At 54.3% G+C, this 284,084-nt stretch overlaps 4 protein-coding genes, 3 long non-coding RNA genes and 2 pseudogenes across 12 annotated transcripts; 4 read left to right on the top strand and 5 right to left on the bottom strand.

Annotated features, from left to right (window-relative positions):
- Nucleotides 1-7,253: 7,253 nt before the first annotated feature.
- LOC120363659 (uncharacterized) lies at nucleotides 7,254-11,151 on the bottom strand. The gene is made up of 3 exons (XR_005579124.2): nucleotides 10,705-11,151; nucleotides 9,964-10,043; nucleotides 7,254-9,581 (listed from the first exon to the last, which is right to left on the bottom strand). It is a non-coding gene; the product is annotated as an uncharacterized LOC120363659 (long non-coding RNA).
- A 2,393-nt stretch (nucleotides 11,152-13,544) lies between these two features.
- LOC141583888 (uncharacterized) lies at nucleotides 13,545-15,957 on the bottom strand. Its single transcript, XR_012516726.1, has 3 exons — nucleotides 15,484-15,957; nucleotides 14,725-14,816; nucleotides 13,545-14,617 (listed from the first exon to the last, which is right to left on the bottom strand). It is a non-coding gene; the product is annotated as an uncharacterized LOC141583888 (long non-coding RNA).
- A 168-nt stretch (nucleotides 15,958-16,125) lies between these two features.
- Nucleotides 16,126-34,356, top strand: LRPAP1 (LDL receptor related protein associated protein 1). The gene is made up of 8 exons (XM_003934638.4): nucleotides 16,126-16,365; nucleotides 23,098-23,242; nucleotides 27,451-27,572; nucleotides 28,639-28,759; nucleotides 29,367-29,525; nucleotides 31,210-31,292; nucleotides 32,102-32,278; nucleotides 33,930-34,356. The coding sequence occupies exons 1-8, from the start codon at nucleotides 16,162-16,164 to the stop codon at nucleotides 33,990-33,992; spliced, it is 1,074 nt and encodes a 357-aa protein (XP_003934687.1). The 5' UTR covers nucleotides 16,126-16,161; the 3' UTR covers nucleotides 33,993-34,356.
- A 16,106-nt stretch (nucleotides 34,357-50,462) lies between these two features.
- Nucleotides 50,463-91,839, bottom strand: DOK7 (docking protein 7). Of its 3 annotated transcripts, XM_039468530.2 has the most exons (10): nucleotides 91,716-91,834; nucleotides 91,594-91,639; nucleotides 80,769-80,999; nucleotides 77,743-77,943; nucleotides 66,213-66,332; nucleotides 62,603-62,722; nucleotides 58,598-59,322; nucleotides 55,037-55,079; nucleotides 51,483-51,635; nucleotides 50,463-51,200 (listed from the first exon to the last, which is right to left on the bottom strand). In XM_039468530.2, the coding sequence occupies exons 1-10, from the start codon at nucleotides 91,767-91,769 to the stop codon at nucleotides 51,067-51,069; spliced, it is 1,827 nt and encodes a 608-aa protein (XP_039324464.1). In that variant the 5' UTR covers nucleotides 91,770-91,834; the 3' UTR covers nucleotides 50,463-51,066. The 3 variants fall into 3 exon arrangements, with proteins under 3 accessions (XP_039324464.1, XP_039324463.1, XP_074251915.1); XM_039468529.2 differs by lacking the exons at nucleotides 50,463-51,200; nucleotides 51,483-51,635; nucleotides 55,037-55,079 and having other exon boundaries at nucleotides 57,566-59,322; nucleotides 77,754-77,943; nucleotides 91,716-91,839; XM_074395814.1 differs by lacking the exons at nucleotides 50,463-51,200; nucleotides 51,483-51,635; nucleotides 55,037-55,079; nucleotides 91,594-91,639; nucleotides 91,716-91,834 and having other exon boundaries at nucleotides 57,566-59,322; nucleotides 77,754-77,943; nucleotides 80,769-80,856.
- A 14,088-nt stretch (nucleotides 91,840-105,927) lies between these two features.
- On the bottom strand, nucleotides 105,928-113,965 carry HGFAC (HGF activator). The gene is made up of 14 exons (XM_039468248.2): nucleotides 113,796-113,965; nucleotides 112,940-113,117; nucleotides 112,705-112,801; nucleotides 112,438-112,517; nucleotides 111,713-111,835; nucleotides 111,339-111,470; nucleotides 111,051-111,161; nucleotides 110,793-110,967; nucleotides 110,436-110,521; nucleotides 109,495-109,750; nucleotides 108,042-108,181; nucleotides 107,639-107,779; nucleotides 107,400-107,548; nucleotides 105,928-106,203 (listed from the first exon to the last, which is right to left on the bottom strand). The coding sequence occupies exons 1-14, from the start codon at nucleotides 113,901-113,903 to the stop codon at nucleotides 106,021-106,023; spliced, it is 1,959 nt and encodes a 652-aa protein (XP_039324182.1). The 5' UTR covers nucleotides 113,904-113,965; the 3' UTR covers nucleotides 105,928-106,020.
- Nucleotides 113,966-114,903: 938 nt separating this feature from the next.
- On the top strand, nucleotides 114,904-127,934 carry LOC141583968 (uncharacterized). The gene is made up of 4 exons (XR_012516797.1): nucleotides 114,904-115,122; nucleotides 115,877-116,037; nucleotides 127,318-127,418; nucleotides 127,677-127,934. It is a non-coding gene; the product is annotated as an uncharacterized LOC141583968 (long non-coding RNA).
- RGS12 (regulator of G protein signaling 12) lies at nucleotides 115,971-276,741 on the bottom strand. 4 transcript variants are annotated; one of them, XM_039468199.2, is made up of 18 exons: nucleotides 276,642-276,741; nucleotides 246,637-248,597; nucleotides 214,237-214,353; nucleotides 169,444-169,465; nucleotides 140,491-140,660; nucleotides 139,912-140,004; nucleotides 138,980-139,123; nucleotides 138,060-138,239; nucleotides 137,609-137,762; nucleotides 134,449-134,525; nucleotides 132,519-132,713; nucleotides 132,114-132,187; nucleotides 131,475-131,601; nucleotides 129,450-129,546; nucleotides 127,565-127,635; nucleotides 127,036-127,189; nucleotides 124,820-125,356; nucleotides 115,971-116,428 (listed from the first exon to the last, which is right to left on the bottom strand). In XM_039468199.2, exons 2-18 carry the CDS (start codon nucleotides 248,494-248,496, stop codon nucleotides 116,199-116,201), a joined length of 4,302 nt encoding a protein of 1,433 aa, XP_039324133.1. In that variant the 5' UTR covers nucleotides 248,497-248,597; nucleotides 276,642-276,741; the 3' UTR covers nucleotides 115,971-116,198. The 4 variants fall into 4 exon arrangements, with proteins under 4 accessions (XP_039324133.1, XP_074251916.1, XP_010343533.2 ...); XM_074395815.1 differs by lacking the exon at nucleotides 214,237-214,353; XM_010345231.3 differs by lacking the exons at nucleotides 214,237-214,353; nucleotides 246,637-248,597; nucleotides 276,642-276,741 and adding an exon at nucleotides 185,333-186,147.
- On the top strand, nucleotides 236,818-237,934 carry LOC101051628 (COMM domain-containing protein 2 pseudogene; annotated as a pseudogene).
- LOC120363626 (large ribosomal subunit protein eL27-like) lies at nucleotides 237,477-244,039 on the top strand (annotated as a pseudogene).
- Nucleotides 276,742-284,084: the final 7,343 nt, after the last annotated feature.

Raw genomic sequence — 284,084 nt, 5'->3', positions numbered from 1 at the left:
CACACACCACACACATACACCCATACACACCCACGCCCCCCCACACACACCACACACACACCACACACACACGCCCCCACACACACCCCACACACACACACACCCCTACACACGCACACACACCACAAACACACACGCCTCACACACACACCACACACACACCACATACACACACCCCACACACACACCACACACACACCACACACCACACACACACCTACACACACACCACACACACACACCACACACACACACACCACACACACACACACACCCACACACACACCACACACACGCCCCACACACACACCTACACACACACACCACACACACACGCCCCCACACACACCCCACACACACACACACCCCTACACACGCACACACATACCACAAACACACATGCCTCACACACACACCACACACACACCACACACATATGCATACACACACATATGCACACACACACACACCACACACACACGCCCCACACACACACCCAGTCACACACACACCACACACACACCCGCCCCCCACACACACACACCATACACACCACACACACACCACACACACTCACGCCCCCCCCACACACACCCAAACACACACACCTACACACACACCCGCCCCCACACACACCACACACCACACACACACACACCACACACACACACCACAAACACACCACACACACCACACACACACACCCGCCCCCACACACACACCACACCCGCCCCCACACACACACCACACACGCCCCCCACACACACACCACACACACACACCACAAACACACCACACACACCACACACACACACGCACCACACACACACACACCACAAACACACCACACACACCACACACACACACCCGCCCCCACACACACACCACACACACACCACACACACACACCACACACACACCACACAGACACATACCCACACACACACACACACACACACACACCCCTGCCCCAAGCACAGAGGGGGTGAACTTGAGGCCCTCCCCAACAACAGGGAAGGAGATGACCGCCTAGAGGACTAGCAGGCCCAGCACAGCTGTGGGCATTGATTCTGAAACGCCCCTTCAAAGCCAGCGCGAGGCCCCAGCTGCAGCGGGGAGCCCTCCCTCCCTGTGTTAGTGCAGTGCTTTCCGCGGCTGTAGCAGGACATCACAGACTGGATCATGTTAACAGAGACGGTGATTCTGCGCATGGTTCTGGAGGCGGGGAAGTCCAAGCGGGCGGGGCTGCATCTGCCCAGGGTCCTCCTGCTGTGTCGTGGCTCGTGAAGGCATCACACAGCAAGAGAGTGTGAGAGAGTGGGTCATGCCTGGATCACCCCAAACACCTCCCCGCAGGCCCCACCTCCCAGCACTGCTGCACTGAGGACTGAGTTTCCACCATGTGTTTTTAGAGGGGCACGTTCAAATCACAGCTTCCCCCCATTTTAACCCTGGGCTCTGCCTGGCTCCACATCCTGTCTTACGCAAAGCAACGGCTGAGACACGCAGCCTTGGGGGACCTATGAGAACTGAAGGGGCGGGGCGTCCCTCACACAGAGCTCCAAAGCCCTCCCAGGCCTCCAGGACCCCAGCAGGGAAGAGCCCCACCAAACCAAGGGCCAGACCAGAGGCAGCGCCAAGGCTCATCCCTGCCCTCAGGCTGGTTCTCCAGGCCAGGGGCTGACAGCCCTGAGCAGCCAGCGCGTCCGCCGTGGGATGTGACTGGTGGGGACAGTGAGGGGACCCAGCAGCCCCCGCTGGCCAAGCTCCATCCCCCCCCCGCCCCCCGCCAGAGCACACAGGGCCTGCCTTCCCCCCACGCTGCTTCCAACTGACACGTGGGCGTGGCCAGGGCGAGGCCGGGTCCCCACCCACAGGGAAGGCTCCCTGGGTGCTGCCCTGGCCAGAGGCGTGCTTTCTTGTCACTAGTCACTCCCTGACCCCAGTGTCTCTGGCTGGGCCTCCACCCCTGCCCAGACCCACCCTACCACACATGACCCCGACACACCATTCACTCTTTTTTTTTTTTTTTTTTTTTTTTTTTTTTTTTTGAGGCGGAGTTTTTGCTCTTGTTACCCAGGCTGGAGTGCAATGGCGCGGTCTCGGCTCACCGCAACCTCCGCCTCCTGGGTTCAGGCAATTCTCCTGCCTCAGCCTCCTGAGTAGCTGGGATTACAGGCACGTGCCACCATGCCCAGCTAATTTTTTTGTATTTTTAGTAGAGACGGGGTTTCACCATGTTGACCAGGATGGTCTCGATCTCTCGACCTCGTGATCCACCCGCCTCAGCTTCCCAAAGTGCTGGGATTACAGGCTTGAGCCACCGCGCCCGGCTCATTCACTCTTTTTTAAATATTTTGGGTTTTTTTTTTTTTTCAGAGACAGGGTCTCCCTGTGTTTCTCAGGCTGAAATACAGTGGCTGTTCACAGGTGTAGTCACAGCTCCCAGCAGCCTGGAATTTCCGGCCTAAGGCAATCCTCCTGACTCAGCCTCCCGAGCAGCTACACAGCCCAAGGCCGCCACCCCCAGCTTGCAGCATTCCCTCGTTGTCTTTTGTGTTTTTTTTTCTTGAGAAGGAATTTCATTCTTGTCACCCAGGCTGGAGTGTAGTGGCATGATCTTGTCTTGCTGCAACCTCCACCTCCTGGTTTCAAGTGATTCTCCTGCCTCAGCCTCCCCAGTAGCTGGGGATACAGGTGCCCCCTAACTTTTGTACTTTTTTTTTTTAAATAAAGATGGGGTTTTGCCCTGTAGGCCAGGCTGGTTTCAAACTCCTGAATACAAGTGAGCCACCCACTTCAGCCTCCCAAAGTGCTGGGATTCCAGGCGTGAGCCACCGCAGCTGGCCAGTGTTCCCTCTTGAGCACATGCATGTAGGCAGGAATCCCAGCCCCCTTTGCCGATGAGTAAACTGAGGCACAGAGAGATTCGGCCACCTGCGACGGTTGCACAGCCAGGATCTGGTGGCTTCTCACAGCATCCACCCTCTGCCCAAAGAGTGCCCAGTTCAGCAAGGCAGGTGACAGCAATCTCAACTGGGCAGCCAGGTTTTATGAGGCCAGGACACAGGGTACTGATTTGAAGCCTTGTGGAGGGGTTCAGATCCCAGGCCCTGCCAACGGGCTGACCTCAGGGTCCTGGGGGAGCTGTAGCCCCTCTTTCCACCCAAGGGGCCTGGGAGCACCAGCCTTAGAATGTGCTGTGAGCCTGGGAGGTTGCAGGTGGGCATCGAATGATTCCTGCTATGCCCCCCCACAAATACCAGTTTGTCCCTCCCACAAGGGCAGCCCCTCACGGCCTCCCTGGGCAGCCTGGAAGGTACACTCAATTGCATCACCCTAGGAAGAGGGAGAGAGGCCCCCACGAGCTCATTAGGGTGGTTTTCTGCATAACGAGGTGCCTTGGATATTCCTAGAGGTCCCAGCCGAGGCCCCCGTCCGTGCACTGGCGAATGGAGCCCTGCCTGACAAGCTCAGGAGGACGCCAGGATCCCGAGTGACAGATTCCACATCCACGCAGGCACACCACGGTCCGTAGTTCCGGGTGGGAGGTCCCAAGGTCCAGGCAGGCCCTCCCGCGTGTTCCCAGGAGAATGCCAGGCTGGAGCGAGGTGGGCAGCACTTCCGGGCTTTGCTCCTGCCCAGGCCCCATTTCTCCCTCTGAAAAATGGGGGAAATATTTTCCCTTCCTAACCACATTGGAAAGATAAGATAAGCAGCCGCCTGGGGAAGGTGGAACTTCCCGCACACGCAATTATTGGGCAAAATAAGCAGGTTCAGAGCCTGAGCTGTGGTGCTGCTCCAGCCACTGTGTGGACACAACACGTCCCAGCACTCAGCCCATGGAAACCGTGCCCGCCGCTGCACTGATGCCCCCTCCCTCTCACAGAGCCCTGATCCGGGCCATCCCGATGGCTGCAGCCCCTCTAGGCCTCCACGGCCCTGGTGCAAGGGGACCCTGCGCCCTACACCGGGCTTCCCCACTGGGATACCCTGTGCTGCCCTTGAGGCTGGCACTGTCCCTGGCAGGGGCCGTCCCATACCCAGTAGGATGCTGAGTGACACCCTGGACCTCCACCCACTAGACATTGGTAGCACTCAGTGTGACAACCACTTTACACCCAAACATGGCCAAAACCGCCCCCGATGACGACTAGTCTAGACTGTCCTTGTCACCCTTAGTCCTTCCCCAGACTGGGACATCTCACGACCAAGTCGTCGTCCCGCCCCACTCTCTACATCCAGCACCCAGCACCACACCTGCTGAGAGCTCAGGCAATGTTTCCTGATGGAATGGGAGCACGGGCCACACGCCTCATGGTGGCGGGGTGGGGGTTTCTCGAGAGTAGAGGGCCCCCGCATGCCAGGGCTATGCTGAGCAGGTACTGGGAGTCACTTGAGGCGGGATTGTAGGAGCCTCCGTCACACCGGCAGTGCACAAGTCCTTATCCCAGGAGGATTCAGCGACAGGCGATCCCAAGACCTCCCGGCTCACGGGTCACTGGCTCCTGGGTCCTCCCACCACCCTCTACACAGCACCACTGCCACCCACGTCCCCGGTGGGGAGCACGGAGGGTTGGGGGGACAGACACAGGGCAGTGGGCGAGTTCCATCCGGGTTTTGTGGGGCCTCCCTATAAAGAAAAGAATACAAACTTTATAACAACAATATTAGGTATGAGAGTGAATATTTTTTAGGATGAGGGGAAAAAAAGCTGCAAACATACAAAATCCAGAAAAGCAGCATTCTGTTTTTCTGAGGGGCCTGGCCCATCTCCACAATGCCTCCTCCTGCCTGCTCTGGCTGCTTGCTTTTCAGCCGTCTCATGGCGTGAGAACTTTACATCACCTGCTGTAGAAGGAACAGAAACATATTCGTTCTTCCCCCAGCACGGCCGATTGAAGTTTGTCCTTTCTCTCCTTTATGATCAGAACGCACAGAGCATGTGACTTAACACACGTGCCCACAGCTCTGCAGCACGGCAAAAAGTCTGCACAGGTCAAACAACGCGAGTTCTGACCAGGTCTATTACAAGATTCCTACTTGAAAAAGGTAACAGGAGCCGGGCGCGGTGGCTCAAGCCTGTAATCCCAGCACTTTGGGAGGCTGAGGCGGGTGGATCACGAGGTTGAGAGATCGAGACCATCCTAGTCAACATGGTGAAACCCCGTCTCTACTAAAAATACAAAAAAATTAGCTGGGCATGGTGGCACGTGCCTGTAATCCCAGCTACTCAGGAGGCTGAGGCAGGAGAATTGCCTGAACCCAGGAGGCGGAGGTTGTTGTGAGCCGAGATCACGCCATTGCACTCCAGCCTGGCTAACAAGAGCGAAACTCCGTCTCAAAAAAAAAAAAAAAAAAAAAAAAAAAAAAGAAAAAGGTAACAGGCCGGGCACGGTGGCGCACACCTGTCACTTTGGGAGGCCAAGGTGGGCGGATCCCTTGAGCCCAGGAGTTCAAGACCAGCCTGGCCAACATGGTGAGATCCTGTCTCTTCAAAAAAAAATTAGCTGGGTTTGTCATCCCAGCTACTCAGGAGGCTGAGGTGGGAGGATGGCTTGAGCCTGGCAGGTGGAGGCTGCAGTGAGCTGTGACTGCCCTACTGCACTGCAGCGTGGGCAACAGAGCAAGACACTTTATCCAGAAAGGAGGCAGCGATGCGGGTGCACATTTATGACCATACACGATGCATTATCAACAGGTCATTTCTGCTCCAGCAAGGCCGATGAGAGCCACATGCTCTGCTCACAATGGCACGCACCGGAGCACCATCGGAGGGTCTCCCGGGCGCCTGGGCTCCGTGTGTTTCAGACCTTGCTTCGCGTCCACCACACCCAGGCAGCACAGGGCACTGCAGGTGAGTTCGCAGCCCCACCATCTCCCCAGCACCCTCAGGCTGTGATGCCAAAGAAACCGTCTATGCCCAGGTCTTAATCCACAAAGGTGCCCGAGAGGGGTCCATGCTATTGAAAGGGAAGTCTAACAACACTCTTGAAACATTCGCTAGAAATGAGAGATGTGGCCGGACGGCAGGGGGAAGCCCCAGACGGACCAGGAGGCAGAAAAGAGTGAGGGGAAGGCCCAGGCCACAGCCTCCGCCGGTTTCCCTGGGAAAGCTGGGCAGAGCAGGGGAGACGGTTTGGGTCGGGCTGATTTGTCTGATTCTGGTGGGCTCTGGGCTGTTTCTTGTCGTCCAGTTCCCGGCCCAGGTTGACATCGGGCAGGGACATACCGGCTGGCAGGAGAGAAAATGAAGGAAGTGGTTGGGAGCACGGGCTCCGGGTGGCAGGGGGGTGTGAAGCAGCCCTGGCCGGCTCTGGACATCCCAGCAGCCAGCACCAGCCCCACCAAACAGCTTGGCCATCATCACGTCCGCAAGCAGTCAGACGCAGCGTCTAAGAAGGCACACACCAGGGACGAGGCCAGCAGGAAGGCCGGCGGGAGGAGGGGGAGCTGCGGTCTTTCTGCCTCTGCCTCCCTCCCCGCCCCGCACCCGAGAGTAAATTGTGTTGTTTTGCCAAAGCCACAAGAACGCTCAGGCGCCCAGAGAAAAGTTCACATACGAACACAGGAAAAAACGTGAGTCGTGTGACCACCTCCACAGAAGGGGTCACGTGGTCGGTAACGCCCACTTTCTGCTCTTAAGGAAAAGCTCAGCCCGCTGGGAAGAAAAGGCCCGTTGTGAAGCTGATGAAGGCCACCTACCAAAAAAGTCAGAGCGGCCAACAGAGCTAATAGGAAAATGTTGAAAGCTTTCTTCAGAGATTGGCAAGGGGCAAAGGCACCTGTTAGTGCCACTGCTGTTCAGTATCAGCCTGGATGTGGCAGAGTGCTTAGTGAGTTGGGTCAAGTTTATGAAGAAAATAAAACTGCCTTTATTCCCAGATGATATGGCTGTGTATGCAGAAGAGTCTAAATAATCCGCAGGGAAATTCTGAGGACTCAGAGGAGTTCAGCAAAGTTGTTAGGTTCAAAATGCATAGGCAAGATCCCACTTTACTGCTATATATTAGCAACACGGTTGGAAAAGTAAAATTTATAGAAAGGTTATAAGAGCATAAAATATCCAGAACTGAGAATAGTGTACAAGATCACCACACAGAAATGTTATTGGTAGGCACTGAAGATGGTCTAAATAAATGGAGATTTTCGGGGGCACGTCTGCCAGGAACTCTTGTCCAGCAAGAGGGTTCCAACCTGGATAGGGGTGTGCGGGGAAGACAAAGAATGATAGAAAGACGGGGTCTGGCGTACTGAGAAGACTATGCTTCACCAGCGAGTTTATTGTGCTCAGGGTCGACTTATATACACTTTTTTTGGTTACTTGCTTACATCAGCTAAATGCATAGTTTCGTGAGATAAGGGGAACAGAAAGTCTTAAAGTAGAAAAATAAGTTACAACATCATCAAAGGGGCACAATGGAAAGATCAGATATACAGTGGAACCGAGTAGGTGGGTCTCATTATTTTATACAATGAAAAGGTCAACTAGACAATCAAACTAAGCAGGTGACTCCGTATCTTAACAAGAAGTTAGTCATTACTTTCTTAGGAGATTAGTAAAAGTAATCACGTTTACTGAGAAGGAACTAAGTTAAAAGGCACAATGCGTCTTATGACCGCATGACCATCTGGCGATGGTCAGCTCGGATCCTCCTTCTGTTCCTGCTTTCCCATAGCTCGACTCCCCTCAACGGGAGACTCCATGTCGGGGCTCAAGCCCACTGTATCGTGTAGCCCAGTTTACGAGGGGCTTCACACGGGAGCGTTCCCCACAGGAGATACCATGTTCATGGATTAGAAGTCTCAAAAGGGACTCTTCCCAAATAATTAACTTGGGAATTAATTAATTTTTTCCATATTGATTTGTAGAACCAAAGAAATTGCTAACCAAATCCTAACCAGGTTTATGTGGAACTTAAAATACTTACTCTAAAATGTGTGTGTGTGTGTGTGTGTGTGTGTGTGTTTTACTTATTTGTATTTTGTTGTTGTTGTTGTTCTTATATTGAGACAGGGTCTCTCTATGTTGCCCAGGCTGGCCTCAAAGTCCTGGGTTCAAGCCATCTGCCCACCTCAGCCTCTCAAGGTGCTTGGATTATAGGCATGAGTCACCTCATCCAGCCTCAAATTTGTATGGAAATACAAATTCAATTGACAAATATTTGTTGCCTCTGCCTGGTCTAGGACCCGCATTCAGGGGAAGCCGCGTCACTGGGGTCCTGAGACGCTGTGATTTTTCAGACCCACAGAGGAGGCTGAGCAGAATCATTTCATTTCCCCTGCACGCGCCAAGGGCAGGGACTTTGCTGCTTGTCCCTGCCGGATATGCAGTTCGAGCTCAGATCTACTTAACAGCACATCAACGAACCTATGGCTTTATGGCAAATACCACAGAAACCACCTTAGGAATGGGCTGAGGGAGCCGTCAGCCCCCGAACAAATGAACTCATCTCTCTGAATCCTGATTTCCTCATCAGGAAAGTGGCAGGGCAGCCCCTCCTCACAGGACGCTCCCTGCAGGGCGCAGACACAGGCCACACTCCGCCCAGCAGCCCTGGGACCGCTCCCCGTGATGGACAGGACGCTCCCTGCAGGGCGCAGACACAGGCCACACTCCGCCCTGCAGCCCTGGGACCTCTTCCCCGTGATGGGAGGCCCCTGTTGAACTGCTCCCACCCACAGATGCCAGCGAAGTCGGGAAACAATGTGACCTTCCTGGAGCCCTGCAATGGCACTGTCGTCATCAGGAAAGGGGCCGGAGGCACGCACCTGGCCACTCGTGTCCTAAGTGAGAAAGGCGCTCTTCCCCGGCTTCGGTGGCTCACTGAGAGGAACACCTGAGGATGTGGCTGCTTAGCAGAGCAACTGAGCATGCAGGTGGGAGCCCCCGCCGGACCTGGCGACATTTCAGGAGACCTGCCAGGGACCTGAGCTTCTTCCACTGCACCAGGCCCTGACAGGGGACTGGGCTCAGAGCCCTGATTTTTTCTTTCTTATTTTTAGAGACAGGGTATTGCTCTGTCTCCCAGGCCAGAGCGTGGCGGTGAAACCGTACCTTGCTGCAGCCTCAATCTCCCAGGCTCAAATGATTCTCCTGCCTCAGCCTCCCAAGTAGCTGGAACCACAGGCATACGCCACCCTGCCAGCCTTATTTTTAAATATTTTTGATAGAGATGCCACCTCCCTGTGTTGCTCAGGCTGGTCTTGAACGCCTGGGCTCAAGCGTTCCTCACACCTCGGCCTCCTGAGTAGCTGGGACCACAAGCGTGCACCACCACACCGGGCCCCAGGGTCCCTTTTCAACTGCAACTCACAGTCTCCAAGTTAGACTCGCACAGAGAAGACCTAAATATGTGTGTCCTTGAGGGAGGCTGAGGAGCGGAGGACGAACTCTTATAAAACGTCAACCTTTTCCAAAATGTGTTTTCAGTAATTGCTGTTCTGCGCCAAGTTTGAGCCTGGTGGGAGTTTCATGTCGGAATTTCTAAGTAGGAGTTCTTAACAGACAAGTTAATCACCCTTGTGTAGGGTGAGGCGCTGAGCGATGATCTCTGTACCCAGGTAGGTGCTTCCTGGATCTGCAACCACAGAAGGGAAGTGGGGAGTGGGTGGGGGCTCATGAAGGACACTGCGGAGGAGCAGGGGGCAGGGGGAAGCAAGATCTCTGACGGTAGAAGGGAGTGGTCAGTACATCCCGACACACCCCCCTCATGGCCCCGCTATAAACACACACTACAGGGGAAAGGCGCCGGGCCAGCCACCATTCCCTCAGGACCACGATGCTGGCATCTGCAGAAACAGGGGTAGGGCTGTCTAGCCCGAGAGCCCTAGAGCCTTAGGAGGTGGTTTAGAGCTGACCTCCTCCTCCACCCTCTGCCCCAGCCCGCTTCCACAGCAGCAGGTCCCACCGGAGTCCCTCCCAGGCCTGCTCTGGATCCGAAGTGGGCGTGAGACACTCACCACCTATTCCTTTGCCTGACTGTCATCAGGGGCTTTGCGGTGCCTTATTTTAAGAAGAGGCAACATATTGTAGGACCAGGCTGGGAACAAGGGAGACATTCATCATGTATCCCTCCATTCATTTATCCATCCATCCATTCATTCATCATCTGTCCATTAGCATCCATTCTCCCACCTACCCACTCATCCACCCATTCATCCATCCACCTATACATCCATCCATCCATTCATCCATCACCTATTCATCCATCCATCCATTCATCCATCCATCCACCAGTCATTATCTATCCACCTACTCACCCATCCATCCACCTACCATTCATTATCCATTCATCCCTGTCCATCCATGTATCCACCCATCAATCCATTCATTACCCATCCACCCACCACTCATCCATCCATCCACCCCATCCATCTATTCACCTACCAATTATTGCGTTACCCATCCATCCCCATCCATTCACCCACCTACCCATCCACCTCTCCATTCATCATGAATCCCTTCCCATCCATCTACCCACCCACCCATCCATTCATCATCCATCTATCCCCATTCATCCACCCACCCACGCACCCAACCATCCACCCATCCACCCACCCCATCCACCCACCCATCCTACCAATTCATTCATTACCTATCCATCCCTATCCATCTATCCACCCACCATTCATCATCCGTCTCCATCCATGTATACCTACCCATCCATCTATCCGCCCCCACCCATCCGCCCATCCACGTACCCATCAACCATCTGCCTTCCCATCCAGCCACCCATCCATTCTTCATCCAGATGGACAAATCTTCATTGAGCACCAAGTCTGTGCTGGGCAACAGGAGATGAGATGCAGGAATCACAGTCTCTGCTCTGAGAGAACATGCTTTCCAGGGACAAGAAGGCGTGGACAGAAGCACCAGATGCAGATGGCAGGAAATGCTGGATCTGTGGTTCACATCCTGTCGGGGAAACAGGGCCTGGGGACACGGGTCTGATGACGAGAAGACCTGGGGGAACTGGCATATGCTGCTGAGAATGTTGGGTGCCAGCATACTAGCTGGGAGAGAAGAGGGAGCGGAGAGGACAGAACAGTGACATCAGTGAAAACGGGGAGGGATCAGTGGACTGTAAGCCCAGCCATTGAAAGAAAGTTTACGTGAGACTGGAGAAGTCAGCTGGAATCAGTCAGGAGTGTAAGAGTTAAAGAAAGAGGAAAGAAACACGAAAAGCAGCCTTGGGGCTGCATCTCTCCAGCGGAGGGGAAGTTATCTCAGGGCTGGCAGGCCCCTGGTTGGGGAGGGGGTTGGAGTGTTTCTGGTCCGAGATGTTATTTGTGGTTTATGGTCATGCTGACCTTAGCCATTAGGCTGATGCCCTTTGGATTTAGGCGGGTTTTGATCAAGGTGAACTTAAAATGACAGTGCTTGTCCAAGATGGTGATACTCCTGCTCTGTCCAGGAGGTCACAGCTGCTGAGTGGCCACCTGGACCTGTGCTCACAGAGGGAGAAGACTTTACGGTTATGGGCTACAACATCTTGGGTGTGGCCATGGGAGAGGAGGAGTGGGGTAGGTTTGAGGTCAAGACCATCAAAGGAGAGCAGGCCAGGGTTTTGGGGGGCTCACCCACCTGGAGATGGAAATAGAAATCACCAAGAACAGGAGTGCTGGAGAGAGTGCTGCAGTCCTTCAGGGACTGTGGGGGGCATTTCCAGTCACAGCAAAGGCAAGTGGATGCTCAGAGAGCCCACAGAAAAGAGTCAAACTCTGCAAAGTATTTGAAGAGATTTGTTCGGAAGCAAACATGAGTGGCATGGCCGGACGCAGCCCTCAGGAGGTCCTGAGAACGTGCGTGCAAGGTGGTCAGGGAGCAGCTTCGTTTTACACATTTTAGGGAGACATGAGCCGTCACTCTCACACATTTAAGAAATACATTGCCTCCGAAAAGCAGGACAGCTAGAAAGCCGGGGGTTGGGTGGGGGCGGTTTCTAGGCTGTAGGTAGATTTAAATATTTTCTGAGTAGAGTTGATTTAAAAACCTGCAATCAGCCAGGTGCGGTGGCTGTAATCCAAGCACTTTGGAGGCCAAGGCAGGCGGATCACCTGAGGTCCGAAGTTCAAGACCAGCCTGACCAACAGGGTGAGACCCCATGTTAAAAAATAAATAAAGAAATAAAAATAAAAACCTGGGATCAATAGAAAGAAAATGTTTGGGTTAAGATAAAGGATTGTGGAGACCAAAGTGCAGAAGAAGTCTTCAGGTAGCAAGCTTCCCACTTGTCTCCAGGCGATGGTGGCTTGCGGAGGCTCATCGCCCTAGGCCAAGTGCGACCTTCCCCACCCAGGAGGTCACGCCCTCCGCCACAACCCAGTGCCTGATTGCCGCCAGCAGCGAGAGGAGACACAAAATGGTCCTGGCCTCAAGGCAGAGACAACCGTGAGGTACGATGCTCCTGAGCTCCCCTCGCCCAACCAGGCGGACGCAGTCACAGCCTGGCTCAGCTCTCCGCCCCTGCTCTCTACCCCCACTCTCCTTTCCTAGGAGTAATTGCCCTACAATCACTTCCACAGGAATTCCATCTTGGCTCTGCTTCCAGGAAACCTGACCCAAGACAGAGGTTGCTGCAAGGGCAGAGGCCACAGGCATCCACACCAGCCTCCAGTCCTTCAGTCTGCGAAGGCCCCACACCCCGCTCCCAGCACTCCTCCAAGCCTCCTGGACCCTGGAGTCTGCAGGCCAGCACCTCGCTGGTGTCTTCCCTCGCCCTGGCCGCTGCCTGCTTCCTCTGCAAGTTTCCTCTCGCACCCTCATGCTAGCTGCCTCCAGAGCGCTCCATCCCCTTCTCACGTGCCCTCATGGAGGCCCCCAGACCTCCGTCTCCTCTCCCCTGGACCCCTCTGCCTCTGATTGCCACGTCTATGGAGTTAATGCCCCAGGAAGGCTCCACATCCATCCCACAGGGACCTGGACTCTCATCTCTCTCCCGAACGTGCTCTCCCTGGAGACCTGGCAGTGGAATTGGCCCTGCCCACCTTCTGGTCTCCCCGAGTGGAAACCTGGGCATCAGTCTGGACTCTGGTCTCCAAATTCTGTCCCTTCCACCTTCACATGGCCTCTCCATCTTCACCGCCTCGGTGTCTCTATCTCGTCCAGGTCACCTCTCCTCCGGCAGAGAGCACCAGCATTCCCACTGGTGTCTGTGCTTTTCCTCAAACGCCTCTGTGTAAATCTCACCTCAGGACCACTCTGTGGTCCCCACCGCTCCGGGTGGAATCGTCTTTCCAGTGGCGCTGCGGTCCCGTGGGGCTGCCCCCTCCCCACCACCGCCTCGTTTCTGCACCGAGCTCCAGCCAGACCACCTGCCTGCAGCCACCTGGCACTACCTGTTCCTGTGCTTCCTGCCTTTGCCTGCAAAGAACAAGTTTATTCAGTCCACACTCAAGGTCAGAAACAAACTGCTCTTTGGCTGTAGTGGCATGAAAGCCCCAAACAGTCAACGACAAGGCTGCATGCTTCTGAAGGCCAGCCAGTCAGGGACGGCCCCCCACTACAGTCAGGCCCAGGCAGCAAGGTGCTCCCACGCCTGAAGTCAGGCTAAACACTCCTGCTTCTGAAAGCTGGCCGGTCCTCGGTGCCAGGCTTCCCAAGAGACTTGATTTGTTTTGCTCTGAGAGATGGTCCTATAGCACAGCTCCCTTCGCTGCAGTAAGCAAGACGCTCCGCTTCAGCGCCGGCCAGCCTCACAATCCATCCCCACCAAGGCTGAGGGTCCTGCCTCTGAGCTCCTCTAGGACCACGTCTGTCTCTGTTCACACACCTTCCCCTCACCACTTACAGACATGGGCTGGCATGGGGGGTGCTGGGTGCAGGGGTGAATAATGAACATTCAGCCCTAGAGGAGCCCAAGAGCACTCCTCAGCTGGAGTCCCTGCCGCGCGCCTGGCACCTGCACTGCCTACATTAACCACTGTGATATTTTCAAAGAGACGAGTCTGAAATGTATAATGCCCGCACGGGAGTGTATGAAACATGGACAATGCAAAGATGAGGAAAAATGCAGGCCTGTGTGCCCACCACCTAGTGAGGAAAACCGCCTGGACAGCACTCTAGAAACCCTTGCATCCTTCCTCCTCCCCCAGCCCAGACGTCTCCGCCTTCGCCCGGCCCCTGCCTTTCTTTAGTTTCATGGCCTGTGTACGAGCCTCGCGTACAATACTGTTTAGTTATCTGGGAAACTGGGCTGTGTAAGAAAAAGGCTCCTAGGACCCCACACCACTGTAAGATGCAGGATCCCAGAAGACTCTCCTCCTCCCAGTCCGGCTTCCGTTTCCTGTGGGTTTATAATGGCCCTTTCTGGAGACACTGGGGGCAGGCTTCACAGAGCCAGAACATTTGCAGTGAGGACCACGTTCATTCCAGATGACCAACAGGAACATGCTTACAGGGGGATGGGCCGGTTTGGACTGTCTCCTTCTAAGCCCACCAAGACCCACCTGTAGCTCTCAGGAGTGGGGTCGGAGCAAAACATGTATGTGGGGTAGAACGGGTACCCTCTGACTTTAGGCCCCAGGAGATGGAGAGAAGAGCAGGAGCCAGAGAACGCACGGGGAAGACAGTCACAGGTGAGCGTCTAGGCCAGGTTCACCTGGGCAGTCGGTCCTGAGGTGTGAAAACAAGGGATGAGAGCCACGACTGCATTTGCTCTGTCTCTGGAGTCACGTTGCGAGGTCATTCTCCCTCTGCCACCCTCCTGGGGGTTCCTTTACCTCCTCTCCCCCATACATCCCATTTGGGGAACGTGTGCTTCCAGCTAAGATGCAGTAACAGGCTGAATTTGCCCTCTTGCCTGAAGCAACAGCTGGAAAAAATAAATGAAAAGATGGCTCTGAAAATCCTAGAAAAGCAGCAAAGGACAGCAGCAGATCACCTTGATTCCAGGCCCCTGAAATCTTCTCTGGAACAACGTAAGATACAATTTAAAAGTAAATTAGGGTAGGCCCAGTGGCCTGCAACTGTAATCCCAGCATTTTGGGGGGCCAAGACAGGAGGGTTGCTTGAGCCCAGGAGTTCGAGAACAGACTGGGCAACACAGGGAGACCTAATTTCTACGAAAAATTTAAAGAATTAGCTGGGCGTGGTGGCTGTAACCTGTAGTCCCTACGCAGGAGGCTGAGGCGGGAGGATCGCTTTAGCCCGGGAGGTCGAGGCTGCATCGAACCATGATCGTGCCACTGCACTCCAGCCTAGATGACAGAGACCCTGTTCCCACTCCCTCGAAGGCAATGAATCAACATTAATTTCTCCCAAGATGCCCAGGCTCTCTTCGCCCACTTCGTCATCGCTCCTCCATTTGGAAAGTTCTCCCTCTCCAGGCAAAATCCCGCCCGTCCTCGGAGGCCTTTTCAGATCGTTCTTGCCAGAAGAGCCCCCTTGTCCCTTTTCTGAGCCCGAAGCGGCCCAGCTGCCGTCTGTCTCCCTCCTTTCCCTTGATTCCCGCGCTACCTCCAGGGCACTGCCCAACTCACTGGCCAAGCCCCCAACGAGCGGACTAGGCTGACTTTGGCTCTGGGGTTTCCCAGGGTGTCGCGGGCTGGGGGACAGCGCGCGAACTCCGGCAGTGTAGCAGGCGCGAGAGGTGGCGCGTCGCACGCGCGCGAGGCAAGGGGCTCCGGGACGCGGATGTCCCTGGGACCACCCGGCCTGCGCCCACCCGCGACCGGGCGCTCCTCGGCGTCAGGCCGGGGCCGCCGTCCTAACCCCGCGACGGCCAGGAGCGCGCAAGGCCCGGCGTCAGCGCGCGCGAAGCCCGAGCGTGATCAGGCTCAGCCAGACGCGGCGTGGTTCCTGGGCTTTCCGCTCTTTCTGCGGGGCAGAGGGGGCAACAGGCCTAGAGTCGTGCGGGTTCCGGGCTCCGGGCTCCGGGCTCTGAGCGAGGCCTGGTACTTGCTCCCGCCTGGTCACCCACATTCTCCAGTGTATCCCCAGCCCGACTCTGCAGCCTCGGGCCGCGCCGTGGTTGCCCGGGAAACGCACGCGCCTGCGCAGGGATTCCTGGGCGCTGGAGTCCGCTGGCGGCCTCACCGCGGCCGGCCGCTCACGGGAGAACTACAATTCCCGGGAGGCCGCGCGGCGAACGGGGCGGGGAGGTGGGCGGGGCCTTTGCCTGCATGGGTCTCTGAGCGGAGCGCCAGCCGCAGAGGAAGATGGCGTCGCGGAGAGTCGGATCGTTTCCCCGCGGGCTCGCGGCGCTGCTGCTGCTGCTGTTCCTGCTCGGGCTCCGGCCCGCGGCGAGCCACGGCGGCAAGTACTCGCGGGAGAAGAACCAGCCCCAGCCGCCTCCGAAGCGCGAGTCCCAGGAGGAGTTCCGCATGGAGAAGCTGAACCAGCTGTGGGAGAAGGCCCGGCGGGTGAGCGCGGCCCCGGGGCGGCAGGGCGGGGCTCGGGGGGCTGTGGAGAGGGGCCCGGGGGCGGGGGCCCTGGTTGTTGGGCCCGGTGGAGCGGGTCCCGGGGGTCACAGGCGGGCGGGGCGCAGCCGGGGCACCTGCGCCCCACGCACCCTGTTCTTGGCAGAGCCTCCTTCAAGTGCCAGGTGGGGCGCCGCGACCCCTCCTGCAGCAGGACAGGGACCCGTGCCGGCGACCACGCCTTGTGGAGCCGTGGCGGCCGGCACCGCGAGAGTCAGTGTGGCGTTCCCCAGCCTGGCCGGCCTGCTGACCCGAACGTAGGGGCAGACCCAGGCTAGATCACAGGTCTCTTGCCTCCCAGGCCTTTGCCTCTTTCTTCACCTCATCTCCTTATGTGGGGAAACAAAAACACGATGTTGGGTGGAAAGACGTGTCCAGGGACAGCAGGAAACCCAGGAGCAGGCCCGTTCTTGTTCATTTGAGGGAGAAATGGGGAGAGAGCATCGATTTAGAGCACATAAAACGCGACCTTGGGAATGCTTAAAGTCCGTCTTAGCAGCGCGCTTAGCTGGCCCCGAGGGGAAAGGGCACCCGCAAGGTCGCTCAGCCAGTGGTGCCCCGGGACTACAGCTTCCTCATTGGTGCGTGACCCTGAGCCAGCTGCTCTCTTCTTTGAGATACCGTTACTTCACTCGTTAGGTGTGGTTTGCGTTCCTGAGATGGGTTTTTACAAACTGTGCCCACCCTTTGGGCGTCAGTCAGTATCTCATCTAAAATGCAGAAGTCCGATTAGATCTGTGTCTTAGTATTCCAGGTTTAAGCTTGAAATGCAGAAGTCAGATTAGATCTGTGTCTTAGTATTCCAGGTTTAAGCATTCCTGAGTCTTTTGAAACGGAGAGTAAATGATTTGCGGAATAAGAAGGAACTTTGGAACAAAAAGGCAGAGGAGAAACAGGTTGGGGGGGGGGGGGGTTGTAAGACTGCGTGGGTCTGGGGAGGGGCTGGGGATTGACGCCTGGCGTCAGCTCCGCAGGCCCTTCCTGAGCTGCTCTGGGGTCCTACAGTCAAGCCCCAGCGTGACCTTCAGCCTACAGAGGTGGGCGAACACTCGGCTGGAGCAGCAGGGTAGCTTCCCGGAGGAAGGGACTCTGAAGGGGGTAGGGACACTGCTGGGTTTGGATGTGGTGACTGCCTCCCTGTGCCCGCTGCGCTGGGCATCTGTTGAGTGGGTAGAGTTCCTCCACAGGATGAGGAATGGGGAGCCAGGAAGAGACTCCCTGACGATTGGAGGTGGTGCTGAGGAAGCACACTCGGGCCCAGGAACCCCAGCGGCTCCCTTTGCTTTTGGGTCCTGGCCCCGGTCCTCCACCTGCCCTGCCGGCCGGCCTGCTGCACCCAGCCTTACCTGCAGCCACCTCCAGCTGGTCCTCTGCCTGTGTCAGCCCAGGACCCCTGTGGCGATATGCCTGCCCTCAGGCTGCCCCTGCACAGTCCTGGGTACTGGGTGCTTACCTGACCGGCTTCAGTCCAGGGTCGCGTCATGTTTCCTGAACCTCCCCTGAGGTCCACTGGACACCGTGCTAGGGCGAGCTACCCACCTCAGCTTTGGACTAAGCCTTGGGCTAGATGGTCTTTCTGGTCCCCCTAAGTCCTGAGCTGCTCGCTGGGGGCAAGTCTTTTCTGCTGACCACAATGTGAAGTTCTTTGTGATGAGGGTGTTTGGGAATTTTCTGTGTCTTTGTCTTCGCCCCTTCCGGAGAGCCTGGTACTCTGGCAGGCAGGCCCACGGAGCCCATTTGTCTTGGTTTTCCTTCCAGATAACGGAAGCTTAGAGAGCGGCCACGCTGGGAGGGTGTTCTAGCCCCCAGCCAGGGGTGCAGGCGTCAGACCTGGACTGGCTAATGGAGACAGGTCTGCAGAGCGGGGCCCTCAGAGCCCCACCCCATCTCTCAGGCCGCCTCCCCTGCTTGAGAAGGGCCTCTGAGGACAGGCCAGGGCAGCCTCCACAGGCACCTAGGACCCACCAGGCCAACCTGCCACCTCACAGCAGCTCAGCAAGGTTGTGCCCTTGTCCAGGAGCTCAGGTGGAAGGAGCTGGGCGCAGTGGCTGGGCTGGAAGGGAAAGTGCACCCACCGTGATGAGACAGGCGCAGCGTGCCAGGGGCCGGGGTCACCGCCACAGCCTGCTCCTCAGGGTCGGTGCCTCGTGGTCTGGTGCGGGCACATGGGTGAGCACTAGCAGGACGCCACGTGCCCTCTGAAGAGGCAGCCGCCCATCGGCTATCCTGGCGGTGTTGAAACCTGCGTAGCCTGAACTGTGCTCTGTGTGCGGGTTGACATCCCTGACTTAGCTGTGGACCCAGGCCAGGGTTCCCAGAGCGTTGAGAAGCAGCAGCAGGTTGTTGGAAAGTTCCAGAGCACTCTGCTGGCATGCAGGTGCTCCTGTGTGGGGAAGGACCGCTGCTGAGGTCCCAAGCAGTGCTGGGCCCCGGGTCTGGTCACCAGCTCCGCTGGTGTCTGAGGACACAGGCAGGTGTGAAGCTCCAGGCCCCACGTCGTCCGTGGGGCTGAGCCGGCTTTCCTCCCTGCGTGTGACCCCTGGCTGGTGATGATTTGCCCCACTGCTTCACGTTTGACGGGTTCTTTTCTGCATTTGGTTTCCACAGCGCAGTTCTAACTTGATGCGTTAACATTTAACTTGACGGAGGTGAAAGAATCCAGAAGTAGGGTCCAGGGCCCTGCACGTGGCCCACTGGTCTTCCCCTGCGTGGAGCCAGGGCTGCTGTCCGTGACCATGCAGCCAGGCGGGCCCCTTCCGCGCCGAGCACAGCAGCCTCGTATCGAGGAACGGGGGCTGGTTTTTGTGAGACGCAGCGTGCAATTTAAACCCTCTGGCGCCTGAGAGGGGGAATCAGAGGGAGAAAATGACTTTCCCCTGTGGATTGTAGATTTTACAGCCCACCGAGCATCTCCCCTTGACCCTTGATTCTGCCAGTGCCCTGGGGAAGCAGACAGGAGGAAGCCAGTGAGTGAGGGCCACAGGTTACAGGGCATGGAGCCTGCTAGGATGGGCCCAGGGTTCCAGCAGCCCAGGGTCTTCCGCTTTGCTTTCCAGCGAGCAGCCACGGCAGTCACAGGACACCTGTGTCCTCTCCCCTGCAGCCCAGGAGGGCAGACCCGGGGCCCTCAGTGCAAGCCCACACTCCAGAGTGTGGGCCAGTATTGCCTGCCCCAGGGTGCTGCTTCTGGCTCAGAGCGTCACTGTGGGCCTCATGTCTCGGGCCCTCCCGGGCAGTGCAGCACAGTAGGTGAGACGCCTGCCGGGTAGCAGCAGTCACGGGGAAGTAGAGATGGAAGCATCTCTAAGAGTTTTGGTCACAAACAAGATAAGCAGGTGTGGGCTCCCGGGCACAGACTGCTCCTCCTGAGAGCTCAGCATCACTCAGGTGCCCTGTTCTGGGTCCTCCTGCTGGCAACGTGCAGATCAGATCTCGGTCCTCCTAGGGCCTCTCAGTGACCACCACAGACAAGTGTCCAGGGCACAGAGGGCCACAGGGAAGCGCTCTCAGGAGAGGGGGCCAGTGGATGGAGCCGGCTGGGTGAGGGGTGTGTCGGAGGCGCCAGGGAAAGGGTTTTCAGGTGGAGGCACAGAGCGTCTACCAGGAGGACCCTGAACGGAAGACTGCCCCCAGGACCGCCGACCAAGGATTGGAGAACCTTCTAGAGAATCAGAGGCATTCCTCTGCCCTGGGCCCTGCCATTCATTTGTGCCTACCATTTACCTTCTTTTTACTATTGGGGGACTTGCCTCAGTGGTCTGAATTTGTCCCCAACTAAATTTTAAGCTCCTGGATGATGGCGCCTGTGTGTCTAGGGCAGCCACAGAGTCAGGCTGGGCTCCTGAGGCGGCAGAGGCTGGAGCTGATAGCCCAGCGCGGAGCTGGAGACGGGGCCTGTGGCCAGGGGTCTCCTTCCTCCCAGGCCCAGCACAGACTGAGCTGCAGGGAGCAGAGGGGCTCAATCTAGATATGGGCAGACTGAGGCCAGGAGGTTCTGGAGTGTGGGGTGCTCCAGACAGGATTGGCTTTGGGTGAGTCTTGACAGAAGTACGTGCCACTGCGAAGTAGGGACCTGAGGGCCGGCTCCTGAGGTCTCAGCTGCAAGGGAGCGTGGGCTGCAGGACACTAGAAAGCAGCTGGCTATCTACTGGGCACTTCCTGGGGATGCTCGCTGTTTACATACCCTTGAAGTATAATACACGTACTTTGGGTACTAGCTTGTGTTGTATTTATATTAGAAAATAGCTGATGAGCCGGGCGCGGTGGCTCAAGCCTGTAATCCCAGCACTTTGGGAGGCCGAGGCGGGTGGATCACGAGGTCGAGAGATCAAGACCATCCTGGTCAACATGTGAAACCCCGTCTCTACTAAAAATACAAAAAAACTAGCTGGGCGTGGTGGCGCGTGCCTGTAATCCCAGCTACTTAGGAGGCTGAGGCAGGAGAATCGCCTGAGCCCAGGAGGCGGAGGTTGCGGTGAGCCGAGATCGCGCCATTGCACTCCAGCCTGGGTAACAAGAGCGAAACTCCGTCTCAAAAAAAAAAAAAAAAAAATAGCTGATGAAATATAGATTAAAGGTTAACATTTCAAACCTCTAAGGGAAAACAGACTCCATATTGAAACAAGCATGATGAAAAACAGGCATGAAGTGACCGGCACCTGGAGCTCAGCGGTGCAGGAGCTACAGTTCCCGCCCAGAGCCACGGGCAGCTCTCCAGGACCAGACCCAGGGGAATGAGAAGGCAGGTGCTCCAGGAAGGGAGCGGCCTGAGATCCCAGAGACTGGAGCATCTGCAGCCTGCAGCGCGGAACGGGTCCTTTGCTGCAGGACTCCGCAGAGCCTTTCCCGTGCGCTGCCATGACACAGACGTGGCTGCAGCTCCTCAGTGAGCCAGGGACGGCACCCTGTTCTCTGCTCACCCTGGTCCCACCTCATGACACGTTCTGGTTCACACAGCTCGGCCACCTGCCCTGCGCAGAGGAGTTCTTTGCTTCCCTGAAGGGCTCGCCTGCCCCGTCACACACTTGTTAGACCGGGTCAGACCAGAGGCCAGCATTCCTGATGGTGGCCGTGGCCCATCGCACGCCTGTTAGTGGCCGGGTCGGATCAGAGGCCAGCGTTCCTGATGGTGGCCGTGGCCCATCGCACGCCTATTAGTAGCCGGGTCGGATCAGAGGCCAGCGTTCCTGATGGTGGCCGTGGCCCATCGCACGCCTGTTAGTGGCCGGGTCGGATCAGAGGCCAGCGTTCCTGATGGTGGCCGTGGCCCATCGCACGCCTGTTAGTGGCCGGGTCGGATCAGAGGCCAGCGTTCCTGATGGTGGCCGTGGCCCATTGCACGCCTGTTAGTGGCCGGGTCGGACCAGAGGCCAGCGTTCCTGATGGTGGCCGTGGCCCATCGCACGCCTGTTAGTAGCCGGGTCGGATCAGAGGCCAGCGTTCCTGATGGTGGCCGTGGCCCATCGCACGCCTGTTAGTGGCCGGGTCGGATCAGAGGCCAGCGTTCCTGATGGTGGCCGTGGCCCATTGCACGCCTGTTAGTGGCCGGGTCGGACCAGAGGCCAGCGTTCCTGATGGTGGCGGTGGCCAGTGGTTTTCCTTCTGCAGCTTGCCTCGGCCATGTGGCATTCTGGCCCAGTCATTCTAACATGAGACACTCTTGGCCTAAATCCTGTCTAAAACCAAAAAGCGGTGTGCCAGCGGTCACCTCATCTCCTTCCTTCGCTCACCCGGGGTCTCAGAGCTGGGTGGGCAGGGTGGGATGAAGGAAGCGTGGGCTGCGCTGTGGAGGGTGCGGGTGGGGTGGGAAGTCCCTCAGCCCCAGCGCAGCGGCTTGTTCTGGGCCCTGCCAGGGTGCTTTACTCCAGCAGGTAAATGAGAGGGTGACAGATTCCTGCTCCAGAAGGATCTGGGGCTGTGTAAGCACCGTCCCAGCAGGACAGGACCGTAGTGCCCTTGAGTGGCGGTGACCAAGGGTCCTTGGGAAATGAAGATGTGGCAGATCTGAGATGACTGGTTTTTCAAAAAAAAGAACTTCTGGGTGTCTGTGTCCTTTATCTGCCCTTCGCCCAGGACCGGGTGCAAGTGCAGGCGTCCAGCAGGCAGGCCGTTGACACCCACGTGGAGGGCGAGCGCCTGGGTCCCCGCTCCACATGTCCTGTTCGCTCCACAGCCGCCGGTGCCCCAGGGAGGCCTGGATGCGCTTGATTTGGGTTTCAGTGTTTAAGATGGCAGGTGGAAGTTTTCTATAAACTTCAACTTTTATTCTCCGTAGTTGAGTTGCTTTTTTTATAGTTACACAGTGTAAGGGAAATGCAGTGGGTATCTTCTTCCCGCCCTGTTTACCCAAGTGCCTGATGCCTGGCCCCAAGTGCTGGGGTGGGAAAGTCGGGGCATCCTGTTATGGCCAGACAGGAGTGGGCAGCTGCTGGCAGTGGGGAGCCCCCTGATGGACTAGGGGTTTCCAGACTGTGTATACAGATGGACCTAGGGACTGGTGTCCATGCAGCATTCTTGTCTGACCGAGAGGGTTTGAATCCAGCTGACCCTGACCCTGACTCCCCCTTTTCCTGGTGTCCCGGAAGCTCCTGGTCGCAGCCTCCTCTGAGGTCAGTTTCCCACTGCGTCCTGGTCCGTTCTGCTGGTGGCTCACAGGCCCCTCCGCTCTCGTTGCAGCTCCATCTCCCTGCCGTGAGGCTGGCCGAGCTCCACGCCGACCTGAAGATGCAGGAGAGGGACGAACTGGCCTGGAAGAAGCTGAAGCTCGAGGGCCTGGACGCAGACGGGGAGAAGGAGGCGAGACTCGCACGCAGCCTCAGTGGTACGCTTTGCTTTTTCATGCAGGTGGAGCGTCTCTTACCCTAAATGCTTGAGACCAGCAGTGTTGTGGATTTCGGATTTTGTTTTGGCTTTGGGAATATTTGCATTATGCTTCATCTGGATATCCAAAGTGAGCCTTTTCCTGAGCATCCTGTCAGTGCCCAGAAGGTTTAGGGTTTGGGGTGGGGGCTTCCAGTCGTGAGGGAGGTGGCCTCAGTGCTGCGGGCCACGCCTCTGACTCCTTGGCCCTTGGCCGAGGGGCCTGTTGGGTGCAGCCTGCGAGGGCTCTCCTCCATGCACAGGGGCGCCTTTGCCCATGGTGTTGGCTTCTTTGCTGTCACAAGTGCCATTGGCACACTGGAGGGAGGGCCAGGACTGGGGTGCTGGGCACAGGAAGGGGCCAGAGGACAGGCAGCAGGAGGCTCTGTCACCCCGAGGAGGAAGCAGGCCCACCCCAGCATCTTGAAGTTTTGGGAACATATTCTGGATGTTGGAATAGCTTCCTAAGCGCCAGAATGGACACCACTGTGATGTAGTTAGCGAGCCTCTTGTCACTGTGGGTATTCAAGACAAGGCAGGACAGTCACCTGCTTGGTACCAGCATACAGAAGCCAGGAGGTTTTAAATGACAGCGTTGTGACTGTTCCTTTTGGGCCCCTCTCCTCCACCGTCTTCCTCGCCACTGGCCCGTTGTCAGGGCACAGGCGGCATGAGGGCACGCACCAGGGCGGCCTGTGGGACTGGGGTTGGGGCTGCTCCGGGGAGTCACGTGCCAAGCCGCCTGCTGTCATCTACGTGCGGCAACCACAGGGGCCGTTGTGCCTCCACCAACTGCTCCCCCCGGGCCTGACCCCAGGCACTCCTTCCCCAACCCCCTGTCCTCCCCTGCTGCCCCCTGTGTGACCTGGGCCCCGGCGGTCCCCCCAGCCCCCCACCTCTGTTTCCTCCTCCTGTCTCACAGGACGGTGGCTGTGAACCAAGTGGGACACTCCGCACCGGGGGTGGGGTAGCTGCCACCACATTGTCGCTGTCTCGAGGGTGGCCCAAGAGCCCTGGCCATGCCTGGAGTCTGCTGTAGCCCTGCTTCTGACTGGTGGCCAACGCTGGTGGCCCTAGGCATTGCAGCACCCAGGTTGCCTCTGTGGAGTCCCTTCGTGAGGCCTGATGCTGTAACGCCTACTCCTCGAAACTGTCGGTCGTCCCATTTGACAGGCTCAGAGAGGGAGTCGCACAGCCCAGGAGTGCAGCAAAGTTCGGAGCCAGGGTTTCCTGACACCTGCGTGGGTGTTCTCTTCCCAGCAACCCGTCTTCTCGCATCGCAGGCATCACCAGACTTGGCACGTGGCTGTGCCCAGGTTAAAGGCTGAGGGCCGACTTCTCTTTTGCTAGTTTATGTGGCCACATTCAAGAGTCTGGGTGGGATATAAGCCAAGACATGGCAGCGGGGAAAGGAGACACACTGAAATAATTCCCCACCGGCGTGTCTAGAGGGCTATTCCAAAGAGCCAGGGCAAAGCCTGTCCTGGAGGTGCCCCCCTAGCAAGAAGGGACTGGCTGTGCAGCAGGGTAGCCCTCCGGGCCTGGAGGAGACGGAGGAGCTTGCGGGGGGCACAGAAGTGGGCTCAGGACCAGCTCCCTCCTGCAGGCCAGGCAGTGTCTTTGCAGGAGGCGGCTTCTGGCCCGGACCCAGCCCAGGTCTGTGGCCGAAGTGGAGCCATCTTGTTTTGTGCCATTGCTGAGTGTCCTGGCAGAAGACTTGGTGGGACTCGGGAGCAGGCGTCCAGAGGCAGACCCTGCCCGCGTTCAGGAGACAGGCCTGTCCTGGCCTGCTGCCCATCATCTTCTGGGGGTGGCCCCCGTACCCCCAAGGTCCCCTGCATTATCAAGGTTGATACCATGCCTGGGGGACCAGCCGTAGCTAGGTGTGCCTGGGCAGCTCACTAGTGGGCCAGCCCTTGGCATCCCCTATGCTGAGGTCCACCCTGAGATGGGCCGCACTCTGCTCTGCTCTGCCCTGGGGTTTGCTGCCATCCTCACTCCCACCGCACACCTAGGACGCCTTCACTCCCCAGGCAGGGAGTGTGGGGCGGGGTCCGTCCTCCGCAAGAGCTCTGAGGGCTCAGCGCTCCTGAGGCCACCTCCAGCTTCAGTGCTCTTTGACCATTCCTTGCAGAACCCTGCACCTCTAAAATCCAGAACCTTCCATAGTCTCTGCTGCTGATTGCAGCCTTCGGCACTCTGCTTTTGATGGGGTCTGACCAGCCACTTTGGGATCTGTATCAGAGCCCAAGGACACGGCCCACCCTCCCTGTCTCCCATCTCCCCTCAGGCTCAGGAGTGTACAGCCCAGGGGTGTGGCCTCAGTGCTGCTGAGCAGTGGCTGGACGCGGGCCAGGCAGGACAGCCTTCATATGCAGGCAGCACCAGTTCTGAGGCCACAAGGCATCCAGGCCACCTTTTTAAACAGCGCGTGTTTTTATGTATTTATTTAGTTATTTTCTCCTCCCCACCGCCAGTTCTATTTGTTTATTTATTTATTTTTAAAGGCAGGGTCTCACTGTGCTGCTCAGGCTGGTCTTGAACTCCTGGGTTCAGACAGCCCGGCCTGAACTAGTTATTTCTGGTATAAATTCCTTGCCATGAAGACCGACCCAGCAGCGGATTGAGTTTTGAAGCGTGCATCTGCGGGACGCGTGCCCAGCGCCAGCAGCTCTTGACGGCTGTCAGGAGAGGCAGCTTTCTGCAGTAGGAAGAAGACCACAGGCTGGTTTTCAGACTTAGGAAGATCACGAGTGCTTCCAGCTGGAGTGTGAGGAGCCCACGCTGCCCAGCCCTGAGACCCCCGTGGCCCAGGCTTCTGGATGGAATGAGACAGGAGGAATCTGAGGCCAGGCCAGCGTCAATGAGAAAGGAGGCCTGAGGCTTCTGGGGTGTCCCTGGGGCAGGGACACTCCCCAGGGCTGGCAGTGACCCAGGATGGACCCTTGGGAGAGGCGCAGGGGTGGGGCCTGCTGAGCCCGGAGCATGTGGAGGCCCCACTGGGAGTAGTTCTGTCCAGTAGGGTCACGGGTGAAGGCCCAGAGTAGGCACTGGGGTCCTGGAGTCACCGCCTGTGTGAAGAGGTCCTCGGAGTCTGGGGGGGGGCAGTGTGAGGTGAAGGAAGGCTCCACGCCCAGCGTCTGGGGAAGGTGGGATTAGGAGCTTGGGAGGGGCCCTCTCAGCCTGGAGGGGGAGGCAGGCCCCAGTTCTACAAGAGGGGGACCCTGGGAGAATTCCACCAGCTAAGGAGGCAGGTGGGGCTGCACAGGCTGCAGACCCAGGGGACCTCACGGAGGGCCTGTCGCACAGAGCCACAGCGAGGGCCTAGGAGGTGGGATCTGGGCCTCAGGAGAGCAGCTTTCCCTTGCGGGGGAGGCCGGCCCTCAGGCTCTGCCCTCCTGTCCCAAGCACCAGACCTGTCCACAGCCGGGCACTGCCAGCACCAGGGCCCATGTCGAGCGCCTGCTTTCATGCCGTGTTGGTGGCAGCGTGTGGTGACAGACGGCCCCCAGATGCCGGGGCCCCTGGGGAAGTGGGGCTGGGGAGCACCACGTGGGCAGATCCTAGAGGCCTCCCCGCCGCATGCCACAGACGATTATCGTCCTGGCTGCTGCCAGTAACTTTGTTAGGAGCTGCTGACATGGAAGTTTCTCTAGAGACTTTTTCCTCCCGATAAAAATGAGACGTGGCTATCAGAAAGCCCGTCACCCCACACGCTCCGCAGGTGGCCTCTGCCCTGTGGTCGTTAGAGTTTGCCCCATGGCAACAGGTGAGGCCACAGATTTTGTTCTTGAAAATCTGGGCCACCGTTCTGCAAAGACAGGCCAGTGGGTAACCACTTCCACAGCGCCCCAGCCCCCCAGCCGCATCCGGAGGGACACAGCTTGGCGGAGGAGTCCAGCAGGGGCATCCCTGGTGGGAAGAGGGAAGTCCTAGGGGCGTCCCATGAGCCACCAGACCTGTTCCTAAGCGCTGGGAGACCGCAGTCCCCATGCTTGTTTACGTTCTTGTTCCTGCCAGATCTCCAGTGGTCACCCAGGAAATGGGTGAAAGGAAAGTTCTGACAAAGGAGACGCACACCTGTCTCAGCACCGGGGCAGCCCAGATGTGCTGGCCGTGGACCGTTTTTCGCAGGAAACCAGATCAAATAGAACCTCCCCTCTCTCCTAGTCATCCTGGCCAAGTATGGTCTGGACGGGAAGAAGGACACTCGGCAGGTGACCAGCAACTCTCTCAGTGGCACGCAGGAAGACGGGCTGGATGACCCCAGGCTGGAAAAGTTGTGGCACAAGGTACTTCTCGATTGTCTCCATACCTTGCAGAATCTGTGCTGTTGTGTCAAGTGTTAAGGCGGGGGGCTGTGAGGAGGCGGTCTCTGCTCTGCCTGGGAGCCAGGGCTTGGGGGAGTCTCAGGAAGACAGTGGTTTCCTCAGGAAGCCGTTCTGCCATCTTTCTGTGAACGTCTTCAGCTTTCCTGTGCAGAAAATCCCTTGCTCTTTCAGTAAGGAGTTCTGGTTGGCCTGCAGCTGTCAGACCTTCGGCTCGGATCACGTGTAGTTACGGGGTCATGGCACAGCATGGGCTGAGCTGTCGACTCGTGTCTAGTTTTCAAGGTAGTGAGTGGTGCTGTGGACTTGCCTCTGTGATTAGTAAGGTGCCCTCGGCCAGGGGATGGTGTGTAGGGCTGGGCTTTCACCCTGTGCCCACGAAGGGTGTGGGGTGCTGGTGTGGGGCCAGGCGCTGGAACCTGGTGGGCCACAGCAGGGCGTTTACCTGCTTCAGCTCCCCCACTTGCAGCAGCTTCTGCTCCAGAACAGCGTGTCTGGATCACATTGATTCAGGGCCAAGAGTGGGACTTCTCATCCCAGCCCAGCCGCAGCTCACTGTCCTTGGCCAGGAAAGATGGAGTCGGTGCAGGCGGGCAGAGAGGGAAAGCGGGTCCTATTAGGCCTCCCTGGCCGTGTGTGATCCACGTCACCCCACCACCGGAGGCAGGTGGGATGACGATGAGGGGCTGTAAGCGGTCTCCCTAGGAAGAGGGAGAGCCGGGCGAGCCTGGGGGCTACCGGGCTGCCGCCCTGTCCCCTCCTTGGGATCTGTTCCCCACCCAGCCAGCTCCGTAGCCATCCCCCGTTGAGCCTGGACTGGTCCTAGAAGAGGCAGTTGCCTGCCAGCAGCCCTTCCCCGGATTGTTTTTTGTTTTCCTGCCCTACCCAGCCTAATAGCAGCCCAGGAGGGTTGTGAGGGCAAGAACCGGGCCTGGCACTCACACGTGGGCCAGGGCGTGCCTGGCCCCGGGGAGTAGTCGGCTGATGAGCCGCCGCAGCAGGTTCCATCTAGGCCTTGGTTCCCTCCTAGGCAAAGACCTCTGGGAAATTCTCCAGCGAAGAACTGGACAAGCTCTGGCGGGAGTTCCTGCATCACAAAGAGAAAGTTCACGAGTACAACGTCCTGCTGGACACCCTGAGCAGGACCGAAGGTGCTCCCTCCCCGGCCCTCCTACACGCTCTGGGCAGCCCCGGCTCCCCCCAGGACACGGCTGGGGTGGGGAGGACGCATTAGACGCCGTCTCCCGGGGCTCCCACCAGACTTCTGAGTGGGAGGCTGCGGTACGTGCGGGGCCGGTTCTGAGCGTCACCTGCCTGCATTTGATTTGGTTGGATAAACCGAGTCTTTCCAGTGCCTGTCCCCACCATGGGCACAACTGCCACCTTTGCAGACCTGAGCTTCGCTGAGGGGTCCTTCATTCTGGACTCTGGACCCTCCCCAGATAGTGACTTTCCCACCCTACAATGTTGGAGTAAAATGGAGGAGGTGACCCAGCAGAGGGGGCGGGGGCCGGGATCCAGAATCAGCCCCCAGGGGACCTGATGCCCTGGCCGTCACTGCCAGGCACCACTTGGCATGCGTTGCAGCATGGAAAGGAAGCGGTCGCGATGGTCGTTTCTGTGGTGCTGCTGGACTGCACGTTGTCAGTGAGAAATGAGAGCGAGTTTGCGCTCCCCCGCAGTGGGCATTCTAGGTGGTGCTCTGGGCGGGCAGGGCGAGGGCTCCCAGTCTCATGCGTCCTGCCTTGGGTTTTACAGAAATCCACGAGAACGTCATCAGCCCCTCAGACCTGAGCGACATCAAGGGCGACGTCCTGCACAGCAGGCACATGGAGCTGAAGGAGAGGCTGCTCAGCATCAACCAGGGCCTGGACCGTCTGCGCAGGCTCAGCCACCAGGGCTACGACACCAAGGCCGGTGAGTGCCCGCCGGGACTGTCGCTTCCTGAGGCCGGGGCTGTCTCTGGTTGTGTTTTGGCGAGTGCTTGGAGCGACGGGCACCTGGACCTGTGGACGCAGCGGGGGCCCTTGGTGTGCTGTCTGCCCAGGAGTGGTCACGGGGCTCGCTCCCAGCAGCTGCTCTGTGAAGGTCACTCACTGTCCCGGGCCCTGTTCCTGGAGACTGGTGGAGAGCAGCCCCTCCCAGAGCCTCTCCAGCCCCAGCAGCGAGGCTCCTGCCATTCTGTTGTTGGCTGAGAACAGAGACCAGTTGTCGAGCACAGCTCTGTCTCCGTCTCATGCCACCCACGCTGTCCGTTAGTCCCCTCAGCCCTGCAGGGGCAGGACGCCCGATCAGGCCACAGAGCAACGTGGCTCCATCTCAGCAGCTTGGTCAGCCTCCACCGCAGGCTCTTGGTGGCCAGGCCCTGTGCCACTGCTTCTTGCCCAGGACCCAGGCTCGAGCCTTGCGCAGGGTTTACCAGGAGCCTGCCGGCCGCACTCACGCAGCTTCCGGTTCTGCTCCACATCCTCCAAGTGAGCACTGAGCACTGCCCGTGTACCAGGCCCTGCTCTAGGCTGGAGGAGGCAGCCGCCACCGAGACATGCATTTATGCCCTTGTGGTGGTAAGACAGCGGGGCTGGTGTCAGCGTCCCTGGTGCCAGCCAGAGCCACCACCTCCTCTCCAGGATGGTGCCTGCAAGGCCTGGCCAGAGGCAGCCGCCACCCAGCACAGCAGTCAGATGTGTCACCTGCGTGCTCTTGGGCAGGACCCCTCACCACCCACCCCCAAACCCCGGGCTCTCTCAGCCCAGTCTGGTGCTGGTGATGGTGTCAGTCAGCCTTGGCCGTGGTAGGGGGGCTGTACCACCCCAGAGGCCGCTGTGCAGTTCACCGAGTGCCTGTGCTCGAGAGACCCGCGTGAGCCTGGCTACAGTCCATGCGATAAGGGTGACTCGGCCCCACACACTCCTCTCCCACCTCGGGCTGTCCCCAAGGCAGCTGTGCCCAGTGGCTCCTGCAGTTCTCTTTCGGGTCTGCCTGGGCCTTCCAACAAGCCCTGCCAGCCCTGAGCCCTTGGTTCTGAGTAGGAAGGGTCACCAGAGGAAGGAATGGGGCCACTCTTGCGGGGCTCCCTGGGCAGGCGGCTCTGGGCCACTCGCTTCTAAATGGAGGGGGTGACAGCCCCGGCGTCTCCCACCGCATCCCCTCGTGAGCACAGGGTCCTGGACTGACTTAGTTTGCCTGGCTCTGCCCAGGAGCTGGAGGAAAACGGCCTGTGCCCCCCTCCGGACCTGGGTGAACCTGTGGCCCCGCCCAAGGTCCTGAACTGCCTCTCCAGCAGGCCGCCTTCCACCCTCCGCCACCTGCTTCGGAGGCAGCCAGGCAGGCTGTGGCGCTTCTCAGGCTCTGGTGCAGACAGGTGTTTCTGGACACAAAGGAGAAGTGGTTGCTTGTCCGAGGGACAGGGAAGCCACATTTCAGCGAGGTCACATGAGCTACAGAGCAGACGCCCTGTGTGCCCCGTAACGACTCTTCAGTGCACGTGCGCCCGCCTCACGCGCAGGCCTGCACACCCTCACGGGCTCCACGCACTTCCCACGGGGCTGGCTGGGGCGTGCACCCGGGCGCTGCTGAGGCCGCTCTCGCTCCTCCCCTGCAGAGTTCGAGGAGCCCAGGGTGATTGACCTGTGGGACCTGGCGCAGTCCGCCAACCTCACCGAGAAGGAGCTGGAGGCGCTCCGGGTAAGGAGACGCAGCGCTCTTGTCGGCTTCTCCTGTGGCGACGATGCCCTTGCAGTTTCTTCCTTAACCGCTCGGTGAACCTGTTCTGCTTCTTATCTGCACGGGACCTCATGTTTCAGGGGCGGGGAGGGGCCGCGGCCTGGAGGGAGGGCCTTGGTTCCGCGTGGGCTGGGTGTGGGTCCTGTGGATGGTCAAGGATTGGTCGGAACGCCACCACGGCATGGGGGGAGGGGACCAAGGACAACTGCGATCCTTTGGGGGGTATCACGGCTTCCTGAGACGGGCACCCAGGGAGGGAAGGAGACCACCTCAGGGGGCAGGGGCTCCTGGGGCGTATGGAGTGCCAGATCCTTCTGAGGGTGGAGCTGGGGACCCTGGGTCAGGTGTGGGGGTCAAGGCAGGGCAGGGTGCCTGCAGAGCTGCAGTCTGGCCAAGGCGTTGCCCAGGCAAGCTGAGGGCAGGTGCAGCGGCAGCCACAGCAGAAGCACAGGTATGCACAGGGTCCACCGCCTGTGCAGCGGAGGCACAGCCCCTGGACGTGGGGTCAGGCCAGGAACGAGCTGGAGGCCCCCAGACGGGCAGTGGGTCAGCTTAGGGCTGCCGAGGAGGCGCAGGCTGGGACCCATTGCTGGGGTGATGGTCTCCCAGCTGTCACCCCCTCATTGTCCATGTCACCGCAAGGCCTGGCCTGCCCTGGGAACGGCACCATGCCTTGGGATCCGTTGGCATCCCTTGTTTACCTGGGACCGCAAGATGGCGTGGCGAGCACGGGGAGGGAAGACTCACCTGTGGGAACCTTCTTCCCGCAGGAGGAGCTCAAGCACTTCGAAGCCAAAATCGAGAAGCACAACCACTACCAGAAGCAGCTGGAGATAGCACACGAGAAACTGAGGCACGCGGAGAGCGTGGGCGACGGCGAGCGTGTGAGCCGCAGCCGCGAGAAGCACGCCCTGCTGGAGGGGCGGGCCAAGGAGCTGGGCTACACGGTGCGCGCGGGTTCCGGGGCCGCGGAAGAAGACAGGGCTTCCCCTAGGCAGGGTGTGGGCTCCACGCCGTGGGTTCCCTGTCCGGGTTGAACCCCGGGGCCGCAGGTGTGTGGGGCGCTGAAGCCTACTGCAGCCTCGCAGGGGCGCTCCGAGGGCATCGAGTGCAGCCCCCCAACCCCAGGTGTGAGCGCAGGCCTGGGCAGGCCACTGCCTCGTCCTTTGCTGTGACCAGCATGGGGCGCGACCTGGATGCCCACAGCCAGCCACGAGTCAGGGTACTTTCCAGCCCTTGAGACTGGTGAGACCCTTCCCCACAGCCCCGGGTTAGATGTGAGGAGAGGGGGAGCAGAGCTCCCCACAGAGGCCAGAACCCGGAAGCTCATGCCAGTGGGTGGCTGGGGGTCAAGGCACATGGGAGCCCCATCTGGACCTTTTAAACTTTGAACTGCAGGCGTGTAACCAGTTCAGAGATGGGAAAAGCCTGAAAATTAAAGGCAGAGGTTCCGATAGGAGAGGGTGGCATGGGTCTGCCAGGGAACGTGCCAGAAAGCAGCCTGTGGCCCAGCACCCATCCGTGGGCAGGAGCTCAGGTCCAGGGTGAGCACCACCATGTAGGGGTTTGCAGGGCGCCCCTGAGATGCAAGGATGGGAGGTGAGCGTGCGCCTGGCTTCACTTGGACCACAGCAGAGCGCAGTGTTGGTTAGCAGAGCTGTGTGGCACTGCCTCCAAGACCCCACACCGGTGGGGCAGAGGTCAGAGGGTGGCTGAGAGGAGGGACCTTGGTGAGTTACTCGCCCGGAGCTTCGGGCTCCTGTGGAGAGGGAGGAGGCACCCATGAGCAGGGTTTGTGAGAATCTGGGGAGCCACAGTGAGCCTGGCCCAGGCTGGGCTGACACGGCACCCACCGCCCCTGGGATGGTGTCTGGGGATGCTCTGTGCCGTTGCGGTGCAAGGAGCCTAGAGGTCCCTCTCCATCCCTCCCAGGCCCCGAGGAGGAAGGCACCTTTCCCAGAACCCTGAGTCATCGTTTCGGCTCATGACAGGTTCACACCTGTAATCCCAGCACTTTGGGAGGCTGAGGCGGGTGGACCATCTGAGCTCAGGAGTTCAAGACCAGCCCAGGCAACGTGGTAGAACCTGTCTCTACCAAAAATTCAAAAACTTAGCTGGGCGTAGTGCTGTGCCCCTGTGGTCCCAGCTGCATGGGAGGCTGAGCCAAGCGTGGCGCTGTGCACCTGTGGTCCCAGCTACATGGGAGGCTGAAGTGGGAGGATCACTTGAGCCTGGGAGGTGGAGGTTGCAGTGACCCGACATCATGCCCCTGCACTCCAGCCTGGGTGACAGAGCGAGACCCTGTCTCAAAAATAAATAATCACGGGCTGATCACAGACACCCTGGGCTTTGCTCTTCAGCATGAACTGCTGCTGGCTGGTGGTTCTTAAGCATTCTTGGGTGGGGGTTTCCTAGTTGGCACTGGGCTGCTTCTGTGAGTTATCTGTGAGCCTTTCTGGATGGGCGTTTCATTGGAAGATCAGATGCCCGGCACTGGTGCCTTTTCCTTTCGGATCACACATCTCCTGGCGTGACTGAGCTCACAGAGCCGGCCTCGAGGCGCGCTGTCCCCAGCTCATGAGGCGTTTCCATCCCTAGGTGAAGAAGCATCTCCAGGACCTGGCCAGCAGGATCTCCAGAGCTCGGCACAACGAACTGTGAAGGTGTCAGGAGCCCAGCCTGGCAGGGAGGAGGCCGGTATGAGGGACCTGGGCTCCCGGCCGTGGCATTCCCGGGGACAGCCCACCACGAGGGTGGCTTGTTTCCTGGTGACTGCAGCCGCTGCCATCCCAACACAGGACTTGGTGGTGGTCGCATCTGGGTCTGAGATTGGCCTAGCTCTGACCGAGGGGCCTTGGCTTCCGCTCAGCGTCAGCGTGGCGGTCACCGCCCCGATGTCCACCCGTGGTGGGTCTGCCAGTCCTCTGCTAAAACAACACAGTTACAGAAAAAAGTCTTACACGTCTGCCACTGGAAGTTCTATGTACAGAGTCCTTAAAAATTACAGTGCAGTATTTAAACCACCCATCGTTGGCTGGTCACTGAGTGTCCTGGCGGCTCGGGCTGGAGCCAGTGCTCGTGAGGGGATCACACCACAGCCAGCTTCCCCTCTGCGCCCCATGGGTCTTTGCAGCCAACCGCCTTTTCCCGTGAGACAGCCCAGCCTGATTTAAAGCCAAGAGCGCTTGAGGCTGAGGGGCAGATGGCAGAGAAGAGTGCATGGTCCCATGGAGGGTCAGAGACTGGCCTGGGGCAACGTCTTTCACCTCTCCTCACCTCTGCAGCTCAGGGAACTTGGGAGACCTCAGTGAACCCACAGGACCTCCGTGCTCTTAAGTGTGCTGTGTAAATGCTGCATCTCACAGGGATAGGGACGAAGGCCTTCCCCTGACCGTCCCATGTTTATCTCACAGGGGTAGGGACAGCCACGAACGCCTTCCCCCAACCACAGCTGATGGATCGGGCATTGGCCAAGACCAGTCGGAATGTGGTTCCCACATTTATCTCACAGGGGTAGGGACAGCCACGAACACCCCCCGACCACAGCTAATGGGCAGGGCGTTGCCCAAATCAGTCGGAGTGTGGTTCCCACATTTATCTCATGTGGCTAGGGACAGCCACCAAGGCCTTCCCCCAACCACAGCTGATGGGTCGGGCACTGCCCAGGTCCGGTCAGAGCGTGGCTCCCACTTCTGAACCTGGAAGAGGCCCCACCGGGCGTGTTGGGTTTGGCTGCAGGGGGATCTGGACTTGACTGTTGAGATCTTCCGAACGCGAGCATCCGCTCAGCTGGCGTTTCCAAGAAAGGTCGAGGCTAAAGGCAGCATGCTGGGAGTTGGCGCATCTAGGGTGGAGGGCCCGGGGTTATGGCATGTGGGTGCCTGTTTCTACATGGACTCCATCCGGGCGGGTGGCCTTCTGCCTGGCCTAGTGCGCCAGCCCTACAGTGCCCCTGTGTCCCTTCAGCACAGGAGCCTCACCAGGCCTCCCCATAGCATCCACCACACTGTCCCTCTCGGGCAGGGCTGGGGTGGTCACTCAGACGCCCAGAGAAGCACTGTCTGTCAGGATCGCCATGCAGGAGCCCACATGCAGGGCACAGCCCTGGGGCTTTCACAGTCTTGGGGGCAGGGGTGACAGGCCTGGGGGACTGGGCCCAGGTTGTAGGTGTGAGGCATGACACCCGGCCACCACATCATGGCTACGGTTGGGTTTATGGTAAACCCTGAATCCAGGCAGTGTGCATTTTCCAGCTTTTTTTTTTTTTTTTTTTTTTTTTAAGATTCTTATGGCTGTTTATGTCCTTGGTGTTTCTGTATACATTTACAATCAGCTTTTTTTTTTTTTTTTTTTTTTTTTTTTGAGACGGAGTTTCGCTCTTGTTACCCAGGCTGGAGTGCAATGGCGCGATCTCGGCTCACCGCAACCTCCGCCTCCTGGGTTCAGGCAATTCTCCTGCCTCAGCCTCCTGAGTAGCTGGGATTACAGGCACGTGCCACCATGCCCAGCTAATTTTTTGTCTTTTTAGTAGAGACGGGGTTTCACCATGTTGACCGGGATGGTCTTGATCTCTTGACCTCGTGATCCACCCGCCTCGGCCTCCCAAAGTGCTGGGATTACAGGCTTGAGCCACCGCGCCCGGCCCTACAATCAGCTTCTTGATTTCTACCAAGAAAAAGAAGCCTTCTGGGATTTCAGTAGCCGGTCCCTTGGGCGCATTTTTGAATACCTTTTTTGAATATCTTAAATACATGCTGGGAAGAGGCAGCATCTGGATGACCTCCAGCCTTCCGAGTGTTGACTGTGTGTGGCTCCAGCATTTAGCTCGCCTAACTTCCCAGCAGTGGGCTGGAGTTCTCTGTGCATGCGTCTAGCCGCTTTCCATTCGATGTATTCCTAGGTGTTCCATATGCTATTGAGGACTGTGTATTTCTGTTTCATTTCCCACTTGTGCGTGGTGCTTTAGTCCTGTGCCCTAAAGTCCTGTATTGGTCATGGCGGTATTTCTGTGGACTTGAGGGTTTCCGTGTGCGCACATGTGTCCTCTGTCTGGTGGCTTTGATTCCCCTTGCAGTCTGTGCCTTAGCTTCTCACTGCACGGATGAGGTGAGCTGGCGCTTCCCTATGTTATTCCCAGTCTCAGTGAAAATGGGCTCTCTCGCTCTCTCGCTCGCTCGCTCTCTCTCTCTGTCTCTCACACACACACACACGTGTTCACCACAGCCGTTTCCAACTGGGTGTTACAACCCCAGAAAGGAAGCAACTCAAATATCACCCACAGTAAAGGGCATTAAAAACAGAGCGCGGGACAGGCGCACAATGGAGTACAGCACCGAAAAGGAACACACTTCCGCCGCGCTCACGGGGGTTTTCCCGGTTCCGCGTTGGGTTCTCACTGCACTCACGGGTGGGAGAGGCTCCTCACTTGCTGAGGACTTTCCCCGAATCGGTGTTGACTGTGGTCGGCTGCCTCTCGTGCACCTGGTGAGATGCTTAGGAGGTGGCTTGCTCCCCGCATGACTGGTGAACTACGCCGACTTCCGTGTGCCAAGAGGGCCCGGCGTTCCCGGGTAGGTCCCTGTGGCCGTGCTGCGTTGTCCTCCGCGTGGCCGGGTGAGATTTGCTCTTGCCGGGCTGAGGACCTCCTGTGTATGAACGCTCATGAGGGACCCCGACGCTGATCTCCATTGTCTTGTCATGTGAATGTCTGTCAGGGTTCGATGCCGCTTTGAGTTGCCTGAAGCAAGCCTGTCACGGTTGGTGAGGAGCAGCGTTGTTTGCTCCGCAGAGATTTGATGGGCGCAGCCATCTCTGCCTGCCGTTTTCTTTTTGCTTAGGTGTCTCATTAAGAACTTGATTTTTGCCGGGCGCGGTGGCTCACGCCTGTAATCCCAGCACTTTGGGAGGCCGAGGCGGGTGGATCACGAGGTCGAGAGATTGAGACCATCCTGGTCAACATGGTGAAACCCCGTCTCTACTAAAAATACAAAACATTAGCTGGGCATGGCGGCGCGTGCCTGTAATCCCAGCTACTCAGGAGGCTGAGGCAGGAGAATTGCCTGAACCCAGGAGGCGGAGGTTGCAGTGAGCCGAGATCGCGCCATTGCACTCCAGCCTGGGTAACAAGAGCGAAACTCCGTCTCAAAAAAAAAAAAAAGAACTTGATTTTTAGAAATAGACATGAGACCGGGTGCGGTGGCTCACACCTGTAATCCGAGCACTTTGGGAGGCCGAGGTGGGTGGATCACCTGAGGTCAGGAGTTTGAGACCAGCCTGGCCAACGTGGTGAAACCCTATCTCCATTAAAAATACAAAAATTAGGCAAGTGTAATGGTGCATGCCTATAATCCCAGCTACTCAGGAGAATCACTTGAACCCGAGAGGTGGAGGTTGCAGTGAGCCAAGATCGCGCCACTGCACTCAGCCTGGGCAACAGACAAGGCTCCATCTCAAAAAGAAAAAAAATAGACATGAGACATGTAGATTTTCTGTTTCTTCCTTTGTCATTTTTTTAATGATAGGTTTGTCATAGAATTTTATCTAAGTTATCAAAACAATTTACATCAATTGTTCACCGTATCTTCTGTATACTGTGCAATGGTGTTCATTTTCTTTTTATCTTCTTTTTTTGAGACAGAGTTTCACTCTTCCTGCCCAGGCTGGAGTGCAACTGCGATCTCGTCTCACCGCAACCTCTGCCTCAGCTGCCCGATCACTCTGATTACAGGCACGTGCCACCACACCTGGCTCATTTTTTTTTTTTTTTTTTTTTTTTTTTTTTTGTATTTTTAGTAGAGACGGCGTTTCTTCATGTTGGTCAGGCTACTCTCGAACTCCTGACCTCAGGTGATCTGCCTGCCTCGGCCTCCCAAGGTGCTGGGATTCCCGGCGTGAGCCGCCGCGCCCGGCCGGGATGTTCCCCCGTTCCTGCTGTTGGTGATTTGTGTTTTCTTTCCCCCAATGAGACTAGCTAAAGAATTTATCATTTTTACAGACATTTGCCACAAAAAAAACCCTACTTTGGGGTTCATTGATTTTTTTTTTTTTCCAGTTGTTTTTCACTGACTGTTGCTCCTTTTATTCATATAAATTTCCTTTCTTCTACCTGTTTTGTGTTCAATTTGCTCTCCTTATTTCAGGTTCTTATGATAGAGGCTTAGATAACTGATGAAGACTAGGAAAGACTGGACAGCAAAGTTAAAAACTTGCCCCACTCACGCCCGTTGGAGAAAACTTTCTGAAGCACACATGGAATGTTTTCACAGTTGACTGTGTACTAGGACCCCAACCGTGTCAACCGTTTGCGGAAGATGACATATAGATAAATACACACTCTGTAGTTAAGTAATGTAAATCACATTCTTTGGCCAGAGTGCAACTGAGGCAATCAGTAACAAAAAGACAACTAACTGCATGTGATTTTTTGTTTTGTTTTACAGTAACGTCCACCTCCCTGGTGACATGCCCAGTGCCTTTGGTTTGCTCTTGGCCATGCGGGTATCTTCCTTAGGGAAGGGCCTGCTTAATTCTTTTGCCAGTTTAAAAAACTGGGTCTTGGAAGCCTTGCCTTTTTTGTGAATCAGGACCTTCCTCTCTTGCCCGGGCTGGAGTGCAGTGATCATAGCTCACTGCAGCCTCAAACTCCTGGGCTCAAGCAGCCTCCCACCTCAGTCTCCTGAGTAGCTGGGACTATAGGCATGCCACCACTATGCTCTGCTAATTTAAAAAAAAAAAAATTGTGAAGATTGGGTCTTGCTCTGTTGCCCAGGCTGGTCTCGAACTCCTGGTCTCAAGTAATCCACCTGTCTCTACCTCCCAGAGTGCCAGGGTTACAGGTGGCTGAGCCACTATGCCCAGCCTGTTCTACGTCTGGGTATGAGTCCTTTCTCAGATATGTTGTGAATAATTTCTCAGTCTCTTGCTTGCTATTTTACTTTTTTTTTTTTTTTCTGAGACGGAGTCTCACTCTCACCCAGGCTGGAGTGCAGTGGCACAATGCCAGTTCACTGCAACCTCTGCTTCCCGGGTTCAAGCAGTTCTACCTCAGCCTCCCAGGTAGCTGGAATTACAGGCCTGGGCCATAATGCCTAGCTGATTTTTTTTGTATTGTTAGTAGAGATGGGGTTTCACCATATTGGCCAGGCTGGTCTCGAACTCTTGACCTCGTGATCCACCTCCCCCTCAGCCTCCCAAAGCACTGGGATTACAGGTGTGAGCCACCATGCCTGGTTGCTATTTTACTTTTAATGGTTATCTTTTGAAAGCAGAGGTTTCTAGTTTTGATGAAATCCATTTTTTTTTTTTTTTTTTTTTTTTTTTTTCCTGTTCTAGTGGTCTTATTTTCTCATCAGATTGAGGCTGGGGAAACTACACAGCAGCAAGCCAGGGTACATCCTCCTTTTAAAAACAGCTAGTGCCAAGCACGAGTGGCTCCCGCTGGGAATCCCAGCACTTCGGGAGGCGGAGGCGGGCATATCACATGAGGCCAGGAGTTTGAGACCAGCCTGGCCAACATCAAGAAATTCCATCTCTACTAAAAATACAAAAATTGACCATGTGCAGTGGTAGCGTCTGCCTGTAATCCTAGCTGCTCAGGAGGCTGAGGCCCGAGAATCACTTGAATCTGGGAGGCAGAGGTTGCAGTGAGCCAAGATCATGCCACTGGACTCCAGCATGGATGACAGAGCAAGACTGTCTTAAAAAAAAAAAAAAAAAGGCCGGGCGCGGTGGCTCAAGCCTGTAATCCCAGCACTTTGGGAGGCCGAGGCGGGTGGATCACGAGGTCTAGAGTTCGAGACCATCCTGGTCGACATGGTGAAACCCCGTCTCTACTAAAAATACAAAAAATTAGCTGGGCATGGTGGCGCGTGCCTGTAATCCCAGCTACTCAGGAGCTGAGGCAGGAGAATTGCCTGAACCCGGGAGGCGGAAGTTGCGGTGAGCCGAGATCGCGCCATCGCGCTCCAGCCTGGGTAACAGGAGCGAAACTCCGTCTCAAAAAAAAAAAAAAAAAAAAAAAAAAGTTTGAAAATTAAAAACCATCTCAATAATGATGAGATGCAGTGATTTTTTTCCTTCCCTAAGCTGGGCCTAGAGATTTCTCTAGGTTCAACTCCTCTGGGGCTGGAAGACAGGAAGGGTGGCATTGCCCACCTTGACCAGGGCAGGCCCGGCACAGAGCAGTTTAAGAGCTGGGCCCAGCCCAGCCCAGCCTGTGGAGTTGGCATCCGTCTGAGAGGTCTCCTCTGCCCAGGAACTCGGTGGCTTCCAGCTCCACCCCAACAGAAACCTCCCCAGCACCTTGCAGAGCTGTAGTACAGGGTGGTGGTGTAGACGGTCTTGGGGTAGCCAATGGTGGTGCTGAGGCGGCATGTGAGTTGGTGGGGCAGCTGGAAGTACACCTCAGCCGTGGTGTCGAACCAGGTGCCGTTGAGGATGCAGGGATGTTCTGGCCGCAGGAGGCCCCTGCCTGGCCCAGGTGGCTACGCGTGTGGACGAAGCGCCGCTCTGAGTTGTGCTTGGTGAGGACGTGCACCCTGCTCCTCTCAATGGTCACGGGTCAAACCACTTCTTCCCAAGGACAGGCAGAAGCCTGGCGAAGGGCCTCGGCACCAGGGAGAGGGGCTGGACTTGCAGTTGGGTCAGGTGGAGTCGCCCTGCATGGGGCTCCAGTGCTCTGGCTGCCATGCCTGCTCCCACACCACGGCACCACAGCCGCCATGGGACCCCAGGGGCTGGGGCTGAAGGGCCTGGAGCCAGGCTGTCCAGGACACACCCACCTTCTTCCTCACATCCTTGAGCTCAGGCACAGCCTGCAGCTTAGCCGGCCCACCACGGCTGTGCGCGTGACAGCTCGTGATGGCCTCTGCTATCACTAGCGATCCCAGTGTCTGAAGTCTCCACTGGTCTGTTCCTGTCTTTCCATCTGGGTCACGTGTGGGTCACTTTGTCTTCCATGCTTGGTTTGTTTGGTTTTTTTCTAGAGATGGAGTCTTGCTCTGTCGCCCAGGCTGGAGTGTGTTGGCATGATGTCAGCTCACTGCAACCTCCATCTCCCAACTTTAAGTGATTCTCCCGCCTCAGCCTCCTGAGTAACTGGGACTACAGGCTTGTGCCACCACACCAGTCTAATTTTTGTGTTTTGTTGTTTTGTTTTGTTTGCGAAAGAGTCTCACTGTCACCCAGGCTGGAGTGCAATGGGGCAATCTCAGCTCACTGCAACCTCTGCCTCCTGGGTTCAAGCAATTTTTCTGCCCCAGCCTCCTGAGTAGCTGGGATTACAGGTGTCCACTACCACACCTGGCTAATTTGTGTATTTTTAGTAGAGACAAGGTTTTACCATGTTGGCCAGGCTGGTTTCGAACTCCTGACCTCAGGCAATCTGCCTACCTCAGCCTCCCAAGTGCTGAGATTACAGGCATGTGCCACCATGCCTGGCCTAATTTTTGTATTTTTAGTAGAGACAAGGCTTCACCATGTTGGCCAGGCTGGTCTCGAACTCCCAACCTCAAGTGATCTGCCCACCTCAGCTGCACAAAGTGCTGGGATTACAGGCATACACTTCTGTGCCCTGCCTGCACTGTTGAGTGTTTATGAAGTTATTTGGGGGTTTGAGAGCTGCTATATGGATCACCCTCCCAGAGAGGGCTCTTAGCCTCTGAGAGCAGGTTTGGGGCTGAAGCTTTCTGACCCACACGAGTATGCTGACCCCTAAAGGGCCAGGCCCGATCTTGCCAGGTTAGGACTTTCCCCACTCACACTCAGGAGAGGGCGAGGAGGGGGCCTGGATTCAGGGGCTTCGGCTTGCCGCAGATGGGCGCAACCTTCAGACTCACCTGAGGCTGGCCTAGAGCCTGGTGTTCACCCCTCCCCTCCACCAGTCCCCCAGGCCCTAAGCCCCTGAATCCTGGATTGGCCAAGCCCTGGGGCAGCGTTACTCGGTGCTCACAGCCTTCCTGGGTCCCTGGGTCCCTCACTTCTCTCGTTTGTACCTTGCTGGCTCTTCAGATTCCCGCTGCTCTTGAGGAAAAGTTCAGGATTGGCTGCAGCACGTCCGCGCTCTGTGTGGCGGCTCGTCCAGGTCCCCTAGCCCGTCGTTACTGGACGTGGAAAGCTCTTTCGTCCGTTGTTTTATGAAACAAGCCTCTGACGTTAGCAGTTTCCCTCCACCTCCCACTCTAACCACCTTTTCCCAAGTTTTGATGTGTAGTATTTTCACAGCCATTCAGTTCAAATTATTTCCTCATTTCAAATGTGATTCCTTCTTTGATCCACGTGTATTTTTAAGTTTCTAAGTTTGCTTACTGTGGTTGGGCGTGTGGCTCACACCTGTAATCCCAACGCTTTGAGAAGCTACGGGGGAAGGATCGCTTGCACCAGGAGGTTGAGGCTGCTGTGAGCTCACCCTGCACTCCAGTCTGGACAACACAGAGAGACCCTGACTCAAAGAAAAAGAATTCCAAGAGCCAGTTTTTAAAATGGGCAAAAGAGCTCAGCAGGCCCTTAATTCTCTAAAGATATTCCCAGACGTGCCGCGGCATGTGAGCAGGTGCTTGGCCGTCAGTCTTCAGGGAAATTCAAGTTGCCACGAGAGCCACGGCACACCGACTGGTGTGACTGACGATAAAAAGGCCCCCTCGCGAGGGTCAGGAGGACGTGGGCCTGCTCAAACTCTTACGGCGCTGGCACACACACGAAGCGGTACACCTGCTTTGGAAAACTATTTGGCAGTTTCTTTTAAAAATTAAACATTTCGAAGCCAGGCATGGTGGCTCACACCTGTAATCCCGGCACATTGGGAGGCCAAGGTGGACAGATCACCTGAGGTCAGGAGTTCGAGACCAGCCTGACCAACATGGAGAAACTCCATCTCTACTGAAAATACAAAATTAGCTGGGCATGGTGGCGCATGCCTGTAATTGCAGCTACTCAGGAGCCTGAGGCAGGAGAATTGCTTGAACCTGGGAGGCGGAGGTTGCAGTGAGCCAAGATCACACCACTGCAATCCAGCCTGGGCAACAAAAGCAAAACTCTGACTCAAAAAGAAAACAAAGATTTCCCTATGCTAAAATTTCACTACCACACATATACGAAGAGAAGTGTGTCTGTCCGCAGAAATGTTCACTTAACAACTTTGTGATAGCCTAAAACTGGAAACAGCCTGTCCATCAACGGGCCTAGATGACAAGTTCTGGTTTCTTTGCATAATGGAACAGGCGCAGTGTTTGAGTAGTGAACTGTGAATCCCACAGCGTGGATCTGAACAGGAGGATGAGCAGAGCAAACTGAACGTGGACAGAAGGATTCCCTAGTGATAGCTTTCAGTAGGGATGGGAGTCAGTAGTGATGGAGTCAGTGGAGATGGAGTCAGTGGTGGAGTCAGGGGTGATGGAGTGAGGGGTGATGGAGTCTGTAGTAAAGGGAGTCAGTAGTCATGGAGTCAGTAGTGATGGGGTCTACAGTGTTGGAGTCAGTAGTGATGGAGTCTGTAGTGATGGGAGTCAGTGGTGTTGGAGTCAGTAGTGATGGAGTCTGTAGTGATGGAATCAGTGGTGATGGAGTCAGTGGTGATGGAGTCAGTGGTGATGAGAGTCAGGGGTGATGGGAGTCAGCGGTGATGGAGTCAGCGGTGATGAAGTCAGCGGTGTTGGAGTCAGTGGTGATGGGAGTCAGTGGTGATAGAGTCAGTGGTAATGGAGTCAGTGGTGATGGAGTCTATAGTGTTGGAGTCAGTAGTGATGGAGTCTCTAGTAATGGGAGTCGGTGATGGAGTCAGTAGTGATGAAGTCAGTGGTGATGGAGTCTGTAGTGATGGGAGTCAGTGGTGATCCGAGTCAGTGGTGATGGAGTCAGCGGTGATGGAGGAGTCAGTGGTGACGGAGTCTGTGGTGACGGAGTCAGTGGTGATGGGAGTCAGTGGTGATGGAGTCAGTGGTGATGGAGTCTATAGTGTTGGAGTCAGTAGTGATGGAGTCTGTAGTGATAGGAGTCAGTGGTGATGGAGTCTGTAGTGATGGAGTCAGTAGTGATAGAGTCAGTGGTGATGGAGTCAGTGGTGATGGAGTCAGTGGTGGAGTCAGGGGTGATGGAGTCTGTAGTGATGGGAGTCAGTAGTGATGGAGTCAGTGGTGATGGAGTCAGTGGTGGAGTCAGTCAGGGGTGATGGAGTCTGTAGTGATGGGAGTCAGTAGTGATAGAGTCAGTAGTGATGAAGTCTATAGTATTGGAGTCAGTAGTGATAGAGTCTGTAGTGATGGGAGTCAGTGGTGTTGGAGTCAGTAGTGATGGAGTCTGTAGTGATGGAATCAGTGGTGATGGAGTCAGTGGTGATGGGAGTCAGCGGTGATGGGAGTCAGCGGTGATGGAGTAAGCGGTGATGGGAGTCAGTGGTGATGGGAGTCAGTGGTGATGGAGTCAGTGGTGATGGAGTCTATAGTGTTGGAGTCAGTACTGATGGAGTCTGTAGTAATGGGAGTCGGTGATGGAGTCAGTGGTGATGAAGTCTCTAGTGATGGGAGTCAGTGGTGATCAAGTCAGTGGTGATCGAGTCAGTGGAGATAGAGAAGTCAGTGGTGACGGAGTCTGTGGTGACAGAGTCAGTGGTGATGGGAGTCAGTGATGGAGTCAGTGGTGATGGAGTCTATAGTGTTGGAGTCAGTGATGGAGTCTGTGGTGATGGAGTCCAGTGATGGGAGCCAGTGGTGATGGAGTCAGTGGTGATGGGAGTCAGTGGTGATGCAGTCAGTGGTGATGGAGTCCGTGGTGTTGGAGTCACTGGTGATGGAGTTTGTAGTGATGGAATCAGTGGTGACGGAGTCTGTGGTGATGGGAGTCAGTGGAGATGGAGTCAGTGGTGATAGGAGTCAGTGGAGATGGAGGCAGTGGTGATGGAGTCAGAGGTGATGGAGTCTTTGGTGATGGAGTCTGTGGTGATGGGAGTCAGTGGAGATGGAGTCACTGGTGATGGAGTCTGTGGTGATGGGAGTCAGTGGTGATGGAGTCAGTGGTGATGGAGTCTGTAGTGATAGGAGTCTGTGGTGATGGAGGCAGTGGTGATGGAGTCTGTAGTGTTGGAGTCACTAGTGATGGAGTCTGTAGTGATGGAATCAGTGGTGACGGAGTCAGTGGTGATGGAGTCTGTAGTGATGGGAGTCAGTGGTGATGAAGCCAGTGGTGATGGAGTCTGTGGTGATGGGAGTCAGTGGTGATGGAGTCAGTGGTGATGGGAGTCAGTCAGTGGTGATGGATTCAGTGGTGATGGAGTCTGTAGTGATGACAGTCAGTGGTGATGGCGTCTGTAGTGATGGGAGTCTGTAGTGTTGGGAGTCTGTAGTGTTGGAGTCGGTGATGGAGTCTGTAGTGATAGGAGTCAGTGGTGTTGGAGTCAGTGGTGATGGAGTCAGTGGTGATGGAGTCTGTAGTGATGGGAGTCAATGGTGATGGGAGTCAGTGGTGATGGAGTCAGTGGTGATGGGAGTCAGTGGTGATGGAGTCAGCGGTGAGGGATTCAGCGATGATGGGAGTCAGAGGTGATGGAGTCCATAGTGTTGGAGTCAGTGGTGATGGAGTCTGTGGTGATGGGAGTCAGTGGTGATGGAGTCAGTGGTGTTGGAGTCAGTGGTGATGGAGTCAGTGGTGATGGAGTCAGCAGTGATGGAGTCAGTAGTGCTGGAGTCAGTGATGATGGATTCTGTAGTGATGCGAGTCTCGTGGAGTCAGTGGTGATCGAGTCAGTGGTGATGGAATCAGTGGTGTTGGAGTCAGTGGTGATGGAGTCTGTAGTGATGGGTGTCAGTGGTGATAGAGTCAGTGGTGATGGAGTCAGTGGTGATGGGAATCAGTGGTGATGGAGTCACTGGTGATGGAGTCTATAGCGTTGGAGTCAGTAGTGACAGAGTCTGTAGTAATGGGAGTCAGTGGTGATGGAGTCAGTGGTGATGGAGTCTGTAGCGTTGGAGTCAGTAGTGACAGAGTCTGTAGTAATGGGAGTCAGTGGTGATGGAGTCAGTGGTGATGGAGTCAGTGGTGATGGAGTCTGTGGTGATGGAGTTTGTAGTGATAGGAGTCAGTGGTGATGGAGTCAGTGGTGATGGAGTCTAGTGATGGGAGTCAGTGGTGATGGACTCAGTGGTGATGGAGTCCATAGTGTTGGAGTCACTAGTGATGGAGTCTGTAGTGATAGATTCAGTGGTGATGGAGTCAGTGGTGATGGGGTCTGTAGTGATGGGAGTCAGTACTGATGGAGTCAGTGGTGATGGAGTCTGTAGTGATGGGAGTCAGTGGTGATGGAGTCAGTGGTGATGAAGTCAGTGGTAATGGGAGTCAGTGGTGATGGAGTCTGTAGTGATGGGAATCAGTAGTGATGGAGTCAGTGGTGATGGAGTCTGTAGTGATGGAGTCAGTGTTGATGGGAGTCAGTGGTGATGGAGTCTAGTGATGGGAGTCAGTGGTGATGGAGTCAGTGGTGTTGGAGTCAGTGGTGATGGAGTCTGTAGTGATGGCAGCCAGTGGTGATGGAGTCATTGGTGATGGAGTCAGTGGTGATGGAGTCTGTAGTGATAGGAGTCAGTGGTGATGGGAGTCAGCAGTGATGGAATCAGTGGTGATGGAGTCAGTGGTGTTGGAGTCAGTGGTGATAGAGTCAGTGTTGATGGAGTCAGTGGTGACAGAGTCTGTAGTGATAGGAGTCAATTGTGTTGGAGTCAGTGGTGTTGGAATCCCTGGTGATGGAGTCAGTCGTGATGGAGTCTGTAGTGATGGGAGTCAGTGGTGAGGGAGTCAGTGGTGATGGGAGTGGTGATGGACTCAGTGGTGATGGAGTCAGTGGTGATGGGAGTCAGTGGTGATCGAGTCAGTGGTGATGGAGTCAGTGGCATTGGAGTCAGTGTTGATGGAGTCAGTGGTGTTGGAGTCTGTAGTGATGAGAGTCAGTAGTGATGGAGTCAGTGGTGTCGAAGTCAGTGGTGATGGAGTCGAGTCAGTGGTGTTGGAGTCAGTGGTGATGGAGTCAGTGGTGGTGGAGTCAGTGGTGATGGAGTCAGTGCTGATGGATTCTGTAGTGGCCACCTCTGGAAAGACAGGAGGGAGTTTTGGGTCATGATGGGGAAAGTTCTAGATGTTCGTCTGGGTGTTGGTTAGATGGTTTGTACATGTGCAAAGGTTTATCAAGCTGTACCTTTAAAAGTTGTATATTTTTGTCTTTGTAATGGTAACTAAGGAATTCCTCAGAGAAGAGTGTGTCTGTGTAACAAGAACAGGGTGCTGTAAAACACACTCAGAACAGAACTGCAAATCAGGGGCCTGGCAGCAGAAATAAAGCCCTCAAAGACTAGAAAATAAAAGTGTAATCCCCGCTACTTAGGAGGCTAAAGTGGGAGGATCACCTGAGCCCAGGAGGCCGTGGCTGCAGCTGGCTGAGTTAGCACCACTGAACTCCAGCCTAGGCGACAGTGAGACCCTGCCTCAAAAAAAAAATCACCCTGAGTACACAAGAAAAAATCAAGAATAAACTGTAAAGGGTGACCCAGGATGCCTAACAAGCTGAATAACAGGACTCCTAAGAGGCCAGAGAAAATGGAAGTGGGGAAATCATCAAATAATTGAACACGATTTTCTGTAACTGAAGAGCAAGTTTCCAGAATGCAAGGCCCTCGGGTAAGAGCTGAACATTATAATTGTGAAATTGAAAAGCGGCGGAGGCCTAGAAATGAATCAGATACAGCGAGGAGGGGAGACGGGATCTCACCGGAAGAACTGAGTATCAGACTTTGCAGCAGTGGCGGGAGCTGCATGTGTGCAGAGCAGACACGTTTCAGAGGAAAGTCCCTCCCTCCCTAAATCTCTGTCCCCAGCCATTAAGTACAGAAGTAGAACACAGGTTTTTTTGAAGAGTGTAAGACCTCGCATTCACCCCTTGCCCGTGTCTTCAGTTGCTCCTGGAGGAGGGCGCCTTAAAATGGAAAAATAGATCAAGACGCAGGACCTGTGGAAAGGGACCCACCCCAGCAGGGACCTGCGATTTCAAGGATTTCGGTGTGGCAGATGGGGGGTGGCAGCTGCATTCGGCAGGGCAGAGGCTTCCTCAGCAAAATAAAGTGGATTGGCAGCCTGGCACGCCGTGGTACTTGAGAGGCGATGTATACATCCATGGGAGAGCTGACCATGTGTTAACAATGAGCACCTAGAAAACTCCATTCTAGGGACGTCTGAAGTTGGGCTGAGAAGGAAAGAGCCACGCTAGCTGTCCACCTGTCAGAGGACCTTCCTCGTGACCTGGGGCGGCACAATGCTGGCCCACCCACGTTGTTCGAGATAACAGGCCTGCCTGGCACCGGTGTTCCCAGAGTCACAGATGCTCAACCGTGCCAGCACTGACTCGTCGGGACGGCGGGGTCCCCATGCCCCACATGTGAGCTGCTGGTAGCTGGGCTGAGCCCAGATCCTGTCCACGTGCGGGGCGTGAGTGATGCCATCGCGTCTGCATGCGTCCTGCCTGGTCCTGGGCGCTCCAGGCTTCCTGCAGCACGTGTGTCGGGAGGGACAGGCCTGGGCCTGCAGATCCAGGGGTGGTCTTGGGCAGAGGCTCCTGCCCTGACAGAGGGGAAGGAGAAGGGCAGGAAGGCCAGCAGAGGCAGCAGGAGCAGTGGTGGCCACATGGGTGGTGCAGCACCAGGGCAGTGGCAGAGGCCGGGGCAGGCTCCGGCCCAGGGTCAGCAGCTGCATGCAGCCAGAAGCCGGAATCCAGGGCGCCCCAAGGTGCCTAAGGCCTCCATGGCCACACGATGGCCCATGTGCTCTCCCTCACGGCTACAATAGCCCTGCAGAAATGACTCTGTCGGGCTTTGGCTGCCAGTCACAACTCCAGGGGAAGCTCAGGCGTTTGTCCAGTTGTGGCTGCGGCCTTGAGTGGCTGTCCTGGGCTGAGGGCGGCTGCCCTGAGATCAGAGCGACCCCGCCATGGCCAGCATTCCTCCTTCCCACGGCCCCTGCACCGCAAGCTGGGACCCACGGTGCCGTCACAGCCTCCCCCGGCGCTCTGCTGGAGGCCTGGGAGTACCCGAGCCCCATACCACGCCCACCCGTGGTGCCCTGGCCGGGTCTGGCTGTGACCCCTGCTTCCGGGCCTCACACAGCCATGGGACCGGCTCCAGCCCCACAGTCACGCTCTTCATATGGCTGTTTCCCCAGGACATAGCCCAGCCACCCCATCGTGCAGAGGGGATGTGGCCCAAGGCACACGCAGACACACCTGGTCCAGACCCTGCCCCACAGTGCCACGTCCTGTCAGCAGCACAGGATGGACCATTTCTCCCACTATGTAAATGGGAAGCCCGAGCTCCAGCCAGCCGGGGTCATGGGGAGGGGTGGGGCTGTGCGCCCAGGTTGCATGTCTGAGCTGGTACATGCGGTGGCCCGGAGGTGGGCATCTCAACTCTGCCACCTGGAGGGCCCGACACGGCTGCAGCCCTGGACCAGGGTTCAGGCCAAGCCTTGCCCCAACTTACAGCTTAAAATCTCGCCCAGGGATCTCCAGGCTGAGAGCCCAGCGCTGCCCTGTCTGGCAGAATGCTCCCCAGGGCCTGGGCGTCTAAGCAGGAGATCTCTGTCCTGACCCAGCTGGCTCCGGGTTGACCCTGCATTCCCAGAAGTCACAGGTGGCGTGGGGGTGCCAGGAGGGCCAGTGCCCTGAGCCTGCCCACTCGAGGGACCCACTGAGCAGCAGTGGCAGCCACCTGCAGTCCCGGGCAGGCCGATCCCAGACCCCCTGGGTCCTTGATGAGCTCCTGGGGGAGGGGCAGGGGAAGGGGGGGAAGATGAAAGACAGGGATGAATACAGGTGGAGCCCCGACATGCAGGCAAGAGCTTCATCTGTAGGAGCAAGGCAGGGGCCCGGCCCGGGCTTCCTCATGCCACAGGGGTTGAGGGCACGCATGATGCCCACCACTTATGCACATGGCCCCATCAGCCCACCAACCCCCAAGCCCCAACACCCACGCAGAAGGAAACCCCCACTCCGTGCCACCAAGGAAGGCAGCTCTGCTCGCCCCAACCCTGAGCACCCCAACATGAAGACACCAGATCCATGTCCAGGAGCAGAAACCAGGAGAGAGAAAGACTAGGCATCGTCAGAAACAGAACAGTCACAACGTGAAGCTCTTTACAGGCCTGACTGTAATGGGTCCCGGGCGCAGGGCTGCGGTGGCCCAGGCAGGGCTGCTGGGAGGCAGGGGAGGGGGTACCAGGACTGCAGAGACTCCAGTCTCCGGGGTGCGGTGCTGAAGTGGGAGCGGGCGCTGGCTCCTGGCGCTGCAGGGCGCAACGCCAAGGTAAAGAATGAGCATTTTGCCAGGACACGGCTGTCATCCGGGCAGTCACCTCCAGGGTGAGAGGACAGTTTGCATCTCAGGCACCGCAAACCATGTTCCCAAACACTCCTGGGCAGCGACCAGAGCTACCTGACTCCTGGAAGCGGGGCCTCAGGCAGCCTGGGATCCAGGGCGACTCATTCAGGCCAAAGGAAGGGTCAGCCCGGGGCGCCTGCCAGGCGGGAGGCCTGGCCGTGGGCCCTGGATACTTCTTCCTGCTTGCACCAGCGCCCGGAGACTGGCCATGCCCTCTCTTGCGACTGGGGGTCCCTGGGGTCAGGCCACGGCCAGCAGAAGGGGCAGGCCTGCCGGGGGCTGTGGTGGCACGGCACAGCGCAGCAGGTGTGTGGTCAGCTCCGGGCGCTGCGGCCTCACGGCTGGGCCGCCCTCCTCTGCTCCAGCTCCGACAGCTGCTCCTCCCGGGCCCGGGCGTGTCGGGCCCCCACTCTGTGCGCTGTCTCCGTGGCAGCAATGTCGATCTGGGCATAGAGGGAGGCGCCAGCCCCTGAAAGAAGCCCGTGGTCAGCGGCAGCCTGCGCCGCCCCGCTGCCCAGGCCCGTGACCCTGCCCTCCACACCAGTCCCCAGCCAGGCCTGCGGGAGAGGACATCCCCTCCTGCAGTGGGGACACCCTCAGGGGGTGTGGCCCAGCCAGGGATGGCGTTGGGGAAGTTTGCCTCCTGGGGGGAGGCTGGTAGGCAGAGCTCCCTGGCGAGGGCTGCTGGGTGGGGCTGGGGGACAGGGCCCTGAGGCTGTGGTCAGGGCCTCCACGCAGGGCAGGGACCCACCTCGGACGCCCTCGCCGGCCTCCTGGAGCTCCAAGCCCATGTAGTGCAGCTGCCTTCTGGAGAAGGGGCTGACGGGGATGTTCACGTAAGTGGGCGCCTCGCCTCGAGGCCTCTCTGGTCCTGGGCTGTCCACAGCCATGGGTCCTGGGGATCCTGCGGAGGGAGCGGCTGCGAGCCCCGTAGGGGCCGAGAGCTGCACTGATCCCAAAGATTGTGCAGTGAAGAGCTGCCCGCCCCGCCAGCCCCTCCTCCCCCCGCCGCCTCTCCTGCGCCTGGGAGGTTCCCGCTCCATCTTCCCCGACTGTCCGTCTTTGACCCAGCACTGCCCCATCCTGAAACCACCCCCCACTGTCCACTCCTGGTCCAGGTCCCCACAGAGCCGAAGGAAGGGCCACCCCTCCCTGTGCCGCCTCTCCTGCAGTCCTTGCCGACCCCCAGTGGACCCCTCGAGGCCTGCTCTTCTGTCCCTGGACCACTCACCCGCACCTTCCTGGCAGTCTCCCTGCCAGCCACCCCTCCCCAGCTGTCCCAGCACCGTCCCTCTTCTCTCCCTGTCCCTCCCAGGCCAGCTTTATTCTGGCCTCCAGCACCTGCCCCTCACTGTCCTCCTGGGTCACCCCACCTGCTGCAGGCTCCAGGGTGCCCCCTCTCCTGTGCACAGGCCCAGGCTCCCTCTGCGTCCCCTCCGGGGCACCCATGCGCCCCACACCCTCTCCCCCTTTGTGGGAGTTACTCCCTGGCCCCACCCACTTCCTAACAGCTGATGGTTCTGTCTGCAAACCCCACTGGTGCTGGGGTGGGCAGAGCAGGTGCTTGGAGGGAGCCCCACGGGCCCGGCTGGGTCGAACTTGAGGCAGGCTCCCACCTTGTGGGGCTGGACACACGCTGACCCCTCCTCTGCAGCCCTGAGGGCTCCGCACCGCAGGCACGGAGGTCCTGCAGAAGGATCCCATTCTCCAGCGCCTCCTCCATGTGGGGGCAGTGAGAGCAAGTCCCCCTTCCTCATTCCCTGACCCAGCGACTGGGAGGCTCAGCCAAGCCCTACCCGGGTTGAGCTCCCTGTCCCTGGCACACTCCGAGCCCTCAGAATTCAGGTGGGAGCTGGGATGGGGGCGGGTGACTGGCCTGCGGGTCGGCCTCCCTGAAGCACCTGCCTGTCGGTGGCAGGGCCTGGCTCAAGGCTGGGCCTCCCTGCCCCAGGGATGCGTCTGCAGCAGACCCAGGCTCTCCTGTGGCCACCCACTGCCTGACACCTGCAGCAGGCGTCCACTCTGCCTGGCTGCTCACACCCTGGTCCCCGTCACTCCCTGCCACATGTCTGGTGGGGGGAACTTTCACCCAGAGAGACCTGACTTGCTGATTCTGCAGGCAGCAGCCAGGACAGAGTGAGAGGGAGCCCAGGTCCATGCAGGTTCGCTCACCTGATTCCATGAGCTAAAGCAGCCAGCACCGTTCTGCCCCCACCCTGCCGGGGCCTGGGGCCCTGGGGAGACCCCCTCCTGCAGTGCATGGTCCTAGAGGGCCGGCCCCCTCTCAGGATGCCAGGACCCCTTCATCAAGATGAGCCACAGAACACTGCAGCCAAGTTCCAGTGCCCAGGCCGCCACCTGGGCCAGCAGGGACAGGGGAGTCAGGGTCAGCTGCCTGGAGGAGGGGGCATGGCTGAGGGATAGAGGCCGAGAAGGCAAGGTGGGAGAGGCAGGTGTGGGGAGAGCTGGGGGGGTGCCGGGGCCTGGAGTCTGGAAAGGGGCCAGGCTGCCGTGCACAGGTCCCTGAAGCCAAGGGGCGGGACTGGGGCTCACCCATGACGGGCTAGACACGCCCCTGCAGCCCGGCACCTTGTTTTAGGATTGGATTTCTTTTTCCAAGGTTTCCCCCAGGGTGGTGGGTTGGAGGGGCGAGGGTGGAAGCTGGAAGGACGGGAGTCCTGACTGCAGGGAGAAGGGACCAAGCTTCCCAGCACCATCCGGAGTCCACTAGGCTGTAAGCGGCACTGGGCCCGGGGGCCACATCTGCAGCTCCTCCACCGCCACCAGCGCCCAGGCCCCCAGTGCTCCGCCTGCCATCCCCTCCATGGGACTTGGCTTTTGTTTCGGCTTCTGTAAGCATCGCTCCCAGTGCCTCAGACACTTTCGGTGAAGCAGGAACTGGGAATCAGACCTTCTGTGCCCTCCTCCCGCACCCCGCCCTGGGCTGGCAGCCCGACACTGCCACACCGGCCCGGCCCACCTCTGTCCCAGGACAGACCCGGGGTGCCCCTCCCGAAACCCCTGCCAGCCTCTGTGGAAAAGATTCGCGTCCTCCTGTAGATCCTATGGGCCTGTCCCCTTGACCCCTGCACCTGTGTCCCAGGGCACCCCATCTGAGTAAAAGACACCTAAGGGTATGGGTGGCCTCGAGGAGGCAATGGCAGGTCCCCGGGAGGACCCTTGGGGGAGGGCTGGGCCCACCTCCTCTGGCCTGGTGGCCGCCCCAGCACTCTGGACTGCAAGGATCGGTGTCCAGCCCAGGTCCAAGGCCGGCTAGCGGGGGCTTTCCGAGTGGCCCTTGCCTGCCTGCGGCCCCGCCCCCACCCCAGCTATCCCCCCCAGGCCTGCCTGAGCTCTGCCCCAACCCCAGGTATCCCCTCCAGGCCTGCCTGGACCCCACGCCCCCTGTAGGTGCGACCTGCCTGGAAGAAGGGATTGAGGAATCCAAGACTCAGTCCATAGAGGCTCCTGCCCACAGGGAAACTGAGACACAGAACTACGCCACCCATCCACCCCAGGCCAGCCACCCTCACCTCCAGCCTCTCTTAGCCCTGCCCAGCCTTCAGCAGGGCTCTGTCCCCGATGACAGCTGGGCTTCCCCAGGGAGACCCTGGGGACCTGTGCCTTCCTGCTCGTTCTCTGCCTGGCCCTCCCTCCTGGCCCGGCCCTGGAATTGCACCTGCCAGGGCCCCAATGCCTGCTCCTTACCAAGTCGCTTGCCACCAGCCCCGCCTCCACAGGCCCCCTGCACTCTCTGAGGACACAGCCCCTCCTCCCGAGCTGGGGCTCCTGGACCCCAGCTCTGACTGCCTTCCTGCCATGCCCCTCCCAGGAACAGGTCCGTGCTCACAGCTTGGAGACCCACAGATCCAAGTCTGTGTCTCCCAACCCTCAATCCATCATCCAGCTGCCCACTGGGCACTCTCAGCATGTGCTCCTGAGACAGGCCACACTGGTCCAGGCCACGCGGAGCCAGCAGCCTGCCTTCTACCCACTGCCCTGCTGTCCATAGCTGGGCTGGGACTCACCCCCACTGCCTGTGGCCACCCAGCACCCACTGCCGCCCAATGCCCACTGCCGCCCAACGCCCACTGCTGCCCAGCGCCAAATGCCACCCCAATGCCTACTGCCACCCAGCATACACTGTCACCCCAACACCCACTTTCACCCCATTCCCCACAGTCCCTGCTAGCAGTGGGCCCACCGCCCTCCCCATCTAGCCAGACTCTGGCTGTCATTTCTGTGCCCACCCAGACTCCCGTCTCCCTGTCCCTGAGCTCTGAGGGACTGGCTCCAGGTGCCTACCTGAATGTGCTGTCGTGGGTCCAGGGGGTAAGGCAGCCGCTCCCTAGACCAAAGAGAACCCAGGTCAGCGCACCCTTCAGGCTTCCCTTCATCCTGTGCCCAGGGCCTCTGAGAACAAGGACGATACCCCCGAGAGCGACACAGGCCGAGGGACCTGGGCCACCTCCTGCAGGGAGTCCACCCGCCATCCCTGATGCCTTCTCTCCAGGGCCCTTTGCCCCGCAGGCCCCAGATACCCGGGCCGCCCACGCACCCTGACCTCTTAGTCTGGTGGCAGCCCCGAAAACCCGCACAGAAGAGCTGGAGGCCTCGCCACCTGGCGTTGGGGTGGTTCCCAGCCCCTGGCCCCGTCGAGCTCCGCCTGTTTTGCTGCTAGAGCTTCGTTGGAGGAGGACCACACCCACGAGAGACAGTGTGGGCGCCCGCCTCAGAGCTGAGCGGCTGCTCCGAGCGTGGCCTCCATTCCGCTCCCGCCCTTCAGGGTGTGGGCCCTGCTCTCAGCAGCTGGCGGGGAGGGCTCCGCGGGGGTGCCCCTGGAAAGCGCCCCATTGAGAGGCCCCAGGTGAGATGACACTACAGGCGACCTGTCTGCTCCCGGGCCTCTGAAGTGGGCCGTGCCTAACTGGAGGAGCCTGGGGTGGGGTCTGAAGGCCACTTGGAGGGACGGCGGCCCGCGGCTGAGCAGAGGTTTCCTGCAGCCCTCCAGCCTGGACAAGCAGGAGCGGGGCCAGCCCAAGAGAAGGCCCCACGTGGGCCCCAGCAGCGGGCGGCCAGAAAGAGGCCACGGCACCCTCCTGTAGTAAGGGCCCTGTGTGGGTGGGGGCTGGGAGGCTGGAAGCGGGGGCTTGGTGCTGAGTTCTGCTCCAGGCCAGACTTGAGGGTAGACAGTCGCAGGACTGGCACCCTCACACGGGGCGTCCAGAGCAAACTGGGCTGATCCAGACTCAGAGCCTTTGACAAAGGCCAGCACCCCCGAGCTCATCACACGCAGGCCTGAAGGCGCCAGTCCCCAGATGCCCGGGGAGGGCCAGGCCTGCAGGGGCAGGTGTCGCAGAGGCCGAAGCAGCCAAGGTGCGCCCTGTCCCTACCTGGCCAGGCCCACAGGCTCCCGGGTGGCGAGAGAACAGAGCCAGTGTCTGCCCCATCTGGTTGCCCCTGGGCTGAGGAGAAGCCCCCACTCCACTGGCCACCCACTTGGGGAGAGGTACGGAGGCTGGAGACCCCAGGCCGCGCACTGCAGCAGGCTGTGGGCAGAACCTTCAGACGCCCGGAGCGGGGCCTGCGCTCCAGCACGGTGGGGAGAGGCAGACGCCCCGGCCATGTCCCCATAAGGAAGGGCCGTCCAGGGGCCTGGTCCCGCCAGGCAAGAGGCCCCCATGACCCCACACCACCCCCCAGGCCACCGTGGGGTGCCTCAGTCGGCTCTTGTCAGACGGACCCTGTCCCCTGAGCCTTGGGCAGGGGACCTGTGGGAACGCAGAGGGCTGAGCTCAGGTGATGAGGACTCTGGCAGGAGGGCCTGGCTCCCCAGCATGGAAGCCACAGCCTCTCGTCCTGCAACGAGGCTGGCACGGCCACCGCCGGAGGTGACAGCAGCTGGGGTGATGGTGACAGCAGCTATCGAGCCCCTGCTATGTGACCTCATCAGACCCTCATGCAGCCCAGTGAGGCAGGGTCTGTCACCCCGTTTGCAAGATGAAACTGAGGCTCAGAGAGGCGCAGGGCTGGCTAGGGGCACCCAGCCAGTGGACGTGGCCCAAACTCAGTCCCCAAAGCCCACACTTGCCACCAGGCATCACTGCAGAAGCTCATCCAGGACTCCCCACGCAGAGTCACCTCCAAACAGGGTGGCAGGCAAGGGGGCAGACAGGTGCCCCCACAGGATGTGCAGGGGTGACTGAGACTAGCCTGGAACTTGGCCCCATATGGGGAGACAGGCAGGGCAGGGGCCCCAGGCTCAGAGCCAGTCCCCTCCTGGCCTCAGGTTGGAGGGTCTGCTCTCACCTGGACCTGAAGAGCCGGTGCCTGAGCTCGAAGGACTACTCAGACCCCATTGTGGTCTCCAGGACACACCCAGGAATGTGCCACACATGCGTGTGCACACACACGTGCACGCATACACACAGGCACACACATGCGCGCACATACACAGGCACACACGTGCGGGCACACAGAGACACACATGCAGGCATATGCACGCACACGCGCACGAACACACGCACACATGCACGGGCGCACACACACACGCGCACGCATATGCACGCACACGCGCACGAACACACGCACACATGCACGGGCGCACACACACACGTGCACGCATATGCACACCCCAGCCCAAGGGCCGCCCGGCACCGCCTCTCTGCACGCCGCAGCATTCAGGCCCAAGGCTGACGAGACAGACGAGGCTGCTGCAGCTCCTGAGATGATGGCCGAGGAGGCCGGGCTTGGGGACTTCGGATCCAGGCAGACACCCGGCGTGGAGGCCAGGTGAGGAGGCAGAGGGCCGGGCAACGGACGAGGACAAGGTGGTAGGAAAAGAACACTTTATTTCCAGTCTGAGAATGTCTTATAAAAAGTGTCGGAGTGAGAAATGGCTGACAGCAAGGGATGGAGCCAGATGTTCCCAGGGCGCGGCTGGGCAGTGGTCAGGGCTGGCTCCGGGCTGGGTGGGACGAAGCCACCCAGGGTGTGCACAGCGGGCCAGATGCCGCCCTGCCTCCGACACAGGGTAGCCGAGCTGCTGACACCAAGGGGCACTGAGCCCTGGGCCAGGGCAAGCGCAGGCAGAGCCCGGGGCCTCCCGACGCCAAGCCTGCCTTGGGCCCCACGAGGAGGCTCCCACCAGAGGCCTGGGGCACACGGCCCCTCCCAGCAGGGTCAGCGGGTGAGGCTGCTCTGAGGACACTGCCTGCCCCCTGGGGCCTTCCTGCAAGGGCTTCGTCGGGGAGCGGCGGGGCCCAGACCCCAGAGACCTCACGAGTCACGCAGCCTCCTGAGCTTCAGTTTCCTCCCATAGACGGGGATGAGGCCCGGCGCACAGAGCGGGGGCTGGGCTCGTAGAGCCTGGGTGTCCAGAGCCGCTGTGGGTGGCTCGGTGCTCAGCGGGTGGTGTGACTGCATCAGACAGGTGAGGGGGAGAGCCGGCCACCCACGAGCGTGAGGCCCGAGGAAGACAAGGCAAGGCCAGCGGTGGGGCCTCCAGCCCTTGGCACCGCAGCGCCAGCACAAGCCGCAGAGACGCGGCACCGGCCGGAGCCCAATCCTCAGGACTGGGAGACACGGAGGGAAGCAGCTGGGCCTTGGGGCTCTGCTGACCCCGACCTGCCCGACCCAGAGCCCCTGCCTTCCAGAACTCACCTCCCCAAGTCAGCCCCTTCCTCCATGGGCAGCCACAGGGTGCTCCCTCCAGTCCCCTCTCTGGGAGACCTTGTCCCTCCCACAGAATGTAGAGCGCCTGTCCTGGGCAAGGAGGCCAGCGCCGCCCCCTCTCCCGTCTGGGGTCAAATTCAGCCCCTGTGCAGCCGCGGACCGGGTCTGCGGCTCTCAGGGAGGGGGGTTTACCTTGAGTCCTCCACAGACTGGACATGCCGAAAAGAAAGCCCGGGCTGGCCCCGCATGGGGGCCGCCTGCTTCCCAGGGCTCGCCGGGGGCCGGGCCAGGCAGTGTGGCCTCGCTGCCCTGGGGGGCCTCCGTCGCCAGGCCCCGACGTCTCGTGCCCAGCCAGCCAGAGGGACACCCGGCGGACATCTGGCCGGCCAAGTCCCCGGCCGCACCGTCGCCGGGGCTGCCCTGCGAGGCGGGGCTGTGGTCCCTGGGAGCCAGGCGCAGGCTGCGTGGTATGTCGTAGTGGGGCCGCAGCGAGGTGGGCACCTGGTACTCGATGGCCCCAGGTGGGCAGGTACACAGGCTGGGCTCAGGGGCCCCGGCCGCCGGCAGGCTGAGCAGTGAGCCCAGTTCGTCCGCAGCCCGCCACACGTCCAGGCTGCTGCCCGCGTAGGAAGACAGGCTGCCGGAGTAGGAGGAGTGGCTGCCTGTGGCGATGCCGCTGTCCGAGGAGCTCTGGCGGCCCACCTCCTGCAGCTGCCGTGGCCGCAGCAGCTTGGGGGGCGGCCTGGAGGCGCCCAGCATGGCTTCCCCGGGGCCCTGGGCAGCTGCTGGCCTAGGCCCCTCCTGTGACGTGCTGGCTGACGACAGGGACTGCTCTGGCCACGAGGTGAGCCGGCTGCTGGCGCTGACGTCCGAGTGGCTGGCCTCCGAGGAAGAGCTGGACAGGCTGCGGTCATCCCCTGGGACAGAGCAGGAGGCCAAGACAGCTGGGGGTGGCAGGGGGCTGGGGAGGGCTCAGGGTGGGGCTGACACCTGGTGGATCCCCACAGGCTGGCACCTGATCTCACCCCCCTCTTCTAGCCCCCAACCCCCTGTGGGGTGTTGCAGAAACCTGGCTTTACCAACAGCAGGGCACCCTCTGCCCTCCCTGTTCCTTGTCCACTCCTGTCCTTTGTCTACTCCTGTCCTTCTGCCACCCACTCTCCTAGGCCCTGGGCCCCTCCATCTCAGTGCCCCTGCCAATACCTGGGTCCCAGCCTCCTCCTCTCCCCCAGAGTCCCCACCCTCCCTGCCAGAGACCCACGCTCTGTGCCCAGCCATCCTGACTGCCTTCCAGGGCCACCTGGGCAGCTTGCCCTCTGCACTGTCACGGTGCCAAGGCTGGCCTGTACTTCCCTTCCCCGAGAACTTCTCAGACCCTGCCAGCCTGGACCCCTTGACTCACCCCCTGCCCTCACACACTGGGTCCCTTTCCTAGGGTATGAGAACCACACCCACAGCAGGTCTCAGGCTGCCTCCCTGCCAGGCCTGGCCTCATCTGCCCATGGGAAAGCCGCTCTCATCTCTGCTGCCTGCTCTGCCTTCCAGGGTTCCCAGGTGGAAGCAGTTGTGAACCACCCCCAGGAAGCCCAAAGCTCACTGCAAATCTGAGGCCCCTTCTCCCGGGGCGGGGGCAGGGCAGAAGGGGAGCAGGCCGCTGTCCGATGGGTGCACTCCAGGGTCAGGCAGTGATCAGAGGGCACCGGCCGGACCAGCCCACACATGGCCCTGGGAACAGGTTGCCCATGCAGCCACCCTCCTGAGAGCACAGCAGCCCCTCACTGCGCTGCTAGCCCCTTGCACCACCTCCTCTCCCCACGATGGCAACAGAGCCAGAGCCACCAGCAGCCGAGGAGGCGCCTCTGCTCCTGGGCAGCCAGCTCACCTGCCTTAGAGCCTTCTGTCTGGGCACAGAAGGTAAAACCAACACTTGGTCTCCCCCAGGCACAAGATGGTGGGCAGGAAAGGATTCAAAGGCTCTCAGAGCAGAACCACCGTTCCTGTCAGCACCTCAGACCAGAGTTTAGCAAATGTGGAATCATGAGTGCAGGAAGGAATGAATGAGCAGAGGGAGAAGGAAGGAATGAATGAGCAGAGGGAGAAGGAAGGAATGAATGATGGGGAGAAGGAAGAAATGAATGATCAGAGGGAGATGGAATGAATGAGCAGGAGGGAGAAGGAAGGAATGAATGAATGAGCAGGAGGAACAAGAAAGGAAAGAATGATCAGGGGCAGAAGGAATGAATAAGAGGGGAGAAGGAAGAAATGAATGAGAAAGCAAGGAGGAAGGATGAATGAGCAAGAGAGAAGGAAGGAACGAATGATCAGAGGGAGAAGGAAGTAATGAATGATGGGGGAGAAAGAAGGAATGAATGAACAAGAGAGAAGGAAGAAATGAATGAGTAGGGGGAGAGGAAAGGAATAAAAGCAGGAGGAGAAGGAAGGAATGAATGAGCAGGAGGGTGAAGGAAGAAATGAATGAGCAAGTGAGGAGGAAGGAAGGAATGAGTCGGAGGAGAGGAAAAGAATAAAAGCAGGAGGAGAAGGAAGGAAGGAATGATGGGAGAGAAAAAAGGAATGAATGATGGGGGAGAAGGAATGAATGAGCAGGAGGGAGAAGGAAGGAATAAATGATCAGAAGGAGAAGGAAGGAATGAATGATGGGGAGAACGAATGAATGAACAAGCAGGAGGGAGAAGGAAGAAATGAATGATTGGAGAAGGAAGGAAGGAATGAGCAGGAGAGAGAAGGAAGGAATGATCAGAGGGAGAAGGAAGGAATAAATGATGGGAGAGAGGAAGGAATGAATGAGCAGAGGGAAAAGGAAGGAATGAATGAGTCGGGGGAGAAGGAAGGAAGGAATGAGCAGAGGGAGCCCGCAGCGCCCCTGCGCCTATGGAAGCCTCCGGCGCTCTCCCGCTAGAGCTTAGCCGAGGCCCCACAGCCCAGGCCCCGCCCCGGCCCCACCTCCCCTGCCCGGCCCCGGCCCCACCTCCCCTGCCCACCCCGGCCCCACCTCCCCTGCCCACCCCCGGCCCCACCTCCCCTGCCCGGCCCGGCCCCACCTCCCCTGCCCCTCCCCGACCCCACCTCCCCTGCCCGGCCCAGCCCCACCTCCCCTGCCCGGCCCGGCCCCACCTCCCCTGCCCCTCCCCGACCCCACCTCCCCTGCCCGGCCCCGGCCCCACCTCCCCTGCCCGGCCCCGGCCCCACCTCCCCTGCCCGGCCCAGCCCCACCTCCCCTGCCCACCCCCGGCCCCACCTCCCCTGCCCGGCCCAGCCCCACCTCCCCTGCCCGGCCCCGGCCCCACCTCCCCTGCCCGGCCCCGGCCCCACCTCCCCTGCCCACCACGGCCCCACCTCCCCTGCCTGGCCCCGGCCCCACCTCCCCTGCCCGGCCCTGGCCCCACCTCCCCTGCCCCTCCCCGACCCCACCTCCCCTGCCCGGCCCAGCCCCACCTCCCCTGCCCGGCCCGGCCCCACCTCCCCTGCCCCTCCCCGACCCCACCTCCCCTGCCCGGCCCCGGCCCCACCTCCCCTGCCCGGCCCCGGCCCCACCTCCCCTGCCCGGCCCAGCCCCACCTCCCCTGCCCACCCCCGGCCCCACCTCCCCTGCCCGGCCCAGCCCCACCTCCCCTGCCCGGCCCCGGCCCCACCTCCCCTGCCCGGCCCCGGCCCCACCTCCCCTGCCCACCCCGGCCCCACCTCCCCTGCCTGGCCCCGGCCCCACCTCCCCTGCCCGGCCCCGGCCCCACCTCCCCTGCCCACCCCGGCCCCACCTCCCCTGCCCGGCCCCGGCCCCACCTCCCCTGCCCGGCCCCGGCCCCACCTCCCCTGCCCGGCCCCGGCCCCACCTCCCCTGCCCACCCCGGCCCCACCTCCCCTGCCCGGCCCCGGCCCCACCTCCCCTGCCCGGCCCCGGCCCCACCTCCCCTGCCCGGCCCCGGCCCCACCTCCCCTGCCCGGCCCCGGCCCCACCTCCCCTGCCCACCCCGGCCCCACCTCCCCTGCCCGGCCCCGGCCCCACCTCCCCTGCCCGGCCCCGGCCCCACCTCCCCTGCCCGGCCCCGGCCCCACCTCCCCTGCCCGGCCCCGGCCCCACCTCCCCTGCCCCTCCCCGGCCCCACCTCCCCTGCCCTGCCCCGAACCCACCTCCCCTGCCCGGCCCAGCCCACCTCCCCTGCCAGGCCCCCGCCCTACCTCCACTGCCTGGCCGGCCCACAGGGGACAGGAGACTCAGCCGCTTCTCCAGCTGCAGGGCTTCCAGGGCTTCCTGGGCCACGCGCTCCTCCACGGTTGAGGGTCCCGTGGGACTTGGGTCTGCAGCAGAGAGAAGAGTCTGTGGAGGAGGCGGCCCCACCTCCCACCCTCACATGCGGGCACCGGCCCAGCCTGATGCTGGGTTCCCCTCAGTGGAGTGGCAGTCCCCTGGGAGCCCCACGCCTCCCCACACCTCAGCCCAGATGCTGGGCCTCACATGCAGACGCCCACGCCGCCCCCATCCAGGCCGCCAGCTGGTCCCTTTGCCTGTGGATGGCCCTGCCACCTGTCCACTCACCAGGGCCTCACGCCAGCCAGACCCGTCTTCCTCACCACCACCGAGTCTTTCAATTTACTGTTCCATAAACGCCCAGCCCCTAGTGCCCGCCTCACTGCAAAAGGTGCTGCCTGCCCCCATCATGGTGCCTACTTCTCACAGGCTCCCCTCCCCCTGGGGTAAACGCACCCCCCACCTTGTGGCAGCCCCACTGCTCCCTGGGGCTGCACAGGATGGAGCCTCACACGGTGCCTAAGGCTCAGAGCTCGGTGGTCTGCGGACCCTCAGCCTCACCCAGCCCCTCCCCTCAGGGCTGCACAGGATGACCGATGACCTCCCTCTCTGGTCATTGTCCCTGTGTCCTGTGGGACCGGGTGGCCAGAACCCTCCCCTTCCTGCCCACGCAGGGCGGGACCGTCGCTGGCCCCGCCACCCCATGGCCCCAAACCTCAGCGTCACTGCCCGGGTCAAGGCGCCGCCTGTGCGGGGATGTCCCAGGCACTCAGTGAGGAGCGTGCTGGGCTGAGGCTCCCGTGCCCAAACCGCGGGGCTCAGGACCCTGCCCCCCCCACATCCACTGCACCCATGGCCACAGTTCTTTAAAGAGGCCTCCAGCAGGGAAGCCACAGCCACACCCACAAGAGCAAACCGACCCTGTAGCGCTCCAAGGGGCCTCCTCTGGGCCTCCAGGACACACCTCCTGCCACCCACCTCGGGCACACCTGCAGGACTGAGCCAAGACAGGCTCAGAGCCTACTCGCCCCAGAATTCAGGAGCAGAGGCAGCATGAAGTTTCACCCAATCCCGCAGTGCGCAGCGCGCGGGAAGGTACAGCCCACGGCTTGGGACACGGAATCAGAGCCTGGGCAGGCAGACCCGAGCCTGGCAGAGGCTGGCCGTCAGTCTCACCACCCCACAGTCAGGCTTCCAGGGAAACAGAGGCAGCAATGGTGCCCCTGTCCCGGTTCACGTCTAGGCTGAAGAGGCCCTGTCCCTGATAGGACACTGTCCTCTGCTGACACCTTCAGGCCACACAGGTGCCCATCTGGGGCCTTGAGCACAACCGGTCGCCCTGTCGGGACCTCAGAACCGGACTCTCCCCACGGGCAGGTGAGAACTCACTGCACCGAGCCCAGGAACCAAGAAGAGGCTGGAGGAGCCTCCCCCAGCCTATGGGTATGGCTGCCCCAAGGCACTGCTCCGGTCAGCCTGGGTACAGCTGGCCCACAACCCTGTGGCCGTCTGTAGCACTGCCAGGGACAGGGATGGAGGCACGAGCCTCTCTCCTGTCTCCTCCCTGCCTGTGCCTGGGAGGGTGGAAGGCGATGGTAGCCAAGGCGGTGCCAGCTCAGGCCCCACTCCCTCCTGACACAGCCTCCTGGAGGCCACCCGGCTTGGCGGCTCCTGGCGCTGTCACAGACACATTCTGCCATGTGGGTAGGACAGCAGGCACCAGTCCTGGCTCCTTGGCACACTGAGGGTTCAGGCTGAAGACAAGCACAGTGACAGGACAGTTCCACTGCCCCCGGCCCTGGGACCTTCCCATTAGGGCTGCCCCCATAGCCACTGCCCTGCGGTTGGGACGAAGAGCAGCCTCTCGGTGACGCGAGGGTCAGGACACAGGACATGACTTCCTTCATTTCCCACCCACTAGCTGGTGGGGCACAGGATGCGGACTGACTCCCAGCCCCATCACGTGCCCCCTGAGCCTCTCACCCTCATCTGCAAAACGGGGGTGCAGCAACAGGGCACCCCTGCGGAGGCCGGGCGAAGCAGGCAGCACGGCAGACCCCGAGTCTCAGAGCCCTCCCCTCCTGCTCCTGGCAGGCCTGGCCGCCTCTGGGCCTCAGTGTCCCCGTGCGGAAGACCAAGGGGCTGGACTTCCCGCTTCTCCAGTGGGTCTGGCCTCGGCAGGCTCAGCACAGGGGCACCGCAGAAGCCCGGAGCGTGAGGGTGCCGGGGGCTCCGCAGTGCGGCATAGCTGCAGGCCGTCGCCCTGATGGCACAGCTTTCTGAGAGCCCCCAGCTGACTCTGGCTCACAAGGACGTCCTGTGGAGTGAGGTCTGGGACTTCTGGGCAGCCCAACCCCTCCAGCCGCCAGCAATGGCCCTGCCAGGGATGGTGGCGCCTGTCCCGTCTAGCGGCTGTCCCAGGCCGAGCCTCCCTGGCATCCTCTGCCCAGTGCTGCTTCCCAGCACAGCCCCGGCCCCCGGGAACGGCCTGCAGGGAGCAGGAGGGAGTGGGGAGGCCTCCTCAGTCTCCTGCTGCCCCTGCCTGGCCCTGTGCCCGCCCCACACCCTGCACAGCTGAACACGCTGACCACATCATCCACGGATGCTGGCAGCAACCACGCAGGAAGATGCCGGCAGGAGTGCGGCTGCTCCACGCAGCGTGGCGGGGTGGCGGGGAACGCCTGGCCCGGGGGCCGCCTCCCCCCTCCCGGGCTGCCCCCCCACGTCCTTGAGCTGGTGTGGGTAGCAGGCATTGGGGGCTGCGGCCAGAAGGGAGGCCGGGGTGCCCGTATGCTGCTCACCTCTGTCCTCCCAGTGACCCCTTTACCACGCCCCGGCTGGGGTGCCAATGCCAGAAGGCGCCACCTGTGAGCTTGCTGGTCCCCCGCCACATGGCCTGGGCCTGGGCCTCACTTGGCGGTTGTGACAAGCACTGCCCTCATGGAGCTAGAGGCGCGCTGGAGAGAGGAGGCCCTGCCCCGCCCCCGCCCCGACATGGGGAGTCCCGCCGTGCCCAGGCACCAGCACCCCTCTGGGGTCCAACAGCCACATTCTGTGAAGCCGACACCTCGCCTGGCTGCAGCCACAGCCGAGGAAGTGCAGGTGGGACAAGGCCAGGCTCCTCAGTCCCACGCGCCCTGAGACCCCACAGCCGGGCGACCTCCCGAGGTGGCCCGGGGCCTAAACGAGGGGATCAGGTGGAGCCGTCCCCATCCCAGCAGCAGAGGGAGACCGGCCCACTGTCGGGCGAGGCCCTCCGCAGCCCGGGCCTGGGAGATGGTGGGGGTGTCGGACAGCAGCGGCCGCTGACTGTCCCAGCCAGAAAGCTTTAGGCCCCAGCGTCCCAACCGCTCAGCCCCCCGAGCGAGAGCGCCTGCAGGGGCAAGCCCCGGACGGTCTGTGGAAGCCCAGCCTGCGGCCCCGGGGGCGCTGGCTCCTCCGCGGAGGGTGGGGAGGTGACGAGTCGGCGTGGCCCCCGGCCCCGGGACACCGCCCAGCCCACCGAGCACGTGCTCCCGGCCGGCCAGGCTCCACACTCACCTGGGAGAACCGGCCGCAGCCCAAAGGGGCCCTTGGTAGGGGAGATGCCTCGGACGATGCAGTCGAACAGGAAGCTGATCTGCTCCCCCTCGGCCGAGGACAGGAAGAAGACACCGGCCCCTGCAGAGCGGGGACAGAGACACAGTCAGCCTGGCCGGAGCGCGGCTGGGGACCCCGCGGCGGGGACGCAGGAAACTGGAGCAACTCCACCACAAGCCGCCCATGACCCCCTGCCTGGCACTGTGAGGCCGGGTCCCCAGAGCCTCTGCCTCCCCAAGGACCCCGAGGCACGCTTCAAACTCGGGCAGCTTCTCGAACAGCTTGGGCTGCTGGGCGCCAGGGTGAGTGCTGCCCCTCCCGTCCCAAGTCCTGTGTCCGGAGGACACGGCCCAGAGGGAGGTGGGAGGGATTGTCCTGCCTTGGACAGAGATGGCGCCCCGGCCCACACACCTGCCTTCTGAGCTAGCTTGCGGGGCGGGGAGGTGGGAATGGGGGGATGGGAGTCGTGGCTGCTCTGCCACCGGGCAGTTCCTCTGCCCCCAGGGCCCAGCGACCACCCGCCACACACACAGCCATCTTGAGGGTGAATGAAGCTGCCAGGAGACCCCAGAGACATCAAGCAGGGTCCCCTCAGGGCTCCACGGCCCTGGCGGAAGGAAGCTGTGCCACCTGGAGCTGGGGTCACACCCCAGGACGGCCCCACGTGACCACACTTCCTCCCCCAGGGCTGTCGTGAGGGCTGCAGTCGGCTGTAAAAAACGTGGCACAGCACCCGCCCACACATGCCACCACCGTCACGCTGGCCAGCGCTGTGGCCTCCCCATCTTGGGTGGCTTTGCTGCCTCCTCAGTCATCTTTCAGGGGGAAGCTAGAGCTCCCAGTGTGGGGTGCAGCACCCTGGGCCAGCACCCACCCCTGCACCCCCACAGCAGCAGGAGGGGGGGTCCCAGGTGGGACCTGGGCCAGCCTGGGGTCACCGGCAGAGTGACGGAACCCCCACCTGTGGAGAAGCCCCAACCGCGAGTCACGGGGCGCTGCCCTCCCAGCCGAACGGCGCCCTGGCGGCCCCGTGAATGGGTGCCTAGGCAGGCCGCGCCCGCCGGACACTCTGCCTGCCGTCACCTCACAGGAATCCCGCCCACTCTGGGGCCTCTGCCCATTGCCCAAAGAGAGGCACGCCGGAGGCAAGGCGCCGGGGCGAGTGGGAGGGGTGGGGACGGGAAATCTCGGCATTATAACCCCTCTGCCCGCCACCCAGTCACGCTCCGCCTGCACAGGACCCAGGCTGCAGATTCCAGGGATGCAGAAGTCGGGCCAGCCCTGACACGTGGCAACACAGCCGGCCCCTTGGCAGCCACCCCAGGCACGCGAGGGTGAGCGGCACCTCGCGCTGTGGACGCTTCCTTCCACGTAATGTCCCCAGACCAGGTCACCGGACAGCCCCATTCCTGCTTTAGCGACGAGGACACTGAGGCCCAGAGAGGGCACACCACCCGTCCACTGTCACACAGCCACGAGGTAGACTCCGGCTCCAGTCCCCTGACCCCCCCGACACCTCCTGCCCCACACAGCTTCCCGTCCCGCTGTGGGTGAGGCGTGCTCCTGACCAGAAGCAGAGGTGGGGCGTGGAGAGGAGGCCAACGCCCACTGTGATACCATCCAGGAGGTTGCCCCGAGAGGCTCAGAAGGGCAGGGATGGGGTGGGGGCCCCAAGCCAGGGAGCGCGGGTAGAGGAGAGCTGGCGCCAGGCCCTGGGGGCAGGCGAGGAGAAGGCGGCACGCTGTCTGCTGGCTGGCTCACTCACCGGGCCAGGCTGTCGCTCGCTGCCCGGCAGTCTGGCCCCCACCTCCCCGTGAAGGGCTCAGCCGGCCTGGCCCCGGCTCTCTCTAATCCTGAGCTTACAGACAGCTGGCAGTGGCCGCGGGACAATGTGTCCCCTGACTATAAAAGCCACATTCTGAAGGCGTGGAGCCGGCCCGCATTCCATGGGCTTCTTCAGAGCTTCACTCGCCCTGGAGACGCCGTTGGCGGGCAAAGCCTGGAGCACAACCACTGCCGGCCTCGCCCCCCACGTGCCCACCACCCACGCCAGCACAGCTGACATCAGGGGCCCTGGAGGAAGACGCCCAGCTCCAGGGCCGGTCTGCCAGGTCTCGGGCCATGGCCTCCCAGGGCGTGGCACGGCTGGGCTCTGGCTGGACCCGCCGGGTTCACGCTGCACCCCTGCCCACAGGCTCCCCGCTCCCACCCAGCACCCCCTGGTCTTGGGAATGCTCAGAGCTCTGTCTGCACACCAGATCCGCCGACATCTCCACTCAGGAGGCCGCTGTCCCCACTGCTCCACACCCCTGGCCACCTAGAAAGCTCCCTGCCCTGTGGAGACTCAGGCCACGTCACGTCGCCTTTCATGATGCTTTTCTTGGTTCCTGGCTCCCTTCAGTCCCCTTCAGTCCCCAGGCCCCGACAGCCCCACTGCGATGGTGTCCCAGGCGCCTCCTTTGGGGCAGAGCCCCGTGTGCTGTTGTCCCAGCCAGCAGCCTAAGCACCTGGCAGGCAGGGCACCCGCGCCGTCTGAACCCCCAGTGCTGGCCTTGGGTGGGAAGCCATAGGCCACCCCGGCCCCTTCCCCAGGACAGCATGGGTGTCTCCTGTTTGCCTGTGTGTTTGGGGAAAGGGAGGAAGAACAGGGACTGTCCCCTGCCGTATCACACAGGTGTGGCGGCAGCAAAGCCATCCACTCTGCTTCTGGGACCCCTGCCCTTGGAAGCCACCCCTTCTCAGGAGGCCAGTCCACCCCCTCCCCGGAATCGGGGCCAGCCAGTGATGGCTCTGGCTATAAAGTAGCGCGAGGGATGCTGTCCCAGCCCCACCCCAAGGCCATCAGAGGCCTGGCAGCTTCCGCCTCTGCCTTCTTGGAACCTATTGAGAAGTCCAGACTGTCCTGCTGAAGGGTGAGACTCCTGCAGGGAAACTGAGGCAACCCAGCCAGCAGCCGGCCCGGCGCTTTCCTGGGCCTTCGGGCCCCACCACCGCCAAATGCCACTGCCCAAGGGACCCCCAGCAGCACCTCAGGGGGCAGAGATGGGCTGTCCCCACTGCGCCCCGTCCGGATCCCTGACCCATGGGACCGCCAGCCACGGAGCAGCCACCAGGTTCTGGAGTGTTTGTCACATCACAGGAAATGGCTGGGAGACACAGAGACGCAGCCCCCACTCCGGACAGAGGCAGGCAGGGCCTGTGAGGCTCAGGGCAGCCCCCACTCCGGACAGAGGCTGGGGTTGCTGAGCTGCAGGAGAGCCTCACCCACGTTACAGACGCACCTGCTTCCTAAGAAACACACCTCCAGTGAAAAAGCTGTTGCACTCAAGCCCAGGACTCACCAGCTCGAGAAAGAAAACGCTCCTCCATGCAGACACCCAGCGAGCCAATTCGATCTAAGGCGATTTCTGTTGCAATAATCTTGGGTACCCTAACAGGTGCCCCTGGATGTCATTAAGAAGAATCCCAGCTCCTCAGAGAGCAAACATCAATGTGCCACCCCTTGTTGACAAAGATCGTGCACTGGAAGCATCTGAGAAGATTCTAGAAAGCTGTGCAGGCAGCACTGACCTGCCTGGCTTACGCTTTGAATCAGAAAGTTGGCCCAGCTCACCAAGCCCCTCGGGAGGTTATTCTGCGCAGGGTTTCCTAGCAGGGTAAAATGTCCACTAATTAGAATTTCACTTTTCTATGCCCTGATTTTGTTAGAAACAAAGTTCAGTGAAACAAGTTCATATTCAAAATTGAGTTTTAAATTTTATCTAGCCATTTCATGCCCACTGGGATGACTATTATCAAAACAATCAGGAAAAAAAAAAAACAAAGACAAAGACAAAAAAAAAAAAAAAAAAAAAAAAAAAAAAACAGAAAATGCCAAGTGTCAGGAAGAATGTGGAGAGGCGGGAGCCCTTGCCCATGGCTGGTGAGAAAGTGACGGGGCAGTTGCTCAAAACGTCAAACAGAATTCCCGTGTGACCTGGCAATCCGCTTCTAGACGTCCTTCCGAAGGACTGAGCGCAGCTCCCACACAGACACGTGAGAGCCCGATTCTCGGCAGCTGAAAGGCAGCAAGGCAGGGGCCACGTGTCCCTCCACGGAAGAACGCGCAGGCACGTGGCTGCCCCTCAGTGTATCTGGGTGCCGCCTGGAGAAGGACGCAGTTCTGACGTGGGCCACAAGCTTGAGGAACCTCAAGGACCCTGTGCTACTAAAATGAGCCTGTCACAGAGGAGCAGACCCTGTGTGACCCCACTCACATGAGGTTATCCAACTCACAAGAGACAGGAATTCGAGTGGGGGTGCCAGGGGCTGGGGAGGGGGCTGGGTGAGTGTTCAATGGGGACGGAGCCTCAGCCTGGGAGGATGAGAAAGTTCTGTGGAGGGATGGCGGTGAGGGCTGCCTGGCAGCACAAATGCATGGGGCAGCCACGCCTCCCTCACCCTCTCCAGCCTGTGCCTCTCACGGGCCACCATCGGGGCAGGACGGAGCTGCACAAGGCAGAGCATCAGTGTCCCTGCAGCCGCCTCTCTGCAGGTCAAGCGCATCCCACAGTCACTGTGACAAGGAATCCTGCACACATACATGCACAAACACACACATGCACAGGCACACACACACACACACATGCATGCACGCACACACACATGCACACGCATGCAGGCACATGCACACATGCAGATGCACACACATACATACATGCACAAGCATGCAGGCATACGCACACACACATGCAGGTGCACACACATGCATACACACATGCACACACACACAGATGCACACATGCACACACATGCACACACATGCAGGCAAATGCACACACATGGAGACACACACACATGTACACACATGCAGGCACACACACGTGCAGATGCACACACATGCACGCACACGTGCACACACAAGGGCACACATGTACATACAGGCGCACATGCATGCTCACATACACATGCACACATGCACACACATGCACACACATGCACACAGGCATGCACACATGCAGGCATGGACACACACATGCATGCAGGCACACACACAAACACGCACGAGCACACACATACACATGCACACACACGCACAAGCACATCCGCACACACATACTTCAAAATGCCTTAGGGGTGCAGCAGCCCCAGCACTGACCCCAAAGCTTACAGAGCAGAGTGTGGCAGTGTCAGCTAAAGACAGGGTCACCACGTCCCTGGGCTCCACCCGGAGCAGCGGGCTGGTTACACCTTCCCCAGAGAGAACACGTTGCTCCACCTGAAAGGCCCCGCAGAGACCGCTCCACCATGACCTGCCTTCCTCCCTCTGCCACCAGCCCGGGCACAGCCTGCACAGGCCTGGGCTGTACTTTTCTCTGCATCTCCCGAAGGGCCTGTCAAGGGTCCTGCTGCCAGCCTGTCCAGGGTGTCCTGAATGTCTCAGCCCCCAACAGGGAGGCATGGGGCCCCCTCCGCGTCCCCACAGGCACACAGTGCTGCTTCAGGAGGGCAGAGGAGGGGTGAGAGCTGACCCCCACTCCCAGGCTCCAGGCCCCCCTCGGCCCAAGACCCACCAGGTGGGGCCACTCCCAAGTGCACAAGAGGCTGCCAAGCTGCTCCGGAGCAGGGACAGCTGGGGGGCAAGAGGGGGCTCCCTGGGGGGCAGGAAGGGGGTTCCTAGGGGGCAGGGGTGCCGGGGGTGGGAGGCGGGGCCCTGGGGGCAGGAGGGCTGAGGGTCTTGTTATCGAGACTTGTCAGTCCTGCCCAGGGAGGCTTGTGGGGACAGTGGGGACGAGGCCGGGAGCCTGGCCGCATTTGACACACACAGCAGGTTCCCTCAGCGTCCTGTAGAAGGGACTCAGGGTCCCCACGATGCAGATGAAGAAGCAGAGCTCAGGGAGATACGAGCCCCAGCCGGGGACTGCGAAAGGCGCAGGTCAGCCCTGCGGTACCCCGGAAATCCTGGCGCTCAGACTCAGGTCCAGGAACTCACATCCTTGTGTCTGGAGGCGTGGGATGAGGCTCCCTGTGTGACTGGTCCCCCGTTTCTGAGGCCACGCAGCCCTGGGCTGCTTTTCTGCCCAGGAGACAGACTGGAGTGAATGTGCCCCGGGAGGAGGTGTGGTGGGGCTGCCCGCGGCCGGCCAGCGTGGAGCATCGCAGCTGCTCCTGCCCCTGGACACCGCCTTGCTGCTTGCCCTGCCAAGAGCGGTGGGGGGGAGGGGGCGCGGGCAGAAGGCCTGGCATCTGGAGCCACGAGGGAGGAAAGGAAGGGGGCAGCATCTGGGACCCCCTCCCTCAGACCCCAGGTTCAGCCTCGGGCAGTGTGTAGTGCAGGAGCAGCCATGGCTGGGCCATGTCACAGCCACAGAGCACTGGCCTCAGGAACAGCAGGGCAGGCAGATGGCTTCCTGCCTCCGTTTCCTCCCCTGTAAAATGGGGATGGCAGGACACCTCATGGCAGGGGCCAGGCAATGCACTAAGACAGCTGAGCGCTGAGACTCATGAGGGATCCCCGAAAGGCCGGCTCCCAGGAGCTGCCACGGCCAGCCTGGGCCCCCACGAAGTAGGCCACAGAGGAACTCGGCCCAGTGGAAACTTCCAGGCAGGGGAAAGAAAGAAACGACAGACGTCTCGGAAGTGTGATAGGTGGCCCTAGACCCAGAGGAGACTTGAGTCCGCAGAGCGGATGAAACGTGGGGTCCACTTGTGGAGGCCAGCAGGGTCAGGACCCCAGTTCCTGGATGCCCCTCCCCTCGTCACCAAGAAGGGGCCTTTGTGCTGGATGCTGCCGCCTGGACGCTGGCCACAGCCACCGCACCCCCAGGGGCACAGCTCTAGAAGGCACTCCTCCTGGGCCGCCCCTCCTCCCCTTGTCAATCACCACCTGGTTAACATTCCTGGAATCCACAGGGTCGTCCCCCCCCACCCACCAACCAGGCAGCTGCCGCCTGGGTCAGCCTCACCCTCTGCCATCTGGACCACAACCAGAACCTTCTCTGGCCCCTGTCAGCCTATTCCTCCACGCCAGACTGCACCGTGGGGTCGACATTAGCATATGAAACACTCCCCTGCTCAAACACCTTCAATGGCTCTCTGCTACTTCAAAACAGTGGCGGTCCAATGAGCCAGCTCTTTGCAACCCAGCCGTGCCTCCTCTTCCTCCTCCACCCTCATGCCTCCCATCCCCACCCAACGGGGTTCCTACACATGCCTTTCGGGCAACCCATTCGTGCTCAAAGATGTCTTCTGACAGCTCAGCTAACTCCTATTCACCCTGCAGAAGCCGCAGGAAGCTCACTCCTCTAGAGGGCTTCCCTCAATGCTCCAGCCTGGGGTCTGTGCCCCTCCTGGTTCCCCCACACCCTCTAAGGACTGAAAATGCCTCATTCCGACTCATGCGGGCTCTGAGGCCTGGCCATCTGATCCCTAGGCCCAGCGCCAGGCCAGGAGAACCCACGGAAGGCACGCCCTGCTGTCCCAGCTCAGGGACCAGCTCCGGGGCTGCCACCCGCACGGTCCAGGGTGCAGTGGCCAACGGCGGCTGGCAGGGGGCGCTCCAGAGCTGGGCAGACGCAGCGAGAGCCTCCTGTTGGGGTTTTCATTCTTTACTTTTTTTTTTTTTTTTTTTTTGAGTTGGAGTCTGGCTCCGTTGCCCTGGCTGGAGTGCAGTGACGGGATCTCGGCTCACTGCCACCTCTGACTCCCAGGTTCAAGCGATTCTCCCACCTCAGCCTCTGGAGTTGCTGGGATTACAGGCACCTGCCACCACACCAGGCTAATTTTTGTACTTTTAACAGAGACGGGATTTCACCTTGTTGGCCAAGCTGCTCTTGAACTCCTGACCTCAGGTGACCCGCCCGCCTCAGCCTCCCTAAGTGCTGGGATTACAGGAGTGAGCCGCCACACCCAGACACATCATTTACTCATTTTTAAAAGTCAAAATGGTTTTAAAACGCTCCCTGTGGCCCCCAGAGCCTGGGTGAAGAGGCAGATGTGGTCCCTGGACTGGAAGCAGCTGGAGAGAACGGGTAAGGGGGGAAAGGGGCACCTCCAGAAGCTTCCATTCGCCCTCCAGGCCCAGCTCAAGCATCCCCTACCCCTCCAAAGCCTTCCCTTCCCGGACTCCAAGTGGGCTCAGCCCCTCCGGGGCTCACCCTCTGTGCTGCAGGCTGAGCCTGTCCAGGGTGAGTGCCCCTCTCTCCTTCGCCCTCCACCACGCACCGTCAGTCCCTGTGGGCGGGGCCCAGTCACTCGCCAGTGTGTGAGGCTGGAGCCCACAGCCCCGAGCTGTCCACAGACTGTTGCCTGCCAATGTGCCAAATGCACTCAGGCCAAGCTCCCATAGTCCACACTACAGGCCCATGACCAACAGAGACCCAGGGAACTGGGCCACACTGGGGACCCAGGTCACTGTCACCAAGCCACCTACTGTCCCATTCTGAACAGGCAGCTGTCCACAGAGAGACCCCCTGCCCTCAGGGCCACGCCCAGCCAGGCCTTTCTCCACTCAACCCCCACCAGGGCACCGGGGATGTGCAGCCATGCCCAGCATCTCAGGATGAGTGAAGCATCGCCTTGGGCCAGGGTGACCCTCTCTGCTATCTGCAGAGCTGGCTGTGGTGGGGCCAACTGAGATGGTTCTGGGGACCGGGGGCCAGGCTGGGACCTATCCTTGGGGAGGGAGGGAGTGTAAATTTCCTACACTCAGGACCTTCCAGGCCCACAACTCCAGCCCCGCTGCAACCTCCAGACGGAAAGTGACGAGGCCCACAGACTCATTGGGATCCAGATTCTGGATCTTTCTCCATCCTGGTGTCCCCAGTTGTGGGCCAAATGGTGGCCTAGAAAATGTGTTTCCATTCCAGGACCTGTGAACGGGGGTCTCTGTGATGGAACTGAGGCTCTCGGGATGAGGTCATCTCGGGTCATCCAGGTGGCCCTAAGTCCAGGGACTGCAAGAGACGGAAGAGGAGGCACAGGCTGAAGCCAGCAGGCATAGAGCCGAGCAGCACAGCCAAGCCCCGAGGCCACCGGGGCCACCAGTGGCTGGAAGGGGAGGGAAGGACCCTCCCCTGGGCCCTCCCCGAGAGCCTGTGGAGGAAGGCGATCCTGCAGACCCCAGCCTCCAGGCTGCAGAAGGAATCCACTCTGGACGCTCAGCCCTCTCCTGGGGGTCATCTGCTACAGAAGCCCCAGGAAGCTGATGCCGCCGCCCCTGGACCACAGAGCTGCCGCTCCCTCCCGCGGGAGGCCCAGGCTGCCCACACGTGCCACAGACGCCTGGACCCTCCCGCCACACAGCCCGCACTCAGGTCTGCATCGAGAACTAAGATCCAGCTTAAACCAGCCAGGGTTGGGGCCACGCCTGTCTCCAGGAGGACGGAGCCCAGCAGGGCCTGCCGGGGGGAAGGGAGGGGCGGCTGGGTCAAGCCTTCCAGCCTGGCCTCCAGAACCCACCTGCCCTACGGGGTGTGTGGCCGTCGGTAACAAAATTCCCAGAGCCCTTCCTCTCTCAGCCCAGGGTCCCACAGGGGACGAGAACATTCAGCACTGAGCTGCAGAGGCGGGTTCCTCAGGGCTAGCCCCCGTTTTCGGGTTCTGTGGGGACAATCCAGTTTGTGGGTTTGTTCGGTAAGCCCCCGTTTTCCGGTTCTGCGGGGCCAGCCCGGTTTGTGGGTTTGTGGACGGGGCTGCTCTAGCACCTTGCCCTGGAGAGGCAGCAGACGCCCTACGAGAGCCCACCCTGGCTTTCGGGCAGCCCAGGAAGACGTCACAGCAGCCTCGCCCTGGAGAGAAGCACGGTGGCCAAGGGGCCACCCACAGTCCGGCAGACATGTGCACCTCCAAGGCCTCCGTGGAAAAACACCCCCTAACTCCATTCCATGATGGCCCAGACAAAATAAACAGGTCTCCAAGGAAACGGGTCCTCCTGCCCTGCCCCGGCTTAGAGGGTAAGCGCAAGGTGCCATCCCAGCCAGCTACCTGCCCACGCCAAGGAGTTCCACAGACAGAGAGGAGGGTACGGGTCCCCATCCTGCAGGGACCCCCAAACCTAGCACACCACAGACGAGACAGGTTGCCTGTGCCAGGACTAGAGACTGCAGCTCCTGCTTCCCACGAGACAGAGGACAGCCACCCTAGGCTTCACTCCTGAAGCCCCCGTGCTGAACCTCCGCCGGGCGGCCCGTCCAGCAGATGGGACCTTGACAGGTGTCCTCGCTCTCCTGGGAACCACCCTCTCTGAACCAGCCCACAGCTGTCATGGGCAGCGGCCCTGCCCATCCACAGTGGCTCACAAACCCCGGAGCAGTCTATGCCCTTTGGATTCTGGCTGTGGCCCTGCCAGCCCCAGGGGCCGAGTCTCCAGGCCAGCTCCACCCTGAGAGCCCCCTGCAGCTGGCTGCACACCGCCTGCCTCGGTGGAGCCTGAGCCTTGCGCCCTGCCCCCCTTCAGAGTCAGATGTCACCTCCTCAAAGGCCCGAGGAGGGCTGGCTCCTGCAGCAAGCCCTGCTGGATTTGTTCCCAGCGCCCAGCGCAGAAGGTGGCAGCAGGCAGCTCCCAGGTGGGTTTGTGCCTGCTCCCCAGATGGCCTTTGCAGGACAAGGGCACAGGTGGCCAGCATGGCCGTATCCTTGCCTGCGTTTGCTCTAGCCAGACACATCCCGGAGCCCCCGGAGCCCCGGCCAGCGTGAGCCTCGTGCAGTTCCCCGGCCCTCTCAGCCCCACGCCAGGCCTCTAGGAGGCCCCTCTGCCCCCCTCCAGCCCAGCAGATGAACAGCTGCCCCTCCAGAGAGAAGAGAGGAGGCGTCACGCCCTCCAAGGGACCGCAAGTCCACAGGCCGGCCTGGCGTGTCTGCACCCAACACGGGAGAAAGTGGGCGGGGTCGCTGGAGCACCCCAACTCCTGCGGCACTCTGGAGATGGCCAGGCGCCTTCCTGCTCCCATTCCCCTCGCCCCCCTGGCCGTGGTGGGCTGCCGGCCGGGCGCTGTCAGGCCGTCCCTCACGCAGAGCATTCAGGTCACCCCCACCCATGGCCTGGCCACCTCACTGGGGACATGGGGGCAGCTCTGGGCCGCCCGCAGGCCGGGTGGCTGGCAGGTCCACAAGGAATTCTTGGTCCAGGGACACATCTCCGTGGGCGCTCACGCAGGAGCTCACTCTGCGCTGAATGCATTTCTTCTTTGTTTTTTGCTCTTCGTGAGATCTGGCCACGCGCGGCCCTGAGGCTCTGTGACCCCGGGCTCCCCCTGCTCCCGCAGCCCTCCCCCTCCAGTGAGCAAGAGCAGAGGCAGCCGAGGCCCAGCCTCAACGCTCTACGCTGAGGTTCCTGCGGCAGAGGACCTCAGACAGCGAGTGTGGGAAGACGCTGTCCCCGCGCCGGGGCGTTCTGAAAATGCCGGCAGGCCAGCCTGCACCTGGGGTCTGCCAGCCGGATGCCAGCAGCTCTCAGGGGAAGTGGGGCGTGCCCGAGCCGCCGCTGCCCAGGGCCCCACGCACCCGTACTTACAGTACCCACACCTGGTCCCGCCTTCAAAGATGAATCCATTTGGCACGGCCCCGTAGCGCCGGAGGTCAGACAGCTTCCACTGTCCCGTGACAGCCGGCGGGATGTCCCTGGCCAAGGCGAGGACGTCATTGCAGAGGTGCAGGGTGGCTGGGCCGCTCTCCAGCTTGGTGCCCGGAGCCACCGTCACATGGAACCTGTGCACTGTGGGTGGGCGGGGCAAGAGGGCATCACGGAGGAGGCAGCAGGAGCAGCAGCCAGGCTGGGGGGCGGGGGTAGGGGCCAGGGGCCAGGCGGGGGTGGGGCAGGGCCCAGACCGCGGTGGGCAGGAGCAGGGACCAAATGGGGGTAGGCGGGGGACCAGGGTCGGGCAGGGGCAGCCGCCCAGGGGTCAACCAGGAGCCAGCGACGGCAGAAGGAGCAAATGGCAGTCCTCACAGCTGCACTGGCCTCCTCCCCATCCCATCCTGCCAGGAACTATCTTTGCTCAGGGGCAAGCAAGTCCCAGAGAGGCCTGCAGAGGGGCCTGACCCTGGACTCTACCTCCCTCCCCCAAAACAACCTGGGAGGTGCAGGCGAGGGTAGGGCTGGTGAGTGCCCTGGCTGGGTTCCTGCTCATGGCACCTCCTCCCCAGGAAGCTTCCCTCTGCCTGGGGCAGCTGCATGGCCCCGTCACAGAAGGGGAAACCAAGGCTCAGGGAGCCCCAGCCTCCAGCTAGGATATGGAGAGTCTGGGTCTGCATCACAACCACAGCCTGGCCACGGGACCCTCAGGACACCGCGGTCCTCTCTCCATCCAGGCGGCCGTTGGCCCAGTCCCTGGACACCCCCATGGTCCTGCCCACTGCCTCTGCCCAGCCCCTGAAAGCCCCGGAGAGGACAGTGTCCTGAGCGGCGACCCCCTCCCCTCTCTCCCAGGTCAGCACCCAGACGGACAGCAGCCTCCCCAGCAGGGGCCCCACAGGCTCCATGTCAACCTCCAGAGCAAAAGGGACCCCGTTCCCATCCCAGCCCCCCTCCTCTGCCTCCGCTGCAGCCGTGGGCACCTCCTTGTCAGGCCGTGTTCCGTGGAGATGAAGCTGTGCCATGGCCCTGCCCCAGCAGAGGAAGGAAGCAGAGCCATGCCGCTCAGTCGGGCTGGACTGAAGGACCTCCCAGCGGGAGACCTTTCTGGAAAGCCGCAGGTCTTCCCTCCTAATGTCTCCTGCCCCTGTACCCTCCTGCAGAGCCCGCCGGCTGCACCTTCTCCCACTAAGCCCCCCGCTTCTCTTCCCTCAGTGGGGCAGGAGGGGCTGCTGCCCTGGGGCCGAGGCTGGGGGAGGGGCACTCACCTCCAAGGCCGGAGACCTCAGCTGTTGAGGGCCCCGGGTTTTAATCAATAGTTTACAAAGTAGAGTCATGCAGAGACCACACTGATCAAACAGCAAGCTTTTTTGTTTGCTTTTTTTGAGACAGGGTCTCACCCTGTCGCCCAGGCTGGAGGGCAGTGGCGCAACCTCAGGTCACTGCAACCTCCACCTCTCAGCTCTTTCTGACTTTTTTCTTTTGAGATGGCGTCTCGCTCTGTCACCCAGGCTGGAGTGTAATGACATCGTGATCTCGGCTCACTGCAACCTCCACTTCCCAGGTTCAAGCGATTCTCCTGCCTCAGCCTCCCAAGTAGCTGGGATTACAGGCCCCTGCCACCATGCCCAGCTAATTTTTTTTTTTTTTTTTTTTTTTTGAGACGGAGTTTCGCTCTTGTTACCCAGGCTGGAGTGCAATGGCACGATCTCGGCTCACCGCAACCTCCGCCTCCTGGGTTCAGGCAATTCTCCTGCCTCAGCCTCCTGAGTAGCTGGGATTACAGGCACGCGCCACCATGCCCAGATGATTTTTTGTATTTTTAGTAGAGACGGGGTTTCACTATGTTGACCAGGATGGTCTCGATCTCTTGACCTCGTGATCCACCCACCTCGGCCTCCCAAAGTGCTGGGATTACAGGCGTGAGCCACCATGCCCGGCCCAGCTAATGTTTGTGTTTTTAGTAGAGACGGGTTTCACCATGTTGGTCAGGCTGGTCTTGAACTCCTGACCTCAGATGATTTGCCCGCCTTGACCTCCCGAAGCGCTGAGGTTGCAGGCGTCAGCCACCATGCCCAGCCATCATTTTTGTATTTTTAGTAGAGACGGGGTTTCACCATGTTGCCCAGGCTGGTCTGTATCTGCTGGACTCAGGGGATCCACCCACCTCAGCCTCCCAAAGTGCCAGGATTACACGTGCGAGCCACAGCACCTGGCCTAAAATGGCGAGCATTTAAAGCGAGGCAGTGTCGGTGCTGGGATTATGGGGCGGACGCCTCAGTGCAGGGTCAGGACTCCACTTGGTTGACATTTTACTGTTTTGCTCACTACGGGTGTTTGGCATTGATTTTGGTCTCTCAGGAGACGCAGGGTTATGCTTGCTCTGCCACTGAATGCCCAGGGGCCCAGCACCACCCACCTCTGCTCACAGCGCCAGGGCAGCTCAGCCCAGAGGCCCCCACGCACCTATCTGAAGCCCTTGCAGGGCTGGGACTAAGGTTTCAGCTCTTCCAGGGCCAGCTCCCCCCGACAGCACTCCCTGCCCCGCTCCCTCCCTCCGTCCAGCCCCTCCCCTGCCTCTGCTCTTAACATGGGGAAGCTGGGGTGGGATGGCCCAGCCTGGGGCTCTCCTTCCTACCCAGGCTCTGGGCTCCACCGTCCAGTGTGGGAAGCAAAGGGCAGGGCTTTGGGAGGCCACACCCCTCCAGAGGCCACCATCCAGTGGTAACTAATGGTCAGGCCAGGGAACTCTAAAGACACCACAGCCCAGCAGACTCCCGTCCCAAACCCTCTTGGGCACCCCCAGGCTAGAGCTCAGTCTACTCTAAGGCGTCCACGAATGTCCCATCATCCTGCAGCGGTCCCTGGAGCCGCTTCCACTTCTGTGGCCCACGTTGGTGAGGGGCCCCAGGATAGAGCAGGGAGCCCTCCTTCCCCCGCCACCTGGCCCAGGCCCCATCACTCACCCTCGCCGAGCGCATAGCGGATCCGGGCGTCCCAGGCACACATGGCCTCGTGGCTGTCGAAGCCCAGCATGACGGCCTGGGACAGGCAGACGATGGCCAGCGTGTGGGCCAGGCCCTCGTAGGGCAGGCCGGGCTCCAGCCCGCAGATGTCCTCCAGCGTCAGGCTGCTCCGCTCCCGCAGGCCCTTGGCGCGTTCTGACTTGTCCTTGTAGGCCAGCATCAGCAGGCAGTCTGCAGGGAGCGTGGCTGTCAGGGATGCCAGCCAGCACTGCCCGCCCGAGTCCTCGGCATCCCCAGGGAGGCCGTGACAGTGCAGGGACCTGGGCTGGGGGCATGACCCTAAGCAAGCCACTCAGCCATGCCCAGGCCTCATCTGGCATACAAAACAGGACGATGCCCTCCCCCAGCCATGCCCAGGCCTTATCTCCTGGCATACAAAACAGGGCAATACCCTTCCCCAGCCATGCCCACGCCTCGTCTCTTGGCATACAAAATGGGGCGATCCTTTCCCCCCAGCCATGCCCAGGCTTTGTCTCCTGGCATAGAAAATGGGATGATCCCCTCCCACTTTGAGACCCACAGGCCACCAGGGCAGATATGGCCCCAGAACATTCATGGCTGTGCCCGGTCCCCTACGCTGGCTCCCTTGACTGGGTTCTGGACCCTCACCAGCAGATACGCCCTGCCTCAGGTCCTAGAGCCCCCGGGCCACAGTGAGGGCTGAGGAGCTGTGGCCAGAGGCTCGGGGGCCCAGCGTGGGACCTGCCCCATGGCTGTGGCCTCCTGCCCTGTCCCTGCCACCCTGCCAGCCACACGTGTGCCAGCTCCCTGCCACCTCTGGACCCTCTGCCCCTCCTGCTTCCTTTAGTTCCAGGGTGTGGCTGAGCTACAATCCCAGAAAATGGGGTGGTTGAGGGGCCTTGGGTCCCATCCCCATTCACCCGCCACTGCCCCGCACGGCAGGCCCTGGCGTCTTCCTCAGCTGCTGGGGACCTGCCTGCATTCTGCCTCCTGGGCCCTCCAGGGTCACTCAGTTCCCCGTCCCCACCCCCACGTTCCCATTTTCAAATGTCACTGTCACTACAAGCAACCAGTGGATACCATCCACTCTGCCGGGTGCAGCTCAAACCCATCACAGCACAGCCCCCGTGTGGCCTTGGGAGAAGCACCTGGGCCTGGGACACACCTGTGAATGGCAGGCCCTGCAGGGCTGCCCGAGAGCAGGGGACGGCGCAGGAAGACTCCCCGCCCTCCCGGCACCAGTCCAGGCTTGACGGCCAGGCCGCCTCCCACCTAGGCCCCCGCAGCTGGGGACCCGGCTTCAGTGAGGAGTAGGTTCTGGGACTTCATGCAAACACTCCAAATCCCTGTGCACGCACAGGAGGGGCTGGGGGAGAATGTCCCCAAAGAGGATTGCAGAATGACGTGTCCATCTGACGCTCTGAAAAACCCATGTGAGAACCAAAACCCCAGATGAACTTGACTCAGGCACTCATTTTTGCAGTGGAGTCCAGAGCAGACACGGTGCTTAGCTTCCCTCCCGTGCCATGTCCACGCCAGGGTGGCAACCCGCGGAGCCGGGGGGCCTGTGTGACCTCGGGGCCAGCGACCAGCAAGCTCCCTCTGCAAGGGGCCAGAGGGCAGGCGGTGCAGCTTTGGGGACCACGCGGGCTCCGTGGCCACCACTCGGTGTCGCCACCCTGGCTGTGTGAAGGCAGCCTCAGACCCCGTGAGCACCATGGAGCTCACAAAAGCCAGGCGCGGTGTGGGCTCGGGGCCGGGGAATTCATTTCCCATCAGAGAATCTGTTGGCAGGGCCTGACACATTTACAGCTAGGAAAAAGCTGGGCATTCCCAATTCGAGAAAGAAGCCCCTCGCCCCGCTCCCACAGGGCTCCGCCTGCCCAGCCGAGGCTTTCCAGACCCTGTCCTGGTCCCCTCTGGAAATTCCGATGCAGGAAGCGAGACGCCTGGCCCAGAAAGGGAACTCGGACACAGCGGCGTAGCCGGAACTCGCCGTAGCAGCTCTGCGGCTGCTCCTCCACCTGGTGGCACCCAGTCCCTGCCATGCCCCCGCCTGCAGCTCCTTTGTCCAACAAGCTACATACCCAGTAATCCGGTCAGGACTCGGGGCACAGGCTTGCCTGTGAAGAGTCCGGCATCACCTTTTCGGCTTTGCGGGGCTTCGTCTCCGTCTGATACTTAGCTGAAAGCAGCCGCAGACGGCGTGTGCGGGAATGGCCCGGAGCCAGTCACACTGTATTTACGAAAGCAGGTGCCGGCAGGGTTTGGCCCAGAGACCACAGTGGGTGACTCCTGGCCGACGGCTGAATTTGCCACGACAGCTTCTCACACGGTCCTCATGCCAGTGACACAAGCCAGCCAGGCCCACCCGGGACATCCTGCAGGTGGCAGGACCCATGCTGACCCCACACTCAACCCTCAGACCTTTCTCTGATTCACAGAAGTCCCCCCTGGGCCTGTCTGATTTTTCTGGAGACACACCCTGCATCTTGAGAACACCTGAGAATCCAGGAGCGCTTACATGCAGGGGGCTGAGTCTCTGCACACGTAATCAGGGTCAGGATCCTGGACTATCTGGTGGGCCCTGAACCCAGCAGCAAGTGTCCGTGTGAGAGACAGAACAGGAGGAGCAGACACAGGCAAGACGGTCACCTGAATGGGATGGAGGCAGGGAATGGAGCTCTGCGGCCACAGCCAAGGGACACCTGTGACCGGCAGGAGCTGGAGAGGCAGGAAGGAGCCTCTCTGGGAACCTCGGAGGGAGCGTGGTCCTCCTCAGTGCTTAGCAAGGGTCACACACTGTCCCTTGCTGAGGAAGCGCCATCGGCCCCGCCCACCCACCTCCAGCTGCTTTGCACCCTGGGCCTTGGAAGGCTTTTGCAGGACCTGGAGGGACCTGGGGGCTCTGGCAGGCAGCACAGGGCTGGGTGGAGGACACCGGGTCATGATGGTGAAAGGAGACAAACGAGGAGGCACCAGGAGAGGCCAACCAAGGCATGGAGACCCACAGGGAGCAAGCAGGCACACATGCACCCTCATACATGCACACACACACACACACAGGCACATGCACCCTCATACATGCACACACAGTCACACACACCCTCACACATGCACACACACACAGGCACATGCACCCTCATACATGCACACACACATAGGCACATATACATGCACACACACAGGCAAACACTCATACATGCACACACACAGTAACACACACCCTCATACATGCACACACAGGCACACACACCCTCATACCTGCACACACACACAGAGGAACATGCATCCTCATACATGCACACACAGGCACACACACACCCTCATACATGCACACACAGGCACATGCACCCTCATACATGCACACACACAGGCACACACACCCTCATACATGCACACATGGGCACACACACCCTCATACATGCACACACATGCACAGGCACATGCACACTCATATATGCATGCACACAGGCAAGCACACCCTCATACATGCACACACACAGGCACACACTCATACATGCACACACACAGCCACACATACCCTCATACATGCATACAGAGGCACATGCACACTCATACATGCACACGCACAGACACACCCTCATATATGCACACGCACCCTCATACATACACACAGGCACATGCACACATACATGCACACACAGGCACACGCACACCCTCATACATGCACACTCACAGGCACATGCACACTACCTGCACACATGCACCCTCATATGTGCACACACAGACACATGCACGCTCATACATGCACACACAGGCACACCCCCCATGCATGCACACTCACACATACAGGCACACACCCTCATACATGCACACTCACACACAGGCACATGCACACTCATACACAGAGGCACATGCACCCCTCATACATGCACACACAGACACACACATCCTTATACATGCACACTTACACAGGCACACATACATTCACACAGGCACACGCACCCTCATACATGAACACACAGGCACACACACCCTCATACATGCACACTCACACACAGGCACACACATGCAAACACACAGGCACACACATGCACATTCACACAGGCACACACATGCACACACACAGGCACATATACATGCACACACACTCAGACACGCACACACTCATGCACACTCAGGCACACACATGCAATGCACACATATATGCACACACAGGCACACACACAGGCGCACACACTCATACATGCACACCCACACTTACACAAAGACACACATACATACATGCACACAGGCACACATTCACACATGCACACTCATTCACAGACATGCACACTCATGCACACACAGGCGCACACACTCATACATGCACACCCACACTTACACAAAGACACACATACATACATGCACACAGGCACACATTCACACATGCACACTCATTCACAGACATGCACACTCATGCACACATACATGCACACACAGACACGCACACTCATACAGACAGGCACACACACTCAGGCACACTCAGGCACACATCCATCCACACACAGACATGCACACACATACATGCACACACAGGCACACATCCACACACACACACACACACTTAGAGGCACATATACATGCACACATATATACACAGACATGTGCACACATACATACGCATACACTCACATGCACAATCAGGCACACACATCCATGCACACTCACAGGCACACATGCACAGTCAGGCACACATACACACACATGCACACATACATGCGCACATACACAGGCACTCATACATGCACACACACAGGCATACACTGGCAGACACAGATGCACACATACACACAGATACACACATCCATGCACACTCACACAGGCACACATACATCCATGCACACACACACAGGCACACATACATGCAGACTCACAGTCATACATCCACACAGACATGCACACATACTCATACATGCACACACACAGGCACACAAACATCTACACTCACACACAGACATGCACAGAGACATGTATACACATACATGCACACTCACACAGGCATACAACATCCATACTCACAGACATGCACACATGCACACGGACAACCACACGTAAATGCACACACAGGCACACACATTCATACATGCACACAAACTCATACATGCACACATAGGAACATACTCATACATGCACAGACACGCACACACACAGACATGCATACTCACACAGACACATACATCCACACTCACAGGCACACACACAGGCACACACACACACATATCCACACTCACACTGGCACACACATCCACACTCTCACACAGGCACACACATACATGCACACACACATGCACACACAGACATGCACACAGAGGCACACATACATGCACACACACAGGCACACACATATACATGCACATACTCAGACACACAATCATGCATCACACACAGACACACACACTCATACATGCACATACACAGGCACATGCACATTCACACACACAGGCACACACTCATACACGCACACACAGAGAGGTGCAGACACACACTTATACAAGCACACACTGAGAAAGGCACACACTGATGTACCCCCATGCAGACACAGGTACTCATAACACTTGCGCAGAGAGACACATGCACACAGGCATTCAAGCTCACACAGACACATGCACTCACACACACGTGCACACACAGACACACTCCCACACACAGCCCCCGGCTCAGCCCACACCTGCTCTCTAGCAGCTCCTGCCCTACTTGGAGCAGCAAGTAGGGCCGGTGGTTCCCAGAACTGGGGCACAGCTGTTTGCAGGGGATGCAGGTGTGGGGCAGATGCATCAGGCAGGTGGCAGCCGTGGCAGAGTCCTGCTGGCCCTTTCAGGGTGCCGAGAGACCCCGGCTGGGCCCCGGGAGCCCCCTCACACTCTCTTTCTTCCCAGCCTCACCTGGTCCTTGAAGGCCCTCTACTCAGCTCATTCTGCAAATGCCAACTGCACTTGAACTCTATGAGCAGCTCAAAACCCAGGAAACAAAGCCCGGCTCTGGTGGAGCTAACTCCAAGATAGGAAGATGGTCAGGCACACAAAAGACCCGCAAGCAGGCACACACACAGACACACACACAGACACACACAGGCACACACACAGACACACACACAGGCACACACACACACACACACACACACACCCCAATGGGCAAGGAAAATGCTCCATAGACAACCCGAACAGGTGACCCAAGGACAGTGGGCAGGGGACTCCCTGCACATGGGGGGCTCTCCCCGGAGGGAGCTGACTGACTCCTGAGTGAGAGAAGGACCTGATCCAGCATCCCCACAGGGAAAAGCATTGTGTTAGAGGGAACAGCCAGTGCAAAGGCCCAGAGACAGGGCAGCTTGGACTCTTCAGAGACTGAAGGGCCAGGTCACGCAAGAAGGATGGGACAGTAGTCCAAGGTATAGGCAGGTTGGGACCCGTGGGCCTGGGGATCAGAAGAAAGAGCTTTGTTCCAAGGCCCCAGGGGCACTAAAGAGCTTGGAGCACAGGGGGCCTGGCCTGGCTTGGATGTCACAGCCCACCTTGGCTACTGTGTGATGGGATGCAGGGCGGCAGCAGAAGCCACAGCGGCTCCTGCATCTGTCCAGGAGGCTCCCTGCAGGCTGGGGCGGGGCTGCAGCAAAGGGCACCGGGAGGCCGGGGCAGCCACGGTGCCGACCTGGACGTCAAGCCCCGGCCCCCCACAGTGCATGATCACCTGCCATGCCCAGCCCCCCAGGCTAGAGGGGATGTCTGGGGGGTGGGTGTGGGATGAGGGCAACCAGAAATCCGGGATGAGCCCTGGGTATGGGTGCTGGAGGGATGCCTGGGGACCCTTCTGGGGTGGGGGCTGGGGTCGGGGGTCTTTCCTGGACTCGAGAGGCTGCGAAGCCACCAGACCCCGGGCGGCAATGCACACAGGCAGCTGGAGGCAGGCGTCTGGAGATGTAAAAATAACCGTGGAGTCATGAGCACACGGAAGGCCTCACAGCCAGGGGAGAGCCGGGGAGGGCGGCGGGGAGGGGGAGGAGGGGAGGCACAGGGAAGACGGAGCCAGCAGGCCAGCAGGCGAGGTGGCCCAGGGAAGGCGGGGGCGCCTGCGGGCAGGGGGCGCAGTGGGGGGTCCACGCCCACACGGACCATGATGGGAATCCACAGAATCAGCTGTGGGACAGCGCCCGTGGAGGTCACAGTGACCTTGTGGCAGTGCCCTTAGCCGGGCAGGCAGCAGCAGCCTGAGGGGACCCTGCTGGGGGTGCAGCAGCCTGGAGCCACCCCCGAAGCTGGGCAGGGGCGAGGTCGGGGGCCACCGACCAGGCCGGCCTGCTGGAGCCTCCTTGGCCAGGCCACAGCCAGGACACAGGGGACCAGGGTCCAGTGCCTAGCCCCAGCAAGGAAGCACGTGAGGGCGAGTCTGCCCAGCACAGGTGTCGGGGCTGTTGTCTGTGCCCCCAGAGCACAGACATCAACAGGGCAGCCCAGGACGACGCTCCAGATGCCAGGGCTGGGCCCTCATGCCCACCTCTCCATCGCCCTCACAAGACCCCTGTCGGTGGCTGGGGACGAGGGCAGGGGCCGCTCAGGTCACCACGCCCACATGTGGAGCTGAGAGCCGAACCCCTACCATTCCCTGTCCTGATTCAGCGCTGTGGGAAGCTCGCTCTGTTCTCAACGTTTCCATGGGGAGAGAAGAACCAGGCCAGTGCCCACGCCCGGTCCTCCGTCCGGAGCTGGGATGTCAGCCCCAGCCCCTTAGGGAAGGAGGCAGAGACAGGAAATCCACCACCAGGAGGCCCGCTCAGGAAGGACCGGCCCACGTTCCATCCCAGCCCCTCGTTAGCAGAGCTGCCCACTGCGGAGGGCAGTGCCCCAGCACAGCACCAGCCTTGGGGCAGCTCCCAGGTTCACGGGCACCTGCCAGGCGGCACCTGGCACTGCACTGTCTCCGTGACCATATGATGGGGTCCCTCCTGCAGGCCGGGCTCTGTCCCTCCAAGCCACCTTTGAGGGCAATGCAGTCATGGGGGACCCCTGCCCTCCAGAAACTCAGCTTTCGAACCAAGAGCAGGGACGGGGGAGACTAAGCAGACGCCAGCAGTCAGGGTGGGAGCAGGCGTGGAACTTCTGGCCAGCTGTGGGGGCAAGGCTCGGACTGGCGGAGGAAGAGGGCTGTGCCCAGCAGACCGCGTCTTGGGCCGGATCCCTTAGGTTTCAGCGCCTGGGCTTCCCCGCCCATGACAACTCCAAGAGCCTGCCAGCTCCAGGACTCGGGCCTCTCCTGTGACTCATCTGAGCTGGATGAAGCCCCCAGGGCAGCCCAGGTGGGAAGCAGATCCCTCCAAGTGTCTGGCGGATGAACGCTCCCCCCGCCACCCCAGCCGCCGCACCAGGGAGGAAGCAGAGAGGGGCTGGGCCAGGCGCCGGTGTGCGGGTCCCCAGCAGCGAGCCCTGGCCACCACCGGACAGACTGCCCTCGTCTCCCGGGGCCCTGCCTGGAGCGGGCATGCAGAGATGCCTTCCACAGCCAGGACGAGGTGGAGACCCGGAGGAACACTTCCCACTGCAGGGCACCCTACCGCCCCACCCGAGGCCGACGGCCCCACTCCACTGGCTACACCGGGCACTGGGGCCGGGCGCACTTTCATAAAAGGTGTTTCCTTTAATGCAGAGGCTCCTGCTCAAGGATCTTCAGTGGCTCCCATTTACCCATAGGACAAGGTCCCTGACACAATGATGATGGAACCATGATCCCACCAGCGCAGTTCCCGAATCACAGGTGGAAAAAAAAAAGGGTGTTTCCTTTCATTCCTAACCACACTTTGCCACGAGAGAAGGATGTGCTCATCATGGAGGAAAGCGCACAGAGGTGCGGGTGCCAGTGGAAAAGCTTCCTTCCCTTCCCGGAAGGAAGTCACCAGGGCTAACCAGAAGAATCCTGCGTTTCTGACAAGGAAGCAGAGGGACCCTTCCTCTCTCCCTCACACTGGGGGCACGGGGCTCTGCTGTTCGTCCAGGGCTGGAGCTGCTCCCCCCACGCCAGGCCCATCCACGAGGGAGGTGGTCTCCAGCGCTGAGGGGAACGTGGCCAGGTGAAGGCAAAGGGGGCGGCGTCCAGGGAGGCTCGTGGTGGGCCAGGGCGAAGAGCCTAGAGGAGGTGCCAGGCTGGCCTGGTCGAGGTGGGGAGGTGGGCGTGAGAACTCTGCCCTGTCCGGTCGCCTCATCTCACTGACCTCCCGGCCACCCCACAGGATGTCACTTTCAGCCCCGGCTGCTGGAGTGACCAACAGAAAGCAGGTGTCCAAAGCGATGGGTCCCAAGACAGGGAGCCGGTGGGTGCTGGGGACACCTGGCTGCAAGGCTGGGACGGGACATCCACCCAGAGGGGACAGGGCACCTTCCACCTTCCACGTCACCCCCCATGGCAGCCCACACCCAGCTCCAGCCTCCCCAGCCTGCAGATCTCAACTGCGCAAGGGGACGGGGTAACCCAGCTGACACTCGGGAGCCTCCACGTTCACCTGCAGACTCACAGTGTCCTGCCCGGGACACAGGCAGACTCCCTTCCCTCCACTCACACTCACCAGGCCCCAGGAACACACCCTCTTGAGGCTGGCCAGCCCTGCCTCCTGGGACACTCTGATCCAGAAAGAAAAGCCTCCAAGAGGGATAAAGACCTCTCCCTCTCTGTTCCTCTTGGGGGCAGCTGTCCCAGGTGCCTTCCTGGGCTGGGGCCTCTCTGGAGGGTCTGCACCGGCCCCAGCCCAGCACCACCCACCAAGCCTCACCCGCGCCCCCCCAGCCCCAGCCCAGCCACGGCTGACCAAAGCCTCTGGTCCACCCCTGCCTGGCCGCTCACTCTGCCCGGACCCCAACCCTTCCTATACCAGGTCCCCCGCAGCCCCAGGGGACAGACACCTTCCCAAGCTCTGACGGTGCCCCCACAGCTCCAGACAAGAGGTCTGGGCACAGAGAGCTGAGTGGAGAAGTGACTGGGGTGCGGCACAGACCCTGCGAGGGGAGGCGGAGGCCAGGCAGGAAGCTGTTTCCCCAGAGCCTGCAGAGGGGACCCAGGAGGCCCCGCCCCACACCCTCCCTGGAAGCCACGACATGCGTGCTGGAGGACGCCCTGGCAGCCCCGTGGCGTGCAGCCCCCCACACCCGCAGGCCAGCATCCCACCCAGACCGGGGCCTGGCTGGCTCCGTCGCACCTGTCCCCTGGAGCAGCTGCAGGCCCAGCTCAGCCCTCCCTGCAGGCCCAGCGCTGCAGGCGGCCAGGACTGCCAAACCTGGGGGCTCCTCACTGGCCCTCACCAAGCTGGGGTGCTGGCTCAGGGTGAGGAATGCGGGGGACCCATGTCTCCTCCCGGAGGGCTCTTCCCCCAGCAATGGGGAAGTCACCGAGCCCCTACCCAGCGGCAGCCCAGCCTCTGCTCTGCCTGGGATGGACTCGAGGTCAGCAGCCACCCACACAGCACCCCTGGAGGCTGGCTCTGGGGCCCTGCTCCGAGCGTCCCCACAAGCACAGCTCAACCCTCAGGCACGTGGGGCTTCGCTTCTGGGGTGCCCCTTGCTGCTCTGCTGGGGAGCTCAGAGTGGGTCCCCTCCGCCTCCAGGGCTGCCAGGCAGCCCCTCGGGCCTCAGTCTGCCCTTCTGGAAGGAGGGTTCTCTGGGGCCCCCACCTGCGCTCCCAGGGGTACCGGGTCTGGTCCGCGCGGGGCTCTGGTTTCCCGGCGGGGTGACGGCAGCCGCTATTTCGGGTGAGCTGGCATCACCGCCCCGGGTCACCAGGCCCCCACGCCCCTCGTCCCCCACCCGCCCGCCCGGCTCACCTGCCACGGGCGACGGCTTGCGCAGCACCAGCCACCTACTCTTCCACTGCGGGGACAGGGGGGAGCGTGAGCCGCCGCCCGCGCCCGCGCCCCCCACCCCCGCGCCCCCGACGCGCCCCGACCTTCTTGCCGTCCCGCAGCTTGACCTGGCCCTCCACCAGCGCCGCCTCGGTCATCTTCTGTCATGGTTCCGCGCCGCTGCGCTCACCCCGGCGCCCCAGCCCAGGGTCACTTTCAAAATAGCTCCGGGGCCCTGGGCTGGGCCAGGAGGGCGGGCCCGCGGGCGGGGCGGCGACACCGGCGGCTCCAGGGCCGGCGCGGGCGGGTGGGGCTCCTTCTCCTCGGATCGCGGGCAGCTCCCCCACCCCCACGGGCCCCCTGGCCCCACTGTCCCGCTGGGGCCACCTGAGCCGCCCCCCTCTGCAGCAAACGCACCATCTGGGCTCACTCAGACAGCGCCTGGGCGTGGGGCGGGGGGAGGGTGAGGCAGGGGCTTCTTTTTCAAAAAGCAAAGAAAACGAAATCGGCCGGCTCTGGGTAGTGCTCCCAACTTTGAAGTTGGTCTTCAAGCAGTCTGGCTTCCCAGACGGGCATCTGCCCTCCACCCACTACCCCAGGGGTCACCAGACACCCTGACAACAGACTGGCCACAGGCAGCCTAGGCCTAGGACGCCCCACTTCCCCAGGCTTCCCCCACACGGAGGTGACCCATCCAGGGGCAGGTGGTAGGGGTGGGGTGCCCCTGGCAGCCTCTGCCTCTTCCTCCATTCCTGTCCCCACTGAAAGGCGAGACCTTTGCCGCAGGGACCCCAGTGCAGGTGGGCGGGTACAGGACCCACTGTGCCATCTCGGTCGGTGCCCCAGGTCTGCACGTCTTCTGCCCCACATCCAGGCAAGAGCGGGACCTGCTGAGGCCAGCCTGGCTCCGACAGGCAGAGGAGCTGCCCGCTTTGTAAAGGACCCGCCGCAGCCCTCCCAGCCCGGGGGTCTCTGCGTTTTCGGACTCCCCTCCATGACCCTGTGGCTCCAGTCCAGATGTCCAGAAGCTCTGGCCTGGGCATTAGATGCCACACTCAGGTTCTTCTGGGGAGAGGCCATGTGCTTTGGGGGACCTGGCAGGTCCTCGCCTTGGGTGTCAGCCCCATCTGAGGGACGGTCTCCAACACCCTGGGGTCAGGGACACCCAGCAGATACAGGAACAGCATCGGGGAGGGGTGATGGCACCCCAGAAAATAAGCTCCTGGACAGGCAGGGCAAGTCCACATGCCCTGCCCCAGACCCCATCCTCACAGGGCTGCTGGTTCTGGGGGGAGAAGAGGGAGAGGGTGGACAGTGTCCCGTGAGGGAACACCCATCTTCCTTGCTTTCATCTCATCCAGACCCGAGGCTGGGCTCCGTCTGCCCCGTACTGAGGAGGAGACGGAATCAGGGCAGCGTGAGGCCTCACAGCCAGCACTGAGCCACATCGGCTGACCTTAGGGCAGAGGCGGCAGGAGCCCTGGGCACCTCTCGCCACTGCCCCTGGGATCGGAGAGGCAGGTTTCAGGTGGGCCACAGGGGTTGGCTTTGATGCTGCGGAGATGTCTTCCCTGGGCCTCATGCAAGGCTGGGGACACCAGGCCCAGAAAACAGCTTTTGCACCCCCTACCCACCCCCACAGTCACCTGCATGGCCCCCAGCCGCCTTCCGCAGAACAGTTGCTGAGCCACAGTGCCCCATTCATGCTCCCCACACATCCCAGGCCCCTGAGGGGCTGGCCAGGACAGCCGGCGCGGAGGCGGGGGCGGTTGAGGCTGTAGCCACAGACACATCCGCTGCCCTGGGCGCCTGGCACTTGTCCATCCCTGCAGGGAGGGGCAGAGCCCCGCTGCATTCCCGAGTGCTGGCCCCGGCCCAGGCTCCTGCCACGCCTGGCAGCTGCACCTGCTCCCACATGGCCTGGAGCACGCAGACAACTCCGTTCCCTGCTCCACGCCACCCCAGGGCTGCCAAAAGGTGCGGAAAGCTTCCTGCAGGAGGAGAAGGTAGCCTGGCTACCACTCCCAGACTGGCCCAGAGCTCTGTGACCCTGGGCAAGCTCCTGCCCCGCTCTGTGCCTCAGACAGTTCCCCCAGAAGTCACAGCCAGGGTGACTGGTTACAAATGGACAAGTAGGCTAGCCGCCGAGCAGGAAGGGGCTGATTGGAAGCACGTCAGGCCTCCAAGAACCAAGGGAGAGCTGGTGGGCAGAGAAAGCAGAGTCACATCCTGAGGCAGGAGGATACTGCAGCCCAGCCCCCCAGCACAGCTGGGCTCCATGCAAGGGGCAGGGCCACCACCTTCAAAGGAGGCCACCATCTCAGGTCACAGCTGCACCCCTGGCTGACCAGAACCCCCCCTGCGGCTGCCATGCTGCCGCTGGCCGGGGACGCGGCCACCTCTGCCTGACCCCATGGTCATGGCGCATTGCCACATGCCAGTGGCTCTGCAGACAAGGGACCTGCCCCTCAACAGCCACACCAACTTTGGCCACCATGGGATCCTACTGGTCTCAGCTTCCTCTTTTGCCCTGACATTGTGATGAGCCCCCGAATGAGATGATGTCCATGAGCATCTTTCAAAATGATCCCGGGTTTTCCAAGCAAAAAGGGATGATGGGGACCAGAAGTGGGCTGCTATGTCTCACGTCTCCAAGTGGCCCAGTGTGCGGGAGAGAAACACATCAGCTGACTGTGGCAGTGCTGTACCCTGTGGTCACCACATCTGTTCACACATCCACCCCCTCCACCCCCCCACACACACATATCATGTGCCACCCCCTCCCCCCCACACACACACACAAACATATCAGGTAAGGCTGTATGAGTGAGTTCTGGCCAGGAGGGCATGGGCGAAAGGGGTGACCAACACTTCTAGCCAGCCCATAGGATGCCTAACATAGTTTGGCTGTGTCCCCACCCAAATCCCATCTTGAATTGTATCAATACTAATAGCTCCCATAATCCCCAAGTGGTGGGAGGTAATGGAATCATGGGGATGGGGTTTTCCTGTGCTATTCTCATGATTGTGAATCAGTCTCATGAATCTGATGGCTTTATGAAGGGCAGCTCCCCTGCACACGCTCTCTTGCCTGCCGCCATGTAAGATGTGCCTTTTCTCCTCCTTCACCACCGCCATTTCCCTTTGCCTTTAGCTATCACCTCTGAAGGTCATTCTTTTTCCCAGTGGAGCCACCCAAACCTTCATTCCTGGGGGGTCTGGTCATCTACAGTCCTGCCTGGATTGGGCTGCCGTAGGTCCCACTGCCTTAATCACAGAGCACGGTAATGCTGAGGCGCCCTAAGGGATCTCCTGTCTTCCATGCATACTCTTCCCCACCTCCCTTGTGGGGTAGTAGACTGATTTCATCTTAATAGTCTGGGTCAATCACCCCGGCCAACACTGTAACCCCCTACTTAGCCTGTTGACTTAAAGGTAGGAGGAGCCCAAAGTGTCCATGTGGAAATCTTAACTTCCAGCTTAATGCAATCATTGTGTCTCCTGGTGGCAGCGTTCCTCCCTCTGGAACGAAGACCTCTAGGCCAACAGAACGTAATGTCATGAGAACAGGAAGCAAAAGTTTTGCCAGTGGATCACTAGGGGTGATGGTGAGTGGTGCCACTTCCACTTCCACCCTTTGATTCCTGGACCCATGAATCCAGGGTATGGGAGAAACAGTAGCATATATTGGATGCTGATTCAGAGTATACATGGTCTTCTGGAGAACTCTGCTCCAGCCCTGAAAAGTACTATCACCTAGTTGTCATTGTAATTGTGACTTCTAAAGGCCATTCCACCATTCTATCCAGCTGCTTCAGGATGCTGGGGAACATGGTAAGCGCAGTGAATTCCAGGAGCGTGAGCCTACTGCCGCACTCCTCTAGCTGTGAAATGAGCACCTTGGTCAGAGGCAATGCTGTGTGGAACACCATGACGGTGGATGAGGCGTTCCGTGAGTCCACGGATGGTAGTCTTTGCAGAAGCACTGGGTGCAGGATAGGCAAACCCATAACCAGAGTAAGTGTCTAGTCCAGTGAGGACAAACCTCTGCCCTGTCCATGATGGAAGAGGTCCAGTATAATCCACCTGCCACCAGGTCGCTGGCTGATCACCCTGAGGAACAGTGCCATACTGAGGGCTCAGCGCTGGTCTCTGCTGCTGGCAAATCGGGCACTCAGCGGTGGCCGTAGTCAGGTCAGCCTTGGTGAGTGAAGTCCATGTTGCTGAGCCCATGTGTAACCTCCATCCCTGCCATCATGGCCACTTTGTTTATGGGCCCACTGGGCAATGACAGAGGAGGCTGGGGAGAGAGGCTGAGTGGTGTCCACAGAACAGATCATCCTACCCACTTGATTATTAAAATCCTCCTCTGCTGAGGTCACCCATTGGTGAGCACCCACATAAGATACAAACACCTTCACAGTTTTTACCACTCAGAAAGGTCCATCTGCACATCTCTGCCCCAGATTTCTTTGTCACCAATTTTCCAATCAGGCTTCTTCCAAGTCCCTGACCATCCAGCCAAATCATTGTCTACAGCCCATGAGTCAGTGTGTAATCGCACATCTGGCCATTTCTCCTTCCATGCAAAGTGCACAGCCAGGTGCACTGCTCCAAGGCCTGCCCACCAGGAAGATTTCCCTTCACCGCTGTCCCTCAGGGCTGTCCTAGAAAGGGGCTGTGGTGCTGCAGCTGTCCACTTTCGGGTGATGCCTGCGTATCGTGCAGAACCATCTGTGAACCAGGCCCTAGTCTTCTCTTCCTCTGTCAACTGATCACAGGGACCTCCTCATGAGGCTGTCAGTGCAGGCTGGGGGAGAGAAGGCAGGTGGCAGAAGTGGAGACTATGGGCCTTTGAGCCACTTCCTCATGTGACTTACTTGTGCCTTCAGGACCGGCTGGAGCCTGATCACGTATAGACCACTTCCATCTGATGACGGAACGCTGCTGTGCACAACCCACTTTATGGCTGGATGGGTCAGAAAGCACTCAGTTCGTGACATGCAGTTCAGGTCGCATGGTGACTTGATGACCTAGAGTCAGACGTTCAGTTTCCACCAGAGCCCAGTAACAGGCCAAGAGAGTACTTATCTGCAGAAGACGGTAGGGCCTTGCTCCAAAACCCTAGAGGCCTCTGCTGTGATTCTCCTGTGGGGGCTGCCAAAGGGCTCCACACAGCATCCCTGTCTGCACTGACACCTCAGGCACCATTGGATCTGTTGGGTCACGGGGCCCGAGTGGCAGGGCAGCCTGCACAGCAGCCGGGGTCTGGTGCAGAATCTTCTCCTGTGCTGGACCCCACTCAAAACTGGCAGCCCTTCCAGTCACTCGATAAATGTGCCAGAGTAACACAAATGAGGAACGCGTTGCCTCCAAAATCTGAACAGGTCCACTAGGCATAGTGCTTCCTTCTTGGTTGTGGGAGGGGGGCGAAATGCAGCAACTTCCTTCACCTTAGAAGGAGTATCTTAAGAGGCTCCACAACACTGGACCCCTAGAAATTTTACTGAGGTAGAAGGTCCCTGAATTTTAATCGGATTCATTTCCCATCCTCTGGCACACCAGTGTCTCACCAATAAGTCCAGTGTGTTTCCCATAGTGTCATCAATGTACTAGACCAGTGTGATATCTTGTGGAAGAGAAAATCAATCAAGATTTCTCTGAACAAGATTCTGACACAAAACCAGAGAGTTTATATACTGTCCCTGAGGTAGGGCAGTAAATGTATATTGCTGGCCTTGCCAGCCTCTGCTGGGCCCTCTGGACATGCATGGAGAAAAAGGCATTTGCCAAGTCAATGGCTGCATACCAGGTACCAGGAGATGTGTTCATTTGCTCAACCAATGAAAGCACACCTGGTACAGCAGCTGCAACTGGAGTTACTACTTGGTTAAGCTTACGATAATCTACTGTCAATCCAAGACCCATCTGTCTTCTGCACAGGCCAAATAGGAGAGTTGAGTGGGGATGTGGTGGGAATCACCACTCCTTCGTCTTTCAAGTCACAGGGAGAGGATGTTGCCACTACTGGGGATGGGGAAGCTGTTTCTTCTGGCAGAAAAGTTTCATCAGTTTACAAGCTCCCTATCCCCAGCTTCATCAGCATCCTCCCACATGTCCCCATTTCAAGTTGCAGAGCCCATCCTGTTCCAATCAATGCTCTCACTTTAACAGTAGACACCTGCAGGCTGTGCATGCACCTTTCAGTGCAGGTCAGCCACCTGCATGATAAGAGCTTGTGTCTATTTTCCCCCAATTTCAGCTCTTTCTCTACTGGAGATAAGACTCTCACTCAGGGCAGTCTTAGCAGATTTGAGGCTCAGAATCTGCTTCTGAAGCCAGGAGTCAGAATCTCTGAGTTAATCATTTATTTTCACCACTTTGCCCACTGAACTTAGGAGAAACCACCAGCTTCATTATGCTCCTTGGTTTTCCACGTGTGGTCAAAGGTGTTATGTAGAGTCACTGAACTCCTTGCCTCTCGAGAGCGGTGAATCAGGAGTGTCAAACACATTTTTTTGCGTAACTCTCCTAACAGTTTCTCCCAAGGACCATCAGTGTTCTCCATACTATTAAAAGTAGAGTCCTTAGCACTTTGGGGCCTAATCACATTAAGCAGCCAACTCCAGAAACCTGAAACTGACAAAAGAACTCCCTCCCTAATATTCTGTTCCTCTAGAACCGCTCCTGGAACCGACATCTGTGTTAGTCAGGGTTCTCTGGAGGGACAGAACTAATGGGATATATACATATATGGGAGTTTACTAAGAACCAACTCACAATCACAAGGTCCCACAATAGGCCGTCTGCAAGCTGAGGAGCAAAGAAAGCCAGTCTAAATCCCAGAACTGAAGCACTTGGGAGTCCAACATGAGAGGCAGGAAGTATCCAGCACGGGAGGAGGACAGAGGCTGGGAGGCCAGGCCAGTGTCTCTTCTCACGATTTTCTGCCTACTTATATTCTAGCCACACTGGCAGCTAATGAGATGGCGCCCACCCAGATTGAGGGTGGGTCTGCCTCTCCCAGCCCACTGACTCAAACGCTAATCTCCTTGGCAGCACTCTCACTGACACACCCGGGATCAATACTTTGTATCCTTCCACCCAATCAAGTTGACACTCAGGATTAACCATCACAGTGGGTCTTCCTGAGAGCAGGTCTGCCTCTCCCGGTCCACTGACTCAAATGTCAATCTCTTCTGGCAACACCCAGAAACATCCAGATACACCCAGAAACAATCCTGTACATCCTTCAGTCCCATCAAGGTGACACTTAGAATTAACCATCACAACCAGAAACAACCTTATGTCAATAAAGATTAAAAAGTAGACAGATATATTTATAAAAGGATAACTTCCTGTAACTGGCTCAACAAGAAATAAAACTACTCTCATAACTATTAAGACACTGGATCAGTAGTTAAATATAATCCTGGAAAGCAAACACTAAGACAGATAATTTCATGGGTAAATTCCACCAGACTTTCAAAGGATAGATCCTTCCAACCATATACAGAATTTTTCAGTGAATTTTGATAAAAGAGGGGATACTCTTGAACTTATTTTATGAGTCTGGGACAGTCTTGATAACAGTCATTCAGAGAAGATAGGAAAGGAAAATCACGGGCCAATCTCACGAACATACATGCAAAATCCTAAATAAAATATAAATTTTAAAAGGGTTTAAAAAAACAATAATATATAAATTATATATAATATAAAATATATATATATAATATATAATTTATATATATATTTTATATTTATATACACAGTGTCTGTTTTCCCCAATTTCAGCTCTTTCTCTACAGGTGGTAAGACTCTCACTCAGGGCAATCCTAGCAGATTTGAGGCTCAGTATCTGTATATATATTTTATGTATATATAATATATATTATATATACAAATACATATGTAAAATATATTTTATATATAAATTTTATTTTATTTTTTATTTTTTATATGTAAATTTTAAATATAAACGATATTTTATTTATTGGTTAAGCAAATAAAATATAATTTTTATTATTTAAATAAAATATAATAAAAATAAATAAATAAAAGACAAATTTTTAAAGGTTTAAAAAAACCAGTAGAGCATGTATCAGTCAGGGTCCCACCAGGCGGGCAGCCACGGTGGGACAGTTCAAGGAGGGCTTTTATTTACGAAGCTGTGGCCAATCACGGTGGGGAACGTGGGGCTGGCAATGGCAGGAGTGGACCCCCGAGCAGCTCGAGATCAGCTCCGGCCTTCAGTCCAGGACGCAGCCAACCTGAGGGTATTTGTTTGCTATGGGCACCGTCATAACTACCACAGATTGGGTGTCTGAGACAACAGAAGTTTATCACCTCGAAGTTCTGGAGGCTAGGATTCCAAAGCCCAGGTGGGGCAGGCTTGGCTGCATCGGAGGCCAGGAAGGGACACCTGCTCCCGGACTCTGGTCCTGGTTTGTGGACCAGGGGCTCCTCCCGTCGCCTTCCCACTGCACGTGTCTGCGTCCTGTAGAAAGAAACCCTTCAAAACCGAAGCTGTTGCAACTTTAAATTACTTCGCATCGTCAAGGAACACGATGACGAAACCTGAGTTGCGTATGACAGGCAGCCGTAACTTCAGCAGCTGTAACCTTCGTTCCTCTGATTATAGATTAGGCTTTTCTTTACCTACTTTGTTTTGTGAAATGTTGTAAAAGGCTATGGGACACCAGGGAAGACCCCTTCCCGCTTCACATTGATCGTCACGATGGATTTGCTGCCCTCTGCCTCCTCTACACAGAGACCTCTCTGGCCTCCACTTTGTCTAAGACAGAACGTTCCATATACTCTTTCAAATTGGAAAAGGAAAAGAAAACAGGATGTGATTAATCAAACTGCCGTGACCCATAAAGCAGCCTTGTATGGGAAACACTGTAGTCCTGTTCAGTTTCGTTATTTTCTGCCTGTATAAGCAGGACCTTAACTTTCTGTCTTCGTGGCTCTTGCCCTTACCCTCTGGAGTCTGTGTCCCAAGTGGGTATTTTCAGCTTCGTGTCTGCACACACTCTTTTAAACTGGATTCTGATCCTTTTTTTATTTTTTGAGACGGAGTCTTGCTCTGTCACCAGGCTGGAGTGCAGTGGCGTGACCCCGGCTCACCGCAACCTCCACTTCCTGGGTTGAAGCAATTCTCCTGCCTCGGCCTCCCGAGTAGCTGGGATTACAGGCGCATGCCACCACGCCAGGGTAATTTTCATATTTTTAGTAGAGATGGGGTTTCACCATGTTGGCCAGAATGGTCTCGATCTCTTGACCTCGTGATCCACCTGCCTCAGCCTCCTGAAGTGCTGGGGTTGCAGACGTGAGCCACCATGCCCGGCCTGGATTCTGCCCCTTTTGACAATTTCACGTGGACGGTCCAGATCGCCTATTCTTAGGAAACCGGTGGTATTAAAGTAAGTGTCCACCCTAATGACCTCATTTGAACTTGATTGACTTTTCGAACAATCTGTCTCCAAATACACTCACATTCTGGGCTACTAGGGGTTAGGACTTCAACATATGAATCTATTTATTTATTTATTAAAACAGCATCCTGCCCTGTACCCAGGCTGGAGTGCAGTGGCGTGATCACGGCTTACTGCAACCTCCACCTCCAGGGTTCCGGTGATCCTTCCCCTTCAGCCTCCTGAGTAGCCAAGACTACAGGTGCGTCCCACCACGCTTGGCTAATTTTTTGCAGAGACTGGGTTTTGCCATGTTGCCCAGGCTGGTCTTAAACTTCCACCTGGGCTTTCCAAAGTGCTAGGATTACAGATGCGAGCCACTGCACCCAGCCACCATAGGAATTTTAGAAGGACATAATTCCACCTAAAACACTGAGGTGACCCCAAAGAAAGGGAGCCAGGAAAATATAAGCTCAGTCCCTCTGTCCTGTCTCTGACTTTGTGCCCAATAAGAAACAAGAGAGAGAGATCCAAGATGGCTGATCACTAGCAGCTCGGGATTGTAGCTCCCAGTAAAAGCACAAAGAACGAGAGGACGCCATACCTTCACATGAATTCTTGTTGCTCACACACCAGGAGATTCCTAGCGGAGGAGCCCCACGGGTCGCCAGCGCGATTCTTGTGACCGGCGAGGCGGTTTTGCTGGCGCCTTAGAGCGATGGTTCTTGGCGCAGAGTCAGAAAAGCACCATCAATCTTAAGGCCGCTGATTGAGTCGGCGCAGTGGGTTGCTCAGATTTCGGCGCTGAGAATCAGTAAGTTGGACGTCCACTCAGAAACCCAATTACAAAGACGGTGAATACAAAGACCACAGATGGATAAATTTATAACGAAGGGAAGAAAACAGCCAAAAAAGGCTGAGAATACCCAAGATCAGAACGCCTCTCCATCAACGGGGATCCCAGTTCCTCATCAGCAACGGAACAAGGCTTGATGGAGAACAAGTGTGTTCCAATTACAGAAGCAGGCTTCAAAATGTGGATAATGAGAAACTTCTGTGAATTAAAAGAACTTGTTCTAAACCAATCTAAAGTAACTAAGAACTTTGAAAAAAGATTTGACAAAATGTTAACAAGAACACACCATTTAGAGAGGAAAATAAGTGAATTGATGGAGCTGAAAAACACAATACGAGAACTTCGTGAAGTATGCACAAGTTTTAACAGCCAAATTGATCAAGCAGAAGAAAGGATATCAGAGGTCGAAGACCAACTCAATGAAATAAAACAAGAAGACAAGATTAGAGAAAAAAGGATAAAAAGGAACGAGCAAAGTCTCCAAGAAATATGGGACTATGTGAAAAGACCTAATCTACGCTTGATAGGTGTACCTGAAAGTGAGGAAGAGAATGAATCCAAGCTGGAAAATACGCTTCAGGACATTATTCAGGAAAATTTTCCCAACCTAGTAAGGCAGGATAATATTCAACTCCAGGTAATACAGAGAACACCACAGAGATATTCCTCAAGAAGAGCAACTCCAAGGCACATAATCGTCAGATTCACCAGGGTTGAAATGAAGGAGAAAATACTAAGGGCAGCCAGAGAGAAAGGTCAGGTTACCCACAAAGGGAAGCCTATCAGACTTACAGCAGATCTCTCAGCAGAAACCCTACAAGCCAGAAGAGAGTGGGGACCAATATTCAATATCCTTAAAGAAAAGAACTTTCAACCCAGAATTTCACATCCAGCCAAACTAAGCTTCACAAGTGAAGGAAAAATAAAGTTTTTTGTGAACAAGCAAGCACTCAGAGAATTCATCACCACCAGGCCTGCTTTACAAGAGCTTCTGAAAGAACCACTACACATAGAAAGGAACAACCAGTATCAGCCTTTCTAAAAAAATTATCAAAAAGAGCATCAATATAATGAAGAATTTACATCAACTAATGGGCAAAATAGACAGGTAATATTAAATGGCAGTATTAAACTCACATATATTATTATTAATTCTAAATTTAAATTGACTAAATTCCCCAATTCAAAGACAGACAGGCAATTTGGACACAAAACTAAAACCCATCGGTATGCTGCATCCAGACCCATCTCACATTCGAGGATACACAAAGACTCCAAACAAGGGATGGAGAAGGATTTACCAACCAAACAGAGAGCAAAAATAAATAAATAAAAAGCAGAAGTTACAATTAAGCAACAAAGATTAAAAGAAGCAAAGAAGGACATTATACAATGATAAAAGGATCAATGCAACAAGAAGAGCTAAAGATCCTAAATATATACGCACCCAATACAGGAATACACAGACATACAAGACTTATAAAGAGACTTAGACTCCCACATAATAATAGTGGGAGACTTCAACATTAATATTAGACAGATCAGTGAGACAGAAAATTAACAACTATATCCAGGACTTGAACTCAGATCTGGAACAAGTAAACGTAATTAACATTTATAGAACTCTCCACTTTAAATATACAAAATATACACTCTCATCAGTACCACATCATATCAACTTAGAAGTTTAAACGAAATGTTGGTTGGCTCCTTGTTTGTTATCCTCTTCCCTCATTTTCTTTCATGTCTCCATTATTAAGGACAATTATAGGCATACCCATATTTAGACTGCATTCTAGCCCGGGCAACAAAGCAACACCCCCATCCTCTCTCCCTCTTCCTCTTTCTCTTTCTTCCTCTTCTTTATTCTTTTTCTTATTAAAAAAAAAAAAAAAAAGAAAAGAAAAATTTGTGTTAGAAAATAATAGTTTGTTTTAAACACTTTCTTTAAAACCCATCTCGCTTTTTGTTGGAAGCCCTATCCTATTAAAAAAAAAAAAAAGAAAAGAAACCCCGCCTCTAAAAAAAAAAAATTAAGTACTATTCACACATACATATTTTTCTTCCAAACCATAAAAAAAAACAAAACAAAACAAAACAAAACAAAACAAGAGAGCGCTTGCCCACTGCAGACCGCAGAGGCCAGCCCCCCAGCCAGAGCACAAGGGGAGCAGGCCGGGCACGGTGGGAGGGGCAAAGGGAAGACCCCAGCTCGCACTCCAGCTCAATACTGTCCACTCCACAAATGCAAGGCCAATCTGAATTAGAAAACCTATCACGGGCTGGGCGCAGTGGCTCACGCCTATAATCCTAGCACTTTGGGAGGCCACGATAGGTGGATCATTTGAAGTCAGGAGTTCGAGACCAGCCTGGGCAACATGGTGAAACTCCGTCTCTACTAAAAATACAATAATCAGCCAGGCGTGGTGGTATGCTCCTGTAATCCCAGCTACTCTGGAGGCTGAGGCAGGAGAATCACTGGAGCCTGGGAGGTGGAGGTTGTGGTGAGCCAAGATGCCACTGCACTCCAGACTGGGAGGCAGAGTGACACCCTGTCTCAAAAACAAAAAGAAAAAGAAAAAAGAAGACCTGTCATGGAAGTCATCACATTAACGGAGCCAAGGAGAAAATGTGTACTCACAGGGGAAGGGTCAGGGACGCCAGCATCGGATGTGGGGGGGAGCCATGCGGTTCAGAGCCCCAGAACCAGCTGCTGGATGCCCCACGCTCAAGAGGAGAAGAGGCTCCTTCTCAGGATCCTGGGGCACGGGCGCCAGCCTCAGTGCCCAGGCTGCCATTAACACTGCGGCAGGGGCAGGGTCTCCAGTGGCGGGGTGGTTCTGAGCTTGAGGGCTCTGAGGCCCGCGCAGGGCAGAGCTCCTCCCTCTTCACTCAGAACCCGGCTTTGCGTCGGGCAGTGACTGCAGCCCCGACGCCCCGTGTCCCGCCCTCCCGGCCTCCTGTGCAGCCTGCGGTGGCACCAACCTGCTGGGGAAGGGGCTCCTGATGAAAGGGAGCAGCTGTAACTGTGAACCACGGCCTTCCCCGGACCAGGACCCCAGGAAGGAGATGGGGCGCTGGAGAGAAAGTCCTGGGTGTCTCGGGGCAGGGAGGAGGCCTGCCCTTTACCCGCCACACTCCCACCCTCTCCGCCCTCGGGCCCTGCCCCCTCCTGTGTCCCGTCCTGCCTGGCTGGAGGGAGCGTACAGCCTCTGCCAGCCCAGCAGTGACCCTCTAACTGGGTCCACCTGGCACGTGGGCCCCTCGCTCCCCCAGCCCCTCCAGAGGCAGCCTCCCCGCTCCTCCCTCCTAGGAAGGGCAGCAGAGGCACGGCCAGCGGGTGCTCCCGTGGGGCCTGTCTTCTTAGGGTCTCAATACTCCCTGCACCACGTGGATTGGACCCCTCCACGGCCTGGGGCCCTGGACTCGGTTTCTACTTCCTGCCCCGGGAAAACCCAGATGCTAGGCCCGGCCGGGGCTGGCCTGGGAGGGGGCTGGCCTGGGAGGCGCTGGCCTGGGTAGGGCTGGCCTGGGGAGGGCTGCGTGGGAGGGGGCTGGCCTGGGGGTGTGTGGCTGGCCTGGGAGGGGCTGGCCTGGGAGGGGCTGGCCTGGGAAGGGTCTGGCCTGGGTGGGGGGCTGGCCTAGGGGAGGCTGGTGTGGGAGGGGCTGGCCTGAGAGGGGCTGGCCTGGGAGGGGGCTGGTCTGGGGGAGGGGCTGGCCTGGGAGGGGCTGGCGTGGGAGGGGGCTGGCGTGGGAGGGGCTGGCGTGGGAGGGGGCTGGTCTGGGGGAGGGGCTGGCCTGGGGGAGGGGCTGGCGTGGGAGGAGCTGGCGTGGGAGGGGCTGGCGTGGGAGGGGGCTGGCGTGGGAGGGGGCTGGCCTCTGCTGGAACTTGATGTCTGATAACACTCTGGGGCCAGACCCCGCTGTGGGGCCACAGGCTCCATCTCCCCTGAGGACTGTGCAGGCTCCGGGATCGCAGGCTGAGCCCCGCCGCCCGCAGACCTGGGCCTGAGTCATGGTGTGGAGGGGAAGGCAGGGCTGCAGGCAGGGGCCAGGCAGCGCGGGGCGGGTTCTTAGTATCTTTATTGTCAGCAAGGCAGGGAACGGTGGGACCCACGGCGTCACGCAGCCGCCTCAGGAGGGAGCCGAGGGCCGCCTGGGAGGCCGGATCCGGTCGTTGATCCAGTCCACGTAGTTGGCCACGCGGGTGTAGACCCCCGGCTTGTGCAGCCGCCCGCAGCCGTCGCCCCAGCTGATGATGCCGTGGAGGTAGGCCACGCCGTTCTTCTCGCAGACCAGGGGCCCTCCCGAGTCGCCCTGGTCGGAGACGCTGGTCAGAGCCACCCTCCTGCAGCCGGGGGCCTGGCTCAGTGGCAGCTCGGGGACAGAGGATGGAGGCATTTCTTTTTTTTTTTTTTTTTTTTTGAGACGGAGTTTCGCTCTTGTTACCCAGGCTGGAGTGCAATGGCGCAATCTCGGCTCACCGCAACCTCCGCCTCCTGGGTTCAGGCAATTCTCCTGCCTCAGCCTCCTGAGTAGCTGGGATTACAGGCACGCGCCACCATGCCCAGCTAATTTTTTGTATTTTTAGTAGAGACGGGGTTTCACCATGTTCACCAGGATGGTCTCGATCTCTTGACCTCGTGATCCACCCGCCTCGGCCTCCCAAAGTGCTGGGATTACAGGCTTGAGCCACCGCGCCCGGCCTGGATGGAGGCATTTTTGAGCAAGGGAGCCGATGCACTGTCTTGAACCTCGTGAAAGGGCGTCTCCTTCCCGGGGGACAGCACTGGCCAGCCAGGGCATCCAACCACGTTATACCCCTTCCTGAGGCCAGGCCCCCTCTCCTCACCAGTACACACCCTGTGTGGGCCAAACAGCCACCCTGTGTCCAAGCACCTCCCGCGATGACTTCTTTGCTACCTGACAAACTCCTACGCATCCCTCAGTACCGGTGCAAACACCCTCTCCTCCAGGAAGTCACCCTGACTTCACCTAGCGAGGTCCGGTGACAAGCCCCACCCACTCCACCACCTGTGGGCTGTGTGGCCTTGGAAGAGTGAATTGGCTGCCTGGGGCTTGGTCTCCCCAGCTGTGAAGTGGGGCATAAAAGAGCTGCTGCATGCCAGGTCGCCGTGCCGCCTGCGTGCGCCAGCCTGCGGAGCCCGGGACGTGCTTGGGCCGTTGGGCTCATTGATGGCTGGAGAGAACCAGGGGCAAAGGGGCCTTTAGCGTCTGGTGTCACAAGGACAGCACCACCTCGGGCTGGATGGCTGGGATGTGTCCGGGCTCTGTGGGACCCCAGGCCCCTCTCAGAGCCTCGGTCTCCCCATCTGTGTGAGGAGGTAGCCCTGGCGGGCTGGCGCTGACAGCAAGTCTGCTCCCTGCCCAGGGGTCCCGGGCTGGCCCTGCCAGGGTGGGGCGCTGTTGGGCTCCCCAGGGGTGAGCATCTCCGAGACTCAGGACCAGCGGAGCACCCCCCAGTCCGGTCCTGAGGGCGGACAGGAGCTCACCTGGCAGGCGTCAGACTTGCAGTCGAAGTAGCCGGCGCAGAGCATGTTGGGGCTGATGTCGGCACCGTAGACCTCGGGGCTGCTGCACTTGTGGTCGGCGACCAGGGGGACCAGGGCCTCCCGCAGGGAGCTGGAGTAGCCGCTCACGTCTGTGGGACACGGTGCCCTCAGCCCGACACGCACGCTGCGGCTAGCCACTGTCCACCCCGGTGGGCGCCGGGCACACCCTCCCAGCTCACCCTCGCCCAAGTGGCCCCAGCCCGCGATCTGGCACTTGTGCCCGGCAGGGAAGGAGCTGCCAGGCTCTGGCAGGCAGATGGGCTGCACGAACTGTGAGCGTGTGGCACAGCGGTCCCCTTTCTTCTTCAGCCGGATCAGGACTGATCAGGAGAGAGCCCAGGGTCAGCCTGCAGCGTGTGGGCTGAAGGGGAGGCTGTCGGGGCCGTGAGGGAGGGAGGGACGGTGGCCGCTGGGTCCCCCCAGGCAGCCTGGGAGATCCGGAAGGGATCGGTGCCCTGGCCTCCCTGCCCTACCCCCAACTTCCCCGCACCACGTCTGCCCAGCTCCTGCCCATGTCCAGGCCTGGCCTGGGGGGCACAGGGCCCACCTGCCCACCGTGCGGCCCGATACGCTGGAGCTCACCAAGGTCGTGCTCGCTGGGGTTGAACACGGAGTACAGGGTGTAGGGGATGTACTTCTCAATGCCGAAGGTCTGTGTCACGTCCGTCGTGCGGTTGAAGAAGTGCTGGCCCAGCACCACAGAGACGCTGTCCCTGGGGGGGCTGTGGAGTGGGGAATCCCTGGGGGGGGGCTGTGCAGGGGGGGGTCCCTGGGGGGCTGTGCAGGGGGGGTCCCTGAGGGGAACTGTGGAGGGGAAGTCCCTGGAGGGGCTGTGGGGGGGTCCCTGGGGGGCTGTGGGGAAGTCCCTGTGGGGCCTGTGAGGGGGTCCCTGGGGGGGCCTGTGCAGGGGTCGCTGGCGGCTACACGGACCCACCCTCTGCTGGCCACCGGGGTCACCTCTCCCTTCTTCTTCCCCCACCCACTGCCCAAGGAGGCCAACGGTGTGGGACCCTGGTCCAGGGGAAAGGTCTGAGCAAGTGCCTGAGTGTGGCCTGTTGATAATGGGGAGACAGGGGTCACCAAGGAAGGGTTATGGCCAGTCACCCCCAGATCCAGGCACGGGAGCTGCAGTGCGATGCCATCCCTCCTGACAACACCAGTCCCAAGCCTTGGGCGGAGTCTCAGGCCAGGCCCAGGCAGGGTCGGCTCCAAGGCTGGACCTGAGTAGGCGGAGACCCGGCCCTGCCTGGGGCCTGTCTTAGCTCCCGTCCACAATGTGGGGTCCCCAGACACAGCCTTCACTCCCACTGGGCACAGAGCCCTGGGTCAGCCTGGCTCCCAGCTGCTGTCTGAAGGTCACTCCCCCTGCCTTGACCTCCTGCCCTGGCTCCACGTGGGGAACCCCATGTCTCCACACCGAGGAGGGCTCTGGCCCCATTTGCAGGCCCAGGAGCTGCCTGCCGCGGCCTCCACCCTGGGCACTGTGGTCTTTAAAAAGCCACGAGACCCTCGGCTGGCCAGCCCCCTGCCCCTAATTACTGGGGTGCCCATTGAAGGTGGGAGGGCAGGGAAGGGCGTTGGACCTCAGGGTCTCCCCACTCGAGCCCCGCCTCCCAGAGGGTGTGCCTGGTGGCTGTGCGCCCCCACTGCGGGGAGTCCACTGAGTGGGCTGGGCCTCGGTTTCCCTGGCTGTGCTGGGCTCTTAGGGCTCTGAGGCGTTGTCACTGCGCTCCCTGGCTCCCTACTGAGAGCCAGGATTCTGGGAGGGGCGGGGCCTGCAGGGAGGACGGGGCCTTGTCCACTGTGCCCTCTGCAGGTGCCCGGTTCTCTGCGGAAACGCCCCCGACCCCTGGGCTCCCTAAATAAGGACAGGGTTTATGGAATCTCTGTGCGTGCCCAGCTCAGGGTTGAGCCCCAAGTCCCAGAGGGGTCAGAGGGGGTAACCGGGGACCCCAGGAAGGGGTCCGCGGAGGCAAGCGGGTGGGGATGGGCACATGGTGGCACTGGAGGGCAGCGGGGCCTAGAGGAGGCAAACCTGTAGGAGAAGCAGTGGGCGGCCGACACCACCCAGCAGGTGTGGACCAGGCTGCCGGCGCAGAAGCTGTCCCCAATGTAGATGGCGGCCAGCCAGGGGTGCGAGCCGGGCAGCGAGGAGGAGCCACCGATGATGCGTGGCCGCAGGAATGTCCTTTTCTTGTGCCGCCTGCCGCAGGCCTGGCGTCCGGCGGAGGCTGGCTCGGGCAGGGTCGCCAGGAGATCCGGGTGTGGGGGCTGGGCCCTGGTGAGGGATTCTAGGACCAAATGTCGCCCAGTCACACCCCTGGGGTCTGAAGGGCCAGCCCCTTTCTCATACCAGCCCCACCCAGCAGCAGGTGCCACAGCGGGCCTTGGCAAGACCCCCTGTCCACACTGCTCAGGCCCTGGCACCTGTCCACCTCTGCCCTGTTTCCAGATCTGTAGAAGGGGGTTTGATGCCCCATCCCGAGGCTCTGTGAGGGCCGGAGTGGCTGGACACACGGAGGGCTTTGGGACCCCCTCAGCAGCCTGGAACCCCACAGCCAGCCCCAGCACCATCAGAGACCCTGCACGAGAGCCCTGGACGTGGGGCAGGAAGCCGGCGGCCTCTGGGGGGCTGCCCGTGCAGAGTCTGATGCCAGGGGCACCTGTGGGGAGCCTGCATGCTGTCTTCCCATCTCCTCCCTAGGAGGCCTCTGGGGCCCTACTGGGCATAGTGCAGGCTGGTCAGGTGCTACCAGAGGCAGTCACCTGGTGACCAGCCCCCTGCAGCAGGCTGCTCCCCCACTGTGACCCCAGTAGTGACCCACTGCGTGACCTTGGACCAGCCTGATTCTGTGAACTTGTTTCCCCATCTGTCAGAGGTGCAGTAGCCAGGTGTGGGGAGGGGGTAGGAGGACCACAAGGAAAACTGCTGCGACCTTGGCGATGCCGACGCCGCGCCCTCCCCCAGCTGCGCACCGCAGGCCGCCAGGCGGCAGTATTCCCAGGAGAGCGCGCTGTCCTTCACCACGTAGCACCAGGGCCTCTCGTCACCGTCCGGATTCCTGCGGTGCACGAGGTGGGGCCAGCGGGAGTCACACTGCCCCTCGGAGAGGGCATGGGGAGGGGACATCGGACACCCCCGCAAGGTGGCATCCCACACCTGGAGCGGTGGGAAGAGTGCGGCCCTCCCTTGGGCAGGGTCCCAGGCAGAGGTGCCGGGGCCTGTCTGGATGGAGCCCGCCCCACCTGGGTTCTAGGGAGCCGAGGTGCCTCTCCCCGGGACAAAACCCGCCTGCCCCACGTGCGGCGGCCGGGAGCAGCCGCGGTGCTGACCGGCAGTAGGCGTGGGGGCCCAGGCCCAGCAGGGCCGCGGTGCCCACCGAGTCCACGTGCAGCTCCTGGTAGAGCAGGTCAGAGTTCCAGGCCAGGCAGCTGAGGCCCGAGGCTGAGGTGTTGGCCACGCCACGGTACCCCGTGCCGTTCCCCAAGAAGCAGCGCTCGCCAGGCACTGTGGGCAGAGGGCAGTGAGGCCAGTCCATGGCAGGGCCCCCCCACGCCGCCACAGGGCACCTGGCTGGCCAACCCACTCACCAATGTTGCACAGCCGTCCAGCGTAGCCCGGAGGGCAGGCACACACGGCGGTCCCGGTGGCCACGACCAGGTGGCAGGTGCCCCCATTCAGGCACGGGCTGCTCAGACAAGCTGGAGGCAGGGCCGAGGAGCTGGGGGCAGGGCCTCACAGAGCCCCACGATGGCGGGGTGGGGGCCAGGGTCCACCCTCATCCCTCATGGCTGGGCGACCTCAGGCGATTCCCCCGCTCGGGTGGGGACAGGGCCACCCGCCGGGGTCAGTGGCACGGCCCACACGCCATGGCGCACCTGTGTGTCGGGTGCCTTCACACCAGGCCCGACCCTCCAGGCACTCACACCCTTCCACGCGGCCCTGGTGCACACGGGCCCAGCGGTCACCCTGCTCCAGGTACTCGTAGCGGGTCTCGTCGAAGCATTTCTCTGAGGGTGGCACAGTAAGCCCCCACTCCCTGGCCACCCACCGTCCCTGAGCAAGTCCCCCGATCCACACTCGGGTAGCCCCCCTGTTCCTGCATCCTCCCGGTACCCGCTCCGGCCTCTGGCTCTGTGGCCCTCTGAGGCCCCGCTCACCACCCCCCACACTCAGGCAGCACCCCCCCTCCCCCATCCTCCCGGAACCCGCTCCAGCCCCTGGACCCCTGTGGGCCTCTGAGGCCACTCACCCGTGCCACAGTCCTTGCCGGTGAAGGCCGGGGGACAGCTGCAGTGGTGGGATGGGGGGTCCTGGGTGTTGGAGCAGGAGCCCCCATTGAGGCAGGGGCTGGAGGCACAGGGTTCTGGGGCAGCTGGGGACGTGCAGGAGGGGCCGTGATGGGTGGGCTGGGAGCCTCAGGGTCCCTCTGTGATACCTCTGCTCACCAAGCCTCCATCAGGCCCCAGTAAGGGACTGTGGGAGCAAAGGGGCCCTATCCATGTTCCTCGGGGGTGCGAGGCCCCCGGGAGGAACACAGACCTCCCCTCCCTCCGTATCCCTTACTCAGCACCTGGCCGCTGGCCCAGTTGTGTGCGTGGCTCCCTGGAAGCCCGACACCCACACCGTCAGGCAGCAGCCCCTCCCATGTGCCTCTCCCATGTGTGAGCTGGGTGGCCGCACTGCCAGAGGCCTGCCTGTCCCCTGCCCGGGGCTCGCCTGTGTGGCTGAAGGGCTTGGCCTCACCACCAGGTGGCACCTTGCACCCGGCGATGGCTGTGCAGACACCGAGAGACGCAGGTCCCGCCTGGGGGAGGCTCCCGCCCTGGGTGGCACCCACCAGGGTTAACCCCGGAGCCCCTGTTCTGCTCCGCTCCAGGCAGGACCCCTGCCTGGGTCAAACCCATTACCCCCTTGGCCCCTCCGGCCAGACGCAGCACCCCCTGCAGGACCCAGGCTCCCCGACCCAGCACCCACCTGGGCCCCCCGGAGGCGGGGTGGCCTCCACGCAGTAGCCCCAGGCCCTGTCCCGGTCGTAGTTGTGAGTTGTGGCACACCTGGGGGGCGACACCTGCTTGCATGAGGGTCCCAGGCAGAGGTTCCCCGACCCCACGACCCTGGAGGGTCTGGGTTCACCGGGTTCGCCTGCTGGGTGGTGAGCCCCGCTGTGTGCCCAGCCCCCAGAGCAGCAGGCAGTGCGGGGTGGCGGACCCCAGCTTGAGTGGCCCAGCCGCCCGGACCCACCACTTCCTGTGAGCGCCGCCCTCCGAGGTGCAGGCGTGGAGCATGCGGCCCCCATAGCGGAAGGGGAAGCTGCAGGAGCGCCCGTCCTCCGTGAGTACTGTGGGGAGGGGTGGCGGGGTCAGCGCTCCACCCAGGGGCACCCGACCCCCTCAGGGCACCCCAGCCACAGCCATGCTCCTCCCACCCAGCCCTGAGGGGAAGCCCGATCCCTCCTCCCAGAGCCCACCTGACCCACCTTGGGCCTGGGGGCTGCTCGAGGGAACTGCCCTGTGCTGGGGCAGGAACGCCCCCCCTTGGGGTCCCTCTGCCTCTGGAGCACTCGTTGCTGGGATCTCAGGGGTTACAGAGGTCACCAGGATAGTGGGGATCTCAGGGGTCGCTGTGGCATTAGGTTCTGGGGAGTCCGTCTGGTTCTAGGAGGAGCAGGGAGGGTGTCAGTGAGGGACGGACCCTCACACTCAGGTCCTGCTGGGCAGGAGGCCACAGCCCCGAGCCTGTTCCCCTACTGGGGCCCTCAGATCTTGGAGCAGGTTTCAGGAGGACACATGACATTCCTGAGGCCTCAGCCGGGCCCTGACCCTTCCCCACCCTGGGCCCCCAGTTAGCACCTGCTCAGGGTCACTGCCCAGGCTGAGGCACTGCCACCCACCAGGCTTATACCCCGAGGTCAGGTCTGGGTGGATGAGCGCAGCTGGGAGGCTCTCGGAGGTTTCTCCAGCCTCATGCATCCAGACCCGACAGAGGCCCAGAGAGGAGCAGCCCCCAGACCCACAGGGGCCCAGGCCAGGACACACAGGATGACAATCCCCAGACCCACAGAGGCCCAGGCCAGGACACACAGGAGAGTCCCCAGACCCACAGGGGCCCAGGCCAGGACACACAGGGACGACAGCCCTCAGCCACGAGCCCAGCCCCCAGGCCAGCCCAGCATCTACCTGCCCCGTGAGGTCAGCTTGCAACCTGAGCCCCTACTGGGCCCCTTGGCCCCCCCAAGCCCCCGCTCTGCAGTGACCTTCCCTCTGGTTTCCTCCCAAGGACCCCGAGTAGCCACAGGGAACCTCTGGTCGCACTATGACAGGGTCAGTGCTCACCCCGCCAGGCTGGAGCTGGAACCCCCTCGGCAGCAGCAGCAGGAGGAGGAGGAAGGGGCCCAACCCCAGTGGGGGGCAGGGGCTGGGGACCCAGGCCCGGTGCCCCATGGCTCCTGAGCAGGCCTGAGGGGTAGCGGGAGGCAGGAGCAGAGTGGCCAGGGCAGGTGGGGTCAAGGCCTTATGGAAATGATTAACTCTGGCAGCCTCCCATGTCGGGCAGGTCCAGCCAGGGAGGAAATCCCTGAGTTCTCTGACCCCCACACCTGCTGCACACCTCACTCTGCCGCTCCCTGGAGACCCAGCTGTCCCACTCTGGCCTTGGCCTCCACTGGTCCTGGTCCTAGACCTGACATGATCCTTGGGCCTCAGCTTAGAAGCCTCCTCCAGGAAGTCTTCCAGGATAACGCAGAGAGATTGGGGCTTAGACAGTCGGGCACCACTGCCAGTCCCTGTGGGCCGCAGAGCTGGCCGTCGTCTGCCTGTGAATTGTCCACGATGAGAGCCACTATGGGTGCTGAGCCTGAGGGGTCCGGTCTTGTGCCCAGCATGGCAGACGGTAGCGGTGGGGACAGCATTGTCCCCGTCCCACAAATGGCAGCAGCACCGGGGGCTCCCAGAGGGTTTGGCGCTGCCTCCTCTCAGTGGCCCCAGGGCTGACCAAAAGGCCAGGCACAGGGAGGTGAGGGGCCACAGGATGGCCGAGGGTGGCCCGTGATGACCCAAGGGCCTGCCCCACCCACTCATCCTGACTCTGGGGGTGGCCAGGGCCCCCCAGCAGCCCCTGGCGATGTTCAGAGTGTCCCTTCCTCCTCGTCTCCCAGACAGACCCAGGAACCTCCTCCAGGAAGCCTTTCCAACCCGTTCCCCGCCGCCGCCTGGATGGTCCAGGCCAAGTCCGCCTCCCTGACCCTGTAGCCTGAGCCCGGGGGGCGCCCAGCACAACACTGGGCCGGGTACCCTGGGGCCTGGGATGGGGATGCCACCGCCGCCTGGATGGAGCTGGCGTCACGGAATTCGTGACTTGGGGCTGTGGGCAGAGCTGCCCGGGGAACCTCTTCTGCAATATTGGAGCAGCCACCACGGCGTCTCGGGTTCCCCGTGAGTCAGCAGCTGCTTTCCAAGGTGGGAGGAGGGGCCGGCGAACCACCGCGGCCCGGAGGCCAGCGAGGGCCCTGTGTACCCTAAACCCCTCTCTGCGCCCCCATTTGCCTATCTGCGCAGAGGGAGAAAGGATGGACACCCACTGAGCACCCGGCTTGACACCATGTGCTCAGGGGCACAGTGGACATGAAGGCGTGGTGGGTCCCGGGGCAGAGTAAATTTGGAGGTACAGTGGGTCCCAGGGGTACTATGGGTGAGGGGGCGAGGTGGGTCCTGGGGGCACAGTGGGTGAGGGGCATGGTGGGTGCCAGTCATGGTGGGTGAGGGGCAAGGTGGTGGGTGTGGGGGCAAGGTGGGTCCCGGGGGCACGGTGGGTCCTGAGGGCACAATGGGCACCATGATGGGTGGTGCACACAGCTGGTACCAAGCTCCATCTTCCCTTCCAACCCCTCCCCTAACCCCCTCCCTAGAGCACCACTAACTGGGGTCCATCCACTCCCTGGAAGCTTCTAGAACAGACCCAGGGGACTTGCTGTGCTCTCAGGCCTCTGGGATGCTCTGAGGAGCTCACTGATCACCCTGTCCCGAGGCTCCTCGGCATTAGGGGTTCCATCGAGGGAACCTGGGGCATGGCCCTGCCTCTTCTGACAGCCCAGCGCCGTGGCCCCAGGCTCCCTCTCAGCGACACCGGCCTGCTTCCTGTACTCAGACCCTCTTTAGCCTCAAGGCCTTGGCACAGGCCAGGGCTCTTTCTAGACTTCCTCCAAGTCGTAGTTTACATGGTCCCTCCCCAGAAAGGCTCTCAGACCAGCCCAATCAACCAGGCCGGGGCAGGAGGCTCAGGACAGCAGCAGCAGGGTCCCCATGTGACTCGACAGGCACAGTCTCTGCCATCTGGTCCTGGCCTCAGGCCTTGAGAGCCAAGCTGCCCTCTCCTCAAAGTCCCCTTGACCTTACCCTGGGGCACTTCTCCTCCTCAGGCCCCTCTGTCTCCTGCACGACCTCCCGGGGATGCGCTCGGAGTCCCCAAGAATGAGGGGTCTGTGTCCCCAGCACCCAGCACCAGGCCAACGCTTGGGTCCTCAGAAACGCTTTATTGGGCAGCCTCGGGCCCGGGCCTGGGAGCCTCACAGCCAGCATGGTAAGTGTCCGGGGCCAGTCCCTCCGGCGAGATCACCCCTTGCCCTCCTGGCTCGGCTCCTGAGGGTTTGGTGGCCAGGTGGCCCTTCTGAGGCTCAGAGAATCCACTTGTGCTGCCCCCGACCCGACGTGTCCACAGGAGAGTCGGCTAGGCCGGGCAGCTCAGACGAAGGTGGCGTGGTGCATGCTGGCCTTGGGCTTGGCAGGCTCACCTGGGACGGGGCTCAGGCTGGGGAGGTCGGATGTGGGAGACCCACCGCTGACCTGCGACCTCCCAGGGCCAGCCCAAGCCCCCACGGTGCAGCCACCCCGCCCAGGCGCTGAGCCAGTGACAAGATCCACGTCGATGATTCTGTTAACTGGGAGGCCTCGGCTGCTGTGGGCCCTGTTTCCTGTCACAGAGAGAAGAGAAGGTATCACTTGCCTGGCCCAGCACTGGGCTCCTGGGACCCACCCCCCACCCCGAAGGCCCCTGCACAATGGCTTTGGGAGGGGTCCCTGAAACACCCCAAACACATCCCACAGGCAGCTGGCCTCCCACTGTGAGCCTCCAGGTTGGGGCAGCAGCATCCAGGGGAGATGGACTATTCCCAGAGCCCAGAGCAGAACATCTGCCACCAAGTGGGGGAGCCCCCGACTCAGAAACCCTGCCACCCCTCCCACAGCCTCAGAAACCCCGCTACCCCTCCCCCACACCCTCAGAAACCCCGCCACCCCTTCCCAACACACTCAGAAACCCCACCACTCCCCCATACTCTCAGAAACCCCACCACCCCTCCCCACCCCCTCACCAACCCCAACACCCCCCTCCCCACCCACTCACAAACCCCACCACACCCATCCCCACCCACTCACAAACCCCACCACTCCCATCCCCACCCACTCACAAACCCCAACACCCCCTCCCCAGTGCAGCTCAGAAACAGACCTGGGCCCCCAGGGGAGCCCCAGCCCTAACTACACGTCTCAGGCTGTCGTGGCCCCTAATTCTTCCTGGGGGCTGTCCTCAGGGGCCACCTCCAGGGGGCCCAGCACTAGGGTGGGGACAGTTCCAGAAAGCCTGGACCCTCACAGCCTGGCAGAGCAGGCCCTGAGCCCTGTGTCACTGGCCTGCCCCATCCTACCAGGCTAGCCACCTGCTTGCCCACCTAGCCGGCTGCCTGGGCCCCGTCACACACCCTGCCCCGGGCCTGCCTGTCATGCCCCTCCCCCTCCATCCCTGACCCCCCCCTGCTAAGGCCCCTCTTCTGGGCTGTTCAGTGACTCTGGCCCCACTTCCGGCTCCAGTGCCCACTCCACCCTCAGGAGTTCCTGGCTGCCTAAGTAGGCCTTGGAAGCTTCTAGACCCAACGTGGCAGGCCGCCTCCTTGCCAGCATCCCTGGGAGGTCTTCCTACCGAGGGTGTCACTGCCGGTCACGTCTGGTGGTGTCCACGTGGACCCTGGAGGACAGAGTCATGCCCATGCCAGGGTGGAGTCATGCCCACCCAGGGGCCAACGCAGGGTGGGGCTGAGAGGAGTGAAGGGTGTGAGGATGGGTGGGTTCCAGGGCCTAGGCAGGGCAGGGCAGTCCCCGTGCTGAGAGCGCCCGGAAGCCCTTCCCCAATCAGCGACTCCACCTCCCCATCTGCACAGTGGGGGTGTCTTATCAACTCAGAGGAGCAGCTTCGGGGGCAGGTTCCTGTGTGCCCGGCATATGTCCACACAGGGGCTCCCTTCCTCACTGAGCCTGGGGCCGAGGCCCTGAGACAGTCATGCCTATGACAGGATGGGGACCTTGAGGCGCCCATGGGGTGGCAGGAGCAGCAGGCCTGGGCCCCCAGAAGACTGGCTGCAGGAGGACCCGGCCCCTAGCCGATGAGAACCAGGGACAAAGGGTCCCTGCTACGAACAGCTGCCCTCCCTGGGCCTCGGTCTCCCCCGGTGAACCAAAGGCCTTGCCAGGGAAGGTGAAGACCCTCCTCCATCCACAGTTCTGAGGTCCCTGAGATGGCCGCAGGGTCCTTGGTGCTCCAGCCGCTCCACGGCCACCAAAGTCCTCCAGCCAGCGCGCCTCACCTCTCCGTCAGTCCCAGCTTCCGGAAGCAGCCTCCATGAGGCGCCCGTGAGTAGGTCTGGGCTACGGGCAGAAGGCGTGGCTCCCCTCTTGAGCGTGCCCCGCCTGTTCGCTTGAACAAGTCCTGGCAGTGGCCCTAGAGGCCCTTATCCTGGCCCTGACACGCAGCACCAGAGCGCCCAGCCCGTGTGTGTCTTGGGCAGGCCAGGTGGAGATGTCCTCTGGAGGCCCAGGGTCCATGTGGAGCAGCCGAGAGCCTCTGCTCATTCAACAAGTGTCCTGCTAGGTTTTGCCAGGGTAGGAGCCAGCCCTGCCCCCAGGGGACAAGGGGACAGCTCTGCCCATCTCCTTCTTGTCACCAGGTCCCCACGGCTCCAAACACCCGGCTGCAGGGCTGGGAGATGATCAGGTGTGGGGAGACGCAGGGGTTTGCCCCCCCTCGCCGGTCAACACTGTGGGCATTTGGGCATTTGCCTGGAGCGTTCATCAGGCTCTGAAGGGGCCTGCGACCCCACACATATCCAGGACCCAGGCTCAGCCCCGCCGGTCCCACAAGGGCAGATGGGAGGACAGGTCCCTACGAGCCCTGGGCAGCTAGTGTGCTCAGGATGGGGAGAAACACTTGTTTCGGGAGACAGGAGAGAGAGGCCAGCTCGTACTGGCGACAACGCCCACTTCACAAGGAGGGGGCTACAGCCAGGCCCCTCCTGCCTATGCGGCCCAGCCTCGCCCCAGGCCTGACTCAGCCGCTGGGCCCAGCCCTGAGCAGCGGGCAACCTCACGACCTGCGTGCCAGGGCCTGCCTGGCAAGCACTTCCTGCCCAGCATTTCCCTGGCAGGGATGGCGACACAGAGACCCAGCAGGGCTACAGGCCCCAGGCAGAGCCCGTGCCACCTCCAGAGGGGCCTGGCCTCCTGGTCTCAATCCCGGTGCTGGTTCGTTCTGACCCGTCCCACATCTCCTAACATCCAGACGTGAGGCCACACTGGGATCTCATTCCCTGCCCCTTTGGCCACCTGTGAACCCCTCCCGTCCCGTGGGCCCCACGGCTCCCGCCCTCGGCTGGCCACTCTAACTGCGATGTCCAGCCCTCCTGGAAGGGGGCTGTGATGGAGGCCCCAGAAGACGCAGCAGGAAGGCCTCTCCTTCCACATGGGTGGGTCCCTCGCCAGCTGCCAGTCGCTCCCAGGCCTCCCCCACGCTTGTCCAGGAATGTCTGGACAGGAAGGGCCTGGGACAGCAAAGGTCCGGCCTCCACTCCACCCTGGTCCTCAAGGCTGAGTCAGGACCCCCGGCCTCCTGGCAGGCACAGCGGGAGCAGGGGCTCTCAGCTGCCTCCCAGGCTCTCCTTTGAGACCCAGGCCTGCCACCTGTCCTACTGCCCTTCCTGCCCCAGAGGGACCCTGTCCCCAGGCACTTGGCTCAGCCTCTGCCCCCATGCTCCAAATCATCCATGCTGCCAACTGCAGCCACCTCCTCTGTTAAGCCTCCCTAGTGCCCCTTGGAAGCTCGCAGGATACCAGGACACCCAGGCATGGCTGAGCCAGCTCACACTGAGAACACAGGAAGAAGGGAGAGGTGAGGGGGACACAGGCGAGGACCCCACAATCCACCCTGGCTCCCAAGGCCCCTTCCCTTCCCAGCCTTCCCACGGCAGCATGCTCCACGAGCTCCCACGGAGGCCTGCGAACTCCTGCTGATGGGCCTTCGTGGGAAAGAGAGCCACCCTTGAACCTTGGTTCCAGAGTGTGACCCTCAGGTCCCCCTGTCCCTGTGGGTCCCCAGCCAGAATCTTGACTGTGCCTGTGATGGGCTGGGGCTGAGAAAGAGCTCCTCAAATCCTTCCGGGCATTGGTGAGGGGGTGGACAGTGCCCAGCAGGTGCACAGCATGGTGCACGGAGAGCAGGAGTGGGAATGACTCAGGGCACAGCTGTGCATGTGGCGGGCCCCAGGGAGGGGCTGCAGGCTGGAGCTCCAGCAGTACTGGCTGAAGTGGGAACATGGGCGTGGGCCAGGCCATGGTCACTTGCAGCCCTCAGACTTCCGCTCTGCAAGACCTGGCTGGAACTTCAGGCAGAGGGCAGACACTTCAGAGGAGGAGGGGAGCAAGCTAGGGTGTCTTGTGGTGAGATCTGGGAGGACCACGTGTCACAGACAGGCTGCAGGCTATTGAGGGGGGCCCAGGCCAGCTGGTCAGCTCAGGAAGCCCCTGGGGAGCCACGAGGCTGGGCAGGTGCCAGGAGGTGTTCTGGGGAGAGGCAGTTCTGGAGCAGCACCTAGCAGGTGCCCCAGCAGCCTTACAAGCCTGAGACCAGTGGCTGGCTCTGGTGGCAGTGGCCCGGAGAAAGCCAGCACTTCTCAATCCACATCACAGTGAGGGCATCTAAGCTACATCTGTTCCTGAAGAGGGCTGGGTATGGGACCTGCCAAGGAGGCCTCTCTCACGGGAGTGGCTCTGGACAGAGCAGGAGCCAGGCAGGGCTCCATCCTCACCCGTGCTTCAGCAGCTATGACACAGTGGCAGTGCCATAGGGGGTACTCTCACCCCCAGGGTGAGGGGTGTGCCCTCACTTCCAGGACACAGGCATCCCAGCAGGCAAGCATCTGTGGAGAGCTGGAGACCAGTGTGCACCTGGCAGGTAGCTGAGCTCCAGGCGCCTGAGAGCCACTGGGCCCAAATGTGTCCCTTGGGGACACTGGCAGCTGTGACACTAGGGCCTCCAGGTTGAGTGACCCCTGCCCCCACCCAGTGAGCTGCCCCGGGGGACCCCAGCCCCAGGACAGCTGTACGGGGACCCTCCTGAGGAGATGCCTGGCACCTCCCTACCAGCATGTGGCATCTGCATCCTCTTGGGATCTCTGCAGCAGGAGCCCAGCCTGGCCACGGTGCTGGGCACTCAGCCTTCCCAAAGGGGCTGGGAGGAGCCACTGGCCTCCAGCTGCCAGCCAGGACTCCTGACTGTGGCCTTGCAGCCAGCTGGCCAGCAGTGAGACCACCCAGCTTCCGAGTTTTTTGTTGTAAACTAAACAGATCTGGTTAAGATCTGGGACTTACCCGGAATTAATACCAACACAATCCTAAGAACATGTTTTAAGACTGCGCGTACCGAAGAAGCGCTGTGCATTGGAAACTGGGGTGTGGGTGCACGCGACTGTTTGAACACCCCTCTCCTTTGTGAAAACACAAAGCATGTCTGCTTCAGCGTAGGATGGAAGATGACTTCTAAAGGCGGGACGCAATGGTGCTGGAGGGACAGCTCCCTCCCCACGAGAACGGGCATGCACAAAACGTGTGCCATGCAGACACAGGGCACACGCACACACACCAGGTGTGCACGCACATGGGCATATCTGCCTGACACACGGGTGTGGTTTGGCTCTGTGTCCCCATCCAAATCCCCAGATGCCAAGGGCGGGACCAGGTGGAGGTAGATGGATCATGGGTTGGGGTGTTTCCCCCATGCTGTTCTCTTGATATTGAGTGAGTCTGATGGTTTTAGAAGAGCCTGGCATTTCCCCTGCTGGCACTCATTCTCTCCTCTGCCCTGTGAAAAGGTGCCTTCCACCCGGACTGTAAGTTTCCTAAGGCCTCCCAAGCCATGCAGAACTGTGAGTCAATTAAGCGTCTTTTCTTCATAAATTACCCAGTCTCGGGTAGTTCTTCATGGCAGCATGAAAACAGACTAATACACACAGTACTGTGTGGACACATGCACCCCCCTCAGAGTGCCCTGGAGCCTGGTGAGGGGTCTGGCACTTCTCCCGCCTGGAGCCTCTGTTGTATGTGTCAAAGAGCTAAGGCTCAGGGGCATTAGACAGGGTGGCCTGGTGGCAAGTGGCCAAAAGATGAGAATCACCCACATTCCTCTGGGACCAGACACACATGGGGGGTACTGGCCAGCCTGCAGGGCCTGACGGGTCTCGGGGCATGGTGCTGGGGCTAGACGGATGGAATGGAGTGCCGTGTGGCATGTAGCACTGGGGCTAGGAGGACGGGATGGCATGGTGGGTGATGCTGAGGCTAGAAGGGTGGGGTGAGCACCATGTGGTGTGTGGTGCTGGGGCTAGGAGTGGCACAGTGCGTGGTGACAAGGCTGGAAGGGCAGGGTGGCATGGGGCAGCTCTGTGGAGACTCCCCCTACCTCAGGGCTGTTGCTGGCAGCCCCCATGCATAGCTGGCATGCCACCCACTGTGACCATGGAGTGGGCAGGAGCCTGTGCTGTATATCTCACCCCAGATACTGGGTCCAGGGTGGCTGCCACATTGTGAGGAGGCATCAACTGTCAATGTCATAAAGTGTGACCCAGGATGACTCCCAAGCTCCTAAACCCTGACAATGATGGGTGAGCGCTCAGTCCAGGCTCACCCCGGCCCACGGTTGTGAGAGGCTCCATCGCACCACTATGGCACTCACAGCCTGTTTCCTTCGCTGCCACGGGCAGGTGACTGACTCGAGGCCCATACAAGGACCTCTCCAATACAGAGAATCTCTTTAGAGTGAGGGCTCCAGAAAGAAAGCTGCACAGAGCAGTTTCTGTCCCAAAGTCTCCCCCAAGCAACCTGCAGCCAGGAGGACTGGGCAGGTCCTTGGTAGTTGTCTGGTGTTGCCGGGGACAGGCACGTGGTGGACACAGACCTATGACCTATGGCCAAAGCCACTCCCACCCCTTTCTCCTTCTGGGTCTCCTCCTAGGAGACAGCCCAAGAGCCAAGGGCCCGGGGTGCCCAGCTGCCCAGGGGCTGGGGAGCCAGTGGGGTGGAGAGCTGGTTCTGGCCAGTGGCAGTTGGGTGTAGCCACCAGAGCAGGGGGACTTGCTCCTCTCAAGGCCAGCATCTCCCGCCCTCCTGCCACCAACATGTCAGGTACACTAGCCGTGGGTGCTCGGCTGGGCCCTGCACTGTAAACCACCTTCATGCCAATGGCCCCTGGCAGGAGAGAACATGCAGCCTGATACACCCCACACCCCAGACCTGTGCACAGAGCCAGCCCCAGCCCCAGGGCCACATGGCCGGGGTGTGGGCAAGGGACTGCAGCCTGAGGGCCAGAGGAACAGCTCATCTCAGCACCCACCCACCGGGCCACCAGCCCTTCTGCTGTCCCACCGCGTAACTGCCGCTGGCAGCACACCAGGCACTCAGAGTTTTGTTCAGTGAATGGCATGTATGCATATATATACATATATACATATATATATATATATATATATATATATATATATATATATATACATACACACACACATGTATGTATATTTGAGGCTAAGCCTCACTCTGTCGCCCAGGCTGGAGTGCAGTGGTGCGATCTCAGCCCACTGCAACCTCTGCCTCCTGAGTTCAAGCGATTTTCCTGCCTCAGCCTCCAGAGTATATGGGATTATAGGTACACAAAAGCCGGTAGATTAAGGTAAATCCATTTAATCTCCTAAAAATGTGTAATATTTCCTGTAGATTAAAACATTTTTATTATTTTCTAAAGTGGAAACAAAGCTTCAGAGAAAGGAAAGTTGGAAGCCAGTCAGTCCAGTAATGATGTCCAGAGTTTATTACTCCTGGAAGAACAGACTCGAAATGCAGGTGACAGCCACACAGGTGTCTGGAGACGGGACGAGGGGGACTTGGGCCAGGGGCAGAGGCTGCGGAGTGGCACCAGTGGGAACGCCAGGCACCTGAGGCTTTCTCATCCAGGCATGTCCTGGCTGGGAAAGGGACCAGGGAGCCCTTCCCACACCACACGTGGCCCCCAAAGCCCAGATATGTACAGATCTACAGATGTACACTCCCTGGTCCCCCAGCAAGGTCCAGGCTACAGGTCTGATCAGACCAGACCCGGTGGCAGGGGTCCCGCTGCCATCAGCATCTTGGACCAGGGTGCGGGACCGAGAGGCGCTCCCATCGCCCCCAGTAGTAGACCACCACAGAGGTGTCCACACACCCCAAGCACGCTCCATGACATATGCCCTGAGTGGCTCCTCTCTCCAGGGGACGGCCACGCAGGCCACAGCCCTCGGACCCCGGGAAACAGCTTCCCCTGCTGGGAGCCTCGCCTCAGTTTCTGATATTTGTGGCTCGTGGAAATATCCCTGCTACCAGACCATCCTGTTCACCTTCACACCCACTGACTCCCCGACTCCTTTGAGAAACGCCTGGGACACCCACAGTCAAGGAGCCCGGCTGACGTCACTCGACTCCCGAGCACCCACAGCACCTGCTATGGGGGCTGCTGGTGGTCCCAGCTGTACTCTCAAGGCTTTCCCTGAGGATGGGCCTGTGTCTCAGAGCCCTCTCCTGCTATAAGTACAGGGGCTTCACTCCCTCACTCAAGACAAACGCTATTGTTTTTCAGTCTTGAGACATGAACACCAAGAATGGGTGCTGTCCAAGTTTGGAAAGGAAGGCCTCCATTTTCGGAACCCCCAGGCCTCGCCCAGGGGTTCCCAGACCTGGATGCAGGCACTGCCACGCGCCATTCCTGCCAAGAGCCTCTCGGAACACCAGGACGCCTGCCCGGAGCGCCTCAGGAAACCATCCTAATAGACACTGGCCCGGGGCCACACAAGCCCCTCCTTTCCGAGAGGGCCAAGGAAGCCCCCAAACAGCAGGTGAGGAGAGGCCGCGGAGACGGCCAGCAAACAGTGGCGGCTGGGGGCCCGCTGTCCCTTCTGACCGGAAGCTGAGCAGACCGCGCTGACGGGGCCAAGGTGGAGGGAATCAGAACCTGGAGGTACCTGGTCTTGAAGGTTCCAGCGCATCCTGGGGGGCCGAGGGCGGCGGCAGCAAGGTGCTGTTGGGGCTGCTGATGTCCCCCTCCCCCACCAGGGTCAGCTCAGCCACGTGCTCATCCTCCACCGTCTGGATGTCCCCGGCCTCCACTTCCTGAGACTGCCTCTTCCAGATCTGTGCGGTGCCCTCCTGCTCGAGGGAGCCGGGGGACTGGGGGGTACAGAAGGCCCCGCTGGAAGACTTCTGCCCAGGGGAAGTCGTCCCAGGGGGGCTGGGGGAGCCGGGGCTGGTGGACGGGCTGTCGCTGCTCTCCTGGGCGGGTTCCCACTGCTCGCTGGGCTGGGAGGCACTCTCCTGGCTACTGCCTGCTGCGTCTCTCTTGCTGAAGCCCTTGGCCATGGCAGCCGCAGTGGGGAGGGTGAGTTCTGTGGAACCAGGCGGTAAACGAAGGAACTCTGGCAACACCAGGTCTTCCTTCCTTAGCAGCCCACGTTGGTCATCTGCTCTGTTGCTCTGAGCTTTGGAAATAAGCTCAAAAAACTCTATTGGAAGAAAACCCAGAGTGACTGTTTTAGAGAGTTTCACATTAATGCCCGTCACAGCAGAACATTCTAGAAAGCTCTCATCCTGGGCTGTCCTAACACCCTATCGGCTGTGGGTCAAGAAGAGCCCTTTTCTGTCCACACTGTCTTCCTGCACAGAGAGGAAGGGAAAGCCCTGTGGCTTCCAGCACACTCTGTCTTCAGGAGTCTGAAAAAGCTGTGACTCCCTGAAAACCAAGCTGCGTGAGGTCCAGACTTGAATAAACAAGAGCCCTGACACCACATGGTTATGCGCTGATGCTGTCTGAGTAGGATACTGTGGGGCTCAATGGCCTGGGCTGAGGACTTGGGGCCCTCTGAGGACTGGCCCCGTCTCCGGTTGGTCAGCGTCTGAGGCACCACTGGGTCCTGGCTACAGCTGCCGTCCTCAAAGTCGGGAGCAGGATGAACCCAAGGAGGGAGCAGAGGAAGGCCCTGAGATGGGTGGTCTGGGAAGGGCACCTTCCAATTCATGCCTGCCTGTCATGGGTCAATGCCTCTGGGCAGAGGGTGGCCCTTCTAGGCCTAGGCCAGAGGGGGCAACACGTGCCCGCCCTCTCTCTCTGCTGGAGCTCCACAGCCCCGAGGGGCGAGGACGGGTGCCCCTGGGCCTCCCACTGCCCAACAACTCCAGGGCCTGCAGGCACCTCCAGCTTCTTCCCTGGCTCCCCCAGAGCTCTTTTCTTAACTGGGCTGGATTTTCTAGTGTAGCAGGCCCCAAGGCCACCATTCGAGATAGATGGTGTCTAAACTGGGATTTCTCTAGCAGTGAAATCACACTCTGACTTTTTAACAACCACAAGGAATCTAAAATCTCTGATTTCACTGGTTCTCAGAAATATACGAGCCTCAAAGAGGGCATGTGATTTACTTGTGCTTGGTGGCCAACAAAGGCTGGAGGTATGTTTTATGGTTTTACTGTGAGCTCGAACTCCACAGCCAGCTGTGACAAAGCCGTGACAAGCCAAGTGCGCTGGCAAATACGCCCTGGATGAAAATTCAGGTCACAGTGACAGCTGCTGATTTTGACTCTGTTTTCAATGCTTCTCGTTGTTACAAGCTTCTGGAGGAAAAAGCAGCTGCAAGAAAGGACTCATCTCTCCACCTCAGTCTTCCAGGTATACCTGCCAATTCTCCTGGAGGTCGGGGGTGTGCAGGCTGACCTGCCTCGCTGACCCCATGGCCAAGAGAGGTCAGCAAGCCCATGGCCCTTCCTTCCAGGCTGGGGTGCTCCGCCTGCCCTCTCCTGGGCACCCAGCTCTGCCTAGAGTGGACTTTCTAATGCTAACTGTGCCTCCATCCACGCTGGGGACCCTGGCACAAGCCAGAGGTGGGGTCATGGGGAGGAGCCTGGGTGAGACAGAGGCAGAGCCTGGCGGAGCCTGTGGCATCTCAGGGCAGACAGTGCTGCTCACATTGGCTGCCCCTGACACCCTAGAAGCCTGGCACTCGGTCTGAAAACTGGGGTTTCGGTGAAGTGATCCCAACAGCCCCCAGACTGCCCCCAGGAGGCATGTATCCTCCAGGCCACAGAGAAGAACCGCAGTCACCCAGATGCTGACAGCTCAGAGCAGCTCTACTGACTATACTGGAAACTGTGCATTTACTAAAAACGTGGAAGTTTTAAAAAGTTCACATACCCTCTGCTTCGTCCAAATTAATTTTCTGATATTTTTTTTTCCCAATCTTTGCAATAGATTCTTCTCTCTTTGAAAGCCGGGGATCCCTAGCATTTTTTCCATTTTCTCCTTTTATTTTAATAGAATTAGACTTGCCTAGTGTTCTTTCCTCTCCCTGCATTAGAAGGAAAGTCAAAGTTCTACTTTCATTTCAATACACGACAATGTATCATTCATTAGTTATAGATTAGAAGGTTCTATGAAATACAGATTGCACTGACACAGAATTTGCATGCATTGCAGAAAAACCAATTGCACTGATAAAGATTACAAACAAGAATAGCATTTAAGGCACAACCACCCCACGTCAGAAGAAAAGAAAGCCAGCAGCTGGTCCTTCACAGGTAAGAGGGAGCTGGGCGTCAGCAGGGGACAGGACAGACCCCACCAAGGAGTGTGCGGGAGACACACAGTGACGAGCAGGCGCTGTGCAGAGCAGGCGGCCCGCACAGGGAAGCAGGGCACAGGGCGGGCCAGGACGGGGAATTACCGTAGCCGAGTGGTTTCTGGAGCTGGAATTTACAGCTGTGTTCTGTTTGACTGGAGCGCCTTTCTGTTTATCTGTGGATGTTGAACATAATCAGAAAGCTTTATGATTTCAGGGACTTGCAAATCCATCTCAACGTTTTATAGACAACCACTCCTACTGCCTCTGACAGCAAAGCTGCAGAGAAGCCACAAGGTATCTGCTGCCCTTATGCACCACGCACAGCCCGCAGGGGAGACCCCGTGGGGCAGGAGAGAAGGCCCCGTCCTCCACGCGCACAGCAGGGCTCTGTACATCTAACTGGGAACTTTCTGGAAGAGAGATGTTGAAATCGAAAAGCTCGTTTCATATACTATTTGGCATAAATATTCTTTAGAACGTCACAGTCTTGTATTTACTTTTTTTTTTTGAGACAGAGTCTCGCTCTGTCACCAGGCTGGAGTGCAGTGGCATGATCTCGGCTCACTGCAACCTCCTTCTCTCCGATTCAAGTGATTCTCCTGCCTCAGCCTCCTGAGTAGCTGGGATTACAGGTGCCCGCCACCACACCTGGCTAATTTTTGTATTTTTAGTAGAGACGAGGTTTCACCATGTCGGCCAGGCTGGTTTCGAACTCCTGACCTCAGATGATCCACTTGCCTCAGCCTCCCAAAGTGCTGGCACTACAGGTGTGAGCCACCGCGCCAGGCCAGCACACATTTTGAAACGTGGCCCAGGTCAAGACCACAGGCTGGCCCTTGCTGGCACTAACAGTCTCAAGCCCGTTGCTCTGGCCCAGATGTCACTAGAGGACTCGAGGTCCTGCCCCACACACAGCCCAACAAAAATGCTGCATGCCTCACTCCAGCCCCCACAGGACTTGCCTATGCACAAACAGGCCCTGAACCCCAGTGGACCCCGGGCACTGAAGGCCAGCCGGGGCAAAGCTGGAGGCCACCCTGCTGGGTTACACAACCCTGCCTGGGGGTCAGGGTCTGGGGTGAGGCTTTCCTTAAAGCAAAGGGCGGCCTGGGGGAAGGGTCTCAGCTCCATGAGGAGCTGGGGAGGGGAGCAAGGGTTGGAGCTCCAAGCCTGACCGGCCTCAGCATTTGCTTCTGCCTGGGACCCACGGCCCAGGTCTCCCTGCGTGGGAACAAGTGAGCCACATGTGCCCTGCATGATATCGTCGGGGCCCACATCCTGAAAAACAGAGGGGCAACCCAATGTCACCTGAAGTGTCTCTTGACAAAGTGAGCTCTCTATCCAGAGCGTCGGCAGGTGGGTGTCCAGAAAGCTCTCTCCAAGAGACACACCTCCCTACAGCACCTGCACCTGCAGGCCCCAAGGCCACGCCTCTGCCTGTCCCTGGGGACAGCTACAAACAGGACCCACCCGCCTGGCTCTGAGTAACCTTCCTCATGCAAGGCTCTCAACCAGGGCTCTGAGGAGGACGGGCTCCTGTGTGTCAGCACCAGGTGGGGGCTGGGCGGTGAGCCCATCTCTGAAGGCTGCTGGCCGGACCCCAGCTTCCCCAGGGCAGGACCGTCATGACCAAGGCAGGCTCCCACTTTGCCCGGCAGGGTACAGCTGTCTACTGTCCTGGCTTCCTGTTTTGTGCCCGGAGGCAAGGGTGCCAGATCAGGGCACCGAGGAGGGACCAGGGGGCCTGGACCATTTCCCTTTTGTGTTCAGACTCCAAAGCCTCCCCCTTCCCTGGGCCTGCCCTCTCCCCGATACCGGTCCCACTCCCCCTCCCCCCTGCACCAGCCCTCCAGCCCCCTCCCCTGTGCCAGCCCTCCAGCCCCCTCCCCTGTGCCAGCCCTCCAGCCCCCTCCCCTGTGCTGGCCTCACTCCCCCTCCCCCCTGTGCCAGCCCCGCCCGCCCCCTCCCCTGTGCCGGCCTTACTCACCCTTTCCTCTGGAAGGCTCCTTCTCTTCCAAGACAACCCGCTGTCCGTCCAGACTTGATATAGGGGCACCGAGGTCCAGGGGCTCCTTCTCTCCACTCTAGGGCAGAGATAGGCACTGAATAATTTACCCGAATTGGAACTTCAGGGAACAGGTGTGTGTGATCCCACCCGACCGCACAACCATCCTCGGCTCAATGGAGTCACGAAGGAGACGGCCCCGAGGTGAGGCCCGCCTGACTCATGCACACGGGCTGGGGCTGGGCCAGGCTCCTGACATGGGTAACTAACGCTGATCACCGTGGCTGGCCCCGGGGAGCAGTGCCCTGAGGAATTGCATGGGCAGCACCTTCTGCACCAGCCCCCTCCAAGGCCCAGCGGCAGCGCAACACGTGTGAACCCCAGAAGCACCTTCACCCACACATTTAATGCTTTCAAATGCATGAAAATACTCTGAAATAGGAACTGAAGCTCGTAAAAGTCTCACATTGCTCACAACCTGGATGGTAGCCTCCCTAAAAACCCGCTCACCAATCCTTGAACACTGCTAGGAGGGGATACTGAGAGCAGATATTCTCCTTTGTAAACAAGGAAGCAGACAGACAACTGCAGGAGCAGGTCTGAGGCTGGAGTGCAGGGGCAGCAGCTGCAGAGCTGGAGCTCTTGTCTGGGCTGGAGCTCTCCTCTGGCAGAGTCTGACTCTTTGCCTGCCATAATCACAAATCAACTTGTTTGGCATTCACAATCTGTCAGTCAGGGGAACAGCAGCCATCCAATGCCAGGCGGGAGAGGCTCTGAGCTCCTGAAGGGGCTGGTTCACCGGGTGGGTGTGGTGGGCCCTGGGGGCGAAGCAGAGGAGCTGCCCCAGGTCCCGCTTCCTCCACCACATTCGTGGGCATAGGGGGCCCAGGAATTCACTGGAGAGGTCAGGAGAAAGCATCCAAGAAAAAGCCACATCCCAAACAACCCATTCCACACGAATCCTTCACAGCCCCCACAGCCTAACCCTGCCTGGCCTGGAGACCTTGGCAGCCGAGGGCTGCAGCTCACAGGAACGAGCCTGACCGCAGCCAGCCGTCCGCCCTGGCGCCTCCTAACAACGCCACGAGCGTGCTGCCATGACCAATATTACAGACAGGGACACTGTGACCTCCGGGGCTAAGCACTTGCTTAGGGTCTCCAGAGCCGGCCACAGGGACACACTGGAAGCCAGGCCCAGTCTGTCTCCGACCCGCAGATTTCCAGACTCCAGGATGGACCCCACAGTGCAGGGAAGAGGCTTCAGGTCACCCTTGGAGCTGGTGTCTGTAAATAATTTAATAGGCTCTTCTTGTTCACTTCAAAGTGAACACATTGAATACTTCTGAGTGCAGTTTCAGGGAAAATTAAAATCCTGAAAATACTTGAAATCATTGCTCTAATAAAGTTGACAAGGAAAGAAGGCAAGGCAGACACTGTGCCCTAAACCCCCAGGCTCCAGAGCACACCCAGTGAGGCCCAGCTCTCCCTGTCTCTCGTGGCCCACCCAGTGCCTGCTGTCACCACCCCCAGCGGGGTTTTGTTTCCTAACCCCATCCACAACATAATGGCGTAGGCTGTAAACGTCAGCTGCGTTCTGAAATCTAAAGTGCAGGTGAGAATCGGGACACGCACATGTGACCGTGCACTTGGGCCACCAGCACAATGCCCATGTCCAGCAGGTGCAGTGGGGGCGGGGCCATCTGCACTCCGTTATCTGATCACATTTGCCAGTGGTCGGGGATATTCCAGGGTTGGTTGGTTTCCCAGTTTGGCCTTCCTGGAGCAAAACCACATCTCAAATATCAATTATTTTTGGAAAGAAACCATGATGGCTTCCACTGCACAGAACCAGAACCGTGGATGGCAGAGGCTGTGTCCTCTCCTCCAGGGGAACAACCAGATAGGGGGAAGAGACCACTTGCAGGTGTGTCCTCTTCAGCGAACAACACAGAGGCTGCCAAAGGGAACAGATAGTTCCCGTGGTGCCGACGCCCATGCAGTACTCACCAGCCTCACCAGCAGGCCACCGAGGTCCAGCCCGTATTTGGCCACCACGGGCCGCAGCACCTCCGTGACGGGCTTGGTGGGCTTGGCCTTGAGTCCCACTGACCGGTTAATCGGTACAAGATCCAGCCTGGTGGGGGATGGAAAAATTAACTACAAACTCATGTCAGCCCTCATTAGGAGCTCAGCCTCACGAGCACAACGACAGCACAGTCCCAGGCCGCCCTCAACCCCCAGCTGGTCAGCAAGTGCCTTCCTCCACATGGGAAATGCCAGGCCAAGCCAGGGCTGTGGCCTCCTCCTTCCGTGACAGCAGCGTCCTGCAGAGCAGCCTGGCTACCTGTGGGGCATCCGCCCTGAGAGAGCACTCCGCCCCTCCCTCTCCGCATCTTAGGGGGCTGTGCTCACCAGGCCAGGGCAGCCCTGTTCACGCGGCTGGAGGGAGAGGGCCCCTCTCACCCCTGGGCTTGCAGGAGGCTGCCTCATGTGGACCTCCACCACCCCCACCGACACCCCATCGTAGCCCAGCATGGAGCACCCACTGAGGTAGCACAGGCTACCCGCTAAGCGCAGAGACCAGCAGGTAGTGGGCACCCGGGCGGGCTCCGGGAATCTCAGGTGACAACAGCATCTTCCTCTCACCGGAACAAGGTGCGCTTTTCTAGACGCAGGTCCCTTGACTCCAGGATGCTACTGTCTTGGTGCAGCACCAGAGGCTGGAGAACAAAGGACCAGAATCAACGTGGGCACAGCAGGCAGCCCCCAAAAGGCAGAACGTTGTGCCCCAGGTGCACAGCTGTGCAGAGCAAAAGAGCAGCTTCAAAAATAGCCATCCAAAGAAAGCGATCACTTTTTCCACACCAACCTAGCACCCACATGCAAAATGCTCCCAGCAGAGAGCTCAGTTCAGATCACCCAGCCTCCACCCCAGGCACTGCTGAAATGAGGAGCAGAGGCGGGGCAGCCGGAGGACTCTGGCAAAGCTGAGGGACAAGCAGTGGGCAGGCCATGGCCTAGGGGCAGCATGAAGGACAGGCGGGTCAGTACCTTGTCCCCGCCCACCAGGAAGAGGTCTGCGGCTGCCCCGTTGATGCCATGCCGCTCACAGAGTCCGGACAGAATCTCCTTGATGGAGAAGCCCGCCTTGACAGCTACCTCACAGGATGTCCCATCTGGGAGGTGAATGCAGCAGTGCTTGGTGGCCTTGTCCTTCTCGGGCGCCAGGGTCCTGCAGGCCTCCGACTGGGGAGCAGGGAGACAAACAGCTGTGCAGGCGCCAGCGTCACCGGGGTGCGGGGTGCCTCCCAGGGCAGCCCAGGCCCAAGCTGCTGGTACTGGGAAGGCTGGCGCCCTCACCTGCAGCTCCCAGGGCACCTTTTGGGGCAGCCCAGGCTCAGGCTGCTTGTGCTGGGGAGCTGGCGCCCTGCCACCGCCCCACCTGCAGCTCCACAGGTGCACACCTCTCAGGCTCAGTCCACACTGCCTAAGGTGTTGGGTGTTGTGGATTAACATGGGAGCACAGTCATCGTCCTCTCAGCTCTGGGCCTCACTGGCCATCATGCTCAAGACAGCACGGGCCCTTATGTGGCTCTGCTCAGTGGGCACGTCCAGAAGCAGAGCCGTCCTGTGGGGCCCACTGAAGCTGCCTGTGTGGATCACTCCCTCCTGGGGCTCTGGGTTCCAGCCCCATCCTCTGTCTACACAGCTCCCCGTGCACACCACCGTTCTGATGTCAACCTCACCTGGCCTGTTACTTAGTTATCACTGCCTTCTGGTAGTCTAGGGCTCTTCTCCTGAGCATGATTTCAGGAAACTAGTTTGTGCAGTGGCAGGCTGGCTGCACAAATGGTCCCAACCATCTCCTTCCCTTTGTCCGTACCCCTCACAATATACCTTTGTGGCTCCTCCCATGAAGAGGTGGAGTCAGCCCAGACCCGGGTGGGCAGAATGAGCAGCTCTGAGCCTGGGCCTCCAGAGGCCATCCTGCTCTGCTCACTGTCAGGGTCCCTGAGACGGCTGTGGGATGGGGTGAACTGGCCCGCTGAGTGAGGCAAATGAGGGGTCCTGTCGGTGCTCCTGCCCCAGCCAAGGGCCAACAAGGGCCAGCTATGCAACTAAGGGCCTCTGGGTCCAGCCAGCTGGCTCATGTGCCAGGTAAGCAGAAACACACAGCAAGACTGGCCAGAATGGGCAGAACCACCAAGCTGACCCAGAGACACAGCACAATAGTAATCATTTTAAGCCTCTGAGTTTGGGGGTAGGAGGTATTAGGCAGCAGAGCTGAAACTTGGTAAATCCTATAGCTTCCAGTGTTATTTGGAACGACTGAAGAGAAATTATATTCTACATTAATTACTGCCAGAAAATTTCAAATGACTAGGATGCTGGCAACCAGTGAGGTTTTCCAAAATTCCTATCCAACAAAACCTAGCTAGCTCATGAGTCCCGGCTGTACCCACTCATCTCCCTCATCTGCTGGAAACTGGGGCCAGGACAAGCACCAGCCAAGCAGTGAGCAGGCGTGAGAGAGAGTGCAGGCCAGACAAGTGGCCGGCAGACAGAGGCGCAAAGCCTGCAGCGCGAGAGTGGATGGGATCTCCCGCGGTGAGATAGGAGCGCCTGCTCTCAAAGCCTCTGCTTATTCCTCGTGGGAGTTCAAGATATCTTCATTAAATCACAACAGAAGGATTTAGGAAATAAACCCAAAGATACTTTTAGTTCCCTCCCTTGTGTAAATCATAGTTTTTGTGCCATCTCAGGAACCCTAGGTTGGAGAACCGCAAGGCTGGGGCCTGATGAGGCCCTGGGCCAGCCTGCACTTTGCCATTGCTCCTGGGCCGGCGCCTGAGCCTCATAGCCCAGCTTTACAGAATGAATGCTGGGTTTTGTAAACACGGGTTTCCATGGGAGGGAGGTCAGCAGTCAGCTGGTGGGGGCAGCCCTGAGGCCTGAGGGACAAGACGAGACAGTGACTCACCAGGTCCAGGCTCCCCGCAGAGGACACAGAGCCCTGGGACTCTCGGCGACACAGTCCTCCATTGGCATGCAGGGGCTCTTAATGGGGAAAACACAGTGATTCATGTCAATCAGAGCCCCATCTATTTGGTCACGTCTCCCAACCCTCTGCCCCCTTAAAGCTAAACAGATGGAGAGACGCCAGGAAGTCCCTCCCAAGCACCGCCTCGCCTTGCCTGGCAGAGATGAGTCATGTGTGTCTTCCTAACCCTGGAAGCCAGTCAGGGGCCAACGCGGCTCTTCCCACCATGCAAGAGCCACCCTCTGCCCTGTCCACTGCCACATCCTGGCTCCAAAACGTGCTGGGCTCATGGCAGGTGCCCAACCAGTCACATCAGTCCATGCAGCTACACAGCACGCATGCAGGTGCATGTCCTGGCTGGGCCTCTCCTCCATTTGATCTGGAGTTTTCATCCCCAGGTGTAGTCTCTGGGCCTAACTGCAAACCCCTCACTGTGGCAGTGGCCAGCGCTCTCAGTCGCATGCGGCCTCGGACCCACTCAGTCCACGTCCTTGTCCTCTGACATCCTGACGTGAACCATAATCAAGTGTCAATTATCACCAACCTCAACTAAATATATTCTTAGGCTAAGCTACAAATCATGAACATTCTGACAGAAAGGACTGTTAAACAGAACCTGCTGTCAAACCATGCTGCGGCACATGGCCTCTGGGGCCTGAGCGGGGAAGAGAAGGCAGCTCCCAGATCTGCTGGCCTCCAGCCTGCAGCCACCTTCCGTAACAACAGATTCCTAGGCCAAATCCTGGGCCAAGATCAGAATGTGCTGGTTCTGGGGAGTGCCTGCAGTCAGGGTTTTATTTTTGGTGCTTTGTGTATTTTAGGGACAAGGCTCTGCTGTGTCCCTCAGGCCAGAGTGCAGTGGCACAATCATAGCTCACTGCAGACTCCAACTCCTGGGCCCAAGCACTCTTCCTACCTCAGCCTCCCCAATAGCTAGGACTACTGGTGCGCCACCACACTAAGCCGACTTTTAAAATTTTGTAGAGATAAGTGTCTTGTTATGTTGCCTAGACTGGTGTTGAACTCCTAGACTCAGCTCATCTCCACATCTAGGCCTCCCAAAGCACTGGAATTTAAAGGCATGAGCCACCATGCCCCACTGCTATCAAGGTTTCAGTTTTTGGTTTGTTTTTTTTTTTTTTTTTTTTTTTTGAGACAGTCTTGCTCTGTTGCCCAAACTGGACTGTAGTTCTCAGCTAACTGCAACCTCTGCCTCCCAGGTTCAAGTGATTCTCATGCTTCAGCCTTCTAAGTAGCTGGGACTATAGGTGCCCACCACCACACCCAGCTAATTTTTTCTTTTTCTTTTTTTTTTTTTTTTGAGATGGAGTCTCAGTCTGTTGCCCAGCCTGGAGTGCAGTGGCACAATCTTGGCTCCCGCAATCCTGACCTCCACCTCCAGGGTTCAAGTGATTCTCCTGCCTCAACCTCCCAAGTGCTGGGGTTACAGGCACGCACCATCACATCTGGCTAATTTTGTTATTTTTGGTAGAGAAAGGGTTTTGTCACGTTGGCCAGGGTAGTTTTGAACTTCTGACCTCAGGTGATCTTCCCACCTCAGCCTCCCAAAGTGCTGGGATTACAGGTGTGAGCCACCGCACCTGGCCCCTCTTATTTATTTATTTTTTGTATTTTTAGTAGAGCCTTACCATGTTGCCCAGGCTGGTCTCTAACTCTGGAGCTCAGGCAATCCGCCTGCCTCAGCCTCCCAAAGTGCTGGGATTACAGGTGTGAGCCACCACACCCAGCCCTATCAGGGTTATAAAAGCCCTTTTCAGATCCACCAGGTGTGGGGACAGGGGCAAGTGTCTGGAGCGAACACTCCCCCATCTCCCAGGTACTCGGGAGGCCTGGCCCATCTAATAAGACGGTGTCTGTCTCCCAGGTGGCGTCCCACAAAGATGAACTCTACTACTCCCAGCTGCCTTTGCTTGGAGAAGGGCACCTCGCAGCATGGCCTGGAGCTCAGGGCTGCCCACACCAAGCCCATGCCCTCGCCAGTGTCTCCCTCCACACCCCGGGCACAATGCTGCCCCATGCAGGCGGGGAGCAGCCATGCACCAAGGGCTTGGCGAGGACAGCAGGCACAGAGAGCTGCAGCAGGGGAGCGCAGAGCACCCCGCTCACCTGCCTCCGCCAGAGCTGTACCGGCTATGCTAGCACAATCACGTCACTGACAGATTTAAACTTGGAGACCCCCGGCTTAGCACCAGCCCCCTACGTTCAGGCAGGACACTCATTCCCTTCCTCAAAAATCTCTAGAGAAGAAAATCTTCCCAGCTTTCCCCTGTGTGCTTTTCAGCACCTGGTACAGAACGGCCTCATCTCTGCCAGCCTTCAGCATGGGCAACTCCATGACCTCTGCCGTGCCACCCACCAACACCAGCAGGCTAGCATCTAGAGCTCAGGCGGGAGCCACCAAGGGCCCTGCAGCCCCGCCCCTGGTGCCCTGGGAGCCATCTCTCTGCCTAACTTTTGTTGCAGGGAGTCTTAGACACGCGCAAGAGAAAAAAGGGACACAGCATCTAGAACGGGCAGCCCCGATATCCAATACCAAACAATCTTAACTTGAAAAGTGCTCGCTACACCAGCTACACTACTACACTCACGAAGAGCACACATGTGTAAAAGGCACATCGGCACTGACAGCTACCCAGGAAAAAGCCCCGGACAGAAGCAAGCTGCCGTCAGGGTAGACGCCCAAAAGTACATTTGTGTGTTCCTGTTTTCACTCGATTGTATTCTCCACGTTTTCGACCAGAAGCACCTGTTCCTTTTACAGTGAAAAGCAGGAGAGGACACAGATGTTCATCCGCCACTGTGGGCGGAAAGGCCTGAGGTGGGAATAGGCTGGAGCGTACGGAGCCCTTTTCTCTGGAAGACTCTGGCACGGCCCTGCTGCCCTCCTCTGGCTGGCTGACAGGTCGTGTCCCTAGACACAGCGGCATTCCGCATTTGCTCAGACAAGCTTCCTCGACCTGCCGGCCCGGCCTCTCACTGCACACATGGCCCAAGGTCATCACCAACCCCAGAGCAGCAGCCTGGGTGGGGACACAGCTGGCTGGCCTGGACATCGCAGCCCAAGGGCCACCCCACAAACCGTCTGCGTGGTCCCCGTGCTCTCTCTTCTTCTGGGACCTCCCAGTGCTCCTGGTCCGCGACCACAAGAAAAACGCGCCTTTCCGCTTCTTCTCGCTGTCCTCATCTCCCAGCTCTTCGTTCAGGGATCGCCCGGATTTTGATTTTCCATTTAACTGTCATCAAATGGAAACCTTGGTTAAAACGCTGTGAAGTTATTTTACTATCACATAAATGCAAAGGAGGCGATACTGAGCTGTAACCAAGCACTCTATGGGATGGCATCGATGCTTCCGTGGGTCATAGTGTGGTCCTGACAGGACTCCAGAAACAGCAGCTGGAACTTTCCAGCATGGAGCGTCACCTGCCACTGGTGAAGAAGCCGACAGGGCCTCTCTTTACCTCCCACAGAACAGCTCTCAGCGGATGACACACAGCCCACAGGGGTGTGAGGCCAGCCTCGGGGAGGTCACCTTTTTTGGCGTGGACACACTGGAGTGGTCTGAACCGAGGCTGTGCTTTGAGACCGGGCTGCTGGGGACCTGCTGCGAGTCTGGGAGTGCTCGGCCCTCCACTTCTGCCAGGATGCACTCCTGGTACAGCGGGGACTTCAGAAAGCGAGTATAGCTATCAAACTTCATGAGATTGAAGATCTGGGGAGGAGACGTAAGGCAGGACAATCACAGGGGGACCCGGACCCGCGGCTGCAGGTTCAGAGCTGCGTGGCAACCTGCAGGCCACCACTGGCCCAGTTCCAAAAAACATCATTGCAGCCCACTTTCCCTGCCAGCCCTGAGGGTACTACAGAGTTATTTCCAGTGTGCCTTCATATCTGAGCCTTCTATCTCATCAAAAACCAGCCTTTATCACTCTTAAAATTAGTGAATTCTGACAACTTACAGAAGCTAAGCAGCATGAGCGGACTCCAGAGAAATTTTATTTTGTTAAATGAGATTAAAACCAAAAGCAACTGGGATCTAACAGCAGACTGCCTTGAAAATGCCACCCTACGCTTCTGCGAACATCACCCACGTGCCGCAGCGACATGCAGAGGCACGGCTCGAACATCATGGGGTCTCGTGCACATCACCACAGTGAACTCCCCAACTGTAAAACCGCACATGCGATACGCCATCACCATGAAGGTGTCATTTCACACAGATGCACACGCACAGTGTGAACAGCCGGGTCACTTCGGACAGGCACAGCGTGGTTCAAGACGTCTTTCCTCATGGCTCTGCTGAGACCACCACTTCCTGTCTGCGTTTCTCCACCCACATCTGTGATGCTCTCAAAACACTGACCCGCCTGGTGGCATGTGTTCTTTGAAGGTGGACCATATACGCCGAGCCTTAGTCTGGGCTCTCCACAAGCTCCCGCGGCCTGGGGTTACCTGGAGCTGCTGCTCCTTGAACATGTCCGGGTGAGGTGCACGGAGGACATCGTCTGCTAGCTGGGCCTGGCTGTCGATGTTGACTGGGGTGGTGGCTTTGCTGCACAGAAACTTACTGAAAATTTCCCGGGCCCTGTAGGAAAGCTGACAGGAAAGACGCCTGAGCAGCCCTGGACAGCTTCCTCTCCCCGCGCTAGCGCTGCAGGCCCAGGCCCGACACCCCCAGGCACGACAGATGTGTTCTCATGGCCCCACGAAATACCTCTTGCTTGAATAAATAACAGTGCAGCCAGAATGCAGCAGCACTGAATGGGCTCCCTGACGATTGTTTAAACGGATACTCAAAGTGTCCCAAAGGCCTGGGCTAGCCCAGCAGCAGCTGTGCAGAGGCAATACTGCTGTGTGTCGATACGCACACGTGGTCTTAGCGAGGTGACAGCGCAGGAGAACGGCCCGCTCGGAGCATCGCGAGCAGATGAAAGTAGCCCCAGAGCCTGGAAGCTGTGCCACAGGCCGACTGCAAAAACAGCAGCCAGATGAGGCTGAGGCATCCTCCCAGGCTTCTCCTGCACCTCCCACCAGGCGCAGGAGGAGAAGCTATGAAACCCATGGCCTGGGATGCTCTCCTGCCTCAGATTTTCTTTCAAATTCCTCTAAATACACATTCCTTCCTCTGAATTCCACCACACTGAAAGATAGCCCATCTGCCAGTGAGAGCTGTGGCCGAGGGCGTTTATACAAACCATGTTTAGGCAAAATTAAATATCACGTATATTTAAATTTATTCTGAAAAAGAAATGATTTTTTTTCAAGCCATGTGGAAATAGTTAACACCCATTTTCCAACGCTCTGGCTACTCAGTGCGCGCTAAGCCAGCCCCGAATGAGACCACGCTGCTCTCCCACAGCCCCTACTTCCCAGTGGGGACTTACCTCTTTTTTGTCATGTGCAGGAACATGATTAAAATATTCACAGGCCTGCCAGAATAAAATGTTTTCTTCACTGAATTCTTTCCTTAGAAAATCCTAAGAAAAACACCATCCATTAACATTGACACAGAGTCCTGCTTTCTTCCTACTTCCCTTCTACAGAAACCATGGGGTCACAGGCTGCTTGGGGAGCTGCCCAAGGACCTCATTGCTGCCCAGCACTTTACAGAACCGCACTGCTGCTTCCAGCTGTTTCTCCAAAAGTAAAACATCTCTTTGAAGAGCTGGCAGCAGGCACCTGGCTCCTGAATGCACACAGGAAGCTCCAGTGTTGCGGGCTGCAGAGACCCCTGCAGAGATCAAGAAGGCAGGGGACTCTCTGTGGGGCAGAACCAGGGGCAGGACTCAACCCACCCTCCTCTGGGCTCTTGAGAGGGCAGCGGTCCAGGGAGGGGAGACCTGTGCCTCAGGGCTGCTCGGGGCCCGCAGGGTGCCGCTGTCTCTAGGGCGGGCCGCAGATCCTGCTCCATTGTCTCTGCAGACCACAGACTGTCCCGCTGGCCCAGGATCTTCCCTACTCACAGAGAAGTAGCGGACACCAACAGGGTCCTGTAGCAGGCGCTCAAAGGACACAGCCCAGCTGGCGACCCTCCTCTCACGCAGGCGCCGGCAGCTCTGCACGCTGGGGAGGCTGGCATTGCTGCTCAGGCTGTTGTTGCTCACGCAGTCCTTCAGGTCAGCGCCTGTCAGCTCTGCGGGACCAGCACAGACAGCACGTGCACCCCGGCCCTCCGCCCAGCCCAGCGAGCGCTCTGCCCACCCGTGGGAGGCCCCGGGACACAAAGCAAGCTCTGCTCCCTCGAATACCTGTTCAGTTCAAACAGGCAGGAAACGAAACACAGACCCCAACCTGCATGTCTCCACATGTGTGCATGTGAGCACACACACACATTCACATGTGCATGCTCACACAACACCCTTGCACGCACACTCATAGACTCACACGTGCACACTTGCCCAAACAACACAGTCACAGAGTTGAACAGGAAAAGCAACTAACCTTACACAAAAACATGAGCACATATGGGGCACTAAGACCATGCCCAGCAGGGAGGCACTGCCCAAATGGACTGGGAGCAAAAGCAGCCGGGCGCCGTGGACCCCACGTGTGTTACATCCCGACCCGGGGTGCCCTCGGGGGAGAGTACACAGAGTCCAAGGGGGCACAAGGATCACCCTCCAATGTGGAGCCCACAGAGCCGTGACTGCACACTGCTCTGCATGTGGGCTCCTTCTCAACACAAAATGCTCAGGCACAGTGTCCAGAGCTGGACCCTCAGCCATGCATGTCCGCCTAGCAACTTATCTACAGGGGACCCGATGTGAGATATGGCACAGCACGCACCCTAGGGTGCTGGCTCCTGCCTGACGTGTCTGCAAAATGGCCCTCAATGGACTTTGGTTCCCAGCATCTCCTAAGCTCTTGAATAAAGAGAAGGGACGTGCCCAGGAAGTCCCCATTCATCACCCTTGTCCACCTGATACGAGCAGTGTGGTGTGCAGCCTGGCCTGAGCCCAAGAGGGAGGGATACTGCCCATTGTGAGCCCAGCCTCAGGGACCGCCACCCACTCTGCCAGAGCACATGTGTCTCCTCCATGAGCACAGTGTGTCCCACAGGTGCTGTCCTTAGCCTCCAGCTGAGCCACGCCCTGCTGACCACCGACGACGTGTGAGAGGGTGGCTGGCCACTAAACCTGTACTGTTAGGATGCCCTGGGCTTTGGGCTTAGTTTTCTGCCGCAGCTTTATGGAACGCAGCTGAGTGACAGAGCAGCCTCACAGAAACCTCTCAGCAGCATCATAAAATATGCTGTTTCCCTCCTGCTCCTTCACCAGCCTCCTGCAGCACAGTATGCAGAATAAGCTGCCCAGGCTGGCACTGTCTCAAAGTCACGCCACAGGACTGATCCCAGTGGACGAGTTAACTGGCTCCAGCTGGAAGCCAACAATTAAAATACATCTTGGTGGCTCATGCCTATAGTCCCAGCACTTTGGGAGGCTGAGGCAGGTGGATCACCTGAGGTTGGGAGTTCGAGACCAGCCTGGCCAACATGGTGAAACCCCGTCTCTACTAAAAAAATACAAAATTAGCCAGGCATGGTGGCGCGTGCCTGTAATCCCAGCTTCTCGGGAGGCTGAGGCAGGAGAATTGTTTGAACCTGGGAGGTGGAGATTGTGGTGAGCCGAGATTGCGCCATTACACTCCAGCCTGGGTAACAGGGGTGAAACCCCATCTCGAAAATAAATAAGTAAATAAAACACATCTTACTAGCAGCAACCAGGAAGGGGGTCAGTGAGGCGGCGTTGACTCCTCTCTGGCAGAAACAACACTAAACCTTGTAGATTATGCCCAATCTGCAGACGTGCACTCGGCAACAGGCAGAGGCCTGGCCAGAGGGCTTCCAAGGAGGCCACGGTGTGAGCCCTGCTAATCTAGAGAAAAGTGGACCCCTAGGGACCAGGAGAGCAAACCAGGGATTTGATCCAACAGCATCCGTAATGGTCAGCAAGGCAGCCAGAGGCCATGCTTGGCAGGAGTCATCCAAAGCGCAAAGAGCATTTAGATTAAAAAAGAAAAAGTCAAAGAGTAATCAAATAAGTTAAACTACTATAGAAAAAAATTAAAATAAGACTGAAAGGAAGTTCTAGGATAGGATAGAAACACACAGTGTGACTGTTTCCTTGAATCCACCATGCTGTAGATCTATGAGATAAAATGTGTGACCGCAGAGGCCGCCAGCAGGCACTGAAGACTCAAAGGCCTGCCCTGGGGCTGGTGCGGAAGCCCTGACTCCGCACTGCGGTGGGAGGTGCAGCATGCACTGTGAGAGGACACACACTGGCGCTCACACTCAGGACAGGGCGGCCAAGCCAGGAGTGCTGGGACCAAGGACAGAAGGACGGGGGCTATGTGAGGCTCCCTCTGTACCCAGCATCCTGCCACCATGTCTACAGAACCATCTGGAAATGCTTTGCTTAAAGAATCCCAACATCCAAAACTTCCCACATGGCAAGCACCCCGTTCTGCATGTAAGTCAGGTGTGAAACTCTCACGCATACACTCACTTGCACACCCACTCTCTCTGGGGCAGCGGTCCTGGGAGGAGGCCCACCCTCTGTGCTTGCCTAGTATCCTGTCACCAGGGGACGGGGGGCAGGCAAAACATCACAGGCAGGAATTCTCTCTAAACGGACATATCACACCGATACTTGCCTATGGGTGTCTTGTTAGCACTACACAGTGGAGCGTGAAGCCCCTGTGGAAAGCTACACGGGAAACGAGGGGAACAAATGAGACCAGCAACAGGGCCAGGCCGAGCCAACCTAACACGTGAGCACACACGGACCCCAATCCCAAACACACAGGGCCAGGCCAACCTAACACATGAGCACACACGGACCCCAATCCCAAACACACAGGGCCAGGCCACGCCAACCTAACAAGTGAGCACACACGGACCCCAATCCCAAACACACAGGGCCAGGCCAACCTAACACGTGAGCACACACGGACCCCAATCCCAAACACACAGGGCCAGGCCAACCTAACACGTGAGCACACACGGACCCCAATCCCAAACACACAGGGCCAGGCCGACCTAACAGGTGAGCACACACGGACCCCAATCCCAAACACGCATGGGACAAAATCAGTGTCACCCGCAGGACACAGCAGAGTACAGAAACAGACCCTGAGTGTCTCCATCCTAATCAGGGTAGTGGGTGGGCCACGCGGGGAAGATGACCTCTGAAACCAGTCTAGTTGGGTCTCTTCCTTCCAGCACACACTGAAGCAAATCCCAATGAACCAAAGATTTCAATGGAAATTAGAGAAATACCAGAAGAAAATGTGGGATAATTTTTAAAACACTGGACTGAGGAAAGCCTCCAGAAGGAAGACATGAATCCTGAGCCACGAAGACAACATTGATACGGTGCATGGCGCAGAGGCGCAAATCTCGATAGGGAGAAGCACCATGAGCCAAGTCCCCAGACAGGAAACTGTGGGGCACAGGTGGCGGGCAGGCTCCCTTTCTACATCAGAGCACCCAGACTCCAAGAAGTAAACCGTCAACAAACCAAAAGGAAAAGAGAGGTCCAGGCGGCCACCAAGTAGGAGCAGGCACCTGGACACTCACAGGCGGTTTCCAGCCATCCTCCCGGCCAAGATCATGGTGTCAGCGACGTCTGAGCCAAGAAGCACCCCCTGACCTGCTGGGAGGAGCAAACGCGGACCGTCCCCTCTGATGACGCTGACCAAAATATAAAGCATAAATGCCTAGAGCCAGCTCCTGTTGCTGGGGTGTACTTGTTCATCAGCCACAGGGAGGGTGCAGGACGTCCAGCCCGGTGCTGGGAGATGGAAGGCCAGAGATGGCTGGACATCCGCCGGCACAGGACACGAAATGGCATGCCCTGCCTCAAAAACGGGCTCGGGTGCCGGTCCTGCTCCATGTCCACTCCAGCACACGGGCACACACTACCTATCTAAAAATATGATCAGGCAGGCTGGACGCCGCGGCTCATGCCTATAATCCCACCTCTTTGGGAAGCCAAGGCGGGAGGATCACTCGAGGCCAAGAGTTTGAGACCAGCCTGGGCAACATAGCAAGACCCCGTCTCTACAGAAAATGAAAATAAGTTAAAAATTAGCTGGACATGGTGGTGCACACCGGTGGTCCCAGCTACTCCAGAGGATGGCGTGAGCCCAGATTTCCAGGCAGCCGTGTCACTAACCTTGCTACATTTTATGCTGACAAATGAGGCAATCCTCATGAATGAAGTATCTGCATCACATGACGTTTTTCCAGGTTTTTTTCCCTGAGACAATAGAGGCTGGCTTAGAACTGAGAGGGAAATAGAAGTTAACTGGCCTCCAGGTAGCAAGGGAGAGCTTCCATACCCGGACAAGCCATGCTGAGCTGGGTAGAGCAGTAGGGGGCCTGCACCGAGCAGCACGCAGCTTACCCTGGGGGGCAGTGATGCACAAGGGACGGCAGGGTCCCTCTGGCGGCCTGGAGGGTGGCCTGGGGCTGCCTAGGGGAGGCCCAGCTGAGGGGCCGTGGGGGCGAGGACGGGAAGACAGGGGAGGCAGAGAGGAAGCCCACTGCACGCTGCGGCCAGCACAGCTCAACCGTCCGTGGGTGCCGACGCTTTTGCTCCTCGACAAAAAGGTGTTTCAATTCCAACACACAAGCACAGTGACGCCTGCCTCCCTTGCTGCCAGTGGAGGGGAGATGGGCCTCTCCCTGGTACCACGCGGACGTCCCACACCAGCCCCCAGGCCCACCTCCGCTGTTCCCTGGCCGCCCCCTAGGCCTTGCCGCCTCCCTCTACTCACCGATCTGGGCTCAAGCCCACCTCCCTCAGCAGTGGGGCCAGCCACCCACAGGGCTGTTCCCAGTTCAAGCGCCAGTGCATTGTGGTATTAATGAATACATGAATGTTGACTGAATATAAATTTTGAGAGAAAGATAACTGGTACACCGACTAACCTCATTTTCAAAAGCTTTGGCAGATACTAATTATTTTCTAAGACTCACAAATCAATAGCTGACTCTTTAAAAGTCTAATCAAGAAAGAAATGTTAATGTATTTTAAATAGCAAATGATGACCCAGCTGGTGTGCTAGGCTCCACTGTGCCAGCTGTGCCCGCCCAGTGAATCTGCATTGCCTCCCAGGTATGCCCCCGCTCCTGCCCTTCAGGTCCTGCAGAGGGTTTCCTATACAGAAACCCACACGGCAGACCCTCCTGAGAGGGCGCAGCCTCGAATATAGAGGAGCATGGTAGAGAGCAGACGCAGGCACAGCTTGGGGGCCGTGTGCGCGTCGAACCCTCTCCTGGGCCTGCCCAAGCGCCAGGACCCACTCCAGTGAGAGTTGCTTTAGCTGCAAATAAACCATTTCCAAGAAAGGGACAGAGGTTTCAGTCCAGTCCGTGCTCTCGTCTGGTATTACAAAGACATGAGGTGTGGCCCTGCCAGCTGCTCCCGGCACTGCTGGGGATGAGAGCCGCGCCCCCTTCACAGTCTCATTTAGTAGCTTTGTGCTGACACAGTTGACTGCTCCAGCAATTCCTCTGCCGGTGTGAGGCCACAGCAAGGGGGGCCTCCACTCAAGCAAGGGAGCCTGGAGAGTGGAGGCAGCAGGCACATTCCCTGGAGGAACCAGAAACAGAAGGCTCTAGGCCACAGCCCTGGCTGCCCACACACCACCCCCGCCTAAGGATCAGGGCACAAAACTCATGACCCAGCTCCTCAGCTTCCCAAAGGCACGCACGGACGGGACCTGCCGGACACACGGACCTTCCTGTGTCCACTCACTGAGTCCAGCCATTCGTGAAAGATGTTGGAATCTCCAGCAACACATAACTTTCAACACACACCACATAGGTGGGCTATGGGAAAACATCCACCCAGAGTTCTTATAATCGTAAGCTCTCCTGGTGAACTTTTATGATTCCATTCGGACAAAATGCATGCAGATGACTTTCAGAGAAACACAGCCAAGCCAAGTGTGACTGCAGAGCCCCCGAACACCATTTTTCTTTGCAATGTGGCTCAACACACGACAGAAGTCGTCTCCTCTCTGACATCCACTTTCAATTCTGGAGTTCACAATTCATAGCACTTTACTGCGCTCTGGAAAATAGTGCACAGTCACAGAAGGCCTGACCTGGAACACTGAGCAGCACTCGCCTGAAATACAATTCCTTGCAAAAGCCACCATTCCAACCCCAGCTCCCAGGCCAGAACATGAGAGGGACAGACCAGCATGTCTGTAATTCAAGGGCCTGCTTGCAGGGGCCTGCCTGATTCTCAGGTGCTGAGCATGTGAGTAAAACCCACACTTGTGTTCTAAGCCAAAGAAGAAAAGACATCCACAAAACACACCCCGCATCCCAACACCACCTTAGAGAACGTGCTCCGGTTTACGGTATCGTTGCAGGGTTTCCTCTTTCAACTGACCCATCTGAGTCAAAGAAATGCTTTCGTGGTGAAAAAGTTTAGAACAGACTTGCTGCAAACTGGAAACGCTGCTACGTTTACATTGGTGGGTCAAACGTGCAGGTTACATGTTACAAATTTTAATCCCCTAAGATTAAAAGTCTGCAGTTAGTGCTGCAGCACATGGCCTGGGCCCATTATTATCTCATCCAAACCAGAATCTCAAACACACTGACCGTTTACGTCACAACTCCAGTCAGATCACGGAATGCGTCACTGCATAGGCTCCCCTCTGGGCCCCTCGCCCCCGACACAATCCCCCTGCGGCAAACATACCTGAAGACCACACAAGTCAGTGTGCCCCAGACAACGCGACAAGGTGCGAAGATGGGGACGAGGGACTTTACCTGGGTAGAGCTGATAAGAGCCACTGTGATGCCACTTAACCAAATACTTCCAACCATGCACCGCAAACCACCCCTCTGAGTCCATACCAGGGTCAGCCGGCACAGCCCGGGCGGCCCCGAGCAAAGGCTTGGGCCCCACACAGGGACATTGTTCCTGAGCTCACTCTCCCAGGAGGGCAAATTATTGCAGTTTCTCCGGCGATCCCAGCACACAGCTGACAAAGACGGTTCTGCCCTGCCCGCGCTCCGGCTCACGGATGGGAAGCCAACAGGAGATGTCGCACGCAGCCTTGCGGAGAGGCATGCATTATTCACAGCAGCCCTCCAGCCGCTGCCGCCGCAGAGCCTGAATTATTGAAGCCGGGCAGAGCACAGCTAGGTAACCACGCACGCGGCAAAACGCTGCAGATGGAACCCGGCCTCCCAACATGCTACTACCTTCAGCAATTTGTACTTTATTAAACCAGCGGTGACAAAGGAAAAAAAAAGCACTTGTAAGCTTTTTGTATAGTTATGAAGTCCTTTAACTCTTATTTCCATATGCATCTTAAATTTAAAATTTTTTAGTCCCATAAATACAAAACTTTTTTTTTTTTTTTTTGAGAGTCTCGCTCTGTCACTCAGCCTGGAGCGCGGTGGTGCAATCTCAGCTAACTGCAACCTCTGCCTCCTGGGTTCAAGTGATTCTGTCTCAGCTTCCTGAGTAGCTGGGACTACAGGTGCCCACCGCCACACCCGGCTAAAAACCTATCTTTTTAATAAGGAGGTAATCACTCAAACAGCATGCTATCAGGAATATGTATTTAGTTAGGAAATAAGCAACTATGCCAAACTGGACCACCTGTGAACTATAAGGAACATGTCTACATCAAAGCAAAGAATGCCAACCTGCAGACATTTCTGACATGCCCGGAGGAGACCTGCCCACCGCATGGGTGGCCCCTTTCTGTTCCTCCTGCCCACAGGCCAAGGAGGGCCTGATCCCTGAGAGGATCTCCTGGGTCCCCTGGAGGAAACATCCACGACCCCGCGGGTGAGGCGCGGCAACATTCCCCAGGGAGGGTGGGTGACACAGCCTCTGTTTTTCTAGGACGTTGTGGTCTCTGCAGTTAGGGCACAAGCAGCCTCTGACAGCAGCCGCAGAAATGGGCATGGCCATCCCACCGACACTGACACACAAAGCTGGTGCTGGCCGGGGCTTGGCTGGAGGTGTCATTTGCTGGCCCCATCTACCGACGCCTGGATGGACACTGCCACATGAGCAGCTCTAACTTGATGGCAGTTCCACTAAAAAGGCATCAAATCGATCTCAACATTTTCCAAGAAAAAAGTCCTGAAAAGGCTGCAGAAGACGGAGCCTGGCCTCGTCCGGCCCACCCTTCCTTCATGTACTTCTTGGCCTCCAGCTTCTGAGGTGCAGGAAGCCCTTCCCCACAGCTCAGAGGGCGGCCCAGGCAGGAGGTGGGGGTGCAGGCTCTGAGCCCGCCTGGCCTGAGCTCTGCGAGTGAGTTCTGTGCTCCTTTCTGGCTGGTCCCTTTGGTGGGGCCCTACAGTCCTGCGGGCCTCTGTCCCCGTGTCCAGGCACAGCTGGCAGGGACTTGCAGGGCTGCTGTGAGGACCAGGAGAGTGAAGACAGGCAAGAGGCCAGAGCCCAGACGTGAGAGCTATCAATGCAGCTCAATGTGCTTTTGGGGAGCCAGGACACACATCACCGAGATGCCACAGGAACCCCTTGTTCACACCAAAATCACCCCTTTCCTAGGCAATGTGCACCATTTTTTGAGGGGCAACTTTTTATTTTGAAACAATTTCAAATTTGCAGAGAAACTACAAGGATAATGAAAGGGACCCCATATCCGTTACCTGGGTTCGCCAAATGTCCGCAACCTGCCAGCTTGCGGCGTCATTCTCGCGCTGCCGCCCATTCTCCCTTCCTCCAAACACACTCGCACCCACACACACGCAACCTTCTTCCAGACTCTCTGAGACCACGGTGGAGACAGTGTGCCTCTTTGCCCCTACACACGTCAGCGTACAGTTCCTAAGAATGTGGACGTTCTCTTTCATAACCAAGTAGTCAGGAAATTTAACAAGCCATCTTCCAATTTCATTGATCGTGTCCTTTCCAGCTCTTTTCCCCAGGGCAGGGTGGAACTCAGGGTGGCTGCTGCCGTGTGTCTGAGGTCTCCTTCCATCTGGAACATTCCCCAGCCTCTCTGTGGTTCTAACCCTGATGGAGGCCAGTTATTTTTAGGACTGCCCCCTCAGTTTGGGCTCGGCTGATGTTTCTTTGTGACTGGCTGGAATGCCCCAGAAGCCATGAGGTGTCCCTCCAGGACCTCCTCTGAGGGGGTGCATAGTGTCAGTTTACTGCAGGGTGGGTGACGCTGGCTCTCATTACGTGGCTGGAGCACGAGGTTTCCCTACTGTCGTTTCTAGGGTTCCCTGGTGATAATAAGCTTTGTGAAGAACTCCTCTGAGGCTCTGTAAGTGTCTTGCTCCACATCAGCCTGGGTCCCCTTCAGCCCCTCTGACGGTTTCCTAGTGCATTGTTCAGCCACATTCTGCTCTAGGAGCCCCCCTCCCATTACTACAAAGCCATTCATCTGTGTTTGTGTGGACTTGCTGGGTCTTTCTTTTAGCCCACAGCTCATACTCCATGAAAACCTTTCTTTTTTGGAAGCTCAGTCCCTCCTTCAGGCTGGCACCTGTATCCTGCTCATATGTCTTCATCATGCCTTGAGCACTGCCTTATTTTCTGGTGAAAAAAAAAAAAAAGCAAAGCTCCAGCTTCATCCTGCATTTTCCCCATTCTAGCCAAGGAATTAGTCTTTGTTCATGGAACCTGACTCCCCCTACAGAAAAGATGTATTAGACACCAAAATCTGGACATGCGGGTGCTCACTGCTACTGGGGTTTCCCTGCCTCTAGCCCTACCCCAGGGGACAGAGCTGGGAAACGTAGATGTGCGCACGCGCACACACACACACACACACACACACACACACACACACCCCACTATGTCTATTTCTTCATCCACACATCTTGCTATCAAAAGCCATCAGTTCATACTGATGCCTCCAACCCCAACCCAACACACTGAGCACATCCTGGCTTCCTCTTCTGTCTCTGTAGCTCCCTGCTGGCAGTGGAGAACTGGCCCCAGGAGCTCTGACGTGTCTGTCCTTGTGCTCAAGCCTGGCACACACAGAAAGCAGCTTAAGAACAAGTGACCCACACTCCTGCACAGACAGACCTACTTACTCGCCCAGCTTAAAACGGTACCATCTATTATTTAAAGCCCGCACGTGCTCACCAAAGTGAATTTGTTTTCCCTTTAAAACCGCCAGGCCTCGTGAACACCTGCCATGAGGTTGCTACAGTGGCAAAATCCAGTTCTAGGAAAAATCCCCACGTGAACACTTATGCCCCAGGACAATCCTTCTGTCTCTGGCTGCCATGATGTGATCGATCACATGGTCTTGAGTATGCCTGTGCCTTGCTTTTCTTGAGGAAGATAACTAATCTTTGCAGGCTCAGGGCAAGTATAGACCATATATCTAAATGCTGGAAAATTACAACAAAGGCTAACACATTGTTAAGTAAGCTATATTCCATCTTGCTACCCTCGAACAACCTGGAATGCCAGGTTTAACTCACAGTTCTGGAGCCTGCCTAAGTTCTGCACAGAAGCATGGCTGTGCAGGAAGGGCTGCCACAGCCCACGGCACCTGCCCCACCCCCCCACCACTTCCTTAACTTTACACCCCAGCTACATACTCTTCAGTTTTATGTCTAAATTTTGTCACATTACCCCACATCAATAGCCTTCTTTGGGCCTAAGAATATCAATTTCATTCCCTGGTTATCAACCAGGAGATGCTTTTCAAATTTAAAGCAATGAGGCCTTTCTTCCCAGAGAAATCCTATGGGAATCCCCATGAGGGGCTGGCTGGCAGAGGAAGGAGGAGGTGTGGGGCAAGAACAGGTAGGGCAGGCTCAGGCCCCTGCTCTGCTTCAGGCAGCACAGGCTGCAGAGGCTGGCCCAGCTCTGGATCTCAACACAAGCCTGCCACAACTGCAGAGCCTGCTGAGGGTTAGAAAGCAGGGATTTGGCCGGGCGCGGTGGCTCAAGCCTGTAATCCCAGCACTTTGGGAGGCTGAGGCGGGTGGATCACAAGGTCAAGAGATCGAGACCATCTTGGTCAACACGGTGAAACCCCGTCTCTACTAAAAATACTAAAAATTAGTTGGGCATGGTGGCGTGTGCCTGTAATCCCAGCTACTCAGGAGGCTGAGGCAGGAGAATCGCCTGAACCCAGGAGGCGGAGGTTGCGGTGAGCCGAGATCGCGCAATAATTGCACTCCAGACTGGGCAACAAGAGTGAAACTCTGTCTCAAAAAAAAAAAAAAAAGAAAGCAGGGATTTGGAATAGCAGCTCCTCAGAACAGACTTTAGATGCTATCCATCTCAGTCAATCAGCCCATTTTACAGATGAAGCTGCTGAGTCCAGAGACATCCATGACCTGCCTGGGCTGACGGCAGTGACTGTGCTGTGCCCAGACTCCGCATTCTTCATAGTGAGGTCCTGGTGTCCCCAGCAGCACTTCCTGTGCTCACTGTGAGTCTGGCCCCCACAGCCAGACCTCACAGCCCTGCAGAGGAGCTGCCATGCCTGGCAGGTATCATGGACCCCTTGAGGTATTGTGTACTTCCCGCTACCTCAGAGGGCCAGAAGAAATGTGGGCCCAGACAGGAGAAATCTGAATTCTGGGTCTTTCCTGGAGTCAGTACTAGAAATGTGTGATTTATAACTCTTCTGGCAGAGCCCAGCAAAACAAACTCTCCACGTCTGAAGTGACACCAAGTCCTTCTGGAGAGTGAAATGCCAGCAGGCGGAGGTGAAATGCTGCCAGAGCCCGCAAGGCCGTGGGAGTGGGCAGAGTGGCTCCTGCAAAGAAGGTCAGTGTGGGAAGTGTTAGGCGATGTGCAAAGACCAGTGAATTGTGTCACTTGTCACTCTGAATTTTTAGGATTCTAGGCTTAGAGCTACCAACTACGACCATAAGTAGTTGGTGGACTAGAGGTCATATCTGACCACAGGGAGCCCTCGGGACTCACGAAGAAAAGATACAGAAGGTTTTTCAAAGATCAACCCTAACTGACTTCATTTATTACACTTATTTGAGCTGAAAAATACTTACATTACTCATTTAGTGGTTAATTCCTTTGTGAAACTGATTTACTTTATTTTTATGAATAAAATATTTATACTTTGTAAAGACATTCTTCTTTTATTCTTGTGCCAGTAGCCACACATGAAGTTCAGACTTTCAGCCATGGCTTGGCCCCACCAGAGGACACAACCCAATGCAGAAGCCCAAGGACCCCAAATGCCGACCTCATGAGGAAGACTCAAAAGTGGTCCTAAACCCTTCCCCCAAGCTGAGGTGGGGCCACCCACACAGACAACTGAAGACAGTCCTGGGCCCTGTGCTTCAACTAACGGAGTCCAGGGATGGAGAGGAGGACAGGGTGTCCTCCCCCACAGGACTGAGGCCAGAGGACCAGGCTGCAGGGAAGGAGGAGGAGTTTAAGTGTGTAAAATCATAAAGGATTCATGACATTGAGGGGCCACCCCTGTAAGCCAAAAAGAAGTAACACGAGGCAAAGAAAAAGGCCTGTTCTACACATCACGGGCAGACAGTGGACACTTTGCTTTCAGCCTCGGCAGCCATATCGATGGAATCTGCTGGGACTTTGATGACTTCACAGAATTTTAATAATAAATATAATATGTTAGATGTAAAACTAAACACAATGCAATGCTTATACCTTTTATATGACTTCCAACATAAGACAATCAAACTTAAAAAGTCATTCGTCCTAAACTGGGGTTCCAAAAATCTGGTCTCCATGCTGGTCCTGTGTCACCTGGCCCAGAGAGGTGGGCAGCACTCACAGACTCCAGGGCCTGCTGCCTGTGGTCTGGCCCCTTCCCAGAGGTGGAGCTGGGGCTCGGGGGGCCACCTCTGGAGACTGGTACTACTTGCCGACTGTAGAAAGGCTCTGCAAAGCCCTGGACTTGTACACAGCAGGAGATGAGGCTGAGGCGGGGCTCCACTCCACGGGGGACCCAGCCATTCCCCCAGTTCTCTTCCTAAAACAGGATGGGCAAGTTTAAGGTGAGCACGTGGTAAATGAGGCCACTGCCTCCTTCTCAAGGATTCACAGATGCTGACTGGATGTCTGCTGTATGGCAAGCTGTGTTCTAGCAGCTGGATCCCAGGCCTGGTTTTACCTAGCCCAGTGTGGTGGTTCACGGCGTGGTTCCAGAACTACACTGCCTGGATCTGAGTCAGAGCTCTGCTCCTTCCTTGCTGGGCAAGACACTCCACCCCTCTGTAAAACCACAGTAAACAGTGCCCTGACTTCACAGGGATAGCATGAGAACTCCCCTCCTTAGCAAGTAACTTAGGAGTTACTTAACTTTCCTATAAAACTGGGATAATAACTATGAATAGATGCTGACATGACAGGAGTATGGTGACAAACAGTGCCAGCCACGTCGCAGGCATCCAATAACATTGTCTGACTAAGTGGATCGCTTGTCCAAGTAACAGCTAGCAAGAGACCACAGGCTGAAAGGTATATAAACTGACATTATAACGCATAATTCATCAAATATATTCTTCCTTGAAAAATGGAAATATAACTCTATAATCCCTACTGAGCTTGTCATCTAAAATTCTGGTCCTATACTCTCTCTCAAAGAAAATCCTTCCTATTAATTTGATATTGGTCCTTCCAGTATTTTTTATACTTTTACCAACATCCATATGCTCACATAGAAATCCTGTTTTGTTTAGGAAAGCCACTCATGTTAGCTCACTGAACTCTTGTCAGTTTTCAAAGCTGGGCCTGGCCATGAGATATGCTTTCAGTTTTGTATAATAGTTAATCATATTATTTGCACATGGTGATTATTTATCTTTCTTCTTCCCAAGTTTTAATACTTTTTTTCTTGTCATGTAGTGCTGGCCAGAATCTACAATACAATGTTAAACAGTCACTGAGACAAAGAACAACCTTGCCTATTCCTGGCTCTAATGGGATTCTTCTAATATATATGCTGTTATTGATAGTTTAATACTATCATTAATAGTATGTATGCTATAATTAATGTATTCTATTAATGTAGAATTATATTATACTTAATGTATTCCATTAAGTATAACTTTAAAAAAAATGAGCGCTTTTTATCAGTAATTCTGTTAGATGCTCCTTTGGCCTCTAGTGTGGTAATAAATAATATGATTTTCCTCCTTTAATCTATTAATTTAACACAATCTGTTATTTTATTCACCAATGTATCCCCAGTTTCTAGAAGAGTTGTTTGAAGTGAGAGCCCCCCAAAAATCACTGTTGAATGAACAGTGGCATGAATGGAAAATTCCCTAATGGTGAACTATCTTTGCATTTCTTGTGTAAACCAAACTTCTCAAGGATGCATTTAAAAATGCTACTGGATTTGATTTGCTAATATTTTATTTAGGAACTTCTATTTTTACTCATAAGTGAAACTGGCCAATAACTTAAGTTTTCTGTGCCATCTTTCTCCAGTGTTGGTATTAGGAATATACCAGCCTTGTAAATTGAGTTGAGAAGCTTCTCATCTTCGATGTCCTGTGAGGAGATAATATGAAGTTGGAAATGTTTGTTGCCCTCCTTGTGGAAGATCATTCAGGCCCTGCATACTGACGTCAGGCTGGGCCATGTGTTGTGCTTTGGCCAATGAATGTGAAACAGTATGGCTAGGTGCCATGACCTGTTTCTCCCTGCTGTCTTTTCCCTCTGCCACAAGGCCTGCAGTGCCCCATTTAGCAACCGTTCCAACAGCCTGGCTCCTGGAGGAAAACGCTTAGAAGAAAAACAAAGCCAAACTGCAGTGGGCGTGTCATGTAGTGTAAGAAATCAGCTTTTGCCTTGTTAAATCCATCAGGATTTTTGGTGTTGTTATTGCAACATTACTTAGCCTAAGCTGACCGACTAATATACTCACCTGTATATTGGTTTGGGCATGGTGCCTTATGGGGGGGTGGGTTAGATCTTTGAATTCCAAATCATTTTTGCCTATGTTGATATATCCAATCAGTTTCTACTTCTTAGGCCAACTTTAATCACTTTATTTTCCTAAAGGTTGTCTGGTTAATCTGGGTATGTACAGTATAAAGTGGCTAATGAAATTGTCCTATAGTGTTACTTCTTAGTCTCTAACTGTACTGAGGACCTGTTTGTCATTCTTCAGTGTTATCTTTGTCCTCTTCCTCTTTTTCTTATTTTGTAGAGACAGCATTTTGCCATGTTACCCAGGCTGGTCTCAAGTTCCTGGGTTCAAGCAATCCTCCTGCGTCAGCTTCCCAAAGTGCTGAGACTACAGGCATAAGCCACTGTGCCTGACTTCCCTCTTTTTCTTGATTATACGTTTGATCATACTTTTAGTTATATACTGTTTGTTTTCTATTTTGATAATTTCTACTTTTATCTTCATTTCCTTAGTCTTAATTTGCATTTCTTTCTTTTCTTCTCTATTTTCTTATGTTGAAAATTTATTTCCTATATTTTCAAACATTTTTTCTAATATATACATTCAATGCTAAAATTTTTTCGCTAAAAATCACTTTGGCTATATTCTACTGGTGTTGATGTGTAGTACTAGAATTGCAAATGGTTATGGTTCTAAATTATATGAGAATTTCCATTTTAATTTCTTCCTTGACCCATGGATTGTTTAGAAGTATGGTTTTAAACTTTCAAATGTATTAATTCTTTTTTGTTATCATCTTATGATTGACTTCTATTCAATTACACTGCTGTCAGGAGATATTCTCTTATGCTATCATTTTTTTTAATTTGTAGCAACTGCATGTGCAGCATACAGCATGCCACAACTTTAGTAAATGTTCCATGTACTTTTGAAAAAAAGTGTATTTTCTGTTGGGTACAAAGCGCTCTGTGTGTCTGTTAGATTTCATTTGTTCATTTTTCCCTTCACATACTTTGTCATTTTACTATTTTATTATCAGCCTGATCTCTCAGTTTCTGAAAAAGGCGTGTTACAATCCCCCCTCGGAGTACGTACCCACACTGACACAATGCCGTTTGCTTCTGCTCTGCAAATGGAATGCTACTTTTGGTGCGCCCTGTCTTTCCTGCTCTTTGTCTGATGTGAACATTGTTACGCCAGTCCTCCTTTGTCTTAATACTGCCCGTGACACCTTCTCACCGAGCCGTTTTCAGTCTTCTTTTGTTGCTTATTGTTGTCTGTCTGTTTTGAGAAGGGGTCAAACTATATTGACCAGGCTGGTCTCGAACTTTTGGCCTGAAGTGAAGTGAGTCTCCTGCCTCAGCTTCCCAAGCATTCCCTATAATCCACAGCTAGGATCACAGGTGTGCACCACCATGCCCAGTTCAACCTTGCTTATTTTAAAACTGTGTTTTCAACAATCGAAGTGGAGAGTTTTTCTCCCCTGATGCTCTTTCTCTTCTGTTGATCTTGTAACCTTCTTCAGGACCTCTTGGGTTCTTTTCTCTACCCAGTCCCTCTAAACAATTTTGTTCATTTCCAGGGGTCAGTTATATTGGAAATGCAATTAAAACAACATTAGTAATACTACGAGTAATGGCGGCTATCATTTATATAACTCCTTATTAAGTACCAGGTATTGTCCTATGTATTTCACATATATTAAATCATGTAATATCCTAAGAACTTTGTAAGATGGGCCCTACTATTATTCCCATTTTACAGATGAGAGAAATGAGACCCACAGCTAAGAAGCAGCAGAATTGGGATGTAAACCTAAATAATTTGGCTCCAGAGGCCATGCTCTGAATTGTTCTATGTCTCACTGCTTCTCAAACCACTTCTCCAGCATCATCTGGTTTCCCACATATCTTATGGGTTTGAGACTCGCCTTTTCTGCACGATCTCTGATGACTCAAGTTTACCAAGGCACTGAATTTCACTGAATCGCTGATGACTCCCAAATTTCTACTTCCAGGCCCAATCACTTTTCTACATTCTGTACTCATTTATCCAACTGTCTACACAATATCTCCACTGGGTTTTGAATAAACATCTCAAAACTCACATAGCCAAAGCAGAACTCTTGGCAATCGCCCCACCGTCTGCTCCTCCCCCCCTTAGTCTTCCCCACCTCTGCAAACGCCGTCATCCTCCGAGCTACCTGAGGCAAAACCCCAATGTTAGCCTTGGGACCCCTCTCGTCTCGTTCCATTGTTCCCCCAACAGACGTGTATACACAGCCACTCTCTCGTGTGTTCCTCACAACCCCCTGGCTTGCATCTCAGCTTTTTCCTGATTCTTCCCATCTTCCCAAACTCATATGAGGGTTAATTCTGACCCATCTTTCAGGTCTCAGCTCTGCTCAGCCACCCTAACCACAGGGTGGGCTCTGACCTGACCACGCACTTGCACGGTTCCTTCTTCTTCTATCGCAGCCAGTGCGGCATCCCACCACAGCCCTCCTCGGCACAGAGGCACACGGGGCCTTCCCACTGGCTTCTCTGATGCAACCAGCTCCTTTTATCAAGTCCTCACAAGGCCTGGTGTGTCCCAGGTGTTCCTTCACCTTCTTTTGAACAGGAGTCTTTCTGAGGGTGACGCATTAGCCTGAAATCATCTCCACTAATGCTGGTGTTAGATACTTATAGAGGTCATTCACCCAGAAGAGATGGTTTTTAAAAAGCAAACCAACCCAGATTTAGTATTTATTCCTGGGGGGAATGACTTCAAGGCTTTGAGAGCAAGAGCGAGTGACTACATAATGAAGATCACATATGTATAATTATAGCAATTAAAAAAAAAAAAACCCAATAGTCAAAATGTCAATGGATGCTTATGGCTTGTGATAACATTTCCAGGAAAAGCATCAACACAGATTCCAGAAGTGCTATGTCTCAACTAGCTTGGACGGAAGTGAAGATGACTCTGGAAAGCTGCCAGTGACTTGAAAATTGCCTCCAAAATATATAAGGAAATTCAAGGGCCAGGAATAACCAAGGCAATCTTAAAGACAAGCAAAGTGAAGACTATAGCACTAGAAAGCCAAGTGCCAGGGATGATAATTATGACATTAAGTCTTGATCCAATGATAGACAAACAGACCAATGGAACAGAATACAGAGGCCATAAACAGACCCACAAATATGTGATTACCTGATACAGATGCTGCTTCAAGTTAGAGGGAAGGATCATCTTTTCATTACATGGAGCTGGGACAACTGAATACCACATAGAAAAAAATGAATCTTACCCCTACCTCACACCATACACAAAACATCAATTCCACATGAATCAGAGATTTAAATGTTGAAGATAAAACAAACTAGATTTATCTTCACGGTCTTTGGAAGGGCAAAGCCTGCTCTAAAAGGACATAAGCTTACTCTAAAGGGTAAATTATAAACTGGATTATATTAAGAACTTTCAGTCAGCAAAAGACACCACTAAGAGGATGAACAGGTAAGCTATAGAAGAGGTTAACTGCATACGTAAATCCAGCATAAACATATAAATCCAAAACACGAGGTATATCTAATACAGCCAGCCCTCCACACCCACAGTGCTGCATCCACAGATTCAACCGTGTAGGGAAAATATCTGGAAAAAAAATTAAAAATAACAATACAACAAAAATACAAATAATACAGTATAACAACTATTTACACAGCATTTACATGGTATTAGCTGTTATCAGTAATCTAGAAAAGATTTAAAGTATGCAGGAGGGTGTGCGTAGGTTATATGCAAACACTGCACTGTTTTATATCAGGGACTCAAGCATTTGCAGATTTTGGTATCCTCAGGGGGTCTTGGAATCAATTCCCTGCAGATACTAAGGGAAAACTATACATAAATTCACCATAAAATCATTTCCAGAAGATATTTTTAAAATGCTCTATACATCAATAAGAAAAGGCAGATAACCTAACAGAAAAATAAGCAAAAGTCTTGAACAAGCACTTCACAAAATAAGACAGTCAAATGACCAAAAATACATGAAAAGGTGATCAATTCATAGTCATCAGGGGACCAGGAACTAAAACTATTAATACAATCAACATCCCAGGTGTGTGGCTACAGGGAAAGTGTTGAGAGGATGCCGAACACCTAGAATTCCGGTCAATGCGGACACTGTAAAACTGTTTGGAGACTGGCAGTATTTACTATCAGAGCAGAAATGTATGGAGATGTCTACGTAAAAGACCTATACAAGTGTGTTATATGGCACAGTCTGTAATGGCCGAAAGTCGGAACCAATCGATGACATCGAGAGAAGAATGGAGGAACAATGCTGTATTTGCAGCATTGACAGTCCACAGCAAGGAGAGTAAACAGCTCCTGATACACACACAGGTGCAAAACGCACCATCCTATGATAAATAAAGGAAGCTAGATGCTAAAGAGCATACACTGCATCTTTTTTTTCGAGACAAAGTCTCACTCTGTTACCCAGGCTGGAGCTCACTGGCGCGATCTCACTGCATTCTCCGCCTACTGCAACCATCGCCTACCAGGTTCAAGAGATTCTCCTGCCTCAGCTACCCTAGTAGCTGGGATTACAGGTGTGCGCCACCACATCTGGCTAATTTTTTTTTTGTATTTTTGGTAGAGATGGAGTTTTGCTGTGTTGTCCAGGCTGGTCTTGAACTCCTGGCCTCAGGGGATCCACCTGTCTCAGTCTCCCAAAGTGCTGGGATTACAGGTGTGAACCAACGCACCCTGTCAGTCTTTTTTTTTTTTTTTTTTTTTTTTTTTTAAGTTTGAAAACAGGCAACAGCAGTCAGGTGAGTGGTCCCTTCTGGGGCTGGTGACTGAGGACCTGCAGGGGTGCCTGGGATGCTGGTGATGTTTTGTCTCTCAGTCTGAGTGCTGATAACACAGATGTGTTCATTCTGTGAAAATCTCTCCAACTGTGCATTTGATGCACTTTTCAGTAAGTAATTTTTCATTAAAGTTTTCATTACTTGAAAAATGATTGCAACAAAAATGCATCTGAAGGGTTTAAATAAAATAATGTCATGAAATGTGAGCAGAATAGAGTCACCTTTCTACATCAGTATCATTGAATATAAAATGAAATTTTGCATAATGAAATAAATTGCGTATTCTCATTAGATATTTGTTATCTACATTCCTTTCTAGATTTGTTATTTACATTTCATATATTCAGCCTAGCATGGTAGCTCATGCCTGTAATCCCAGCACTTTGGAAGGCCAAGATGAGCCTATCCCCTGAGGTCAGGAGTTCAAGACCAGCCTGGCCAACATGGTGAAACGCTGCCTGTACTAAAAATACAAAAATTAGCCAGGTGTGGTTGTGTACACCTGCAATTCCAGCTACTTGAGAGACTGAGGCACAAGAATCACTTAAACCCAAGAGGCAGAGGTTGTAGTGAGTTGAGATTGTGCCACTGCATTCCCGCCTGGGCAACAGAGCGAGACTCCATCTCAAAAAAAAAAAAAAAGATGCACTGAAGGAGCAGAAAGATGAAATGCCACGGAAGGGCACCAAGTTCAGAGTGATGCCGGCAGGAAGGGTCAGTCGCAGGTGCTCTGGGGGCCAGGCAGAGGCTTGGTCTCTGCACCTCACACGGGGAGCCAGCCAGGCCGAGTCCAACCTGGGCTAGGCACCTTCCTCCCCAAATTCCAGCCATTTCCCCACAGTGCATCCTTATTCTTAAAGATACATCATCACTGGCATCAGCGACTTGAGCTTGATTAATATGAACTGACTCAAATGAATGTCATTTTAAAGCTGAGAAAACAGTAAATTCTGCCAGGATTCTCAGATCTGGCACTTTTGACACTTTAAAACATTTGTGTAAAGGCTTATCATCATCACAGACCCATGACAATGACCAGAGATTTGCGGTTAGTAGAACACTACAAGGAGGATTATGGCCAGCTCTCAGAGCACGCTCATTCACCTGAGGACCCAATTCCTTCCTGACCAATGAGTAAGCTATTCAAAGCCCCAGGGGGTGAGCCCCACAGACAAGGAACAAACACACAGACGCAGCCGACCTAAATCACACACACAGGCAGCGAGATGGACCTGGCCAATCCCTGTGCTCCTGGCCACATCCCTGTCCAGGTCCCTGAGTTTCCAGGAACAGACAGCAGTGGCAACAGCCCCGCACTGGGTGGCGGGCAAGGGCAAGGGTGGTACCCACTACGAGGGTCAGAACCTGGCCCCTACTCAGGGACCAAACTCAAAGCCTTGCAGGCAGCCTTCCCTCCCAGGATCCCAGCTATCACTGTTGACAGGAGCCACATGGCACCCACCTGACGGGGCTGCAGCAGGGATCAGACGAATTAAAAGATGTGGTGCGCCTGGCCACGCACTGCTCAGAAAATGCCGCCACCACCACCAATCCCGGGAGAGCCACTGAATCAGATGCACTCAGGCCCCTGGTGCCTCTCTGCAGACTAGGAGTCCCTCCAAGGAGGCAAGCTAACCCAAATTTTCTCCTATCAACCAAGGGACCCTTGTCGGGGCCCTGCTCTGTTTCCTGGAGGTGGTTGAGTGGGGCTGGTGGAGCTGCTGAAGATGAGCAGGGCTGAGCATCCGAAGCTCCAGAAGGCAGAGCTCGGCTGTGACCCCTGACAGCCACAAAAGATTGACACCTGCCTTACACAGGGCAACACTCCATGATTTCATCTCACAACCTAATTCCGACGCTCTGACTTTTTAGAGCTGAACACTTGATGAAGTCCGCCAGAATCTTACAGAAACGAGAAGGTGATTGACGCTTACTGGGACCAGGCTGAGGCGTTTGCTCCTTCACTGGTTGTTTCCCATGCCCAGTACAGTGCTGGCCTCAGATGCTCCAGGGACGGGCCTGGGGAAAGGAGGCCCTGCTCTTTCTGGGTTGTGAGGCAACTTCTGAGAAATCAGTGAAGCTCTCTGTGCAAGGTGCCGCCATAACCTGAGTTTTGTTCTGAACTTTCTAGACTACATCCGCAAGTAAGGTGGCTGGAACTGCCGGTGCAGGAGAGAGCTAGCAGGGAGAGCGTCCAGAGACCTCACAGGAGCCTCCGTCTGTGGCTGAGTCCTAAGCTGTGCATGCGCAGCGAGACCCCATGAGGTAGGCAAAGATTAGCCGGGGGCTGCAGCCGGAACAGCTGCCAGAACTCACACAGGGTCGGGAGGTTTCCGAGTTCCAGCCGGTTCTGGGTGAATCCCCAGCTTTCAGAGGCGTCCCCACATGTAGCTTAACAAACCTCTGTATTTTTTAAAGGAAGACAACAAAACACAGCGCTCAGTCAAGAACTGCCAGACAAATGAATACTCAGAAAAATGTGCTCCATAACCAGGAGAAAAGTCAGTCAATAAAGGGACCCTGAAAGACAGAGATGATAGCATTGGCATCTAAGGGCTTTACAGGTCTTACAAATACACCAACATTTTTGGGGTTTTTGTTTTGTTTTGTTTTTGAGACAGAGTCTCACTCTGTCCCCCAGGCTAGAGCGCAGTGGCACAATCTCAGCTCACTGCAACCTCTGCCTCCTAAATTCAAATTATTCTCCTGCCTCAGCCTCCAGAGTAGCTGGGATTACAGGTGCCCACCACCATGCCCAGCTGATTTTTGTATTTTCAGTAGAGTCGGGGTTTCACTATGTTGGCCAGGGTGGTCTCAAACTCCTGATCTCAGATGATCTGCCTGCCTCGATCTCCCAAGTGCTGGGATTACAGGTGTGAGCCACTGCGCCTGGCCAACATGTTTGGGGTTTTAAAGGAAAGAGTAAAGAGAATCAGCAGAGAGAAATGGAAAAAGCGGAAGGAACTGCTAAAGATGAAAACGAGGTCTCTAAAGTGATGGGCTCACTGGCAGGAATTCCATCACTGCGCGGCGTGGGGGAGGCGAGCGGGGTGGGGGAGGGCGGGGGCAGGAATGAGCGGCATATTTGACACTGCAGAGTGCAGATCAGTGATCTTAAGGAAGCAGCGAAAGACACCATGAAACGACAAGCATGCAGGGGCCACAAACCTGAAAATGAAAGGGCCTCCATGACCTGAAGGAACAATCAGGTGGCCTAACATGCTTAGAGTCTCAAAAGCGGGAAGCATGAAAAAATATCTGAACTCCAACAAATCCCAAACACAACAGACACAGAAAAACCAACCCAAGACTCATCAAAATCAAATTGCTGAAAACCAACAACAAGGAGAAACTCTTAAAAGCTTTCTTTGAGGTAGTATCCCAGAGGGGATCGCTTCCCACAGTTTATCTAGCCTGGGAAAGGGGAAGGCTCTTCTAACTCCACAAAACTACACAGGTCCTGTCCCTGAGAAAAGCCCTTGAGCTCTCCCCATGTTCAGAATCTACTTCTAGACATTTTTCTTAAATTATTTTGGCCAATTCGATTTTCAAACCAATCTACATTATGCCTTCTTTCTGCAACTTTATACATAGTCTCCTGAGAGCAAATCTATTAAAGTTTTCAGACGATTTTGAAAGTCCTTAGGCTAAAAGTTTCAGAAGTTTAAAATAATATTAATATAGTAAACTATTAAGATTTACAGAAAAGTGCACAGATCTTGAGAATATGGCTTTGTGGAGTTTCGCAGGCGAATGTGCCCCAGACTGAGAAGCTGAGCAGAGGCAGCCCCCTGGAGCACCCAGGCAGCCCTCTCTGATCCGGCCCCCAAAGCACCCCAGGCAGCCCTGTGTGAAGTGGGCTCCAGACTGCCAAACAGTGCGGACACCACCTCTCACACGTAGGGTTGTATGAGAGGAGTTCTCAAGTTTTGTCTTTTCCCCATAATCTAACTAATAAACTCCCTTGGAGTGGGAAGGGGTCGCACCTGCTCCCAGGTATGGCCTCTGGGGAGGGGATGCAGCCGTCAAGGGCTTCTGTGGTCACCCTAGCCCTGAGTCAGTTCTCAGGCAGAGGCCACCAGGCTCACACACAGTCACTCTGGAAGCTAGGTATAGGGCCACTGGCTTTACTACCGTTCAATTTGTTTGCTTGAAAAAAGAATTTCACAATAATAAAAATTAGTAACAAAAACTCTCTCCAAAATAACGTATAGAATTGGAAAGGAGTAAGTACATCGGAAGGCATCCTGGCAAAAATCAAGTCTCCATGCTTCCAAAACTGAAAATCCAGTCTGACTCCTGTTTACAAATACTAATACAGTGTTCCACACCCTATAAATACACTGTGTTATTCTGAGGATCATTTTTAAGTCCAAAAGCAAACCAAAAGAATGTGACATATTAAAACAAGTAAAAGATTCTGGTTAAAACAACCGCTGCCACAATAGCACACTACATATTAACATTCTGTTTCTGCTATTTAGCAAACATTTTTGGAAAATGTGCAATTAGGCTGTACTGTTTTTCTGATGAGGAAAATGTACATTTATCAACTAATTCGACATTAAGTACCAAGCTACTACTCTGAAGCTTTTTACATTTCCCTTTCTTTTTCAAAATCGTATAGAATACAAATGCATTTGCCGAAAATATTAACAATTATACTTTATACTTTAAAGAGGAATGCAGCTTAAAGTCCCCCAGGTTAATCGAGCAATTACAGTCACCCTCCACCATCAAGCAGCTATTTGTGGCAGCTCCCCAAGCCTGGAACACTCAGTGCATGTTCCCTAACAAAGACAGGCTCAGAAGACTCTCTAAGGCCTGGAGTGGAGCTGAAGACACTATACTAGGAGAGAGAAAGTGACTTGCCCCAGGAGGTCGGCCTGTCGGCTGTGGAGCTGCGGGTGGAGCCGGAATCTTCAGCCATGGCCAGGTCTGCGCTCCGAGGGCCCGCGCAGCCGGTGAGGCACTGGAAGAGCCTGGCGGGTGCGCAGAGCAGCCCAGGAGGGGGCGGCAGCGGGTCCACCCCCCCCCACACCAGTCACCAGGAGTTTCTGCTTTTGTGCTGTTTCTACTCAGTTTGTTTATGTGCTTTTTGAGAAGGTTTCGAGACTAAAAGGAAAATCACTGAAGGCCACTGTCCCCACTCAAGCCTCACCCCTATGCTCTGGCTGATGTCTGCTGAATACCCGATCATTCACTCAACAGACAATTCTTGTGCCAGCCGCTGCGTCGAGCACTGGGACAACCCCAACCTGCCATGTGGAGTCCCACTGGCCAGGGGGACAAAAACACCAACAGAGATGAATAATTAAGATGACGGAAGCTGCCCCCAGCACGGGCAGGAAGTTGACTGTGGCCATCGCTCAGGACAGGGCAGGTGGTCAGGATGGGAAGAGCAAAACTGTGTGGGCCTGAAGCGCCACTGGAGACCAGGGTGGGGTGCAGGATGAGTAGGGGGACAGGGGCTCTGAGCTGGCAGAGGGGCCCAGTGCAGGGGTCAGGCAGATCACTGCTGCTGTAGGGGCAACCGCCAGCATTCAAGAGAAGGGAGCGGGAGGATGGCTGCAGAGACAGGGCCAAGACTCAGATCTGCGTGGAGAACACGCAGCCGAGTGGACAGAGTGGGGTCGGGGCAAAGCTGAGGCACGGGACTTGAGGAAGACATGGGGATGGAGGACAAGGACCGGTGCCTGAGGGAGGACCCCCAGGTGAGGCTGGCGAGAACGGAGTGTTCGTGAAGCAGCTGGAGCACTGGTGTCCCATGGACCTGCCACCGTCCCCAAAGGCAGAGCCATGCGGTTCCCTGGCCTTCCCGCTGGCACAGACGCTGTGAGCAGGAGGAGGTGGGCTCTATGGGAGCCCCCTGAGAGTCTCCACACCCCAACTCCAGAAGGTGCAGTGGTCATAGAAGGAACGTCCAGATCTGAGGCTGCAACAGGTGGAGGGATTCTGGCAGGCCTCTTGGCACAGAGCTTGACCAATGAAGGAAGGCACGAAAACCGGCTTCTGTGAGGTCGTGGCTCCATGCGAAGCCAGACCTGGGGCGTGAGACGTTCCTTTTTCCAGAAGCAACCAGGCATCTTCCTTTCCTCATTTCTTCACAGTGCCCCATCTCCCTCCAGCTCAATATCACCCTTCTTTTGAATAACTTCCCACAGGCATACCATTCCCGGCTAAGGCTCTCTATAATGCTAGAATGTTCTTCCTCCTCTCCAGCCAGAACCCACTCCCTGCCCCCACCCATGGCCCTGCAGTGCCCCCCACGGAGATCGGCCCTAACTCTTCTTTCTGAAGGCACTCTGGCTATCAACGGGCGGCCACTATCAGCCCCTTTCTTCTGAAAAAGTGAAAGATGGCAAAAATAGCATTATCCAACTTCCTTAAAACCAAGCCACAAGACTAAAACTCTACAGTGAGAACCTCAGCTATAAAAGCATGATACATACCACAGAATAAAACCGTGGCACGAACCCAAACTCTTTCACTGGCACAGCTCACTGAACACAAAATATTTCTAAGTGAGTGATTTATTAATCACCCAAACTAGACAGGATGACCAGGTAGAGGCAGCCCAGCTGAGCAGGCTGCTCTCCAAGCCAACTCCTCAGTCCCTCCTCGGAACTTGGGGCACATTCTCCCACAGAAACACTGGGCTGCTGGCCTCCCAGGCCTGCCTCACTGCGCTGAGTCTCCCACTGACCACAGCCTATAAAAAGATCTCTGTGCCAGGTGCAATGGCTCACACCTGTGATCCCAGCACTTTGGGAGGCTGAGGCGGGCGGATCACGAGGTCAAGGGATTGAGACCATCCTGGCCAACACAGTAAAACCCTGTCTCTACTAAAAATACAAAAATTACCTGGGCATGGTGGTGCGTGCCTATATCCCAGCTACCCAGGAGGCAGAGGCTGAAGAATCACCAGAACCCAGGAGGCCGAGGTTTTGGTGAGCCAAGAGAATGCGTCACTGTACTCCAGCCTGGGCAACAGAGGAAGACTCCGTCTCAAAAAAAAAAAAAAAAAAAAGGTCTGTGTATGGAAACACAGCCCAGGCTTTGCTGGGACCCCCAGGCTCCTATCTGCCGTGGAGGAGGCGGATGGTGGTCGGCCCCTCTTTCTGCCTGAGATACCAGAAGGGACGGGAGGGCCTGCAGGCGCTAGAGGTTCCAGGGCTAGAGCAGGGCCTCTCCAGGACCATGGGGTTGGGCGTATGGAGGCCCAGAGCCTGGGGGTGGGTGGGACCCGGGGCCCAGGGGGCCTCTCGGCCAGGGTTTCCCCCTCCCCTGGCCTGAGCCTGGCCACCTCACCTGCAATCTACTGTGACCTGATCGATCTCCTCACTCTGCCGCGGTGCCCTGCGTGTAACAACGGCAGAACGTGACACCTAGAGTTCATGTGCACGTTAAACAAGGTAACTGGTTCTTTTACAAGCAGAAAAGAAACCGAAGATGGAAAAATAATAAAAACACAATCGGTAACTAAATAAACACATCCAGCCTGCCCTGTGCCATTCCTGAGATTCGGGGTGTGCTGATAACAGTGTCTTCTCCCTCCCGTCCCCTCCTCTGTGACTGGTGCACTCCTCGGAGGGACAGGCCGGTCCCAGCGGACCCGGGGCCTGCTGTGGGAAAGAGAAGAGGAGCAGGGGTGAAAAGCCCTTGTGCAGGGGATCTCCACGCAGCCAGGACACACTTCCTCAGAACACACAGAGCCTGCGCGGTGAGGAGCCAGGGGCTCCCCACACCTGGGAAGTGCAGGTTTTTAAACAACTGAAAACAGACACATAATACAACTCTCAGAGGTGCCTGCATCTACTGCTGACAGAAGAAAACTTTTGAAGGCAAATAAAACTTATTATATACGAGGAAACGAAACATATTAAGTAAATCTTTCATTTATAAATCGCCTGCAGAAATGAATGTCTTCTGCAGAAAAGAGAAGTGAGAACACAGCAGAAAGAGAAAGCGTGAAGAGAACATTCAGAACACTGTTCACTTTTTCCTGGATTTGGTTCCAGTCCTATTTTTTTTCATTAAGGAATTTTATCCTCCTCCAGCTTAAGACTAATTAAATGACACGATTTTCATTGTACATAAACTAGGAAATACAATTCCTTTTATCCTACAAAATCCATCTCAACCACACGAGCGTCAGGATCCCTCTGGCCTCGGCTTAGGTGACGGTGAGTGCCGTAACCCAAGACAGGCTCCTCCTCACCTGCCCACGGGGCGGCTGGCCCGCGAGGACTCTGAGCTCTGCCTGCCCGCCTGGGGACAGTAGCCCTTTCTGAGGCCGAGGACTGAGGCCAGCAGCTTCAGGACCACAGAAAGTTGAGAGAAACGACCCTTGGTTTCTCTTTAATGCACAAATACGGTGGCCTCAAACCCACCGTCCCCTGGGCAGCTTCTGCGGCACGGCCCATTCCTGGCCCACAGCAACGCCTTGCGCACCTAATCCAGCTCTCAGGGACAGAAGCGAGGTCAAAAGCATGAGGTGACCACAAAACCAACCCGGGCGCCCGCAGACTGTCGTGAGTGTCAGAAGAAAAGGGGAACATGTGGGAGGAACTCTCCTTACTTTGGAGAGTGTTTTAAATCACTGAACTAAAATGGTAAGGATTACATCAGAGAAACCTTCAGTGAAAGAAGACATTCCTGGTTACTTCCTTTTTCAATCAGTCCCATGAAAAGAATTCCTGTGCACAAAATTCTTTAAACCCAGAAAGAAAGTTTTTTATTTCTCTTCTTCCCATACTCTCAATTCATCTGTTATACTTTTCCTGAGAAAATCGTGGGTCTCACCCAAATTTCCTGAATTGCTCAAATTCAGAAAGCACTTTGAAATCTTAACTTGCTGGTTTAAAAGCCGGTTATACAGCAAGGGAAGAGCAAAACCCGTTTGAACTTGTCAGACACAGGGAGGCGGGTGGGTGCACTCCTCACACACACAGTGCTCTGACACACGGCACTCTGGCACACGAGTGTTCAGGGCCACGGCAGTTCGCCTAACAAACAGCTTCCAAAACACATGCCGGGGCACCACAGAAAGCACCCCCCAAGTTAACCCACTAGAACCCTCCCACAAGCAGACAGGGAAAGGCAAACAACTTGTCCTTTCTGAGCACATCAAACGGCAAATGCACTTTCACAAATTGAAAACTTCATGAAAAATAAAAAATATATACATCAGAAATCGTGACTTACCTCCATCAGACACAGTTGCAGACTGAAAGAAAAGAGAGAGAGACATGAGTTAATTAAGCCTCATGACAAAACTCCGGGAACCAAAATGTCCATCTGAGGAACACAACGGGCAGACTCTGGGAGTTTCTGAGGCACTCCTCAGGTGGAGGTGTCCCGGGAAAGCCAGACGGCCCAGTGAGTCAAGAGTCATGGCTCCCACTCCGCCCAGACTGGGTGACACCCAACAAGAGGAAGTCATCCTTTTCATTTGAAAGGAACAGATCCCAGCATGTCTGACAGTACAGTCTCAGTAACAGCATCAATGAAAACAGCTTCACAAACTTCAGTAGCACCATGCCCTGGAAGTGACACACACATCAGGGCAGCCACCAACAGCCCACTCAGTGCCTGTGAGCCGGGATGCCACCCAGTGCCACACTTGCCACTCCTCATGCTCTCCAGCATGACCGCCCTCCCATGGGGTGGAACCAGGGCCTAGAGAGGTGCAATGACCACTGGGGGTAGTGGCAGAGGAGTCAAGCCCAGAGCCAAGCCCCAGACCTGGTGCCCACCTAGCCCAGGCAGGACAGCACGAGAGCGGCCACCAGCAGGTGGGTTGGAGAGAAGCTTCTGAGGAAGGGGCTTGGAAGAGTGGAAGGGGTTGGAGGAGAGCAAGGTAGCTGACTCAAAGATGCCAGGGACAAGAACAAACAAGTCAAGTCGTGCAGGAGGGGTGGCAGGCGGTACCGGAAGGCCAGTGTGACCAGGAGGAGGTCGAGAGCTTGAGGCAGTTGGCTGAGCCAGGAGGAAGCCGCAAAGAACAGGAAGTCACAGTGGCCCTGACGGAAGCCCTGAGCAGGACGACCTGGCACTGCACTGGCAGGAGGGGCCCAGGGCAGAGAGCCATCAGGCAGGTATGGGACAAGCCTGGGACTGAGCCCAGGAGGGAGAGGAATCAGAAGCGGTGGGCTCGCTGGGGACACAGATGCCAGGAAGCGAGAGAATCTGAGCAGAATGGAGCAGCTCTGCCCCTCCAACCCCAGAGGCTGGACAAACCCATGCTTGATCCAATCCCTGGAGCAGACACTCTGCTGTCACTAAGCAGGAACCCCCTCCCTTGGGGGCCTCTTGGACGGCCTAGCAAGGACCCACTCCTGTCCTGCTGTCTGCCAAGGTGAGGACTGCTGGGGTCAGGGAGCAAACAAGAAGGCCCTACTGTGATGGGCAACCTGGTTCCTCCTGGCTACCCCCAAGAAGTGGAGGTCACTGGGGCTTCGAGACCCCCAGGCCAAAATCCAAACAAATGAGGCCCAGAGGAACCTCCCAAGTGGGAAGGGACCAAGGAAAAGAGCCAGGGCTTCCAGCTGCTGCCCCTGACACGGCCCTCCACAAGCACTGTGTGAGTTTTAACACGAGTGGCATGCCCACTGGAATTCTGCACTTCCTGTCTGACCACCCCATGCTCGGTGCAAGGCCCCAGCCCTGCCTCCCGGCCTGCCACCGAGAGCAACTCTGCCCCCACACAGCCTGGGCATCCAGGGTCCACTGCCAGCCCTGGCCTGGCAACCTATACCAGCTATGCATCCTTCTCCCCGCAGAGTCTGTCCCCTGGCACCCAAAGGATGCCCCTTGACAGGCACTGTGTGAAACCAGCAGGGCCAGCTTCAGAGGGTCTTGCCACCCCGACCCACTTCCCAGTAGTGAAGACACACGGTGGCCTGCATCCACTTCTTCACTTTCCTCTCACCGGCCAGGAAGGGGAAAGAGCATACATCCTTCAAGCCAGCATGTGGCCCTCTGCCCTCAGCCACAGGGACTGGTTTTTAACGGAGGCTGTGGGGCAGCCACGTCACAGGTGCTGACACGCACACTTTGGAAAGCTGTCATTCCTTCCATGCCCACAATAAATCATCCACAGTCATGTTGCAATGTAAATAATATCACAGGCAGGCTGAGTGCAGTGGCCCATGCCTGTAATCCCAGCACTTTGGGAGGCCGAGGTAAGTGGATCACCTGAGGTCAGGAGTTCAAGACCAGCCTGGCCAACAAGATGACACCCCATCTCTACTAAAAATATAAAAATTAGCCAGGTGTGGGGGCAGGTGCCTATAATCCCAGCTACTCAGGAGGCTGAGGCAGGAGAATCGCTTCAACCCGGGAGGCAGAGGTTGCAGTGAGCCGAGATCATGCCACTGCACTCTAGCCTGGGTGACAGAGTGAGACTCTGTCTCAAAATAAATAAATAGTATCACAGGCAAACTATACCCTTGAGATTATGAGAAGAAAATCCACAAGGCGTACACAAAATCAGAAATGTTGCCAATAATATCTGAAAGCTAAATCATAAAACGTAAACTTCATAAATATGAAGGAGGTGATTCACTTCAAGTCACACTCATGATTAAAACTCAATTCTCAGATCTGGCAGGCTGAACAACCGCGCTAGAAAACCTCTACATACACAGCATTGACGCCTCCCAAATCAGCAGCCACTCGAAAACCAGAAGAGAGGGTGTCCCAGAGGTCAAACAGACTGAAGGATAAGGTGTCCGGGGGGCGTGTGATGCCCACTGAGAGGCCAAGGAAGGGGGGTACAGGCCAGCGCTGCTCCTGTGATGGGTGCAGGCTGGGGGCACGCAGGGCTGGCCCAGAGCCTCTGGGAGGCTCCAAGACAGTGCCACCAGTACAGGCAGAGTGTCGAGCTCTTTTAAAAGTAAACTTTATCTTTTCAAACACTTTTAAATTTATACAAAAATTTGCTTTAAAGACAGTACAAAGATAAACATGCTTTTTTTTCACGGTCTCACTCTGCCAACCAGGATGGAGTACAGTAGCAAAATCACGGCTCTCTGCAGCCTCAACTTCCTGGGTTTGAGCAATCCTCCATGTCAGCCTCCTAAGTAGCTGGGCTCCAGGCATTTGCCAACGTGCTTGGCTAATTCGTGTATTTTTTGTAGAGATGGGGTCTCACTATGTTGCCCAGGCTGGTCTTGAATTCCTGGGCTCATGTAATCCTCCCACCTTGGCCTCCCAAAGTACTAAGATGACAGGTATGAGCCTCCATGCCCTAGCAAACATGCCTTCTAATATACTGCTACTCTGGAAAGAGGAAAGGGGAATCCCTGAAATGAGAAGAGGAAGAAATAGAAGGAGGGCAGTTAGAAAATGTCAATGCCACCAGAGACCCTCCATCCAGCTCAGCCATAGCCCTCAGGGAGTAGTGTTGTCCTGGGTGCCACACTCCTGGAAGCCACACATATTAATGCAAATCCTTCCAGGAAGAAAACAGGGTCCCTCAGGAGTTGCAAAAAGTGAGCCCACTCAAATATGAGGGCACTATAAAAACCAGGGAGAAGCCCAGCAAGAGTGGGTGTCAGCACAGACAACAAGGGACAGAGTCTCACACCGGAACGATCTAGTGGAGAGTGCTGAATCCCTCTCTGTGAGGCTGTGGAGAAACAAAGGCTGCAGCAGAACACGAGCATGGTGCAAATTGGAGAAAGAACCACATGAAACGTCTGGCAGTAAAACACAACAGGTGCAGTTAAAGATTCAATAGGAAACCACACAGAGATTAGGCAGTTGAAGAGAGAATCTGGGAACTGGAAGATGGAACCAAAAACAATCACATTGACCACAGCACAGAGGGATGGGCAGAGAAGAAAAGGAGGAGTAAGAGAGAGCAGCAGAGAACTCAACGGCGGTCTCCCTCAGGATCGGAGGTTCAGAAACGACCGTAGCGAACTCCTGAAGAGTCACCTACAAATGGTGCCGGGAGCAGGACTAATGCAAGCCGGGAGACTTTTCAGCAGATCCTGTGATGTCGATCTCCCAAGGTGGTCACAGGACTCGAGACACCCGCCACAGTGGCTCAGCACAGCATCTAGCTGGCACTCGCTGGAGATTTAATTTACTAATCATCCCTGCCACTTCCGCCTGTGCTCAGGGAGGGCGCTGAGGAGAAAGCAGAGTGACCGCGGGCTTGTCTCAGCATCAGGAAGGGGAGGGAAGCAGAGGGCACCCTGCAGCTCCTTTCTTCATTTCGAAGAGGGACAGTATATCTCTGACAAGAACTTTTAGAAGTTATGTCATCAACGTATGTGGAAGAAATGCAAAATGAATTCATAGTATAATCACAAATATGTAAATTTTTCTTTAAAACATAAGATCTGTGAAAACATATTCTCAAATACTAAAAAAACATTATTAGCCACAAAGAAACAGCATCCAAAGCTAATGGCAGTCAACTGCCCTTGAATGGTGAGGTTATGACTCTTTTTTGACAGATAAAACTTTGTGGTGTACAACGGGCGAAGGTGCCGGTGCTGGCAGGGAAGCCTCTGGCTGTCACATGCAGGTGGCTGGACCTCAGTTTACACAGTGCACAGATCTCTCGCTCCCAGGTATATTCATTAACAAAAGCAGTAAAATGTATGGTAATTATAAATGATCTCTTTGCAAATTACATAATCTTGTCAGGAAAAGTCAAAACCAATTTCTCTGAAAGTATGAAAACTTGAAGAGGACAGGAGTTGGATGCCCCGGTGATATGACTTGGCTGTGTCCCTACCCATATCTCATCTTGTAGTTTCCATAATCCCATGTCGTGGAAGGGTCCTGGTGGGAGGTAACCGAATCATAGAGGTGGTTACCCTCATGCTGTTCTTGTGACAGTGAGTGAGTTCTCGAAAGATCTGATGGTTTTGTAAGGGGCTTTTCCCTCTTTTGCTTGGCACTTCTGTCTCTTGCCACCATGTGAAGAAGGACGTGTTTGCTTCCCTTTTTGCCATGATTGTAAGTTCCCTGAGGCCTCCCCAGATATGCGGAACCAAGTCAATTAAACCCCTTTCCTTTAAAAATTACCCAGTCTCAGGTATTTCTTCATAGCAGTGTGAGAACACACTAATACAGTACCAGAAGTGGGGTGCTGCTGTAAAGATAACAGAAAATGTGGAAGTGACTTTGGAACTGGGTAACAGGCAGAAGTGGGAACCGTCTAGAGGGCTCAGAAGAAGACGGGAAAATATGGGAAACTTTTGAACTTTCTAGAGACTTGGAGCGTTCAGAAGACAGAAATATGTGTGAAAGTGTGGAACGTCCTGGAGACCTGTTAAATGGCTTTGACCAAAATGCCGATAGCGACACGGGTAACGAAGTCCAGGCTGAGGTGGTCTTAGATGGAGATGAGGAACTTGTTGGGAACTGAAGGAAAGAGCACTCTTGCTATGCTTTAGCAAAGAGACGGCTGGCACTTTGCCCCTGGCCTGGAGATCTGTGCAACTTTGAACTTGAGAGAGATGATTTAGGGTATCTGGTGGAAGAAACTTCTAAGCAGCAACGCGTTCAAGAGGAAGCAGAGCATAAAAATTTGGAAAATTTGCAGGCTGACAATGTGATAGAAAAGAAAAAAAATTCTGGGGAGAAACTCAAGCTGGCTGCAGAAATTTGTATAAGTAACAAGGAACCAAATGTTAATCACCAAGACCATGGTGAAAATGTCTCCAGGGCATGTCACAGACCTTTGGGGCAGCCCCTGCCATCATAGGTCTGGAGGTCTAGGAGGGAAAAATGGATTCCTGGGTGGGGACCAGGGCCACCCTACTCTATGCAGCCCCAGGACCTGGTGCCCTGAACCCCAGCTGCTTCAGCTCCAGCCATGGCTAAAAGGGGCTAAGTTATAGCTCAGGCCATTGCTTCAGAAGATGAAAGTCTCAAGTTTTGGCAGCTTACATGTGGTACTGGGCACAAAAGTCAAGAACTGAGGTTTGGGAACCTCTGCCTAGATTTCCAAGGATGCGCTGAAGAGCCTGGATGTCCAGGCAAATGTTTGCTACAGGACTGGGGGCCTCGTGGAGAACCTCTGCTTGGGCAGTGTGAAAGGGAGACGAGGGTCGGAGTCCCCCAGAGTCCCCCCAGAGTCCCCCCAGAGTCCCCACTGGGACACTGTCCAGTGGAGCTGCGAGGAGAGGGCCATCCTCCTCCAGACTCCGGAATGGGAGATCCACCGAGAGGTTGCGCCATGCATCTGGAAAAGCCACAGACACTCAATACCAGCCCATGAAAACAGCTGGGAGGGGAGGTGGACCCGGCAAAGCCACAGGGGCAGAACTGCCCGCGGCTGTTGGAGCCCACCTCTTGCATCAGCATGCCCTGGATGTGGGACATGGAGTCAAAGGAGATCATTTTGGTATGATGACTGCCCTACTGGATTTTGGACTTGCATGGAGCCTGCAGCTCCTCTGTTATGGTCAGTTTCTCCCATTTGGCATGGGAGTATTTACCCAATGCCTGTCCTCCCATTATATCTTGGAAGTAATTAACATGCTTTTGGTTTTACAGGCACCAGGCAGAAGGGACTTGCCTTGTCTCAGATGAGACTTTGAGACTTGAACTTTTGAGTTAATGCTAGAATGAGTTAAGACTTTGGGTGGACAGTTGGAAGGGCATGACTGTTTTGAAATGTGAGGGCATGAGATCTGGGAGGGGCCGGGGTGGAGTGATACAGTTTGGCTATATCGCCACCCAAATCTCATCTTGAATTGTAGTTCCCATAATCCCCACATGTCATAGGAGGGACTCAGTGGGAGGTAACTGAATAATGGGAGCAGTTGCCCCCTTGTGATAGTGAGTTCTCACAAGATCTGATGGTTTTATAAGGGCCTTTCTCACTTTTGCTGAGTACTTCTTTCTCCTGCTGCCATGTGAAGAAGGACATGCTTGCTTCCCTTTCTGTCATGACTGTAAGTTCCCTGAGGCCTCCACAGCCATGTGGAACTGTGAGTCAATTAAACCCTTTTCCTTTATAAATTACCCAGTCTTGGATATTTTGTCATAGCAGCATGAGAACAGACTAATATATTAGGTAATATTAAATTTTTAAGGTGTGCAATGTGGTATTTTAATATATGTATACACTGTAATATGATTCCCACAATCAAGCAAATTAACATGTACCTCCATCACCTTACTTAGTTACCTTTTCTGTGTGTGGTGAGAATCTATTCTCTCAGTAAATTAAGATTTACTCTCTTAGCAAATATCAAGCATACAATAAATGTAGCCACCAAGCTATACATTAGATCTCTACAACTTACTCATCTTATAAATAGAATTTGTACCCTGTGTCCAACAGCTCTCCACCGCTACCCCCAGGCACTGGTGAGCATCAGTCTACTCTCTGCATCCATGAATTCAATGTTTTCAGAGTCTACATATAAGTGAAGCCATACATGTTTGGCTTCATCCATGTTGTTCCAAATGGCAGGATTTCCTTTAAGGCAGAATATGCTATTTTCATTCTCTTTCTCTCTCTCTTCTCTACACACACACACACACACACACACACACACACACACACACACTTCCTTTATCCCTTAGGTTTTCGTATCTTAGCTATTGTGAAGAATGCTTCCATGAACTATGAGAGACTGATTTTATTTCCTCTGGAGATATACCCAGTATTGGACCACATGGTAGTTCCATGTGTAATTTTTCAAGGAACCTCCATGCTATTTTGCACAATAGCTGAACAATTTACATCCCACCAATGGTGCAAGGGTTCCCTCTCCTCCTATCCTCACCCACACTTGTTATCTTTCACCTTTCTGCTAACAGCCATTCTGCAGGCATCTGGTGACAGCTCACTGTGTGACTGCCTTTCCCTGACAGTGGGTGATGCTGAGACCTCTGCATATACCTGTTGGCCATCTGTAGATCTTCTTTGGAAAAATGTCTCCTATGGCCCTTTGCCATTTTTTAATTGGGTTATTTGGCTTTTGACACTGAGATCCTTATGTATTTGGATATTAACCCCTTACTGGATATATGGTTTGCAAATATTTTCTCCCATTCACAGGTTCCTTTTTCATTTTGTTGGTTATATCCTTTGTTGTGCAGCAACTTTTTACTTCAATGTAATTCCACTTGTTTACTTTTAGTTTTGTTACCTGTTCTTTTAGTGTCATGTCCAAAAAGAATCATTGCCAAGACTGATGCCATGGAAATTTCCCATGTTTTCTTCCAGAAGTTTTTTTGGTTTCGGGTGTTTTTAATCCATTTGTGAGCTGACGTTTGTGTATGTGTGATGAGGACCCCATTTCTCCACATGACTTCTGGGTTAGGCATTCCCACATCTGCTGGCACACGTGGACCCATGTAAACATGTTTATAAGTTAAATCACAGCATTCCTGATGTGTATTCTCATGTGTAGTACCATTTGTACTAATAAATTGTTTTCATTGGCCTATACTTCTTGGATTCTTCCCAAATTTCCGTATTTACATATTATACTTACCAAAAAAAGTCCAGCCACAAAAACAAAGCCACTCGTGGGAAAAGACCCCAGTAAGTCAGCATTTTTCAGTGCTTACAATTTAAACATACACCATGAGTAATCGCTCTAAAAATTTCTATAACATGCCTCCAGAATTGGAATTTACACTACAGTAAATATAATTCTTTTTGAAAGAAACTGACACAGTATTTTAAAATGTAACTGAAGTCCGCACAATCTCTGCTCCTCGGCAGGTCTCTTGGACTCAATTGCTCCTCTGCAGGAAGTCTGTCTGGAACACACACATCCATGGATATTTTATTTTGAATTTATGTTTTGAAAGTTTTAAATGATTTATATGAAGGGTGTTGCATGAGGAATCTAACCTTTATTAAGGTTTATTCTGTTAGTAACACTAGACAAAAGGAATTATTAGAACATATAATTCCTAAATTACACTGGTTTATAGCAATACACTGTAATATAAATTTTCCATTTTGAGCCACTGACAAAATCTTCTACTTTGGACATAAGAACTATTCAATAACCACATGATGTACTTAAAAAAGGGGGCCTGCAAGTTGCTCAAATGCATTAAATGTTTTCAATACAAACAGAAGAAATATAAATAAATTAATTATGAATTCAATAATCAGCTGGGCACAGTTGTCTCATGTCTGCAATCCCAGCACTTTGGGAGGCCGAGAAAGGAGAATCACTTGAGCTCAGGAGTTTGAGACCAGCCTGGGCAACATAGAAAGACCCTGCCGCTACAAAAAAATACAAAAGTTAGCTGGGTGTGGTGGCGTGTGCCTGGAGTCCCAGCTACTTGGGGCGCGGGAGGATCACTTGAGCCCCCCCAAGTAGCTGGGACTACAATGGCTTCTGCACAAGGGGACCCTTTCCATTCCTGATGGAAGGAAGTTAAGGCTTCAGTGAGGCATGACCACACCACTACACTCCAGCCTGGGTGACAGAGTGAGACTTCCTCAAAAAAAATAAAAGAATTTAACAATCCAATTTGCACCTAGTATATCCTTTACCTTTTAAAACTTCATTCTTCACATTTCAAGGCAATGTCTCACTGGACCAAATGCAGAAGAGCGCAGCATCCACACTGCGGGTTGAGGCCTCGGAAAGGCGGGTCTGGGAGGGTCTCTGAGGCAGGCAGGGCTGAGTGCATCACAGAGCAAATGTTCAGGAGAGGGGACCCTGGCGTGCTGGACTGCTCTCTGCTCCACTAGCACAGGGGTCTTCAGACCCAGCCATGACCCTCCAAGGAGCTGGCAAATCAACTCACGGAGTGTGGGCAAGCCTTCCTCGCTACCCTCTGGCCTGGCCTGAACACCTGGGAGAGGCCCTGCCACAGGATAAGGACTTCCTTGCAGTACAGGCCAGGGTTCCCTGGCTGTGGGCCACAGGGAGGGGCCCCTCCACAGACCTGAAGGAGCTAAGGGGCGGGGTCGCACAAACACTGTCAGCACGCACAGGCACACACTTTACTTCCTTTTTAAACAAACAAGCAGGTTCAACCAAAAAGACAGCAAGAGATGAGATCCCTGTGGAGGCGAAGCAGAGGCCCACAGTTCTAGGTCCAGATGACAGTTTACAGTAAGGAACTTCTGTGACCAAGGAACATCAAGGACAAGGGGAGGAAGGTAATGCGGGGGGCTCAGGACCAGCAGAGACAGGCAGGCCAGCAGGAAGTGGGGGGTGTGGAGACAGGAGCGTGGAGCCAGCGCAGCACGGCTGCCACGGCCTGTGGGGAGGGCAACACACCTGGTGAACACATGGACCTGTGCTTCTCTCTCTAGTGTGTGTGTGCTTCTCTGTCTCGTTTGTGTGTGTGTGCGCTTCTCTCTCTAGTGTGTGCATGTGTGTGTGCTTCTCTCTAGTGTGTGCGTGTACTTCTCTCTCTAGTGTTTGTGTGTGTCCTTCTCTCTCTAGTGTGTATGTGCATGTGTGTCCTTCTCTCTCTAGTGTGTGTGTGTGCTTCTCTCTCTAGTGTGTGTGTGTGTGCTTCTGTCTAGTGTGTGTCCTTCTCTCTCTAGTGTGTGTGTGCATGTGTGTCCTTCTCTGTCTAGTGTGTGTGTCCTTCTCTCTCTAGTGTGTGTGTGCATGTGTGTGCTTCTCTCTCTAGTGTGTGTGCATATGTGTGTGTGTGTGTGTCTGCTTCTCTCTCCAGTGTGTGCTTCTCTCTCCAGTGTGTGTGTGTGTGCTTCTCTCTCTAGTATGTGTGTGTGCATGTGTGTGCTGCTCTCTCTAGTGTGCGTGCGTGTGTGCGTGTGTGTATGTGTGTGCGTGTGTGTATGTGTGTGTGCTCCAAAGAACTTTTCCACCTTTAAAAAAATCAGAAGAACCTGAGCCGGAGCCAAGACCACAATGATAGCGTCTTAAGATGCCAGCAGCTAATATTCGTTTCGTATCCTTGGCAGAGCCTTAGATAATACATTCTGACAACTTTCAGGCCCAAAGTAGCACCCTCCTCGGGCCAGCGGTTGGGGCCATCTGGATTTGGGATGCTCCTTCCTGCCACACCATAACCCTCTGCTGGGACAAACACCACACAGGCCTTTGCCCTCCTCCTCCCAGTCTCATAGGCCAAGAGCCCTCTAGCACGCAGACAGCTAGCAGGCTGCCAGGCATCCAGGCCGACGTTCATGACTCAGGTTCCCAATGTGGCAGTGCCAACCCCCACGTGGAAAGGTGAGTATTAAAGTCTACTGTGCTGAGAGGCTCTGGGCAGGGAGTGGCACTAACACAGTGGGCCACCAGGAGCTCATCCCATGCTGGAGACGAGGGCTGGAGCCCACACTCCCACCCAAGGTCCAAGCCCAAGCCTAGGGAAATGTTTGCTCATATGAACTAAGGTTCGGCGACTGTCTCAAAATGACCCCCTATGCAGCTGAGCCCTGGTCTAAGGCAGGACTTGAGAGACAGCGAAGCCTCCTGTCTTCCCCTCGGCTCCCCTCCTGGCAGCCCCCTTGGTGGTGTCCAACATACCCACGGGTTAGTTATGGGGTTATGAACTGCCCTGCCCACAGGGATAGGCGGTGCATGGCAAAACACAAGCTGAGAACGCTCCCACTCACTCAGCAAAGCATCTGCTGAGCCCCCATGACGCAGCGAGCCATCCTGAGATGCTGGATGTACAAAACAAGCATGTGCCACGCAAACCCTGAACCGACAGCCCCGCCCTGCAGAGCCTGGTCTGAGGCAGGAAGCCATGGGACAAGGGGCAAGGGCAGCTAGGATGGCGCTGCGCATTCTGGCAGGTGCACATGCAGGACGGGGCGGGGCAGGGGCAGCTGGAGGCTCCGCAGTGCTCCAGGCAAGAGATGGGGATGGGGGCAGGTTGCAGCAATGGGGGTGAGAAAGTGTAAACTCAGGGAGCCCAGGAGCTTGCTGACATGGAGTATTAGAGGGAGTGGGCTCAAGCAGAGGAGACAGGGCTGTTCCCTCCTGAAATGCAGGAGACAGAGAGGGACACACTGGGGTAAGGGGAGAATCCAAGTCATATTTGGGACTTAAGTCTGAGGGGCCTCCTGGATGTCTGAGGAGAGACGGTGAGAAGATGTGGATCTGTCACTGAGGCTGGGGTTCAGGGCGGAGGTGCCCACTGCAGGGAAGGCTGGGAGGGGAGCATGTGATGGATGAATCGAGCCTATCCTGGAAGGTGGTGTGGGAAGGAAACCGGTCCCTGCCCAGTCCAGGCCTCCCCTGTGAAGACCCGATGGCAGCGAGAAGCTGATGGAGTCAGAGGGGAAGCAAGGAACCCGGAGGCCGCTGCCGCAGAAACCCGAGGAAAGCCGGCCCAGCACTGGAAGCGCAGCAGCTCCTGCTATCTGGGGCAGGCTGAGTTCCTGCCTCACGTGTAGGATGGCAAGCGTTGCAAGGAACCCCAACCGGCCTCCATATCCACCAAACAGACACCGGGACACCTGCACTCACAGAGCTGTGTGGGACGAGATAGAAGAAGGTAGTGGGTGCTTGAGGGCCTCGCCGTGCAAGCTCGCCGCCTTCCTCCTCAGGACGCAGGAGAAAGGGCTGTGGGCTTTTGGCCTGAGAAGGATACAGTGCTAAGTACGTAACATGGAAAGATAGCTGCCAGCGTAAGGTGTCCAATTTCTGAATGAAAATAAGGGGGAAGAGGTGAAAATAGAAATGTATTATAACAGTTTTTCTCAAATATACTTGGAGGTGTCCTACATAGATAACAAGACTCAGAGCATCAGCAAACAAGAGAAGAATCTGCAACCAGCACGTGAAGTGGGATACGCGGATGGTCCCCAGCACAGACTCCGGGCCCTCCTGCCCCAGGCTCAGGGACAACAGAGGCCTGGGGCAAAAGGCAAGCTGACCGACACGGGAGGACTCAGGCGGGCTGGAGGCAGGGCACACAGCCACAGCACACTGTGTGCGTGTGCCCTGCAATCCCAGCGCTGGTCAGCACTGCACTTGAGTGTCCTGAAGGAGTGAGGGCAAGCAAGGGCAATTTGGGAGATGCGGTTAGTGACACTGATGAGAGCACCTGGGTTAATCCAGGCTAGAAAAGAGACACGGTGAAATGCAAACACCTCCCCTGAGGGCCTGCCAAGCTCATCCTACAGAGGCCCGGAAATGACCTAGCAGAGGTGTCCACACAGATGTCATCCCAGGCACGTCAGCCCCAGGCACACCCCTGAACCTTCCCAGCCATGCCCCACTGCTACCAGCCTCAGCCCCTAACACAACCTTGTCCCGCGGGAGCCGGGACTCTCTGCGGGAGGACCCTGGAGGCTGGCCCAGCCTGGCTGCCCATGGCAGACTTGCAAGGAAGGCTGAGGATTCCAGTCAAATGGCATGGGGGCCCAAAGGCTGCAGCCAGAGTCACCCCCCTATCTCCAGCGGCCACTGACTCCTCTCAACCACCCTCCCAGCTTCCTCTTTACTCTTTCATCTCCCCAGGCTCTGACACAGGCCCTGCCCTCTTCCCTGCGCGTCTCACCGTGGCCACAGCCGCACCAGGCCACAGACTGCATCAGCGCCCACGCCCCCTCCCCACTGCCCTTCCTCAGCGACTGTGGACTCCACACTGCCTATAAGAGATTATTCTGCTTTTTTAAACACTGCCACCCTTGTTTGAGATTTTTAAAATATTAAACAGAATGCGAATGCCTGAAGGAGAGAAATCCTTTGGTCTCTGGAAAGTTCTTTGCGTCACACTCTGGCAGCCTGAAGACACCTCCCCACGCTGAGAGAAGGCAGGCAAGTCTACACGGCACCGGACGTGCCTCCAGGTCTCTCAAAGGCTCTGCCTTGAGACAAAGCTTCTGCCAAGTGTCCGACACTGCACAGCTTGTTTTCACGAAGGAAGGAAAGGACACTCTGAGACATCACAAAACCACACCCTGGCGGCCACCGCCACCTCCATGCCGGCCACACAGGGCACACCTGGGAGGCCAGTGTGGACGTGCCCGAGGCGGCGCCAACACGGGGCCTCTGATAGCTGAGGACTGAAGTCGAACCCCTAGCTTGGGCAGAGAAGGAATGCCAGGGAAGCCAACAGCTCAGGCAGCTCCGAGACAACTGTCACGCTCGTCCAGCCATGCACCAGCAGGGCCGTGACCTAGGCACTCATTCACAGTGGGGACTTGTTCCCACAACTCAGAAGAAAGGTGGAACTGCCCCGGAAAGTTCCATCCAGGACCCTGTGACAGCTACAGGCTGACTGAATGGCGCCTGGCAGGGAGGCCTGAGCTGGGCTGCCCAGGGCTGCAGCAGGCCCCCCACCCAGAGCAGCCACCCCACAGCAGGGCACCCTGGGAGGGGTGCACAGGCAGACCTCAAGGGCTCTCTTCCTCCAGGCAATTCCTATTTCTTTGGGGCTGAGGTCTCAGTGCCTCCTCTCTGCACCTAAGTAGCATTAGAGCCTGCAACACCTGACGCAACATGGTCTATGAAACAGGACGAAGCACCCTGATTAGGGACAGGCACAGGCATCTTCCCGGTGTGCCGGAGCCGGGGAGCCAGGGATTGGCTGACCTGGCCAGCCAGAGCCTCCGTTCTCTCCGACTGGAAATCCCGGCAGCTCCCCCACATGCTCTTGGAATGGAGCTGGGCAACAGCTCCTAGAAGGCTGGGATGTCCTCGCCCTCAGGATGAGGGGAGCTAGAAACACATGGGCCTCCGGAAGGGCGCTGCTGCAGACACGGACGGTGGCGCCCTAGCATTCCCTGACCCTCCAATTCTTAAGAACAATGACCTGAGGCTCAGAGGGAGAAGCGATTCTGCCAACTCCGGAGGCTTTCCAGCCCCTCAACTACTGGCCAGAGCGCAGCCAGGCAGAGCTGCAGCCGAGACGCCCACCTACCCGCCGCACCTCTGACTGCAAGAGTGGGAGCCACTCACTTCTGATGCCTGACGGCCACATCAGCCTGATTCCAATATGCTCACGTGAACAACTGATTTGCCAGTGTAAGCATTTGCAAGAGCTTCAAAAAGACGTCCAAGTCATTTATACAGGCACATACAAATGCAGGTTTTTAATGACTTAGAATAAAAAACAAAATTTCCTACAACTTGCCTGGATATACACCGAGATGAAATAGCTAACTGATCGACTTCCCACTAAACCCATGTCAGCTCCAAAGGCACTTTCCAATGCAGGATATGAAGCAGAGGTTACAGAAACACATTCCTCCTGCGCTAAGTCAGCCAGAGGTGGCCCGTAGCAGGCACACCCCAAAGAAAACCAAAGCTGCCCCTCCAGCCTCGCGCAGCTTCCCAGCACTTTCCACATGCACAGAAAGCCGGCTGATTCCATCAGGCTCAGGCTGGCCCTGCACAGCTTCCCACTTAAAAGGAAGGACGCAGCTCATCTTCCTGTTCCCAAGCTCCATGCCCCTCATGTCTGAGCCAGTAGTTTCTCCTTTGGTTCTCTACAGAAGACTTCAATTAGATATTAGAAAAACATGAAGATGATACAACTTCCAGAAAAGAATGAATTCAAACTCAGTGCCCAGTAATTACTAAGACTTCGGTACATAATTTAAATTTATTTTTCTTTACATCACACAGCCATAAAAAGAAAACAGAAATTATATTTCATCTCAAATCTTTTAAAAAAACATTTTACAGTAACTTCAACTTCATAAGCTCATATAGTAATCACTAATATGATCTCTAGTATCCATCTATACACTGGCCAAATCAACTAATTACATTTAGAAATGTAAGCTACAGTCATTTAAAGAGCTTGAGATTTTAATATACTTATGTAGCCTAAAATTAATATTTCAACAAAATCAATTCACTCACATCTTTCAAATCTATGAGAATTACTACGGTAAAGGAAAGAAAAACATCTGACGCTTTCTGTAAGTTCTGACTTAAAATCTGGCAGCCTGGGCTCCCGAGGCATTGACGCCGGACAGCCGGCTGTGTCGGCAGGGGACGCGGCGGTCCCAGAGCCTTGGCTGTGCCTCCTCAGCACTCACTTCGAGCTCTGGGATGCAGACACATGAAAAGCATTTTCAAGCCTTATCCTTAAAAGCATTTGCAAGTCCCACAGCTGCCACTCGCAAAAACAGGATAACCAAAGTGCCTTCGCTTTCTCAGCACTGATGAAATGAAAAGAAACAGCTGGAATAGCTTACCTGCTGGTCATTAGAAACTTGCGTTTCACTTGCCAACTCTTTCCCCAAATTCATTGTAAGGCACCGAGCCACACCAGGACCCGGGTCTAAAACACACCATTTAACACCGCAGCCTGTGCATGTCAGAAAAGTTTAAAGGCATTTCCGATGAAGTTCCCTCTGGCTCCCTTCGTAACCCATGGCAACAGGACACTGCAGGAAGCTGCGGCTTGCCAGGGATTCAGACTATCTCAATTGTCTCATCCAAAGAAAGAAAAGCCGTTTACATAAATCACGCTGTGAGATCATTTTTAAACTATTTCCTCTACCAAACCAGAAGAATAAAACTTCGGCCGATAGGGGTAATTTCTCAGTCAGTAAAACAGCTGCAGAGAATTTGTTTTTTTTAGCATCGTGGTGCAGTTCACAACCTTAATTACAGTTGCCAATGATTCTATTCTAAGCCTCCACATGCACCAGCTTACTGGGTGGCAGCCAGCAGGATCTGGCACACGCCTAAAGCCTTCTCGGTGCTATCTGTATTCCGTGATCTGCTCTGCCCACCCTCAAAATATCTCCAACAACCAGAAACCGAGTGAACCATGATGGATCATGGCTCTAAAAAGGAAGGAGGAAAGAAAAAGAAACCTATTTCTAAAACTTTGGTATCAGTGCAAAATGATCTGTTAACTCGCTAGAGACTGGGGGGAGCTGCTCCCCCAAAGTGCTTCCCTGCCATCAAAATCACGCAGCATGGGCCATGCAGGCTCTCGTCCTGACAGGCTCTAGGAACCCTAACCCTGGAACGTTAGATTAGACCGAGGGAAGCTTCTTGCCCAGGAACTGCAAACTCAATGCCCATAGGGCTACTAGGCTGGGTCCACAGCTCTGGGGTCTGGGGTCAGGCTGCCAGTTGGGAAGGCACTGTGGCCAGCTCTGCTTTTGCCTTTCTGTGGAAGACATGAACATTTCCAACCCGAGGGTTCAGTGAGCAGAACCCACAGCACTGGGCGCATGCCGTGTTTCAGAAATGCACAGTGGCTGTTTGCAGAATGCACGCAGCTCACGATTCCTTAGAAGGCTTTTCTCAGGAGCTGTGCACATAATAGAAGTGTGGGGGAGTCCACAGGAGCAGGGAGGCAGTGCTCAGCCACACCCCCAGAAGCGCAGGAATCACCCCAAGGCAGCCATACCTCCCTCTACACAGCTGCTCCTCTTTGGAAGGGATGCCACCTCTGCTTCTCTCACCAGGGATCAGAAGCCCTGTTCCTTAGCAGGGACTTGCCTCTAACTACCATGGCCCCACCCACTTCCCGTGGGCTCTGGGCCAGAGGGTCTGCTTTAGGTACAACATGCATGGCGGGCAGTGTGACAGAAGGCGGGCATGCACAGACCAGGCCCTTGAGCAGCCAGACCACATCACCATTCCTGGGCTAAGCCACATCTGTCAGGCAAAACCAGCATCCCCGTTCCCTGCCCTATGGTCAGCACCGTGCACCCATCCACCCACCCAGCCCCCAACACGCAGGCACCCATATGTGCACACACACACACGTGCACACACACACAGGCACCCACACACACAGGCACCCATACACACACAGGCACCCACAAGCACACAGGCACCCCTCCATACACACACCACACACACACACACACACACACACACACACACACAGAGGCACCCACAACACAGGCACCCCTCCATACACACCACACACACACACACACACACACACAGACACCCATACACACACAGGCACCCCTCCATACACACACCACACACACACACACACGCACCCCTCCATACACACCACACACACACACAGACACCCATATGTGCACACACAGGCATCCCCCCCATACACACACAGATCCCACACACACAGGCACCCACACACACACAGGCACCCACCCACACACACAGGCACCCCTCCATACACACCACATACACACACACACACACACACAGGCACCCGTATGTGCACACACAGGCACTCCCCCATAAACACACATATCCCCCACACACAGGCACCCATCTGTGCCTACCCACACAGGCACCCCCACACACAGGCACCCACACACACGGGCACCCACACACACGGGCACCCACACACCACACAGCGGCACCTACACACACACAGGTGCACACACACACACACACACATCCACACACATAAGCACCCACACACACAGGTACCCACACACACAGGTACCCACACACAGGCACCCCCACACCCACAAGACACCCCCACAAACAGGCACCCACACACAGGCACACTTTCAGAGAAAGCAATCCGAAGGTCCCAGAACAGCAGCACAGGGTTCTGGGGTGGCCCGGTGAGCCCCTGATGCTGACCTGCCTGTTCCCCTCACTGGCTTCCGAGAGGCCTGCACTACCGACAGTTTACAGAGCTTTGGAGGAGACAGTGGTCTCCAGGCAGGAGCAGAGAACAACATCATCCTGGTCTCCCAGGAGCCCCAGACCCTGGGGACAGCTACCATTGACTGGGAAGCGAACGTAGCCGGGGCGTGTGTGGGGCCTTCTGCTGAGGGGTTATCAGCTAAGTGCCAAACCTCAAGCCTTTCAGACTGAAACACCTTCATCCCAGCGCATTCCATCGAGGGCAGAAAGTAACACGACTTCACGTTGTCTACATGGCTTATTCTGCGTAGCCCACAAAGCAGCCCAGGCCTCCAGGGGTCTGCGTGCTGCTTCCCCGTCACTAGGCTCCCCCATCTCCTCTTTTGTGGGAGCCTGTCCTCTGCAGCTGCTGGCCTCCCCTGCCTAGCCAGTACCTCCCCTCTGCCACTGGGTGAGGAAAGAGACGGGGCAGGGCCAGAACATGCCTGGGAGACCCCCTGTGACCTCCTGAGGGCCCCAGCAGCAAGTGCCCTGGGGAGACAGGGATGAGCCACCTGCCACATGGTCAGAGGCCCAGAAGCTGCTGACAGCCATGCCCCAGAAGGTTCTGGGCACCAGCTTGCCCCTGCCTCATGCTCCACCGCCCTTGTTTGGATGGATGTGTCTACTCAGTGCCTGCTGGGAGTCAGGCTCAGACCCTGGGCCTGGGAAGCCAGCACAGCCCTTTGGAAACACATCCACGGCTGGTCTGGGCACAGGAAGAAAAGCACTGCCAGGCAGGAGCACCGGACTGTGTGCTGCACAGGTGCCGCCTCACCAGGACAGGCATGAAGAGCAAGTGGGCAGAGTGCCAGCTTGGAAAGGGGGAGCCATTCTAAGCCCTCCAAAGCCAGCCCACCAGGCCTCCTGCAGGAGCCACTACAGAGCCTAGGGAAGGTAAAGCCCCGGTGGTGTGATGGGCTCAGCAAGCGGGCATGTAAGCCTGCAGGCAGCTGTGGTGCAGCAGGGGCTTGGCCTACATCTCACCACCCAGCTGGATACAGGACGTGCTTCCCAACTACCTGGAGGGAGCCCCTCACCCCCCAGGGATCTGTTCTGAGCTGGAAACCCAGGGCGAGCAGGCGGGCAGGGCTGGGTTGGATGCATTCACGGATGGGAGCTCTGGGTTCAGCCAGGGCAGTAGGGATGATGTGGGTAGGAGGCTGAGGGTGTTCCAGGTCAATAGGAGCTGAGCTGGGCAGAGGTAAGCACCCACATGGGCTATGTCCTGGGGCCAGGAGAGGCCTGGCTAGCTGGAAAGTTCCGGTGAAGGCAAAGGCGTCTGTGGGTGACACCCATGTCTCCGGCAGGTCTCCAGGACCTGCCAAAGAGCTCCTCCTTGACTCTGGGCCTACCTGTAGGGCCACCTGCCTCCCTGGGCCCCTGTCACTATTACCGCCCCCACCCACACCAGCCTCAGATGGAGGACACACCCCGTGAATGTGGGGCCTGAACGGGGCCCCTGAGCCTTCCAGCCATTCCCGGGGCACAGCTCAACCTGGAGGGAACAGAAGCACTCTCTCGAAGGTTTCTGAATGCAGAAAGGAGATGAGCGCGGAAGGCCCCAGCAACAGGACGGCCCTGGCAGACCCTGGCTGCAAGCCCTGCTGCCTCCTTCATGGGGCTGGACCACCTTGCTCTCAGCTAGGAGGGCTTGGGGGGCAGAGAGGCAGAAATTGGAGGGGCCTCTCTGCTGACTGACCCCAGGAGACACTTGCAGAACAGCCTCACACATGCGAGCACAGACCCGGGTTCTCGCCCTCCTCGTAACCCTGGAAGCCTCTGGTGACCAAGCCAAAGGCCTGGTGTGGCTCCACTCTAGGCAGGGCCCTGGAATCTCCCCCAGCTGGGCTCTCCCATCCCCCTGCCCTCTACCCCTTACCCCACCCGACCAGCTAGACAGCTGGCTGCCATACACCAGTCTGGCCCTTTGCAGTCGGCCTTGGCGCCTGCCCCAGCCCCACACCTGACCACCATGCAGCCTGGGGGTCCTGCCTGCCTGCCTGCCTTCCCCAACGCCCTTCTCGTGGCTCGTGGTGCTGCCTAGATTAGCACCCCCCAGTGAGGTTCCTCCCCACCTGGCCTGCAACTCCTCAGAGCCATCTCCACTTCGAGCAACCAGGCCCCATGCAGCCCATCCAGGGCCAGCTCCGCAAGGCAGGAAGGGGTTAACACCAAGTGTGTTCCCCACTGTGTCCCCTACAGCCAAAATAATGTTGGGCACATAGTGGTGTTCAACAACCATTCAGTCAATGAGAGGGCCCTGAAGCACTGAAGAATCCCATTACATTCCCTGGACTTGACAGGATCTTAAGGACAATTCAGAACATTTCCCTTATAATGGATTTTAAAAGCACACTGGGATGCAAAAGACCAAGATAAGCACAGATTTCTAAGTTAAATTCTGAAAAGAGCAAAGTCACAAACATAAGAGGCAGGGTAAAAGGAGCTTACTCTGAAAGGCCCATGAGGATCTCATTCCTAAACAATGTGATGTATAGTACGTCGTCCCAGAGGTGAGTGGGAGGCCAGGAAGAAGCCAGCATCACCACCCAGCAGCCAAGAAGGCCGTGTCTGCCTCACGCCAAGGCTTAGGTAGGACTCAGGGCTCGGGTGGTTTTTGCTGGGGACTGCAGCTCTGGATGGGCAGGATCACAGCACAGGCCTCAAGACGGAATCGGGCAACTCACTGGGGACAGCGTGAAAGCTCCTGCCTCCTCCCTCCCTCCTTTCACCTGGGGCTCAGCTCAACCTGGAGGGAACAGAAGCACTCTCTCCTGTCTCCCTTCTCCCTCTCTCCTCCCTCCGTCCTCTCCCCTCGCTCCCTCCTCCCGCCATCATCCCTCCTTCCTCTGTCCTCCTCCCTCAAGCCCCGACTTCCCTGCCTGGTACCATCTGAAACAAAGAAGGGAGAGCACAGCCCGGGTGCCCCTTGCTGCCCGGCCCTGCACACAGCACCAGGTGCCCATGGCCACTCACCCTGGGCCCCAGACCCAGCTCAGGCCAGAGGAAGCACATGGGTTCCTCCCAGCATGGCACTGGTACCCAGGAGTGTCAATCAACATAAATCCCTCAGGAAAGACCAAGGCAGACAGAGGGGCCAGGTGTGGTGAAAGGTGAAAGCTTTGAATGCCTCAAGTGTGGGATGCTGGCTTCCGTCAGGCAGGGTGTTCAGGGCACACAGGGCAGGCAGACCTGGTGCCCAAGCAGTCACTGGCCCGAGGGTGGGGTCCCAAGCACAGAGAATGGTGCAGTGCCCAGGCACAGCAAGCAGCCAGGCAGGCCCTTCCCAGCTGCTCTTCCTCTGGGCCCTGCCTCCCACTGGTCCAACCCGTGCCGGGTTCTGACCGGGGCGAGGCCACCTCCCTACAAGAGGCCAAGAGTAGGCAGCCAGCTGTGCAGGTAATACCATGCACTCGACCCCACTCTGCCACTGTCGCGTGAAACAGCAGAGAGCAATTGCGGCCCAGGGAGAACAGGCAGCCTCACAGATGTCAGCACAGACCCGGATTCTCTCCCTCCTCGTAATCCTGGACTTACTAGTCTGGCCAGGGACTGCGGTCTGCCATCCCTGGCCCTGACCATCCCCTCTCTGCCCAGTCCCTGAATCCAGGTCTCTCCCAGGCTCCTGGCTCCTGCAGCTCCCAGGGAACCTGCAAACCGCCATCATCTTATCCTCCTGTCACCCAGGGCACCCCTTCTGCTCCCCTGGAAACGTGCGGGTTCCACCTGGCAGCAGAGGCTCCATCCAGTGGCCACCTGGATTCCGCCTGCCTTGTGTACAGTGTGCCCCTCTGGGTCTCGCACCTCCGCCCAGCCTCCTCTTGTCCAGAGTCCTTCCAAACAGTCTCCGGCAGTAGCCAGGCCCCGGCTCTCCCAGGCAGCGCCTGCCAAGTCAGGTGATGGGAAATCAGCCAAGGCTCCCAAATTCTCCAGGCCACACACAGGGCAGTCGCCCTCTCCTTCAGCTCCCAGCAGGAAATTTACCCAAAGTTCCGGTCACACTTAGAATATCCAAGTCCAGGTGTCAGCCCAGCCCTCCCTCCCTCTGTCCCTGGGACACACCAGCTGTCCTGGGCCCTGGGCTGTGTCCCAACGCCTGCCCTGGCTCCCTCCAAGCGTCAGGCACTCCCCACATCACCTGGCCTCATTTCCAGGGGCTCGTGGACAGTCTCCTGCTGCTGCTGTTTGTTCATCTCTCCCAAGTGGAGAACAAGTTCCCAAGGGCAGGACCTCTCCTGGTCCCGCGCTGCTGAACCGCAGCTCAGTAACAGTGCGGGACGGCCTGGGAGGCGACATCTGCGGAAGCAGGTGGTGAGTATACACCCACCCTGCCAGAGCCCCTGGGGGAGACAAGCCGGCCCCAGGAAGCTCAGCACAGGCTGTAGGGGCTGCCCTCAGACACAGAGGCCCCGAGTCACAGTTTCGGCAGATGGATGTCACAAGCCCAAGAGCCCCGAGGGGCAGCCAGTGATGTGGTGCTAGTGTCGGACGGTGACGTCCCTTGAGGGATGACAAGGCCATCCCCAGGGCTTACACAGCTACGCTTACAAACAGCTACACAATTCATTTAAGATAAATCCTGCATATTTCCCTGGTGAATAGAGAAAAGCACAAACATGAATAAGATACAGTTCCTGGCCATCTCAAGGCACTTGCAGAATCGGGGAGGGAAGCATTCCAAGCCACAGACAATGTGATGGAGCAGAGTCCCCAACTCCCAGGTGCCGGGCCTCTCTGGCAGCATGGGTTCTGCAAACCTAGGGGGCGCGTCCCCTCCCCATCCCAGCCCTGCACTGCCCGTCTCAGGTCCCCCCGCCACTCTCAAGCACCTCCCAGCCCTCCAGGCCACCCTCAGGTTTCTATCACCAAGCTTCCTTCTAGTCCCTGACCCCTGGGTCCCAGGGTTCTGTCTGCCTCCCATCACTCTGGTGACTCCACGCCCTCCCAGCTCTTGGGCAAGCACCCAGCACACGGCCCAGTCCGAGCCACTGTTGGTCTTTGCTCTGTTCCCGCCAAGCCTGTCCCAAACCAGGAGGGCTGGCAGGTCCACACATTGCCGCCTCACTCCTGCACGGAGCCGGGCCATGAGTGCCAGGTGAGCGGGACCCATGTCATCTCCACAGCAGGCAGCGCGGCGGCTTCCCAAGCAGAGTCTCCGCACGCAGGACCACGCACACCCTTGTCTGTCTCGCCTCCTGCCCTCCGCTTCTCACCTGCCAGCAAGCGGCGGTTCAGGCCCGGCAGCTGCTTACCAGGAGTCAACCGACTACTAGACTTGGGGTCTCTCAGGGAGCTGGCACCCAAAATGGAAGTCAATGAAACAACAGAAGCCGAGCTTCAAATGGCTTTTTGAGAATTGTTTCTCTTTAAAATAGCTAAGCTCTTTGATAAGGGAAAGAGTAAACACTTAGAATCACCGGTCACTTTTTCCATTTTAACATAATGCAACTTTGCAGAAGTAATTCCCAAAACACTAGAATTTATGAATGGGGTAAGAAGAGGGAGAGAACTGCGAGTTCCAAACGACCTTGCCACGCACACTCGCACTGATGCGCACACCCTCACACACTCATTCACACACACACACCATCTCTCACACACCCGCACATACCTTCACTCACACACTTACCCTCACTCATCCTCACACTGACACACTGACACACCCTCACGCTCACACCCACATCCTCACACTGACACACCCTCACACCCACACCCACACACACCCTCTCAGATACACACACCCTCACACTGACGCACCCTCACGCTCACACCCACATCCTCACAATGACACATCCTCACACCCACACCCACACACACCCTCTCAGACACACACACCCTCACACTGACGCACACCTTCACTCACACCCTTATACACTCACATACACTCACCCTCACCACACCGTCACCCTCACACTCATATACAGCCTCACACATACCACACCCTCACATCTCCACACGCTCATATACATCCTCACAAACACACTGACACCCTCGCGCGCGCACACACTCCCACACCCTTGCACACACACTCCCTCACACACACTCTGTAGGGGGAAACCCCGCAAGTGCGTGGCAAGGGTCTGAAGCCTCAGCCTGCTCCCATATAAATAATGATTTAGAAAAGAATTAGAAATGTAGGCACATAGTTATTCCTATATATAATCTACAGTTACTTATAATCATAAAGATATGTGTACTCAGCATAACCTTTAATCTTACTAAGGACTATCGGGTCATGAAGCATGGAACTGAGGTGGCATTGTGACATGAATGACACTAAGGCAAGGTGCTCTCAGTTCCGCCACACCCACGTAAGGGCTGCTGGAGGGCGCCTCGGCTGTGCGGCAGCGCCAGCGCTGGGAAAGCCCCACTGTTCAGCCAGCTAGGGAAGGAGGCGTCCAAAATGGCCGAGACGTCTCCTTCCTGAGGAAGTTGGGAGAAAACTCCGCTTCTCCAAGCTCTTGTGGTAAGGCCTGACTGCTGTCAGGGAAGCCCGCAAACATCCGGGGGCTTAACTGTCCCATGTGATGCTGTGTTTCAGTGGTCACATTCCATGTCTACCCTCGCGGCCTGCTTCTGCACCTGGTTTCCCTTTTTCTTAAAAGATAAGAATTAATAATAGTAACATAATCTTAGTGTCCTTGATATTTCTGACAAATACGCGAAGAACGTTGACGCATTAGCCTTTTTCCTCACCTCGGCTACTTCAAAGTCTTGGGCCCCCTATCTCCAAGACACGTGATTTACCTGACCCTATCACCGACCACCAGCACCTCACCCCACCTTCCCTGCCCCCCTGCTTTGTACTCAGTAAAAGTCAGAGCGTCCAGTCACTCGGTGCCACTGCAGGTCTCCGCACTTTGGCTGGCATTGGACCACGAGCCTAAACTCTCTTTTCTCTATCTCTGTCTGTGTCTTTTATTTCTACAGTTTCTCATCTCTGCATCAGCAGGGAGGGGCTCAGAGAACCCTGTAGGGCTGGACCCTACACACTCCCCCACACTCACACCCTCACACACCTTCACACTCATACACACACACACACACACACTGACACACACCCTCACACTCATACCCCCACACACTGACACACCCTCACACTCACCCTCACATGCGCACACACGCTCTCTTCATGATGTGAGGCTACATGAGGGTTAGGACAGCTAAGGAAAAATGTCTCCCTCAACCTGGCGTTCCCAGGAGGTCCTACAGACCCAGTCCTGTCTGGCTTGAGCAGGGCCTGGAATCCCACCCATACCCTGGGTCCCCCACCTCAGTCTCCAGCACCCACCCCTCCTTCACTGCCGCTGCCCTTTGAGACAAGGAACACAGGTGGAGAAACCTGTGAACAAAACCTAAGTGCACCTGCCCAGCTCCATCCACCGCAGATGGCTGCCCTCCATCCCCATGGGGTCCACAGCCCGCTGTGGGTGACAAGGGAGAGCTCTGCAGATGGCCCCTGGCTCCCAACACTGCCTGCCCCGGGCTGATGGGGGCACTGTCCCCTGTACTACGCCTCAGTCCCCAGAACACAGCTCTCCCAGGAGCCTGGCATGTGAGAGGCACTGATGTGTGTGGGCCCGTCTTCTAGGCCTTCAGCGTAGCTCAAAGACATTTCACCAACACTATAGACCATCTCTGTCTGAACCTAACTTAACACCTGGAAGGCAGAGCCGTTCCCTCTGACTGTGTCCTTCTTAATAGGCCTGTCACTGCCTCTCCTGCAGAACAAACAACTCGCCCCTGCAATTCCCAGAACAGCTATGTCATCCTCTGGCCTCCACCTCTTGCCTCGGGAGCTCCTCCAAGTGCTCCCCCCGCCCAAGGGCCTCCTCTCCCTCCTGCTACCTGTGCCAGTTCATACCCTCGGTTTCCATCCCAACCAGCTCCGAGGCCAGCCTGCCCTCACCGTTTCTGCTCATGTGCCCAGGCCCCGGGTCCCATCTTGCTTTCAGGCCCCTGTGCAAACCCTCACCCCAGATGCTGACATTGCTCGGGGCTGATGCCCTAGCCATTCAAAAGGTCTGTGAAAAAAATACACGCACCCAAGCTGCCATTTTTTGTCATAAACTATAACACTAATTCAGAAAAGTACAAGACAGAAACGCAGGGCTCGGTGGTTTATTATCAAGTGAAGCATACGGAGCCCCCACCCAGTTCACAATGAAAAGCATAACAACGTACTAGCTCTTCTTTATGGTTCTACCACTGAAGCACGTAACCTAGAACCATGGTTTTCAACAGCCTTGCCTGTTTTCAGGTTTCTGTAACTGGAACGACACAGGTGCATTCTCTTGCGCCTGTCATCTTTCTGTGACAGTGATCCGTGTTCTCAAGACGGCCACAGTCCATCAGCACTCCACTGCAGGAATAATCCACAGCTAACTCCTTTCCGCTGCTGGTGGGCAGTCAGGCTGCTTCGGTGTAGGGAATAATGCTTATGAATAATGCTATTTTGAATTCTTGGACATGCTCTTGGTACACATGATGAAACTCTAGGAATTTGCCTGCAAACCTTCTCGTAGGTTACTTTGCCATTGGCTAGCACCTGTGGGAAAATGTCTATTCCAATCCCTTGCGCACCGTGCACCGGGGCTGTCATTCTCATGGACGTGCTGGGTTCTCGGCATCCGTGGCCTTTGTGGGTTAGCCACAGTGTCCTCCCCCCGTTCCTTCTAGGAACACTATGTTTTCATGAATGCAGGTTCCTAATATTCATTTAACCAAAGTCATCAGTCTTCGCCTTTACCGTTGAGTGCCTTTTGTGTCTGTCTTTAAAAGCTTTTGCCTCTCCAGTTATCATGGAGATGTACCCTGTAACTTTCTTTTGCCCTTATAAGGAAAATTAGAAAATACCTGAGACAAATTAAAATGAAAACACAATATACCAAAACTTACGGAACACGGCAAAAGCAGTACAAACAGTACTAAGGGGGATATTTATAGCCTTAAATGCTTACAAAAAGATCTCAACTCAACAATTTAATTTCACAACTTAAGAAACTAGGAAAAATAAACTAAACCCAAAGCTAGAAGAAGAAAGGAAATAATAAAGATTAGAGCAGAGATCAATGAAATAGAGAACAGAAAAACAAGAAAAAAAATCAACAAAATCTTTGAAAAGATCAATAAAATTGACAAATCTTTTGCTAAATGAACTAAGGAAAAAAAAGAGAAGACTCCAATTACTAAAATCAGAAATGAAAAAAGCAACATTACTACCAATTCTACAGACATAACAAGAATTACAGTACAAGAGGAATACCATGAACAACTATATACCAATACATTGGCTAATGTAGATGAAATGGATAAATTCCTAGAAAGACAAAACCTACCAAGTCCAAATCATAAAGAATCAGAAAATCTCACCAGGCACAGTGGCTCAAGCCTGTAATCCCAGCACTTTGGGAGGCCAAGGCAGGCAGATCACTTGGGCCCAAGAGTTCAAGACAAGCCTGGGCAACATGGTGAAACCCAGCCCTACAAAAAAATTAAAAATTAGCCGGGTGTGGAGGCACACACCCGTAGTCCCAGCTACTCAGGAGGCTGAGATAGGAGGATCACTTGAACCCAGGAGGTGGAGGCTGCAGTAAACTGAGATTGCACCACTGCACTCCAGCCTATGCAACAGAGTAAGACACTGCCTTTTAAAAAAAAAAAAAAAAAAAAAAAAGGCAGGGCATGGTGGCTCGCACCTGTAATCCCAGCACATTGGGAGGCCAAGGCAGGCAGATCCCGAGGTCAAGAGATGGAGACCATCCTAGCTAACACGGTGAAACCCCACCTATACTAAAAATACAAAAAGTTAGCCAGGCGTAGTGGCGTGTACCTGTAGCCACTCAGGAGGCTGAGGCAGAAGAATCACTTGAACCCAGGAGGCAGAGGTTCCAGTGAGCCGAGTTCCATGTCACCACTTGCACTCCAGCCTGGGTGACAGAGCAAGACTCCATCTCAAAAAAGAAAAAAGAATAGAAAATCTGAACAGATCTGTAACTAGTAAGCAAATTGAATCAGTAATTTAAAACTCTCCTGACAAAGGAAAGCCCTGGACCTGATGGCTTCACAGTGAATTCTACCAAACATTTAAAGAATTAATACCAATCCTTCTCAAACGGTTTCAAGATATTGAAGAAGAAGAAGAAGAAAGGAGGAGGAGGAGGAGGAGGAGGAGGAGGAATACTTCCTGTTCTATAACATTACCCTGACATCAAGCCACACAAAGAAATACAGGAAAACTCAAGACGAATATTAATGTAAAAATCCTCAACCAAATACTAGCAAACTGAATTCAGCAGCATGTTAAAAGGATTATACATCATCACCAAGTGGAATTTATTCCTGGAATGCAAGGATAATTCAACATACGAAAAATCGATCATTGTATTATACCGAATTAACAAAATTAAGAGGGAAAATCACATAATTATCTTAACTGAAGCAAAAAAAATTTCACCATATTCAATATCCTTTCATGGCTTGAAAAAAAAACACCTAGCAAACTAGAAATAGAAGGAAACTACCTCAACATATAAAAGGCATGAGTGAGAAAACAACAACGAACATCATATCCATGAGAGAGTGACTGAAAGCTTTCCCCATAAGATCAGGAACAAGCCATAAATGCCCACTTTGTCCCTCTTTTCAACATACTGTAGTACTATAAGTTCTAGCCAGAGTAATTAGGCAAGAAAATAAATGAAAGGCCCTCAAACTGGAAACAAGTAAAATTACCTCTGTTCACAGATGGTAAAATACTGTATGTAGAAAACCCTAAATATTTCACCAAAAAAAAAAAAAAAAACCTTATTAGAGCTAACAAATGAATTCTGCAAGTAGGAGGACATGAAGTCAACATATAAAACTCCGTTGCATTTCTACACTAACAGTGAATAATCTGCAAAGGAAATTATAAAAACAATTACATTAACACTAGTATAAAAAGAACACTGAGGAATTAACTGAACCAAGGAGGTGACAGACTTGTACAATGAAAACTAGAAAACATTGCTGAAAGGAATAAAGACATAGGTAAATATAAAACAAATCGGATGGACAGGCTTGCTATAGTTAGGATGTCAAGACCACCCAGAGCAATCTGCAGATTCAATTGAATCTGATTTCCCTATTGAAATCCCAACAACTTTTTACAGAAATAGAAAAACCCACTCTGAAATTCATTTGGAATTTCAAGAGACCCTGAATAACCAAAACAATCTTGAAAAAGAAGAACAAAGCTAGAGGATTTGCACTTCCTGATTTCAAAGCTACAGTAATCAAAATAGTGTGGTACTGGCATAAAGACATACATATAAGACCAATGGAACAAAACAGAAAGCACAGAAATAAACTCTTAAATAAACGGTCAAATAATTTTTGACAAGGGTACCAAGACCATTCAATGGGGAAAGGATAAACTCTTCAATAAATGGTGCTGGGAAAAGGATATCCACATGCAAAAGAATAAAAATGGACCTTTACCTAACACCATATACAAAAATTCACTCAAAATGGATCAAAGACCTAAATAACACCTGAAACTATAACACTTAGAAGAAAACAGGGTAAAAGCTTCAAGACACTGGATTTGGCAATGATTTCTTCAATATCAAAGGCACAGGCAACAAAAGAAAAATAGACAAGTTAGAGTTCATGAAAATTTAAGAACTTTGTACACCAAAGATATTATCAATAGAGTAAAAAGGCAACCCACAGAATGAGAAAATATTTACAATCATGTATCTGATATGGGTTAATATCTAGAATACAGAGAACTCCTATAACTCAACAACAAAAACAAATAACCTGATTTAAAAATGGGCAAAGGACTTGAGTAGACATTTCTCCAAAGAAAATACGCAAAAAGCCAACAAACACATGAAAAGATGCTTAAATCACTAAACATTAGGGAAATGCAAATCAAAACAATGAGCTACCACTTCACACTGACTAGGATGACTACTACCAAAAAAACAGAAAATGCTGTTGACAAAGAGAAGCTGGAAACCTGGTGCACTGTCACTAGGAATATCTAACGGTGCAGCCACCGGAAAACAGTATGGTGGTTCCTCAAAAATTAAAAATCAAATTACTGTATGATACAGAAATTCCACTTTTGGGATATGGCCAAAAGAATGGAAAGCAGGAACTCGAACAGTGTTTATACGCCCATATTCACAGCAGTGCCATTCACAATAGCTAAAACACAGAAGCAACACAAGTGTCTATCAACAGGTGAACAGATAAGCAAAATGTGAGTATGCAGTGGAATATTATTCGGCCTTAGAAAGGAAGGAAATTCTGACGCATGCTACAACATGGATGACCCTTAAGAACAGTATGCCAAGTGAAATAAGCCAGTCACAAAAGGACAAATACTGTATGATTTCGCTTAGAGCAGTGAATACGATTCTAGTGATACCTAGAATATTCCAAATCATAGAGACAGAAAGTAGAATGGTGGCAGCCAGGGGCTGGTGGTGGGGGGAATGGGGAATTAGCATTTAATGGGTATAGAGTTTAACAAACTGAAAAACTTCTAGAGATGGATCCACATTATCAATGAGTTTAATAACATTGAACTGCATACCTAAACATGGTTAAAATAATAAATTTTGTTGTATGTATTTTACCACATTAAAATAAATTGAAAGATCAGATGTGGCAGCTCACGCCTGTAATCCTAGCACTTTGGGAGGCCAAGGCAGGTAGATCACTTGAGCTCAGGAGTTTAAGACCATCCTGGACAACATGGTGAAACCTGTCTCTACCAAAAATATCCAGACATGGTAGCTCACTCCTGTCCTCCCAGCTACAAGGTGGGCTGAGGCCGGAGGATTGCTTGAATCCAGGAGGCAGAGGTTGTAGTGAGCCAAGATCACGCCACTTACTCCAGCATGGGTGACAGAAAGAAGCTATCTCAAAAAAAAGAAAGAAACAAACAAAAAGAAAAAGAAAATTATAATCTTGGCTACTTTTGGCCCTTTGTATTTCCATGAAGATTTTAACTTGTTTAATCAAAAACCTCTTGGGACTATGATTTAAACTGCACTGAATCTATAGATCATTTTCTAACTGTATATACAGTTGATTTTTGTATATTAACTATATATCTAGCAACCTTGTTGAATTAATTCATTTTAATAACTGGTTTACAGATACTTTGGGATTTTCTTTTTTTTTTTTTTTTTTTTTGTCCTTTTTTTTTGAGACAGGATCTCACTTTGTCCCCCAGGCTAGAATGGAGTGGCATGAACACAGCTTACTACATCCTCAACCTCCCAGGCTCAGGCCATCCTCCCACCTCAGCCCCACAAGCAGCTGGGCTGCAGGCGCACACCAGCACACCCAGCTAACTTTTGTATTTTTTGTAGAGACGGATTTTAGCTACGCTGCCTAGGCTGGTCTCAAACTCCGAACTCAGATGATCTGCCCGATTCAGCCTCCCAAAGTGCTGGGATTACAGCATGAGTCACTGCTCAACTTTTGGATTTTCTGTTACAATCACATCATCTGAGAACAGTAACATTTTCACTTCTTCTTTGCAAGCTTTATAAACTTTTCTTATTTTTACCTTCTCAGTACACTAACCAGGACTTCTGGTAACAATTTAACTTAAGATGGTGACAGCAGACATTGTTCTCTTGTTCCCGATCTCAAAGGGAAAGCTTAATTATGAAGCCATAATTAATTACGATACCACAGAATTTTTTGATATCCTTATCATATTAAGGAAGTTTCCTTTAATTCTTCTTTTAACTTTGTTTTACCATAAATAGATACTGAATTTTACCAAACACTTTTCCTGCTCCTGTTGAAACAGTATACGATTTTTTTACTTTATTCTGTTAATGTGGTAAGTTAAATTGACTTTCAAATGTTAAAAAATACTGTGTCCTTGGAACAAATGTATATGTTACCCTTTTTATAAGTTGTTGGTATCACCTTGCAGAGGTTTTGTCTGCGTGTCTCACGCCTGTTTACCATCGAGCGTGGCCTGTGATCGCCCTTTCTTATGCCTTTGTCAGATTTTTGATACCAAGGTTACGGTAACCTCATAAAATGAGCTGGGAAATAATCTTTCTTTATTCTTTGTTAGTTTGTTGGTTTTTTGTTTCATTAATTGATGTTTTTACCTTTTATTATTGCCTAGCTTTGACTCCCTGTAATTCTGTTATGCAACTTTTTGTCTAACTTCTTGAGATGACTTTCTATTTTCCTTCATCTCTAATACATGCATTGAAAGCTGTGAACTTTCCTTTACACACAGTTTCAGCTATATCCCACAAGTTTGGATAAGTGGTATTCTCATTGCTGTTTGTTTCAAATGCTTTCTAGTTTCCATTGTGATTACTTCTGTGAACTTTGGATTATTTTGCAATGTACTGCTTACATAGCAAACACAGTTTGCTGTTGGTTTACAGTGTACCTGCACTGTGTCAGGAAACAGTTTCTGCAGGGCAGGCTTGAATATTTCTGAGACTTGCTTTATGGCCCAGCACATTTAATGTCCAGGCTCCTGAGCTTTTGTAATGCTCCAAGGGCTTAGAAAGAATGCACCTCCTGAGTGTGGCATCGCATGAAAGGCCATTCATGAGACAGTCAAAAAACACACCCAGTATGATTAAGCACCAACTAAAGGCAAAATATGAAAGGCAGGTGTCCTTGGCAGAATCTAATAGAGCCCTAATCCCCTACAGCCAGAGGGCAGACACGGCAGAGCCCCACTCAGGACCTGTAAGACTGAGCAGAGCAGAGCTCCAATAAGTGGAATTCTCAGCTCCACCTGGCTTCCCACGTTGCAGGAGAAAAACAAGGTGTTCCTGGGGCGGGCTGGCCAGGCAGCCAACAAGGGTATTGCTTAATTGACACAATTTTAAAGAATCAAGGCCAAGGGCAGCAACCCCAATAAAATCATGATTCTTTGTCGAATTTGAAAAATGTGTGCCATTTCTCAAACCTGAAAGCCACTGATTAAAGGAAAGCCAGAATGTAATTAGGTAGGTCCTTGTAACACCAAGGCAAGTGTTATCAGTCTTCATCTCCCCAGTCTTTCTCCGGAGGGCCGTTGGCCACTTACTTGGGAAATCATGTGTTAGGGAAAGGTGAAGCTCAGATCTCTCTGGTTTTGGTGAACTTAGGGTATGAAGCGACACTACTATCTGGGGACGCAAGGCACTACATGTTCTCCCTATAAAGAGGGGGTGTATGGAAGTCTAGCTCACAACAGATCCACAGACCCATCCACGGTCATTTCCCTAGTTCCCAAATGTACAAGTGAAACGACCAGCAGAACCTGCACATTGGTTCTTTCACTCACTAGGTAAGAGCTAGTAAGTTGGAAAAGTCAAAGAGAAGCCCATGAAACAGTCTCCTTCCCCCAGCCCAAACCAAGACGGTTAGTGAAAAATCACGCCACACCAGGGAAGAAACAGCCCAGATTAGTACAATCCTCAAAGACTTCAAAAAATGTGAAAGTGGTGGGGCCTGTCATACCCAATTTAACTCATTAACAGTCTGGTCCTACAAAGTTCAGATGGATGACGGTGATGACAGTGAGCTACTACAAACGTCACTGAGAAGGAGCGCTAACCACAGCCGCTGTGCCAGGTGTGGCACCTTTGCTAGAGGACAGCAGCACCCCCAGGACGCAGTCTGCACTGATCTAGGAATGCCTTTTTTCCATTCCTATCAGAAGGATGAAACTCAGTCCACTTTCACATAGGCTAGGCAACAGTGTATGTTTGTAGTCTTGCCCCAAGCCTACGTTAACCCTCCCACCCTCCAGCAAGGTACTCTGAAAGGACCTGTATGATCTGGATCAACTCAAAACATCAGAGTGGGTTCATTATGCCTTTCACATCAGGCTAACTGGAGCAGGTGAGCAAGAAGTGGCAAGTACCACTGAAGGCCTCAGTACAGCCACGCACTCCTGAGGGCGCCGCTGAAGGCCTCAGTACAGCCACGCACTCCCGAGGGTGCGAGGCAGAACCTACAGACTCAGCAGCCTGCCCCATTGGCAACATCTGAGGAGTCAAACATCCCTTCCAAAGAAAGAAACAGATTATTTTAACTCACAACTCTTGCCTCTCAAGAAAAAGGCCAATGTCTGGTAGGTCTCTTTGGGTTTGTCAAAGTTGTCAGATTCAAAACAGAGTCACTATGTTAAAAATCCTGATAAAGAGAGCTAGGGAAGGTTACAAAGGAAGGTTTCTGATGCACAAATGCCTGATAACAAGAATTATCACAAAAGACTGGAAAACTACAAGCTTGCACAAGCCAAACAACCTCACACACTCACAAATTACTTCTATGAGGACATCTGCCTAGCAACTGCCTGTCCAACCTCAAAATCGTGCTGCCCCTGTTATTGATGCTTATATCTCGAAACAATATATGTAATCATATTCATTATTCCTTTAAAAACCTTTATCTTCCATTACTTCCCTGAATATGCAGTGTACCGTAACATGTATTCACATTGCAATGCCTATTCCTGAATAAACATCATTTCCTTTTGGAGAGTCTCCCTCCCTGTTTGTTATTTAGGACAGTGTAACTGGTGTCAGAAGTGAGTGAAGAAGGATCACCTATGGAAGGAATCATCAATTCTTGGAACTGGTATGTGGCACTCAGGTGAGCCCTTTGAGCTCTCTGCTTCCATGGCTCACCTCTTCTGCCCTGAAAAGTCTTCTCTCAAACCAAGCCTCCCATTTTTTTGTTAGAAGCTCTTTTTACTTTATCGGGATCTGAGTTGGCTACAAGGCAGCCTCAGTAAAGGACCTTGCATCTGTCTGGGATAAGACTTTTTGTCTCTTCTGGCAAGCCCCTTCTGGTATAAGGACAATGTCCTTCCGGTTACTACAGAATTTATATTCTGTCTGGTTCTGCACACCTGGTTTAATGTTTCATCTGGACTGCATGCCTGGCTTAAAATTTCTGTGAACACACTTATTTTTTGTTTCATTTTGATTTGCTTATGCACGTCTATACATGATTTGGCTCTTTTTTCCCTTGCTTGTTTCTGGCCATCATCTACGAGCAAAAATAAAGATTCTAAATAATGGGTATGGGATGGCCAATTAACAAGGGCAGTCAGCACCATATAAAGCACCAGTCCAAACTCCCTGACAGGAAATACAGGATTTTCTTTGCTCTTGAGAGAGTAATAAGAAATGAAACAGGATTCTTAAACATTGAAGCACACCAGGTCTTCTGGGACCCTGGCCAGCTATACTGTGGTCCGTTCTTGTGCAATGAAGGGCAAACCTCGTCAGGAAAAAATGCAGCACTGGACAGCCATTATTCTAACTATCTAAGCTTGCTAAAAACTGCAACTAGCTACAGGGTTAACATGGGAGTCTGCTAAGCTCTCCATCTCTTTTTTCTGCCAACTTTGAATCTGGTGACTTTCCTGCCAGCATTAAGATAAACCCATTGCTTATAGAAACTAAGATTTTGTTTTAAGGGTTAAAGGGATTTCAAACTAATGGCTTTATAAATTATCCCACATCTATGGTAACCAACAATGCAGATACCTTTTGGAAATGTAAATTTAGGTTCGTCTAACAATTGCTTAGGGTGGTGAAACAGTTAATTGAAAAATTGATATTCTAAAAAAAACAACGTTATAAATGTTTATCAAAACTAGGCAGTCAAATCAAACAGGTTAAAATCTTAAGCTCATACTTAAGCAATACTATAAGGTATCTCTGTCTGGTATAAAAATTCTTTTGTCTGACACTTAAGAGCCAGAAAAAGCAAACAAGCAAAAAGATTTGTTACTAATTCACAGCAACTTAAAAATTTTGTTTTTCTTATATGATTTAGCCAGGCCTAGCTAAAATGTAAACCTTTGAATATTCAACCCTAAATTCATTTGAATCTGAAAAAAATGATTAAAAGGTTTTTTAAAATTCAAACTGCTATGAAAATTGCTTTATCCAAAATTTGGTCCACAGCCTTCATTACTTATCAGGGTAAACAGAACTTAGCCACAGATACAAGTCCCATTTTGTCAAAAACATAATTTGATCCAACTGTCTTTTATAAATCTGTGAGTTTGTATTACTAGGTTTTGCTGTTTCATGACCAAAATTCTAAAATGAAAGCTATAAGATCTTTATTTGTGTCTGTATATGCTTTTATGTATGTTACATATATTGTACATTACATCTACACGGTAAAATCTGCCATAGTTAGCCAGAAATCCCTTAAGGAATTCTATTTGGATTGGCTTAAACAAGCACTCATAGAAAATTTACAGTAATTAACCCAGATGCTTTTTAGTTTATGTGACTTAAATAAATCTTTTTTGTTTTGTTTTTGTTTTTGTTTTTGATATAAGTTCTTTCTCTGTCACCCAGGCTGGGGTACAGTAGTACAAACATGGCTCACTGTAGCTTAAACCTCCTGGGCTCAACTGATCCTTCCACCTCAGCCTCCTGAGCAGCTAGGACTACACGTGTGCACCATCATACCTAATTTTTTTTATTTTTTGTAGAGATGGGATCTTGCCATGTTGCCCAGGCTGGTCTCAAACTCCTGGGCTCAAGCAATCCTCTTGCCTCAGCCTCCCCAAAATACTGGGATTACAGGGATGAGCCACTGCACTCAGCTGACTTAAGTAAATCTTTGATAAATAAGTTGGTTTAAATTTGTTGATAAAATAAATATAGAAATGTCTTCAAAACTGTCAGCATACATTTTTGCCTGGCTTTACTGGTTAAACACGATTATATTTACCTCAGCTAGATGTCTTAAGGTTATTAAAGTATAAATCCACCCTAAAGACACAATGATCTTTATTTGTATAACTTTTTGACGACTAAGACCAGGCGTCCCCAAACTACAGCCCGCGGGCCACATGCGGCCCCCTGAGGCCATTTATCTGGCCCCCCGCCACACTTCAGGAAGGGGCATCTCTTTCATTGGTGGTCAGTGAGAGGAGCACAGTATGTGGCGGCCCTCCAACGGTCTGAAGGACAGTGAACTGGCCCCCTGTGTAAAAAGTTTGGGGACGCCTGACTAAGACTAACATTGTTAGTTTAATAAAAGCTGCTATATCTTCTGTGTTATCAGCAAAATACCCAAATATTTAAGGTTCTTAGATGAAACCCTGATATTCATAGGCTATACAAATGGTTAAAAGGGAAATAACTCGAAATGAAGACTAGCTTTTTCTAATATCTCAGCTTTCTTAAGTAGCCTAGGTATAATTATTAAAAATCAATAAATTAGGTAAACGTAGATGGGAAAGTGCTTATAAATAAACTGTCATGTAATTTGAAATCTTCAAGTTATGTTAAATTAAATGATAGATACTCATTAAATGTCTAAGTCATTTCCATATAAGATAAAGTACTAAAACATAAATTGCTAAACACAAATGTTAGTTTGTTCTTGGATTATTAAATTTTAGAGAAAGACTACATATATCTTTGCCTGTTAATACACAAAATAATTATGCTATAAAAAAACATGTTTCCAAAAATTATAAAAAGGTTCTCACCTATAAAATACTGACATGTGACAAGCAGTTTAAAACTTAATTCCAAAGTTTTAAGGTTACTATGAGTTAAATATGAAATATTTAACTGAAATATATATATATAGTATATATTTAGTAAACAAAGTATACCAAAAGTAACATATGTTTCTGATGAGAAAAATTATGAGACGAATAAAAACGTGTTCTTTATCGAGAAAAAAGAGTAATTTTGTCTAGTTTGGAGATTATTTAAAAGTTGTTTCAAAATACAGATTTAGAAAGAAAAGAGAAAGCAACCACTAAGTAGGAGAGAGATATGAAGAAAGTTACAGGTATTTATACATATTTTTATTAAGGAAGGTTAAAAAGAGAAGAGAATATCCTGATTTATCATGGTCCATATATATATATTTTAAGAGAGAGAGAGAAGAGAATCACTTTGTTTGAGAAAGACTACTATGTGGCAAATGTTTGTCCCAATTTAAAACACCCATGTTTTTTAAGAAAGAGGAAGCACAGAACAAAGCAGAAAGGCTTAAGGATATCACTGAAGGTCTATACTGGTCATAAAAGGTCTGTGAAGGATGAATTTACAAAAGAAATTTTGTATGATAAGTTGGTTATAACTAGAAGAAAATTATAAGTATTTCTTTTTTTTTTTTTTTTTTTTGAGACGAAGTTTCGCTCTTGTTACCCAGGCTGGAGTGCAATGGCGCGATCTCGGCTCACCGCAACCTCCGCCTCCTGGGTTCAGGCAATTCTCCTGCCTCAGCTTCCTGAGTACCTGGGATTACAGGCACGCGCCACCATGCCCAGCTAATTTTTTGTATTTTTAGTAGAGACGGGGTTTCACCATGTTGACCAGGATGGTCTCGATCTCTCGACCTCGTGATCCACCCGCCTCAGCCTCCCAAAGTGCTGGGATTAAGTATTTCTAAAGACCAAGATTTAATATTAAAAATACACTAATACAAAACAAAAAATGTGGTCACTTCCGTTAGAACAACAAGGTTTTCTTGAACTATTGATTGGCTATCAGTGAAAGTACAGGATGCTTTGAATTCTAATTCTGAAATATGTTTATAAAACAAGCTTCTAAACCGCAGTTTTTTTCTATTTTACAGTCTCCATTTAATTTCCCTAGTTTCAGGTTAGAAATGCTGTCTTCATTTAGAATGGCAATTTCATTTCTGAAGGTAAAGTCTTTCCTCTGGAAGCTTCTTGGATTCACACCTGAGCAGCTCAGCTTTGGTGCCGCCTTGCTGGGCGTGACTTCCAGGCTGCGCACCGCTGCCTTCAGCTGTCTCCCTTTGAGAAGTGCAGCTGCTTGCCTGGCTAGGGAGAGGGATCTTCGTTCAACTTTGTTGTCAGCTCCAGCTCTCGTAACTTTTTTCTCCAGTTTTAACCTGGTTATTATGGTCTGATGCACTATTTTCCAACTGTATAACGCGATTCTGTACATTCAACTTTTCTGGACGTGTCTGAATCGTTCCATGGAACCAGAAAACTTCCCATGCTGTGACTTACAGCCATGAATTGCCCTGCTCAAGTGACACTGCCCCATTTACATTCCTCTATAATATGGTGCACACTCATAAACAGGGACACACTCTTCCTATGTCTCATTAAATTCAAGTGCTTTTCTTCAGGTTCCACTTCCAGGCAAACCAAATGGGCTTCCCATGAGGAGAAGCAATCACACCATAGAAAGTTTTTCTTTACCTTTTTGGCAACCGGCCTACGAAATGAAGATTTTATGTTTTATCAAGATAACTTCCTGTGTTGTCGTTATTAAGTTTGTTTTATTTTTGAGGAAAACTCAGCTTTGAGTGAGATGTTTGGTTTACATTCATGGAACTCCCTGTATTGCTTCTGAAGTCCTTCTCATTCTGGTTAAACGAATCTATTATTTAATAGTGGCCTGTGCTCCTGTTTTGATCAGATGTTTTAAATCTTTTGGCATCTTCGATGGGCTTGCCCAAAATACAAATTCTAAATGAAATCTTTTTGACTCATAATTAGCTTTAATATTTTCCAGTCAAGCTCCTGGAGAGCCTCAAAGGACGCTATAAAGACAGTAACTGATCAGACTTGTTTGGTAAATCTTATAAAAGCACTGTAAAATGATCAGTGATGCTAGGCCTTCTTTCAGTTACATTTATGGGTATGTTTTTATAGGAATGTTCCAAAATTGTACAAAAACCTAATATGTCATAACCCATTATTATGTTGTATGCTACAGAAATAGCCACATTTCCTTGTCAATTACTAATTATGATGAAGTTCCATCAGATTTAAACCATGGCTATTCTGTGTTTCTTATCCATTGTTATTGTTTTGATGTTTCTCTAAACGCATTTGCAATCAGATTCACTGAAAAGACTCTAAGAGGTACTCTTAAATACAGGTTTCTAACAACTTTAAGATCAACAGGCTAAATGAAAATTCTCAGAACTCTAATAAAGAAACTGATGAATTTGTGAAACTACTTATCAAGATCAAGCAGAACAAAAATTACATGAGATTAAATAACTGATGTTTTATGACTTTTATTTGAAACATTGTTACTTCTTTACTTAAATGTTTTATTTTCCAAATCTAAGGATATTTTCTTTCTTAAGCTATCTATACCTTACAGCCATTTGATAAAGTATACTTTTGTGAAAACAAAAGTAAAAACATTTGCTTTTTCTCCCTACTTGATCCATCCAAAATTGGGAAACTATTCACGAGTATTCTCATGGCAATGTGGTTATTTACCAAAAAAAAATCTGTTCCTTCTTGATAGCAGGATACAACTGAAAACACTGGTTTTGTTCCCAACGCTTTGTCTGGAATCTCATATTTGAGAACGTGCATAGAATACCCTGCTTCAAGGGTTCCCGGCCTTACAGTGGGTGAGTAAAAACTGTCACTTCCTTTCAGGCCCAGAAACCTTAGGACTGTAGAAAAAATCTAAAGTCTGCCTTGGTTTGGCTTCCCAGCCTCAGGACGTTGTTAAAATCTGAGTGATTTTTTTTCTCGTGTGATCAATGTGGGGAGAACATGCCGTGTTTCTGAAGAAAATCTGCAAAACCCGTTACTAGACGGGAACCCTGCGCCCTGTCTCCAAGCTCCCCTTACCCACCTAGAGACTAGACGACCTCCTCAATTCTTCCAGCTTCCTCCCATCCAACTTTCTCCCACACAATTGCTAAAAGCAGAGAACTACTCTATTCCTGAAGCCCTATAAGCTGAAACTAAATGAATTTTAAGGAACAAGTCTCATTCCTGATGTATGGGCCGCACCCAGAGTTCACCAAACCACTGATGCCACAACCAGAGACACTCAGACCGCAAGACAGGACCAGAAGCTGACAGCTTCATGCTGTGGGCAGCTTCTCCCAAGGCACTGGCACAAGACTCCATATGAGAATGAGACATTTTCCCCTTAATGCCTACCTTTTTGACTTGGCAGAATAATGGTGTGATGGAAATTTCACAATCAGTAGCTTCTGCTGGGAACTAGATAGAACCCTAAGAGATCCCTGAGTCCACCTAGTGGGTGACTTTGGCAACATCCCTAACACAACTGTCCCTCACTCTCTGTTTTAATCCAACTCAGTCATGGGACACTACATGATAAAAACTGCTCTACATTAGCCACTGCTTAAAGCAGGAAATGCCCGTGCTGTTGCTGATACCACATGCTACACCTGGATACATTCTTCTGGGAAAATTTAAGGCCGATATACAAAAAATAAGAAGATGGATCTGGGCACGGTGGCTCATCCCTGTAACCCCAGCAGAGGCAGGAAGACAGCTTGAGCCCAGGAGTTCAAGATCTGCCTGGGCAACATGAGAAACCCCATTCTCCATAAAAAGAAAAAAATACACACACACCCAAAAGAAAACAGGCCACATATTATAAAGAGTCTCACGCAATTCCCCATGGCCATTTCATTTATTAAACTGGTTGGCTTTAAGCCTATGTTCATGACTGAAGACCATTATGCAAACTGGGTTGTTATATTATTATTAATTTTACTCTGCATTTTCCCTTTTTAAATCTTGTATCTCTTGCTTTAGTCTCTGTAGAAGTACAACTCCTGTCAGAATCACGCCGGCCCAGTGCATTGAGATGATGGCCAACACCCACGGAACACACAAAACTGTATGTAACAGTGAACTCCAGGTAGCCTGTGCCTGGGGCCGCTCCCTCCACACCCCCCTGGTTGCTCGAATGTGGCTAAATTAGCTGACCCCGACTCCTCATCACCAGTCACGTCCTGCTGATGTGGAACCAGACCACATCAAACTGGGACAATTCCATCGCCGCACCAAGGGGCAATCAAAGCCTGACTACAGGATGACTGCTCAGCTAAGCTTTTGGAAAAAGATCTTAATTAAAAGAGGGAAGTGTGAAAGTTGCCAGAATGAAAATGGAGTCACTTGTACTAAAAACCTTAACAAACAGAGACAGAGAAGGCAAGGAAGGGAGGGTTCTCATGCTCATAGGCCTGATGACAAATCTAACACCAAACATTGCAAAGACCACAACCTTGCACACAGGCCATCCCAGTCTTACACAAAGAAATAGTTCTGAGGACATTGGTCCCGCAACTGCCTGTCCTACCCTGGACTGGTACCATCCTTACAGGAGAATTATCTCAAAACAATCATTGATCCTCCTCATTTTTCCTTTAAAAACCTCTGTCTTCCTTGACCTCCCTGAACACGCATAGTTTACTACAGCATGCAGATTCTCATTGCAATGCCTATTGCCAAATATTAATAAATCAACATTTTATTACAGAGAGCCTTCCTTTGTGTTATTCAGGATGATGGGCTCAAGAGGAAAACCACCCCTCACTTGGGAGGGCTGCTCAGATCCCTCTCCCAGAAGTCATGGAAGGCTGCCAGCAGTGAGCAGGGACCATCTAGAAAAGGGCAGGCAGCCTGCCACCTGGGCCATCCTCCTTGGCCCCAGTAAGAGATTTACAGCCAGAAGTTTCAGGTGTGGGGCAATGACAGCAAAACCACACACCATGTGGAAAGCAGCAAGGCCCTGGTGAAAATGGAGCATCCACTGGGGACACCCAGGGATTAGACACCGGAGCTGTCCACCAGTGCGTGGCACTGACCCTGGCATGGGGCAAGCCCAGCAGCAATCCACCATGAGACAGAAGTTTCCATCCAGCAGGGAAGGGGCAGGTTGTGCAAACCACGTGGCCCAGACCCACATATCATTCACCAGAGCACCAGCACAGCTGTCAGCCCACACCCAGGGCCAAACGGTGAATTCCTCATGACCTACAGAAAAGGAGGAAAAGGAACAAGACTGGTGCACAGATGGGTCAGCTCAGTATGGCAGAGTGAGCCAAAAATGGTCCCGGGATCCTCAGCCTCAGGCTAGACCCTGCCGCAGGTAGCACAACCACCTTCTGTGTCTTCTGCAGCAGCATGCGTGCTTCATTGCAACCGATTCTGATTGCTGCCTGCCCAGATACGGCACGCTAGCCCCAACCTGCCCTCAAGCTCCCTGGAGAGACCAAGGCTAAACAGGGCATCCACAGGCAGATTCATATTTGCAGCCCAACATGCCAATCCCCAGACCCCTGTCATCCCTGAAGCCACCTCTTCTCCTGGAAGAGCTGGAGTTGGAACAGCCACTGTGGGCAGAGCCTGGCCACACCACTCACGCAGGCCCTTCCTGGCTAGGAACACTCTCACCTGTCCCACACGCGCTCAAGAAGACATGTACAAGAATGCCGTAACGGTAGACTATCTCCCACTTCCACTCAGTGTCTATCGCCAGCAGAAGGCATCAATAATCGTCATAGATTCCTAACAGAATGCCATACAGCAAGTAAAAGGACTGAGCTGATACTCCAGGAGTAAACCTTAAAAACATGACATAATGTTCTAGAAGAAGACATTGATAAGAAGAAGACATAGAATATAGCTGTACCTGTATAAAATTTTTAAACACGCAAAATGAAACAGTCAAAGGATCAGTGGTGGCCAGTGTTCAAGGGGAGGGTGCAGGGATAAACAGGTGGGGCACAGAGCATCTCCAGGGCGGTGGTACATGGCATGGGATGTTTGTCCAAACCCACGGAGAAGACAGCACGAGCAGGAACCTGCACGTGAGCTGTGGACATGAGCTAATCATCACGCACCCACACTGGCCTGTCAACTGCAGCAAACGTCCACACCAACGCAGAAAACGATACTAACTAATGACACAGGGCATTTTTAATAAGTGGGTGGGGAGCATAAGGGAACTCTCCATACTTTCTGCTCAGGTTTTCTGCAAAGCTAAAACTGCTATAAAAAATAAAATCTATTCATTGTTCTTTACAAACAAAATACAGAGGCTGGACACGGTGGCTCGAGCCTATAATCCCAGCACTTTAGGAGGCCAAGGCAGGCAGATCACAAGGTCAGGAGTTCGAGACCATCGAGACCAACATGGTGAAGCCCCATCTCTAACAAAAATTAGCTAGGTGTGGTGGTGCACGCCTGTAGTTCCAGCTACTTGGGAGGCTGAGGCTCAAGAATCTCTTGAACTCAGGAAGCAGAGGTTGCAGTGAGCCGAGATCACACCACTACACTCCAGCCTGGTGACAGAGCAAGACTCTGACTCAAAAAAAAAAAATTTTTTTTCAAAAAGATAGAAGAGCCACATAAAATTATGCCTACCTGTGTCTGTGGATCAGCATCCCACCTTTAAGCAGGGGCAACGACAGGCTCTACCTTGGAGAGTTTTTGGGGGGATTAAACCAGCTCATTTCTAGAAGTGTTCACTGGAGTCTGGCACACAGAGGAGCACCCTAGAGAGCCCTGTGACAGCTCAGACACATTGCAGGGTGGAAAGAACCCCAAATGTGCATGGGGAAGCTGCCCCTGGAAAACAGGGGTTACCACTACAGAGGCAGGAGGGGAGGAGGCCACAGGGACTCAAGGAAGAGCCAGATGTATCTGCAAGGTGCACCTGCATTTTTTCAAACCTGAAGGAGAAAACAAGAAAAATGAAAATGAAATTACCTCAAGGTCATCAAGGGAGCGAGTGATACTGAATCTCTTGGATCTCCCAAATGATCTCCGGGCAGGCGTGCGTGGGGAAGACTGAGTGAGTCCAATGCCCCGCCCAAATTTTGAGCCCTAAACACAAAGAAAAACGGTATCAGGTTACTCTTTTGGATAGAGATGTTTAGTTTTGTCCAATGCATGGCATAGCAGAAAAGCAAGGAATACTGTGGAACGAAGACTTAAAACACAAGACTTAAAATCATCCCCGGGTAAATCTCATGTTAGGTATATTTTATACAAGAAAAAATACAAAACTGGAAAACAAGAGCATCCCGGGATCATCAAGTATGTGCTCTGGCAGCTGTGTGCCTCCCGCCAAGCCTCCACCTCTGGCATCACAGAACATGGGGACAGCAGCCCACCCGCAAGGCTGTTACCCACATCAAATGAAATGGCGCGCAGGGATGTCTTGGACAGTGGACACAGGACATTAGGAGCAATGATGATTAACAGGAGGGCAGGTGTTCAGCAAAGTCGTGCTTTTTCATGATTTTATAAGCCCTTTAGGAAATGAAAGAATCCCTAAGCATTCAGCTGCTGTCTGAAGACCCAACCAACTCTGGCACAGGAAATAACCAACTATTAAAACACCCTGTCCGTCTTCTTCCAGGAAATGACCAGAATTAATTCAATTCAACAGACGTCGATTTTGTGCCTATCATTATGCTAGACACTTCCCTAAATGAGAAGCTGGCTCCAGCAAATCAGTCACCACCTCTTAAAAACAAAACACATCACAGCTGGGAGCTCTGCTTTCCTGAGGACTTGGAATCCTAAGTGACTAATTTCAGGCTCAAAGGAAGGGAACCCGTTTATGTTAAGATTTACAGGCTCTGCAGCCGCTTCTGTCTCTCCACCTGCATAAGAGTCTTGTAGAAAACCTTGCAGCAGGGCCGGGTGCGGTGGCTCACGCCTGTAACCCCAGCACTTTGGGAGGCCGAGGCGGGTGGATCACGAGGTCAAGAGATCGACACCATCCTGGCCAACATGGTGAAACCCCGTCTCTACTAAAAATACAAAAAACATTAGCTGGGCGTGGTGGCGCACGCCTGTAGTCCAGCTACTCAGGAGGCTGAGGCAGGAGAATTGCTTGAACCCAGGAGGCGGAAGTTGCAGTGAGCCAAGATCGCGCCATTGCACTCCAGCCTGGGTAACAAGAGCGAAACTCCGTCTCAAAAAAAAAAAAAAGAAAAGAAAAGAAAACCTTGCAGCAATTCCTTGTAAGACCCTGGGGAAAACGGCAGCATGCCTGCACCTTCCTGGAAGCCAGGTGGAGCAGGTCTCCCCTCCATGACTCCCTCCCCACGACTCCCTCCCCTCTCTCCCTGCCCACCACCCCACACACCCCCTCATGTCCTTAGACCCATTCCTGCCTGGGTCTCCATGCACTGGGCCTCTCCTCCTCAACTGGAAAGTCCTTCCTTCTCCACCCACTGTCATGGCCCAACCACACACCACACCACACCCCCAGGCCTCTGCAGGCCCCTACCCTCCGCCAACACCTCCATCCTCCACCTTCTCCTCCACCCACACCCCCGCCTCTCCACCCTCCCCTCCACCCACACCCCCGCCTCTGCACCCTCCCCACCTCCCACACCCCCGCCTCTCCACCCTCCCCTCCACCCACACCCCCGCCTCTCCACCCTCCCCTCCACCCACACTCCCGCCTCTCCACCCCCCACCTCCCACACCCCCCACCTCCCACACCCCCATCTCTCTGCCCCGCCTTAGGAACGGTGAAGACATCTCATGTTTGCTCTCAGAGAGGAGAAAGGGAGAGGAGACAGTGCGGCTCAGGAAGAAGTGAATGGGAGGCCCACAGAAGACAAAGATGGAGGCTACCGGAGCTTCCTGTCTCAGAATGGTGCCACAGGCGGGGCGGCCCTAACTGAAAAATCCAAAATTTGAAATGCTCCAACATCTAAAACTTTTTGAGGGCTGACATGATGCTCAAAGGCAATGCTCATTGGACATTGGAGCGTTGGGGTTTTTGGATTCCTGAATTAGGGTTGCTCAGCCAGTAAGTATAATGCAAATATTCTTCCAAAACGATCCTGGTCCAAGCAGCTCAGGTTAGGGATACATGGCCTGTATCACAAACAGAAATGGGTCCTTTGGGACAGTGCTAAGACATCCCATGTTTGCTAGTCAAATCTTCACAACTCAATAACAAGAACCCAAACAAGAAGCTGTTCACATAATTTCACATTCCTCTCGCTTCCTGGGTCCATTCACTCAACTCCTGCCAGGCACGTCTCCGCCACATGCTGGGGCTCCCCTAGCCTGAGGAGGAGGGGAGTAGGGTGACATCAAGTCCCCGGGAGCACAGGCAAGGTGCCCACTGAACTCAGGAAGGGCTCCCACACGTCACCCACATCAGATGCCATGGGCAGAAAGGATGGTGCAGGCATGGCAGGCCGGGACAAGACCCTAGAGGCAGAGCCCACTGAGGAATCCAGAGACCCTGCCCCAAGAGGCTGACGTGAAAGCTGGGCCTAAGGATGGGCAGAGGGGTGTCACTGTCCTCTTGGCAGGCGACAGGTCCCACATCCGGGGGCTGTGGCTGCCAGGCACACTCGAGGATGCTCGGGGAGGGATGCCACAGCTGGGCCCCTGCCAGGCCTGGAGAAGGCTCTAAGGCTGTCATCCTGAAAGTGACAATGCCCGCAGAGGGCAGCCAGCAAGCAGAGGCCTAGTGCCAGATGGACCGGCCAGCACAGGTGTCAGGCACACATCAAGCTGAGGCACCACGGTCGACAGTTCACTCCAAGACACTAGTGGCGCAACTGCCTGTTCCCAAACTAAGGAGCAGGCCCCAAGCACACCGCACCTCCGAGGCTGGAGAGGGCACTGCAGTGGCCTGCACCTGCCTGCCTCCCAAGGCTCAGAGACACCGGCTCCTGCCTTCTGTAAATCAGCCTGTAGAACACCCTTGGAGGAAGCCTGTGCTCCCATTCAGACACGGATATGGCCTGCTGGTGTCTCTGCTCTGGATGGCAGGCACCTTGGGCGTCCTGCCACAGAGCACTCTTCTATGTTGACAGACAAACTGCCACCCCCGTTCCTCCCGCTTAGGCCAGCCGCCATGTCCACGCTCTGGGTCCACCCCCTCCTTTCACCCCTCCGGTCATGTCCTCTCTGAAGCCTGCACTTGTCTGGTCATCTTTTGGTTTCCTTGCTGGCAAGTTAATGAATCTGACAGATTCTTGAGAAAAACTTGGCTAAGAAATTTCTTTTTCAAAAAATGTGCCCACAGCTGACCCAAGCTGTAAAATGTACCTAGAATCCAGCAATTCCCTCGCAGACCCACGACCCGGCCTGGTGCACATCTGGCCTCCCAACTGTGGTCCTGTTCCCTGCCTGCCCTGTGCCAGCCAGGCTTTGTGCCCGCAGAGGCTCCTCGTGGCTCTGTGCTGCTGGCAGGGCCTCTCCTGGGTGCTGCCTCATGGCCTTTCTGCATGTTCTTCCCTCCCCTGACCCCCCAACCCAAATAACCCCCTTATAAGAGACCTCCAAGCCCCCATCTAACTTAGACTCCCCAGCATCCTCTCTCTCAGCCTTTGGGTCTTTTCCTTCCCACCAATGACACGGTTGTTGGCTACAAGGCATCTTCCCCAGGGGACTGCCATGGGATAGCAGCCAAGCCCTCTGCTTGGCCTGGTGCTGCCTGAAAATCTGCTGCCCAGCACAGCACCCGGCTCCTGGCAGGTGTGCGGCCACGGCTGAGGGGAGGCCCGAGAAGGTGCTCAGCAGAGCTCATGGGACACACGACGCAGAGGCCACAACATGGGGGCCTGGCTGCCCAACAACGGGAGCCCGGGGTGCCTGCACAGCGTGCAGACATGTGTTACTGCAATAGCACTGATGGGAAATGTTCAGTCCACTGCTAAAGCCATGAGCGACCTTGTTCTCGTTTGACATACAGATTTGCTATTCTTTATGTTCTGCTCTTGGGAGGGGTAGGTAATGAACCCATGGCTTTGTGAGATTAAGGCTATCAGAATCAAAATGAGCCACTTGTGTTAAAAACCCTAACAAACAGAGCTGGGGAAGGCCAAGAAGCAGGGGTTCGCACATTAGCATGCCTGGTAATAACAGATCCAGCACAAAGACTGTGCAAACCACAGCCCCGCACACAGGCCCTCAAAGCCTACTCAAAGCACACTGTGAGGACATCTGCCCAGCAACTGCCCACCCATCTTCAGCCTGGCATCAGCATGGGTGCTGATCCTTGTAGCAAGGATAATTATCTCAGAACAATCATGTGATCCTCATTTTTCCTTTAAAAGCCTTTGTCTTCCTTGGGCTCTGCAGCTATGGATTGTAGACATGGCAAGTACCTGCCCACTGTAGTGCCCCGCCCCCAGACAAACATCCCTTCTTTCGGAGAAAGGTGGACAGTGACAAGAGCATTTAATTGTGTGTGTGTGTGTGTGTGTGTGTGTGTGAGAGAGAGAGAGAGAGAGAGAGAGAGAGAGAGAGAGAGAGAGAGAGAGAGAGACAGAGACAGGATCTCACTCTGTCATCTAGGTTGGAGGGAGTGGTATGATCACGGCTCACTGCAGCCGAAACCTCCCAGACTCAAGTGATCCCCCCATCTCAGCCTCCTGAGTAGCTGGGACCACAGGCATGGCTAATTTTTGTATTTTTTGTAGAGACTGGGTCTTGCTGTGTTGCCCAGGCTGATCTCGAACTCCTGGACTCAAGCAATTCACTATCTTGGCATCCCAAAGTGCTGGGTTGCAGGCGTAAGCCATGGCACCCAGCAGCCCTGACCACACCCCGGGTGGGCAGCTTTTCCACAGTCAGCCTTGAAACTTGCTCCCAGCACAGGCAAAAGACAGGAATTCCAATGCCTGGTCACATGTAGATGTGCTGTGTGCTTTGGAGAGGCAAAGGAGAAAGGAAAAGTCTAACAAGCAGACAGAAAACAATTCCTGCAAAGAACTAAATCCACTCATGGAAAGAAGGCCAGTAACAAACATGACACTTCCACAGCAGGGAGAGACCAGCATCTATTCGTGTTTCTCAAACTGCCAGAGTTTATTTAATAAACTCAGAAAATCTCCACTGATTTAGCACCCCCTGCTGGTGTGACATAATCTCAACTCTTCCCAAAAGAGTACTAAACAGGGAAGACAATAAAAGTGGCCTCAAGGGCCACTTTTTCAAACTCCAGCTTTGAGGTTGAGAAGGACTCCTCATGACTGTCTGAGAAGACAAGTGGGGCCCCAGGGCACCATATACACCGCCCAACCTTCGGCCACTGCACCCACCACTCAAGGGCACTGAGCGGAGAGAGCCTACAGAGCCCAGCCAGCCCAGCTCCCAGGCATCCAGGATGCTGTGAGCCAGTGTGAGCCAGCTGGCTTCAGGGAGAACCACGGGCCTCAGGCCAATCAACCTGCCTGGCTACAGGGCCCCAAGGGACAGCCGGTCAACTGGCATTACTATCACAAACAGGCCCAGAGAAGCATTGGGTTTCCTCCAAAGTAAAACCACTAGAAATGGGGGGAGGGGGAAGGGGAAATAGACCCTCACCCCCTACCCAGGTACCAAATTTCTCAGCCACTCTTGGTACCAACAATGAATCGCTGGGCTCCGTGGCTCATGCCTGTAGTCCCAGCACTTTGGGAGGTCAAGGCGGGTGAATCACCTGAGGTCAGGAGTTTGAGACCAGCCTGACCAACATGGTGAAACCCTGTCTCTACCAAAAATACAAAATTAGCTGGGCCTGGTGACACATCCCTGTAATCCCAGCTACTCGGGGGGCTGAGGCAGGAGAATTGCTTGAACCCGGGAGGCAGAGGTTGTGGTAAAAAAAGATCGCGCCATTGCACTCCAGCCTGGGCCACAAGAGCAAATCTCCATCTCAAAAAAAAAAAAAATATGACTCATCCAATGAGATCATCCCTTCAGGAGGAAGAATCATTTTGGCACAAGAACCATTCCAACACCTCAATCCACAGATGAGAACCGGAAGTCAGGGAAGCAAGTCCGCTCAAGGTCACACAGCTCCTGGTTGGGACAATACCCAGCTCTTGCTCTATTACTGCACTGCTGTTTTATATTCAATCTGATTTGAAAATCCAGATAACATAAAATTTACCATGCTGGCTCAGCGGCATTAAGCGCACTCATATTGTTATGCAAGCATCACCACCATCCTCCAGAACTCTTTATCTTCCCAGACCGAAGCTCTGCCGGCATTTACTACGCATTCTCCATTCCCTCCCCAGGCCCCGCCTTCCGCTTTCTGTCTCTACGAATTTGACTGCTCTAGGAATCCCATGTAAGTGGAATCGGATGGTGTCTGTCCTTCTGTGACTGGCTGATTTCACTGAGCATGGTGTTCTTAAGGGTCACAGTGTCCTTTCTCTTCAAGGCTGAATAATATTCCGCAGCATGGATGGACCACACTGTGTTTGTCTATCACTTGATCATGGATATCTGGGTGGCTTCTGCCTTTCAGCTAGTGCAGATAATGCTGCTAAGAACATGTGTATAAAGATCATCTTCTCAAGACCTTGATTTCAATTATCTGAGTCTATACCTAGAACCAGGATTGCTGGGTCATATGGTAATTCCACTGTTCCTTTTTTGAGGAACCAACATACCGTTTCCCCAGCGGCTGCACCACTTGACACTGCCACCCACCAGTGCACCAGGGCTTACGGTTCCTCTGCGTCTCGGCCAGCACGGTCACTTTCCCTTTTGTTGAGGTGGTGGCAGTTGCTTTACAGCAGCCATCCCAAGGAGTGTGAGGCGGCACTCCCTGCGCTTTTCACTGGCACTGGCCAAATCATCAATGGTGCCGGGCAGCTTATCCTGTGCTTATTGGCCATCTGTGTATCTTCTTTAGAGAAATGTCTATTCAAGTCCTTTACTCATTTTTTTAATTTTTCTTTTTCTTCATTTTTTTTCCACTTCACAGAACTCACATTGGACTTCTGCCCATTTTGTCACTGGGTTGTTTGTTTTTGTTGCTGAGTTACAGGAGTTCTCTATATACTCTGCATATTAACTCATATCAGATAGATGGCTAGCAAATATTTTCTCCCATTCTGTGGGGTGCCTTCATTTTGCTGGTTGTGTTTTGTAATGCATAGAATTTTAAAATTTTGATGCAATGCAATTTACGTATTTCTTTCTTTCATTACCCACACTGCTAGAACTAAAAATTCCTAACCAATTCAGTCTAAATGAACACTAGTGAAGAAGCCCCAGTGAGGCAAGTACTGTGTCCTGGTCACCACCACACCCCTAGCCCTCCCACAGGGCTTGGTGCATAATAAGTACCAAGTACTCAATAAATATTTACTGAACAAATAGACTAGGCAAGAGAGTACTGAGCTGGAGAGACCAGATCACCTGAAGGTGGTTCCAAAAGAGGCCATACAGAGCCTTATGAGGACTGAGATTTCTAGCTCACATATTCCCATCTCCTGCTGTATTCTTCACAGTCCACTCAGGACACAGAAACCATCCATAGTTCTAACAGAGAGCCCTGTGTAGAGAAGGGGTAGCTTGGCATTGAGGGATGAAAGGGCAGAGGGAGTCTAAGATGCCATGGAGTAGCAACCTCAGGAAGCAGCTGCCACCCCGGGGCTGGGAAAACGTGGGGAAGCAGAGGGAATTACCCCAACTCGGCAACTCAAGAGTAAAAGAGCTGGTGGAGCTGAGGCCCAGACCACGGAGGGAGTGTGGGGCTCCAGCCCTTAGGTGGGTGGGTTGGTTTGTTTCTTTGTTTGTTTGTTGAGACCGAGTCTCACTCTGTCATCCAGGCTGGAGTGCAGTGGGCTCACTGGGCTCACTGCAACCTCTGCCTCCCAGGTTCAAGCAATTCTTCTGCCTCAGCCTCCCAAGTAGCTGGGACTACAGGCGTGGGCCACCATGCCCAGCTAATTTTTTGGCATATTTAGTAGAGAGAGGGTTTCACTATGCTGGCCAGGCTAGTCTCAAACTCCTGATCTGAAATGATCCGCCCACCCTGGCCTTCCAAAGTGCTGGGATTACAGGTGTAAGCCAGCACCTAGCCCATCTATTGTTTCTGAGGGGCCAGGAGGTTGGCCCAGTGAGCTGGGCAAACTGCAAACTGAGCAGGGAAGGAACTGCCCACCATGGGGTTGAAATGTTGCTATGGTGACACTCCTGCCTCACCAGCTCCAGGTAGCACCGCTGGGGACACAGCCTGACAGGGATGCAGCTGGTGAGCAGGAAGGTGGTGCAGAGAACCTGTTGGTGTCATAGAGGATGGGCTTAAGGCTGAGGGTCAGTAGCTGAGTAACTGGAATACCTGGTTAAATCTGCTACAACAAAACTCTATGTAGGAGGAAGAATTCTAAGCAAAACTATTTTAGAATTGACAAACTTCCATTTCAAACCTAAAACTGGACAGACTTACAGCAACGGTTACGGAGTAATGTGTGAGGAGCCAAAGAAAGGTTCCTGATCATAGCAAATCGCCTTTTGTGAAAGGAAGGAGAAACATGTGCACAAAGACTGGGTGTCCTAGTCAAGAAAGAAAAAGATGAATATTACACAGGAAAAGAAATTCACATAAAGATATTAGTTTAAATTATTCCAAAATATCTTAGGGCCTACGATGTGCCAAGCAACTGGCTAGGACTAGAGAGCCTTTAAAGACAGAGACAAAGCACATAGCTTCTTCGGCAGTAACGGAGGTGGGTGTGCACTAAGGAAATGAACCAAACAGTCTTGAAATTAAAACAAAACAAAAAGTAAGGTAAGAAAGCAGAGAGGGGGATCTAGAAAAAGCAGATTTACAGGAAGAACACAGCAGTATCACAGAGCCAAGATTCAACGTGCCAGTCACCCCAGCACACCAGTGACCCACATCTGCCAATTTAGTCTGATCTTCTTGAGCTGACAGAAGCATCTGCCACTTACAGTAACAATTCAAAAACAGAAATGGAAAAGCTTAAATAAAAAGATGAAGTATTGCCTCAGAAAAAGCCAGGTTCACTTTAATAGTAGATAAAACACACTTTACCCCTAATTTTAAATTTTTCAAATAAAAAATTATTAAAATCCTCTGGAGGGAGGATAAAAATAAAATATAAGATTCAGTATACAAGGAAAGGAGAAGAAAGGGAGGGAGAAGAGAAGAGAGAGGGATAGAAAAGTTCTACCCCTAATGTTTTACGTTTTATGAGGCTACCGTAATCTTGATACCAAAACTCGACAAAGATAATATGAAGGGAAAGTACAAGAGTCTCACTCAAACACAGATTTTAAAATTATACAAAAATATTAGCAAACCAAATACATCAGTACATAAAAAAATTACGGTAAATCCTTGGGGGTATTCCACCAAGATGGCCAAACAGGCACAGCTCCAAGCGCAGTTCCCAGCGAGACACGCAGAAGGCAAGTGATCTCCACATTTCCAACTGAGGTACCAGGTTCATTTCAATGGGACTCATTGGACGGTGGGTGTAGCCCAAGAGGGCAAACTGAGGCAGGGCAGGGCACTGCCCCATCCGGGAAGTGCAACTGATCGGAGGATCAGGGACTTCCCCACTCCAGGCACTCTGGTTCAGATACTGCACTTCTCCCACCGCCCCAGCAACCCACAGAGCAGGAGATCCCCACCGGGCTGAAAAGTGCCACAAGTTACCAGCACAGTTCTGAGCAGCAGCTCCCACCAATGCCACAGTCAGCAAAGATCTGGGCAGACATTTTGACTAGCACTGAAAGCGCCTGCAGGATGGAGCTACCCATTGCCCAGAAAGAGAGGGAGCTAAAAGCAGGGAGACAGGTGGTACGGCTGGGCAGGTCCTACCCCGACAAAGACCAGCAAACTGAAGCCCTCTCACTTGAGAGTTTCGCAGCCCACACCTCAGTTCGAGCTCAACCTGGGACATTCAAGTTCAGTGGGGGAAAGGGTGTCTGCCATTACTGAGGCAGGTCTAAACCTACCTGGGTAAACGAAAGCCAGAGGAAGCTTACACAGCAGCTGGACTGAGTCTGTGACAGCCCAGCAGTGCCTCTGCAGGCAGACAAGGGACAGATTGCCCCCTTAAGTGGTTCCCTGACCCCTGTATAACTAAAAAGATGCCTCATACAGGAGAGCTCTGGTTGAGAGCTTGCAGGTACCCTCTGGGACAAAGCTGCCAGAGGGAAGATCAAGCAGCAATTCTTCCTGTTCTGCAGGCCCCATGGGTGATTCTCAGGCAAGCAAGGTCTGGAGTGGACCTCCAGCAGTCCTACAACAGAGGGATCTGACTGTTAGAAGGAAGACCAAAAAAAAAAAAACGAACAAACAAACAAAAAGAAATAGCTTCAACAGAAACAGAAAGGACATCCATTCAGAGACCCCATCCGAACTCACCAACTTCGAAGATCAAAGGTAGATAAATCCGCAAATATGGGAAACGAGCGCAAAAAGGATGAAATCATCAAGATCAGAGCACCTCTGCTCCTCCAAGGGATCACAACTCCTCACCAACAAGGGAACAAAACAGGATGGAGAAGGAACTCGGTGAAGTGACGGAAGCAGGCTTCAGAAGGTGGGTAACGACAAACTTCTCTGAGCTAAAGAAACATGTTCCAATCCAATGCAAAGTAACTAAAAACCTTTTTAAAAGGTTAGATGAAATGCTAACTAAATAATCAGATTCACCAAGGTTGAAATGAAGGAAAAAATCTAAGGGCAGCCAGAGAGAAAGGTTGGGTCACCCACAAAGGGAAGCTCATCAGACTCACAGTGGATCTCTCAGCAGAAACCCTACAAGCCAGAAGAAAGTGGAGGCCAATATTCAGCATCCTTAAAGAAAAGAACTTTCAATCCAGAGTTTCATATCCAGCCACACTAAGCTTCATAAGTGAAGAAGAAATAAAATTCTTTCTGGACAAGCAATTGCTGAGAGATTTTGTCACCACCAGACCTGCCTTACAAGAGCTTCTGAAGGAAACACTAAACATGGAAAGGAAGAACCAGTACCAGCCACTGCAAAAACGTACCAAATGGTAAAGACCAATGATGCAATGAAGAAACTGCGTCAACTAACAGGCAAAGCAACCAGCAAGTAACAAAACGGCAGGATCAAATTCACACGTAACAATAATAACGTTAAATGTAAACAACCTAAATGCCCCAATCACAAGACACAGACTGGTAAACTGGATAAAAATTCAAGACCCATTGGTGTGCTGTATTCAGGAGACACATCTCACGAGCAAAGACACACATAGACTCAAAATAAAGGGAAGGAAGAGGATGTACCAAGCAAATGGAGAGCAAAACAAACAAACAAACAAAAAACAGGGTTGCAATCCTAGTCTCTGATAAAATGGACTGTAAACCAACAAAGATCAAAAGAGACGAAGAAGAACAACACATAATGGCAAAAGGGTCAATGCAACAAGAAGAGCTAACAAGCCTAAATATATATGCACCCAATACAGGAGCACCCAGATAAAGAAAGTTCTTAATGACCTACAGAGAGACTTAGACCTCCAAAAATAACAGTGGGAGATTTCAAGACTCCACTGTCAATATCACACAGATCAACAAGACAGAAAATCAGCATGGACATCCAGGACTTGAATGCAGATCTGGACCAAGTGGACCTAACAGACATTTACAGAACTCTCCACCCCAAATCCACAGAATATACATTCTTCTCAGCACCACATTATACCTACTCTAAAATGGACCACATAATTGTAAGTAAATCACTCCTCAGCAAATGCAAAAGAATGGAAATCATAACAAACAGTCTCTTAGAACACAGTGCAATCAAATTATAACTCAGGATTAAGAAACTCACCCAAAACCACACAACTACATGGAAACTGAACAACTTGCTCCTGAATGACAACTGGATAAACAATGAAATGAAGGCAGAAATAATGATCTTCTTCAAAACCAATGAGAATGAACACACAATGCACCAGAATCTCTGGGACACATTAAAAACAGTGTCTAGAGGGAAATTTATAGCAATAAATTTAAATTTATAGCCCACATGAGAAGCAAGGAAACTGGAATGCTTTTACACTGTTGGTGGGAGTGTAAATTAGTACAACCATTGTGGAAGACAGTGTGGCGATTCCTCAAGGATCTAGAAATAGAAATTCTATTTGACCCAGCAATCCCATTACTGGGTATATACCCAAAGGATTATTTATAAATTGTTCTATTATAAAGATGTATGCACATGTATGTTCATTGTGGCACTGTTTATAATAGCAAAGACCTGGAACCAACCCAAATCCCCATCAATGATAGACTGGACAAAGAAAATGTGGCACATATACACCATGGAATACTATGTAGCGATAAAAAAAGGATGAGTTTATATCCTTTGTAGGGACATGGATGAATCTGGAAACCATTATTCTCAGCAAACTGACACAAGAACAGAAAACCAAACACCACATGTTCTCACTCATAGGCAGGTTTTGAACAATGAGAACACATGGGCACAGGGAGTGGAACATCACACACTGGGGTCTGCTGCGGGGGTGTGGAGCTAGGGGAAGGACAGCAGGGGGTGGGGAGGTTGGGGAGGGATAACAATGGGAGAAATGCCTGATGTAGGTGATGGGGGGAGGGAGACAGCAAACCACCACAGCATGTGTGCACCTATACAACAATCCTGCAAGATCTGCACATGTACCCCAGAACTTAAAGTACAATTTAAAAATATATATATATCTAAAAAAATTTTTTTAATAAAATAAAATAAAAAGATTATTGTAAGTCAGGTTTATCTCAGGAATGCAAGTATGGTCTATCATTTGAAAGTCAATCATTGTAATTTCCCATGTTAGCATCAAAAGGAAGAAACATGATCTCAATGAATGCAAAATGACAAAAAAAAAAAATAGCTAAAATTTAACACCCATTCATGAAAACAAGTATTAACAAACAGTAATGAAGGGAACTTTCTTAACTTATTTTAATAGGGCAGCTGGATATAAAAAGCAACAAGTCAATTATACTTCCATATATCACAAGAGCTAGCATGTACAATTTATTCTATTTTTATTCCTTTTTCAATCAGCTTCTTCAGGTTGAAGCATTTGCAATTTTTAAAAGGTGCCATTTATAATAGCAAATAAAATTACAAGATACCCAGAAATAAATCTAGCTAGAGAATAAATCTAATTAAAGAGGTTTATTAAGGAAATTACAAAGCTTTACTGAAATAAACCAAAATGAGAGAGAAGAGAGATACTATTTTCATTGATAGGAAGGCCAGATATCCTGAAGACAGCAATTCTCTCAAATTGATCTACAGATCAAATGAAAATGTCAATAGCATTTTGGGGAATCTGTAAACTGGCTGTAGAACCTACATAAAAGAACAAGGCCCAAGTACGGACAAGAAAACCTGCCCTATCAAACGTAAAGACTTATTATAAAGCTATACTAATTTTTTCAAGTATAGCTGGGGATACTGACTAGGCAGGAACAGAGTACCAAGAAACAGACCCACACGTACGTGAACACATGATCCATAAGAGAGGGGGCACTGCTGATCCATGTGGAAGGATGAGATTACTGCTAGAACCACAGAGAAAAAAATTAACTTTCATCTCAGCTGATTCTTTTTTTTTTTTTTTTCGAGACGGCGTTTCGCTCTTGTTACCCAGGCTGGAGTGCAATGGCGCGATCTCGGCACACCGCAACCTCCGCCTCCTGGGTTCAGGCAATTCTCCTGCCTCAGCCTCCTGAGTAGCTGGGATTACAGGCACGCGCCACCATGCCCAGCTAGTTTTTTGTATTTTTAGTAGAGACGGGGTTTCACCATGTTGACCAGGATGGTCTCGATCTCTTCACCTCGTGATCCACCCGCCTCGGCCTCCCAAAGTGCTGGGATTACAGGCTCGAGCCACCACGCCCGGCCTGATTCTTTTCATAAACATTAACTCCAAGAAACTTTAAGGGGACGAAGGGAGAAAATCTTTTTTAATCTCAGATAGTAATAAATGTATTAAATAAGACACAGGCCGGGCATGGTGGCTCATTGCTGTAATCCCAGCACTTTGGGAGGCTGAGGTGGGAGGATCACTTGAGGTCAGGAGTTTGAGACCGGCCTGGCCAACATGGTGAAACCCCGTCTCTACTAAAAATATAAAAATTGTAATCCCAGCACTTTGGGAGGCCGAGGCGGGTGGATCACAAGGTCAAGAGATCAAGACCATCCTGGCCAACATGGTGAAACCCCATCTCTACTAAAAATATAAAAATTAGCTGGGCGTGGTGGCATGCGACTGTAGTCCCAGCTACTTGGGAGGCTGAGGCAGAATTGCTTGAACCCAGGAGGCAGAGGTTGCAGTGAGCCGAGATCACGCCACTGCACTCCAGCCTGGCGACAGAGCGAGACTCTGCCTCAGAAAATAATAATAAAATAAAATAATAAAAAATAAAAATTAGCCGGGCGCGGTGGCTCAAGCCTGTAATCCTAGCACTTTGGGAGGCCGAGGCGGGTGGATCACGAGGTCGAGAGTTCGAGACCATCCTGGTCGACATGGTGAAACCCCGTCTCTACTAAAAATACAAAAAATCAGCTGGGCATGGTGGCGCGTGCCTGTAATCCCAGCTACTCAGGAGGCTGAGGCAGGAGAATTGCCTGAACCCAGGAGGCAGAGGTTGCGGTGAGCCGAGATCGCGCCATTGCACTCCAGCCTGGGTAACAAGAGCGAAACTCCGTCTCAAAAAAAATTAAAATTAAAATTAAAAAAAAAATTAGCTGGGCATGGTGGTGTGCACCTGCAATCCCAGCTACCTGAGAGACTGAAGCAGGAGAATCACTTGAACCCAGGAGGTGGAGGTTGCAGTGAGCTGAGATTGCACCACCGCACTCCAGCCTGGGTGACAGTGAGACTCCATCTTAAAAAAATGTATATATGAGACACAAAGTGTAAACCATAAAAGAAAGATTATACATCTGGCTACATTAAAGTTAAGAACATCTGGTCATCAAAAGAGGAGCATGAAAACAGGAGTCACGTCCGGGGCAGGCACATGTGCAATGCGCACCATCAGCCGGGGACTCCAGCCGACACCTATCATTCCTGCAATCCATGAGGAAATGACAGCCCGAGAGGAAAGAAGGACAAACAGTGAGTAGGTGCCTCAACACAGAGGAAACGCAGAGCTTTATAATCAAGGGAATGCACATCAAAGCCACATGAGACACCACTTCACAGCTCCCAGATTGGCAAACAGTTTAAAAGTCTGGCAAGCAAACCTGGAGACAGGCACAAGAATGTTCACTAGTGCGTTATTAGTAATTGTTTAGTGGCTCTGTGCACATGGCAATAGATTCATGCAATGGATTATACAGAGTTAAAATGAACAGACTGCAACCACCAGTAACCTCGTGGATAAGTCACTGAAATAACATGAAGTGATTAAAAACAAGCTGCAGACAACTGTGTTATTAAGCCATTTCTATAAAACTGAAGCAGCAGCAAAACTGATTGATATACTGTCACCGGATTCCAACTCTTCAGACACTTCCGGTTCTGCAGGGGTGTGGTGGCTGCCTTGCTCTGAACAGTCTCCCTTTCCTGGAAACCCCACAGAACACGAGCCAACAGTGAGGGATCACACCAGTCTGTGCCCCTTTGCTCAGGGATCCTCTACCTCCATGGTCCTGAGCCATCTGCCCTACTGATTCCAGCTTCTCGGGGAGCCTCTGCCCTATTCCACGATGGCAGGGGCTTCTGCCCACTGCTTCCTAGACCCTCCACAGGCCTGAAGCTGTCCTCACTGCAACACCATTCGAGCGCACTCGGTGACCGTGGTCCGGATGAACTCCGTGAGCAAGCGCTGCAGAGATCGCCCGGCGCAGGCCACACAAAGCCCCAGGGCCCAGCTCTACCGCAGGCCATGAGGCTCCTCTCCCTGGAGCTGCTGTTCCTTCCCAGGACTGGGTGGACTCGGAGTGCTGCTGCCCAGTGCCTGCCTCCCTTCGTTCCGCTGGGGACAGAGAGCAGTGCGATGCTGGCCCCAGGATCCCCGTTAGCACAGCATGATGGCCAAAGCCGCCCTTCCTAGAGAGACTTACATCATGGGGCCTTAGCTGTGACCCTTCTACAATTCTCCAGATTTTTTTTCACCATCTATTTTAAAACTTCCTCTCATTGTACTGGAAAAGCAGCAGTAAAATCTCTGTGCTGAATCTGAAAATTCTCCTGGCCTGCAATCCATGGAGCCTGTCACTGGCTATGCCATGTGAACACGGTTTGTTTCCAAGGCCATCTCTCACTGACTTTGTTCTTAGTAAAATAATTTTTACTTTTTCTCCAAAGGAAGTTTTTTTTTTTTTTAAATAAATGTGTTCATATTCCCATCATAAGAAGTTTAAACAACACAAGATTAAAATCCCCTGGATTCTTTCCAGTTTTCACTTATTACCTCTGAGATAACTACTATTACCCATTTGGAGTGTTTCCTTTCTATTTTTCCATATATTTACATATCAACATATTTACACTTTAAAATGTATAGATTTATTTGAGGAGTGTTGGAATTTTTTACACAAAAACAGGATATTAAGTATATGTGTCTTTTTGACTTGCTTTTTCCACTCAATGTGCCCTGGGGAGCTTTCCCTATCAGTAATGTATTGATCCGCTTCTCGTGGCAGAGGCTGCTCGCCATTCCTGCAATAACCAGTCTCCACTTCTTCTACAAGAATGAAATCTTAGCTAGACACATGGCTGTCCAGCTCAGGACTACATTTTCCAGCCTCCTTTGCACTAGGCAAAGCCATATGACTGAGTCTGTCCAATGAGATGTGTGTCACTTCCAGACTGTGCCTCCACCTCCCTCTTTCTGCTGGTTGAAATGGGGAAGTGAAGCTAGAGGAGCTATCTCAAAAATCAGGGCAAAAACCCCACGTGGAGAGCAGCAACGATACAACAGAAGGCACCCTGGGTTCCTGATGAGGGTGGAGCCTCCACGCCAGCCCTGGAGGGTTTACTCAAACTCTCCTTCTCTATATCTAAACTGCTATTATTTTAATGTGTGCTGTTACAGCATAGAAACTCATATTACTTTTAAATGAGTGTATGTATCCTATAGTTTGGAAATACTACATTTTTCTTTACTCCATTGTCAATAGACAATTTTATTCAATCAAAAAAATACTAAGTGCCTTCTAACTGCCAGGCACTGTTCTAGGTGCCATTGTTGCAAACCAGGCTGCAGTAAAGATCCTGGATCACAGTTTTTCATGCCTTTCGAGTATAGGTATCTTCTCTCCCCAACTGAAGGGAGGGAAGGCAAGGAGGAGTAGCCTGCAGACCATTCTCTCACTTTACCTGGGGTTACCCCAGCAAAGAAAGGTAACCTAATCAAATCTCCTTGTAAACTTGCTAACAAAAGACCCCCTGTCAAACACAATGATATTTGCTAGCGGGAGAATCCTTATCTGTGGAATGTTTTCATCAGGATGCATCTGGGGTATCTAGGATTGCTCACAGTAAATAAACTTGGAATCCTAGGAGTTATGGAGTATGATCCCTGAAAAATGTCACATAAACTATGCAGCTCTCAGAGTATAAAATGGAGATACTTCATGGTCAACAGCTTCCTCCATGTGAGTGATGTGAGCACGTGCATTTGCTTAGAGACCTCCCATGTGAAATCTGGGCCTGAGCATGTCCTCAAGCAGCAAGAAAGAACCAGGCAGTGTAACTGGCAGGTAACTTCTCTCTGCTTCTATGAAGCTTCACAATTACATGTAGCCTAGAAATTATTAGGAAGCTTGATATGCAGTAAGATGAGTGACTCCCAGAAGTTTAATCTAACAGTTTACCACTGTGTTCTCTTAAATAGAAAATTTGTTTTAAAAAGGCAAAATAATTGCTTCTCTTACTCTTTCCTCAATTAAATGTAATAGACTGAAATTTTACATTCATGGACTCAGGTTTGTTTCACTTTAAAACGTACATTTATTTTATATAACCCAGTCTGATTTTCTAACGCTAAGCCAAAATGACAGCTGAGCAGATTTAATTCCGTCGTTTCTAAGTAAACTGTGAAATTATTTTTCCATCAATTCTGCTCTTTTGTGCTTCAGTGGCGTCATGTTCAGGTCCTCTCAGTGCGCCACACTGTCCCCTCCCTGCAGTTTCACTGGATGAGGGGCGTTTGTGTAACTGCTGCTCTGGCATCACAGGGTGAGGGCCCCCAGCCGCTCAGGTGTGACTCGTCTTGGTCCTGTGCTGATCCCATCCTCCTACTGCTACTCACCTATCTGTCACTGGGCACATGTTGAGCTATTATTCATGACTTTGGCACCAGCTCCTTTAGGAACAGACATGGCCTCAATCAGTCCCAAAGGAGATCCTGTTACAGGCTGAAATGTGTTCCCCCACAATCCAGATGTGTTGAGATCCTGACCCCCATACCTTAGAATTTGATTGTATTTGGACACAGGGCCTTTACAGGGGTAATTAAGGTGAAATGAGGTCATCGAAGTAGGCTTTTGTCCATTATGACTGCTGTCCTTATAAGAAAAAGATTAAGACACAGAGGCACAGAGGGAAGACCATGTGAAGATACAGGGGAAAGCTGGTCATCGGCCAGCCAGAAAGAGGGGCCTCAAAAGAAATGAACTCTTGACAGCTGACCTCAGACACACTGCTGACATCTTGATCTCAGACTTCACCTTCCAGGACTATGAGAGAATAAATGTCTGTGTTCCAGCCGGCCAGTCAGTGGAACTTTATAATGGTACGTGAGCAGGTGAAAACTGTCCACACTGCACCCTCCACAGCAGGCCCCTTAGCCCATGGCTGGTCCCGGTGTAGACCCATGAGCACATTCACCATGATGTGCAACACACCCTTTCAAGCTCTGTGACCCCCTGGGAGCCCAAAGGAACTTCTCATGCCATTCAGAGTCATCCCCCTTGCCCTGACCCCGCTCCCACTTTCTATGGGGCAGTCCCCCTCCAAATGCTAAACACACCAAGGAAAACAGATCTCTTGCAGCCCTGGGTCTTAAACATGAGGGCAGTGTCCATCCGGCCACCATGGAACTCAGAGTGGAATGTGAAGGCTTCTCTCACCCCCCCCGACCCCCTGGTGCTCTCCAATTATCCTCTTCTCAGCCCACAGCTCAGGCTGCTTCTCCCAGGGAGGGTGGGAGCACTGATTCTTGCCGTGTGCATCTCGGTCTTCCTGCCTTTCACCTGAACCCTCGGCTCTTCCACCTGGAATCTGACAGCTGAGCCTCTTGGACTGACAACTTCCCCTTGGGGTAAAGGTGACCCCGTGACCTCCCATCCAGACTGGACATGGTTAGTAGACAAGGGGGAGGAAAAGTCAGGCCAGGTAACAGATCTCAAATGACCATTCTGCTCACAGAGCTGCCCACACACCCCATGACCTTGCTTCCTATAGGACACAGTCACATGCAGTTTGAAGAACCAGGGGCTAGATGAGGTGGCTCATGCCTGTAATCTCAGCACTTTGGGAGGCCGAAGCAGGTGGATCACGAGGTCAGGAGTTCAAGATCAGCCTGACCAAGATAGTGAAACCCCATCTCTACTAAAAATACAAAAATTAGCCAGGCATGGTGGCGGGTGCCTATAATCCCAGCTACTTGGGAGACTGAGGCAGAGAACTGCTTGAACCTGGGAAGCAGAGGCTGCAGTGAGCCAAGATCGTGTGGCTGCACTCCAGCCTAAGCAACAGAGCGAGACTCCGTCTCAAAAACAAAAGGAACCAGGGCAGCCAGGTCAAAAGCGTTCTAGGTTTACAGGAGAAAATTATAAACAAATACTCCCAATACAGCTCCTGCTGAGTTTGCATAAGACCCTAGAATAAGAGAAATCTCGCTGCCATCTGCATTATTACCTAATTGCAAAACGATTACATCTTTACCTGTATCTCTCTATCCGCACTGTTTCTATATATATTCTGTCTTAGTCCACTTGCTGTTGCTATAACTGAATACCTAAGACTAGGTAATTAAAAAAAAAAAAAGAAATTTATTCATTCCCGTCCTAGAGGTCAAGGGACTACTCCTGGTGAGGTCCTGCTTGCTGGTGGGGACTTCTACAAAGTCTCAAGGTAGCACAGGGCATCACATGCCAAGGGGGCTAATGAGAGGGAGCAAAACAGGCTCTCATAACAGACCCACTCTCTATTCTTCTTAGATATTACTAAAAATTATTTGCTTAAATGTATGGAGTACAAGTGCAATTTTGTTACTACACATGCATAGACTGGACTTTGAGGGTATCCATCAGCCAAATAACATACGTTGCACCCATTAAGGAATTTCTCATCATCTACCATCTACTCCAACCCCCACCTGTCACCTTTCCAAGACTCCACTGTCTACCATTCCACTCTCTACATCCATGGTCACACATCATTCAGCTCCCACTTATAAACGTGAACATGTGGGATTGTTCTTTCTATATCTGACTTGTTTCACGTAAGACAGTAGCCTCCAATTCCATCCATGTTGCTGCAAAAAACAAGATTTCATTCTTTTTATGGCTGAATAGTATTCCACTGGGTACAGACGCCACATTTCCTCTATCCATTCATCCACTGATGGACTCTTAGGTTGATTCCATACCTTTGCTACTGTAGATAGTGCTGCAATAAACATGAGTACAGGTATCTTTTTGATATATGATTTCTTTTCCTGTGGGTAGATACCGAGTAGTAGGACTGCTGGATCGAATGGTAGTTCTATTTTTAGGACTTTGAAAAATCTACATACTGCTTTCCATGGAGGTTGTACTAATTCACATTCTCACCAACAGTGTATAAGCGTTTCCTTGACAATGTCTATTATTGTTTGACTTTTTAACAGCAGTCCTTCTAAGACAAGACGACATCTCGTTGTGGTTTTAATTTACACTTCTCTGATGATTAGTGATACTGGGCATTTTCTCATATGCCTGTTGACCATTTATATCTTCTTTCGAAAAATGTCTATTCATATCCTTTAAAGCCCAGTTTTTAATGGGGTTATTTTGTTGTTGTAAGTCGAGTGCTTATATATTCTGGATATTAGATCCTTGTCAGGTGCATATTTTGCAAATATTTTCTCCCATTCTGCAGGCTATCTGTTCATTCTGTTGATTATTTCTTTTGCTGTGCAGAAGCTCTTTAAGGCCCACTTGTCCAACTGTGGCCTGTGCTTCCGGGAATTCAACAATAATTGATTTGCCTACACCAATATCCAAAAGAGTCTTCCCCAGGTTTTCTCCTAATAGTTTTATAGTTTCAGGTCTTACTCTTGAGTTGATTTTGTATACAGTGAGAGACAGGAGTCTAGTTTCATTCTTCTACACAGGGCAATCCAACCTTCCCAGTACCATTTACTGAAAAGGATGTCTTTTCCCATTGTACGTTCTTGTCAACTTTGTCAAAGATCACTTGCTGTTCATATGTGGCCTTATTTCTGGGTTCTCTTTTGTTGTCTATTTTTATACCAGTAACATGCTGTTTTGGTTACCATATCCTTGTATAATTTGAAGTCAGGTAATGTAACATCTCCAGCTTTGCTCTTTCTGCTTAGAATTGCTTTGGCTATTCAGGCTCTTTTTTGGTTCCATATAAATTTTAGAACTGCGTTTTCTAATTCTGTGAAAAATTATGTTGGTATTTTGGTAGGGATTACATTGAATCTGTAGATTGCTTCAGACTGTGTGGTCATTTTAATGATATTAATTATTCCAATCCGAGAACATGGATGTTTTTCCGCTGGTGTGTGTCATCTACAATTTCTCTCATCAATGTTTTGTAGTTTTCCTTGTGGAACTCTTTCACTTCCTTGCTTCAATTTATACCTAGGTATTTTATTTTTGTAGTTGACGTAAGGTCGATGGCCTTGCTGGGAGCCGGACAGACAACACCCACCCCTCTTCATGCCTGATAACAGCTTATCGGCCAGTGCACATTACTCAGCATCTGGCTTCTCCAAGTGGGCTCTCCCTCACCCACTCCTGCACTCTGCCCCCAGGTCTATATTCAGCACTAAAATATGCATTTGAACCTCAGCACTAAACTATGCACTGTCGGCAATAAACCATGCATTTGGACCTCAGTACTAAATTATGCACTCTCAGCACTAAACTATACATTTGAACCCATGAAAATTTAAGAAATCCTGCCAAGCCTTACCCAATGGCAGCCCACCCCATACGTCCTTGGCCAGCCCACCTCTCAATAAGTCTCACCTCCTTACCTATTGCGGCTCACCCCGTCCGGGCCTTGTCTCCCTACGACCAATGAAACTGCCTATGCTTGGTTTCCCCAATATCCAATCAATTGCCTCTGACCCCCATAAAACCCCCTGCCCTGAGAAGTTAAGCGCGACTTCTTTGGCCCCATCCCGGACCATAGAACCTCACCCAGGAGCTGAATAAATTGGATTTTCATTTTCATATACTGGCCTCAGTTTCCTCATTTCGACTCACAGTATACCTTACAGTTATTACAAGTGGAACTACTTCCTTGATTTCTTTCTCAGCTATATCATTATTGGTGTACAGAAACACTACTGGGGGATCTGCGCTGCCGGGTGAAATCGTAGGCCAGCAAAGATGCTGCTGGAGTTGTCCGAGGAGCATAAGGAGCACCTGGCCTTCCTGCCTCAAGAGGACACTGCGGTGGTCGCCGAGTTTGGGAGGACTGCTGTGGAATTCCTGAGGTGCTGCACAAACCCAAAAATCTACGAAGGTGCCGCCAGAAAACTCAATGTGAGTAGTGACACTGTCCAGCATGGTGTGGAAGGATTAACGTATCTCCTCACTGAGCGCTCAAAGCTCAAGACTTCTGAACTGGATTTTCAAGACTCTGTTTTTGTTCTGGGATTTCTGAAGAATTAAACAAATTGTTGCTTCAGCTTTATCTGGACAACAGAAAAGAGATCAGAACTATTCTCAGTGAATCGGCACCAAGTCTTCCCAGTTATCATAACCTTGAATGGCGACTAGATGAACAGCTTGCAAGCAGAAGTCTCAGGCAACAGATTAAACCAGCAGTGGCTATAAAGCTATACCTTAATCAAAATGGAGATCACGACACCAAAGTTCTACGGACAGACCCAGCCACCCTGCTCCATTTGGTTCAACAACTGGAACAAGCATTGGAAGAGATGAAGACAAACCACTATAGGAGAGTTGTTCGCAACATCAAGTAGCGCCAGTTTTAAGGCCCAAGTAGTTGCTGCCAACATGGGCAAGTTCATGAAACCTGGGAAGGTGGTGCTTGTCCTGGCTGGACGCTACTCTGGACGCAAAGCTGTCATCATGAACATTGATGATGGCCCCTCAGATCGCCCCTGTAGCTGCACGCTGGTGGCTGGAATTGACCACTAACCCTGCAAAGTGATAGCTGCCATGGGCAAGAAGATCGCCAAGAGGTCAAAGATCAAGTCTTTTATGAAAGTTTATAACTACAATCACCTAATGCCCACAAGGTACTCTGTGGATATCCTCTTGGACAAAACTGTCATCAATAAGGATGTCTTCAGAGATCCTGCTCTTAAATGCAAGGCCCGACAGGAGGCCAAGGTCAAGTTTGAAGAGAGATACAAAATAGGCAAGAACAAGTGTTCTTGCAGAAGCTGCGGTTTTAGATGCTTTGTTATGGTCATTAAAAAATAAAAATAAAAATAAATAAATAAACAAAATTCATCTTCTCTTACCAAAAAAAAAGAAATACTACTGATTTTTGTACATTAATTTTGTATCCTACAATGTTATTGAATTTATTTATCCAATCTAAGAGGTTTTTTGGTCAAGTCTTTAGATTTTTCCAGGTATAAGATCACATCTGGCCAGGGCGGTGGCTCATGCCTCCCAGCACTTTGGGAGGCCAAGGCAGGAAGATTGCTTGAGCCAAAAGTTTGAGACCAGCCTGGGCTACACTGTGAGACTCCATCTCCACAAAAAATTTAAACATTACCCAGGCATGGTAGTATGCGCCTGCAGCCCTAGCTACTTGGGAGGCTGAGGTGGAAGGATCACTGAGTCCAGGAGTTTGAGGTTACACTGACCTAGGATAGCACCACCGCGCTCCAGCATGGGTGACAGAGTGAGGCTTTCTTAAAAAAAAAAAAAAAAAAAAAAAAAAAGATCACGTCATCAGCAAAGCGAGATAATTTGACTTCCTCTTGTCTAATTTGTATGCCTTTTATTTATTCCTCTTGCTTGACTGCTCTGGCTAGGACTTCCAGTAATATGTTGAATAGGGGTGATGAGAGTGGGCAATCTTGTCTTGTTCCAGTTCTCAGAGGGAATGCTTCCAGCTCTTCCCCATTCAGTATGATGTTGGCTGTGGGTTTGTCATAGATGGCCTTTATTATTTTGAGCTATATTCCTTCTACGGCTTGTTTGTTGAGGGTTTTTATGGTGCTGAATTTTATCAACTGCTTTTTCTATGTTTATTGAGATGGTCATACGGTTTTTGTTCCTAATTCTGTTTATGGGATGTATCACATTTATTGATTTGCATATGTTGAACCACCCTTGCATCCCTGGCACATAACACATCATGGCATATTATCTTTTGGATGTGCTGCTGGAGTCAGTCTGCCAGTACTTTGTTAAGGATTTGTACATCTGTGTTCATCAGGGATACTGGTCTGTACTTTTGGTGGTGTGTCCTTGTCTGGTTTTGGTGCTGGGGTGATACTGGCCTCATAGAATGAGTTAGGGAGAACTCCCTCGTCTCCATTTTCTGGAACCATCTCAGGAGGACTGGCACTAGTTCTTTGTGGGTTTGGTAGAATCGAATCTACCTGGCCCTGGGCTTTTCTTTGTTAGGAGATGTTTTTGTTACTGATTCAATCTCACTGCTGGTTATTCAGAATCACCCCCTTGATAACTAATCCACTCCTATGACAACCCATCAAGCATGAATAGATTAATGGATTCTGCCATTTGTGAGGACACAGTCCCCATGACCCAACGATCGCCTCTTAAAGGCTCCACCTCCTAATACTGTCACACTGGGGATTAAGTTTCAACATGAGTTTCAGAGGGGACAAACATTCAAACCATAGCATATCCCTATTATGCAGCTTTTAATACATATATAATAAATTATAAAAGTAATCAAGTTTACTAATTTTTTTATGCCAAGGTTCATAGCAAATACATCAAAATAAAACTTAAAATGCATTTCTGAACCAAGGAATCCTATCCTTTACCCTCCAAGCAGCATAAATCACCTTTCAGAAAACTCCTCCCAAGAAAATTCCCACTCTATTTGAACTCCAGCTACCAAAAATTCATTCATTTTCAATTTTTCTTCTTTGGCAGATTTTTTAAATAACTAGTTTAAAATATTTTGACCAAAGCACTAATTTCTTTTATATACAAAGAGCTCTTAATAATCAATAAGAAAAAGGCCTACAATCAGGTAGAATAATAGCCAAGGTACATGAATCAGGAGCAGACAATAAAAGAAATATTTATGGTCAATTAACATATAAAATTGCTCAATTGAAGAAATTAAAAAATACCATTTCTTTCCTCTCAGATTGACAAATAAATAAAACACTGATAAAACTCAAGAGCTACATGGGTGGGAGGAAAAGGGTCTCTTCTTCAGCCGCCGAAGATGCTGGAAGGGAAGAAGGCCAAAGGGAAGGAGGTGGCTGGGGCCCCCACCACCACACAGCCACAGGAGGCCAAGAAGGGTTAAGCAACGTCTGAAGAAAGGCCTAGGAATTTCTGCACTGGATAGGAAGTCCAGCCCTTACAGGGACCTCACCCACTTTGTCAAAGCCCTGCTGTACCCGGCTCAGCAGCAAAGGGCCCTCCTCCATAAGTGGCTGAAAGCATCTCCTGTGATTGACCGGTTCAGCCAGGCCTCAGGCCACCAGGCAGCCACCCAACACTGTACGCTGGCCCACAGTACCAACCAGAGACAAGCAACAGAAGAAGCAGACTGCCAACACTGGCACAGGGGATGTCCCCACTAAGAGACGGACCGTGTGTCCTTCCAGCAGAGGCTGATGCTGTCATGACCTTGGTGGAGAACAAGAAGGCTGGGCAGGTGGTGATCACACATAATGGGACCCCCACTGAGCTGGCTGTCTTCCTGCCTGCCCTGTGTCCTGAGACAGGGGTTCCCTACCACACTGTCCAGGGGAAAGCCTGACTAGGGCATCAATCCCACAGGACCAACAAGTCTGCACCACTGTCGTCTTGTCACCTTCATGCCGGTTAACTAGGAAGACAAGGGGGCTCTAAGCTATCGGAAGCTAGCAGGACCCACGACAAAAGCTACAACAAGATCCACCATCACTGGGGAGGCTACACCCCTGGGACCTAAATCCGTGGCTTGCGTTGCCAAGCTGGAAAAGGCAAAAGCCACAGAACCTGCCACTAAACCGGATGAAATGAACACTGTTGAGTTTTCTATACATCAAAATAATATAAATTCTCCTTAAAAAAAAGGGGGGGGTGGGCAGGCATAGTGGCTCATGCCTGTAATCCCAGCATTTTGGGAGGCCTAAGTGGGCAGATCACGAGGTCAAGAGATTGAGACAATCCTGGCCAACATTGTGAAATCCCATTTCTACTAAAAATACAAAAATTAGCTGGGCATGGTGGTACGCACCTGTAGTTCCAGCTACTCCAGAGGCTGAGGCAGAAGAATCGTTTGATCCCAGGAGGAGGAGGTTGCAGTGAGCCAAGATCATGCCACTGCACTCCAGCCTGGCGACAGAGTGAGACTTCATCTCAAAAAAAAAAAAAAAAAAAAAAAGGAGCAGGGGACATTCACACACTACTGACAAAAATTTAGACTAGAAAATCTCTTTGCTGGGCAATTTGGCAAAATTTAAAATGCTCATACACTTTTAAAAACAGCAAATCCACATCTAGGAACCTACCCAAAAGAAAACTCACATACATACAAAAATAGAACCCCAAGGATTGTTACTGCAATCCAGTTTATAATGAAATCTAGAAACAATCTAAGGTTGCCATCAACTGAAAACTGATTCAATAAAAAAATGGCACAGTTATATGACGTAATACCACATGGCCACCATCATGATTAAGACAAGAGTTTTTTTCGTGGATATACAACTATGTACATGAGAAATTGTTTTAGAAAAACATAACTCACAGCAGTATGTCATATGTATCTGCAATAAAAGGAAGGAAAAGAAAAGAATATCCAAGAGGTTGTGCGGACAGAGTAAATCCATGAAAAGGAAACAGGCTGCGTGCAGCTCCCCGTGGGGAGTGGGGCAGAGGCAGCAGCAGCGTCTAAGGCTTCTGCGTCTGTTATTTTACCTCTGGGTATATTATTATGAATAAATGGTAGAGAATGAGATATGAGCACCACCCCAACACACTGCACCATGAGAAATATAACTGCACCAACACGAGCGAGGCGCCGCGGCACCTTTCCCGGGAGAGGCCCCCCTGGCCTGGCACTTGCTCACCTGCCCACTTGCCCCTGGCTTGTCCTCCCAGTGAGGGGCACTCGCCGCCCTGGACAGCAGCCCGTGCTGCTCATGGCGTTGAGGCTTCTGTACTTTGCCTATTTCATGAGCGCTGTTTTCAGATGTAGTTGAGGTGATGCAGGTACCACTACCTCACTCAGATGTAACTCTCTGGTATTCCAGTACACCCATAAGGTATTTCTCCATTCTCCCATCCTTGGTCTTATTCTGAGTAAGACACGGTTTAGAAGGAACTCACCCTGTAAGTCCTCCCTTCTGTGGGCAGTGGTCCTCAAGTGCTGTGGTCTAAGGACTCCTGGGAATGCATAAAAATTACGGAGGACCTCAGGGCACCTTTATCTTTGTGGGTTTCAGCTACTGATGTTTCTCATACCAGAATTAAACTGAGGAATTTAAAAATAGGTATTCATTCATTTCAAAACTACACCAATCCTTTACACATCATAAATAACATATTTTCATTTTTAAAATTTCCAAAATCCATTATATGGAAATTTTAAGAATTTGGGTGCTATTACTCAACCAGATATTTTAATCAATTAACACACCTTTGCACCAGTTTGCAAAGACACAGAATTAAACACACTTGCCTTAAATAAAACACAAGGCGATGATTTTTGGTGACAGCAGCATTTCGAGAGCCTGAGTTCTCTTTGCGTCAACCCCTTTGTTAGTCACAGGCCTGAGTGTTTATCAGTTTGTGCTGTTACAGACATTCAGCCAAGACAAAGAGCAAACTACACGAAGGGAAAGCCATCCACTGACACGCATCATTTCATCCACTTCAAGAACCTCAGACCCTCGACAAGTCTACAAATACTCAGCTCCCATTCCTTGCTCCTCCCCAGAGGAGGGAGTTGACAAGGGCAAGTCGACTCCAGATCATCAGCTGTGTCGGTGTGCAGGAAGAGGTGGAAATGCTAAGCAACAGAGGGTCTGGCTCACACATCCTCCAGGCCCCCCAGGAGCAAGTGGCCACTGAGGGCAGAAACCTGGGCTGAGCTTGCAGACAGTGGGATGGGGATCGAGGCGGCAACGACAAAAGCATTGGGAAAGGACAGCAATGGAGAATCTAGGGGCAGTTTGGACACAGAACTAACTGTTGGCCTTAGAGACCAACTTGTGACTAGATGCAACACTGTATTGCTTCTAATAGTCAGCTTTCTTTTTTGCATACAGATTAAGAAAGGCTGGTGCCAGTAATTTAAAAGGGAACCAGTAATAACTGTGTAGAGAGAACACTGAAGATCCTTCTAGGCTAAGAGCGAGTGCCTAAGCCAAGGACACCATCAGCAGGCCCCCTCCCCGGGCCTGGGCCTCAGAGCATGCTGGACACACACACCTGAAGCCCACTGGAGAGAGGAGCTGACGGGGCTGTCCAAGCCAGAGCTGCTCCACAGCCACAGGAAACCCCGCCCTGGGGTGCAGGCAAGCCAAGGTGGGCTCAAAAGGAGAAGCTGGGGGGAAATGCCTTTGAGGGGTGTTGAAGAAGGGGGCCTACAGATGCCGTATAGCCAAATGGGCACTGTGCCAGGCACCACGGCATTTCCTCTCAGTGCCAAAACCACCCTGCCATGCCCACCTTCTGATCCTGGCACTGGGCCCTGAAGACCACGTGGCTCTCTTGCCCAGGGGCTTGGTGTTCAGCGCTGGGCACAGGCACTGCTTCCCAGGTGGTGTAGGGTGGACTGGTGTGCAAGGGTCCCACATCCTTTTTCCTGGGGACTGGGGACAGCCACCACGGGGCAGCCACCAATCCTCACCTAGGAGTTGTTTCGCTCTCTCACAGCTGCGATGGACTCACGGTCCTGTGAAATAAGGCCCCTACTCTGAGCATCTAAGTCTCTCCCACGTCCACTTGTCCAGACTCAGCCCCTTACGCATTGATGACTCTGGCCTTGTCTCTTCTGTCTTGGAGCAGCTAGCCATCTTTTCCTTTGTTAACAATTCTGTATACTGAATTTTTCGTGTTCAAATTACTGCTGTCTTTCCCGTCTTCTGGCCAGATCCTGACTGATTCCACCTGAGTTTGTGCACGTAAAGCCCTGAAGTCCCCATCACACTAAGAATTCAGAGTCACGTGAAGCTTGCTGCCTGACACGGCTACACCCTCCGGGGCCTCCTCTGCCCTTCCCCTCCCTGTGCCAACTCTGCTGCTTCTTCTAACTTCCAGGCACTTCCCGCATCCCTGCTTCCAGCAGAGGTGGGACCCTGGTGGCTGTGGATGGTCACGGCTGCCTTCAAAGCCCTGCAGACCTGCCAGGAGGGACGTGGCCACCTCATGACCCCTGGAAGCTTCTGCTGCTCTGACGGGGGAGGCCATGGAATCAGACTGACCTAAGTACGCAGGGAGGCCCACTTGGCAAAGAAAACAGCAACAGACAAACTTCAAGAGATTACAGGCAGAAACCCATAAACACCACACGTCACTACCTATTTATTTTTAAACGAACAGTGTGTTATCGCACACAATGAACACCACTCCAACTCACATACAGGAGTATCTCTGTGGGAAGCAACACGGAGTGCCAGGGCTATCTCATGTGCCCGGTGACTGTGGGCAAGTCGCCTGATAGCCTAACCTCAATCTCCTGGCCTGATGGCCTCAGGGTTCCTATCAAGGGAAGGATGCACTCTGCAAAGCAGTGACCTGCGCCGTTATTCCAACCCTGATGACATGCTGGCTCCCTTCTGCTCTGCTCCAGTGTGGATGGGAAAAGCCAGGACCCTCCTCTTCACTGCAAAGAAGCCCAAGGCTGGCATCATGACCCCACCTATCCCACCCCCCGTCACCTGCCCCAAGGAGCAGTCCATTCACTGGTGGGATGGGGACAACAGCATTATCTGTCTCTCAGGTTCCCTGAGGACCATAAGCACCACTGTCAATCATCTAAAGCAGCATCATGCTCCCCACCGTCCAGGTCACTTTGAACTTCAAGTAGAAAGCAGGTGAAGGTGCCCTGTAATCCACAAAGAACCACGTAAACACCAGTGAGCCTTCACTACAACACAGCAGTGGAGAAGGCATAGTTTTAATATGCATTCAAAGAGATGAAGAACCTCCTGATTCCAAAGAACATTTTCACCACTGCCTAGGGCCCTTCACCTCCCCATCCCTGCCCAATACAAAGAGCCCACACTGAGGCCGGCTCCCTGGCAGTGGTCCTGACCCAACGCCAACAGGCTCCATGCGGAAATGAGGTGAGTCCCGGGGGGTCAGGAGGGCACCTCCCTGAGAATCCAGCCCAGGGGTCAGATTAAGAGACAGGGAAAGATGGCAGCAGCACACACAGCTGCAGAACGACTCCTCTAAGAAGGAGGCCGAGGCTGGGCACAGCAGCTCACACCTGTCATCCCAGCACTCCGGGAGGCTGAGGCAAGAGCATCACTTGAGCACAGGAGTTCAAGACCAGCCTGGGAAACATGGCAATAATCTCATCTCTACAAAAAATATAAAAACTAGCCGGGCATGGCAGTGCGTGCCTGTAGTCCCAGCTACTCAGGAGGCTGAGGTGAGAAGATCACTTGGGCCCACAAGGCGGGGTCTACAGTGAGCTATGACTAAGCCACTGCACTCCTGCCTAGACAACGGAGCCAGACCCTGTCCTCGACCCCTGCAAAAAACAGGAGGTTGAAAATCCATATGATTACAAGTGTTTTAACAAAATTCTATGCTTAGATACATCAAAACGTTATCGGTGATCATTTTGAGGAGACAAAAACCAGAAATCTGTCCTTCATCCACTTTATATTTTTTTTCAGAGTCAGAGTCTCACTCTGTCACCCAGGCTAGAGTGCAGTGGCTACAACATAGCTCACAGCAGCCTTGAACTCCTGGGCTCAAGCGAGCCTCCTGCCTCAGCCTCCACAGCTGAGTTACAGGCGTGAGCCGCAGCATCTGTCTCCTTCCTCGTCTTTAAATGCTCTCAGGCACCATATTTCATCATGGAAAACACTAGTCCCAGGAAGGGGAAAAAGTAGAAATGTTCATCAAACACAGCTTCTCCTATACCCCAGCCCTGCCCACCCAGCCAGCAGCCTCGGAAGGTCTTCTTAGGATAGTCTCAGGATGTGAACAAACACAAAAAATGTGTCTTTACATCGTAAATGGTGCGAACAAAGGAAGCTAAGTGCTGAACCCCTCACCTGTCACAATGGCCCTGGCTCCAAACAGAACACCTGACAGCACAGACCCACACAGCAGCACCGCCTCCTGCTGGACAAAGTCCTTCCAGAGGGTTCCCTATTTTGCTCATTTTCTCTCTTTCCTGCTAGAAACAGCTCTCAAAGGAAGGCAGGGGCCCAAAAGGGATACTGATAGGTCCAGGTCTTTGGGGCAGCACTACACACCACGAGGTACCCCTCGGTGAGCAGGGGGCATGTGGCATCCCAAGCCCACTGCAAATTCCAGCTGACGTTTTCCACATCAACATATCCCTACGGAGGAAGTAGCATGAGGAACCAGCTCTCAGTGCTTCAAGAATATTCTCACCTCAAAAGGGATTTGGGCCACGGGGATGAAGATTCTGGGGTCAGACCTAAAACGGGCTTCAAGGGCCTTCAGGGACAGAGCAAGGGAGGAGCAGGAACGGGAGGAAGGGCCTTATTCTGAACTCTAAGACGACAACTTCCCTGTCGCCACCACCTATCCTGCCCAGATGTCCCGCCCGGGACCATCCATCAGAACCAGAACCAACACCAGAGACTCAAACAGGGCTGGGGGCCAGGGGTCCCAACAAGACACAGTCCACAGCCCAGAGGCAATGCAGACACGCTGTGACGGCCACAGAGGCCACAGGGCCAGCCAGAAGAAGCCAGGACCTGCACCTGGTGACTAGGAGTCACCTCCCTGTGGCTGCTAAGTTAGAGGCCAGGGCTCCATGCTAAGTGGCTCCTGGCAGGCTTACCTTTTTAACTTCCTTAGTCTTTCGAACATTTCTATGGGGACCAAAAATGTTTTGCATTCCAAAGGCCTTCCTGGACCACTCCCTCTTCGGGGCACTGCCCTCCACCCTATAGCGGTCCGCAGGGATCTTGCTCATGGGAGGGGGCAGTGTGCCACAGTTGACGCTGGACCAGCCATCAGTGGAATCCGTGTAAGACTCCTGGTCGCTGGCGTGTCCGCACTGCCACTCCCGGAGCACGTGGACTGGGAGCCAGCGCTGGTTGAAAGCAGAACTGGCACCCACAGTGCCCCTTTTGGAAGGGGGAACCGAGTTCCTCGAAGAAGTTGGGGGCAACTCCACAGGAGACGCCGGCCCCAGGTGCTTGCTCAGGTCTCGGAACCTATCAGTCTGATGAGCAGCCTCAAATGGGGGGCTCCCCTCGGGGTCCGGACAGAAGGGCCCAGTCCAGGGAATACCCCAGGGCTGGGCACCTCTCCCGCCCACACTGTCCCACGCGCTGCCTCCGGGGCCGTGCCTGCTCGAGCTCCCACCCAGGTCCACCACGAGGACCCGGTTGCTCTTCTCCTCCTGGTTGAAGTTCCCGATGCCGCTGTCACTGTTGCTGCTGGTGCTGTTGTTCTGCTGGGCATCGGCATCCCCGTCCAGAAAGGCACGGGCTCGCATGCCCTCAATCAGCTCGCCCATGTCTCGGTACAGGACGGAGATGAACTGCAGGACGGGGAGGGAGGACGCCGGGAACTCCAGACAGCCATTGGTGTCGGGGTCGGCCGTGCACTCAAACCCAAAGCGCCGAGCAATGCCTTGGTGGATCTTGTGATGAAACAAGTCTGGGTCCACCATGAACACATGGCAGGAAGTCCGCAGGGCGCCCTCTTCCTCGTGGGTCAGGCTCCCGTCATCATTTGTCTGCATGGTCACCAACCCGAAAAACCGCCTGTCGTCCGGGCACACGGCACTGAAGGCCAGCTTCTCAGCCGGGTACTCGGCCACCACCCCGGCCTTGTCGGTGCCCAGCTGCACACAGTCATGCATGATCTTCATGGTCACCAGCGAGTGGATCTTCTGCTCTGCCCGCAAGCGCCGCATGCAGCCGCGGATGGCCTGCAGGCTGTCAGACTCCAGGTTGGAGCTCGTGGACGGAAGCTCAATGGAACCTAAGTAGCCCACGATCATGGCCACGTTTAAAATACTTGCATCCAATGCAAAGTCATCATGACCTTCGAGTCCAATACTGAAAACCGAATCATCATGAATAACTTTGGATATTTCCTCCTTAGAAAGCATGCTGGGGTTTGGGTTATTTACACTTTCATGTCCAACATCAAATCGCGCTGCGGCCGACTCCGAAAGGGATCTCTGTTTCAACCTCAAGGGCTCTGAACTGCTCGCACAGAGGCTCGGGTTTTCGAAAATCATATTGAAAATCCCCCCAGACTGCATTTCCTCCACAACTCGCTCTGCTCTGTTTATACCCAGTGCCTTTGAATCCAGCTTGGGCTTCAGCCAGCCTTTTCCTTCATACAGTCCCCCTTCTTCGTCACTGGAACAGGACTCGAAGTGGCCGATGCCTTCGGCAATCACCATGTGCAGGACGCCAGAGCACTTCCCAATCAGTTTCACTACATCTTCATGAGACGCTTTTTTCACGTTGATTTCATTGACTGCAAATATCTGGTCTCCAGCGCGGAGGCCCACGAAATCCGCAGGGCTCCCTCTCATGACACAGCTGAGCACACAGGGCGCCTGTCCCGAAAGCGTGAATCCATAGCCGGCCCTCCCCCGGGCGACCTCCACGCTCCGCACCCTCAGGGGCGCCGGCCCAGGCAATGGGCGCTTGGCCGCCTCCCCTGCTCTATACATTCTGATGAGCTTCCAAGACCAGGAACACGTCTCATTGTTCCCGCAGAGCCATATTTCAGGGAATGCTTGATGCTACCATGTCTTCTTCTTGGAACAGTACCCTAAGAAAGAAAAATGAAGAGCTCATTATTAAAGATTCCATATTTCTCCACTGCTCACTCACTGCTATTACCTAAACACGAAAAGATAATTCATAATAAAATTGCCACAGAAAGAGCCTCTAAGTGTCTATATGCAATAAATCTTAAAGGCAGGCTAAGAAACTTCCTTTCGGAGTAGACAATGTCTCCCTCAACTGCCACCTTCTTACTGCACCAGTTCCGGCCAGGCCAACCCGCCACGGGCGTGAGGGTGCAGGGCTGCTTCTCGGCACTGCTTCCACACCCTGTTTTGATAGAAGAGCCCCTTGCTACTCAAAGTGTGGTCCATGGACTGGTAACCTGTCTGAAAGGCAGACTTTCAGACTCCATGCAGAACAAGCACACTCAAACCCACATTTCACAGGATGTCAGAGTCCCAGTGTGAGAAGCAAGGCCTGCCTGCTACAGGTTTCAGGTTCAACGGCACCTGCAGAACACCGAGTCTAACCCCTCAGTTATCAGAAATCCCCTCATATAAGGTTTTCTATCGGGAGAGGGGGCACCTAATATTCCATGACCCTCCCACATTGATTTATTTTGAATACACTGTGTGGGAGAAAACACATTAGTCTGAAACAACCTCAGTCAATACTGCAGAGGCCACCCAACAGACTAGGTAAAAACCACCATGTTGGATATAGATGCTCGGTGCCGCAAAGAAAAATTCGCACTGCAAAGGATCTCTCATCAATGCAATTTTAAATTCCTAGACTGCAGGAAGGGTACTCCCAGCAGCCATCGTGCCACAAGAATACAAAGAACAAAGAGAATACACACAAATTTATCCCTTACGCATCTGGGGTTGTCCTTACTGCTGTGTCTGATCTCCACTGGCTGGAGCCAGACCTCACAATCTAAACTAAAACCCAGTTGGCTAATGACTTAAAACTTTTCTAAACAGGTAAAAGCAATGGAGAGCTGGGACATGCCTGTGAGCACATCCAGCACAGATATCTTGGTTAAAGTACAAGGACATAGAGTGTACTATGTGCCTGCAAGCATGACATGTTTAACAGCTATATAGGTAACTTTAAAAAGGAACTTTTCTACTTCTCACACACTACCAAAAACAACAAAGAAATGTCATATTAACTCAATTCTTCCAGGGGGTATGACTTTAAAAGTATTGGTTGTCAGCCGGGTGCAGTGGCTCATGCCTGTATGCCCAACACTTTGGGAGGCTGAGGCGAGTGGATCACCTGAGGTCAAGAGTTCAAGACCAGCCTGGGCAACATGGTAAAACCCCCATCTCTACTAAAAAAAAAAAAAAAAATACAAAAATTAGCTGGGCATGGTGTTGCATGCCTGTAATCCTAGCTACTCAGGAGGCTGAGGCAAAGAGAATCACTTAAGTCTAGGAGGCAGAGGTTGCAGTAAGCCGAGATTGTGCCACTGTACTCCAGCCTAGGCGACAGAGCAAGACTTCATCCCAAAAAATTTTTAAAAATTAAAAAAAATGTAGTGTTTGTCACTGAGGACAAACTTGTCAGGCGTCCCCAGGACCACCCCTAGGCCAGTGATTCCCTAGTATTCCCAGGACTTAGGACAGTGGTACAATCACAGCTGAGATTCATTACAGCAAAGGATTCAACGCAAAATCAGCAAGGGCAGAGGCCCATGGGGCCATGTCCCAAGGAAACCAGGCTTGAGCTTCCAGAGTCTTCTCCCAGTGGGGTTGCGCAGGACGCACTCAGCTCCCCCCACAGTGAGCTGTGACAATGCGTATGTGGTGTCAGCACCAGGGAAGCCCACTAGAGACTTGGCGCCAGGGTTTTTACTGGGGGCTGGGCACATGGGCACCCTCTGCTGCCCAGGCTCTGGACTCATAGAGGGAAGGGAAGGCAGGTTCTCAGCATTAACCCTGTTGCCCACACAAGCAGCTGGGCACAGGGAGCCCCTCCTCAGCGAGGGTGGTGGGCACTGTCCCGACACCAGCCAGGGGCCAGCCTTGCACAGAGCCTCCCTCAGGATACAGTCTCGGGCCTGCTGTGTCGATCTCGTCTGCAAGACTCTTTAAAGATCATTTTAAAAAGCAATACAGTAAGTGATTATGTTGTGAAGATGTAAAATAGAATAAAAGGTATGTTTTTTTAAAGAAATAATTGTTTTAAAGTTATTAGAAGAGATTTTTGTGTGTTGGGATAAAGCTTCTGGCAATAGGATCATAAACAGATTCAAAGTAATATATACACACAAAAGCTACAGAACCAGATGAAGTGGAAAGGCCATCACGAGGAGACTCCAAAAGTGGCTTCAGTGACAAAACACAGACATACAACATGCGTACTTCATAAAATTATGTTTTGATACAGAAGAGTAAAAAATGAATATAAATTACTACATTACTCAATATCTAAGTAGTATTGTATTAGCAATTTAAATATTAGGACTGGGCATTTAACTATTTAATGTTCATGACTAAAAAATAAATAAATAAAAATAAAAGTTGGCCAAGAAACATGTTTGGGGACCTTCTTATTGGATCTTCTTAACGGGTGTTGACAGGCTAGCTGATGGCCCCTGATACACCCATGTCCTAATTCCCAAGCCTTTGGATGGCTCCTCCCATGGCCAAAGGGACTGCAGAGGTGATCGCGTTAAGGCTCCTAAGAAGGGGAGAGTATCGGGTACACTCCTGTGAGGCTGCGCTCAGAGCCAGAGGGGATGGCCATGTGAGGCAGGGTGCACAGACAGACAGGATTCCAGGACAGGGCTTGAGGCCAGGCAGGCAGGCAGGCGGCTGCTCCAGAAGCTGCAAAGATCAAGGAAACAGACACAAAGCCACCAGAGGAATCAGCTCTGCCACATCTGCCATCAGCCGGGTCACACTGACTATGGACGCGAGGCCTCTGAAAACGCAGGAGGATAAATGCATGTTCTCTTAAACCCCCGGTTTGTGGTAATTTCTTTCAGCAACCTCAGGAGACAAATACCAGGGGGAATCCCTTTATCGCGGGCGAGGGGAGAGGGGAGAACCTGTATGAAATGGTCTCGCTAAAGCACGTTCAGAAAAGATCTGGCTTGCAGGAGATGTCACACAACAAAGCTGCTGCTGTTACTGGTTACGGCAAGTGCCAGCTCTCACTGTGAATGATCCCAGGAGAGCAGGTCATGAAAGAATGGCTTCCTCTAGGAACAGGACACCTCTTGGTTCTCTTCCAAACAAGACTAAATGCTGCCTCAATGAAAGACGTGCCCTCCCAGTTTATTCACGCCATCTGCCTCACACTGTCTGACGTAATGGTGGATGACAGTCTTCTATGCAGTCCACTCAATTTTTCTACTAGACTCTTACCATCATGTGCCTCTGCTTATTAAAAAGAAATGGTTTGTAATTCATGTACCATCTTATGATCTATAATCACATTCATTTCATCATTTTTAGTTTTTGGAGGCAGGATCTCACTCCACTGCCCAGGCTGGAGTGCAGTGGTGCAGTCATTGCTTGCTGCAGCCTCAAACTCCTGGCCTTAAGCCATACCAAGCACACCCTCATACTCCGCTAATTTTTTTTTTTTTTTTTTTTTTTTGGAGAAAACTATAAAACTGTGTTGAGATGTTTTAAGTCATGTATCTAACATGAAACCAGTCTGAGCTGTTTTAGCTTGTCTTTGTTGAAACCTGTGGCTGCCCTTCACCTCCTTCTGGCAATTTAAATTGCTCTGATTTTGGCAGAATCTTCCCCGGATATCAGGACCTCCTCCGCATGCATCCCAACCTTTGAGGCGGCTCCCAGAGATCCGCTTCCCAGTCAAGCGTGAGAATCTCGGCGGCACCAGGCCTTGCTCTCCTGGCCAGGTGCGGGGCCGTCTTTCAGTCGGCGGTTCCTCTTGCTGAGGCTGTTCAGCACTGGCTCAAAGCACGGGCGCAGTCAGCTCAGGGGCTGCAGAGACCGACCTGGTCTAGGCCTACATGCTGATCTTCCTCGCCAACGCCTACTTCACACAGCTGCTTCTCAGTAGTGGGGAAAGAGCCCAGAACACAGGAACGCAACGCTCACACCCTCACACGTCCACAATGTTCACATGGGCGAAGGGGCCGAGCGGAAGACACCCAGTGAACCTCGTCTAATTTTTTAATTTTTCTGTAGATGTGGACTCACTGTGCTGCCCAGACCAGTCTCAAACTTCTGGCCTTAAGCAATCCTCCTGCCTTGGCCTCCCAAAATAATCACCTAAGCTCAGCTTACAGTTTAAGTTTTCCTTCAACTATAGCAATTAATAAAGCTAGCAGAACAGACAGTGAAATTCAGGAGACCACAGGGCACTGGATTCCAAGGGAAGTTGTACTACAGCATCTGGGCTACTAGTGAGAAGGCCAGTTTCCCGGTCAGCTCACCTCCCAGAGACTCTGACTTAGTAAGTCTGGGGCAAGGCCAGGAAGCTCCACCTACCCCACGCACACCCTGACTGGAGACCATCTTACCCAGCCTTTTTGTTGTGTGGAAAAGGGAACACGGTCTGGCCAGAAGTGGTTGATCCCAGCCCTGAGGCACAGATGGGCTGTGATGCAAAGGCCCCACTTGCCCCCCCGGCAGTGCTCAGGGACACTTAGCCTGTATGGTGTGCTGACTGATCCCCCATCAGGAGTCACCCACCACACCACACAGGCTAAGTATCCCTGAGAAGATATTTCTGGGACCGGAAGTGCTGTGGATTTTTCTGATTTTGGAACATCTGTATGTACATAATAAGATATCCTGGGATGAGATATCCAGGTCTGAACATGAAATTCATTCATGTTTCATATACACCTTATACACACAGCCTGAGGGTAATTTTGTGCAGTAGTTTTGATAATTTTGTACATGAAACAAGGTTTGTGTACATCGACCCATCGGAAAGCAAAGGTGTCAGCTGGGCTTAGAAAGCAAAGGTGTCAGCTGGGCGCGGTGGCTCATGCCTGTAATCCCAGCACTTTGGGAGGCCAAGGTGGGTTGATCACGAGGTCAAGAGATCAAGACCAACCTGGTCAACAGGGTGAAACCCCATCTCTACTAAAAATACAAAAATTAGCTGGGCATGGTGGCGCACACCTGTAGTCCCAGCTACTGGGGAGGCTGAGGCAGGAGAATTGCTTGAACCCAGGAGGTGGAGGCTGCGGTGAGCCAAGATCGTGCCACTGCACTGCAGCCTGGGAACAAGAGTGAAACGCCATCTCAAACAAAAAAAAGGAAAAGAAAGCAAAGGTGTCACTAGCTCAGTTATGCCTGTGGCATCACATTTGCCTCAAAAGTTTTCCGATTCCAAAGCATCTGCATCAGGGACGCTCAACCCGTACTGTCAATCTTTCACTCACTCATCATTAAAACTCATGGTGTAAAGAGGATGACAAAACAAAACAAAACAAAGCAAAACAAAACTCCTGGTGATCTAGAAATAAATACCACAGCCATGACACTTCTCTATTCCTTTCCAAAGTTCAAACCTCGTATAAATGCAGTCCTATTCTGATCAACTCCTCTGCTCATGCTGGGCAGCACCCCAGACCTGCAGGAACAGAGAGGGGTCCTAGCCCTGAAGCAGGGCCGGAAAGACCAAACCAGCACCCGTCAGCGCTGACTGAACACAACGCAAAGCGAGAGAGAAGCCGCCTTATGAAGGCCGAGAGTCTGGGGCACAGAAGAGGAAAGGAGAGTGAGGGACAAGAATAGCATGACAATGGCAATCGCGGCCTCCAGGCCGACGGGCTGTAATAGCAGCTGCCACTGCCCGGCCTTGCCATGCATGCCCTGACATCCTCAACATCATTGCTCTGAGGGAGGCTCTGTTACAATTCTCACTGTGCAGATGAGGGAGTGGAGGCACAGAGAAGCTAAGTAACTTGTCTACCAGCACACAGCCAATTAACAGTAGAGGTGGACTTGAACCAGGGCTATTCTTGGCTTACCCACTTAAGTGGATTCACAAAGGAAGGGTCTGACACAGCAAGACACCACACCACCTTCTCCAGCTGGGACCTGCCCTGCAGATGCCCGCCCACCTCACACCCCCCTACAGTCATCACATCCCAGCAGCCTCCCCAACGACTACCTCGCTGTGCCCATGGCTGCCAAACACCCACCCAGCACTTCCTCGCCCACCACACTGGGGATGCACATCAGACAATCTGACGTCTGCCCTGCAAGACACACCCCATGCAGATCCTCACTGGCCATCCCTGCATCTGGCCACTCCCACCATTCACCTGAGTAGCCCTCCAAGTCCCTGGCCATTCTTCCCAGACCTTTCCTGAACCCAGACCAGCCTGGACCTGCCCACCCTGGACACAGCAGGACATGGTGCCAAAGAGGGTAAGCTGGCAGATTCTGGAATCACCAAGGCCACTTCCCGGCCATTTTGCTGGACCACTGGTCAGTATCTCTCCAGGCTTCCCTTCCTGGGTGCAGCGTGGACTGGAGACAGTCCTTGTCTCAACCGCCCCAGCTCCTCTCCCACTCACTTCCCCTCAGAGGAATCTGACGTTCCTGGGCCCCAGCTGCTCTCCACTCTGTTCCCCTCAGAGGACACCTGCCATTCCCAGGCCCCAGCCCTCTCCTGCTCACTTCCCCTCAGAGGACTCCTGCCATTCAGCGGTATCATGAGTGCCGATTGTGTGTGGGACTCTGCACAGGCTCAGGATGCAACATAAGAAAAACAATCCCTTTCAGGAAGACCTCTCAGCCTGAGACAAAGGGCCTGGGAGATGACAGGTAAGCTGGGACATGACAGATGACAGCATGCTCCCGAGAGAGCAGCTGCCACTTCCCAGAGCTAAAGGCAGACAAGAGTCTTCTAATGCAAAGGACCCACCAAGCCCTGAGCAGGGAGATGGAAAAAGTCCCTCAAAACTTTCAGAGGAAGAAGACAAGTCTTACACAAAGGCATGAGAATCTGCTGCCAGACACCTGAGAACACAGCCTGCAGGTGCGCAGGCCTCAGGCAGCCAGGCGGTGGCTGGGGAGAGCATCACAGGCCGCACACGCCGTCCAGAGCACGCAGTGCCACGGGCCAGCTGTTCTCCCCACACACCTCGCACCCTGGCCAACTGTGGAAATGTGGACAAATCACTAATCCCTCTCTGAGACTTACAATCAGCAAACAGGGAGGGTGCCTCACCATTTCAGTGCCACAGCCCCACCTGCAGCAAGGGGAGGGCTGAGCCAACCCGCTTCACGTCTGACTCTCTCTCTCACCCAGGGCACAGCTTCTGACCAACACCGATTGTTGAGATCATCAGGTGTGTTTCTGGTTCACCTCCTCAAGTGCACCAGCCCTGTCTGTCCAAAAATTGGGGTGCTGCAGGCATGGGAAGGAACACAGCAGAAGCGGACATGCAATTCCCCAACCAGCTCAGGGCCAGTGCCCTCAAAGCACCAGACGGACAGGCGCTCCGTGCACACAGCCCCTGAGCCCAAGCTGCCTGCACACCTGACCTCGTGGTCCCAGTGCAGCCCACCAAGGTACCACCCCAAGACTCCCACAAACACAAACCTTGCTTCCCTAAGCCCCCACACGTTTCCTCTGCCCAGGCACCCCTAGTCATCCTGGTGAATCTGGTTGAAGCCCAAATACACCAGGGAAGAAAAATACCCCCTGCTCTCTCTAAAACTTTTTGGAACTTTAGGAAGAAAGAAGGAAGTACCCTTTAGAAAAGGACTGTTTGTGGGGCAGGAACTCCTGAGTGTGGAATTTCACATCTCCTGCCTAAATACCAGGGGCATTTCTGCTAACACAGGAAAGAGGCTGCCATCTGTCCACATATTCCACAGTGGGGAGCGACGTCTCAATGCCACACACAGTTCTAGAAACGAGCAGGGGCCACGGAGGCCTCGGGACCGCACACCCACGGACCAGAGCAGGTTCGCAATCCACGCCTGCCGAGTGAGGGAGGGAGGGTAGAGTGCCAGGAACCTATTTGGCTGAAACATTCGTGACTTTCTCTAAGTGTCTGAACTTAATTACTTCTGTGCATGTTTTCTACATTTTCTAAAAAGAACAAATATTACTTTTGCACTAAAGAAGTATATGTAAGAGAGTTGATGAGGTTTTACACGAAGGCCACTGTAATCATGAACAAAATACCTAACTCCTAGTTTTACAAAAATCAACCTGGCCTTCTCTCTTCACACTCGCAGTAGTCGCACCCCAGGCTGGCTCGGTGGAGATGGACCTCACACAGTGTGCACACGCTGCCGCAGCGTGGCCTGTCCCCAGCCATGTGCAGGCCCACGTCCAAGACAGTCTAAGAGCAAGACGCGTCGGCAAAAGCCACATCCCAGGACCAGAAAAGCAGCAGGCGCCATGTCATCCCATAGAGTTCCTAAGCTTGTGGGGAGAGCCAGTTAAGAGGTGTGAATGATAGGCTCAATCCCAAGCCCCGTGCCAATCAACAACGAGCTTGATCAGCACCAATTCAGAAAAGAGAGTGACGGCATGAAAGGAACCAAATGTCGGAAACTGACAAAAGCCCACCCTGGCACATTTCTCAGCTGCCTAAAGTGAAGGGCTAGAAAGAAGCCTCCAAAAAAGCACCTAGAATCTGCCTTTGCTCCCTGACCCCAAACCCCATCACGCCATCACCCCTCTACTCAGCACAACCCAGCTCCTCCAGAGACGGTTGTCTGCTACTTGCCAGGTCCACAAGGCATGCGCTTCCCACCCACCAGCGTCCCCCAGAACATTCCCCACCCAAACAGAAGCAGAGTGCCACAGAGGGTAGGCTCAGAGGCCAGGACCACTCCCTGCTCCCTGCTCAGGCCCCTGCACCAGTTGCTGCCTCCCCAGGCACCCACGCAGTGACCCTGAGGCTTTGGTGCTGGAGCAGACAGATGCCTATTTGTGTTTCAGGAAGGAGACGTCTCATTGGCAGTCAGTATTTGTAGACGAAAAATAAAAAGAGAAAAAAAAAAAGGAAGGAAGGAAACATCATCAAGGCCAGTACCTGATAGGAGGAGCAGAGGGTACCATGTGTCTATAAGCAAGGCACGACAAGAACTCAGTTATGCTAAAGTAATCTACATGACACGGGTGTAAAGGCAGTGCCACTCAGCGAGCGAGACCTCCTGAGTCAGCCTCTGTCACCATGCTCACAATCCCCATGATGGAGAGCACACCTGCATCTGTCTCCTTGTCCCCACACCCTCCTCTAAACTCATCATCGTTGTCACACCTCCTGTCACTTACTCTTCTCTGAGAAGCCCGCTGCCCTGTGGCCCCCACTGCTCCAGCCAGCCAGCTCCTCCTTCCACTGCCCCACAGCCCACACTGCTCTGGCCAGCCATGCATGTGATGTCAAGGGAATGGTGCTGTGTGTAGCTGAGGTACAACAAAACAGCTGGAGCCCCTATAGAGATTGAGGGTTGGCCTCACAGATTCTCATGGAACAACCAGGCCCCTAGAAGCTTATGGGTATTACTCATCACCCTTCAGGAGCCCAAGGCAGAGCAGGGCTCATCTCAGAGGGATGCCAGGTATGGCTCCTGCCTGATGGAATGGACACCAGTGAGATTCACAGGAGGCCCATAAAGTTAAAACCATCACTGCCAGCTTGAGCTACAAGGGTCAGAGGCAATACAAAATAAAAAGTGGGAGCTGAACCCCAAAATCCTACTGTCAGGAAGCACGCTGAGAAAACAACTCCGCTGCAAGCAGGTGCTGTGTTGCAGGTAAAGGGAGCATGACTCGGAGAGAGGAATCAAGGCCTCCGAGGGCAGAGGGACAGTCATCAGTCCCAAATCTTGACACCTGAACAAGGAAGTGCCACCGTCTGCCAGGGTGGGTCTCAGAATTGAGGCACTCCAGAGGCTCCCTCCTGCCTCTATTTTCCCCTCATTTTGAGCAGGAAGGTCTGGGCTGTGGTGCTTCCCATGACGGCACCGTGGCTGTGGGTGGATGGGCTGACAGCATGTCTCTCTAGGAGACATGGTCAACAGGAGCTGCATCTCAGCCCACCTAGAGCCAGTTAAGAGGATGACGCGGAACTCTGAGCAAACGCTGTCATGGAACGACATTGTGGGGAGTGTATCTTGTACATGTGAGGGACATGAATCTCTGAGACCAGCAGGTGCATGGTGACAGGTGGCCTCTGAGACGGCCCCCATGACACCACCTCCTGATCATCCTGCCCCTGCAGTCCCTCCCCTAGGTGTGGGCTGGACCTAGTGACTTGCTCCTAACAAACAGAATGTGCAAAAGAGATGGGATGTCACTTCCAAGATTAGGTTACCAAAAGACCATGGCTTTCCTCTTGCTCATGCTCTCCCTCACTCGCTCTCAGGGAAGTCGCTGCCCAGTTGTGAGCTGCTCAAAGAAGCCACCCACATGACAAGGAAGGGACGTCTCTGGCCAACAGCCAGCAAGGACATGAAGTCTTCCAACAGTAATATTAGCGAACCTGGCCGTGGATCTTGTGAGGCCGCCAGCAGCCACACAAGTGTGTGCGGAGGCAAATCCTCACCATGCAGCCCTGGCCAACGCCTTGATCACAAGGCTGCATGAGCCTCACCAGGACTCCTGAACCCAGAAGCCATGAGGCTACAGATGCAGCGTGGTACGCAGCGGCAGCTAAGCAGTGTGCCACATGATGCAAAATACCTCCGGGGTCGTATGACTTGCTGCCAGTCCTGCATCATGTACAGCAGAAATAAGAACAAAATGGCTGTGTACTTATTTCTAGGTGGCAATATATGCTTAGGTAGTTTCAGAAACGGTCCCTGAAATCTACTCTGTGAGGAAGTGATTAAAGAAATCAGGCCAGATACACTAGAGATAAACACTACAGAATGGGGGAAAGTGGCTAAAAAGAAGCTGAACTGATCATAATCTCACAAGCTAAGTCTAGTTATCATTTACAGATGAGGAAACCAAGGCTCAGGCACCACAACTGAAGGCAAAGTTTGGACTCAAAGCCAGGCTGACTGATGGCAGCCCCGGCCACCTCCCTCTCCAGCACCACACCAGCACACGCTACACCAGCCCGTGGAGAAAGAGACCTCCCTGGAAGCACATTTCCACTACCAAAGATTCCTATCTGGTTCTCAAAGAGTCTCTCTCAGTTCTGGGTAGCTTTAATCTCCCAAATCTGAATATTAATAACCTACATTTACACAGCAGGTCAGCAGCCACCAACATTATGAGTAGTCTTTGAATAAATATTCATAGTTTTTGAATAATTTATTAGGCTGAACTGAAGGGTACAATACATAAAATGTCCCAGGTCAGCATTTTGTTACCGTGCATAGTTTTGTGTGGGTTTTTTTTAATTGCATTTTAGGTTTGGGGGCACATGTGAAGAACACGCAAGACTGTTGCATAGGTACACACGTGGCAGTGTGATGTGCTGCCTTCCTCCCCGTCACCTATATCGCATTTCTCCCCATGCTATCTCTCCCCACCTCCCCACCCCCTGCTGTCCCTCCCCTATTTCCCTCCTACAGCTTTTTATAAATGTCAGTTCTTGAGGTTCTTTTTTTTTTTTGAGACGGAGTTTTGCCCTTGTTACCCAGGCTGGAGTGCAATGGCGCGATCTCGGCTCACCGCAACCTCCGCCTCCTGGGCTCAGGCAATTCTCCTGCCTCAGCCTCCTGAGTTCTTGAGGTTTTAACATTTCAAGTCCAAAGAAAGCAAAAGGCCAAGCATCAGGGACACATACATTCAATGCCTCAATTGTGGCCTCATGGAGCAAATGCACTTTGTTTCTCTTCCAGAGTCAATCTCAGGGAGTCCCACACGTGGCTAGGCAGCAACACAGTGACTCAGTGCTTAGAAAAGAATTCACTCAAAAAATAAAGCAGTTTCTAGAATTCAGAAGTATGGCAAATATGAATGATTAAGAAAAAGAAATGAGAGGTAAGGAAGAAATTAAAGGCTGGCAACTTGAGGCCGGGCGCAGTGGCTCACACCTGTAATCTCAGCACTTTGGGAGGCCAAGGCAGGTGGATCACGAGGTCAAGAGATTGAGACCATTTTGGCCAACATGGTGAAACCTCGTCTCTACTAAAAATATAAAAATTAGCTGAGTATGGTGGTGCGCACCTGTAGCCCCAGCTACTCAGGAGGCTGAGGCAGGAGAATTGCTTGAACCCTGGAGGTTGCAGTGAGCCAAGATCACACCACTGCACTCCAGTCTGGTGACAGAGTGAGACTGTCTCAAAAAAATAAATAAATAAACAAATAAAAGGGGGGCACGGGGGACTGGCAACTTTCAAAACGCTTCGTTTCTTGAACATTCGAGAAAAATGTATACATTATTCCAGTCTAGCAACAGTAAAAGGAAGTGGCATTCAGAAAGTCATATAAAGTTGAAGAAATAGTTTGGCTAAGATCATACTAATCACATAAAGCGTGAACACTGGCTTAGCTTCCTAGCTCCACCTTCTAGAGAATACACCAGGGGCAGGTCTGTGGGGCAGGGGGAAGCCAGGCACCAGGGGCAGGGCTGTGGGGCAGGGGGAAGCCAGGCACCAGGGGCAGGTCTGTGGGGCAGGGGGAAGCCAGGCACCAGGGGCAGGTCTGTGGGGCAGGGGGAAGCCAGGCACCAGGGGCAGGTCTGTGGGGCAGGGGGAAGCCAGGCACCAGGGGCAGGTCTGTGGGGCAGGGGGAAGCCAGGCACCAGGGGCAGGTCTGTGGGGCAGGGGGAAGCCAGGCACCAGGGGCAGGTCTGTGGGGCAGGGGGAAGCCAGGCACCAGGGAGATGAATTGGCGTAGTTCCTCCTGCCTTTTGCTCCCCCCGCCACCGGGGCAAGTTCACGTTGCTGAGGAAGAGGAGGGGGCTTCTCCCAAGAGGAGACTCTGCAGACTCCTCCAAGGACCCAGAGTACACGGAGCAAAAGAGCCTCCAGGGGCAGGATATCCGCACAGATGCTGAAATACGGCACTGCTGGTTCCGGGGTCCTCACTCCCAGGAAGAGGCCTTAGACCAAGCAGTCTCTCTCACCCGGCACTTGACCTTTCTGGGATGCATTGAGGAGAAAGTCCAGATTTAGCAGAAAAGATATTATCTTAAAGTACAAAGATCTGTTTTACAGGTTTAAAAACAGTAATATGTTCCATCTCTGAGTGATTCTAATCTTTTACAATGCAGAGTTTATATCAAGCAAAATCCAAAGGCTACCCAATGAAGAGAAACACAGGTGTGGAGCTCCCCAATCTAAAAGAAAGAAATGAAAATGTAAGACCACCGATGATTAGAAAAATTAGAATAGGTCCAAAATGCCTCACACTTCCTACTGCCTGGGCTCACACAGGGCTCCCAGGATGAGACCAACCTCGTGCAGTATCAGAAGCCACAGAAGGTGCCTGGCTACAAACCAGGTCGCCATGTGCAGCAGAGACCTCCACCCCCATCCTGGCCATCCCAGCCTGGGCAGGCACTCCTGGCTGTTGCTTCACAACTCAGGTTTGGGGGGCTTCACAGGGATACTAAGGCAGTGTGTTCTGAAATGGTAACAATATTATTCTCATAACACAGGAACACTTTCTACATACAAAGCAATGTAAGAAGGCTCTCGCTTAAGAAAAGCAGCCCAGCAGAATGGAAGCTGCCAAAATTCCAGGCAGGAGACAAGGTGGCAAGGGACACAGAGGTGAGGCTGGGGGAGCCTGCAGGCACCTGCGGCTCACTGTCACCCAGGTCCCCATCCAGTCAGAGGCCCTCCCACACCCCCTGCCTAGGTTGCTGCACCAAGGCTCCCTGTGCATGGTGGCCACACCTCCTACTGGACTCTCCACTGCACCCACTTGCCGGCCCACCCTGCCCTCACCCTCCTTCTGCCCATAGCTGCCAGCGCATTGTCCTTCCCCACTTCCTCACCCCTGTCCAGGCACCTGTCCCACTGCATCCAGCCTCTTGAGGCCCTCTCACTGGGTCCCTCCCCAAACCTCAAAATCCCCTCAGTCAGACCCACCTCCTCCGGCCCCATGATTTTCCTGCTCACTCATTCATTCAGTTATTCATTCAAGAACTGTCTCATGGTTCCTGTAGCAGCTCCAGGTAGGCAACTACGAGCAGGCAAGCGGTGATGGCCCCGACCTCCTAGGGCCAGTTGCCCTGGGATCACAGTTAGACAGCCCGATGCCCCAGTGCATGCAGGCCCAGGCCTTGCAGGAGGACACCATTTCCAAATCACTCTCTTCTGAAATGGGCCCTCTCTTGGTCCTCCACAACTCTGTGTCTCAGCCCACAGCCATCTCCTCCCTGAGGCCCCCACTGACCGCTCCAACACCCCCAGACCCCAGGCTCTGAGCACCTACCCACAGAGCAAGGGCCCCATGCTCTGGCTATGCCTGCTCACTCCTGCGCCACTTCCCTTCTCATGCACAGAGACATCGTCCCACAGCCTTCTGGGGCTTTCCAATGCGGCTGCCCTGGAGGGGTAGGAGGACTCACTTCTGGAAGCAGCGGGAGCAGGGCCCACCAGCCATGAGAGGCTGGGAGGGGCTAGGCACAACAGGCCCCACCTGCTTGTGCCTCTGTGGTTTGGAAGGCCACAGAACGTGAACTCCAGAAACTCCAATCCACCACACCACAAAGACATTCAGACAAGGGCGGGAGCCAAGCCCCCACCCCAACCCACCCCAGACCACCACAGCCAGGACTCAAGCCCACGGGGCGCAAGCCACGTCACAGGCACCAACCCAACCCTGCGGTCAGTCCAGCAGGGCCTGCCCTGTGAGCTCACTTGGCTTGCTCTGGGCATCGGCCTGGTGATAACCTGGCATTGGGAAAAGTAAGCAGGACACATGGAGGCCACAGCCCTCCAGGACACCCCCATGCCCCACAGCTGACGGGACTTTCTGATTCCAGAAACAAACACTAGTTCAGTATCTTTCAGACACTGAAGGTCAAACCTAGATTCTTCCTTTCCATTTGTATTTGACTTTCGCTTTTTACCTCTACTTGATATTCACTTGTTTGTGATTTTTAAATCTGCGCAAAGTGAAACGATAAATGGAGTTGCCAGATTTAGCAAAAAAAAAAAAAAAAAAGATAGCGAGTTAAATGTGAATCTCAGATACATGACAAGTGCTTAGTATGAGTGTACCCCAAATGCTGCACAGCAACACTGTACCCAGAAGGTCTAGCCCTGGAGAGAGAGGGAGAGAATGAGCCTGTGTTTCAACCTGGCGCATCCCAACGCCCACATTCTTCCCCTCCTCCTTGTGCCCCATCAGCTCGCCTTGACGTGTCATCTCTGCGCCCCCCACCCCTTCGTTCCCTCACACCTGCTTCCTTGAACAAAGCCCACAGTGGCAGGTAAAAGACAGGAGAGGACAGGTACAGCCCAGACCCCAGCCTCCCTCTCCATCCCCAGGCCTCGGACCCCAGCCTCCCTCTCTATCCCCAGGCCTCGGACCCCAGCCTCCCTCTCTATCCCCAGGCCTCGGACCCCAGCCTCCCTCTCCATCCCTAGGTCTCGGACCCCAGCCTCACTGTCCATCCCCAGGCGTCAGACCTCAGCCTCCCTCTCCATCTCTGGGCCTCGGATCCCAGCCTCTCTCTCTATCGCCGGGCCTTGGAACCCAGCCTCTCTCTCCATCCCCAGGCCTCGGACCCCAGCCTCACTGTCCATCCCTGGGCATCAGACCTCCACCTCCCTCTCCATCCTCAGGCCTTGGACCCCAGCCTCACTGTCCATCCCTGGGCATCAGACTTCCACCTCCCTCTCCATGCCCAGGCCTCGGACCCCAGCCTCCCTCTCCATCCCCAGGCCTCAGACCCCAGCCTCCCTCTCCATCCCCAGGCCTCAGATCTCAGCCTCACTGTCCATCCGCAGGCCTTGGATCCTAGCCTCCCTCTCCATCCCAGTGTCCTGGCAGTCTTCTTCTTAGCCCAAAACACCCCAGAAAGACTGAAATCAATTTTTCTCATCAACAAATGGTACTTATTTCCAAATGGCACTTATTTCCTGTTCACTGACACCTGGTCATCCTCTACAGGATTCGAGGGAAAAAGACACAGAGGGTTCCATCACTGTTTGTTTTGTGTGATCACTAGGCCTGAAGGGTTGCTTTTGCTCTTAGTATCTTACTCACTCTCAGAAAGACAACAATCAAATCGCTGCCCACATACACAGTACTGCGTGCCTCTTCAGCACCAAGCGTGTTAAAGACAAGCCATACACTGGTCCTGCCCACAGAGCAGGCACAGAGGACGACAGCCCACGGAGGCTTCTGGGCCTAAAGCCCGGTATCCTCATGACCTCCTCACATGGCTCCTCACCACCCCCAGGTCTAGGCAGGGTGTAGTGGGGCAAACGGCAGCCCCAAAGATATCAGGGCCCAATCCCTAGAAGCTGTGAATGTGACCCTATTTGGAAAAGGATTATGTTAAGGATCCTGAGTCAAGGCAATGATTCTGAATTTCCCAGATGGGTCCTAAATGCAATCACAGGTGTCCATAAAAGAGGGAGGCCGAAGGGAGACACAGGTGCAGAGAAGGCCACGTGGGGTCAGAGGCAGGGACTGGAGCGATGCAAACATAAGCCTGGCAATGCCAGGAACCCTGGCAGCTGGGAGAGGCAGGAGGGTCTCCCCTAGAGTCTTTGGAGGGACCACAGCCCTGTCACACCTTGCCTTCAGACTTCAGGTCTCCAGAACTGTGACAGGACCAACTGCTGCTGGACTAGCCCCTTGCTGGTGATAATCTGTGACAGCAGCCATGAGAACTCCTAGGACAGGTGGGCCTGGGCAGTCCTCCTCCTCCCAGGGCCAGCTGCCCCAGCCTCTCGGGAGGAAGCTGGCTGCTAAATGCTGGAATCCACAGAGCTGTCCCTCTTCCACATGGTCCTCTACTAACTCCCAGGCTGAAGTCCAGGCCCCTGGGGTACATGGGGCTCTGGCAAGTGAGGGCAAGCCAGCCCTTCCCCCTGCCTAAAGCGCCTCCACTGCACTCCGGCTCAGCAGAGCCCATGACACTGCCACCTCCCACAGCCTCGCGCACAGTGGGGCCAGACTCGGATGTACTCAGTAAAGGCCTGGGCGCATTCGCGGCGAGAACCTGTTCCCGGCAGCCACTGTGCAAGCCTGCAGTGACACCACCAGCACCATCGCTAATGCTGACCAGGATTCCCGTATGTCCACCACTGCTCCTAACCGTTTTCCACACATCATGCTATTTAAACCTCACAGCGACCTTATTATTAACCCTATTTTATAGGCAAACTGCAGCACAGAGTTAGCAAAGATTGTGGGGGTGAGGTGAAGACCACAAAACAGCAGCCACAAGCCGGGCTGTGCCTTTCCTCTCACCCTCAGTGAACCTGCAGGAGCCCCAGCCTGGAAAACTTGCTCAGAGTCCAGGGGTCCAGGGACCATGGGCCTCTGGAAAGTCAAAGAAGAGCCCAGAGGCCTTAACCTTACAGTGCTCGAGTCAGATGAAGGCAATAAAGGACGCATAGTCTCTCTGCCCCCAGCTAGTCAGGTTGGTTGACCTATCTAATAAATGCATCTATTCGGGAGAGAGATCCAAGATGGCTGATCACTAGCAGCTCGGGATTGTAGCTCCCAGTGAAAGCGCAAAGAACGAGAGGACGCCACACCTTCACGTGAATTCTTGTTGCTCACGCACCAGGAGATTCCTAGCGGAGGAGCCCCACGGGTCGCCAGCGCGACTCTTGTGACCGGCGAGGCGGTTTTGCCGGCGCCTCGGAGTGTCAGTTCTTGGTGCAGAGTCAGAAAAGCACCATCAATCTTAAGGCCGCTGATTGAGTTGGCGCAGTGGGTTGCTCAAATTTCGGCGCTGAGAATCAATAAGTCGGACGTCCACTCAGAAACCCAATTACAAAGACGGTAAATACAAAGACCACAGATGGATAAATTTATAACGAAGGGAAGAAAACAGCCAAAAAAGGCTGAGAATACCCAAGATCAGAACGCCTCTCCCTCAGCGGGGGATCACAGTTCCTCATCAGCAACGGAACAAGGCTTGATGGAGAACGAGTGTGTTCCAATTACGGAAGCAGGCTTCAAAATGTGGATAATGAGAAACTTCTGTGAATTAAAAGAACTTGTTTTAAACCAATCCAAAGAAACTAAGAACTTTGAAAAAAGATTTGACGAAATGTTAAAAAGAATACACAATTTAGAGAGGAATATAAGTGAATTGATGGAGCTGAAAAACACAATACGAGAACTTCGTGAAGTATGCACAAGTTTTAACAGCCGAATTGATCAAGCAGAAGAAAGGATATCAGAGGTCGAAGACCAACTCAATGAAATGAAACAAGAAGACAAGATTAGAGAAAAAAGGATAAAAAGGAAAGAGCAAAGTCTCCAAGAAATATGGGACTGTGTGAAAAGACCTAATCTACGCTTGATAGGTGTACCTGAAAGTGAGGAAGAGAATGAATCCAAGCTGGAAAATACGCTTCAGGACATTATTCAGGAAAATTTTCCCAACCTAGTAAGGCAGGATAATATTCAACTCCAGGTAATACAGAGAACACCACAGAGATATTCCTCAAGAAGAGCAACTCCAAGGCACATAATCGTCAGATTCACCAGGGTTGAAATGAAGGAGAAAATACTAAGGGCAGCCAGAGAGAAAGGTCAGGTTACCCACAAAGGGAAGCCTATCAGACTTACAGCAGATCTCTCAGCAGAAACCCTACAAGCCAGAAGAGAGTGGGGACCAATATTCAACATCCTTAAAGAAAAGAACATTCAACCCAGAATTTCACATCCAGCCAAACTAAGCTTCACAAGTGAAGGAAAAATAAAGTTTTTTGTGAATAAGCAAGCACTCAGAGATTTCATCACCACCAGGCCTGCTTTACAAGAGCTTCTGAAAGAACCACTACACATAGAAAGGAACAAACAGTATCAGCCTTTCTAAAAAAATACCAAAAAGAGCATCAATATAATGAAGAATTTACATCAACTAATGGGCAAAATAGCCAGCTAATATTAACTGGCAGTATTAAACTCACATATATTATTATTGATTCTAAATTTAAATTGACTAAATCCCCCATCCAAAGACAGACAGGCAATTTGAATAAAAAACTAAAACCGATCAGTATGCTGCATCCAGACCCATCTCACATTCAAGGATACACAAAGATTTAAAACAAGAGATGGAGAAGGATTTACCAACCAAACAGAGAGCTAAAATAAATAAATAAAAAGCAGAAGTTACAATTAAGCAACAAAGATCAAAAGAAGCAAAGAAGGACATTATATAATGATAAAAGGATCAATGCAACAACAAGAAGAGCTAAAGATCCTAAATATATACGCATCCAATACAGGAATACATAGATCAGTACCACATCATATCAACTTAGAAGTTTAAAAGAAATGTTGGTTGGCTCCTTGTTTGTTACTCTCTTCCCTCATTTTCTTTCATGTCTCCATTACCAAGGACAATTATAGGCATACCCATATTTAGACTGCATTCTAGCCCGGGCAACAAAGCAATACCCCCATCCTCTCTCCCTCTTCCTCTTTCTCTTTCTTCCTCTTCTTTATTCTTTTTCTTATAAAAAAATAAAAAAAAAAAAAAATGCTGAACCTCATTTGCATTTCACTAGAGAAATGCACATCAAAACCACCATGAGATACTATTTCACACCCACTAGGATGGCTGAAATAAAAAAGACAATAGCGAGTGTTGGTGAGAATATGGAGAAATTGGAACCCTCATACATTGCTGATGGGATTTCAAGGTGGTACGACCACTTTTAATAAGTGTATCAATTCCTCGATATGTTAAACATAGAGTTATCATATGACCCAGAAACTCTACTCCTTGGTATATAGCCAAGAGAAATAAAAACATGTCTACACAAAAACTTGTGCATAAATGTTTATGGTAGTGTTATTCATAGCAGCCAAAAAGTAGGAATTAAAAAAAAATAAATAAAAATAAATAAATGCATCGATTCAAGGCTAACACTTAAGATACAGAAGGGCAAGTGCCGTTAGGGGAAGAACTTCCTTTTCACTAGTGTTCATTCCATGATCACTTGAATTCTCTATGTCAGAAACAAGCAAACTGCCAAAGACCAATGCCTGACTGCTAATCGAAGTGCCGCGCTCTATCCATAAGTGGACAAAGTCTCCTACATTCTCCCATGCTGCTAAATCAAGTTCCAGCCAGACACAAAATACAAAAACCAACTCTGGAAGGTCCTGGAGAGCTATGAAAAGCAGACAGAAAATGGAGGGGAGTTGTCCCCTGACAGGAGGGAGCTGTACCAACTAAGACACGCATTTTAAAAATGGCAAGAGCGAGGTAGAAGCCGTGATCCTCCCGGCTTGAAGAGTCCAAGAAAGGGCTTGGTGAGGGCAGGGTGGCTGAACAGTGACGGGCATATCTCAGAAAGGAGGTCACTGGGGAAGACGCATCCCTGAAATCTGTTAGTAGATTCTCCCTAGGTTCCTGGCCAGTCCTGAGCCATCCACGCACAGAGGGACCCCAGAGCCCAGCAGAAGGAGGTGGCCGGAAGGTCGACAGCACCAAGCAGAGACTGCAGCAGAGATGTTCACTTGAGTCCAGACAAATTAACTTCCAGAAAAAAATCAACATTCTTCAGAAAAAAAAAATGTCACCACAATCATCATCTACAATGTCCAGTACACCAGCAAATATGACTAAGAAACAGTAAGACGTGACCCACAGTCGAAAGAAGCCAACAGCAATTGATACTAAGATAATACCAGTGTTGAAATTAGCAGGGAAGAACTTTAAAGTTGCTAGAATGTGTCCAAAGATTTAATGACAATATGATCATAATGAACAAATGGCATAGCAGAGAAATGGAAACTATAAAAAATAAGTGAAAATTCTAGAAATAAAAACTACTCTAACTGAAATTTTAAAATTCACTAAACAAACGTAATAGCAAATTGAAGATGGTGAAAAATTACATATCCAAGAAGTTCAACAAACCCTGAGCAGGACAAACACAAAACAAACCCTCCTAAGAACACCATAATCAAACTGCTAAAAGCCAAAAGTCCCGAGAGGAGCTTGAAAGCACATCGCCACATAACACAAAGGAGCAACACAGTTACAATAATGACTGACTTCTTAGAAACAACAAAGGGGCGACGTGAGGAGACTATGAAAAAAATGAAATGAAAAGTAAAAATTGCCAGGTGTAGGGGTGCGTGCCTGTATTCCCAGCTACTCAGGCGGCTAAGGCAGGAGGACTGCTTAAGCCCAGGAGTTTGGGGCTGCGGTGAGCTATGACTGCACCACTGCACTCCAGCCACTGCACTCCAGCCTGGGCAAAAGAGTGAGACTCCAACTCTTAAAAAAAAAAAAATGAACCAACATCAAAGAGATCAACAAGATGAGACAAAAGAGAATTAGAGGATCAACCCAGCAGGTGCAACCTCTAAATAAATGTTCCAGAAAGAGAAAACGGCAAAACTCAAAGAAAATTATCTTGGAAATTTAAAAACTTCTATCCTCGCCGGGCGCGGTGGCTCAAGCCTGTAATCCCAGCACTTTGGGAGGCCGAGGCGGGTAGATCACGAGGTCGAGAGTTCGAGACCATCCTGGTCGACATGGTGAAACCCCGTCTCTACTAAAAATACAAAAAATCAGCTGGGCATGGTGACGTGTGCCTGTAATTCCAGCTACTCAGGAGGCTGAGGCAGGAGAATTGCCTGAACCCAGGAGGCGGAGGTTGCGGTGAGCCGAGATCGCGCCATTGCACTCCAGCCTGGTAACAAGAGCGAAACTCCGTCTCAAAAAAAAAAAAAAAAAAAAAAAAAAAAAAACTTCTATCCTCAAACTGAAGTGGTCCACTGAGTGCCCAACATGATAAATGGAAGCAGATGCCATCATCAGGATTCTCATAACACTGAGGGAAAAAAGCCACTTCTATGAGCCTGTGGCAGGAGAGATCACACACAAAATAACTGAAATCAAAATGGTCTCAGACTTCTCAATAGCACTGAAACCAAATGCAATGAAGCAACATTTTCAAAATCCTGAAAAAATAATTGTCAGTCTAAAATTTTATACCCAGCTAAATGAATAGGTAACTGGAGAGTAAAATAAAGATGTTTTCTAAATCAAGGACAAACAAAAAAAAATCTATGTGATGTTTCTTAGATATCAAAAGAGTAGGACTTCAGCAAAACAAGGAGTGAGCCAAGCAGACAGAGAAGAGTGGGACCCAGCACATAATGAGTCCCACAGATGGAGGACAAGACAGGGAAATGCAGTGACAGCGGCACTGCAGGTCTCCTAGAGACCAGGGCAAACAGGAGCAGGGAGGAGGCTCCAACCACAAAGGGGTGGAGATGGGGCTAGCGTCCTAGATGTAATGAAAAGCAAACCATTCTGATACGTGGGCGATTAGAGGATGCTAATCCATGGGGCTGTGTGAGAGGACCTGTGCTCAGAGCACTCCTTGGCTCTATAATGAGCAATGCTTACAGTCACACACGAGCAAGGACTGTTGATTTCACCAAAAACAGTGATGTGATTATGATGGGACACAGAGGAACACAAAGGCTGATGGGACAGAGGAGAGCTAAAACTTCCGTAGGCCTTTGGGAGAAATAAAGAATATATATCTAAAACAAACTTTAAAAGAGCAGCTTAAACAGCAGTAAATGCCTGAGAAAACAGACCATTTAGGTTACCCACCTCTGGGGGCTAGGGCCAGGCAGGGCAGAATGCCTACAACTGGACGTTTCAAACCACAGACTCAGCCCTTCTTCAGGCATGCTGAAAGGACAACAAAGATCACTGCTAAGGGACACAACAATGTAGGAAAATCTATTTGAGTAGCACGTGTGCGTGTATGTATCGGATATCATCATGATTACAGGGTTGGGGACAGCAAGTCCATGGAAAAGCAGTAAGGAAAGAAAAACGGAAAGGACAGACTAGATGTTTCTTTTCTCTTTCATTGAAGTCCAGACCTTAAAAGATACGGAGGCAGGGGACTTCTAACACAGGAGTTCTTTGCTGAGAGCATATGGCAAGAGGCTCCTTCACTGAAGAATCTAGGCAACGTCTGCAACAGTGATCCCCCAAAACCACAGGTAAAACTGCATGAATATGTGTGTAGAGTATCTAGTTTGGGACTGGTAACGACCCCACCTCCTAAAAAGGCACAGCACAAGTGACATCCTACAACCTCTCTTGACTGGGGCTTGCATCCTGAGCAAGGCTTAGCTTCCTTCCCAGGACACCTGTTTCCAGGATAGCTGCCACCCCTCCCCAGGGCAGGGCAGTGAAACCTCAGACCCTGCCCATCCTGGGGAAGATGCATGAGATGGCTGCTCCTGGCGCACAATAGGAAAAGTTAAGTCATTTCAAAGATGAAGTGAGGAGCCTGCTGTAGGCTGAATGGAGGTCCCCAAAGAAATTCAGGCCCTAATCCCTGGGACTGTGAAAGTTATATGGCAATAGGGAGCAGATGTGAGTAAACTAAGGCTCCCAGAAAGAGGAGATTATCCTGGACTTTTGAAAACAGCAGAGGAAGACTGAGGCTAGGCGTGGTGGCTCATGCCCGCAATCCCAACCCTTTGAGAAGCTAAGGCAGGAGGATCACTTGAGGCCAAGAGTTCGAGATCAACCTGGGCAACATAGTGAGACCCCATCTTTTAAAAAAAAATTTGCTGGGCATGGTGGCACATGCCCGGGGTCCCAGTTACTCAAGAGGCAGGATTCCTCAAGCCAGGAGTTCAAGGCTATAGTGAGCTATGGTTGTGCCACTGCACCCCAGCCTGGGCAACAAAGTGAGACCCTGTTTCTAAAAAGAGAAAATAAAGAGGAGGAGGAAGACAGCGATGTGACAATGGAAGCGAGCCAGGAGCCAAGGAATGAGGCCAGCCCCAGAAGCTCTTGGCGGGGGGAGACGGTCCTCCTCCAGCCCCCAGAAGCTGATGGCGGGGCGCAGCAGCGGGGACGGTCCTCCTCCAGCCCCCAGAAGTTGACCGTGGAGGGCAAATGGGTTCTTCTCCAGTGCCTTGGGAGGGAGCATGGCCAACCCAGGACAACACAGTTTCAGCCCGAGGCCCGGCCTCCGGAACTGGGGGGAATAAACGTCTGCCCTTTTCAGCCACTAAGTGATTGGTGCTTTGTCACACAGCAATAGGAAACTCACACAACTGGGAAGTGAACTGTTTTTGGAATTCCACCAAATTCAAATAAAATGTAAAATGCTCTGAGGATTTTGTGTACTCGAAGCCCTCCTTGTGTTAATAAACAACCTAAGGCCTTGTTTATTCCTTCAGCCTGTTTTTTTTTTTTGTTGTTGTTGTTGTTGTTTTTGAGACGGAGGGGTTTTATTTTTCGTATTTTTGTTCTGTTGAGACAGAGTTTGCTCTTGTTGCCCAGGCTAGAGTGTAATGGCATGATCTTGGCTCACTGCAACCTCCGCCTCCCAGGTGCAAGCAACTCTCCTGTCTCAGCCTCCCTAGTAGCTGGGATTACAGGCACCCGCCACCATGCCCAGCTAATTCTGTATTTTTAGGAGAGACGGGGTTTCGCCATGTTGGCCAGGCTGGTCTCGAACTCCTGACCTCAGGTGATCCACCTGCCTCAGCCTACCAAAGTGCTGGGATTACAGGCATGAGCCACTGCACCTGGCCCAGCCTTACTGTTTTGCTTGGCCCGTCTCAAAGATAACGGTCCAAAGACAGTGTGATCCACACACTGCCAGCCGGGCCCTCGGAGCCCACTTCCATCAGCCTGGAGTGCTGACTTCCAGCAGCCATGGCCTGTCCTTCATCTCCTCCACCCCTAGACCTTCCCACAGCAGCAGCTGGGCTGGCTGGGGCACCAGCTGTCACCTCTGGTCCCTCACCACCTCCAGGACCTCACTGTGTCCCAGCTGTGTCCCAGCTCCCAGAGCTACAGGTCTCCTCGGCCTGGCCACCCCTTCTTCCCCGAGATCCTCATCCTAAACAGGTCAGAAAGGAAGCCAGCCCTCGCCCCTGGGTCCCCTCCTCTTCGAAGTTCCCATCCAGTGCCTCCCTCCCACCTCCTGACCCTCCCTATGACATGGCCTCAGGCCACACTATCCCTGCCCTCTCCTGAGCGCTCCACAGGTCAGCAACACACATTCAGCCCAAGCCCAGGGGCCTCTCCTCTGCCCCTGTCTTTGTCAACCTCCCTGAGACCTCCAGCCACTGCTGTCCTACCACTCCTCCCTCTGCTCTGCCAGTCATAGAGCATCCGCATCGTTGCAGTCACCAGGGCTACAAATGTAAGCTTGTCTGAGGGCAGGTTCCAGCCTCGAGAGACCTCAGAGATAAGGCTGGACTTGCAGTTTTCAGAAAAACCCCAGACAGGCGAGCACCAAGTGATGCAGCCCGAGGCCCTGCAGGCAGCCCCATTCCCAGCGTGCAGGCTCAGCCACCCCACTGCCCTTGCCCAAGCCCCTGCCCTCAGCCAACACAGCCTCCCCCATCTGTGGAGCATTGAGCTGAAGTGCTACCCAGGGCCTGCGCACTGTATATCCATCATCTCAAGTCCCCAAAAGCACTGACCACGGTGGACATTTTTATACCACTTGTTCAGGGGAAGAAACTGCACACTGTGACAATTACTTCCTAAAGCGAAATACAAACTGGTTCTCTCTTACTCAGAATCGCTTTGCGTTCCCCACGTCGCCTTCTCTAGGGCCAGGCCTCAGCCCCTTGGAAGACCAGCAGGACCCTTCCAAGCGGCCGTCCCTGCCCACAGCCACCTCTCCCGCGCTCCCTGGTAGTCTCCTCGCTGTGAATGGTGGGGCTGCTGCCTCACCTGGGGAGGCCCCCCCGGGGCCCCTTCTGTGCAGGCCTTGCAGGCCACCCTGCAGGTCCCTGCAGCCTCGGAAGTGCCCTCCACAGGACAGCTTGGACCACGCTGAGGGTTTCAGACAAAGCCACTCTCAGCCCTTGCGAGCCCCAAAGACAGGTGTAATGAGGAGACTCAGGCAGAGAGAAGGTGCTCACCTGCCGGAACACGTTCCCAGCAAGTGACCACACAGGTGAGAGCCCAAGTGGTCCTCTCTGTCCACACTCCATGGCTCTGTCTACACTCTACAATCCACATTCCATGGCTCTGGGCCCCCCTCTGTACACAGCCCACTGTCTACACTCCACAGCTCTGGGCCCCCGTCTCTGCCTACACTGCATGGCTCTGGGTTCCCTCTGTCCACACTCCACGGCTCTGGGCCCCGTTTCCGTCTACAGTGCACGACTCTGGGACTCTGTCCACACTCCATGGCTCTGGGCCTGCTCTCTGCCTACACTGCACGGCTCTGGGTTCCCTCTGTCCACGCTCCATGGCTCTGGGCCCCGTCTGTCTACAGTACACGACTCTGGGACTCTGTCCACACTCCACGGCTCTGGACCCCCTCTCTGTCTACACTGCACGGCTTTGGGACTCTGTCCACACTCCACGGCTCTGGGCCTCCTGAATGTCTACAGTGCACGGTTTTGGGACTCTGTTCACACTCCACGGCTCTGGTCCCCGTCTCTGTCTACAGTGCACAGCTCTGGAACTCTGTCCACACTCCACGGCTCTGGGCCCCGTCTCTGTCTACAATGCATGGCTCTTGGACTCTGTCCACACTCCACGGCTCTGGGCCCCGTCTCTGTCTACACTCCACGGCTCTGGGCCTCCTGTCTGTCTACACTCCACGGCTCTGGGCCCCATCTCCGTCTACAGTGCACGGCTTTGGGACTCTGTCCACACTCCACGGCTCTGGGCCCCGTCTCCGTCTACAGTGCACGGCTTTGGGACTCTGTCCACACTCCACGGCTCTGGGCCCCGTCTCCGTCTACAGTGCACGGCTTTGGGACTCTGTCCACACTCCACGGCTCTGGGTCCCTTCTGTCTACACTGCACGGCTGTGGGACTCTGTCCACACTCCACGGCTCTGGGCCCCGTCTCTGTCTACACTCCACGGCTCTGGGCCCCCTCTGTCTACACTCCACGGCTCTGGGCCCCCTCTGTCTACACTCCACGGCTCTGGGCCCCCTCTGTCCACACTCCACGGCTCTGGGCCCCGTCTCTGTCTACACTCCACGGCTCTGGGCCCCCTCTGTCTACACTCCACGGCTCTGGGCCCCGTCTCTGTCTACACTCCACGGCTCTGGGCCCCCTCTGTCTACACTCCACGGCTCTGGGCCCCCTCTGTCCACACTCCACGGCTCTGGGCCCCCTCTGTCTACACTCCACGGCTCTGGGCCCCCTCTGTCTACACTCCACGGCTCTGGGCCCCCTCTGTCCACACTCCACGGCTCTGGGCCCCGTCTCTGTCTACACTCCACGGCTCTGGGCCCCCTCTGTCTACACTCCACGGCTCTGGGCCCCCTCTGTCTACACTCCACGGCTCTGGGCCCCCTCTGTCCACACTCCACGGCTCTGGGCCCCGTCTCTGTCTACACTCCACGGCTCTGGGCCCCCTCTGTCTACACTCCACGGCTCTGGGCCCCGTCTCTGTCTACGCTCCACGGCTCTGGGCCCCCTCTGTCTACACTCCACGGCTCTGGGCCCCCTCTCCGTCTACAGTGCACGGCTTTGGGACTGTGTCCACACTCCGCGGCTCTGGATCCTCCGTCTACACTACACAATCGCGGCACCGCGGCCGGACGAGCCCAGGTCGCTGCCGTGAGTCCGGAGTTGGGTCTCCGGAGCCAGCCTCTGCCCTAACAAAGCCGCCGCTCGCGGAGTCCGACTAGGGAACCCGGACCCGTCGGCGCCGTCCGGGCCGCGATCCCCGCGCGCCTCGGAGCGCCCGCGGGACCCGCCGTCAGGCGCCGCCCCACTGGGAGCCCCCGAGGACCCGGGCGGGCCTCAGCGCGGGCCCGGGGAGGCCGCGCACCCGCCAGGCCAGGAGGCTCCGCGGCCCGCGCCCCGCGCCCCCCGCCCGCGCCCCGCCCGGTGCTGGGCCCGGGACCAGGAGCCGGAGCAGGGCGGGCGAACAAAAGGCAGGGCGGGCGGGCGGCGACGCTGAGGGGACCGGGGACCGCCGGGCGGCGGAGGGCGCGGGCACGCGCCCCGGAGGCGAAAGAAAGAGCGGAGGCGGCGCGCCCGTCCCCCGCCCCGGCCCCGCACACCTACCGGGCCGCGCCGCTCGCTCCCGCTCCGGGCGCTCCGGCCCGCGCCACCGCCCGCGCGCGCAACGGTCGCCTCGGCAGCCGCCGCCCCCGCCGGGGGTCGAGACGGGGGCGTGGCCGGGGCCAGATGAGGGGCGGGGCCAGGCCGGGGCGGGGCCGGAGAGGGGAGGGGCGGGTGGACCGAGGGCGGGGCCAAGGGACGGGGCGGGGTTGGGCTTGGAGGGGCGGAGCCTGGGGCGGGACGAGGGCTTACGGTCAGTACAGCGTGGGAATGGGACTGCCCGGGAAGCGGGGGTTGGGAAGAAGCGGTGGGCGGGGCCTCCACGGCCGGGGGCGGGACTTCCGTTGCGGGCGCGGCGGCCCCGGTACCCGCGGGCTGGCCTCGCTTTGGGCCGGCCCGGGCGCTGGGCGCGATCGCGTTCCTGGGAGCTGGCTTTCTCTGCCTCCGCCTGCCCGGAACACCCTGCAGGTGCCGCCCCTGCCTGGGCTGCCTCTGTCCTTCGCCGTCGGTGTCCGAGGAAGGGCCGCGGCGCCCGGGAAACCTCGGTGTGAGGAGTCGGGCCCCGGCGCCCCGGCGTTTCGGCCGGACAGACGCCCAGAGTCCGGCCGCAGCCTCGAGGGCGGCTGAAGTCCCCCAGCGAAGCCACGCGGACGGCCAGGAAAGGCCGTTCCCCCCGGGCCCTGGACGCCCTGACTGCGGCGTCCGGCGCGTCTGCACCTCCCGGGGCGCGGCAGCAGCGGAGGCGGGACCCGAGGGAGGCGCCGCCGGCCCGAGAGGGGGAGCCGCCCGCCCCGGCCCCGCCGCCGCCTCCACCCCTCGGGCCGGGGTTCCTTCCTCGCCCTCGCGGTGTCCTCCTTCCCCGGTGCTGCGTCTCCCTGCCCCTCCTTCCCGCCCTTCCCGTTCTCTCCCGCCGTCTCTTTCTCGCTCTGCCCCGCGGCCCGCGCAGGGACCCGGCCTCTCGCGCTGGCTTCCCTCCTGTCGCCTGCCTCGATGGACTCAAAACCCTTCCTCCCCGCCCCCTAGTTTCTTGGCATCATCTGGTCTTGTGTGATTAGTTTGGATCCCAGGAGGAAGCCGATGGCCTTCTCAGTGGGACAATTAGGGTCCAACAAGGCTCCCGCTGGCAGAGGCGGAGCGGGGAAGCCACAGGGCGGTCAGAACGGGGACAGGTAACAGCAGGGAGGGGACAGCCCGCGAGGGAGAGAGCGCTGCTGAACAGGAGCTGTGACCTGTGGCCAAGGGACACAGCCAGTCCTTGATGACCCAGCAGAGAGAGCCAGGGAAGAGGCCGGGCGCCGTGGCTCAAGCCTGTAATCCCAGCACTTTGGGAGGCCGAGGCGGGCGGATCGCCTGAGCTATTAAGTTCGAGACTACCCTGAGCGAGATGCCGAAACCCCGTCTCTACTAAGATACAAAAAATTAGCCAGGTGTGGTGGCCTGCACCTGTAGTCCCAACTCCTTGGGAGGCTGAGGCAGGAGAATCGCTTGAGCTCTGGAGGCAGAGGTTCCACTGAGCCGAGATTGAGCCACTGCACTCCAGCTTGGGCTACAGAGTGAGACTCCATCCCCCCGCCACCCCAGAAAAAAAGAAAAGAAAAAGAGAACCGGGGAAGAAATCACCCCTGCCCCCCAATCCCCCCCCCAATCCCCCTGCACTGTCAGCCTTCTTGTCTTCTGCCTATGTACGGATGGTGGAACCTTCCAGAGCAGCGCCAAGCCAGAAGGAAGCAGGCCACAGAGCTTAGCCTCCTCCAGCTCCAGGGCAGGGACAAGTGGCCCTGAGTGGAAGATGGGGACACACCACCTGCAGGTCTCTTCTTTCCCTTTGGCTTTTTGGCTTTTACCTCTGCACTTGCCTGGCCTCCAGGTGCCTGGTGGACCTGGCGTGGGGGAAATGGATGAGCAGCTCATATGAGGGGTCCCCGAGCCTATGAGAGAAATTGCACCCAGCAGTGGGTGGTCCAAGAAGCTGTTTCCCAGCAAGGAAGCACACTAGTCCGTCCTGGTGAAAGCCTGGGCCCCCAGAAGTGGGGAGAAATTGCAGGAGATGGAGTGAAGGTGTGTCATACTGGAAGGTTTTGAAAAGATAGATCTTGCCAGTTAAGCAAAACTCATTCAGTCCATCTCGAGGGGCTAGATGCAGAACCATGCCCAAGTCTCTGGGTAGTCAGTCCCCTGGCACCTGTGGTTCTGCTCCTGTAGGCTTCACTTGCAGGCCCGGACCGTCAGAGCAGCCTCTGCTGGCGCAGGGAGGGCCTCAGGGAAGCGTGCACCTGCTCTTCCATGCTCGCCAGGCAGCGCCCCAGTGTCCCTACCCAGAGTTCATCAGCTACAGTTGCTGAGGAGTCACCCCTGAGCTGAACAGGTGGGATGGACGCTAATCCTTCCATGGGACTCGAGGCACGTGTCCCCACATTCCAACATGTGCTACAACACAGATGACCCTTGAGGACATTATGCTAAGTGAAATAAACTCGTCACGAAGGACAAATACTGTCCGATTCCACTTATATGAGGTCCCTAGAGGAGGTAAATTTATAGTGACAGCCAACACAATGGTGGGCGCCAGGGGCTGGGGAGAAGGGACGGGAGTTATTCACAGGTTCCATTTGGAAGATGGAAGCATTCTGGAGATGGCGGCGGAGACGTTTGCACAACAGTGTGAATGTGCTTGATACTCCTGAGGTGACACTTGGAAATAGTTAAGATACAGCCATTATGGAAAACGATACGGAGGTTCCACAAAAAATCAAAACTCGAACTACCATGTGATCCAGCAATCCCACTGCTGGGTATGTATCAGAAGGAAATGAAATCAGTGTGTCCAAGAGGTTCCCTTTGGCACTACTCATAACAGCCGGTGTATGGACCCCACCTAAGTGCACATCGATGGATCTGTAGCTAAAGAAAACATGCTATTTATAACTGAATGCTATGGAGCCTTTAAAAAGGAGGAAATGTGCCATTGCAACAACAGCGACAAACCTGGAGGACATTATATTAAGTGAAATACGCCAGGCACAGAAAGACAAATATCACGTGGTCTGACTTCCATGTGGAATCTAAAAACATGCAAGTCACAGAAACAGAGTAGAACACTGGTTAAAGAGGCTGTGGCTGGGCAGGAACTGGGGAGACATTGGTGAAAGGGCACAAAGTTTCAGCTGTGCAGGATGAGTAGGTTCAGATCTGTTGTATACCGTGATGGCCGCAGTCAATACTGTACATTTGGAAGTCGGTAACAGTACATTTTAAATGTACTCATCACAAAAAGCTGTGAATGATGGACACATTAGCTTCATTTAGTCATTCTGAAATGTAAACATGTCAAAACATCAGGCTGTACAATTTTTCATTTGTTCATTTAAAATAATAAAAATATACTATGGGATTTGCGCTAATTAAAAAAATTAAAACCTTAGGCCAGGCGCGGTGGCTCATGCCTGTATTCCCAGCTCTTTGGAAGGCTGAGGCGGGCGGCTCACTTAAGTTCAGGAGTTGGAGACCAGCCTGGGCAACACAGGTAAACCCTGTCTCTACCAAAAACACAAAAAATTAGCCAGGCATGTGGTGCGTGCCTGGGGTTCCAGCTACTCGGGAGGCTGAGGCAGGAGGACCGCTTGAGCCCAGGAAGCAGAAGTTGCAATGAGCCAAGGTCACACCACTGCACTCCAGCCTGGGCAACAGAATAAGATCCTGTCTCAAAAACAAAAAAATGTAACGGTTAACTTGGTAAATTTTATGTTATGTAAGAAAACATGTAAAACACTGTTCTCTGAGGGGACCACACCTTACCTGGGGACCTGGTGAGAGCTGTTCTCAGCAAGTGGAGGCTGACAGTGGGTCCCTCGCACAGCAGGGCCACAGGATCCCGATGGCAGAAGCGAGTGGACGCACTTCCTGGGCAGGGAACGGCCGGCAGAATGGGCAGCCAGGCCGGAGCCAGCCTGCTCCAGGGGCCACACCAATGGGGCTCACAGGGGCAAGGAGATGGCAACTCACTCAGGATTGACAGCGTCCATCATTAGACAAGGAGGTCTAGGAGCTGAGCCGCTGGGGCCACGGGGCAAGCCACGTGCCTCACACAGTCTCCAGGTGGGAGTCGGTGCAAAGGCCCAGAGCCCCTTCACCGGGATGCAGATCCCTTTTCAGAAGGCCCTGGAAGGCCCCGTCAGCCTCTAAGAAGTGTTTCCCTAGCCCTCGCCTGGGCCTGTGGCAACTTGGCAAGGGCCACAGGTCCCAGAAAGGAGGGACACCCAGACTTTTGGGGGATTGCTTGTGTCAGGGTCTGAGCTGACCCGGGCACCGGGATAACCCAAACCCATCTGTCCTGAGAGCTGGGGCTCATCGGAGCTTGACCAGGTCCGCCACGAGGGCCACCCGTGGGCCTGCCGGTCTCCCGTGGGTATTTCCCTGGCCCCAAAGTTGGAGGGGGGGAGCTGTGCCTCAGGAGCTTCGCCGGGAAGCCATGCCTGGGGGGGAGTGCTGGTAGCCAGGCATCCAGATGGCCTCTGCGGGCCACACCCTTCCTGCCCAGCAGGGATGCTGCCGGCACCCATGAGGCACCCTCGTTAGCTGTCCCTGTCCTGTCAGGGCCCAGCTTCTTGTTACGACCTCTGTGGAGCCGGCGCCATCCCTACCCTAGCCCCAGCCCTCCCACGCACCCAACAGACCCATCACTTTTAGGGGGTCTGTGCACACTCCCCAAGTGGCTGTAATTTCTTTGCCATCAAATCCTTGTGTGTGCTCAGAGCAAGGAACACTCAAGGCTTCAGGAGTTCAAAGCCAACAAGTGCGGGCCCGTGGTGTCTCTAGGCAGCTTGGCCATGAGATGGGGAGGAACCAGAGGGACTCTGCTGCTCATGCCGGGGACCAGGGTAGGGACGGAGTGGAGGGGCTGGGGCCGCCCCGGAACAGAGCTAAGGGGACAGGTTTGTGTGGGGCCCAGCGAGTTTGGGGTAGATGTGGGAGCGAAGAGCCCCCACCCAGGCCTCACCGGACAGATGAGCCTGCCAGCCCCCTGCCCGTGCACTGCCACCTCTGAAGTGCTCTGGCTGGGGACCACCCTCCCAGAGGCCCTCCCTGCCTTCCAGGTGGGGCTGCCTCCCGAGCCTGTGCTGTGAAGTCACCATCCGTGAGTAAATGAAACGAATTAAATGGAGCATAATGTTTTTTACCAGAACACACAAAATTAATTAAATAGAGCACATCTTACTAAGTAGAGCTCATGGTAATTAGGGACGTTGTCACCAAATAGAATATGCATTAATTAAATAGACCATATTGTTCCCACACGGAACTTCGTCGGGCTGCCAGGGCCAGGGGGTGGGGAGGTCCCAAAGGCCAGCAGACGGGGTCGAGTTCGGGAAGCCGGAAGGGCTTGGCCACTCGTGAACGCAGCCTTCCTATGCAACCCAGCTTTGAAATGTCCCTTCTTGTCACAGAACCGAAGCTCGGCAGCAACAGAACTGCTCCAGCTGGAGAAACAACCAGTTTGGAGACAACATCCTATTTTTTTTTTTTTTTTTTTGGTTTTTGTTTTTTCATACCAGGTTCCGTGCCCTGAGAAAATGTATGTTTAGGAGAGTGTTTTCCTTCCCAGAAAATAAACGTGAAATAAATCAGAAAGCATCCACTCAAAACACGAAAATGACGTCGGAAACGTTTTCAGTGTTGCTCTTCAAGCCCCACTTGAACGGTGGCGCACGTGCCACCCTCGCGGGGCTCTGCACAGCGCTGGGGCCTGGCTCTGCGGGCTTTCCCACTGCTCAGCGAGCAGGTAGCACTCCGAGCTCACCTTTCCCAGAGAATCGTAAAAGAACTGTGTCCCTTTCTCTCTGTCTCCCTCAGTAACTCCCTAATGTGTGCCAAAAGCTGATGCTGGCCCCGGCCCATTCACCCATCAAGGCCCAGATCACCGGCACAGCCAGGTCCCCAGGCCTCCCCTGCAGAATTCCACTCAGTCCCGCTGGAGCAGGGTTGTCTCCCGCAGGCACCACTTATGGGGCCCTCACTCACTAAGGGCCTGACAGTGGCTCTCTGACCCTCACCCAACCCTGCACATGCCCGTTTACAGATGCAGAAGCTGAGGCTTGGGGAGATGAAGGGCTCTGAACACACTCCTGCTCTGCCTTTCCTGGGTGTGGACTGCCCAGCCCCACCTGGCTGCCGCGAGTGCCTTTCCCGCCCGCCGCCTGAGCTGCTCTGGCTCCGAGAATGTGCTGTCTACAACACAGAAGCCACAGGAGCCACAGGAGCCACAGGAGCCACAGGGGCAGCTGGGCAGAGCTGCAGGCAGAGCACTGAGGAAAAGGAGAGGCGGCGCAGCTGGCCAGAGCGGGCACCTGTCACCGACATCCCAGGCATGGAGGTATAATTAAGATCCCATTTTCAGATGGTGAAACTGAGGCTCAGGGGTAAAGTATGTTCAACCAGCTCTGTGGGACCTGCACCAGTGTCATGCCATTTGCCTATCTGGCTTCTCCACGACAGCAGAGTCTTGGTTTCAGCACAGGGAAGGTTACAAGGCGCTGACCTGGAGTGGCCGCGAAGGATGAGACCCGGCCCCCTGCCTCACTGCAGTCTCCCGAAGGGGCAGGAAATGGAGAGGGAGGGATTTGGCAAGAGACGTTTGGGGGTGCCGTGCTGTATGACTGCACCGCAGCATGGGGAGGAACCGCTGAGGGGACACTGGGTGCCCGGGGCATTGGGGTGGCTGGACTGCAAGGGACAGGCCTGGCTCTGAGTCTATGGGGACAAGGGGTGCCTGGCTTCTGTGGCCATGCAAGCCGGCCAGCGGTGAAGCGTGAAGTCATCCTGTTCACTTGCCCCGCAAGGGTCAGAGGCCCGAGGCAAGAACAGGAGTGGACCCGTTCCTCGGGTCCCAGGAATGGCTGCAGGTCCCCGCCAGTGGTCACTCAGGGACCACAGAGGCACCAGAGTGGTGAGCCTTGCACCCACCAGGCCCGGCCTGCAGGAAGCTGCTCACCAGCCTCGGGCTCGAGTCCCCACCAGCCCCTCATTCCTCCTCATCCCCCACTGCCCTGCATCCACCTGCGGAGGGAGAAGAGCAGCCCCCACCCCGTGGCCCCGAGCACAGGAGCAGATCCCGCCCGCCCCCCAGCACAGGCTTCCACCCCAGGAGGCCAGGACAGCAGGGAACAGGGCCCACAGGGACTGGCTTTAAACCAAGAATGGAGCTTGGGTTAACAGCTCAGGCTTCAGGTAATGGATTTGGACTGACTCTAAATTGAGACTGTGTTAGCCTCTTGAGTGACAGAGCTGCCTGTTTTGTAAGATGCACAGAGAATCCCCAGGCAGCCAGGAGTGTTGAGGGCCGGCGCGGGTCTGCCCACTGCACCCGCAGTCACGGGGGACAGAAGCAGAGCAGGCTGCATTTGGTGACCTCAGGAGAAAGGCGTTCGCAGTGTGCGGAAAGAAACCACA

Source organism: Saimiri boliviensis, chromosome 3, assembly GCF_048565385.1.
Source record: "Saimiri boliviensis isolate mSaiBol1 chromosome 3, mSaiBol1.pri, whole genome shotgun sequence".
Classification (NCBI taxonomy): Eukaryota; Metazoa; Chordata; class Mammalia; order Primates; family Cebidae; genus Saimiri; species Saimiri boliviensis.
The sequence above is the reverse complement of the archived record's forward strand: the minus strand, read 5'-3'. Positions and strand labels throughout refer to the sequence as shown.

What these genes read in the sequence shown, in the direction of transcription:
- HGFAC (XM_039468248.2), bottom strand. Translation starts at nt 113,903, where the DNA reads ATGGGGCACCGGGCCTGGGTCCCCAGCCCCTGCCCCCCACTGGGGTTG. An exon ending in CGGCAAGGACTGTGGCACGG is followed by an intron (nt 111,471 to 111,712) that starts GTGAGTGGCCTC and finishes TGCCACCCTCAG; the next exon opens with AGAAATGCTTCGACGAGACC. An exon ending in TGGACGGCTGTGCAACATTG is followed by an intron (nt 110,968 to 111,050) that starts GTGAGTGGGTTG and finishes CTCTGCCCACAG; the next exon opens with TGCCTGGCGAGCGCTGCTTC.
- DOK7 (XM_039468530.2), bottom strand. Translation starts at nt 91,769, where the DNA reads ATGACCGAGGCGGCGCTGGTGGAGGGCCAGGTCAAGCTGCGGGACGGC. An exon ending in AGCTGCGGGACGGCAAGAAG is followed by an intron (nt 91,640 to 91,715) that starts GTCGGGGCGCGT and finishes CTGTCCCCGCAG; the next exon opens with TGGAAGAGTAGGTGGCTGGT. An exon ending in GCTGCGGCCGGTTCTCCCAG is followed by an intron (nt 62,723 to 66,212) that starts GTGAGTGTGGAG and finishes TCTCTGCTGCAG; the next exon opens with ACCCAAGTCCCACGGGACCC.
- LRPAP1 (XM_003934638.4), top strand. Translation starts at nt 16,162, where the DNA reads ATGGCGTCGCGGAGAGTCGGATCGTTTCCCCGCGGGCTCGCGGCGCTG. An exon ending in GGGCTACGACACCAAGGCCG is followed by an intron (nt 29,526 to 31,209) that starts GTGAGTGCCCGC and finishes CCTCCCCTGCAG; the next exon opens with AGTTCGAGGAGCCCAGGGTG. An exon ending in AGGAGCTGGAGGCGCTCCGG is followed by an intron (nt 31,293 to 32,101) that starts GTAAGGAGACGC and finishes TTCTTCCCGCAG; the next exon opens with GAGGAGCTCAAGCACTTCGA.
- RGS12 (XM_039468199.2), bottom strand. Translation starts at nt 248,496, where the DNA reads ATGTATAGAGCAGGGGAGGCGGCCAAGCGCCCATTGCCTGGGCCGGCG. An exon ending in TTGGTGTCCGCTACTTCTCT is followed by an intron (nt 140,005 to 140,490) that starts GTGAGTAGGGAA and finishes TGTTTTTCTTAG; the next exon opens with GATTTTCTAAGGAAAGAATT. An exon ending in TCCTGGTGGGCGGGGACAAG is followed by an intron (nt 132,188 to 132,518) that starts GTACTGACCCGC and finishes TTTGTTCTCCAG; the next exon opens with CCTCTGGTGCTGCACCAAGA.